Source organism: Strix aluco, chromosome 1, assembly GCF_031877795.1.
Source record: "Strix aluco isolate bStrAlu1 chromosome 1, bStrAlu1.hap1, whole genome shotgun sequence".
Lineage (NCBI taxonomy): Eukaryota > Metazoa > Chordata > Aves > Strigiformes > Strigidae > Strix > Strix aluco.
In genome coordinates, this window is record NC_133931.1 from 95,478,365 (window position 1) to 95,766,722 (window position 288,358).

The following is a 288,358-nucleotide window of genomic DNA, read 5'->3' on the forward strand; positions in this document are numbered from 1 at the left end:
AAAAGCAGTTCCTAAAAACAAGGCCTTCCCCTCCTGCTGGCACCCTTGGAAGCACCTTCAGGTGACCATTTCTCATCACACCCTGTTGAGATGCTGCTACACAGTGCCATGCACGTCTGCCCCAGAGATCAGTAGGACTCTACTTGTCGTAGAGAGGTGATGCTTCCCTTGGTCCCAGCTGCACCCCAGATATCCACATCATTCACAAGAAGATTGTAGTTGTGTGTTTGCCTGAGATGGTGCAGTTAGACTTTAGCACCATGGCATTCCCCCTGCCATCCAACAGCTTCCTTCCAGACTGCTGTCTTTCCTGCTCAGGTGTTGCAGCATTTCAAATGCCTGGAAATGGCATTTGAAGCAGTTAAAAAAAAAAAAAAAATAAATCACTGCTTCCTACTGTGCTGGCACATGGACAGGCATGCACTGCCACATATATATTTGTACCACACTGGGTCCTAAAACTGGTACCCAAGCTCCATCACTGAAGTAGTGGATTGTTCTGTGTAGCACAATAAACCCTGGTTTCCCTGGGGAGCATCCTTGACCTTGCTCACCCTTAGCCCCTGCCAAGGCAGTTGAGAACATCTGGGATCACTCACTTCTGGAAAAGGACAATATGGTAATAGACTTTGATCCAAGCTCACTATGCAGTTAAGATGAATCTTAAGAGAGTTATTAAGCTGGACTCATCATGGATTATGGAATTTTTATTTGTTTTTCAGTTCTGGAGGAATGACAAAATCTCTATTTCTAGCTCATTTTTACAGCAACCCTGAGTAGCAGAAAGGAGAAGCTTAGAAGGCAGCAGCAATAGCCAAGGATATTATTGGATTATGTGGCAACCCTCTCAGTGTAATCATAGTAAAAATTAGGCTGTAGGAGTCATCTGGAGCTCTTTAGCTACTCTTAGATTTTTGGCAAGGCTTTTAGCTGTAAAGTCAGTCATGTAGTGTTAGAAGGTAAAGCCCTGGAAGATGCCACTTTCTGCTATTGTTTTGCTCCTTTTTGTTCTGTGTCCTAATTACTGAGAGTGCTAAAACTGATTTCATGTGCTAGCCACACTGTACTGTCTTTTGGTCCCAAGGATCCTGTCTTGTCCCCTAGCCCTACGATCCCCAAGGGACCCTGAGGAAACAATGAAATCTTTCAAGGTATGCCTGAAAACTGGCGTCATTAGCACTTTGAGGTGAACCCTAACTCATATGCTTTCCTGGACTGCCATCCATGCCTGAGACCCCACATACCCTTCATCGCCTTGGAAATAACAAAGCAGTCCAAATAAAGCTCCTCATCTTGATCATTATTTCTCAGTGTTGCGCAGGATCTTTTGGGTTTTGTTTGTATATCTAAGTGAATTTAACGCTCTCTATCTGCTTTGATACTGCTAGACAATTATTTCAAACATAGAATAGAAACTGCTTCAAAGCTGGAAGTTTACACATCATGTTCCACTTACATGCTTTTAGTTTGCCATCTTCAAGCACAAGAGAATAATTTTGATTTTAAGCCAACTGAACAATGTGTGGAACAGTTTGTTCCTTTCCATTCTCCAGCTTGCCCCCCAAGAGAAAATCCTGTTAGCCTTTCAGCAAACCAGGGAAATGGCATTTTCTGCACAATATTATGCAGTGAAGGCAAAGTATTGCAGGGACGTCCTTCCAGAAGTAAGAACAAGGTGCTGTTCCACAGCAAGGATGTTGACAATTTCCAAAAAGGGGGGGGGGGGGAGGGGAAGGATGAAATGTTTTCATTATGGATTCCTAAAAATCACTTTTAAAAAATTACATTTATTTTTGCTGTTGGTACTGTTGATATCAATGACATAGGACCAAACTAAAAATAGACCTTTTTTTATATTATATGCTCATCTTTTCCGGTCTCTCCCATACCTCTTGTATAACCTTAGGTAAAGCAAAACTAAAAGGAACTGTGCTGTAATTGAGTTGCCTGAAACTGTGTACGCAGTGTACGACATCAAAAGGATTGCGATCCTTTGAATAACAAGCATCAGAAAATCACCTTTTATAAACTTTTATCAGTCTTCAATCTCAGAATGACTGTTTTGCAAAGACCACAGTCAGGACTAATCACCCTGTATAATAATAATTTACTTAATTTTTGTAATGAATAAAATCTCCTCAAGGCTCACTGTGTCTGTCTACCATGTAGCTGTATATTTGAATCCCATCCTTTGGCTGATGAAGTGAGATTGCCCAAGAACTTGGTGCCCTTCTTAAGTAACTTGTGCAGAAATAGCAACCTTAAAGAGTAGACAGCTCTTGGTAGGACTATTCTTTCAGCTAAGCCTGCTGAAAGTCACTGAAGCCTTCCTTAAGCCTGATTTTTGCAGTCTTCTAGGTCCTCAAGCATTCATTCCTGCTGGAGTCAGGAGGGCTCATTCTGGGGAAGGGTATTTCCATGAGTGAGCAGGAATAGTGACCTGGTTCTTGTAAAGGCATTTTTGTTACAGTGGTGGGGGCTAGGATGTACGGGGTCTGTCTGGGCCTCTTGGGAGCACCAGTACTGGGATAAGCCTTGCCTCATTACTAATGATCCTACTGGTTTCATTAACGGCTACTTGAGTGAGCACACACCAAAGCAAGTAATAGTTCTGTATATAGTTGGGCTATAGTGCCTTAATCTGCTGTGACTTATTTCTGCAAGATTTCTGTGAACTTATTTAACCATGAACATACAAAGGATTTGCATGTTCAGGGTGTCCATTTGCAGCATTGACATAGACACAACTCATGGTTTGTCCTGCTGTAGACTTACCATCTCTCCAGATAGACAGCTGAGTCCATTAGCACCAGGAAAGCCTTGGGTTGAGAACTGGAGAGCTGTTATTCCAACACAGTTGTTTATTCTTCACTAAATTATACCTGTACTCCTTTAGCCTCCACAGTCAGCCCTCTGAATTGACTACAAATTCTGTGCCATGATGACTTTTCATAATGATACCAGATTTAATATGATAAAGGAATATGGTAAATTCAGTTCTAGCTGGGCTCAAGAGCCTCTCTCCTTGCCCTGTTTCACTCTAGATTCATCTGAAGCCACGTGCTAGTCAGTGACACCAAGTTTAGCAAAATCAATGTCTGGTGCTTTCAAAACTTCATCAAACTGCAGAACATAGGACATAAGGATGTGCTGCTGAGTGCATCTCTAGGGACGTGGGTACCTCTCACTGCAAGGTCTACCTCAGGTTAGCCACCCCTTGTGAAAGGGCTGGACTAGTCAGAGCTGGGCAGTGCAGAGAGCATGCCACACCTGGAGAGCTGTTGTATGGAGAAAAATCTGATGCTTTAGGAGGCCTTTCAATGCAGTATGCATTACCCACATTGCTAGCCTTGGACATTGACTTGAAACTTCAGTCTGCTTCTTTCCATGCTCAATGATGTTCAGAAACAATTTACAGTTCTTTCCAGGCCAGGTCCCTAATTTGAAGACGTGGGTCCAAGCAATGGATTGTGCCATGTCATCAAAGAACCCCAGTGACCTAAGAGAAGCCCTTGTATGCAGCTCTTCCCCTTCTTCCTCCTTGTTCCTGGGCTTGTAGCACCAGTAAAGGATTTTCTTCCTTTTGCTCCTTAACCCTATACCAACAACTGTTCTTTTCTGAAGAACAACAAAGCTGGAGATTTGGCCTATTGACCTTTATGTCCCAAAGATCTGGGCAGTCAGTGTAAGATGTACTGATGGTTCTTGTTCCCTTTTATACACATGCCTACAGAATCCTCCTGCCAAACCTCAGCTTCATTTTGAGCTGTTTTCTGAGATTACTTTTTTGCTTCTTTCTCTTCCTTTAAAAGGCTATTTGAAGTTAGTCCTATTTACATCTAACTGGATTCAGTAGGTTGGTGCTCCAGTGATGCCATCAACCAATTACCTTGGGTCCATCAGTTCTTGGAGATCACTGTTTTCTTGGTGTTCTTACAGGACCCTAGTCCAAAAACCTAAAACTATATTTTATTATTTTAGTCCATTTACATCTAATAAAATTTCTCGTGAAGATCTTACTGTAAATCCAGGCCAAAGTTTCTGGCTTTAGGGAGTGCTCTCAGGCACTTGATGTCTCTGAGCAAAGCAATGTTTTTCAGCCCACGTATTCTGCATGCTCCCTGAGATTATCTGAGGATGTAGTTTCACAAGCTAATTATGCTGTTCTATGTGTGGGCTGTGATTGAAAGTGAAATCCTGCATCCATTCTGCTTTTGCTGACTTTTCTTATATAGTCTGAGCAGAGGACAGATGTAACTGGAAATCAATGCATTAAAAAAAAAAAAAAGGCATAGAAAAGTTATAGCTGCTCAGGAATGGTGTGGATTTAGGGTTGGCTTCTGACAGCTGTTAAACCACACCTAAAGAGGATATCTAGGAGCTGTGGTGGGCCCCAGTGGGCATTTTAGCTACTTCATAAGCAGCGATGTGTCTCAATGCACTAAATTGGTGAGAGTTGGTAAACACGAAGATTGTGTCATTTGCACAGAGGAGAAGACACACTGATGTTTGAACTGAAATTTATCTTAAGCATACCATTGCCAAAAGGTATCATGATTAAATGTCTACTTGCAGTGAAATGTTACTATTGAGAATACTCATTGTTTTGGACCTCTGTTTCTTATGAACACGGCAACAAGATCAAATCTCACAAATGCAAATTGTAATTAGGCTGATATTTCATAACTCCTCTCTAGCACATGAGCAACCATCTCCCTCGCTCCTATCAATGCCATCCTGGAATGCAAAACCAGCTGTTACTTTTGGGTTTTGAATGAGCAGTACGTTTACAATAATTCTCAGCTGCTTCCAGCAAACAATGTAAAAATGCAAGGTATTGTTTATCCTGTCTTCTCTTGGTTTACATATACCCTGTGGACCTGACAAACTAGGATCTCCCTGCAATGGAGAATTCAGACAGTTAAAAATAGGCACATTGAATCAATTGTTTCTTCATTTCTCAGCATCACAATACACACAGTTAGATAGATGTTACTCCTTACTGAGTATGAATTCATCAAAACTAACTTTGGAAAAGGTCACTGAACTACTAGAGCCTTGCACTCTTTGGTTTCATCAAAACAACTAACAAAAGATAGTATTGGGCTGGGATATACCATAATCTAAATATACGACAGGTATTTGCAAGTGAACAAGACAGGTAAACAAGGGCGATATGGTTATGTACTAATTAACTGAAGCTTACTATTAAAGGTGAGATATGAGGCAATGTAAAATGTTGGCATCCCCACCTTAAGACCCACCTTTACCTTTTTCTTCAGAAAACTCAATATTATTCATGTGGTATTTATACAAGTAAGAAATTTCAAACCCATGTACTGTGTGGTAAAACACCTCTCTTCTTGGAACCACACAAAACCAAAGCTATTGAAATCCTGCTAACTGATTTGCCTAATCCCTGGTACCTGGCATCTGATAATGAAAAAAGATAATATTTAATGAAGGGAATAAAGGAACACAGCAACTGGTGTATGTTTTGAAACTACATAGATTGTAATAGTTCATGGTTTTTGATCACTTGCTGTAGTCCCTGAGTAGCTAGAGGATCTTTCGGAGCGTACTTGGGTCTAAGTCAACTTGTCAACTATAAAGCAAGTACTATTTGGTAGCTGGAGCAGGGACATTACAGATAAGATGAAATAATTTTCAAGCTGACATTCTGGTACCATGAATAGTACTGAAAGATGGAGAAAGGATGAAAATGCTTCTCTAATATGTAGTTATACAACATTTGATGCCTAATGATGATATGTTATGCAATAACTCATACCATATGCCTTATGATTTTATGTATATGCATGTATTAGGCTAGTCTAAAAGCAGGTGGTTGGGGAGGTAAATAAATAGGCAAAGAAAAACATCTATCTTGAACATTAATAATCCTGTAGTATTTCTTTGAGAGGCTGTGTAAGAATCATACCAGATGAGTTAGTTGTGGATGTTCTTGGTGCTCAGCCAAGCTACCAGACTTTCCTTTTCAGTATACCAGACAGAAGATAAGGATTATAATCTGATAAAGAAAGCATTTGCTACCTAAACACAGAAGGAATTTTGGATGAAAAGCTGTCCAGATAAAAATTAATGCTGCTGTTAGAGTAACTTGGCGGGGGGGGGTGGGGGTGGGGGGGGTGGGGTGGAGAGTGGGCAGCAGTGTCGAAAACGTAATTGACACTGCAATCTCTGATTTCTTGTAATTTCTGTTTTCTTATAGCAATTCTTGGCCTCTCCTATTATTAAGAGACCCTATCGCTTTTTGTTAGCAGCAGTTCAAATGCAAGATACTGGCTTTTATAGTGGGAATAAAGTTAGAGCATGAAAAAAAACTAGTTCATTTCTAAGTATCTGACAGATAAGTATTATTTGCTTTTCCTAGGTGTCACTATATGGCTGTCCTCCCTACAGTCACAGACTGGTTGAGGTGGGAAGGGACCTCTGTAGGTCATCTGGTCCAACCCTCCTGCTCAAGCAGGGCTACCTAGAGGTGGTTGCCCAGGACACTGTCTGGATGGGGGTTTGAGTATCTCCAAGGATGGAGACTCCACAACTTCTCTGGGCAACCTGTGTCAGGGCTTGCTCACCCTCACAGCAAAGAAGTGTTTCCATATGTTCAGAGAGAACCTCCTGTGTTTGTGACCACAGTCTCCAGTCCTGTCTCTGGGCACCACTGTAAAGAGCCTGTCTCTGTCTTCAGATAGTTGTACAAATTGATGAGATTACCCTGAACCTTCTCTTCTCTGGGCTGAGCAGTGCCAACTCTCTCAACCTTTCCTCAGTGTGAGCTGCTCCAGTTTATCTACAGTGTCTAGATGCACTTCATTTTCATCTCTTGGATAAAAATCACGAAAACATTTCTGGAGGGTAAGACATGATTGTGAGAACACTTGTTGAGTCTTCACTTCTACTGACTTCCCTTGGACATAATGTGCTTCAGACTATGCTGCATGAATCCCATGTGAAGGAATGATTCCCAAGTCCTACTTAAGGACAAAGAATATAAATCAGTAATGGATTGGGATACTATACATCAATGCTTCTGATGGATCATAATAATGCACCATACATCACAGAGACAGGAGAGTGGGGTGGAGACTTCAGGCCAGAAATATTTAAGGGTGTTGTGTGAAGAGGCTGCAAGTTACTAATATTTTGCTGCCTTTGATATTTATGGATCCTTCCTACAACCCAGCGTGAATCACTATTGGTAAAAGCTAATGTGCCTGTAAAGACTTAAGAAAGGAAAATATTCAAAGACTAGAAAAAGCCTCTCTTCTCCAAAACTTAAATTTGCAGTGGCCCTAGAGCTGAAATTCAAATACAAGTCCCAATCAGAGTAACCACACCTGTTTGTAATCTTAAATAAATTAAGAGGAATTAGAAGTACTTTGATTTGCAGCTATAAGGAGAGAGGCTTTGCCTCCTGGAGATCTAGGATGAAGTTCTGGCTCTACAAAAAGAATAGGGAACTGACTACTGATTCCAGTGGGACCAGTTTTTCACCTTAGTCCTTTAATATTTTCAAACAAACTCAATTTTTTAAGCAAATGAGTAATACATTTTTGCAACCCCCTAATGCTTCATGTGCTGTTAGAGTCTTGCTGTACTTTAATTGGTAAATGTCTGTTCTCGTTACCAGGTGGACTGGCATGACCTGGCTCTCTGAAAACATTGCTGCAATCTCTTGGAGTTTCCATGTATCCCAGACTAGCACCCTTGCAGGGAAGGGAAGAAACATGCAACAAGAAAAGCAAATTAGTAGAGAATAGCAAGGCTAAACTTGGCACATTTAAGCAGTACTTGACATACACTTTCCTTGTACGTTCCAAGTGGGAGAAAATACGTATCTCTAGTTTACAGATCCGTAAAGTAAGAAACTCACCTGTTCATCTTCCTGTGAGGAAAAGAAGCAAAGGAAAGAACAATAGTTAAAACTAGGCAAATGAATTTAATTAAAATCTCAGGGGAAAGAAACCACAAGGATGCGTTATTTTCAGTCAGTCAGCTCATCACCCCAGAAACTTCACAGCAGGTTTCTGCTGCTGCCATGATATGATCTACATGAAGTTCAAACTATTGCACATCAACCTATGGGATATGTCAGTAGGAAGACAGGTTTTAAAATTCCTGAACAGCAGCAATCTAACTCCACTCTGTCTGCTTATCCATATAGACACCTTCACTAGTGTACATGAGCATTTCCCAAATATAGGACTAACTGTAATAATTAATTCCCACTTTGTGAGAGAAGGAACTTGGTAGGTTTGTGGATTTGTCTGTGTGGAGCAGAGGATTTATGATGCTTGCATCTGAAGAACTAATTGTGGAAATATTAAACCTCAAGGAAATATCTTGTGCATTTACTTTGGAGAGTGTTAAGGTCTGAAGTGATCTCAGCTGTGAGTTCCTAGAATTTTTTTCTCTATGAAATCCTGTGTTGCTTTTCTCAGGTTAGATGGCCCTGTATTCATCCAGTAGTGGCTTTCTGTAGCAAGTCGGGGCTACAGAGGGAAGGCAAATGCTATCACTGCTGTTTTGAGTCTCCAGGGTTATCTTGGCTATGGGACAAACACTCATTCCATATTTTGGAGGAACCAAAGCAAAGGGCAGAGCACACCCACCAGTCTCTTTCGTTAAACAGAAGGGTTGAAGAATTTTGAGCCGGTCACTTCTAGTTACTGTGGAGCACATCTTTTGCACCTGAAATAAAACAAACACTGTTCACAGACCATAAATTCAGACCGCTAACCACAGATCTGCTTCTAGTGGGCAGTAATCCTACAGGTATACATTCACAAAGAAATAAATTCCTGCTATTAGAATACACAACCAAAGTTGTGCATAGGGTAACTCTTGGCAGACAAGGTCAAGTGAAGCTCTATGTACACCCTGATGATCAACCAGGGAGTAACGCTCTCCTGGGCTCACCTTGCCAGGGCACTGTCTCCATCTGCCCTCCTTGCTCTGTAGTGACTGACAAGGGCTGTGCCAGCTGGCTGGCAGTCTACAAACACAGTTGGCTTCTCCTAGCATTCAGGGCAAGTTTGTGTCAGGTTCCATCAAAAACCTTCCCCATGTTCTCAAAGATGGCACTCCCACTGCCAGGCCCTTCTCCAGCTGCACTGTTGACACTAATTGCTTTGCTTTCCCCATGGAGATGTAGCCTGAACTGGTCAGCCCCCTCTCTGTCCTTTAGCTCCCAGAGGTCCCATGTCATCTTAGAAGCATCCTCTCTCATTCTGAAAGGTGGAGACAATGGAGTAGTCCTCAGGAAGAACAAATTTAGAAACAAACCACAGGAGAATTTTAGACATATTTATTCTTTGTTGTCACTGCAACAATATGAAGCCCCCTTGAAATATTTTTTTCCCATTAATGATCTCTGGCATGTGGAATTATGGTTATGAGTAGAAGGGGAATAAATATACCAAATAGGGCTTCAAATTTATTGTAATATTCTTGAGGAAGGAGAAATACCCAGACAAATGAGTAAAATAAAATATTATAATTCTTATATTATCATCATATATTTTAAATCTGAATCAGAAGTAACTGGACCTGCAGGTTCCACTGAACCCAATGGAGATATACTGATTTTCAGGAGATATGGATATGGTGTGTGGGTTTTAGTACATAGTTTGGCAGTGAGTTATACTTGGGTTTACTGCTGACAAAGGTCATAGTAGGAGGAAGGGTTTGTATAATGTTTGTGTAAAAGCCCAAGTGTTTACCAATGTCACTTTGTGTACCTGATTTTTCTTCTGATTTGCACACTTGATCCAAGCTGATATGCTGTCAGGTCACTTTGGGGTCCTGGAACAATGTAAACTCCAAAACCATTGGCTACATTGAATTGTTCCAACAGATCATTGTCTGAAGTAGATTAAGAAATAATAATGATAAATACATTTAGAAACATACTTGAAAGATATTTTTTTTTTAAAGCAAAGGAGAACAGGTATGTTGTTTGAGAAGTTTGGATGAAAAGCCATCTCCAAGACAGGAGGTCCTCTTAGACATAAATAGCAGAGTATCCCAGTTAGTTTCAAATATAGAAGAGTGAGACATCAGAACTAAAGCCAAAAACCATAAAATACACCCAACAATAAAAAAACTTGGAATACTATCTGAAAATAAATGAACCTGACAGTACAGATTTGTGGAGCAGAAGTATAATAATTGTTCATTGTGAAATGTAATTACATAAGAAAGCTGACAGCTTTTTTTTCTTTAAGTTTCCAAATCGTCTTGCTTGTTTTAGAGGACTAATATCAGAGAGAGAAACAATGAGTCTGAAATACTACCTGAATAAAATGTTCTTTGCCTTATTCAGCCATATATATTCTCAGTCCATGAAAACTTGCATTTGGATGTTCTGCCACATGGATATGTGTCAGAACAGTCTGTGATGTAAAGCATGTTTGTTGTGGTCATCTTTTGCTTATTACCTTTGTCATAACTACTGAAGGGTGTAATTCCAGGTTCAGGAGCAGTTTGGAAGGATACTGAGGCTGTTTGCCTATAGGTCCCATCATAACCTAATGTTCATGGGAGATATTGGTAACAATGAAGATGAATGTCTCTTGCACAGCAGTAAAGCTCTTTTAGCCCGTTTACCCAGTGTTTCTGGGGCTTTCATCCTGCAGTATATACCTCTGTAGAAATCCCATTGGACTTCAAGGTCTACAGGCACGTATAACTGAATTTATGGCACACCAAAGGAGGGTTAAGCCCATCTAGCTTTAGTCATCTAAACGTTAAGTGGTTATATTAAGCTAGTTAGCTAAGCATCCCCTATATTCAGGGGAAAAAGAGAGGCAATATCTAAATAAGCTTGCTGAATCACACAGTGCTTATTGACAGTGCTTGTCTCTTTATTTTTACCCACTGGAAGTAAGTTAGGTGATCAGCTTAGACTGGACACTCACTTTTTGGAGAACTGAAGTCAGATCCCAGCCTTGCAAGCTATGAGTGTCAGTTCCATGCTGGTTTAATTTCTGCTATAGCCTACCGATAGTTGTTATTGTATATTTGCATCTTAATCTGCTGGCGTTTCAATAACAGGATTCACTGTCTGACTACTTAGAGAGGGTCTAAGTTTAACACTGGGAAATCTACTGAAAATATCAGTAAACTAACTGGAAATTGTAAAAATAGAAGTACTCTGTTTATTTTTGCCTTTACCCAAGCTAAGTGAATTGATTCAATATCACATACCTGAATTGTGTGCAGACAGCTCTTCTCTTTTGATGTGGAATGACTCCACAGCAAGACAGACTGAAGTCCAGGTCCCCACTGTTATCCACATCAGAGAAAACCTGCTGGTACAGCCAAAGACGCTCAGGACCTGTGTGATTAGAAAGACAAATTTTTCCAGCTCATGGCAAAACTACAGTGTCTTTGTAGACTCTTCAGAAGTTTTGCAGTTCTGAGTTCATACTCTTGCCTTGCATTTGATCAGGCAGTTGGACTTGATGGCCTCCTAAGGTTCCCCCCAACCTGAATGGTCCCATGATCCTACGATGATACACTAAGCCAAGACAACATAATAACCTGCAGGGTGAAAAAAAGATGACCAGTTACTCTTCATGGAGACTTACCACCTCCATTAATGTATATTGTTTGGTATGTTTGGTGTTGTTAATGTATATTATGTTTGGTATTTGTCGCTGCGTAAAATACTGCAGTATTTTTGGTATGCTGATGGAATACAATGCTGCATTACAGGATAAAGAAAAGACATTTTTATAAACCACGATGAGTATCAATAGCTTTCTGCAAATATTGGAAGTGTGTTGTTTCTTAGAGAAACCATGCAAAACTCTCTTATAAAAGTAATTTCTGCACAACTGGAATTCAGATGCTGGACAACAGTTCCCCTAATAAGAAAGTTAACTAGTGCTTTCCTGTGTTTTCAGTGACCCATTCCATATCAAGTTGACATAGGATGTATTTTTAGAGGAGAGGAACTTGAATGTCTGACAACTCAAAAATGAATTTGTAATAGAGGTGTGACATACCTCTACCATGGCAGTTATGGCACAGAGGCTTATTTAGCTGAAACCGATGTCGACTCTGCTAGGGATCACTTAGGAGACACGTGCTTCTTCTAGACATCTCATTCTCAGAATCAGTGGTGCAGTGCTGAGAGAACAGCCTTTGCAGACAGCTTATTTTCTAGGGAGATCTTAGTCTTTTGCTCTTTTACAAAAACACCTCTAGCGGTTTGAGTCACAGATCTCAGGAAGAGCTTAAAATGCTCACCCACAGCGTAAGAATATGTTTTCCTCAGAGAGGGAAATCTTTTTACCATCTTAGTTATAATATCTGGAATATGCAGAGCTTGGGTGCATGCCTAATGGTAAGTACTAGGCTTGGGCACTTACCTGAACTACAATTCTTTTTAAAATCAGTGGTAAAACCTGAAGATCACTTACAAAAAGTGTAATAGTTCAATAAACTACTGTGAGTTTAAAAAAACTCTAGAGATTGGAGAGTTTCTGTAATTGAATAAACTTAGGAAAAAACCCAAAATGTCACCCCTCTAACATTCTTTTATTTTTTAAACAATGTATCTAATAATAGAGTTTTGGGTTCTGGGGTGGTTTTTTTAAGATAAGCTTGAAAATATTTTAAGGAAGAACATATTAGCATAACTTTCTTCATGACTTATTTTTGTGTTTGCCTATTTAATTTTTGGTCACTTACTAAAAATAACAAAATTGGAGATACTCCTTAGATTGTAAGTAGAACGAAGGAATTGAGTTACAATTTTCCCCAATGTTTAGGAACTACTAATTACTGAATATGGTCAGGAATGTGAGTGACCAAGACCAACTGGCAGCAAGGCTAGACATTCCTGTCCAGAGGAGAAGGTTACACAGAGCCTTTTGTGAACACACAGGAAGAGCTCCTGATTTTGAACACTGCTGAGAGATATTGGTTTTTTGAGTTTGTGAAATCAACAGACAAGTGCAAAATCTTAGTGTTAGTTTTGGTTTTGATCCAACATCTTTACTGAATAGAGCGTTTTTATCTATATACAGATAAAGATTGAATTTAACCAAATTTCAACATTTAAAAAATGCATAGCATAACAGAAAATGGTTTCAGCTAAAATGCGATTTAAAGTGTCTTGGTCTGTGACACATGGTAATTTTCACTGTCTGCTTTTTCTGTCTAGTGTTTTGTCACTTGGCTAATGTGCCCAGAAATCTCAATGAAAATCCCTGTAACTGTAGTATTTACAAATGAGTGCAGGTTAAACTCAATCACTAACATTCATTTAATGACATAGATTAACAGAATAGTTATGGTTGGAAGGGATCTCTGGAGATCATCCGGTCCAACCTTCCCCTACTCAAGCAGAGTCACCTTGAATGGTCTGCCCAGGACCATGTTCGGAAGTTTTTTTGAGTATCTCCAAGGATGGAGACTCCACAACCTCTCTGGGCAACTTGTGCCAGTGTTTTGTCACCCTCACAGTGAAAAAGTGTTTCCTGATGTTCAGAGGGAACCTCCTGTGTTTCAGATTGTGCCATTGCCTCTGGTCCTGTCACTGGGTACCACTGAAAAGAGTCTGGCTCCATCTTCTTTATACCCTCCCTTCAGGTATTTATATACATTGAGATCACCCCAATCCTTCTCTTTTGCAGATTGTGAACAGTCCCAACTCTCCCAGACTTTCCTCATATATGAGCTGCTCCAGTCCCTCCATCATCTTAGTGGCTCTTTACTGAACTCCAGTAGCTCCATGTCTCTCTTGTACTGAGGAGCCCAGGACTGGACACTAGAGGCACTAGACATAATAACTTTCAATGACTTATGAGATAAAGCTTGATGCAAAAATATTTGATAATACATTTTTCAAAATAAAATTTAATGTGATTTCAGTGGAAACTAGACTTATGTGAATGACCAGCTCTTTCTCTAGATAGTTATAGGCACCTAGCAATTCCTCCATGTTATTCCTCCCGATGTGCCTTATCTCACACTTTCAACACTGAATTATAACAGCTCTGGTGCCTCCTGATCTTTAAAAATGACCCCTGAATTTCCATGAATCTCTCTAATTCTCATTGCTCTAAGTAATTTTGTGTCATCTGGACATTTTGCCTCTTCATTGTTAATCCCCATCTTCTGCAAAATCAGTTCTCCTTTATGGACTCGGATTCATTTCTTCTGTTTCATTAAGTTGCAAGTGACTTTCTCTTTGCTTGGCAGGTTTCTTAACTGCAGTGCTATTTTGCCTCTTATCGGATGGTCACTTACTTTAATATCCTTCTGAGGTGTAGGAAGGGTGGCCTTGTTTTATTCTTAAAAGGTTGAGAGGGAGAAAGGAGTTATCACTTATTGGAAGGACTGATTCAGTGCACCACTTCCAGGTTTAATTTTGAATTAAGACGCTGTGGAGCTTGAAGACATGTTTAAAATTATGTACATGGTTAAGTGCTTCGTTGCCTCTGAGCATGAATGAATACAGATCAACACAGAGATGAAAACAGGAAACTTTAATGATTCAGTGGTTCTCTGAAATAATTTCCTTTAAAAGTTGCAAAAAACTTACCATAACAAATTATTTCAGTCACACTTGCTTAAAATTCTGAAATGGCAGCAACTTATTCAACCTTCTCATTATCTGTCACAGTCAGGGGTTTTGTTACACTTTTAAGCAGCAATCTTCTGTCTCTCAGTCTTTGTTTCAGGCTGAAAATGTTTTTGACTCTGTAGCTATTGGGTAACATGTTACTCTTAGGCTAGAAGTCCTAAAAGCCAACAGTTTACAGGTCTTTGTAGAAGTTACTTGATTTGTACAATCTCTTGTTAAGGTTGATAAAAGTAAGATATTTTATTTTTTCATTGTAATATATGTCATAATGAGATACGTACATGTGTATGTATAACATATATAAAGATATATGTACATACATATATATATATATGCTTTTGTAATACATGAGAAGCAACTGCTTACCCAGGTAGGCCACCCAAGATAGAAGCGCGTAGTAATCTGCAGTGTGTCTCAGATGTGTGTGTCACCACAATAACTTTTAAGGTACAGTTTTGCCTTGCAGATTATCAATCTGTCTGAGCATTCTCCCTTGGGACATGAAAATATTTCCATTTCATTTCCATTTAATTTTAAATGGAATGTTTGGTAGAAGGTTATTCAAATCAGGCTGTTAAACTCAGCACTTTGCATTGATGTGGGAACTGCTGAAATGAAAGTTAAAGGAGCTGATCTCAGGTGAGCAGAAGGGGGTCCAGTGCAGTGGCTTTGGTGGAAAGGGCAGCTGAATTAAATTTTAGTTTATTTCTTAGTTGCCCAGAGAGTTTGCAGTCTTAGAGAAATGCTGTGGCATTGCTGTTAAAGTAATATTGGAAAGGGGACACGCATGTTTCCAACTGCCCTTCTGTGAAAGGGAAGTAGCAAGAACCACGGGTCCCAGTGACACCAGTTCTTGAACATTCCCACTGGTTTCAGCTGGATTGATCAAAAATATGGCCTGAATATTCCTAGGTGCAAATCTCGGCTGCTCACACGCTGACAGTTCAGTGGCTATTCTATATGTTTTTACACCATTGCCAGAGTGTCTAGAAAGCCGAGACTTAATGACTGTATCTAGCTTCCACTGGAGTGGAAGGACAAGAGTCTGTCCTTCATAGGTGAATGTGCAGCCAAGTCCACCTTTAATTATAGGTGATTACAGGACAGTAGGATGAGTGTATTTGCATCTTTTTTTCTCTCCATTTTTCTTTTTCTAGCCTGAAGTTAGAAGAACAAACACATTTGCTCATCTCTTCACGTGCAAAATATACTATGCTTTTGTCCTTTTCAGTCACATGAAGTGTCTAATTTACTGTCATGTAGTTCTGAAAGTGCCATAAACATTAGCCTAATAAAGAAACAAGACCAGTTTGACATATGACATGGAAATAGATGCCCATAAGAATGCAAGATGAGTCCAAAATTATATACCCTAAAGTACAAGTCAGGAAACCTTTTCTGTAAGATTCTGTCACCAGGACAAATTATTCTAAAAGCCACACTGTCTTCCAGATTTAATTTTGAGAACAATATTCAGAGGCTGAGCTATAAGCAGGCTTATAATTAGTAGAAAATGTTAAAAAGGGAAAAGAGAGGTTTTGCTATACCTTTGTACTTGAGTCAGATGTAATTTCTGAATTACTGGCCTCTAAAGGCACTGGCCAGATATGTACCAGTAATTCCACTTATAGTAACACTTCTTCTTTCAATACTTGCCATTCATAACTGCCCTTTCCCTGGTGAAATGGTTTTTCAAGGCAGTTTTCCATCAGCAACTTTTTGGCAACTGCTTCGTGCTGATCTTTGTGCTGCAGACATGCCTATGGCAATTCTCAAAATGGTGACAAATACCTGCTTCCAAAACACAAACATGTCTGACTCTCTCAGCTTCTCTGTTCAGTTCTCATCTTTTCACCCACCCCTCACCTCAGCATGATCTGGGATTTAACTAGTACACATGATTTTTATATTTTTCGTTATTCTTTTCTATAAGAAGGAAATGGGAAAACCTGTATTGGAAGAATATTGACCATGTCCCACTGAAGTGCTGAAATAACAAATAAAGGATATTTAACATTCCTAGAATAGTTTACATCCGGCCTTATTTCAAATATGAAATATATTCTTTCCTCTTCTGATATATTTTGCAAATATGTGTATTTATATATGGACACACATACAGAAGAACTTTTCTGTAACACACACTGTGAAGCAACATATACTAAGAGGCAGAGTCTCCTGTTCTCTCCTAAAAGAAAAGACGTCCTGACTCCATCTCTTTCACTCCAGCTGCCCCTTTCACCTCACTGCCTTGAGCTCTCCTCTTCTTTCTTAGATCCTTTCCCTACATCTTTTACAATGAATTGAAATTGTCTTCCCAAAGATCTCCTGCTGTCCCTCACAATAAATGCTTATCTCTGCTTTCCAGGACCTCACTGCTACTTTGACAGGTGGGGATCATATTCTCTCTTTTTAGTTTTTTTTGTTTGGTTGGTTGGTTTTGGTTTTTTTGTTTGTTTGTTTGGTTGGTTTTTTTTGTATCTTGCTTCTTATCTGCAACTCATGAAGAGAACTGCATCATTATTTGCAGAACCAAGACTACATTTATTAGTGTACAGTGTATTTAAATGTGTGATACAGCCAAAGTAGCAGTGATGTACTTTTTTTCATATGCCTGAACTATGTGGAAAAATGATACTATGTGGTCTTTTGACAGACAAATGCAATTAAATAGAATATGTCAGCAACTTTATTTGAAAGGAAAGATGGTTATCATTAAATGGACAGATTTATTGATGAACTTTAGGTTTTAAATTTATGAACAGACTGTGTTGTACAATTACTAGTTATTAGTTGTCTTGTCATCTATGGTTAATCCTGCCTGCATCAGCAGGAAATATATTGCTTCACTGTTCTCCTTGCGTACCTGATTAGAGCTTGTATATTTAATAAGATACAGAAAGATGTACAGGGAAAAGAAGTTAGTGTGTGGGGAGCTCAGCTGTTACAAGCCATCTCCTTCAAACGATGCATTGCGTGTACTTCTCGTGAGCTCGGCAAAGCATCAGACGAGCTTGGATTGAGTGAGTACTAAAAACCTCATCCCTTGCCGTCAGATCCTTCAGCTTGGCCTAACAAGTCACCGCCTCTGCCCGCCCCCCCCACCCCCCGGTGGCGGTTGGTACACACGGGGTGACAGTAGGCTGCCTGCTGACACGGGGAGGGGGGGGCCGCCCCACGGGTCGGGGCGGGGGGGGGGGGGGGGCGCTGTCCCTGGTGCTGAACCACGGGCGGCGCGGGGAGCTGCGGTCCCCGTCCTCCCCCTCCCCAAAAGTGCGAGGGCACCTGCCGCCCCTGCCACAGACAAACTGAGGGCTCTCCTTCGTGGGGTGTGAGGCTGGTGTCCTCGTGATCAACAGAGGTCTGGTGTGCTGTACACCACAGGTCTCTCATGAGGAGCCCTTGCCTTCACCGGGATGATGTTTACCAGACAACCTGTCCCTTGGAAATGGATGTGGCAATTCCTTTTTTGAGGAATGAATGAATAAATGAAATTAATAAAGAGGGATGTCCAGAGAAGGAACGGGAGATAGGCTGAAACATGTCAGCCACATACTTCAGAGCTTTGTGTCCTCCGACAACCTGATGATATAAACAAAACTTGAACTGAAATAGCCTGTTCCTTAGCAGATGCAAACCAGTTTCACTGAATTTGCCTTTTGTTTCTCACTCAGACTCTGATTAGTCAGACTGTGAGTCACAGCTATTCACTGTAAGATAATAACCTTTCATCTACAATGAAACAATTTTCCTTACCAAAGCATTTTCTGCAAGACACATTAGTCATATACTTTACATAGTATTTTTTAACAGTGGTTTGTTCAAATTCTTGCTTGAATAAGCAGAATTTTTCAGTACTTAGAGTACACTGCAGTGAGAATTTCAGAGACATTTGAGTCTGAGCATTTTTAGAACTTGGCCCCTTATTCTAGTGTCTAATTGACATTTGGGTTCTTTTTAACAAAATCAAGGAAACACCTAATTTTCACTCTTCCAGAGGAAAAAAACAGAAATTGATTCTTTATTTAATGTCTTAATTCTCCTTATAAGAGTCATAGGACAGGAGAGAGAAAAAGTATATTGACCATTGTAATTTGTGTCTTTGTACAAAATAGTTCCTTGGTCCCTGCTCCTTAGATTTTTGTCTTTCCTGCATTATTCTGTGTCACCTCCTATTCTTGTTAATTATCCTAGGTCTTATTCACTAGCCAAATTGCACAATAGCTGGCTTGACAGCAAAAACAACAGTGAGAAGATCATAGAATCATAGAATGGGTTGGGTTGGGAGGGACCTTACAGATCATCTAGTTCCAACCCCCCTGCCATGGGCAGGGACACCTTCCACTAAATCAGGTTGCTCAAAGGCCCGTCCAACCTGGCCTTGAACACTGCCAGGGAGAGGGCAGCCACAACTTCTCTGGACAACTTGTTCCAGTGTCTCTCCACCCTCACAGTAAAGAATTTCTTCCTTATATCTAATCTAAATCTACCTTCTTTCAGTTTCAAACCATTACCCCTCATCCTACTCTCTCATAATGGAGAGTATAAGTGGATGGGATGATTTTATAGACATTGCTATGAGTTTGATGACTTCCACAGAGAAAATTCTAAAATAGACAAAATATACAGTGCTATTAGTAGCTTTGAATGAAAATGCTGCAGAAGAAAAATCAAGATCAAGAGGCACCTCATACACATATTAACGATGTCTCTGAACCCTCTTTATTTTCTGTTTGCAGTTAGGCATTGTGTATTTTATTTGTATCATATACTATTCAGGGTGTAAAAAAAGTCAAGAGTTAAGCTAGTGAAAGATGCAAAGTGGTAAGATGAATCAAAGACACCTGCTCATTCTGTGTTCAAAGATTCATCTCCTAAAGTCTCCTTTACACATAAGGACAGTCAGGAGAGTTGATATAAATTAATGACAAATACGAATTTTGAGTAAGTTAAGAACACTAAATTAAAGCATCCTTATTCTGATAAAAATCATCTACACATGTAGAATATAGTTTAACTAAAAAGTAATGCTTTAAAAGCTGCAACAGACCAACTGTCACAAGTTACAGGATCTACCTGGCAAATCCTAAACCAGTATGTTTCTCTTTTACACATACGTTAGAGGAAGATTTCCCTAGAGAAATCCAGGGAAGGATACAAATAAATGCATTACAGAAACAGAGTTGCTGAGATTGCACAAGCCTGGAGTTGGAGACTTAGATTGGGACCCGTTCATGGGGTAGTAGGAGACAGCTTGAATGAAGAAGTAGCAACAGAAAACTCAGGTGTTTGGGCAAAGAAACTAGGACGGGAGATAGGCAATGAAGGAGACCCTGACTCAAGCTTAGCAGGGAAAAGGCATGGAGATTGGAGCCAATGTGAAAAGTCAGAAGCAGGCTTAATAGGTAAGGAGACTAGAACTAACGAGAAGACAGCAGAGATGAATAAGGACAAGGGCATGATATGGACTGGTGAATGAAACTGGGTAAAGGAATCTGTGGCTGCCAGAGTATGCTCTCTTCTTCACCAAAAGTTCATTCCAGAGGTTTGCTATTCTTCAGACAAAGTACTATGTTGCATTTCCCTGTAGGGCTGACTCACAAAGAAAATGCCAGCTTTCCTCCCATGACATTTTTACTGTTAAGGCCATGTAATGAAGACATGGTTATGTGTCTGAATTTGTCTCTTTTGTCACACATGTTGGACAAGGCACATGAGGAAATCGAGCAGGTTTCAAAAAGGAAAGATGTCACATGGTTAAGATGTATATGCTTCTCCATTGAACATGGTTGCTTCTTCTAGTATTGATGCTAATGAGTTACTCGGAATTCATGAAAAAACAGTTTCTATTTCATTTACTTCATGAGCACCAGTAGAGTCCTGCCTGACTATGTAAACTGACATATAATAGTAAATATGCAAAAAGTCATGTTGTAGGAATTGCCAGATAAGCAGCCAAAAGGAACATTTTTAACCTTAATCCCTCTGCCTCCTTTCCCATCCGTAAGATCTCTTGTCTCTATTTACATGGGTATCATGAAAATAAATAATTTATGAAGCACTTAGCTATTCAAGAGGTGAATGCTTTAGAAAAGTTAACAAGCAAATTCTTAGAAGGGTTTAAATAATGTGCAGCAAATAAGGATCATACATTGAATGACAGTAGACAAAATATATATTGATAACAAAATAACATGACAATCAGTTATATATTCTCAATAAAGCAGGGTTGACATGGAAAGAAACACCACCAACATATTGTAATCAAATCAGACTAACAGAATTTGTAGACTCAAAGGAACCAAATTAATGGTCCATAAGTAACCTTAATTCTGGTATTTCTTGATTCTGATGTGCTCAACTTTGCACCTTAAAGAGGTTCTTTCAGTATTTTTTGTGTATGTGACGTATATTTTCATAATATGTTTTCATTTTCATAAAACCTGTCTTCCCTCATGTTTGCACAAAGAAATTACCCTGGAAAACACTTAAAATGCTTCCTTGTTAACAAAAATTCCAAACCCTTGCAGACTAAGCAGACTGCCACAGTTAACAAGATTTCCATATGACATCCAAAATGCTAGCTTAGTGAAACAAAGCCTTGCCTGGTTCATGAACACAGCTATCTTCTGCCCCTTTTCTTGACCATCAAGTCTGGAACTGTGAGAACTTTTCCCGCAGAGCTTTATGCTTCTGGTATTTCTTTAACAATCTAATACATAGTGCACTACAAGTACTTCCCTGGATTATCCATTGTACTCCATCTGCAGAAAGTCCTTCAAGAGTTGAGGTCATACAGCTTTTATAAGGGCAGTCTTTCTACTGCCATGAAAACAAAGACACCCAGAGACGTTAAACACCAGCTAATCCCATGTACTATATGTCCAGAGCTCTAAAAAACAACGAGATTCAAGGACTGGAAGTGTCTGCTGACATATTGTTGGTAGATATTATAGACAGGAGTAAGCAATGAGTGATGAAAGTGAAAATAAAACTAGAAAATTTCAACCCATGGTGACGAATTCTGAATAGCAGCACCCAGCCTAGCAGTTTCTGTATTTCAGGTGATTGTGACTTGAAACCCTCTTATAAAGAGGGTAAACTGACTGTGGCCCTTTGTTGCACTGGTAGCATGTTTTCCATCTTTTCTGCCCTGGGGTAAAAGAAATAGTCATTATACTTCTAATGGCTAATTAGCAACATCTTGCAATGTTATATGATGGGATTATTTTTAATGTAATCATCTATGTTGCAGAAAAGTGCACTGTCATGGTGTTGAGCACTAGAGAAACATAAAAAGAGACAGACAGCCCTGCCCTGAAGAACTTACTGCCTAAAACAAGACTTTTCTGTTTTTAAAACCAAGTTCCTTTGTCAATATTGTCTCTAGCATGAGTGGCTGAGAAGGGATAAAACAGGAAAGCAGCATACAAAATATACTCAAAATGCAATAGATTTTCTAGTCTAATTGCTGGAAAATCTGGTCTCTCAGATAGTTTCCAAACTAGGACGAAGATTGCTGCTCCCACTGTGTCATGTATCTCATCTGTTGTGAAGTTCCTCTCCCTGTAGATGCTATAAGGGTTATTGGATGTCATACTAAGCATGCCCGTTGTTATATACTGATGGCCTTACATTTCAGAGAGGATGATGCTATGGAGGAAGGCAGGAGAAATTCTGTCTTTGGTAAAAAGGAGGTTTTGCTTTGTCAATCTTTTGAATATGTCTGTTGTTCAGGGCAATTGGTGTACATTTCAGAGAACAGCATTTATTACACAGGTTTACAGTGCACCTTGTGATGCAGAGCCAGATCCGTAGCTAGCTGGACAGTGTGCAAAACCATGTTTTGAAAGTGCCATCTAGTGGCTCCATAGGTTTTTTGTGTCGGAAAGTGAAGTTCATCTCCCTGAAATTTGGGGTCAGGCCAAAGGCCCTGCTGGCTTCAGAGTCATGGTGGTCAGCGGTGAGACCTCGGGAGCTATTCACAGACTGCAATAAATGGTGCAAATGCCGTAACCTGGCCTGGCTAGAAGACATGACTGGAACTGGGAAAAATGCACAAATGTCCCCAGGAATGGGGATGTGAATCTAGCTGCTGCACCTCAGTATGAAAATGGAAGTGTGTGCAGACGTAATACCAATAAAAGGCACATAAAAATAACTGAGTTTTAGCTTTCTGTTGGCAGGCCCTCTCTATTTTCCAGGAAGACAACAGCCCCTAAATCCCCAACTTAAACTGCTTGGTAATAGAGATGCTTTTCTGAATTGCTGTCCTTAAATACCTTAAAATTTGACTGCAGACCTCTAAGGGTCTTCAGAGACAGAGTGAAAATCACAGATGTGCTTTATTTTCCTAGAAATATAGGGACAAAATGACTGGATCAAACTGGGTGGGGCAGATTTTTAGCAAACCAGTGGCAGTTTTGTTCAGATGCAGCACATGGCTTTATGACTAGAGAACTGGAGAAAGGAAACCAAACTTTGCTTTCAACCAGATTTTTTTGACGCAAACCCAAAAGCTTTGTTGCTCTGTGAAACAACTTCAAACTGAATTCATTGTTTCCCAAGAGTCACTGAATTCTATACGAGCTCTTGGTAGCTTTATTACTGTATAGTTCGGAGTTCTTAGTTTGGCATTAGTTCCTTGTAGAAATCATCACTTTGACTACTGATCCTTTTCTGCAAGTGACAAAGGCGTTGTAAGCCAATATAAATCAATGTATTATTTCATCTTTTTACAGTTTTGGAAGACAACAAATCACTCTCAGAAGTAAAAATTTTAATCCACTTGTCACTAATTTAAGCCTCAAGTTTTCTTCTGGATTGTTCTCTTGTGGTTGAAATAAATGGACTGCTCACTCCTGGTTCCATTTATGAATATCCATCAGAATGAGTGAAGCTCTGCAGAAAGATACAAACTCTTCGAGAAGCAGTTAGATAAGCAGAAATTTTATGCTCATTTATAACTTAAAGGCAATGTATAACTGTCTTTAAATTGGTCCTGTACTATATTTTATTCAATAGCAAGTGGGTTTTTCTGCAGTTTTACTTTCTTGTGGCACTGGCAGTTGAATATATGATGAAATATACGATTCACAGAAATACCTTGTTTAGCTCCAGTTGTACACTTCAGTCTTGTCACTTCCATGTGGTTCATACAAATATTTAGTTAAACATATGTTGATTTTTTTCTGGATATACATCCTTTGCTGAATTGGGGTCAGAGTACTAACGATTGCACTATACATAAAAATAGATGTTTGTGTTGTTGCTATATCTGTTTTTAATAATTTAGGAGACACACAGGCACCATGGTGTTGAGGCCTAGACATACTTCTTAATCTTCTAAGACCCAAATAAATGGTACAACATATGATAAAAATCCAAAAAGAAAGGAAAAGAACCCACAAAAAACCATCAGCACAGGAATCTTAAAAGTCCCATGGAAATAATTCTGTTAATTTAGTTCAAGATTACACATTCCTGATCTTTACAGTTGAAATTAGTTACATCTGGAACATTAAGAGGAACAACATTTTTTTTGTTTTGATATATATTTTGGTATTAAACCCAATGATGTCCCTTGAAATGAGGAATATGTGAGTGATAAGAAGCCATAAGGCTAAAGAGGAAGGCTGGTTTTGTCCTAATTCTACTGATGCATAAAATCATGCTAAAAATTGATGTATTTCTGCCTCTCCCACACAAATATTTTGGATATTCATTCTCTAATCAAAAGCATTATCAAATGAAAGAAACTCTTCCCAGAAAACATTTTTAAAAAGCAAAGATTTTCCAGAAAGTTTGCAAAAAAAGTCTTCACCTCACCACAGAACATTTGCAAAAGCAAACTGCAGATGCTTCCTCAAGTTCTAATCATATGACTCCTAATTTAAAACGTGTTTCTTTTTAAAACATGGCCTATAAACATGCTTGGGGGGAGCTCAACACAAGTCATTTAGGAAACAGAAACTCGAGACATGTGGTTAAAATATGGTAGGGAGAAAAATAGAACACATCACATTAATGACATTGAGAGTAATTTCAAATGCAATTTTCCAATTATTTTCTCTTCGAATGGGATCCTGGAGAGTCAGGGGACAAAGGCAACAAGGTACATGGCCAAGAAGTTAATTGGCCTTGCAGTTTGTCATTTATTGTTTGTACTTAGCTTTAAGTTTGTAAAACAAACCCTTCTGAGGTAAAGCACTCAAGCAAACAACTGTCAAACTGTTTATCTGGTGTTCTGATCTTCAGGATGATGATGGAAATGGTGCTTCTCCTGTATATATCTACTGCCTATAGGTGATCAGTTACTGAACTGATAATGTTTGTTATATTAGTTGGTGTATTTCACAAAGGGGGGAAAAAGTGTAACCAGTAAAAATCTTATACTGAGATACCGCAGTCTGAGTCCCTTTCAATTGTTGCATTTTTTATCAGCCTCAGCAGAGGAAGGACTGAAGGGATGATAAGGCAGAACACCAGAGCTGAATCTCTTGTTGCTGAAGAACTTGTTGTGTTTAGGGATCTGCCACTGCCTCTGCCAGTCTGAAAAAAAAGCTTTGCTGTCAGAAGCCTACTGTTTAGTGCCAGCATACCCCACACTGAGAAATAAGAGAAGGAAATCAGTGTACTACAAAATAATTTTCTCTTCAGGTTTTGCACAATTCATAGTGAGCAGTCCAGTATAGGAAGAGAAGTTCCAGATCAAGATGATATTTAAAACTTGCTAGCCAAAATGAGGCCCAGGCATTGCTCCTTCCTTTTCTATAGACAAAGTGCATTTGTGCCTTCTGTCTAATCATACACTCACACAGCCTTAACTGGAGTTAGCAGGACTTCTCGCTGAGCCATGATGTGGTGTAAGGACATGTCGCTTCAGGAGGGAGATAATTCCTTGGTAGACTATCCCATAACAGAGTGACTGACAGATCCCGCCAGGAGCTGTAACATACCCTAGGGCACCGCCTGCCCGCTCTGCTTCCACAGAGAGAGGAACCTCTAGGCAAAATTCATGCCTGTTCCCAAAGGGAACGTGCCTGAGGAGCAGACTCCAATTTCCTCCATGCTGAGGCTTTTATGTCTTCTAGCCATGGCGGGGAGGGGGGGGAATATAAGGAAAATATGCTCTTTTCAGGTCCCCTCTGTAGCCACGTTAGCCAGAAACAGTCTTGCCCTAGGGAGCCTCAGCCAATGGATTTTCCCTCATGATGCCAAAGAATGAGCGGCGACCTCTAACATCACACAACCCTCTGCAATGCACTATGCATTGGGACATCATTTGAAAAACAGCAGCATTAATAATCCTGGACAAAAGTCCAGGCTTCTGTCTCTCTTATTTTCTTAGGAGACAGATGTGTTCAAGGCTTCTATGTCAAAAATTTTTCTCAGACTTCCAAAATACCACACTACTGTACACATCTTTCTTAAATCACTTCCCCAAGGTTCCAGGTATTAGTCCAAGTTAGATATGCAGCTGGCTCCTTGCTTTCAGAGCTCTGCTCTGGGTCATGGCCAAGCCCCTTGCAAATAAAGTGTTGGAGGTTTTATACAGGCAGTAAGGAGAGGCTACCGTAACCATTACTCATTAAGCTAATTTGCTGGAAACACTGAGACTTCTGCGACTTACCAAATATTATTTCTGGAGAGACACAACGTTCCCTAACATAAAATAGTGAAAAAGACATTACAGTTTGCCAAATGATGTATCCAGATTGATAGTAGTGTAAAGAATGGTCTTTTTATCTTTTGTCATCGTAGAAGACTACAAATTCTGCCAAAAAGTTATTAAAGGCAGTAGATGTATATGGGAATAACACCGATTATTTACTCATCCTGAATATGAGAACTCTGGGAGACATTCTAGCTAGTGAAATGAAGACCATCTTCCCTTCCCTCATTCTCTTGGTTTGTTTGCAGGAGAATGTAGAATCAATAAAAATTCAGTAAAAGAAGGTGAAGGTAAATTTAATAAATTGGATATAACAAGTTCTAAGGGATTTTCTCTAAAACTTTCCTCATATATTGACAGAATAGAAGGGCACAGACCAATTGCAATGAGTATTTGGTGTGTTACGGTCTAAAAATGTACTTGGATTAAGAATTAGAAAAGTACATGTCTTACAGCAGATATCAGGATGGTACCTGGAAGTAGTATTTCAAATCTAGTCCAGACTTGCTGCAGCGTGCTCATGGGTTGCAGACTTTATAAGGAAGAACATTCACTGAAAAAAGCAAACAGGAAACCACATTTTAAAAACGATAGCTAAACATATGGAAGTTTTCACATGTATGATCTGAAATGAGGAGTGTGTGTGTTACTAACAGACAGTGCTATAGCTGACTCTGTATCACAACAGGCCTGTATCTAATAGACTCCAAAGCGCTATTCTAAACTGTAGTAAAGAGCCCATGTCTCAAGTCAGAGCTGGGTTACAAGAGCTGGGGAGCCACTCCATAATGATGTACAGATACATATGTTTTGACCTACAATGTTTATTATTTGGATGTGTTTCCTTTAGCTAGTAAGAGGCTATAGAGAAAAAACAAGCAGGAATATTCACAAATGGCCCAAAGAAGGACATCTACCAGCAAATGCTTGAGATTTCATAAAGGAAAATGCTCAAAATGCTAACTTTGAAAACTTTTGCTCCTTCACCAGTTAAGAGCACAGTTGGCTTTGCTCATACATGCTGAGACTAGCAGCATTCAAAAGTAAAGTGGGTGGTTTTGGAGGAAAAAGAACTTTCAACAGGGTCTCTCTTAAGGAGAGGAATTTGGAAAAATCGAGCTAGGAGTATCTAGAAGGCATAAAAGTTTCCCTTGCAGAGATATGCTATTATGTGATGTCTACAGCTGCGGCTACACTCATGCTGGGATGTCTGAGTTGTAGCTTATCTGCCGAAGTTATTACACAGGGGCGATAAAAGCGCTAGACCCTGAACAGCAGGATCCTGTGCAGACTGCTCAGCCTCCCGATTACCCAAACGGCTTGTTCAGGCAGGACGCTGTCAGTGTGAAGGCATGTAGAAAACAGCAGCGTGAGTTTAGCACGAGGTGGCCAGAGACATTTCCGTAGGGCTGTGCGTTTACGCGTACTGAAGCCAGTGTCCCTGGATTAGTGGATATAGCAGCCACAGCCGCCATGAGGGAATGTGTGGAGCTGTCTGATAGATTTAATAGAAGTCTTTTTAAAAAAAAAAACCAAACCAACTGTCTAGCCTGCTATTGGGGATTGTTGCCAGTGCTGCGTGTGAGCCTGAGCCTCTGTGTCATTCAGTTACTGAGATGCTGTTACCCAAAGCTGTCCCTCGACACTCTTGTTTTTTGTAAGTTGTGCAAGCGGATCAGTTAAATGAGCAACCATGCTGTTTAACCCAGGAGGTATATTAAATTTTCTACTTCACCTTGCACCTGAGGACTGGGATTTGGGAGGGTGTACATATATGTATTTTATATATTTTTTTTTTTAATAATCTCAGCTTCTCATTTGAACTCAACTGTCAGTCAAGGGCCCCAGCAAAAGCCCTGCCGCCAGCGCGAAGAGCCTGGTCAGGCAGAGGCGCCGGGGGACGTGCCGGGGGGCGGCGGAGGCGCAGCCGCCCGCCATGGCCCCCTCGGGGCTGGTCCCGCCGCCCCGGCAGGGCGCCCCCTGGCGGCGCGGCGGGCGCAGCAGCAGCAGCAGCAGGTGCCCCGCTCCTGGCTGTGGCAGCCGCCGTGGCGGCGGCGGCGGGCGCCCGGCAGAGGGCGCTGCTGCAGCGGCGGCCGGCACCTCCTCCACACGCGTGGGCTACCCGCGCGCCTGCGTTTGCAGACAGATCTGCGTCTTCTTGTTAAGCTCGTGGGTTTTGTTCTATTTAACGGGAGAACCGGGGAAAATTCCGCCTCCTTCGCCCAGGGCTGGGCGGGAGGGTGAGGCTGACCTGGGGCCTGGTGCAGGGCCTTTTCCAGCTGCCCGCGGCCTCTCTCAGCAGCAGAGTGAAAGGGAAAGGCCTTGCGGGTCCTCCCACCTGGCAGCTGTCTCCAAAGCGATAAAATGAATAGGTCACTTCGTCTTTTTTTATTTTTTTTAAGGACAATGGCAAGGCACTTTGCTACTAAATGTCTGGTTATTCAGTACTTACTGAGATTGCCACCATCCCCTCGCCTCTGGACCTCGTCATTTGTGATGGCCACTGTCCTCAGTGGAAGCTTTTGGTGGGACAGAGATGGTGAAAAGGTTTTGTGCTGGCCCACACAGCACCCTCTCTACTCCCCCCTCAGTTTTTCAGATTGCTGCTAATAGCATGTAAGAATAAAGGATGGCCTTTGTGCTGTTTGGGGTTGCTGTAAGCTGTCACAAGTGTGTTTTATAGAGGCTGATTTTAATTTTGCCACCCAGGAGAGTAATAGTCCCAAGGAAATGAAGCGTCTTTCTGCTATTGTTATATATCCGAAGGAAAAATCCTGGCACATAATTGGCTAAAAAATAGTAGTGTGATGAGTCAATAAATTTCTATTGTGTAGCTTTCTCTGGGTGAACAATACTATGTTCTGGGGTAGTGTTAAACAATTAGTTCACATATCATACAAATAAGCACATCCTAGATGGATACATCTGGGGGTAGTAGAAATTATTCATCTCTGGCCAATCAGACAGCAGTTTTTATTTATTTCAGTGTTTAACAGAATACCTCTCTGGGCTCCGGGAGACCTTGCGAGCAATTGAAAATACAATAACTTTAGAAGGAAAGCCAGCAGTTTTTCCTCACTCTCAATCCAGAATAATAATATATGACAAAATATCCTGTTCCCACAACTATTAGCCTTTCTATCCCCAAGTGTGTAAATAGATAGCTGTGCAGGATCGACGGACCTCTTTGCAGAGCATGTCCTGCCATGGGGCTCCCTGCCCTCTTTCTCTAGCCGAAGAGTTTTCAGCGTTAATGTTTCTACCAGTACAAGGCAGAAAGAGAGATGAGTCTGTCCACAGGTCCATCAGAAATGAGTAATAAAGCCAGGACCTTAGTCTGTGTAACTGCAACTAGCTGTATTGAGGAAAGTAAGATGAAACAGATTGAAAATCGGCCATATTGTTTCTTCTGAATTTCAGGCATCAGGTCCCTTCATAGTGCTATTTAAAGGCAAAATACCGTATTTTCAACAATATGCGGTGAAAACATTCACAAGGAATGTACCTTCATCTTTGAATGGTACGCACCATTTCACTTGAGTTGTTTGGAGTAGTTCTGTGTAAATTCCTACAGTTATTTTTATTGTTTTGTGTTACAATAGTGCCTAGAAATCTGAACCATTTTGCTAGATGCTGTTCAAACACATACTAAAGGACAATCCCTTCCCAGAAGGATTGCAGGCTAGTTCCTTACCCTGAGAATAGAATTTAATTCCTGGATTTCACTTCTTGGTACATTTGAGTTCTTGCATCTCAAGAAACTTAATTTTTCTCTGCTCTTGTTTAATTCCAATTACTGCCTAATTAGAAGTCAATGTTTTTTGAAGGGGGACTACCAAGAGAGTTTTCAAGAAACTTGAAACATGCAGGATTCTGTGAACTAAGTCTCTACAGATGGTGCATGCCTACAGGCCTGACCAGATCTCTCTAAGGCATTAAGGAAAAGTTTAATATTTTTCATTTTGTGCAAGATTAGTCCCCAGCTGTGCCTGAGACCATCCATTCTTCACAGCTGGTCATTCTTATTAATCCCCAGGAAATGTCCTATGTTCTAATTTGTTGATTTTTAAATACAAACAGCAAAATCCATTTAAATGTGATAGTGTAAAAATTGAAATCGTACTTTGTGATGGATTGCATTTGTGAAGAAGTATCTTCTGGGGGGATAAAAAAGTAATACCCTAGGTTCACCTCTGGTGTTTATTTTGAAGTGTCACAGTAAATGTAATGGGAGAACATAAGCATCCCAGACACCCTTCTTAATGAACCCAAATGCATTTTTAGTCTGGCTGTTGTTTTTTGTCTTTCTGTGGGAAGAGAGGTGTCAGCACAGAAAAGCATTGAGCCATTATGGCAATTGGGATTAACAGGCCAGAAACTATGAATGCCATAAACCAGGAAACTACTGCTTTATTTTTACTGACGTTCTATATGTTTGAAGTGGATTGTTCTAGCTGTGTTTTCTGAAAAAGGTGAAGTTTCTTAGAACTGCCAACACTGATGGTGAATGGTCAGCAGATTATTACAGTGAGAGCTCATCACGGGTCTTGTGTGCTTTCTAGCCAGGTAAGTCTGGGTAAAAACCAGTTCTAGTCTCTCTGTTCCTCAGGTGCATATTCTCCAATTGTAGGGACTGTGCCTGGCCATTTTAGTTGTGATGAAGGTCCTGTTAGTTTGCATGCTTGAGGCCTTCAAACAGGTACTAAACTTCTAATTCCTTCCCAGCCTGTGTTTGGCTTTTTCCAGACTTCTAATTACTTGAGTACTCTAATTTATCATCCTGTTGGTCAAGAACAAATCACAGTTAAAGTAGAAAGTGTGTGCTTTGCATGCAAAAGAACTTGCTAAAAGCACAGGTTTTTCTCATAAGCCACATAAGACAGTTACAGACACAACAGAGTGAGCAGCAGGGGAATATAAATTCCCAGCCCTCACCTTACTGCTCCAGAAGCTTCTGAGGGCTTTGGTCTCTATGCTTGAGAAAAATATGCAGAGGTGTTCTTGTTCCTGCTTCTCCAACTGCAGCATTTCTTTCAAGCCCCAGGCCAGCTCTCTTCCTTAGGTCGCATCTGAGTTTAAAGGACCATTTGTGAATGCTCTTCTTTTTCTGGCTTTTTGCTGGGGAGTTTTTACTTTATCAGCTCTTCCTTAAGGATAGCTAGGCAGAGAGTTGGGTTCTAGCAGTGTTAAATACTTTTCTTGCACTGTGGCAGAGCCGTTCTGCTGGCACGTGCCAACAATGGCTTGGTTTTACTTTGTCAGTGTCAGCTGTCAAGGGGATATTTTAACACACAGTGATTCTTGTAACTGTAAATGGTATTTCTCCAAGAACAAAAAAATGGAAGAGTTATTCTTTAAACAGTATAAGACTATTTTCTTCTTTTTTCTTTTTCCTTTTTTTTTTTTTTTTGCCAAAGCAAGATTGAAATTTGGACTTAAAGAAACCTTTGTCCTGATCTCCCCATCACTGAAGATGCTAAAATGGTTGAGCAGTAGGAAATAAAAAGGCCTAAATGAGTTTGACTCTTCTACTGTCTCCTTGCCCTTCCTAAAACATCATAGAATCATAGAATGGTTTGGGTTGGAAGGGGCCTTAAATATCATCTCGTTCCAACCCCCCTGCCATGGGCAGGGACACCTTCCACTAGACCAAGTTGCTCAAAACCCCATCCAACCTGGTCTTGAACACTTCCAGGGAGGGGGCAGCCACAACTTCTCTGGGCAACCTGTTCCTATGTCTCACCACCCTCACAATAAAGATTTTCTTCCTTATATCTATCTAAATCTACCCTCTTTCCATTTAAAACCATTACCCCTTGTCCTATCACTACACTCCCTGATAGAGTCCCTCTCCACCTTTCCTGTAGGCCCCCTTTAAGTACCGGAAAGCCGCTATAAGATCTCCCTGAAGCCTTCTTTTCTCCAGGCTGAACAACCCCAACTCTCTCAGCCTGTCCTCACAGGGGAGGTGCTCCAGTCCCCTGATCATCTTTGTGGCCTCCTCTGGACCCACTTGAACAGGTTCATGTCCTTCTTAGGCTGGGGGACCCAGATCTGGACACAGCACTCCAGGTGGGGTCTCACAAGAGTAGAGGGGGAGAATCACCTCCCTCGACCTGCTGGCCACACTTCTCTTGATGCAACCCAGGATACGGTTGGCTTTCTGGGCTGTGAGCGCACATTGCTGGCTCATAGTCAGTTTTTCATCCACCAATACCACCAAGTCCTTTTCCTCAGGGCTGTTCTCAATCCACTCATTGCCCAGCCTGTATTTGTGCCTGGGATTTCCTTGACCCATGTGCAAGACCTTGCCCTTGGCTTTGTTAAACTTCATGAGGTTTGCACAGACCCACCTTTTGAGGCTGTCAGGGTCCCTCTGGATGGCATCCCTTCCCTCCAGTGTGTCAACCACACCACACAGCTTGGTGTCATCAGTGAACTTGGTGGGTGAGGGTGCACTGTCCATGTCACTAACAAAGATGTTAAACAGTGCCAGTCCCAACACAGACCCCTGAGAAATGCCACTCGTCACTGCTCACCACTTGGACATTGAGCTGTTGACCACAACTCTCTGAGTGCAACCACTGAGCCAATTCCTTATCCACCAAGCGGTCCATCCATCAAATCCATGTCTCTCCAATTTAGAGACAAAGATGTCATGTGGGACAGTGTCAGATGCTTTGCACAAGCCCAGGTAGATGACATCAGTTACTCTTCCTTTATCGACCAATGCTGTAACCCCATCATAGAAGGCCACCAAATTTGTCAGGCACGATTTGCCCTTAGTGAAGCCATGTTGGCTGTCACCAATCACCTTAATTTCCATGTGCCCTGAGTTTCCAGGAGGATCTGCTCCATGATCTTGCTGGCCACACAGGTGAGACTGACTGTCCTGTAGTTCCTCGGGTCTTCCTTTTTTTCCCTTTTTAAAAATGGGGGTTATGTTTTCCCTTTTCCAGTCAGTGGGAACTTCACTGGACTGCCATGACTTCTCAAATACGATGGATAGTGGCTTAGTCACTTCATCTGCAAGTTCTCTTGGGACCCATGGATGCATCCCTTCAGGTCCCATGGACTTGTGCAGCTTCAGGTTCCTTAGATGGTCTCGAACCTGATCTTCTTCTACAGTGGGTAGTTCTTAATTTTCCCACTCCCTGCCTTTGCCTTCTGCATCTTGGATGATGTAGCTGGAGCACTTGCCAGTGAAGACTGAGGCAAAAAAACCGTTGAGTACCTCAGCCTTCTGCATATCCCAAGTAACCAAGTCTCCTGTTTCCTTCTGGAGAGGGCCTACGTTTTTCCCAGGCTTCCTTTCGTTACTGATGTACCTATAGAAGCTTTTCTTGTTGCCCTTGTCATCCCTGGCCCGATTTAATTCTATCAGGGCTTTGACCTTCCTAACCTAATCCCTGGCTACTCAGACGGTTTCTCTGTATTCCTCACAGGCTATCTGTCTTCACTTCCACCCTCTGTAGGCTTCCTTTTTATGACTGAGATTGGCCAGGAGCTCCTTGTTCACCCATTCAGACCTCCTGGCATTCTTACCTGACTTCCTCTTTGTCACAATGCATCACTCCTGAGCTTGGAGACAGTGATCCTTGAATATTAACCAGCTTTCTTGGGCCCCTCTTCCCTCCAGGGCTTTATCCCATGTTACTCTGTCAAGCAGATTCCTGAGGAGGCCAGAGTCTGCTCTCCTGAAGTCCAGGTTGGTGAGCTTGATGCGCTCCCTCCTTGCTGCCCTAAGGATCTTGAACTCCACCATTTCATGGTCACTGCAGCCCAGGTTACCCTTGAGCTTCACACTCCCCACCTGCCTCTCCTTGTTGGTGAAAACAAGGTCCAGCCTAGCACCTCTCCTCGTGGAGAAGGTTATCATCAACGCATTCCAGGAACATCCTGGATTGTTTGTGCGCTTCTGTGTTGTCCCTCCAACAAATATCGGGGTTGTTGGAGTCCCCCACAAGGACCAGGGCTTGTGAACATGACCCTGCTCCTATCTGTCTATAGAGGGCCTCATCCGCTTGGTCTTCCTAGTCGGTAGCAGATCCCCACTATAACATCTCCTGTCCCCGCCCTCCCTTTAATCCTGACCCATAAGCTCTCAGTCAGCTCCTCATCCATCCCCAGACAGACCTCCACGCACTCCAACATGATTAAACATGATTACATAAATGACTAATGAAATGTGATTTGCATCTATTTAAGGCAAAACATTTTTAATGCTCTACATTTTTCAACAACTGGATGAAAATGGTCATGTGAAAAGCTTAGGTTATGAAATATTCAACACTTTTCTTAGAAGCCCACTCATGTATTGAAATTAAAATTGAGGCTAGGTGCAACATTTTAAAATGTCATACTGATTTTGTTTGGTGTTTGCTGTAAAATGTATCTTTGACTTGTTTTGAGCTAGTAAGTCTTATTTTTGTTCTCTTCAAAGATGTAGAGCAGCACGTTAATCAGAAAATTCAGTATCAGAGCCTCATCCATTGTAAAACGGTGTGGCTTTCTCCATTTTCTCCCACAAAGAGCCTAATGTGGTAATTATTTTAATGATAGATATTGGGGTACTATGTGACTTCTGAGAATGTTTCTTGTCCTTGCATGGAGTCATAGCTTATATGAAGTGACGGAAAACTCTAGTGACTTATTTCATTCCATGCTAGCACATCTGTGAGGGTGGAACATAGGATGTGTCTCAGTTAGCAAATTACTTTGGGGCAGGGGTGTATTTCTGAGGCCTAGCTCCTGAATGTCCTCTCTTACTGTGTTTTCTTTCATGTCTTAAGTATACAAGCTAGGTTGCTTCCACATGACACTGAACTGGAAGATGCACTCCAGTGGCTGTGCTCCAGCTACTGAGCAGTGTTCTGTCCATGGGACCACACCAGAACTAAAGGAAAGTAAACCCCCCTTGAAACATGTGTAGCGCAGACGTCAGATCTTCAGCACCAACAATTTTGGGCTGCTTTACTTGTTAGTGTAGCCATAGCCAGAGGCACATGCGTATGAAACCCAAAACAGGGAAAGAGAGCGTGCATGTTATTTAATGTGTCCATCTTATTAATACTATATTCATTGATCTTGAAAGCTAAGCAGCGGAATAGTGGACAGGTGATATGTAAAACCCAGCTCTGGAAACTACAACTCCACATCCCACTTCAAAGAATATATCGAAGAACTTTTGTGAATTGTCAAACAAGGATAACAAAACAGGGAGAGACATTATTAATTGCTAATTAGAAGTGCGTGCCCTGCCGTTGTCTAAGTGGTGAACATTTGTGTCTATTGTTTATCATTAAAGCATTAAGAACGCTTGCCACAGTTCCTGCAGTGTTAGTTCAAAGGCAGTTATTTACATTTGCAGAGTAAAATCTTAACGATGACACCTTGCATTTGGTTCAGTAGGACCAGCACTTATAACTAATTAGCCTTATTATTATATTAACTTCTTTTTTTGCATGTATGCTCTTGTCCTCTGGCTTACCTTAGAAACTATCCAGCCTCAGAGCTGATTTTATCACTGCTGTAAATACAAAGAGAGTAAATTGAAGGCATATTCTGCCCCCAAATTAACTAAGTTACCATTTGAATCTCTTTTCTGTAATTAAAAATACTATGAAAGATATACATATGGACATATGCGTAATGTATATAGGTACATATGCATAAGCTTTGCACCCTAGAGTACCAAATGTTGATTATTAGCCTTTTAAATATAATTAATAAAATAATAATAATATTTGTGTGGTGGATTTTCAACACACTTTAAAAATGTGGGACTCACTTGGTGTTTCTGATCTGGAAAAGTCCAAATCCAATCTTCCTGTCATTTTTTCAGAGAAAACAGCTATTTCAGGGAAGAAACAGTTCAAACACCCAACCTAACATTACAGTTTTAAGTTTGGAGATGGCCAGGCTTTTGCAAGGTAGTCTTCATCAGCGAAGTTTGTTTTGCTAAATTTAGTGTATCAAATGGAAAATCAAATGAAAACCTAATCTTTCATTACTTTGTTTTATACTGGAAAAGAATGTAGCCAACTGTATAATAGCTTGTTACCTGGTAACTGCAGATATGAGCACCCTGCTGGTTGCAACCTGCTGGGATCTTTGCTTTTCTATGATTTTTGTTTGAACTGAAGTCATATATGTGGCAGTATAGCGACTAGCAAGGAATGCACTTGCGATGTAAGTCATTGTACTTCTCAAAGACACACAAAAATTATGAATGTATCAGCCTTTTGATTTATCATCCCATGAGTGACAGAGAAGACAGCCTGAAGCTTCAGGAAGAACAGCTCCCCTCCCCTCCCAGCCCTGGAATTGTTTTGTTCCTTCACTCCAAGAAAAATATGCTGGGCCAAATTTCTGTAGACAACATCTTCATTTACCTCTGTGCAGTTACAGCCTCTATGAATTTAGCTGTCTTTCTGGTCTCACAGTTTCATGTTGTAGTGTGATTTGCAATATCTTTTTTTTCTTTTTCTTGCAAAGCTAGTTAACCCCAAAATCTTGAAAAACACAGATATTCCTGTTATTCAGAATGACATCACATTCTCTGCAAAAAACTCCATGTTTCTGATGTTACCAGCTGCTTCCGAAAAGATAAGTCACAAGGTTGTTTATGTTTTGCTTTGTTTTGTGGGAAACTCTTTCTTAGGTTTTGGAGTGCCTAAGCTGATGGCATCCTTCCATGGTCCGGCATCAACAAATGCAAAATTGCTCCGCTCGTGCTTTAAACTAGCCAGTCAACGTGACCTTTTGGCTCAGGCAGAGCTGTTGTCTGTCTGCCTTTGGGACAGTTGCTGGCATCCTTGGAGTGAGGTAGAGAAAGCCTTTAACCATTTGCAGTGTCTGAATGAGCACGGCCTGAGATACCTTACAGAGGTGTAGCGCAGAGGAGTACTGACCACCTACTCAGAAAAAAAATCAAAACCCTTCTCAAATACCTTAACTTGAGGATTCTGAAACAAAAACACTGGATATGGCAAGTAGTTTCTGAAAACTTCACCCTGAGCTTAGCTATTCACTTTTTTTCTGAGTTTCCTGACTGTTTGCTATTCTATTTTATAATACTTCTGACATGATAACAATACTAATATGTACATAATTACAAAGCAATGCCACTTCTTATCCAAAGGGAAAAGAGGTGAAAGGAAGGAATTGAAAGCAATGGTATTGTAAGTCCTACAAATTTATGAGAATTATTGTAACACACTTTAAAAAAAGAAAAGATGGAAAAAAGAAAAGGACTTGTGTGTGATTTACAGCTTTATTTTCTTGGGACATCCATATGAGTTATATATAGCACACAAATGAACTAAAGTGAGAGCATTATAGCATTGAATTTTGCAGCCTTTCACAGTGATTCTGTCTTTTAAACTGTACAAGGGAAGTTCCTGCTTTCCTTTTACGTTTTGGAGATTTTTTTGGTGTTGTCATACAGTCTGGTATTAAAGTAAATGCTGTGTTCTGATTTCCATCAGTGTAATTTAATCAGCAGCTGAGTTTTCTTGCAGCCCCTAAAAATAAAAATGCCTCAATCACCCAAAAATGAATTTAGTTTTCTCTGTCTGGCCTGGCTACATGGACAGAGGAGGTATACCCCCAGTGATGAAGAAATATGGCTGTGGATGAAGAGGGGATATATTTCTGGTATACACCATCAAAACTCTCTGGAAAGATATTAAACTTTTTATTCTGTGTATCCATCTTTAAAATGCAGGGCACATGGCAGTTACATGCCTGCAGTCTCCCTTTGTATTTTGTGGTATATACAGAGCCTTGAGAAGCGCATACCATCCTCCCTTGTCCAGAACGCTCAAATTACACCATTTGCCTAACCTCCCTTTGGGTACCCCTTCATCTTGGCACCAGTCATTGCAAGGCTTGCTTTGGCTCTGTGCTTGTTCTCTTTTCAATGTCTTTGTGGAATGTAGTATCTCTTCAGGGCATAATCAGTCAGGGTGCAAGAAAAGAACACGGGACAGATTAACAGAAAAATCACTGCAATGCTGATATCTTGCTGATAGGCAAGAATCTCCACCATCAGCATAGCAAGCATCTTATTTCATTTAATTGTTGTATTTGCTTTTTGGGAAGCAATGTCTTAATCACAGTAAGTACATGCTATACCTCTTTAGTCTTGTCACAGCACCGATGGTTGCAGCACCGAGACAGTTGGCATCTTTTCTACCTTTCAGGGAGCTGTTGTTTTTGCATGGATGCTCCACTGTGACAATCATTTCTTCCCACTCCTTCTGAGGATAGATAGCAGGAACTTCTGGCAGTGAAACTGTGTGTTAGACTGCAATTCAGGTGTTCCATATGGTAAACAATGGACCCTTTGGGCCTTAGGGAGCCTGTCCTGCAGGTTTGTTTAGGACCCAGACTGGGAGTTAAAAGTTTTGCCAGTAGACCCCTGGCTCCACAGACATCCTGGAGAGGTTGAGTTTCATAGTTCTTCTAACTCAGTCATTGGTTGCTGTTTTCAGCTGTTGGTCTGCAGCTGAAAGAAAATTCCTCCTTTCATGCCATTCTTGAATGGGAATTTATTCTTTAAAATCTCTTTCTGGAGCCCTGCACATATACGCATCCATGAACTAAAAATTTGGGCCTGCCTCTGTGTCCTCAGACATTACCCACTGTTTTTGGATAGGTGTGAGGAAAACAGCCCTATGCCACTAAAATATGAATTCTATGGTGTTAAACATAGATCTGAACTCAAGAACAGAGGTGAGGGGTGCACTACATAGAACTGCCTTTGCCTCTCATTCACAAAATATGTCATCTTGGATGACCTCTAAGTTTGCTGGCCAAAACACTTTAGACCTCCTTTGATACATTACATTGTTCCTCCCAGTTCAGACAACTGGGTTTAATTTTTAACACATAATTATTCTACACTTATTTGTGCATTCCCTCTTCATCTTCTCAAAACTAAATGCATTTTGACAGTTACCACCAAGAAATAAAAAATGTTATATTCTGTGGTTCACTGGATGCGGTACTGGAAAGTGAATCATTCCTTTCCTGCCTAAGTGCTACCATATACTGTTGATCTGGAATATATAACTGTGTGTTTTGCCTGATCCTGTACATCCCTAGGAATCTTAAAAGTTCAAAGACCCTGGCTAGAACATACATTTGAGCATTATTAGGTCTGGTCCACAGTCAGTGGCTTTATAACCCTAGAACCTACTTCAGATACAGTCAATTTTAAAACCTGCTTAACCACAATAGTTGAACCCTGTCACGTGGCTTTCACAGACACGGATTTAATACTCTTGAACAGTAGTTCTTGGAGACTCTTTTTTGCCAGAATATTCATTATTTCTTTCAACCATTTATGAAACTTTTTTCTTATTTTTCTTATTTTCCTTTTTTAGATTTCTACACCTGATATTTTCTTCACCTCATACATACTGTAAGCTTGAATAAGAAGTTAATTTTGTATCAGCATGTCTTTAGCATTTGTGGGTGAAAAAATCTTGGTTATCTTTTAATCTGTTTTCAATTTGGGATGCAGGTAGGCGTTTAGGTTTATACAGCTGGTGCTGACTCTCAGTGTTCATGAAGTGCATGAAGTCTTCCAAAAAGTGGTTTCATGACGGATTTGCATATGCATTTATTAATCTGCCACAGCACTGGGACTAGCTAGTATGCTGATATATTTTTCTCTTCTTTCAAAGACATTTTTGAACTCTGCTTTGACCATCTCAAGGATAAAAAACCAGCACAGCTTGTTTGTATGTGTTTTTACACTTTCAATATAAAAGCCTTTTCCTATGCTCAGGGGAATACATCCTCATCTTCCACAACATGCCCAAGAAAGGTTCAGAAGATAGTCCAAAGACATGAATTCATTCTTAACCTATTGGCAGGCATACTAACTCATTAGGAGTCAACATACCATCTTTCCAGAAGAACCTCTGTCCTGGAGCAGGACATCCCTCTTATTATGGGGAGACACAACTTTGCATTTCTCATGGTTCAGGAAAACAAAATCTGTTTCATCCTCTCTTCTTGATGTTCTACATACAAAATTGACAAAGCTTCAACCTCAATCTATGCTTTTTTTTAAAAAAAAAGAAATTAACAGATTGATTTGGCTGTTTGTATGCTTGTTTGTAACCTGGCTTTAGCTGGCCCCGTAAACTGGTAGCGCTTCATGGCAGGCATTCAGTCTTTGTAGGATTCTTTCTTTTGACTTTCCTTTATGCATCTATGTCTGGAAAGGCTGCTCTCTTCCTTGGGGGAATATGAAGTACTCACCCTCTTCTGTCATTATAATACTTTACCATACAGGCAGTAGCTGAGCAATAAGGATCCCAACAAAGAGGAAGAATGCCATTTATCTGCGAAAGAAGTTCTTTGGATGGATTTACCATTCCCTGGAGAGACATGCTTTTTTCCATCCATCATCCATCCCTGTGCTGTTCAGATCATGGATTCTGACCTGTCTGCTTGCTTACATCTCTGTACTTGAAGGGATATGCTGACTGCTGCCTGGGCAGGGCCTTGCACAAAACTTTTAGCCCCATGGAAAAAGGCCCTCAGGAGGTGGTGAACATCTGGCAAACCCACATTAGGAAAGAGGCTTGTCCCCTCATGGCTGCCTTGGGTTAAACAGGACTAAAATGAGGAGTGGAAAGAGGAACTCTTAGACTATGAGAGGGAAGAATTAAGGTTGTCTGTACAACTTTCTCCTCTGCCATCCTTTAGATATAATAGTGTTTAGAGATTGCTTCATTACCACTCACTTGTTCTGCAGCAAGCTATTTAATAGATGTAAAAAAAAACCTTACACATGCATTTAGCATATTGCAGTATTAAGGCAATGTATGTTATTGAGCACATAGTGCTGTTAGAGAGAAATGGGCTGCTGCTGCAAGCTTCTCAGAATATCCTATGACTTTTCCCTGCAGTCCTGAGACATAATTTATACCTTTGTAAGGACCTTTGAATTTCCATGGTGATGTAAACAGGCATTAATGTAAGAACAGAGTGCTTTGTCTTCTCTTGCTTGTATTTTATACAGCGGAAAGGGAGCACTGTATTAGAACTGTTACTTCCTGTTTAAATATCTCTGAGTCCAATTTTCAGCTAGTTTAAATTAGTGTAATCTCAGTGATATGTCAAGGAAATTACCCCAATCTACTGGCCCTGTATCTCTGAATATTACTTATTTATAGGGCCCAAAGTCCCATTGAATTTTATAATTAAATTAATTTCTAAATGAAACTAAAACAGTTGAAAGGAGAATACATGATTAGCGTATACTTAAGAAGATATTTCTAGCTGTTAGAGTTTTTTCACTATGTTTGAACAGGTCTATCAAACATTATAATCCATTATGAAATGCTGTAGCCTGACCTAAAATCAGTTTCACAAGTGAGGAAGCTGCTAGTAACCCATTCTGCAGAGAAGCAAATAACTAGAGAAAGTTCTTAGCAGGGTTCAGTTGCAAATGAGGCAGAGTGACCACGCTGAGGCTTTGACAGGCAGGGATCTGAAAGCATGGGAGTATCAATCTGGTGTCGTTCAGGGTTGAAGTTGCTCCCATTGAGGCACAGCTGCAGCTTTTGCATGGCTTGGGTAATGTATTTGCAGGTTTTTAAAATTGGAAGAATTTGACTCGCTATGAATTAAACTGTATGCTTTATTATAGACAATAGACATTGCCTCACTTTTCCTATTAATTTGTTTTGAAAATAATGCCTTCCTAGCTCTGTGCTGCAGACAGTGAATGGGTTAGAAAAAAGTGATGATTGACTAAGATTTATATGTAAAGTTTTCTAATCCAAATGTGTTTCTGTAAATGTTCATACTTCCCCGTCCCCCGTTCCCCCCCCCCCCCCCCCCCCCCAATTCTTAATTAGGCAATCAGGGCAACATAAATTTCCAAATAAAACCAAACAGTGTCCTTTCAGCCTCCCCCAAAACAGCTCTTGGACAAACTCTGAGGGGAAAAAAATGTTAATGATGCTTAAAGCTGCCCTGACCCCAAAATGAAGCTTTCTTGGGTTTGCTGCTGCACAGCCTCACTTTTCCGCGGTGTTTCATAGGAGGTAATTTCTGTGGTGGTTATGATTTGAAAGGGCTGGCGCGCAAACCGACCTCAATCAAATTGGAACAACATGTCACCAAAGGTCCTGGTCCCATGGTATGTGCTTGGAAATACAACTCCCCAGTGCAGAGAGGTTTCTGGCAATTCAGTGAAACTAAACTCAATTTCCATGGTTAGAAATTGCTGCAGGAGCATTTCATTGTGTTGCAGATGTTGTGCTCTGTATGCTTGTGTGTGTGTGTGTGTGTGTGCCTGCTTGCATGTATGTGTGTTGCTGCTTTACTGCTAACAGTTAGGGCAACTATGAAAGTTTGATTTGTGGACAGAAATGACAAATTTCTGTTAAATTATTGACACAGAAGGGAAAATACTTTTCTCCTTTGAAGTTAACTAAAACCAAATGGGATTGTTTCCCCAAGGGAAAAGTAGGAGTTTAGTTATGATACATCCCCTCCCAGAAATCTTTCAAATTATACATACTGTACCCTCTGTTTATATAAATATGAATTACATGATTGTGTGTACAGGGTCATTTGTAGTTCAAATGGAAATGCAATGCTGCTAGGCAGAGGCTATGGGGAGATCGAGGGGATTGTAGGATCTGCCATTTAACCCTTTTCAAACATGGTATGTTAAGTGGCCTTGAGTAGATCTGCAAGAAAGCTTTGGCCCGATGTGAAATGAAGTCACCCTAGTTTTGCTGGTAACTGGATTTCCATGCAGCTTTAAATGAAGAGAGAGGGGCCGGTCATTTCTCATTTACATGGTGTGCTCTGATTGTACATTGTTGTTGATGGTGACAACCAACAGTTTATGCTCTGTATTAAATTTGCTTATGTGTTCGCATCCAGCTGTGAAGTTCAAATTTTGCAAGGGATGTTTTCCCACATGCAGGATAACAAATTTGTCAGATCGACCTAAGGGCTGGTTTTTTCCAATTTCTTTTTCATTTCAGCTAACTTAATAATAGTTGGTTTACATGTTGTTAAGCCATAAATAAATTGTCTTCTGAAATGTTTTTTCTCAGTCGTACCATCGTGTTTCTGTATGTCAGTGGAAATAGATATTTCTGGCTGGGTGTCTTTCTACCTTTGAGTTTATCGAATTTAATTTCATCACAGGACATTCAGTTATGTGTTCGCTCTTATTGTCTGTATCCCTGGACTTCACTTGCTACTGCCTTAGGTCTCCTGCAAATTCTCTGAGGAAACTTAGAATTGATAAGAGTCCCCTAATCTAGTAGCTCTGGACAGTCCAAATATGATGCATATAAAGTAGGAATGTCATGACTAGTGCCTTGTAGACAAAAAGTTTTGTTCCCCATCTATTCCCCCCTCAATTTCATCAGAGTTTTCCCAACAGCATTGCAAGCTTTGGGTAGTCTGCAGCTTATTTAATCTCTGAAAATGCTTCCTCTGTACAAAATTTCCCACTTAGTTGAACTTTTCCACTGCAAATGGGAAGTAATCATCATTGGGTATGTGTGGTGCCCCCTAAAGATTGTCAGGATCAGGCTAATGTATATGGTCTGTCTTCCTGAGACTGAGAGTTAGACTGAAGCCCTGGAAAACTGGTTGACATTTATTTGGAGATATTACTTAGCACGGGCAAAGACGACATGGCATTCAGTAAGAGCTCCTGAGCCAGTTCTTCAGATGATCTCTTTTTGCAGTGTTGGTCGCAAGCAGGGTGCAAGGTTTGTCTGTTGTGGTAAAACACATAATTCACTTACTCCTTTGCTCTTGTGGGAGTAGACCTTTCCACTGCGTCTCCTGCAAAGATGTTAGGAGAGCTGTCCCTGCCTCACAGAAGAATAAAGACTGACTGTAGAGCCAAATGCTCCTAAAACCTGTACTTTCAGAGCTGGCAGTGAAAGGACTTCTGTCTTACCAAAGAAGCCTGGGCCAAACTAGTCTGTTACTGGCAGGCAGTGTTGGGCAAGTGACTTTTTATACTGCTTCTGACCTCTTCACTGCCACATGTGCCATGATTGTTCTCCGTTCTTTATAAATCATTTTAGATTGTATCAAGGTACGTGTTTACATTTCCATTAGCAGTGAATTTGCCGGAGGCACATTCATAACGTTCTGTTAATAAAAAGCAATGCAGGTAGATACAGTTTCAGAAAGAAAACGCTTGAATTAGATACACAGGTATCAGTATTGGATTCGCAGGTATCAGTATCTATTGACCCAACACTATATCTCTTCTGGTCTCACCTCAGGTAATGTTAGAGCCAGCAAGGTCACTAGGCTTTTCCAGTTGAAATGGAAACAGGGCACTTGTATCACCTGAAATTTGTAGCAGCTTCTCTCATTTGGAGATCACTCTTGGTTTTTTGTCAGACAGAGCTGTGTAACTAATACAGAGGGTTTGCTTCCCGAAAGTTAGTTTTCCAGATGCTTTATTCATGTAATCCTAAGAATCTTAGTCTCAACATACTTCCACTGAGCAGAATACCTGGGCTGTTTAAAGGTGTGCATGGATCATTGCAGACAGCATTACACTTCTCTTTTTCCCTCTTTTGCTAAAGGCAATAAGAAATCTGCTGCAGGCTTCTAAACCAGTTTGAGGTTACTTAACAAAAGGTATAGACTAGGAGCTGTACACTGTTTTTAAAGTACTGCCCTGTTGAGAATATGAATTATATTTTGTGACTCTTCACTCTCTGTCTGCAGCATCAAATAAGAAGCATGAGTATAAACTGGACATGAATAACTTTAGGCTGGAAATAAAAGGGTTCCCAGTATCAGAGCTCTGGACTTCTGGAACAACTTTCCAGTAGGAGTAATGGGGGCAAGAACAAACTGACTAAATACTTGAAAGATGAATCATGATAAATTAACGAACAGGACAGTATGAAATAAGTGTGCCAGAAGTGTAAAACTTGGTGGGCTGGCCGTGGGACATAATCACGTGGGTTATTTCTTTACTAAGTAATCGGTGGTGCTCGGTGCTTGGCACTGTCCATTTATGCCTAGTTATTGCAGAGATATTGCAATGTGAAACTGGAGCACAATGGGAGAAAGCAAGCCAAGCCGTTAAGCGAGATGATATTCTATCAGTTATCGCTGTCTTTCCTTACTGTAGCAACAGGGTTATAGGGCTGTAATACCTAGCCAAAACCATAATGCAGAAAAGAAACTGATTATGTGAATTCAGTCAGTGTTACCCAGCATTTTTAGACTGCCACCCTGCTCCAAACTTCCTGTTTTATATAATGGCATTAAACTCCTTCTGCAGCCCAATATTCAGCCACCTCTAACACTCCCAGCTCAAACCCATCCTCTCCACATATGCTTGCACTCTGAGTTCAGTTAGAGTAGCCATGGTGGTGTTCAGCTTAAAAGTCCTCTGAAATCCCACGTTCCTTCTCTCCTTTACCATTTCCCTGCAACTTTGCATAGCCTGCCTGGTTCCTTTCCAGCTCCAGCCAGGCAAAAATGATGAGATTCTCTTTGTCAGTAAGGAGATGTTACGAAGAACTAAGATGGGTTGGAAATAGAGAGAGAAAGATCCAGCCCTTTAGAAGTATGATCTGAGCATATTACAAACATTTTCACATTTATGCAGTAGCATGCTGAACCTTAACACTCTCATCTCCTTCATTATTTAACTCTACAGCATTAATAGAATTTTTTCTTAATGAGCCACAGTAGAAGTAGTAACTGCTTTTGGCTGGGTATTTATCAATGGTAATTTAAATGTTGTTTTGTCCTTTGTCAGATTTGTACATTACTTCAAAGCTCAGTTCAGTTCTGGAGTGGATCAATGAAAAACTCAGTGAGAAAAACTTCGTGTTCATGGACTTTCTTGTTCAGTTTACAAGTAAAAATAATGTTTTTTCTAGCTTCTAGCACCTAAAAATCTTACCCTGGGCTGGGAAAGTCAAAGAGGGTTCTCTCTGCTATCTACATGACAACCAGTAACAAAGTCCCTATTGTCCAAACTGTGGTTTGTGCAGCTGCATTGTCTAAAATATTTTCAGCTTGTGATGCTCTGATCTTAGGGACTCCACAGATGGCTTCTAAGCCTCTGTGAAAAGTAACTAAGAAAAGTGGGTTTGAAAGTAGGCTTAGATTTACTTTCAGAGCTGCACTTCTGAAAAAAAAAAAAAAACAACACCAAACCAAAACAACCACCTTTGCCAATCCTCAAATTTTAAAAAAAAAAAAAAAAAGAAAATAATTTGTCCAAAGTTTATACTACAGTCACATGGATGTTAACAACCAAAAGACTAATGGACTTTTCACAGCTGTTACTGGGGAGAGATGTGGGGTTGTGTAGATGCACCTAGGATGTACTTGAGCTTGCAGTTGTATTTAGCCTGTGTAGGGAAGCTTTTGTGTTGGAGATTAGAAGTACACGTCTGTTAACTCTTGCTTTAACCATCAGTAAAATCCTTGTCATTGGGTGGATTACCTTTTCTCTCGTGCAGATCTGATTAAATCGGAGTTGCTCTCATTCAGTTTTATTGCACAGACAGGTGTTTGGGATGTATCAGACTACAGCAGTCTCCAATAAGCTAAGCAAACTGTACTAATAAAAACATAAACTGATCAAAACAAATCCAGGATCAGCATGCACAGCTGTTGTGCAATGGCTGCAAACAAAATTACTGCAATGCACGAGCTTCCAAATACTCCAGGTCAGGCACAGGTCTGAGGTCTTGGATTAAATCTTTGCATCCTCCATCCTATTTACCCACTGAAGTGTGTTTCTGTGGAATTAGGTTCTTCTGTAAAAACAGTATATAAATATATATATGTATGTATTTTTTTCAAAAATATCAATGGCATCTTCCTCATGAAAGTTTTCCTAAGAAGGGGTTGTTGAAAGAAGCAGGTATGCAGTGCTGGTGGACTTGAAGTATCTCTTCTAGCTGACCAATATGCTTTGGAGAAAAGTCCTCTGTGAAAGACAGCATTGAAAATGTCTATAGAAAAGGCAAATGCTGGATATCTGAAATTGCTGATAGATTCACAGTCTCTTCTGTGCACATGCACAGAGTTTACACAGGCAAAATGCTTATTTTACTGCAAATTGCATTCTTAAACCTACAGATGTCTGGTATATGGGTGCTCTAGGTTTGCAAACTTAAGGTTGCAAACCCATTTGAGAGTAAGTCCTAATCTTTTACGATTTGCCACTCTTTCTTTTGTCAGCTTTTTAAATTGCCAGCTTTTTAAGGCAAGCTTGAAAAACAAGAAACCTTGCAATGATAAGTGCAAAGAGGCTGAATTTGAATGGACCTTGAACATGTGCTGGCAATGTTAGCAAGGGACTTCATTAATATATAGTAATCCAAGACGACTGGAAATTATAATCAGTCTGAGCCGTCAACAGGAAAAGAAAGAGATAATTCGCAGGTGCTGTTATGCTGGGTTTGGGAAGGGATGTGAGAAAAGGCTATCATTTGGTCTATTCTGCAGTGGACTGAATGGATCCATAATGTGGCTAAAAAGGCCAAATGTACTAAAAGTGAAACAAAGGAGTATCGTTTATTAGGTCGGCTAAATACTCTAAGTAATTATTTGAATATAGTGATAAAAGTATATTTTCAAGTTTGTATTTTGAACATACCAATTTGCAACGGCAATGAGTAAAAAGACACCTTTTTAAAGATACTAAAATGCTTGTTGTGTGGAGATATACTCATATACACGGGTTTTTCCGAAGTTCTTAAATTGCCTGATTCCTGTTTAAATTGATGGGAACTCCTGATATGAGGCACTAGAATAATTTCCAAAATCACAGCATGTTTGGTCCTTAAATATGTTTAAAAATCCAGCCTAAATGACTGAACTAATATTATTTCACCCACTTATTACCTGAGGAGAGTAACTTATAACATTCCTTTGGATTTTATGTTTATGGCTAATATTCACAGGGGTTGCAGTCACTATACAGGTGTCAGAGGCTACCAGGACATGTATTCTGGTGAAGGAACAGGGGTGTACTCGGGGTGATTTGGCCACAGGGTCAAAGGGAGGAGGGTTAGAAGTTGCTGGCCTCCCACACATGAGGGATGGGGACTTCTGGGTCCAGTCCCCAACAGACAGGGGAAAACCCCAGACAGCCCAAAACAGAATCAGCAAGGCTTTTGGGTAAGGGGCAATAGCAGGGAGAAGTTGTGGAAGCAGTTTTTCAGGGCTGTTTTGAGGGTAGGCTGTGGTTTCAGTAGCTGGTTTTGTTGAACCATCTCTGATAGCTCCCAGTGCATCTCTGGTGATACCAACACTCAATTTTTCCTCATGCTCTGGTTCCTCTAGCTCTTGCATTGATTGTATCTTACTATTCTTCTGGAACTCTTCTCATTCTCTCTACCCTGGAAAAGATTCAAAAACTTTTGTAAAGTAAATAGTTCACTTACAGTTCTACCAGGACATAGGATGTTTCCTTTATACAGTTACTGTTAATTTAAATCAATCAACTGTTAATTTAAATCTCACTAAAAGCATACCTAGCAATTGTAACTACAGCTAACAAACATTCTTAAACTTAAATTCTGTCACTTTTTCCAGCAAAAATGGTTTGTGCACAGACAATGAAAATGGAAATTAAAAATATTAAATGTGTTTGATTAAAGTTATGGCACAAAGGACTACACCAGTTTATCCACAACTAAAGCTGAAGATAACTTTCCATGTCAATAAACAAAGAAAGCAAACCCTTTGTCCCAGTGTTTTCCGTACTGCACCCTTTGTAGACAGAGATATCTGGGAAATCCTGTGAAAGCAGAGTGCATAAAAGCTTATTATTAAAGTATTTTCTCTTGTTGTCCTTGTGGGACATATGTTATGGAGGTGGGGAGTTGTACAATTATGGAGCCTTAGGTAGGATTTGCAGAAGCAAAGGAAAATTTGAGGAACAGAGTGGTGGGAAGAGGTAGGCTTCAAGGAAGAGGGTGGAAAGTCTCAGTCATCAGACTTGTGCAGCTTCCTGTACTGGCAGCAATACTCAGCCCTGTTTGCTCTGTCATTTTGAGCAGAAAAGCCCGTGTCATTTTCGGAAGAGGCCTGGGATGAGAGACAAGTAGCTATACAACAACTGCTGGAAATGATTTGGGAGCAGGGAAGTCGTGGACCTCTGTCTCTTCATTTCCTGACAGTTCTTTGGAGAGTGGTGTTTTCATGGCTTGTGCCTGTCCTTGACTTTCCCACCGAGCCACATGTCCCGAGCTCACACCGTTGCCCTTGGAGGCGTGCTCACCAACAAGTGGACAAAACTACCTAATAACTGTCAGAAGAGTTAACAGCTTCTTACCAAACACATATTTATTTGTATCTCATTGGGCAAAGGAAACTTTGTATAGAGTCTACACCATTTTGAGACATTTTAAGAAAAAGATACTTGCTTAAGAGCAAGAAGGGAAGAACTGTAGGCTGTTTCTTATGGAAATCCCCCTGACGTTTGGGAAGTCCTTTGGTGGGAGATAAAGGGAAGTTTTGATTAGTTGTTATTACTATTTGCTTAGTGTATCTTAGCTTAATTTTCTTTAATTCATGCACAGCTTGAACTAAAAAACCCCCACCTTTATGAAGAGTTGCCATGTTGCAACTGTACTTCATAGCACAGAGAGTTGTGCACTCTAACTTAAGCAGCCAAAGATTTTATTGATGACATTGTACTATAGTCAACATACAGGCCTCTATGTAAAGGAAGTAGTTGATCAAGGATATATCTAATTATTCATTTGTTAGCAGCTTACTTTGTTCTAATACTTTCTTGGATCTGAGTTATGGTCTAATATTGAAGATGATGACGACCGTAGGGTGCCTGGGAATACAAAGCACTTTCACCACACTGGCTTCAATATGTTGCCATGTTACAATTACTATGGTTTATTCATTGTCACTAACCTGTTTAAATATTTGAGAACAAAGTGGTGCGGTTATATAAAACTTTATGCAAGAAAACACAACTCTCAAGATCGCTTTTAAGTGCTGGTGTTGTCATCTGCAGTCGCCTTTGATCCCAGCCACATATCCGCATAGTAGCTCTGAGGATCTGTGAACCATTTCTCCCTTTCTCCCTGTTTCAGATTGCGGCTGATGCTCATTAGAACAGTTCAGAGCGTCTCTTTGAAGAAACATGGTGGTGACAGTGGCTGATCAAAACCCAAATGCTCAGAAACCTTGGGGAGAGGAAATCCACATGCCAGAATCCTGTCACAGCTTGAATCTGTTAAATAGGTTAATGTTTAGGGCACTGGTTGGGAATCAGAGAAACAGGATTCAGCTCTCAACTTCTCATCTAACCATGGAAGGACTGTTTCATTCTCCCCGTTCCTTAGTTCTCCAGGTGAAAATGGCTCTTTTCTTTCTCATGGAGGCATCATTAAGTGTTGGGACAACTATGCAGTCTGATGATGGTAGGAGCTCAGATGGGTGCGATTGGAGACATGAGGTGGGGATGTCTCTCTGGTGCGTGAGTGATTCAGCCCCAAATGATGCCTATCGGTAGGACTGGATGGTTGTGTGTTTGCTGCTTGTAATTCCTGAGAGTTACTTCAGTGTCAGAGCAAAGAGTGCGGTAACTTACCAAGTCACAGAGCAGCTACATAGAAGACAACCACTGGCCCTTCGGAGGTATTTCCAACAACATCAGCTCATCTCAGCATGTAATTATAATACAACCCTGATCTGGAGATTTCTTATTGGAAAGCAGGTCTTAGTCCATGGATTATAGAGATTCCCAGTAGGTCTCTGGTTTTTGCTTCTGACAAGGTAAAGAGGATGTGACGTGGAAACTCCTACTCCTCCTGCAGCACTGGCCCAATGATTTACTAATTTACAGCTTCTGTAAAAAGCTGTTGATGGCATCAAGCCTACCAAAATGTGTTTCAGGGCATAATATGGACCAATGATGATGCATTTTTAGTGCTGGAATCCTGTGAAGGAATGGTCACTGTCTGAGTCTAGAAATCCAGGCTGAGTTCATACTACTGACAAATAACTTGGAAATGTCTATCAGATATTACTAGTGGGAGGAAAGCACAGAAGTCAACACTCATTTGCAGGGTTGTTTCTATAAAATGAATCTGTAATTGACATTATACATAACTTGGCCTCTTCAAATGGGAAACTGAAGGGCAAATACTAAAAAAGCTTTCTAATGATAGTGCTCAGTTGTACAGTGTTCCTGCCATTAACCTAATTCAAAGAAAGAGTCTATAATATCTGTACGCTTTTGTTCTTGGAAAGGGTTCCTCCTATTGCCAGTGGCATTGTCTGACTGCCCAAATGAAGTGATCCCCCAGGAACTTTGGATCTCAGTCTAGGCAGCCAGCCTGGAGTCTTCACCTTGCCAAGCAGTGCTCCCCGTGGCCAAGGTTACTGCTGAATGAAGCCAAGGTCACTGCTGAATGACCTGCATAGGGAAATAAATGGGCTTTCATGTGAACCTTTTGACGGTGCCACCTTTAGGGCTGCTCTATGGAGACTAGGCTATGCAAAAATATTGATGTACGTGATAAAAATAACTTGTCATTTCTAATTTTAGGGAAGGGATTGAACACTTGTTTGCAGAGTCCAGCCTCGTAGGGCCCTGAATCCAAAACTGAGGCCTTTTGGCCCTTTCGTGATGCAAACAGTAATTTAAAATATACATCTGGCACAGTGCAAAGAGAGAACATCCAACATCTGTCACATTCCATTATCTTGCCTTGCTGCTATTAGTCTATTATTAGTATTTAAACTAAATATATCTTCCCGCAGGCTGCTAACCATAATACCTCATTCAAGTACCCGTTCCTTTTATTGCCACAAACTGTTCTGAACATCACATAAATGAAACTGGAACATCACTTGATGGACTGTTATCATACTTTATTGCTTTATTTTATTTTAAATGGGAGGAAACAAAACTTGCCAAATGTTGTCATATGGTTTGAAGAAAATGAAATAGATTTCCCTATCGTTTTGGGCGAGGGAAGTGAACAGAGGCTTTTCTAATGGAGATCAGCTGCAGGCGTTTGTTTCCACACTGATGAGGGCCCATATGCTGTCACTGGTGTATCGGTTTTGTCTTGGGGCTGTAAGACTCTGGAATGACTGGTTTGTTTTTTTTTTTTTTTTTAAACTGTCTTTTATAATTAATTATCTGCCTTCTCTATCTCTTCAAAGCTGAGTGAAATAAAGACGTCGTAAGAGACTAGAATTACTCTAAGCAAGAAGTTAGCTTAGAAATGTTTCCCTCCCAAGTCAGATGCTGTGTTTTCACTGGGAGCTTTACCCAGCAGTTAGAAAAAACTGCCCAAAACTTCAGGTAGCCTTTTGGAATGAGAGGTGTTCTTAATTCACATCAGCACAGATCACAGCTGCTTGCCCAGGGCCTAGTGCGGTGCCCTTCCCTAGGCTGCCTCGAAGGATGCTCACAAAGCAGCCAGCCTGCATCACAGTTTGGCAGGCACTCATGCTACGTCTGTGCCCGTACATCAGTCAGGGCTCCCTTAGTTCCTAGGTCCGGGGACAGGGTTGTCCGCATGGTTGAACACGGTGGTCTTGGGCATTATTTTGGCCTGGGCCAGGTGGCACCGTTTCAAATGGTTCCTGAGATGGGTGGATGATAGCGCAGACCAGCGGCAGTCCCAGGGGGTAAAGGAGCAGTGGTATGGACATGAGCCTTCCCTGTCCAGGGGCTCATTCCCAGAGAGCAGTCCTAACAACATTTGATTTCCAAGTAGGGAAAATGAGGAATGCCCTAGGCATGTCTGCAGGGGCTGTCCTGCCACACCAGCTTCTGCTCAATGAGCTAGAGAGCAGCCACAGTGCTCCAGCTAGAAAGCCTGGGCAGAGCATCACGCTAATGCAACTGTGCAGCTTCTGGAGTCTGAGCTGTGGTATTCAGAGTTACATCAAATATCTTCAAAATGCCTGGAAATGACCTTTTAATTGCTTGTTTCTGAGGCTGTTGATTTTTTGCTGAAAGAATCCCTTGGCACAGACCAGAATTAAGTTATTTGAAGTTGGCCATGGGTCAGTCTGACCGCAAAGGGCCAGTAGGGTGCAGAGACCTTGTTCTGAACGTGACTGTCTGCATGGTGCAAAGAGGAGATGCAGCTCTGGAGCTGTCATAGCAGCTCTCCCCAGAGCTCCTCTGAGCTGCCTTCTCAGTGTGGGCAAGGTACTCCTACACACCAGAGGTACTCAGTTTTAAGCTAATCCTATCTTCTAGTTGACATTATTTATTTATTGTTTTACATTATTTATTATAGTACTGTACTTGTTAAATATGAAAACAGTAACAATACGTTAGGGGTTACTATTTCCACCCCATGCAAGTCACCCTTTTACGTATGAGCAAAGACCCACATGGACCTGGAGCGGATCAGCTGCTCGAGTCCCTCCCAGATAGCTTTCAGGGGCCAGGGCTGGCAAGGATAGGTTTTTACCTGCTTTTCAGTGCCATGACTGCAAGCTTGCACCCACAGTCATGCTGACCTGTGTGGGTACACTAGCTCGAGGGAGCGGTCATGCTGTGTTACAGCCCAGTGACACAGTGGCCGTGTCCCAGATGGCTTTCGCAGCTCCAGCATCAGCAGCCGTAACCTCTCAGCCTGCATCCCCTCGGGGCTCAGCCAGGTCTGGACTGCTGGCATCCCGCAGGAGGGATGGAGGCTTTGGAGCTTGTGTGCAAGCTGTCCGAGACAGAAAATTTGAGCTCTGCTTTGGGCCAACAGTGCAACAAAGACAAGCCTTGCATTACAGGCGTGCTGTTGCTCTGGAAACTTGAAGCCTCCCAAAAGCAATGCAATTACTAGCTGGTTATCATTTTTGCTTCACCAAGGAGGAGATTTTGTTAATTTAGAGAAGGCTAACAACAGAGAAATAGATTTTTTTTTTACAAGGCTTCCTCCTAATAGCCTTTAAAGAGACCACATTTCTTTCTCTGTGATCACTGTAGGACCCACCTCCAGAAGGCAAATGTATAAAATCTTTTCCATCAGCCTCTAAACATTTCCTGTAGAAAGAAAAAAGACGACTCTCTTTTCTGAGTTACCTCATCTTGAGCTGGCACAGAAACTTGTTTAGTGCACAGTAACAGCTGCATCTCTTCAGCTTAAATTGGTATATGACTGCCATTTACCTCAGCTCTTCTTCTGACTTGTTAGCAAAATGATTATTGATGTGTACCTCTTAAATCTAAACATTAAATGGTGTTTGGGAAAAACTCATGTCCCCTTTCCTCCTGGCTGAATTAGTTCCCTTAAGGAACTAATCCATAAGGCTACTAGCCATCACAGTAATTACAGGTGTTGAAAAATATCCTCTTTGGGGGATGAGGGAGTGTTTTGTTCCTGAATTATGAAAGAAAAAGCTTAGCTATAAGGCAATACAGTTTTTAAAGTTTTTTAAGCTGCTACAGTTCTTGATGTCTAAAAATGCCTTTGTAGACTTGCTGCCCTGTGCAAGTGTCTTCTGAGACCCTGCTTTTTCCTAAAATACCCATGTGTGTGTTGGCACTGTGAGGTGTCTTTTAAAGTAAATGTGAATGAAACCGAGTTGTGTCTACTGAATGTCCATAAGCAGCAAAGAACTGTAGGAAACTTGTTTTATCCCCCAGAGCCTCAGGAGGCCACAAGGCAGAAAACCCCCTTGGTGGCAGGTCTCCCTCAAGAAGGGGGTATGGCAGCAGCAGGGAAGCCTCGGAGGTGGCTGAGGATGGGAGAAGGCCAAGGATGGGAGAAGGAATCGAGCTGCCTGCCACACTCCCTGCAGCTGCCCTAAGCAGGAGGGAGACCTCCACAGGCGTCAGGGTGGGATGGGTGTGAGGCCACTTGGCTTTCTGGTACGAAACTGCTTCTGAGGCTAACACAGCAGGGAACGGTCTCTGACATTTATTTTTAGAGGCTCTTTAGGGACCGTTGCCTTTAAAGACTTGCCACTGTGTGCAAATCGGTGAGGGAAAGGCAGTCTGAGTACAACTGCCTCTACAACAGGATGCTGCTGGGAACAGCATTTGTATTTTCGAACTTAAATAATCTGGCAGTCCCTGCTGTGACCTTATGCTGTTTGGGTCTATCCCAATCTTATTGAAAAGTGTTGTTGAAAAGACATATTTTGCACACTGGTCAGAGCAGACCTCATCAGAGTTACTTTATATAAGATTTCAGAACTTTTTTTTTCCCCTAGTTTTGTTCTCTCCAGGATATTTTCCAGTCCCATTTGGCAATATTTGTTAGCATTTTTAACAGCTGTTCTTTCCTTAATTATTATCATTGGTCTTGCTTGGCTTTTTTCTGTTCCAGAGCAAAAGGTGACAACCAGGCCCTTATATCTTGAAAATACAGTTTTTCCTTTGTCTGTATAAAAATGTGTAATATCTGGGGGCAAACACTTGAACCCCATCCTTATCACATTGAGACAGAAATTATGCACTAATTCTAGTAACTGGCTAATGCTGAGTCCTGCACTGTCTTGGGTGTCTTTCCCCTTTCAAGAAAACATGAAGAGTTAAAACAGAAACCCAGGTGTGTTAGGCATATGGCTTTATAATGAATATATTGTTTGGATTAAAACCTTCCCAAACCTGTGAAGTGTAACTCCCCTTTGATAACACATGGCACATCCCGAGGTTATCAATGGTATTTGAAACCATTCATGTTTTTCCAGCTTTCCAGTTTCTTTACTGAATTGCAGTGTCTTTTATGAGCTCACAGAGCTCACTGTTTGAAATACTCACTGGCATGAGGGCAGAAATGGCAGCTCCCACAAGCTTCGAAAGAACTTTCAGTGCTTGGAAGAGGGCTCTTCTGTTAATTTAGCCCTTTCTGCTAATTTGCCAAGGTTTAAAGCTGAACCAAGCTAACAGAAAATCTTGCTGCTTCTGTGCAGCTCTATGAAAAAAGAACAAACATAAATGAATTGCTAAACAAAAATGTAAGCCAGAGTTAGGGTTACTAATGAATGTTTGTTAATTTAAAGCATTAGAACTTAAATCCAGATCAAATATTTGAAAATGGAGAGCCTGGTAAACATCTTCATATGGACTCCCCTTTACCTCTTCAACTTTTCCCAACCTTAACCTATCATATAGACATCTTGACATTCATTCATTACACCTCTTGTGAGCCTAAAGGTCATGGTCTACCTGCTAAAACCACAGTCTTCCAGTTCATCCTCACATTAAGAGCTACCCCAATCGGTGTGTAATTTTTTCTGCTTGGTATGCCAGACAACGTACATGGAGGGACATCAGCTGACAGCCAACACCAACAGAGGATGGTATAATGACCTTTCCTCCTCTCGTCGTCTCTTTTTGCAGCATTCATGTGCTCTCAGCCATGTACCTCTCTAGGTTTCATGGTTCAGAAGAAATTCAGTTCTTTCTCTGAGACCCCACTGGAGGACACAAACTCCAGCAGGTTGGACACGGTGCTGTGTCTCTTGTACTGGTGTAATAGTTACACAACAGAAGTGGGCATATCTGCACAGCGGCAGAGGGTCTGATTACAACACAGGTATGCCTGCAACCCAGCTTATATAGATTACAAGATGCATCTTTGCTACTGTTGTTACCTATGACAGCAATAACAATGGGGACCTATTCTTACTAAAATCATATCTTCACTGTATGCAGGCTAAAGGCAGACTCTTACTTCATGTTGGCTAATGTATTTCTACATTTACTGACTTGTCACTTACATCTATCTCAATTCTGCACATAAAAAGTAACTACCTTTCTAGTTTACCAAGTCTAATTTGCAGCCTGTACAGAGCAGATTTTGCTGTTTCCCTTTTACAGTCGATGATTTACTTTCCTCAGTTTTAAACAGAAAAAGCATTACTAGCAAAAATAAAATGAAAAGCAAATACCATGAAAAGACTCAGAGAAAATACATTAATGATATGATATATTAATATTTATTTAATTGCTGCCATTTCAGGTCAGTTTCCCTTAATACTTGATACTGTTGACTTCAAATAAATGTTAAGCTATAATTGTTCGCACATAAATATATCCTTGATAGGGTGGAGATGGTGGCCAGGGTTGGAACAGAGTTGGAATTGTTTGTGAAATGCATACTGGGACTTACTTTGCTTTTAACTGTTTGCTTTTGCAAGGATAGCAGTCCAGTCATGTTGTTGAATTAATATTTATAAACATTTTTTAAAGTGTTGTGATCTGGGAAATCATCATTGTGTATTTTTAGGTGAGATTTCTCAGTAAAGAAAGTAGTGGTTTGCTATGTGCAAATAAGTTGATGTTACTATTTTTCAACTGTCCCTACTTTCAGTGGAGAAAGTAAGTTCAGCAAGCGAAAGGAAAAATTTGAGCTTTCATAGCAAATACTGTTTTTAGCCTGCTTCAGTCTTTGAACTAAGATTATACTCAACCACTCTTTCGCATTTCACAAGCAGACCTTGGAAACCAGTACACTAAAATTAGGAGGCGTGTTTGCATTTTCAACCTCTTTAAGTGCAGCACTGCAAATAGTTCCAGCTAGGTCATTATTGTACAACATAGGGGGCAATTTTTAGAAAGCAAACGTCATTTTTATTACTTACAGGTCTTCCACGTTGCTTTAAAAAAATTACCTGCCTTTGCTTGGCAAAACGAGTGTGAAGACAGAAGCTGCCCTTACTGTAGCGTCCTTGCTGACCCCGTAAGCGCAGGAGCCTGGGTTTGCCGCAGGCGTTTTGGCAGCCAACGGTTCAGCTGGAGGGAAGGTGGGAATGCAAAGTCATAAAAATCAAATGTCTCTTCTGTTTTCAGGAGGTGGAGAAAGGATCACTAGAATGGTACGTTCTACACTATATTCAAAAGTATATTATTAGTCCTGAAAAAAATTAAATTCAAGGTGTACCATTCTGCTAGAGATGTGTAATCCTGGTCCTTGGGAAGTTATACACCTAAGAGCATTGATAAAAGTTTTGCATATACCTTCTCATCAATACAGATGAGATGGTGTATTTTATGGCATAGTAATGGAACCTCTCTATTTTTTTTTGGTTGTTTGGTTTTTTTATTCTCACTAAAGTTAAATTACCTCTTTAGCATTTCAGCGATTCATATGCCTGGAACAGCTCTTCACAAGTTGTGCATAAAACAACGGAGAAACCTAATTTGCTTAAATAAGAGCAAGGAACAATTTCCTAAATGAAGACAACCAAAAACCCAACGAATCCTTCTTGACTCGAAACAGTTTTTAATTGCATACAACCTAAACACTGGCACTGCCAGAAGAAAGGAACTGCTGCAGATAATTCTTGCTGGCACGACGCCAGATCTTGCAATGGTTGTCCTGTGGGGCACGGACTCTCTGTTCACGTGTACAATATGTTCCCCACGACATGGGGAGCAGGTGTGGGGTTTTGAATACAGACTGAAATTTGGCTTACAGGCAGAAAATTAAATAATGATTTTTCTGGGGGAAGTAGGAGACCTCTTTGCATTATTAGTTTGTTTTGGTTTTGGGGTTGTGGTTTTTTGGGGTTTTTTTAAGACAAAAGGAAAAAAAGGTTTTATTGCTAACTTGCCAGCGAGGGAAACTTCCAGGAACAGACCCGAGTTTCTCCACTTTGCCACCAGATGTCCGTCATGAGCAGGGAAAGCTGATGACCTGAACTATACCCAGAAGCTTGTACCGGCAACATTTTTGAAGATCTGACAGTGAAAGCAAAGTTTGAGTGAAAGTACATGTTACCGCAGAGTTTTGGATGGCGGATATGCTACAAAGGCTCCTTGGCAAGCAAAAAATTCTGCCGGTAGCACTACAATATATGTTTAATTAACTCTTAAAACGTGTGTGTCAGCCCGCAGCAGTTGCCAAAAACAGAGCCTTTGCCCTCCGCCAGAGAGTTGGGTGTTCAGCTCTCATCTGAAGTCTTAAAATCCTTTGCAGAAACTCGGCTTTTGAGATGGCAGGAATATCTGAAATCTGTCACTGTAGGTGACCTCTGTAAGAAGACTTAATTCTTTCCCCCCTCAGCAAGTTGCTGAGTGATGCAGTGACTTTCGTCGGTCTGAAACCTGAGGTAAAGCATTCACATCTACAGGCAGGAAGGCATTTCCAGGGATAAGCAGCGTACACCTCTGGGAAGCACTGCTGAAAGAAAGTGAAAGAGTCAATTTAAGCTTAACAAAAGGTGCAATGACTTCCTAAGGAGGGTGTTAGCTTCCTAGCTACACATGGGAACTTACCTTAAGAATAAGGTAACTTAACAGGGAAGTACTGGAAGGTTTGGTTTGTGTTCCTGTCCTCAGACTGCATCAAACTCAGATGCACAAATGCTGCCAACTGTTACTACAGCTGCTATTTATTGCAGCAAGCCCTATGCAAATGGCAGTATTTCAAATATTTTTCTTTCAGAATAAAAACGTATAGGTGATACACATTTGAGCATCAAAGAAGCAGAAACACCCAACTGCTGCCCTGGAGTGTAATGCTCTCTGTTGCTAAATGTCCACCATCTCTGCCCGACTTCAGGAGGAGCAGGGGACGCTTTGGAGGGAAGGGTTCATTCTTCAGAGATAACAGTATAATGGGACACTTCCCTCTGTCGCTGTCAAAACAGGAAGAAGTGGAGGCTACAAAGATCTGCTGGAGACAGCGACATGAACTACATCCAAACAGGCTCAGAGACTGGGAAGTGAATGGCACAGAAGCAGCTGCTCCTTTCCCTCACCACCTGCGGGATAAGTACCTGCCTGGGAAATCTCCCTCACTGACATCAGGGCTTCTGCGTTTCCTCCCAGCCTCCAAACGTCCCTCCTAAGGCAGCTATAAAATGCCTCCTTGGTGGGCTGAGAGGGACGCGGGACAGCTTCCACACCGGGCTGTCCTCCCGGGAGCCTGGGTTTTCCCAGTGGGATCCCACACCGACTCGCAGAAGGAGAGGGGTGTTTCTCACCTCCCCTCTGGGAGTGAGCCCTCCTCTCCCTGTTTTAATTAAACCAGCCCCATTGCTCTAAACTGAGAAAAGTGGATAAACGAATCAGCAGTACAAAATTTTCCTTCGACATTGCCTTCCCCAGTCCTTAGGGGATGACACAGACCTCATTCGTGAAGGTAATGGGGTCCAGCACAGCAAAAGGAGAGTGTTGGGTCCAGGCTGTCACATGCACCCCCGCTTTCAAATTCTGAGTATCTTCACAAACTGAAAAAAAAGGGGAATGTTGCAAAAGCAACTTCCATACTCTTTCCTCCCACTCCCATGATATCTATGCTCAAATCTCCTTAAAGATGCCTCTTTTTCCTTCCAAAACAAGCTTTTAAATACCCGGTATTATGGTGTTCCTTGACGGGTGCAGTTAGAACACCCATCTGTAACCTTGCTTTCACATAAGTGAATGCTCGCTGTAACCTCCACTTCTGAAAATAACATACTGTGTCTTGAATATTCTCAGCTGTGTCTCTGGGAAACTGAATATGAGCTTATTGCCAGATTCTGATTCTAATAAAGTTAATGGAAATTTTGCCAGTGACTTCAAATGGTCCAGATATTATTCTCAGGGCCAACTCCTATGAAATTATCCCAGTTCAAACCTAGAGTAATTGCACTGATTTCAGCGGGGCTAGCCTGGATTTACTCATCCAGCCCGAGCAAGATCCATGAAGTCAGAGATCAGCATATGGAAGAGCTGCTCCTCGCTCAACCTCACCGCCGTTATTAGAGTGCTGGACGGTGGTTTTTTTTCTCTTTTATGAAAGGGCTGAAATCTGAGCTGCAACTTTAGACCCCTACTGTAGGACCGGGTATGTTCCTTTAGAGCAGCGTAACCTGTTTCACAGCATGCACATTGGTGCTTCACGGATCAGGGCTGGCGGGCGTACCCCCACCAGCCGTTTACCAACGCTCCGTGCTCAGTTTTGCAAGGTATTCCAGAAAAGCTGTAGGATGCTGCATCCCCTTAAAATGAGCTGTAAAGGCTTCGGCAAGATTTAGGATAGGTAGCACTTCATCTATTTTCAGGACAAATAACCTATATCCTCTAAGGGCCGGGAGCAGGAGGAGGTGGCCGAAACCCTTCTTCTAGAAAGAAACGAGCCCGCCGAGGCGCAAGGCTAAGGCGGCCGGCGCCGCTCTTTTGCGGAGCGCCGCAAACGGGTGACAACCGACGGGGCCGGCGCTTCTTAACCTGCTCCGCTGTCCGTCCGCCCCCCCCAGTCCCTCGCCCGCCCCCCCGCCGCCGCCCCCCGCCCCGCGGGGCCGCGCTACCTGCGCCCTCGCCCGCTCCCCGCCCCGGAGGAGCGGCCGCCCGCCCCGTCGAGAGGCGGGCGCGCTGGTGATTTGCCTTCGCCGCCAGCAGCCCCGCTCCGGCCAGCCCGCGGGGACCGGGGCTGCAGCCGCAGGAGCCGCTCGCTCGCTCGCTCTCTCTCTCCCTGGCGGGGGGGGGAAAAGTTTGCTGCTGCTCCTCTTCTTCTTCTTCCTCCTCCTCCTCCTTCTCCCCTCACAGACGCAGACCCCGCGGCCCGGCGCGGCTCCCCCGGGCAGGGCCATGGCGAACTGAGCGGCCGGGCCGGGTCGGGGGCGGCCCCGCCGCACCTGAGCGGCGGCGGGGGAGGAGAGAGGGAGGGAGGGAGGGGGGCAGGGGGGGCTGCCCCGCGGTGCCCTGCGGGCGGCCATGCGCGGCGGCGGCGGCGGGGGGGGCGAGCGCTGAGCCCCTCTGGCCTGGCAGCCCCCCGCCGGCCCGGGCGGTAGCCGCCGCCGCGGGGGGGCAGGGCTGGAGGGCGGCGGGGAGCCCCCGGGGAGAGGGGGAAGCGGGGACGTCGCCTGCCTCCGCCCGGCCGAGCGCCATGCCGCGGCGGCTGGCCTGGCTGTGCTGCTGCTGGGCGCTGCTGAGCGGCGCCTGCCGCCCCGCGGAGCCCGCGCTGCCCGCGGAGGGCGCGGAGCCGCCGCCCGCCGCCGCCGCCTCGGGCTTCCTGTACCGGCGGCTGAAGTCGCACGAGAAGCGGGAGATGCAGCGGGAGATCCTCTCGGTGCTGGGGCTGCCCCACCGCCCCCGGCCGCTGCCGCGGGAGCCGCCGGCCCCGCCGCCGGGGCGCCTGACGGCGGCGCCGCGCTTCATGCTGGACCTCTACCACGCCCTGGCCGAGGGCGCGGAGGGCAGCGCGGGCGCGGAGCGGAGCGGCCGTCCGCCGCCCCCCCCCGCCCCGCCGCCGCTGCCCAGCTCGCAGGACAGCGCCTTCCTCAACGACGCCGACATGGTCATGAGCTTCGTCAACCTGGGTGAGTGCCGGGGTGCGCGGACACCCGTGTCCCGGGGAGGGGGGCGGGGGGGTCCGCGGGACGGGACCCGCCTTGGGCTGCGCGGGCTTCGGCGAGGGGGACAGCTTGCTTCGGCGAAGGGCAAAACCCCCCATCCCTCTCGCAAACGGTAAAAAAAAAAAAAAAAAAAAAAAGCCCAAGAACGCAAAACCCGAAGCGGACAAAAAAAGAAGGGTGTATTATTATTTTTATTATTATTATTTTTAAATAGTCTTTTTGTCCTCTCTGTGACGATAGCGGTCGGAGCCTGTCGTTCAGGATTAAACCCAACCCCGCTCTGGTTCCTGGGCAGTGGAGCCGGAGCACAAGTTCATTCACTCCGTGCAAGGTCCCGCAAGGCTCCGGGGATGCCTTTGGGGCTGGAGCAAAGTACGTCCCATGCTACTCTCTGGTGTCCCCATGCTGCTCCGTGGTGTCTCCGTCTCCTCTTTTTTTGAGGGATCTGAGCTAGCGTGGTGATGAATATGTGACTCTGAGTAGGATATTCTGGTGATTGAGCCCGGGAAAGTGATAAAAATCTTTATCACGTATAAATCTTGAAATAAGTTCTGTTAGATGTCAAGCTGTTCTTCAGACAAATCATGCTGTCAGTGTGTTACTGATGTGAAGGGCTCCGAGGTGGGCATTTCAGTGGGAAAGACATTAAGCTTTTTACTTGAAGGAGCTCTGAATACTAGACTGCAATTGTAAGGAAACAGTGTAATTAGATTCAGCCTAATGTGGAGAATGAAAATATTTCAGTTGGCAAATTGCAGTTCCTTTTTTTAGGGAATTCCTGCGAAGCTCGAGTGTCTTAGCCAGTCAGCTGAAAACTGTGTCTTTTTACACCAGAACAATGACACCTGTTTTAAAAAAAAAAAATACAAACTGTTGTGTGTTGTCCTCATCTAGAGCAGTGGTATGTCACTGCAGCGGGAAATTTCTCAGTGCTCCCAGCGCCGGTAGATGTGCTCAAAAGCTCTGTACCATGGTGTATGTGTTTAGAACAAGAGCTGGGTAATTGTTGTGCCCGATGAAAATCCCGTAGTAGGTCAGAAGTGCCCCCCTTGCGCTCCAGATGGTTATTGAAGGATTTGTCTACGTTGAAATCGAGGTGACTGCAAGTCCTGCAGGCACAGCTGAGCTGCTGGGGTGCTCAGCCCTGCCAGCAGTGCAGCCCCCCGGGCTCCACATACTGCAGCTGTACCTGTCGGGGTCTCAGCCTTCTCCTTTAAAATTAGCCCAGGGGTGTTTAGGTGGTGCTGCTGTCTCAGAGCTCTGATGCTTTTGATTGAGACATCCTGAAATCGTCCATCAATGAAGCCAGCGTGGTTTGTGTCTAGCTCGGACCCCGAGATGTGGGAACACTGTACGGGTTTCGAGTCCAAAGGGCAGCTGCTTCTTTGCTTCTCCCAGCCTCCCCAAACTTCTCCATCCTTGGAATACACAGAGCTGCTGCTGCCACTGTCTCTGTTCTCTGCCTTGGGGACTTTCAGAACCTATACCTGGAGCTGTGAATTTAAGAAGCATGGTGTCAGCTATAGCTGTTTCTAAGCAATCCCCATAGCACGTTTTATTTAAAGGATGCAGAGCAAGGTGCTTGCAAGGGGCTGGGCGGTTCCCAGAGGAGCTGATTTTCAGGGAGAAACGTGAGCATGTGGTGTTTTAGAAGGTATTTAGCTGCCTGCTTTATGAAGCACCAGGAGAGCAGTATTAGATGGTGGACCTGAAAGTACGTGTTTTTTGGAAAATAAGAGAAAAAACCCATTCAAATTCAAATCAGTTCTGATAATTTGGATCTAGACACTTATGTAACAACAAGGAAAATTATTCATGTACTGTAGTAAAATAGCGCAATTGAAATGTTAGTTATGAGTCTCAGGAAGTATGAATCAACTGCAGAAATTTCTCATCAACTTCCAAGTTCCGAGTCATAAACCATAATGTCATTTAACGTGATTGTTTGTTACCAGAGTGTTGGCAAATCGACGGGCTGAGACCGAACAGCTGTTTGGCTGTTTTCTGCAGCTCCTCTGACATGTCGGGGATTTTGGGGGGTCTTTCACATATGTACTGACATTTACTTCTCCACTAAACAATAATTCATGCCAGAAAACTACGGGAAGCCTAAGGTTATATTGCAGTATAGAAACTGAAGGTGTGATGGGAGAAAGCCAGCCTGTGATCTATCCAAGTGGCTTATCAGATGTAGTCTAGAAAATGCAGCAAAACATGGTGGGATCGCAGCAGAAAGGGAAGACTTCCTGACCTCAAGGACACTGACTATTCCAATGAAGTGTATTCCAAGCAACCCTGAAAACTCACAGCTGGAGTCCCCTTATAAGCAGGCCCTGCCAGAATTATTTTATTTGGGGTTTCCTGTATGTGAGCAGACCTATAATAACTTCTGCTTGGTTAAAATTGGCTTCTGAAGAGCTTTGTCTGTGTTCAACCTTAAAGACTTCCCTTTCCATTACTGAAGGGGCAGCTACCAAAGAGATGCGAGGGGCCCTGGCCGTTCTCTCAGGATCAGGAGTGTACGGTATTACATGGGTGTACCTGGTGCAGGTTGCCCTGAAGATGCGTGCGGCTGTGTGGATGTGAGGTCAGTGTGGGTGGCCATGGTGACCTGTCTTCAGGTGCTGATACTGCTTCTACTACAGCCCAGAACCAGACAGACATCTGATGATGCATCTTGATGTGCTGGAGAGCCATCATCTAGGTCAGCTGTGCAGAGAGAAGTCCTGCTTTGTCCTGAAAGTTTGCAGGTGTTGATGTTCTTTTAAAAGTGCATTTGATTTTTCCAGCCCCGTAGCCCAAAAAGAGTCAGTAGCTTGTAGTCAACCACTGATTTTAAAGGTGCAGTGGTCCAGCCCTTCCTGACCAACACATACACTCCTTCAGTCTGGGGGTACAGCAGATGTGTTTTCTGCCTGGGGAAGGCTATGTTTCCGTATGTGCTCCTTGTCAAGGTCTTGCAAAGCTGAGGGACTTTGGTGAGGTGTTGGATTATTCAAGCAGTGCAGGTGTGTCCCAGGCTCAAAGATGATGTCCCAGGAGACAATTTCTTTTTTAAAAAAAGCCCCAACAAAACAGTGAAAAAAGGGGGACACAGAGGAGTGGAGGTTCTCCAGGTGCAGGGAGTTGCTGTCTTACAGGGAGGACAAGAGATATCAGCCTTCAAAGAGTAGAGTCTGGGATTTATCCTGCCTACCTGATGATGTCTGCACTGTAGTATAGACTTGCAAGGTGTGGGTGACGATTCCCAGAGGGGCTGACTATAGGGGAACTTTGAGTGTCCAGGATTTCCAGGAGATGCTTAGCACTTTGTTTTATAAAGCACCTGGAGAGCAGTATCAGGGAGTAGAAATAAGTGTTTATTCCCATTACAAGTAAAAACACACATAAGATATAAACCAGTTCAGATAATTTAGATAATAAATTTAATCTACCAGGTTAGATACCAAAAAATGATTTGACAGAAAATATAATCTACCCTCGGTAAACCTGATCCCTATTTTGGGAAGATGATCCTAAAAGTGTCTATTTCAGGCATTTTCACTAGGATGAGGCACCCAAAAAGTGCTTGTTTCTTTCAGTTTCCGACGTAGGAAGTCTGGATATCTAGCACAGATGGAAACACCTGCATTTTAGATCGTTCTATTTGGGATTTTTGAGACCAAGCAGGGTAACAACCTTGTGTGCCAGGTGAATGGCTGTACAGCAGGGTTGTGGTGCCAGGGGGTACGACATTGTGGGTTCAGCTCTTCTTGTAGGAACATCCTTGATATAAATGTAGCACTGGCATGTCTTGACACAGCACTGTTGGGAAAGTAACATCTATTAACATTTCTTATTTGACTAATGTACCTTCCTCAGGGCACCAGATAGGGTTATCTCCTCTTTCTCCTTGCAAAACAACCTGGGGTTGGTATAGAGATCCCTCTTTGAGGCAGTGGCGCTGGATTGACAGCTGGACTCAGGCAAACATCCCTGTATTTTGCTGCCAAGACTGTTTTAGCGAGAGATGTATCGAGTTCCTCACAACAAACCCCTTCTCCCTCAGTCTGGGGAGATGAGGGGAGAGAGTGTCACTGCCCAAACCAGACTGCAGACTTGGGCTGGGGGCTGTGGCAGATCTAAAGCCTCCCTGGTATCCTCTGGTTCATCAGTGCTGATGTGAAGAAGAGGAGCTGCTCTCCAGCCCCTGTTTCACTGGCTGATGTCTTCAGAGAGTAGTGTGTACCACATGTAGCACCAGAAACAAGCTCTTGAAGACTTTGCTGCTTTAACTGTGGCCAGAATTATTCCCTGTATAATGAAAGGTGCTGTGGAGCAATCCTGTGTCAAAACGGGGAAGAAGTTTTCTGGTCCTCACTCATGCCTCCCTATCCTGGCATCCACACTGAGGGGAAAAAAAAGCTACATGCTTCCCCCAAGAAATCCAGTGACAGTCTTTGTGGGTTTCTGCTATGACCCAAATCTGGGGCTGTTGACAGCTGGATAGCTGTGCAGGAAAAGTCTGAACCCATCAAACCCTCTAAAGATGGTAAAAAGCTGCTTTTGGGGTGTGGTACCTGGTTATCCACAGTTTCCTCCCCTTTTGTAGCAGACTAACAGCTTGGATTCACTGTAACACTGTGCTTTTGGAGAGAGGGGTTTTCCCCTTTATCACAAGACCCACAGGTCTTTTGGGAGGTCTTCAGGCAAAAACACAAGGGGAAACCCAGCTGTTTGCCAGGCAGTCCTGCAGGCAGCCCTGAAGCTTTTCCACGTGATTTGAGTTGGGACCATGGTGAAAAGCCTCTTTTATTTTTGAATCCCAAAACCCCAAGCAATTCCCTTTTTCCCTGCAAGACTTCAAGTATGTGCTGGGACAAGGGTGCTGCCTTTCAGTGCAAGGGAGCTGCTTGGAGGTCAGCGTAGGGCTCGCTGTACAAATACTCCCTCACCCTTTGCTTATAAAGCAGCAACTTATGGATGTGATGTCTTCCAAACAGGCTTTTCATCTTTTTGGCAGACATCGCCTACCAGATTTCCTTCTAGGAATGATCTTGCACAAATCCATGGCAAGTACTTAGGCGCAAGCAATATGCCTTCGCTCCACATGGCTTTTCACAGGAGGGAAGCGGCGCTCCAGCATCATCACGTGCATTTCTAAAGCAGGTGAATTTTTTCTTCTGAAGGATTTGACCAGCCCACCTGTCTTTTTCCCAGTGTCATGCTTGCTGTCAGGGGATATGAAATTAGGCAACCAAGATGTATCAGGGACGTTGCATGATTATATTGACGGGACCGTACCGTTCATACTGTCATCCCATCTGTTTATGCTCTTGGCCACATGTTGTAAGGGTCAAGACATCTACTCACAGGGAATAACTGGAGTGTGTGATGCTGCGGATCTGGCTGTGCAGCCAGCTGGCTGTGTACAGCCTCGTGCTCCCGGCGTGCGATCAGCGCCCTCCACGTGTGTCCAGAGCAGGCCAGTATTAGAAATCATGAAGCTGATGATGGGAATGACTTTACTGACTTCTGCCAAGGCTTGTATACTGGGCTTTGATGCCAAGACAGATCCCAAGTGTCGGAGAGCAGCCTTACATTTGCTGTTCAACTGATGCAGCTCAAGGTCCTCATTTATGTCATCTCCTTGAAGTAGTTGTTGCTTATGAGCTGCCTGCTAGCATGCAGCTGCCTGATGACATGATTAAAGAAAGGGCAAGCAGTCTTTTAGAAGTCCTCAGCTCGTCCGGACTCTGAATTTGAGGGACTGCAGTCATCCTTCTGCCTTTGGCCAGGAGCCCTGGAGGATGTGTGGCTCCCAGTGAAGCTGCTGTTTGAAACCTACACTGTTGAAATTAGTGGAGGGTCACATTTGTGTAAGCAGTTTATCCAGGTCTAAGTGTAATCTGGACTAAGCTGCTGGAACCAGACCATGTGACATTAGCAGGACTATTCTCTGTCTTGTGAAAACTTTTCAGAACTTGAAAGTTTACACTCTTAAATTTGGGTGAAGTGTTGAAGTCTTACAACAACAAAAAGTGATCGTAATTGGAAAAAGTTAGTATTGCCAAAGCAGTCTTGACTGATTCGAATCAAATTTTTTATGTATAAACAATGAAAAAGTTAATTTTGAAATACAAACCCAGGTGTGAGGTTGGTTGGTTTGGATTTTTTGGTAAAAATAAAAGCAGCACTTCCTAGTTCTTTTCCTCGAACAAATTTGATAATAAACTGCTTCTTATAAAAAGGGGTTTTTTTGACATTTTTCTTCCAGCTCAACGTGGCTTCATCAGAAAATCACTTGGGCAGCTCTGTTGTGGATGTCTTGTGCTGAGCTCCTGCAGGGACTTCTTGCTGCAGGCTTGCACCTCCACCGAGGAGCTGCAGACCCTTGCCAGGTCTAGCTTGGCGCATCGTGGCGGTGACATTCTCTCTCATAGTTTTAAATATAAACTTCTAAGTGGTGTTTGTGATTTAGGAGGAAGGAAGGTGGTGTTTAGACTTTCCGTGCCGTGGAGGTGTGATTCTTCTTAAGTCATCTTGCCTCATTGCTAACTTGTGGGGGGTTAGAGGAAGGTACAAGTTACTCGGGACATAAACATTCCCATCGTGTGTTTCTGCTGATTCCCAGCAGATGCACAGTAATGCTGTTAAGTGCAGACCTACTAATCATTTAGCATTTCTGTTTGATCATTTATATACCGATGTGAAACAGGAAGCAAACGCTATTGCCTGAATGGAAAAATGGCTTGTGATTGAGAGATTCCCATTTGCATCAGCAGGCATCAGACTGCAGATCCTGGGAGACTGAGGTTAAGGACTAGAAAGTCTTCTTCCATTCACCTGATTCTTGGAGGTTGGTGTTGGGTCACACCTAGGTTCCCTGTCTGATGGGGCAGCGGTTTTAAACTGAAAGAGGGTAGGTTTAGATTGGATATAGGGAAGAAATCTTGTACAGTGAGAGTGATGGGGCGCTGAAAGAGGTTGCCCAGAGAAGCTGTGGATGCCCCGTGCTTGGAAGCATTCAAAGTCAGGTTGGATGGAGCTTCGAGCAACCTGATCTAGTGAATGATGTCCCTACTTGTGGCAGGGGGAGTGAACTGGATGGTTTTTGAAGGCCCCTTCCAGCCCAAGCCACCTGTGTTTCTAAGTGTGGAGAGCGTGTTTGGGACTGGGATTCTCCAGCTGTGATATGCCAAGAGTGAGGGGACGTGCGTGAAAACAGTTCAGCAGGTTGTTTCTTTCCACCTTTTTTCCAGTCACGGCTGGCAGAGGATGAGGAGTGGTGCCTCCTGCTGCCTCCTGCGTGGCTGCAGCACTTGCAGCAGGGGTGGCCGGCACCAGCACCCCGAAGGGGAGTCTGCTCCACGGGGAGCCCTGCAGTCCCCTGCTTTGCATCCGGAGCAGGTTCCCAAGGTGGTGGCTTTGGGAAGGGCATGGGGCTGCAGCTGCTGCAGGGCTGTTGCAGGAGAAAAAGGCTTAATTAAATAAACTGAGCCCTTGTGGGATTGCAGGGGCGTTTAATACATCATACTGAACTTTGATTTCTGAAACCTGCTATGGATCGGGGCTGGTATTTCCTGAACTTTGAGTTACTTAGGCTCCCAGGCTAAGAAACAGCCTTGTAGGGTTGGGTAGATTTTGGGGGTGGGGTTTTTTGTTTGTTTGTTTTTTGGGTTTTTTATTTGGTGATGGCATGAGAGATTTTTTGTTTTGTTGTTAAGGGCACAAAGTTTTTGACAGCTCTGCCTGCAGCTCTTTTTATTTTACGTTGCAGTGTTCATCATAGTACAATGACAGAATTGAATCAGTGGTAGCAATAGTGGGAATTTTTGGCAAAAAAGGATAATGTAGACAGAGCCGAAGTGTTCTTCTAACTAAAACAGTAGCTGTATTTTCAGAGAGCTAGACATGACTGTTTTGATCCAATGTGGTGTTAATCACAAGAATACATAACTGCTTTCCTATGAACTTTCCCCTTAAAAATATCCAATGATATCACCTGATGTTTTGCACGAACGCTCGGTATAACCAGAATTCAGAACAGCTGGCTCCATATAAACTTGGAATATTCATAGGTCAAATATTAGTGTATAAATAAAAACATTTTGAAAATGAAAACAGAAGCACAGTATCTGAAATATACTCAGCATGCAGATGTACTTCATGGCTTGAATAGCTTTACAAATTAATCAAGACAGTGTTAACACTTGTTCCGAAGAAGTCAAATTTCCCGATAATAAGTGAGAAAGTGTTTTTCAAACAGTATTCCAAAGATGTGTTATTCTGTGTATTTTAATGGTCGTTTGCAGTATGAGAGACTTATGAATCAGCTATTTGAAGCCTCCTTTTAGAGAAGATGTATTTGATCCACCCAAAATCTTACTGGTGGCAAATGGAGAGTCACAATGTCTTTTATCAAGTGCGGGCTGTAAAATATGCCATGTCCAAAGCATGTACACAGATGTTCACGGTGAGGTGTACTCCTGTATGCGGGTGCAGATGCAGTATTCTTATCTTGTCACTTACTGCACTGTGTTCGCGTGGTGTATATGGTCAAGGTATTAGACATTCTGTTTGTACAAGGGCTAAGGGGTGACATAATGTCTATTGAAGCATAGGCGTTTAGCTCCACACCAGGCAACAAGGAGCACTTAAAAAATGAGAACAGATTAGAGCTTGTGGGCAGGTTGTGATAGTTGCACCCGTAAGCCAAGAGGTTTTAGGGGGAGGAAAGGGTCTGCAGTTTTGGTGTGAAACAGAGGTGTCTTCTTGCATCCGTTTGTCTCCTGGGCTTTCGAGACCATTTGAGAGAGAAATCTGGGAGATTAAAGCATTAAGCAGTCAATCCCAGTCCTTTTACAAGGAATAAAACTGTCCAAATGAGTTGGAAAAAATGTTGAACTGTAACAAGCATCTACAAGATGCAAAAGACTTGTCTGCCTCTGGCTTTGTAAACTCTGTAATAAAATTTGTTTGGACGTGAACACTTACTGCAGCCTAATTTCCATATTTTTCAAACTACATTAAAAGTATCTGGGTTAAGGCTCTGTATTGGGGAATAAAGAAGTGGTCAGAGCTTTAATTCCTTGTGTCGCAGAGGCGCAAGCTCCCTCTGGATGAATCCAGATGAGCAGAGGTCAAAGCGACAGTCTTTAATCACCAGATGCTCTGCAGGAAAAAAGGAGGAAGCGTTTCTCTGTTACTTACCAGAGGCTTCCCGTTCAAGTTTCTTCTCTTCGTATGCCCACACTGGTGGTGTGGTCCAGCTCAGCCATGATAAACACACTTCTTGGTGTGGGAAGAGGCCTTACAAGCTTTTAATATACCTGTGTCTTCATCATGTTGCCAAGCTGGGTTTCTCAACACATTTGCGTGCAAGCAGTGAGAGGCCTCTCCACAAACCTTGTCCTGTGTACACGATTTTGCAGCAAAATAGTGGGAGCGTAGTTCTAAAATTTAAGCCTGGTATGAAATTGGTATTTGAATATCTACACAAAGATTTGATCTGCAAGTACAGAATCCAGGTACTCAACTTAAATGACGAAGCTTGGAGAAGAAACCCTTCATTTTAGAAAAGCAGCAGTCTCTCATGCCCACAAACCATCATCCTGAGACCACATTTCAAGCATGCAGACCCTTTTGCTTAATTATTGTAACATCAAACGTCTTCAACATGAAAGGGACCAAGCAGTGGCTATGCAAGATAATGACTTGTTTATAAAAATAATTTAAACAGCATATGAAAAGGATAAACATGCATGTCCTGCCAAAATTCACTGTATGTTCTGCAGGCTTTAGTGATTGTGAATCTCTTGGCTTGCCCTTTCAATTTCTTTTTTTCTTAACCCACAAAAAAAAAAAAAAAGGGAGAGGGGGAAGGGATTGAAGAAAAAAGGGAGATGTAAAAAAAGTTCTCATATTTAAGGAAGTTCCAACTTATTACACTATGGAAGATAGATGGAGAGAAAATACATTTGTTTAACACACTACAATAGAGCTTTTCACTTTGAGATGTCTGTGTCTTGTCTCTTGCATGTGATAGTTTTCACACTTTAATGATTGTAGCAGCTGTCCTGTCCGAAAATGTTCCATTCTGCAGGATGTGTAATGCTCGTTACTTACTAGACCATGTAAGGATACTGCTCTGTCTCTTATTCAGGACCTCAAAACACTTCGTAAGTGTTGAAGTCTCACAGCGTGTTCTGATGAATGTAAATCGCTACTACACTCATTTTCCAAATGGCTAAGCTGAGGCTTGGAGGGCATGACTGGACCAGAGCTGCGATGAGGTCTCTGAAATTCTTGCTTCCAGTCCTGTGATCAAACTGTGAAACTGTGTGCTGCGTTACCATTCTGGCAGGTCCCCACGTGGCTCATGGAGTTGGTGCAGTAGGGTCTTATTCGGTGAAACGTGTCATTCTTCAGGTTGCAACATCAGTCAGCTGGAGACCACAGGTTCTCACTTGGCTTAGGCTTTAGTCCTTCCTGCTTGTGAACCTTGCTCATCCGTGTTGCACAATCTGTGCCTTCTGCAACCACGCTCCGTTAGGGACATGGCTTCTCAGACATTCTTGCAAACAGCTCAACATCAGTCACACCCAGGATCTCAGTGGGTGCTACCTGAACACAAATATCCACCAGACGTCCATTTGTATATGATGTCTACTATTTGTCCTAAATGATGGCTTTTGCAGGAGAGCAGCTCTTTTGGCTCTCTGATCGAATGGCGCAGGAGACACCTGGGTGCAGTGAGTGGTAGTATGAGCACGTAGGCAGGTTCTGGTTTTATGTGTGTGTTGAAGTGCAGCTCTTGAACATGAGTGTAAGCTGGCGTCCACGAGGAGCTGAATAGGAGAAATGAAAGCAGTCACAGGCTAGCACATTTTTCACTTGAAATTATTGGAGAGCCTAGTAAAGGCTTGGTTGACTTTTGGTAAAGGCGTGCTGCAGGGTGTGAGAGACTGAAATGTCAAATGGCTGTTGGTAGAGTCCATGCTGCAGAGTTGTAATGTCTTTTGGTAATGTCCATACTGCAGGGAAGCTAATAGTAGGTGTTCTTCTGAGTTAACTGATAGTTTTGTTGAGAAACTACGAATAAAAATGCACGGTAGAGGCTGAAGTCAGTATAATGACTCCTTTATGTTTCAGGAGGTATTGGGCTTGGGTCTGCCTGATACTTTTGCTATCGCTAGTCTCAGTAAAAACAATTTTATGGGGTCCCAAAACAGTCTGTTGCTTCTGGCAGCCAGAGAGCTGGCAGCTCCGACTCACTGAGGCTTGAAGAGATAGTTCATTAATTCATGGCACTTTCCAGAATAAACATGGCAAACCTCCTCTGAAATAACAGACAGTAAATCCTCCTTGTCACTCAAGACTGCACATTTGTCTTTGGAAAGGGGCCGTGAAAGAAGCTGTCCATCTCCTAATGAATGAGAAAATAAATAGAAGAAGAATTGTGCATTGTGTCATACTTGACATGGTGAAGCTTTGGGGTGGAATAACAACAAACCTTTCCTCCCATCTTACCCCTGTTAAATGTGGACCTAAACCAAGCAATGCCCACTGGGCAGACTATCAGATGGCGTAAACTATCATAGCTCTTTGGCAGGGATCCCTGGTGGGAACGATGGCCGTTTTTACTCCTGTTTTGACTCTTTTTAGGAAAGTAGATTTCGGCACCTCATGGCTTCGGGTCCTCAGGGATGGGACCCTCTGGTTTCTCTGCGCTGTGAGACATGTGAAGGTTGCTACAAGCTGGGGTTGCTCGGAGCGCACAGATGTTTTGTGCAGCTTGTTATTTTCTGTGTTGGAGGTTATGAGTCAGATTACTGTTACCAAAATGTTTATGTGAAATCATTTCTGAGTCATATATTTGCATCATATACAACCTGTCTGACAATCAAAACATTCAGCGCTCAGCTAATGATTATACTAAGTTTTCCAACACTCTGCTCCAACATAACATAATTACACAGCAAAGTGCAATATATTACTTTGACAGGATTCTTCATGCATCTTGTGATGTCAGAACAACATCATTGCTATTATTTGAAATTATCAGAGGAATATGGACTTTGTTGCACGAAACAAAGTTAAAAATAGTGAGAGGCCATCCCTCAGAAATGCAGTGCCCTGCAAATGTTCCTGGAAAAGGGCTTTCTGTGTCCCCAGGAGAACATACATTTCAACAGTTTGCATAGTGCTTTTAACCTTGTTCTCTCCAGAGAGGTGCCTGATTAGGGTTTACTGGTGAATTAACAGACAGTTGTGGATATTTTAATGGAGAAGTTGTTCGAATACCAGGATTCGGCAGCTGCCCAGGAGGCTGTTTGGTAGTTTCTGTATAATACAGTTTATAAGATGGAACCAAAGTATGTTTAGCAGCGTGGAAGAGATAAACAGTCTGTAAACTGCAACTTAATGCATGCTCTGTTTGTCCGTTATGTGAGTTCTAGCATAAATAGGGGTTGCTTACAAAAATATTCTGAATAATTATGGCAGACATTTAAGATTATATTTACCTGTGTGTGTGAGAACTAGGGCAGGCATGTTTGCCGCCACGTCCCAGTGAAATCAGTAACTCCTCTGTAATTGTTTATTCTAAAATGGGATAGGGAAAAACAAAGCACCCCCCAAATCTGTGCTAAGGAAATGGTCAAGGAGATTAAAAGTACCTAGGGGCATGGGGCTGCTCTTTTGTTTGTTTTTAAATAAGTGTCCAGGAAAAAGCATATGGATATTGAAATGGAAAACGATTTTAGGGCTGACTTGTCTGAATTTGGTTTACAGTCTTTTGGAATTGGCTTTGGGAGCTCAGTTACAAGTGTGAAGGGCACTGGTGGGTCCCTTTAGATATAAAATATCATTGCGTTTCATCACTCTTACTGAACTGGCAGAGTGCAAAGCGCAGGATGGATTATGATGACGTTCTTTACGTTTCTAGTGAAAAAAGTATGGACAATACAGTAGTGGACTTTCCTGGCTACAAGTGTCTGACCCGTGCTTAGTAATTAGGGAGCCTGTGTTTGGAGAAATAAAAAGCATCCCCGTGCAGTATTAGCGAGCACCATCTTTGCTGATGCACTCTCCTTGGCCAGCGTCAGTGGCAAATACCTAATTGGACTATGAGGACCAATATATTGTGAAGTGTAGTGGAAAATGCCAAAAAAAATTTCAGTTGGATGAAGTCCATTTGTCCTGTGCTAATTTCTACCCCTGTAAACAAACACAGCTGCTGAGTGTAGAATCAGTGCTCAGAGTGGTTAAAAACAGTGATGCATTGCTAGTGAGATCACAGCAGAAAAAATATGTAACATATGAGGCTGCAGTAAGGATCAAGAGTATCCTCAGCTCTGATTAATTGCTTCTGTTTATATATTTTCATGTATTTATGATGCTGTAGGGTAACTAGAATGCAAAGATGGTTTTTTAATTGCCAAACCATTCAGCTGAGACAGAGTATTAAGTATTGATGAGCCAGTTGTCCTGAACTTTTGCAAAAGGGTCTGAATCGGTGACCAAAGGCTTAATGGATGTATATGTACGTATTTTATATTTCTCTTTTTCATACCGATATGTCATCAGTTTGGTCATCCGGGCTTTGTGTTATTTTTTTTATATATATGAAGGATCCATGCAGGTAGGTTTGTGTGTCATCTCATTTTTATTAAGATGTCTTTAAAAGTACGGCAATACTGAACAGTGGACATGAGGCTTCAAACATTAGAAACCTTGGGGCCAAGCCTGCTAGGTTCTTGGCAAAGCAGCAGCACTTACACTGCAATTTGTCTTGTGGCCCAGTTATATGTTTTGATATCCCTGAGCTGACTAATTGCTCTGGGGAAAAAAAAGAAGTAAAGAACAGTCTTGGTTACTGCAGTAGAAAAGAGAGCTTCCAACCTCTTCTGTCCATTGCATCAATTACTTAGTGACTGCTGCATGGTCATCCCCAGATCTAGCAGAGTAGGGCTCCTATGGCTTGCCACAATGCAATTAAGTAATGCACTTGACGTTGTATTGTGCATCACCTATCCTAACTGAGCATTAAAGAGATTTATTTTTCCTCCTTGGCTTTGAGGAAAGAGAAGGCTAAAGGAGCTAGATAGTTCAGGTGGAAAGTAGTGGAGAGTAGATGAGACAGAATATTTATCACCATATATGATTGATCAGAGGAGTTGTTGTTCGGGAATCCTTCAGTACAACATACTTGTATGTATGTTGTGTGTTGAGAATGGCTGAGGTAGCAAGGCCTCCATGCTCCATGTGATGGTTCACTTCTGACAAAGCTGTGGTGGTACCTGTGAAGTCTTTTTGCCAGGCAATTTGCCTGGTCCTTGGCCAGCTTGATTGCACGTGTGTTGCTGGTAGGTTGTGAAGCTGAGACAGACGTTGTGGCTCCTCTGTGGTTTGCTTTGGGCTCTGCAGTTGCAAGGCAGGTTGTCTGTGAGCTCCTGGCTCTCCACTTCTCATCCTGTCACAGGGACCTAGAAGCCCTGAGAGTGGCAGGTTATCTTCTGCTGCAAATCTACATCTGCTTTGTAATATTAAAATCTCCTATGAGATAGACTTGGTCTTTTGAACAGCTTCAGTTTGAAAGTTTTGGACATTTCATTGCCATCTGGGGATTTGAATTGTGCTAGGTGCTTCACTCCATGCTCTCCCACAGCACATGGTGGTGCCACCCTCTTCAGAAGCCTATTGGGGCTCGAGAAATAATTGGGTGTTCACATCGCTGCGTGCTGGACTGTGCTACCATGAGTTTTGTTGTGTCTGCAGAACGTGACCTGGGTCCATCAGTGACCTAGGTTCTGGAAACTCTCCTTGCTGCTACCCCAGCTCAACTACACGCTAATATGGAGAGTTTACATCTCGAACTGTCAGTCTGGCATTTTCCATAAACACTAAATTGACTCAGAGTGGCTAGGTTTAGTGCTATAAAACATACTGTTCAGGTCTTATTGCCAAGAAAAAAAAAATTACCTGCAAATAGCAGACTTACAGCATAGGGGCTTATTTCTGTACTTATGCTTTTTACATTTCCATTTTTGCACCAGCTTGGCAAGAAGTTAACTTAAATGTCAAAACTATTTTTATGTAAATATATGCATTATTGAATCTCTTACTCATAAAGCAAATACTACTTTAAACCCACACAAAACAGCTGAAGCTATATATATTTTCTCACTACTGAATTTGGCTTTTAATAACTTGGAGTGGACTGTCCAAAATAAAGTTAGGAATCAAGGGCGCTTTATTTTCCAGCTAGCAACATATGTATTCTTGGCTTTGGACTGTACCAGTTTGAGATGGAAGAAAACTTGGATTTGTATTACAGATCCTCTCAGCAATTAAAAAGAGAGATAGATATCATGGTTAAATAAACACATTATTTTTAAGTTAGCAAACTTTTCTAAAATTCTACAGAAGAATATTAAGAAACTTTGAAGGCTTTGATAGCAAACAGTGGCTTTCTAATGTGTTTCTCCTGCTGAAAGTACAGCCTCGTGCCAGATTCAGAGGCAACGGTTACCCAGAGAAAAGGCTGTAGTCTGCAAAGAGTCCCTTAGATTTCACTGATGCTATTTGGGAAGTAATGGCAGCAAAACCTGCCCTTAGTAAGTAAAAACAAAACCAAAGCTGAGGTTAGGGATTGTGTACTAAGCCCAGGTCGTAGCGGCCTTGAAGGAGATGCTCATTCTGCTTCCGGGGATTCATGGCTTGTCTCCACATCACTTGTTTTCTTTCCCCACCACCCGCTTGCCTGCGGGAAGTTACCTGAGGTTGGTATCAGTTCCCAAAGATAATGTGGGAAAAGTCACTTCAGGAATGGATGCAGACAAGAACTTGTTCCTGAATCTGAAGAATACCTTGTCATTGCTCTGCCACAGTCTGCTGGTGGGATTCGCCTTATTGCTGTCTTATCGCTACCTGCCACGTGCTCAGTGTTGGAGCCACTGTAGCAGAGTTGTCCATTGGTTTTACCTTGTCGTCTGCAGCAGGCGGGGCTCCCCCGAGCATGTGGGTGTATTCAGGCTAACTGGGATGCAAAGAAGCAAGGTAGAGGAAGAAGGGAATCCTCAGCAGAATCACATGCAATCTGCCAACCCGGATTTTAGTTCAAGGTTTTAAGTCAATTATTCAGCAATTCAAACCATTCTTGGCTGGGTTGCAGGGTATTTGCCTGCTGCTATGTGTGGCATGAAGGGCACACATTGCTACTTCTGTTTTTTCTGGTTGAGTAAACCCAAGCTGTACTCAAGGAGGAAAGAAGTCAGAGTGCTTTCTGAGGCAGATGGGCTGTGAAAGCTGCCTTGGTTAGCTGAGGCTGAAGTTAATGTGAAGTACGACTGGGGAAAACCCCTGAAAAATAAAACCTTAAAATGTTGCATACAATCACAAGCAAAATTTGAAAGACCCCACCAGTGTTGAAGCAAATGCTGCCGTTGGTCATGGGTGGGTCATGTCCAGCACTTGGGGTGGCTACACACACCTGACTTTATGGGCACAGAGTTGAGGAGAGATGCTGGGGGCAGGAAGAATGAACTGGACCAGAAAAAGGGGTATGCGCACAGGTCCTTGCTCTTGCCTGTGCAGGCAAGTGAATTTGAGGGATGGTGCCTAAGAGATTCTAGTTTTCTAAAAATAGTATTTTCAGCTGGATGAAACCGCAGCTCTTGCTGATGCAGCTTTTGATTATTTTACCTCTTATTCCATCTTTCCTAGTTTGCATGATTCAGACCTGTGTAAACACTAGTAACGGCGCATCATTGCTGTGAGAGCAGAGCTGCGTGGAAGAGGTCTTGCTCACAGGGGCAAGAGGTTTACCATCTTTGCTAGATCAATCAGTCGAGCTGAGAAGACAGGCACACTCTATCCTAAAAGCCTTTTTGTCCATGAGATCCCATGAGCATCCTTGGGTGGTGTCCTGTGAAGCTCCCCAGGCAGCTGCTGGAGCGAGGGCTGAGCCGACTCTGCCTGGCAGTGCCCGAGAGGGAAGTCTGAGGAAATGATGCTGTTCTGCTTTTCTTGTGATGTCCTCTCCTAGGAAACCTGATCGTAATGTTCTTTATTCTTTCTTGGTAAATGCAGTGTGTGTTAAAAGGCAGCTGAGAGTAGGCTGCTCTGGGTTGTCTGTGAACGCAAGCTTTAAGGAAAAACTGAAACAGCAGATGAATAAAATGGTTGTGGTTTAGCTTGCACCATAAACACTGTTTTCCTTTTTAAATACATTTTTGGAAGGTGAGAGGAAACCAATTACAGTCGAGTTTAAAGCAAGCAGACTTTCCTTTATTTGACTGAGACGCGTGATTCATCTTGACTGGCTTTTTCTTCATTTTTAAGTCATTCTGCTTGTGCTGCGTTCATTCCCTGAGCTTATTTTGTTAACCTTGCCACCCGAACAAATTAAACGCCTGTTGTCATGTGGTGTTTCCTTAATTATGTACCTGCTGGTCACAGCTGGGACACCTATATTTTTACCTGCTTCTCTATGTAGCCAGAGGACAATTCATCTTGCAGATTTTTTTTCCAGCCTTTGAAAACATTTTTTGGGTATTGTGCAGATTATGTGAATACACTTAAATGTCCTGTTTTTCCATGGCTTTGGCATTTCTGTGTGTGCTTGGAGTGCAGAGGTAGTAAACGAAGGTACAACGGTTGGTACTTTCATTAGCAGTGGTGGTGCACGCAAAAAGCCCAAATCTGAGGAAGAAAGGTAAATTGACGTTGGGACTAGCAAAGGACCCCTCAGGGCCATTGCAGGCGATGAAGTTGTAGGCATTTTGTGCAGGAAGCACCACAAAAATCCTTCCCAGTTTTCCCCCATGGATCACAAGTCACAGGACTCCTGCCAGCTGCCCTGGAAAAAAATTAAGAGCAAAGAAGTAAAGACCAGCGTCTACAGCTGTAAGCTGCTGGGGGAGATGTTCCTCGAGCAGGAGAGATAGGCAGTCTCACTGATGTCTTGGGTCCTCACAGCAATGCAGCAGCTGCTGGGTGATGTTCCCAGGTCGGACATGGAATGTCCTCAGTGTTACAGAGGGAAGAGAAAATACCTAACACACAAACTCTCCCTGTTACTTTGATTTGAGGAAAATTTCCTCGTTCGTCTGAGCCTTTGTAGGTGTTCTCTTTGTGTGAGAGATTGTCAGTAACTCAGTAATTGGATCCCAGCAGACTCTTACCCCACAAGAGGTGCTGAAGCTCTTTCTCTAGCTGGGGTCAATATCTGATGCTTCACAGGACTGCAGCAAAAAGGGCTCAGACCGTTGATGGAAGTCATGAAACGTGGGACTAATATGGTATAACTGTGGGCCAAACAAACATGGGAAGAATGATGATCACCTCCCACTTCATGGCGCTCTGGCCGATAAACTTGACACCTCTGGCCTCATTTCCCAAGTTTCCGGTTCCCATTTCGGGAGCTGCAGGAGCAGTGGTTAAGTAGGACAAAGCAGACCCCAGCTTTTCCCCCAGTTTTTCGCATGAAGGTGTGTATGCTGTGCTTATGCTCTCTTCCCGAACTGCTCAACACTGTCAGCCTTCTCTTAGGAAAATCTAAAATTTGCAGCAAGAAGGTGTTGGAGGTAGCTTGTGAGAGATGTAAAACACAGGTACTGTTTATTGGCTGGGGGGGAAGGATCTGTTTTTGTTGAAATTTGGCATTTTGGTCTGACTTGTGACATCTATGCTGGTATAATAACACGTGCATTAATGTTTGTAGAAGCAGTAACTGAAAGTCATTGTTCAATAAATGTCCCAAACACAAGTGTTGGTTTAGATAAAGTTTGGCATGATATCCTTATTATGTATGTGACGAAGAATGAACTCAAAAGATCTTTAACTCTGTGCAAAATCAGTTCGAGTGGTATGTGGCCAATAGGTACCCTCTATCAGGATAACTGGTTTAATTGGGATATTTTTCAAGAAAATTAGACAGTTCATGGTAATGGGGGTAAAAACTAGAGTTTAACTGAAACAGCATTAACAGATTGTTTGACTCTTGGAATGCAATCAGCAATCAGTAAGGGTTGTTAAATAGATACAAAATTTAAGTGACTCTACTCTTAATAGAGGAGCAGCTAAATAAATATTTCAAGAAAACAGTGAAGTCAAATTGCGATAAATTTTATTATTTAGTGTACTTTTAAGGCCCCAGGACAGGAATATATCTGCATTCAGGAAAGCACTTAAGCATGTGCTTTCCTGAATAGGGACAGTCTAAGGCTTGTACTTAAGTGCTTTCCTGAACGTGGGCCAAAGCCTTCTAAGAGTTTATTTTAAAGACACTCTTCCCTTAATTAAAACACTTGGTCAAATTTAACAATTAGGTGTCAGCTTGCTTACTGTCACACAGCAACTTTCTGTAACAGCAGGCGGTAGCGCTGTACAATGACTGAGGTCAGGAAGCGAAGACTACTTCATCAGTTGACACTAGGAGAGGAAACTCGATTTTTATGGGCCTCCCAATAGTTCCCTCTGGTGAGTGCCGGCGGTCTAAAATAAATCGAAGAGCTCTGCCAAGAAGCGGCCCAAAACTGTTTACAGGATCTGCTTTGGAACCAGCCTGAGCTCGAGGCTTCTACCCACTGCAGTGATGCTGAACAGCACTGGGGCTCTTGCTGGTGCCATTGGTACGTGTGGCGGGACCACAATTGTCCTGCCAGATGTTTTGTTCTGTTTATGCAGATGTTAAATCTTTATTTGATCATTCCTCACAAGCATCCAGTTGCTCTTTTTCTCACTTCAGTGGCTGGGAGCCAGTTGTGCTAATGACACTATCAGATGAGCTAGAGAAAGTGGAGTCATTGCAATGCTACTTCTCCCCCCGCTGGGGTCCTGGCCAGTCTCTGTGGCTCTGAAAGGTACAATGGAGCAGTGGTCTCTCCTCCTGCCCTTCCCTGTGTTTGGTGTTCGCTGCTTCCTACCTGAAGGAGCAAGAGGTGCTGAAGAAGTTAGGAAGTTCCTTCACTGGGCGGGAGAGGTGGGACCCAGTCACACAAGTAATGGTGAAAATGAAGCTGTTCTGGAATGTGTTGCCAAGAAGTCCCTGTGCCCTGAGGAGGTGGCCTTCAGACATCCCCTGCAGTACCAGGAAACGTAGAAAAGTAAGATCTTTTTTTCTAGCAGCTTGGAGGCAGACAAGTAACTTTGATGAGAGGATTTCTGTACAGAGCCCACCCTGACCTGAGGCCCTGTAGTTTGGGTATCCCTGTCCAGAAGCCATGCTGGTGAAGTGCTGGAAGTGGTGTTGGGCTCCTGTCTTGTAGCACCATCAGCTGATCCATGGAGGAGGAAATTAACTCTTTGGTTTTCCTGAGGAGCTGGTCTTTAAACAAAGTGTATATGGTTTGAAAACCTGTTGCATTTTCTTTCTCTCCTCTTAGGTTTAGTGGGCCAACCCTTTGCCTTATAACCAAAGCAGTTCAGTGTCTCCCCCCTCCTGCTGCCTGGACTTGGCTCTGTTGTTACCACAGTTGTCCTGTCTCACTTACTTTTATTTTCATTGCTCCATAATTCAAGAGCTGTAATTGCAGGATAGCTTTCTGCAATCCAAGCCATTGCCTTTGTGTGGGTGTCTTCCTCTGAATGACACTTGTGTAGAGTTTTTCTCAGGTTGCAGTAACCTTGATTTTTAAATCAGCATTTAATTTCTGAAGTTGATAGGTATTAGCAGTGGCCAGGCTTTTAAAGGCAAGGTGAGAGCAAGTCCATGCCACATTCAGAACTGCTCCAATTTTCCTATATAACACCTTGCATGCTGTTGTTTCCTCCTTGTCCTTTTGGATGTGGTTTCTACCTGTGCTTGGGAGGACCTAAGGCTTGCTCTTGGCTCCTTCTGGCAGGGAGGTGAGGAATGAAAAAGAAAACAATTTTTATGAAAAAAGGCAAAGAAGGATGTAAGGTTTGGTAAGCAAAGACTGCAAATTGGATCCCTGATAGGTTGAATTTTCCATTTTATGGAGAATGTGCCAAAATACTACAATAAAATACATAATGTGTTTCCTCCGCCTTCCCATTGTAAAACTTGAGAGTCATGGCATATTAACCAAAACCAGATACATCCATCGAGTTTCCATACTCTGAAGCAGTATAGGGTGGGGTGAAGCTGGTATTAATAGGTCTATTCATCACAATAAATTTTCCTGGTAGATGTGGGTGGTTCAGACTGAGTGAAGAAATGGCTCAGAAGCGATCAGTCTCCACCCAGAGAAGCAGGAATTTGTAGCAGGGAGTGTCCCACATACCGGTAATAAAAAATGATGGCTAACTGTAGAGTCTTTTCTTCAAGGATTTTATTTTAAATTCAGGTGAGCTGGGGTTTAGTTAGCACCAGGACTCATTTTGGTTCCCCAGCTGTCTTCTAATGTAACTCACTAATCATCGGTCTGTGCTCCATAGGTAAATCTGCATTTGATTAAGAGCTGGCTTTAGGCTGTCATCTTCTCACTTCTGTCCCAGCGCACCATAAAAAGCCCTATAAAATATGGAGGTTCTCAAGGGAGTTGGCGTTTGCAGTGCTGACCGACACGAAACCAGCATTTTTGTGAATTTGTGTCACTATGTAAATTGTACATTCTCTTCAGAAATTTATCTATTTATTCATGGGTTTAATTGCTATTTCTTTTACAGTGGGGCTTGGAGTTCGTAATGAGAAGTCTGTGCTGGGCGTTGTACCAATACATAACAGCGAAGGCAGCTCTGCCCTTGACAGCTAAAAGGACATGACTGGATGATAGGAGTAACAAAAGGGGTGGAGGACAGAGTAACAAAATGCACAGAGGTTAGCAGATAAATATGTGGCTACCCACAGTAAACAAATTATTTGAAATATAGTGTGATACGTATCAATTATGCGGGAACATGCATTTTACAGTATTTCATATCACCTTTGGAGATCTACATGTTTTTTTTCTCTTTAAGGCAAAGTAAGGATTGGACAAAATTTATTTGTGGATATGAAGAGTAGCCTTTTGTACCTAATCTTGCTTCCATGTCCCTAGGAGGCATGTGTATATGGAAATCATTTTTAAATTGGTGAAACTGAAACAAAAAATGAGACATTGTTGATGTCTGGGTTTAGAACTTGGATATCTGATCATGAAGGGATGTTTTGAGCTCTCTTCTCAGTGGAGAGCAGAGGGATCAATTCTGTTGTGAAATGATGGGCCTGTATTGATGGCTCAGCAGAATATACAGAATCACCTTGCTTTTTGGAGAGCATGGGTGTAGGGACTCAAGTTGGTCAATGAACAGGAGGAGAGCAGACAAATCTCTATTTCAGTGCAAAGCTCAAGCATGGACAGAAAGGAACCTTCTCCCTTAAACTTAGTGTTTTGGGAGGATGGCAAGAGTTCATGTGGGGTGCGTGACACTAAGGAGTCACTAAGGTAAAGGTTAACCTGCCATTTCCTGCCCACACTGTTTGCTGTGCACATCTTCAGAGGTCATAGGGATGGCTTTGCATTTGGTGGTATATTCTGCAGGGTAGCTTATGAGCTTCCTGTAGGTGAGGAGCACATTCTTCCTATGTCTGCTAGATGGACTTTCTCACCTTCCTTCTATGACTAGTCATTTTGACGTCCACACTGTGAAATCGCTGAGACCAGGTGGGGTGAACAATGGACAAAAGCTGCCCAAGAAGATCAGAAATAAAAACATGTCCCCATTTCTTACAGTAAAGCTGATGTTTGTCTCAGCTCTGAGTTTCTTTGCTGTGGATTATCTGCAGCAATTGAAGACAGTCCATGCCCCAGTGGAGGAACATTGTCTGTTCAGCTATGCAATGGCTCGTAATTTGATCAAGTAATTCTGAGATGGTCACATTTTTGTGGATGAGTGTGGGAGGCTGTACGCCACGTTGCACCCTTACTCTCTTGGGTTTTACCATTTCAGTCTCCTCTTTGCTGATTACGTAGACACTGAGGTTTTATTCTTAGGGCTTCATTTCTGGGGCTTCCTGTTCTTCACTCTGAAGAAAGCAGCCACCTCCACCGCAGTCCAGCTGGCATTCATGATGTGCTCTCTAGGCTGGCTTCGTACACCCTGTGGTTTGCACTGATGAACTGCTGACCCTTGTGGGTGAGAGACGGTGGATGCCAAGGTGAACATGGGCTACTCTGAAATACGTGGCAGTGACGAATTCGGGCGATAAATTGGGGCCCTGGCCAATGGCGGTGAGAAGAGACCAGTGGTAAGCCAGGCTGAGGTGGAAAAAGTGGCCAGAGGCTGGGGGCAAGTGCCCACATTGGTGAAGGATGGAGGGAAGAGACACATGGGGCTGGTAAAATGAGTGAGTTGGTGAGTGGGAGGCAAGAACATTTCTGCACAGATCCCTGGGCAGATGAGTAAGTGAGTATGGGGGCAAGCAAGGTGGCTTACCGGCATGCTGTGTGAGCAGGTTGGATTTCAAGGCTGCATGCAAGGTTGCTGCTGTGCTTCTGGCGGTGGCTGGGACAGCATTGCAGAAACGCAGTGCTTTTTGTGGAAGCGATGGTAAATGGTGACGTTAAAGAAATTGAAAGAGTGTTCTTAAGAGCTGTGAGATGCTGAATTACCCCACGAGCAGTGTTTTGCAGGAGCAGACAAGTTTGCAACGCAAGTTGCTGTAATTTTGCTGCTGTTGACTTTCAGTGGTGCTCTGACCTAAGTCTCAACCGCACCTGCAAGAAGGGGTAAAGGCTCTTGGGGTCTGGGTGCCAGGGTTCCTGCTGCAGGTTGTATTTTGTCCTCTCCTTGGCCAGTCCTCCTTGAGGGATGAGCTGGGTGCCATCTTGGTCCCCTCCGCTTCCCAGCATCAGCCTGAGCATCCCTGCCACAAGTATGACATTATTTCAAACCATTCTGCAGCATACCTGATGGAGGGGGAGGGCTGAGCATGGCCTTTCCTTGCCTCCTCTTCTGCAAGTGATGGGAGCCACCAGCTTGTAGTGGTTTTGGGGTCCGAGTTGGCAGTAGCTATCACCAGTGAGAAGATGCAGTTTGGCTTGAAAGTAGCCCTCCTACTTCTCACCTTCAGAGGTGAGAGGTGTCTTTCTGATTAGTTCTGATAAATACTGATTTTGGTGTTGTATAAGGATGACTTGTCATGAGCTGCATGGCTGGTTTTCAGCATTATTGTTGGTCAACTTTTTTAAAAAATTAACATTTTAGCTTTTTTTAACAAAAGACCTAAAGTGTTATGGTTTGGGCTTTTTAAGGACGTTATTCATTTTTCTATTGAAATGGAAATGAAAAAGGGAAGGGGAAGAAAATAAAAAAAAATTAAAGTGTCTTTTCCATTAAGAAAGATTCTTTTTTCCATCCTTTTACTGGCATATGCGGTGGATATTTGTAAAAGTTTCTTTCCTTTTTTTAAGAGCCCCCAGCCATTTTTTCTCGGAGAAAATTTTTTAAATATGGAAAATCTCATTTTTCATTTACTTCATTTTGAAGGGCTTTTCTTGCCATGAGCTCAGTTTACCAACTGGAGGTACCTAGTTGGTCTCTTGAATCCATTCTTGTTAGTGGATCTCTGCTTAACAGTTGTCCTCTTCTTTTTTTGCAAGAGTAGAATTATAATAAGAGAACCAGCCAAAAGATACAGAGTGAGCATAGATTAAATTGTTTACTCCAGACAAATTGTGCAGAAAATGTGCATCTTATGCACTGTGAAAAACACCAGGGTGAAAAAGTATCATCTTTCAAAGGTTAGCTTGTAGAGTGCAAAGAAAATAACCAGGTTGATATACTTTGGAGCAAATTTTTTGCTTCCCATTAAAAATAATTGAAATATCAGTTCTTTTCATACAGTCATGCGTAAGTATTTCTTTCACAGTGTTGATCTTGCTTTTTCATAACTTTTTCTTGCACAGTACTTCAAAAATTCCTTTTCTGTCTTTCTCAGATTTTATCTCAGAACATGTGGTTTTGTCATTAATTTTGTTCTTATGCATTCATTGTTTTACCAACTTTTGGTTAGCTTACAGTCTGTCTGCGGGCTGCATGTATCTTATTATCAGTTCCTGTTCAGTTTGTCCTATAAGTGTGATTTCTTCCCCCATCTCCCAAGAGACTCCTTTTGTAGTGCATCAGTGTTATATTATGGAGGATGTTGCGGAGGCCAGAGATATGAATCACAGAATCATCTAGGTTGGAAAAGACCTTGAAGATCATCCAGTCCAACCATTAACCTAACATTGACAGTTCCCAACTACACCAGATCCCTCAGCGCTATGTCGACCCTACTCTTAATCACCTCCAGGGATGGGGACTCCACCACCTCCCTGGGCAGCCCATTCCAATGCCCAACAACCCGTTCTGTAAAGAAATGCTTCCTAATATCCAGTCTAAACCTTCCCCAAAAAATTATTTCAAAAAGGATGGAGGTAATACATCTGTTGGTAGCTGATAAATGTGATGATCTTCACTTCCCAGGAAGCTGCTAAGCTTCTGATGGCTGAAACATTTCTTACTGGCCACCCTTGAAGACAAGATGCTGGGCTGCCTCCGTCTTCGGTCTGGTCCATTAAAGCTGTTTCTATGATCTCGTGAATCTGAATTTGTCTGGTGAGGGGTCTCCAGTTTGTGGTGCAAACAGCACATAGCTCATTAGCAGTACAATGGTGGAAACCCATGGGGAAATGCTACCTTTTCCTTGGCTTCATGACTGCAGAGTTCATACTTTTAAAAGCTGAAGAACAGAGGTAACCACCAGGTGAAAAAAAAAGACATTTTTCAACCTAGTGTAGGCTCTGAAATTACACTTAAAAGGACATTTACTTGTGTCCTCAGTGAATTCATTGTGCATATGAGGGAAGGGTTTAGCTCTTGTGTCTTACCTGTTTGTTGATGAACCATTTCAGTGCTTGACAGAGGTGATTAATCGTTTTTGGCTGTACCTTCTCTCCAAAGCACTTTACAGATTACCAGAGACCAAGAAGGCCCGAGAAGTGGCTGTTCGCTCTGCACAGGGCTAAGCTGAGGCATGTGAATAAATAAGCATGACTTGCTCAGTGTCACGTCGCAGACCAACGGATCAGCCTCAGCCCTGCAGCCGCCTTTGGTGACTGTTTATTTTGATTAAGCAATTGAAATGGACACAGAACCTTCAGCTTTTAAGCTTGTCATAGAGGAGTGCCAGGAGACTTCATTGGAAATTGTCCCTTCAGTCTCCTGTTGCTGGTCATCTTTCCTGAGAGGCTTCGCTCAGGCATTGCCTTAGAGCAGCCCGAGTCAGGATAGGAACTTGTGAGCAGACTGCCATGGGCACACAGCCACAGCTTTATGTGATTTTGCCTTCATCAGCCTTTTCCCACATGAAAACTCCAGGGAGTGGGATTGCCAGCCTTTCTTTTGTGTGTATTTCTAGAGCAGAAATGCACAACAAAGATCAGACTCCTTAGGTTGTTGTCTTGGCTGAAAAGAGCAAGATGTTTAATGTTTTTGTGCTTTGCTTTTGGGTTTTGTTTTTTCTTCTGAGTTTTCCTGCAGAAGCCTAGAAAGATACTATTATATATCTAATTTAATACTAAAAGGAGTTGGTCTTAGTTTAGTGGCTGACTCAAGGATTTTGAATATGTGAAAACAAATATAAGTGTATTGTAAGACTCATGATAAAACTTCTCAATTTGGGAATGAGTGAAGTGCAGTATTGATGTACAAGGGCATCAGCTGCACTGTGGCTGCAGGAAACCCCTTCATGTTGGTCCTCTGGACAGATTTTGCACCAGGTGACGTGAGTTACGGTGGTGAGAAATACGTAGGTGACCACAGTGACCTCTATTTCAGTTCTAGACCTGTTCGTTAAAGGTTCTTGAGTGTATACCCAAGTGGTAGACTATAGGCCTATAAAAAAAGTAAACCTACTATTAATATGGTATTTATGTTATGAGAACACACACAAGCGGTAACCTTTTGAGGCAAGATTGTTTGGTTTGGACATACCTACAATTAGGAAAAAAAAAAAGTGCAAACAGCTGTTTCAAGGTTTTGTTTTGAATAAAAGTATCCAGTCTTAGTTCAGGGTTTTTTCATGCCAAGTTCTGGTTCAAGGCCGGAGGGAGATCTTACAACTGACTCAGTCCTGAAATGACTCAGAAAGCAAGTGCCAGCACAAACTGTAATGGTACCCACGGACATCGCTGACCCGTGGATAGGGAGCAGACATGAGAGCTGAGCCCCCAGCCGCACCGTGCGGTCCTGCCATCTTTGCTGAGTGGCGGTCCTGCAACAGGGCTGTTTTGACTGGCCCCAATCCACACGCTGTGCATTGTGTTTTGGGGATGATGCTGTGTTTTTGTGTGGTTTTTGGATCCTGCAAGAATTTACTTGTTTTGTGGGGGTTTTTTGGGGGGCAAGTGTGCAGACAATTGGGAATCTACCTACATGAGAGACAGATACTGATACTTGTGTTGCTGGGACCTGGATTCTAAATATTTGTCTTGGAAAATGTGAATCATGTTGATGCTAGCTATTAGTAATAGGAGTGCCTTTTAATTATATTGACAACAATTAAATAGAAGGACATGGAGTTGGGTAAAAGAAAAAAAAATTCACAGATACTTGTTCTTGTAAAATAAATTTGTTTAACTGTATTTGTTCCTCCTTCTATGTTGTTGTCTGCAAACAAGTGAATACATTGGCAGGGATGTTGGTGAAGGGGTTAAAAGTTGCCTGAGTATGGCATAATAAAAAGGGAATGTTGAATTAGAAAGTGTTTGTATTAGAAAACTATTAGACCAAAACAGGAGAAAGAAACATCCCTCTCCAGAAGCCTGCAAAAATGTCCATGTTGCTGGTGCTATGCATAAGACAACTGGCAAGTGGAGACTGGCAAAAGGAATAACATCTTTTGGCTGGTTGAATCCATGTAGGGTTAGTAACTCTGAGAACTGAAGCGGTGGGTGGGGGGAAGCACTTCAAACTAAATAAAGAGCATTAGTTTAAGACTTTTTTTTTTCTTCATAAGTTAAAATTCTGAAAGACACTTTTCATAGCAACTTTCAGGAAAAGCAAGTGTGATATGAATCACCCTCACCCTCCCTGGTTCACCTGGGAGGTATCTGCAGCCAAGACCACTTCTTTTCTCTTTACTCTCTGGGCCAGTGGGTTTCCAAGCGGCAGCATTTGCTTCTTCCATACGCTTCTCTTGGGTGTTCCTGACGATATATCTAAGATACTGAATTTCGTTGTGACCATTTATTACTTCTGTGTGTTCAGAACATAGATGATACAAGTTTGGTTTGCAGTTTGGGGGATGTGAAAGGCATTTTGGAGAACTTGGCAGAGCCCTCCACTGTATTTGGGGAAGTAGGACTTTGCATATGGATAACTCCTCTGTAAATCAGGTGTGTTAGCTTGAGGAAATACATGTCAAGAGCAAGGAGGAAATGCTGGTAGCTGAATTTAGATTGTTTCACTTGAAATATCTTGGGTTACTGAGCTGCTGCTGAATCCAGAGTCCAGGAGAAACATGTTGCATGTGGCAGCCCTCCCCTGTGGTGGGAGGTACTGGGAGTTTTGTCTCCAATCCCAGTGCAGGTATAACTGGAGGATCTTAACCAGGGACCCCAGATGCAGAAAAAGTACATCCCATTTAATCCAAAACCATATTCAAAAGAAATGAAAATTTCCTGACAACTGGAAAGCCTCTTCTTCCGCCAGCTCTATACCTGGCTCCGATTTCATCTCCTAATGGAAACAACCTGCAAGATCCTAATTACTGGCTGACAGCTCGGGACAGAAGAGGTAATGGCACTGTTAAATGCAGGAAGCAGATTTCATCAGTGCTTTGTCAACTGTCCTGTCTACTCATTCATGTGAGGCAATGACTCAGCCGTGGATCCGTGGTCCGGCCCCAGGTCCCTGCCTCGAACTGGATCACTCTGCAGTACAGATGTGATCTGGATCAGCTGTGAACAGATGACATAGGATTTAATGCTACCTCAGTGCTTTTATGTTGGCTTTATGTTGCCTGTGGGAGGCACAGACTGACAGATGACTTGGCCAGGAGCCTGCCACTACAAAGTCAAATAGGTAGTAATGAGTGGAGCAAGCTTAAACCACCAGAGGAAATTTTTACCATATCTTGGTTCTTTATCACATTTTTTTGATTTGGTAGTAGAAGCTTAAAAGCTGGATTCACCGTACTAGCAAAGCACAGCATCAGCATTAATACTGATTTTCAACCCCTTTCCCTCTGTTTTATTAACTAGATCATTTTGCAGATCTGACCTGGAGCTTGGCTCCACAGACACTTCACTCAGCACAATGAGGGGCCAACAACAGCCATTGGGGATGAAGAGATGTCTAGAATGTCATTCTGGAAGCAGAAAGCAGACAGCAACCTCTAAACTGTCTCTGCCACCAAAGGATGTTGGGTGTGGGACTTCCCTCTCAGAGCTAGCATCTGCTGTCCTGGCTCTCCAGGTGGCCTCAGAGGTGCTGCTTCTGGTGCTGGCTGTTACTTCCTTCAAAGTACGGCTTGTCTTTCCTTCTTCTTGTTTTTTTTTTTTTTGTTCACTTTTTTTCCTTTTGGTGCTTCAAAACAGTTTTGCATGTTTTATTTCTTGCTGGAATTCTTGACAGTTTAGCATTAGAGGCACAATTTACTTTTTTTTTTTTTTTTTTTTTTTTTTTTTTTTTTTGGAAGCCTGGCCTGCGGGTCCTCTTTTGTTCTAATGAAGCTAACATAAATGATTTAATAGTACGGTGTAGATCATTTAAGTGTTTTTTGTAGGTCCTTGGTTCTGAGATGGGTTCATAAACAGTAACACCAAGTGTTCTCTATTAAATCTGTGCCCCAGAAAATGTTAGGAAGTGATGGCCTCCCCCCCTCCAGAATTCCCCATCCCTGCCTGTATGCACGCACGTATGCACACCTATGGATATGCTTAGTTTGTGTGGAAGCCAAATGGTTACATGATTTCACTGCAGCTCATGTGAGATGTCTGTCTCTCTTGCTTTCTGCTTTGCCAAAAAACCTTGTTGTTTTTGTTATTTTCAGATTAAATGTAGGTAGACCTAATATAGATATTGCACAAACAACTGTGTATGAATGCATGTATGTGTAAAAAAAGGAATGAAGTACAGCTGTGCAGAGGGTAGAGCATTGTTTTTTCTTTTAGAAGGGCCACTACAGTATTGATACATTAAGAAAAAGAAAAAAGAAAATAAACCCAAAATTGAGCCCACCCCAACCTTCTGTGGTGTGAAGACCCTCCAGGCTTTGCTCACATCTCATCTCCAGGTCTGGGTGAGAAGAGGCTCAGAGATTTGTGTTCTCTTAACTTCTTTTAAGAGGGTTTCCTTTAAAAATCTGTTTATGGTTGGGGAGGACATGCCTGAAAAAACATTTGCACATAAAACAGCTGTTAAGTGAATCTCCACACACTGAGATCAAGAGAACGTGAAGAAATATGTACTTCCAAGGACCACTCTGCCAACTTGGAGCCTCCTTCAGAAAATAAATACAATCTCCCTACAAGTCTCTGGTAACTTAGTTACTGAAAAATAAATTGAGCTACTTAGACCCTTGAACCTTCTCTTTTCCACCCCCCCTCCCGCTAAGTCTGAAGCAAATGCATAAAATTGTGTTGGAATGATATGCACTGAAGCCAAATAGATTGATTTTAATGTTCCTTTGGTATGTTGTCAGCTAGTCAAGTGCAGGCAGCGACGGAGTTCGTCTGTGTGTGAACTAACCACTTCCAGTAGTGCAGCCGCCAGCCTTCCAGCAGTAAATTAAAATGTCGCAAAGCCCTCTTTAAACTTCCCCTCGATGCCACTCACCAAAAAGAGCATCACCTGTGAGGGGCTGTCAGAGGTTTAGTACAGTGTTATTAAGGACTTTTCCTCATTTACAGTTTAATTCCTCTTTCCTTCTTTTGCACGACCCCAAAAGCAGAGGGCTCACTGTGGTGGCACAACTCAGTTTTCCTCTGTTTTTCTTTATTTGTTGTGCTTTGGGGTGCTGTTTGGTGCCAGTGTGCATCTAGTTAGGGTGGCTGCAAAGTCTTAGGCCTCCACTGCAACATCGTGGCCCTTTAAAACCCTCCATGACCGCAGCCAGAGGCGGTTGGTGGTGTACTACAGATGTTTTTACAGTTCATTTCCAAACAGCTGCTTTTTCCTTCTTTCGTCTGTTTTTCCTTTATTTATCAAGTCCCTGAGGAAGGCTGACGGCTCACAACCCTGGCAGGGGCTCCCTTGGTGAAAGCCTTCGCCCGGGCCCCAGGGCAGACCCCCAGGCAGCACCTGCTACTGCAGAGTGGGGCTCGCTTCAGCAGGTTGCAGCGAGCCGGGGCACAGGGGCCCACAGGCTTGGCCCCGTGCGGACAAGCCAACATACCTACAGCTTTTCCTAAAATGACCTGGGAAAAAGATGGAAAGGTTCTTGAGACAAGAGTCAGTCGTGCTGGGACCTCTCTATGGTGGCCAGAGCAATGCTTTGCCTTGAGGGCACACCGTCCAAATAGCTTTCGCCCTGCTTCTGGTGCTTAAATGAGCTCCGTGGATTAAAATATCAAGGCAGATTTCCTATCTGTCATCCCAGAGGAGAGTACACACTCACTTGCCTGCTGCTGCTGTCAACCCCCAGTGTTCCCTGATGTGCTGAGATTTGTCCTGTACCGATATAAAATGTTTTGATCGCAGGTAATGAGAAACAGGAAGAATGAAAACAAGCCAGAGCGCCCTATTTGGCCAGCTGACAAAAATCCCCAGGCACTTGCGACTCAATCCTTGGCTCATAAGCCGGATTTTTTCCCATTCATATTCCCTTTCAGCAGACAGATTTCTGTGGATTGTTTTAAGAGGGGAAGGTCCAAAGATGAATCTTTCTCCACCCGTCTTTAACAAAGTTGTTTGTTTCTTAACTTGTTCGCAAAATCATGAATATGCTCCATCTGCTGCTTTTCCTTTTATATTTTCTTTACGGCAGTTCCTTGCTTTTGAAGGAGCGCAGGGCAAGCGAATGCTGCCAGGGGGCTCTAGGGTTGTTGCAGCCCTGTTTGCTTCTGTTGTGTGAGGCCAATAAAACCAGGACTGCCTTTTTTCTAGACAAGGTTTCAAGTTTTATAATGGCAGGTTTCAAATGCCGCCTGGACCAGAGGATGCTTGGGGAGTTGGTTGGTTGAGGGTCAGGTCCGGCTTTGTTAACTCTAAGAGCCTGTCAGCTCTTTCATCATCGCGTTGTCAAGTCTGAGCTAGGCAGATAATTACTTGTGACAACTTTGCAACTTTGAGAAATAAGGTTATTTTTTTCAGTGCAGATTCTTGGAGCAGCAGCTGGAAGGTTGGATGCCAAACCAAAGGGTTTTCTGGATAAAGAAACGAGTGATAAAATGATTTTACATTTTGTGTGATTCTTTTGTAGAAAGACTCAACTGGTTGCCCTTCATGCTGAGTTAAATTAACCATGTGGTCTTGCAAAACTGTGTGCAAGACGCTGCAATTCTCTTTTAATAAATGGCCACCGTGCTCTGGCTTCTTTCAGAGTGCACGGAGTGGGGGCAGCACTGTCATGGAAGGAAAAAACACTGAGAAACTAAATTTGAATAGAATAAATGTTACGCAAGCTGGCGGGGAGCTCATCGACCTGGAAAGGAGTGACAGGGAGCCTGAAGGCTGGTCTTCATCTTTAACTTCTTTGTGGCGATCCTCAGTAGAGACAGCGGCAGAGGTTGACTGCAGCAGAGGTTGCCTGTGGCAGAGGAGCAGCAGGGCTGGAGGGCAGCAACCCTGCTGGAGGTCCTGCCTGTCCAGAGGCAGGGGAGAAATGTGTGGGGTCGGTGGGGGGGTTGGGTTGCTGTCAAGTGTGTGTGTGTGTGTGTGTGTGTGCGCGCGCGCTTGTGCAGTAGGGAAGCCAGAGGGTTGCAGGGGTCCCTGCTAGGAGGGTTGAGGCAGGAACGTGACAGCACCCACCCTCTGGTCTGGGGTCAGAGTGCCCATGGAAGAGAAGGATACATGTAGGTAATCACTGAGAAGACATCCCCACCCTTTTCCTCCACGGCGGAGCACCTGTTACCCAGTTTGGTCACATGGTTGGATCAGAGATGGACAGTTCCCTCTTCCACTTGTTGAGCAGCCTACTGCTTTGCAGGTGGTTGGAGGTCCCCAAGTTTTAGCATGGGTGGTGGTGAATTCCCATTTGAAACATTTTTCAGCTTAGCTCTTGAAGCATATAAACAAACTGTAATAACCATAGATAGGTCCAGTTGGAGCTAGGACGGTCGAAACATCAACTACTTAACTTTCCAGGTAAAGAAATAAAAACAATGCTGGCAATTTCAGATGTCCTGAAAACGGAGGATGTCAGGTAGTGCCTGCTCTCTCTGACTGCAGACGTTGGTTATCTGTGTTTGCTGTGGGGCACACAGTTGAGATTTAGCGAATATTTAGGGGATACAGTGTTGTAGGGCAAAAGGCTCTGACAAGGGTGATGCTTTTAGGTCTTTTCTGTACGCCGGCAAGATCTGAGCAGTTTCCAAAGCCTTGTGCAAAGTACATTATGGAGCTGAGCAAGATATTTAGAAAATCATTAGCTTACTTTGACATGATAAATGCATTATAGGAGATATATGTAGTCTTGACCAGCTCTTGGGTTTAATTTTTCTTTCCTTCTGCATCTTGCTTTTTGTTGGCATTTGAGATGCATCACTTCTGTTAGGACTCCCCTTTGCATCACTGTCAGAGTGATCTGTGTCTCCCATGCCATATTAAGTGGGTTCAAGCTGAATATGCCAGAACTGCATGGTGTTATGCAAAATAAAATGCCATTTCTTTGCCTGCAGAGTCAGGAGGGCCAAAACCAGGAATGGTACTTGGTAGTTAACTCACTTCCATACTTTGGGTTTTTAGCAGTAGCTTGGAACTCTTTTTGTTTCTCTTCTATTATCAGACAAAAGCTACAGCAGTTGGTTTGTTTCAGAGCTTATCTGCTGTTGAAGTAAACTCTTCAGAGTTAGGGTGATGAGAGGCAGTTTGGCAACAGCAAAGAAATTATGCAGCATGTTTTTCCTGTAATTTCTTCACTATTATGGCATTTGCAATATTAGGAAATGTGCTATGAAAACCATTATAAGGCTAGAAAGGTGTGTTTGGCTTTTATATTTGTAAAGATGTTCTTTAGGACAAAACCACTTGTTAAGGTTTATTAAGCAGTAAGAGTTGGGATTTTTTTATAGCCTAAAGCGAGGCACCTTTATTCCTAATAAATAAGAGGTCTGCTTTCTTTTTTCAATTCACGTAGACCTATCAGTCCTGCCCAGATAGTAGCTTAAATAGGGAACTCCTCTTGCTCTTTAAAAACTACTTGCTACTGATTTAGATTTGAATTCCACAAAAGCTTAAGCTGGTGTTTAAACCTATGTACTCAGAGGAGACTCCTTAAAGTTTGTGTGGAATTTATACAACTTGAAGAATCATGCACACGAATACCATTTTGGAGGATTGAGACATTCATGGACTGATGAAGCAGAAATTTGAATTTAGGTTCAACTGAATGAGAGCACTGCTTTGTTCTGTTTGGCTTGAGAAGAATAACCATGCATCTTCCTGAAAGCCTCTTTCTGCAACCCCTCCTCTTACAGAGTGTTACTGACTGACTTCAGTGGAAGATCTACACTAAGAATGTTTGTCGCCCATGACTGTTGCATTTCAGTGACTATTAAAAAAATACTACATGTAAATTCACCCTTAGAGAAGATGATGGGAAAGCATTTAATTTCACTTCTGTTCAGGATTATTTTTGGCCAAGTTTTTTTACCAAAAAGGGCTTAGTTTCAGAATACTAAATGTGAAAATTTGTACTGCATGACTTCAGTTATTAACAACAGAAAAACTGTCCCATATGTTTTACTGGCAGAGAAAGCATATTTTTACATAATAGAATTAGAGCAGAAAATATTATTCCCTCTTGGAAACATTATAGTATATTAAATATGAACTTGGAAGCTACATTTCCAAATGGTTTGATTCCAAAAGCTTATTAAAATTTGATGTATGCTCTAGTATCTTTGATTTATGTTGGTTGTATGTGTCCTAATTAGCTAAGAAAACGTCAGTTGACAGCTGTAAAATAATTATGTATATGTATCTTGCCACTCCTGAGTCTTCAAGCAATTCTCAGGGAATACCTTTGTTTTTATGGGGCTTACTACTGGAAGTGCAGTTTTCCTGGCTGAATATGTGAAGAAAGTACATACACAAATGACCTTCTACACCTTAAGAGCTACTCCATACCAGGGCAAGCATTGACATTTATGAACATACTGTTTTGTTTGTGTTATGGTGACATCTGGAAGACTTGGTCTGAATTGGTCCTCTCCTATTGTGCAAAGGCACTCTCCATAAGGATCGATCTTTGTCTAGGAGAGTTTACAGTCTAATTAAGACTAGATGCAATAAGTATTTTTACCTAAAAGCCAAAAGGGAATGGGAAGAGGGAAATAGTAAAGCATGGTGGTTTTTGTTGCTTCCAGATTCATATTTAAATTCATAGCAAAAGTATGAAAGCAGTATTTTAAAGTATTTGTTTTGCTGGTACACTTTGTATTCTTTCACAGCTGGATTTATACAGCTATGTTGAGATGAAGGTTACAATGGTAGAAAGATCTCCTGGTGATATCCTGGAAAAGTGCAAAGATAAAGGAGACACCTCTGCTGGAGTCTTGGACCTAAATACTGCAGCCTCAACTGTCATCAGCTCAGTCTGCAAAGAAACACTGGCAGAGCACTAATAAAAGGCTTTGCATTAATAGCACTCCCACTAGGCATCCTGGACCAGGCATATAATATATGCCTTGACCTGTTGATGATTCCAGGTTGCTTCTGGTCTTCCCTCTGCCTTATTAAAATGAAGTTGCAACTCATGGCACTGGCAGGAGTGAGCCCTCTTGGAAAAATGAAGATATGCCCTTGTAAAGCAGGAGGGTTGAACCACTGCCTGGTCCTCCTTAGCAGCCCTGCAAGGCAGATTTGGGATGGGCAGCAGCAATACATGCTTTGCCACGCTGTTCCACTGGTGTCCTTTCTCCTCCACCTGTGAAGATGGTGGCTGCATCCCTGTTGTCTATTAAGAAGCCTTTCTGCAGGCGTTGGCAGAAAGGACTCCATCTGAGATGGCTTCCAGATGTCAACATTTCTTCTAGAACCTGGACTGGGAACAACCACTTCCCTTCCCATCACTGTCCCCCTTGTGAGTGGTTACAAACATTTCAACAGGAGTTTATTCGTTCAGGGCATGCTTCAGTGCAGCAGTGCTAGTAAGGAGAAATCTTTGTGGAAACTGCTGGAAACATCACTGTTTCAGCAGCACACCTGTGTCATAATGAACTTACTGTCATTAAGAAAAGGAAGAAATTTCTTGAAACTCCAGACATATGAACTAAATCTTATATTCAGTCTTAGCTTCTTAAAAAACCCACTTTTTAATGTAGGATATTACTAGGGACAGGGAGGAAAGAACTCTCTTCTTCAGAGAGATGCCTCCAGGCAGTAATTGGAGATCAGAAAAATATTTAAAGACCAGCATAAGCACATTTTAACAATAGTAAATGAAACCAAAGGCAAAAATCGTGGTGTTTCTTTTGTGACTGCTTTTTTTTTTGGTGTGTTAAGTGTGCTTTTTTTATCATCCTGACTGTCTGGTCAGAGAGCTTTTTATACACACATTCATTAGGCAGAGCAAGTTAGAGTATAACTTTCTTTAGCCTCTGTCTTTGTGTTGCATTGTGTGTGATGTGTTCACATATGCTTTCATGAACATTGAAGTCAGTGTCTTGACTTAGACCCATGAGTAAGTTAGGATTTGATTGACGTGGAACATGAACAGATGAGGACTAATGGATGCCCCTGTCAGCTGGGATCACAGGGACCTCCTTGAAAAGGCTTTGGGTGCTCTTAAAAATCCCACCCATAAACAATCCTGCAAAATGCCTCTTCCCTCTGTGTGTAATAGAAATCTAGAAAGCAGCGTGATTTGTCATGAAACTGTTTCAGTCCCAGGCTCTCCATAACTGCAGCAAGCTTGCAGACAGATGGGTGCTCCTTTGCTTTGCTCTGCTTAGCCTAAGTCCAGATGAGACTCTGTGCAGAGTGAGATTTTAGAGAACCAGAAACTGAGCCTGCGTGATTTGACTCGAGGATGTGCTGGGCTCCTGTGACCATCCTTGGTCATGGTGGGGCTTGTGAGCAGTACCACTGGTGGGGAGATGGCCCAGGTGTTTGTAACGAAGCCCTTGCTAAGGCTTTGATATTAATAATATTAATAAGAAGTCTGCAACTTTGGCAGGAAAAGCTTCCGTTCATTTTGTTGGCCTTTGGGTTAGGCTCTGTGTTTTGCAGCTGGTACTTAATCATGCTGGCGCTGAAGAACAGTGTTATTTGTTCTTACTGGTCTTCCCATTACTATCCATGTTTATGGACTGGTGGCAAATGCTGTAGCCTGTTAGCCGCCTCTCTGTGCCCACGCTGTCTTCATAACCAGATATTTCCGCAACAGAAAAGGGGATTAGTCACAGGAGGAAGGAGGTGTGTCATGTATAGGAAAGAGCATGATTAAACAGTGGTATTTTCTGCTTAGGCTTCTCCGGTGAACTGAAGAAGTCATCCTTGGCACAGCATACCCCGTGGTTCAGCTGCAAGGCTCAGGGAAAGGAATACCCCCAGGCTAACACCTGGTGGGCTACCAGCTGCATTTTGTACAGAAGCATGCTGCCTTTAACTAACCCATAGGTTTTCTCCTTTCTGCTTATAAGCCTTCAGAGGAGGAGAAAAAAAAAAAAAAAAAGACTTCTTGAATTCACAGCAAATATAGTTAAGTGGTAATTCTTTTGTCACCTTTTAGCTAAAGACTCTTTATGTCTTTCCCCATGAAACTGTTGAGTTTGCTTTTTTTGCTGAGTTTTGCCACCCCCACCCCAGTGATGGATGGGGATCTGGCTACCCCTGACCGAGGAAGGTGGTATGAGGGGAAGAAGAGAAGCTTGGGCTTGTTGCTGTTGGTGCCACCCAGAGCAGGTGGGAAGGTCCGCTCCTCCTGCTGCTCTCCTGTACTTGTGCCTGCCATGCCATGCTTGTTCCCAGCTGTCTTGGTTGGGACAGCAGCCAAACCTGGGTTTCCAGAGCAATGGTGTAGTTACTGGGATAATTTTTCCTTTGCCTTGACCATAACAGTCTCTTGTTTTAGAAGCAGTTTTTGTCATAGGTCAGACTGCCACCGCTTCCAGAGAGAAGGTGTGTACCTTGACTAAGGCTGCACCTTGGAATCCTTCTTACTTTTCCCTATATCAAAATGGCCAGACATCTGTGCTTTTCAAACCTACGTTGCAATTGCTATGGAACGCTTTGGGTTTTGTTTTCTTAAATCCTTAAAAGTTTTATTTTTTATTGTTATGTTGCTAGACCCAAGTTGAGCTCTTTGTCATCGGTTTTTGATATGTTGAAACCTGATAGAGAGGTACCTATGAGAATTCGCACTGTGAAGTTAGTTTTTGCCTGATTGGGTCTGAATGCTTCTTAAGGGGAAACAAGTCCAGGTGAAGGGAAAGTTGTTTCCCCTTCACCAACATTTTAGGAGTAATTTTCACCTTCAGATGCACCTGTACAACTACCCCTGTGGCAAAGGGGGGCAGAACTTGGGCTTTGATGCTGTGATCTACTATGATTAAATACTGAGAAAGGATACAAATGGATTTTGCCAAGTCTTGTAGACAATATGTGATGTCTACATATTTATTTTTCTAACATACTCTTCAATAGTTTTAAGAAATGGCTGAAAAGGACCAGCACAAAGCCAGAATGTAAGTTTATTGTTAGGCTACTGTTGTTCAGGCAATTTAGAGTAAAACACTACATGTATTTTGGAAGAGCCAAAATAAATATTAGGACTTTGTGCCTCACTTCCCTTCCACAGCTGTGCTGCATATCACCAGCAGTAATGAAGAAATAAAACTTATAGTCACCTCCATGGAGTGGCTTCCAATGTGCAAACAGAATTTATGGAGGTGGTTTGTTCAGGAAACTTATTTTCTCCCTGGCAGATACAGCAACAAAATTACAGAATGATAATATGTCGCTGAAAATAATCCCTATGTGTTTTGACAGCAGCTTCAGAAAACTCCTATCTAGTCAGAGGATTATCTTAATCTTGGTCAAGAGATACTGCTGAGAATTTGCAGGAGGCAAAAGCATTTGATCGTGCAGCAACACGCACCTTCTTCTTACATTCTTGTTCAGAGAAGGCATGGGAAGGTGGTGGGCTCAGAGACCTGCTTGTTGCTGCTGTCTCTAATCCCCATGGTTTGGAGATTGTATCATGAGGATGTGGCCAAAATAGTAGGTCACCGACAAATGAAAGATGATGATGAGGAGCGTGACAAGACACAAATCACGTGGGGAGGTTCGAATGTGAGTAGCCTTTCTGATGCAAGTGCAAACTGATGGATTTTGTTCATAAGCAGAGCGGTAAGGCATAGCCAGTCAGAAAGTGGGATGGACGGCATTCAAAGATGGTCCCAAAGTAGTTTAGTGATATATTCTTTCTGTTGGGGGCAGGAAGCAGATCATCTCTGTCCATAAACTTTTATTCAAGAAAGAGCCTTGTTCCAACTGGTGAAAGGGCCAACATCGTCCTTCAAGTAATTGTATCCACCACAAAAGGTTTTTGTGTGTCAAAGGAGTCTGACCCGATTCATCAGGTGAGTGAGGGGCTTCTTTAATTGGTTTGAAATGATGATTTTGGTGATAGACATAGAGAGCAATGATGTTAGGCTTGGCCAATTGCAGGCTTTCTGAGTAGCAATTAACATGTCAGAAGCATAGTTATGCTTGAGGGAAATGCTGAAACTTTCCTTGCCTCCTATTAAAAAAAAAAAAAACATCCCACAAATGGAAGTCTCCTGTAAACTAATGCAAACAATCTGGTAATCCTTCGGGAACCTGTTTGTCAGTGGCGTGACCCAATTGCTGCCTGTCAGGAGATGGCTGTAAAGAGGGCTGCCAGCAGCTCTAAGTTTGCTCTTACAGAAAGCGGCAAAGATCACGCTGTGTGTATGAGGCTTGTTAATACCCCTGGCAGCTGTAGGAATTTCCAAGACTATAAAAGCAGCTTATCTCCTGAGGAGGAGAGCTCCCTCACCACCCCCCTCCAAAATTAGACAGATTAACTTCCTAAGAAATGGAGAGTTATTCCACCCCAAACCTACGCTGCTCATTCAAGCTAATCTCTGGAGGGCTTTGAAAGGCCTCTTGTCTGTGATTGGAATCATATGATAAAGCCTTGCTTGCTTTCTCTTTTATTGTGCCAAAAAGTTTGTCTTGCTTTGATCTAGCTGAGAGCTGAAGTGGCTTTTAGTGTGTTTGTGTGTGTCGTACGGAGCATTTTGAAACAAGAATATTGGGTCGTGTCTCTGGGCTTCTGGCATGGTACCTCCTCACACCCCACGTGGTGCTCTCCTCAGGCATCTGCTTTACCTTCCACTTCTTAGTGATGGTTAATAGCACCTTGCAGGGGGTTTCTCCACTGATGCGGTGGGATTTTTCAGACCTGGGGCAGAATGCAGACTGAACAGGGGGACAAAATTGTTATCTTAATTTGCAGATTATATTCTGCAAATTGAGAAGAAAATGCTGCAGGCCACCCATGCCTCTCCTTCTGTGTACTGGCCCCGTGCTGGGGATGGCATTCATGTCTACTGCTGTGCTCAGGCATGACCCGTAAAATTAATATTAGTAAACACTGAACTGTACTAGCTGCATAATAATCAATAGATGTAATGAATAATCTCTGCCCTACTCCTCCCTATAATCTACTAATCTTTGCCTGATGGACACGGAGTTTACTTCTGAAGAGGTCTGGCTTTGGCATAGACACTGTGAAGGCTATAAATGTTATTTTTTTTTCCCAAAAAAAGCCTAACTTTCCACTTTATTAAATGCTTGAGAGTCTTTTACATCAAAAATCTCTTACAGACTTTTTCCTAAGAGCAAGCGCTCTTTCCTCCTCCCACCCAAAAAAAGTCCCAAGGAAAAAAAGAAATCTTTCCAATGTTCAATACATCAGGGTTGTAAAAATGCAACTAGCCCTTAGCACATGGGTAAAGTTCATGCTCCCCAGGACTGGATCCTTATAGCTCTGCAGACCTATAGCAAATAGGCTTTGCTTGGACCGTCGAAGACGGCATTTCAGAAGGAGGAGGACTTCTTTCACACCGCATTTTCAGTGCTGATGTGGACATGTCCCCTGTGCTGCTGCAGCTGTGGGTGGCTGTTGTAGGAACCTGTCTTCCCATTTTGGCATGAAGAGACTAGCTGGTGAATTTATGGCAGAGCCTGAGTGTGCTAATACTGGGTGCTGGGGGGAAGCTTAGGGACATGATGTGGGCTACAGACTCCCCTCACAGTTGGTTACTCTGTGATTTCCCAGGGTGCAGTAGATTGGTACCATTCCTGCTTTGTTTATTGCTGGCTAGGATAGAGGGTCCTGGGAAAAACTTGTCCCTGAAAGCCCTGAAGAGAGAAGGGAAAGAGGAATTGCAGGGCATGTGGTTAGCTGAGCACTTTTTAATTTGGGAACATCAAGGCAGGCTCCCAGGCTCTCTTCTGATAAGATGAAACACTCTAAACTGTGTCAAAAAATGAGGCTTCCAAAAACATCTGAATTTGGATCGCAGCTCAAACCTTGGCTCCCTTCTGACCTTATGTAAATCATGTAATCTCCCCTAAGAAACATAAGGGGCCTTGCCCTTTGAACCTGTGGTTCTTGGCTCATGCCTCTGCTGGCTTTCCTGTTCAACTCCTGGAAGCTATTCTTGTTTGCCATCAGATTGGGGAACCAGCTGCTCTGTCTTCAGAGCATTTTGCAGAACAATGGGGGAAGATTCATTCATTCATCTGAAAGATTTATCTTGTTTCTGTCACAACAAAGTTTTTGCCTCCCTCATTTTTGTGCATCAGTCTGGCTGGTCTAAAGTCAGAGTGAGTTCAAAGCCTACTTAGCTAACGTCACGTGAGGAATAAAACCTTTTGGAGTAATGGAGGGACGATTGGCATTGTTTTCCTGCACCCTGGGAAAACATGTGACGTTCAGTGCAGGGGAGCCTGTTATCACCCACTGAGCAACCTGAAACTCCTCTCTGTACCAGGTGGAGAGCAGAGCATCTGTCTCCCTTGCTTCATTTGAAAGAAACAAAAATACAGTGGAAAGCTTCTTGCACGTGGTCTGTACTATGCAACATGCAGCTATTTGTATAATTCAAAAGCATTGTTTTTTAATATCTTGCAGTTTTTCATTACTTGATCAGAAGTACAGTAACCAGATTTGTTTCCTCCATCACTTCGGTAAAGGTCAACATGGATGTTAGGGTAATTACTGTAGTGGAAGCTGTCACTGAGGGCTTTTCTTTATTTTTTTCTTTCTGTGATGACTGTAAAAACTTCATGTTTGTTAAAACATCTGTGGCGTTTAATGCCCTATTGTGTTCTTGCTTTGCAAGCAGGAAGGGAGAAATGTATATTTTCCTTTACAACAAACCAGCTTTTGTCAGATGCTAACTCACTTGGCCTTGGTGTGCCGAACTGCTACAAGTAAGTTCATTGTAAATGTCTCTAACAATGCATAGTTCATGCCTCGTGTTTTTTGGATTATGAAATCATATACTGATATACAGGTATGAGAAGGGCTCTGCATCCATTCAGCACAGGTGAGATTGTTATCTGGGCAGTAATTAGGTTGAATAGGAGACTGGCTTTAACTGTTTCCCTATGATAATTTTGCACAGTTCAGACATTGAGATGCTAATATTTTTTGCATCACACAGGTTCCTTTTCTTCTCATAGCTTATCTCTGTTTTAAATAGTTCAAAATAGATGACATTTTAATTGTGCAGATGCATCAGATACTCTGGAATGAAACCAGATCTTTCCCAGTGAGGGTCATGCTGAAGTTTTCATGTAAAGAGAATGACTATGAATCAATTACTTGATACTTCATTATGACGAAAAAAAACAAACGTGGCATCAACAGTGGGTTTAGCAGTCTTTGTTTCAAAAAGGAACTTGCAGAACCATTTAAGGCAAAATAAAATCCCAGAGAGGATCATCAAAGGGCTCAAATGAGAGCATAAAATACTGTACAATGAAAAATGTCACAAAAGCTTCAATGCCTTAGATATGTATGTGAAAAATTTCAGGCTGCGCCTTCCCACACTATGGGAGGTCATCAAGTAAAGCAGAGTTAGCTCTGTTTATCTCCAGTCAAAGCGACACATGACTTCATTTGGGTTTTAGTCTCATTACTGCTGAAGTGTGAAGTGTCAGGTTAAAAAGACTACACGCTTTTCACCCATAGGGATTGCTCTGTTTTAATGGGTCAGGTCAGCACTATGGCTCAAAGCATTGCAAACAATTAATGTTTAATATATTTTAAACTTGAGTCCTTGAGAATACAAAATTAACCCTGTGGATGTCTGTGATTGGGACTCTCTGATATTCACCCATTTCAAGGAATACAGTATGCCATTAGTGCTGGCAATGGAGAGCTGAAACAAAACCAGAAGAACATATTTTTCTCAAACCCTATTGTTCTTCACAGAGAGGTTCTGGCAATCTGTGCTCTTGCATCCTCAAAGATTGCCAGGATGAATTATGTTACACAAACATGTCAGTCTTGGACTATGAGAGGAGAGCAAGTGTCCAATCTAGGTCAAGCAAGAAAGTGCTGCTATTTTCCCCCCAACAGTTACCCATTTCTGATTTTGCCTTCCACATTCCTCATATCGCATACCGAAACTTTAAAAAAACCCAAGACCCCAACCAAACAAAAAAAAACCCCAACAAACCAGACAAAACCCCGAAAAAGCCGTTATCCAGAAGGGCAGAGATTTCTACCCCATATTCTTGCAATTTTTGTGGCAAAAATTAGCGTACAGAATGCCCTCCTAATGTCCACAGCTTAAAAACACTTGATGAAGTTTTCCAACATACCACAGAGTGTCTCTGGTGACTTCTGATGTTGTAACTGTAGTGGTGGATGTCTAAAATTACTATCTAAGAAGAAATTGGTGTGTTCTTGTATCTTGTCAGCAATGTTACTTTTGTGGTAGTTTATCATGCCTTGTTGAGTATTCATAATTCAGAAGAGACTGGCTAAGAAACTGCTTAATATGCTGCCTTTTTTGGAGTGGCATGAGGACAATTTGCCTTAGTCATAATTTTAAAGGAATGCAACAGTCTCTGCAGTATAAGAGGAACAAATTTTTCTAGTGGTAACATTCTTCATTCAGACCTTTTTCTTAACCGGGAGTACTGTCACATTTATTTCAGAAAGGCATAGATAATGTCAGCATTGAGTTCTGTGGCTGTATAAAACAGCCACAGGATGATGAGTTAAATTAGTGTATATTGATTTGTGGCTTACTTTTTATATGGTTTAGTAAAAGGAAGCACGATTAGTTAAATGTCTTAAAATTTAAGGTTAATGTTCTTCCAGATGTATCATCTGTCAAGGTCCTCTCATGGCTTTTGTTGTTCCTATGTTGAGTACCAGAGGAAGTATTCTGATCAGCAAGGCTTAATGGAGGGGTGTTTCTAAAATGGGATTATGAATCTCATAAATCGTTATTTTGGGGACCTTTTCAGTATATTGAAGCTGAAGCCACGTTTTGAAATTTTGGTGGTGGTTTTTTTTTAATTGAACATTTGTTCTTAGGAAACAGGCTAAGAAAGATGTTGATATTTCCCCCTCACTGCCAGCACTTGTCTATTTTTATTTACTTTGAGAGACGGGGAGAATTGGACAATTGGCTGAACCACAGTAACCAGCATCACCCGCTTCTCATTATTCCTGATGCTTCCTTAAACTTCTGAAATCTTGAGACTGTAAAGAAAGCGTAGAGTCATTTCTTTTGAAAACCACACAGAATCTGGCAAAAAATCCAGTGTTTTCAAACAATGACAGGATATACACTGTCGTCTTTGATCCATAGATTGGGAAGGGCTTTGCCCCCTACCCCATCCCAACCCTCCTCCTCCTTGAGCTGTCAGAAGTGGTTTCAGTGTATAACCCTTTGCAGACAGAAATAGATCAGCGTCCCCACAAGTGCTAGTTTGGCTGTCAGTCCCCAAAAAAAGGTTTGCGGTCCTGACTTTGCATCCCAGCTTATCTTGCTAGGCTGTGAGATGAAGTGCTTTGTAGCAGATGAGCTGTCCTGAGGAGGAGTGGAAGAGTAGCTCTCAAGTTGGGAAAAGAATGCGCAGCATGGATGTTGTTTTTCTTTGTGGTTGGGTGCAGGCAGAAAAGGATGAAAATGTGGTTCGGAAATCAAATGCAGACAACTGCTGTTCTCCTTGGAGAACTGCACAGAAAGCGTGTATGTGCAGGACACACTGCTGACCACCGACCACATCCCACTCACCACCCATTAGGGATTTTCAGAATCCATAAGCAAGCCCATGGCAAGAGATTTTTATCTTTTTCCTGAGGGGTGATTTATTGTGAGTATCTCTTTTAAGCTTTTGCAGCTGGTGAGTTGGGTTTATATCTGAACTTGAGGCTGCATCTGGGCTGGGAGAGAGTGGAAATAGTAGGAAAAGGTTCAATAGACAAAGAATGGGGAATTTATGCTGGGCATTTGCAAGCTCTTCCTAGAGATTTAAACTATTTGCAGACCTAAACCTCGGATTCAGCTGCCCTTATGGAAGGGATTTTTTCTTCTCTATTTTCACTCCACTCCCAGCTCTTTGAGTACAGTAGCATAAAGTTTTGAAAATGCTGTACTGAATAGTCTCAGTCTTAAAAGGCTTTATTTCAAAGCATAGTTGGCTATGTCTAGGCAGGTGGCTTAACCCTGTTCAGCTCCAACACAACATATGTCAAGTGTGTGTCTAACTCACTTAAAACTTGCATTCAGAGGTTGAGCTCTGCCCCCCTGGGAACTGGGCCAGTGGCCCCAGCCCATGTCCTGGCACTCACGGCATGCCACAGGGTGGCACAAAGTTGGCAGAGCGTGAGCACCTGCCAGTCACCCTGAGCTTGCACGAACAGTGGTGCGGCCGGTCAAGCTTCTGGAAACAGACTCTTCCATCAGAAATCTCATTAGCCTTGACCACCTGTAAAAGAAGCCAAAATTCCCATTCTTGCTCTCAGAAGCTTTTCACAGCTCTACTGATTCTGTTTGGTGTGCTTTTCAACTGGCTTTATATATAATGTAAAAAACCTTTTCTCCTTGTCCAACTGTTCAAAGCTAAGTCTAATGTGCAGAAGTAGTTCATGTTTCCAAAACTCTCATTCCATTGAAGAACCTCTGTGCTTGGTAAGAAAAAGTCAGGACCTTGCCCTCGCTTTCCTGGTGCTGCAGGTGAATGCGCTGGGGGTGACCAGGGAACAAGTAACTTGTTTTCCTCTCTGACTTTACAGGGTGCTAGAGAGAGGGGCACACAAAATCTTCTCTCTATCTCACCAGTGGTCTCTGACAATGCAGTATAGAATGATCTGATGAATGTAACAAGAAGCAAGGGAAGATTTAACTTCATGTAAATTTAATTTTTAAACAACTATCTTAATCTCTTACTTGAAGAGGTAAGAGAAGTGGATGGGGTATATCTGCCACAGAGATGCTTCCTGCTTGTGATGGAGGCAAGTGTCTGTTGCCTGGAGTTAGTATAGCACTGTTTGTGTCAGCTGGATACAAAGCCATGTCCCTCCCTAGATAATAACTGGTGGTATGGAGGACCTGAGAGCTCTATGATGTGGATGCAAACTCGACATGCAAGAAAATAGTGAATTTGAGCATCTGTGTAGACATACCTATTACCAGTTTCTCCTCACCGAAATGAACATAAGCCATCCCACTATTGTTGGTTTAGTGAGTGTGTGAGAGAGCGAGGGGTAGTACACTTGTGAAGAAGCAACTCGGAGGGTACAAGAACCACATGCAAAAAGGTCCACTGAGGTAAGAATTTACAGGCAGGAGCATGAATGTCTGCTTACACTGGCAAACATGGTCATAGGTCCTGTCCAAAAGAAGGGAAGTGGCAAGGCGAGGATTATCTGGAAAGTGTTGAAGGCACTTCAGTTGTGCTTCAAACAGCTCATTTTGGTGGGGATGGTACCCGTGGTGCTTGCAAAGGGACCTACAAGTACACGTGGCATTTCCCACACTGGAACCAGGTGCTGGTTCACCTGTGCCTTGGGGGCAGCAGGGAGAGCTCTAACTCCAGGCAGGTTGTGTGAGGGAAGGCAGTCACCTGTGTACGCAGTGTTTTGAGTCGTGGCAAAGGTGCAGCAGGAAACGTAGGAGCCACAGTTCATCTGTGGGTATACTGTTGCATATGGTGATCAAATGAGAGGGAGGGTTTCATTCCTTTATTAATGGACTTACACCAATACTTGATGATACCATCTGCTTCTGAGCTCTTTCCTGGTTATAAAACTCAGTTACCTATACAGTAAAAATCAGGAAATGGTCTGAAAACACATTTTTTACACTGTTAACACTTACAACATAGATGAAAGTGTAGCAAGTGCATGCACGTATACTAGAAGCAGTGGAGAGCAGATTTTTAAGAGGTTAAATAGATTTTGAACTAAACATTATGCAGTATTTGATCATGTATTCTCTAGTCTTTCCGAACGTCTACTCCTGTACCTTGTGATGTGAATGCTATTTCCTTCAAATGCAAAATTTTGTTACAGTTTTCTGCTATCTGTAGGAATGCAAAATGAACTCTAAATAAATGGAAACTTTCTATTACCTACGTAGACCAAAAAGCAGATGTCAGTCTTTACTTGGTGGAGGTGAACAGCCAAATAAAGTTCAGCCAATTTTATTGGGAAATGAGGAAAATCAAGTAGAATATTTTCCAACATTAAATTGCCTTGCTTGTCCAGCATGCTACTGGTATTAAAAATATAGATTTGTTACGGATGCCAGCAAAATATTTCATCTTGTAGAGAGAAAAGCATTGTGAGGGAAGCTGCAAAATATTTTACATTCTAGTTTCCCAAGGTCTTTCCAAGGTGTTTTTTTAAAAAACCAAAGCAAATAGACTTGTGTTTGTTTTTATGTCAGAAGCAAATACCTTCAATTGGTCAAATAACTTGGAGAGAGGTTGCTTTGTGTAAAGGGGTTTTCACAAGACTCTTAACCTACCTATTGCAGGTTTGTGAAAGGTGTGGCTATTACATCAGTTAAGTAACTTGTCCTACTGGGCTTTTAGTTGAGGGACTGTTTTGACTGCAGTGCTTCAAATAAGAGTGTCAGGTATGATTTTGCTTGAGCTTTCTTGCCCAAGCAGGGGCAAGACCTTTGTTTCTGGTAACTGTTTCAGCTCAGCTGAGCTCTTTGTGAATAACCTGAAATGGCTTAAGTGAACTTTTGGATTCTACCTGATAAAGCAGCAGCCTTTGATGAAACCAGACGTGTTTCCCTGAGCTCTTTCTCTTTGCATGCTCTGACCTCTCTTATGGGCAGTTTCATGCAGCATGATGCAAGTGCTGCAATCTACCCCCATATCACCCAGGGTTTGCGTAAAGCTGGGCTTAAATCACTGGACAAACTCCACCTATGTCTCTGGAAAGGACGTTTTTGAGTGTTTCCATAAGAGGAAATACACATGGTGCTCCATGCACCTCCATGTAGAGGACTAACCTGTCTTAGTGGTGGTGATGGTATTTCTACCTGTTGTGGTATCAGTACCTTGAAAGTAAGGTGGTACCACCATACAGCCCAGTGCTGTTAAGCTTTTTGTACAAGGGATTGGTGCTGTTTTGGAGGAACCAATCCCTAGAGCACTCTGCCCCTCTGCTGATCTGCTCTCCCTGTGGGGGTTGGACTCTTCTCAGTGTGGAGAGCAGCCCAAGGGAGCACCCAGTGCTGCAGCTAGGGTCGCAGATGGGATTGGGTGGGCGTTTTGGGACAAAATTTTGTTTTCTGCTGAAAAAATACACTTCTGTTTGAAACAGAAGTATTTCTCAGGAGCAAGATGATTTCACTAAAAAAATAATCAGTTATACAACTTCAGAATAAATTGAGGTGAAATTAGGCATTTGTATCTTTTTACCTAGTGATTTCTGTTTTCTTGCAAGTTTGAGTTTTTATGTACTGTTAGCATGAAATGTCTTGCTTCAGTGAAACATAATTTCAGTAATTTTGGTTCACCAGTTTAATTTCATGATGTTTTGGTTCTAGCCTGATGTTAAACAGCATCCACTCAGAAGTGTTGATGTTGTGGAAATGCAAGCTCCATTTCTAGCCCTATCATAATCCCAGGCTTTTTAGGATCACTAGGTGTGTTCCTGTAAGCTTCAGCTTTTAATGCTTACCTGTAAGACATCTAAGCCATGATGGCCTTCATAAAGTTTGTAAAGCATTTCTAAGAGGAAGAAAAATAAGAAATTTTTACTGCTTGTTCAGTAATATTCCCTATTGAAGCTCTGTTTTCTAGTAATGTGGAAATCAAGCAAGACCATAGCTTTCCTAGCAAAGGTGTCTGCATTGGAAGGGATTCTGAGAGACAGTTTCTTGCTGTTGCTTAATGCTGGTAAGTTTGAGCTTGTAAGGTGTATCTCCTTGGACAAGGAATGCAGGGTGGGGAAAGAAGTAATATTTGCTGTATTCCAAATAGAACATGTATCTGTCCAAGAGACTCTTGATTCAGCCCATACTGGTTATTTAAGAGTGTGCAGCCTTTCAAGAACATTCAGTTTTAAGAAAAAAACCAATCCACATCAGAAAATACAACATTAAAGCTGTGTGTACAAGAAATACAAGTCTTTGAGGAAGGATATAATGAAAATAAACCCCACAGCCTTACCTGAGCCATACAGAAATGCAACTTTAGCCTCTTCTCTTGTTCTGCATGTAGGAGACCACCAATATGGAGCACAGAATGTTAACTTGAGAGCTGGCTGTTTGTATGTATCAGCAGATAGTAAATGTTAAGGCATTTAACTATTATGTTAATTTTTCTCAGTTTTACTTTGCATCCATTTAGCTGTTTTGCTTCTGTTTTTATAGAACTCCTGAGGTCCTGCTGTAATGCGGGTGAAGTTGCTTGCACAGAGGCAATATATAGAGATATTTTATTTTACAATAGCAAAACTGCTTTTTATTCAAAGTTAATCAATTTGTACTTGATTCCACCCTTATATATGTATTAGTTTGGAAAGTTTATTAGTGCACATTTTGCTGTTAACAATGCAGCCAAAACTAAAGGGCCTTAACAAATCCTTCTAAACTTATATTTATTTATGGATAGACTAGCTTATATTTGTCTTTTCTCTATTCCATCAATTCTGAAAGCAATATGATTTTTAAAATAGATTTTAACTGGGAGGAGGGGGCAAAATCTCGGGTTTTTTGGAGATCCCTTGCAAACTTAACTGTAAAGGTGCCGCAAATAAAATACTAGAAGAAGGAGGTGAGAAGAGAGTCTTCCTTCACTCCATTCCTTTGGACTTCATCCAGAAAAGCGTTGGAGTGGGCTTTCCAAGGTGCCTTTATACCAGCGACCATGGGCTTTGGAAAACACTGAGATTCGAATAGTGTTTTCATGGTCTGGCCCCACGGCGGAGTGAAAGTGGAGACGACAGCCTGAAGGGCAGCACTGAGTGCTGGGACTTGCTGTAAGGGCTCGGTAGCTTTGTATTGAATGAGGAAAACAAACAGAAGGTTGTTTAATTTGCAGAGCATTCAAATTGTCTGACTGTCCATGGGAAAGTTGTTTCCTTGGAAGGTGCTGAGCAGCATCAGTCTGTGTGCTGAGATGGTTCCCCTCTTGAAGGCAATCAAGAGACAGGGAAGGGGAGCTCTCATGCCAGAATTTAGATTTGAGTGTCTCTTCAAAGGCTTTCCATCACACTTTCTTCTGTCTACAGAAGACTTTTTTTAAACTAAATAGTCATACTGCTGTAGATACCTGTCTAAAGACCTTGATGTTTACACTTGGTAATCCCACAGTACCCAAACAGGATTTATTTGTGACACACTGAGCCAAATCAAATATATGACTGTGGTAAATCACAGGTGGTAATAACCTTATCTCAGGTTGCTCAGGCTGTCAGTTGTCAGACCACTGCCCATGCCCAGTGACTTTTTCAGTGAGATGCAACTCGGGTAGCTCCTATGGCAAACAATGCATTGGATGCAGGGTAACCATCCCAGCTGCTGTTGCTGCATCAGTGCTGCTCTTGCCACCATGCACAGCTATGAAGAAACAGCAGAAAGGCAATGGCAGAGGAAAAAAACTTTTAATAAAATTGAGCCAGAAATATGAGGTTAAGATACGTACTGAAGAAGGTTTGTATCAGTTTTGCTGGTGTTGAACATCAGCTTTTTTTGATTTATAATAAAATCTTGTCTTCGAACATAAATATTTTTTCCCACAAAAAATATGTCATTGTAGGTTTTTTGTTTTCCCTAATTGAAAAAAAAAAACCAACCCAAAATCTTAAATATTAAGAGCATAATTATGAGAAAAGCATTTCTAAAGAAGATACTTATTAGAAAATATATTGTATTTAGTAGTATTTTTTTAAGTCCCTGGCCTTATCTCAGTGCCTGCAGTAGGAGCTGAGAGTTCTGTTTCACCCAGACTCTTTCTGGCTCAGCCTAAAGCAGAGTTGCTCAAGCTTTTGATTTTTTCCACATGGTAAAGGCAGAAACCTTGTCTTCGTCCCATAGAAAAGGTTTCCTAGTGCTGGATGGAAAGATCTTCTAACACTCTGAATGGATGCTATCCCCAATAAGATAAACCTTCTATCTAAAATATTTTCCAGCTCAGACTTTCCTCTGATGGAAAGATATTGAGTGATTCTTTCCATGCGTTTGGGTAACAGGGTGAGAAATAATGTTGCTAGAAACTCTTCAGGATCTTGAAATACAAAAGCATTATTATTTGGTTGTGTTTTTTTTCTTTTTTAATGTCTTTGGATGAAAAACGTGGGTCCAGAAAGAGTCTGCAAGGTTATATACATCAACACCTCGCTGAGACATCAAGCATGTGGAATTCTATATTGCAGAGATTATGCTTTAAAGAGTGCCTGAAAGAATTCTGCTCAGCTACCCAAACAAGTGCACGTACATCAGGTAGTCACAGGTCTTCAGAAAACAAACAAAAAAGGCCATCAAAAAACCCCTCCTTGGAGTTGGCCTATTTCCTGTAATTTTCTAACTAGCATAAAGTAGCCAAAATCTGTGGTCTAGACTGGTTTGTTCTGCAGATTTTTTTTTTTTCTTGGGGATTTACAAACCACAGAGAGTTGGAATGGATCAGAATAAATATTTGCTCATGCACCTACTGATTAGAGCTTTCAAAGTCCCCAATCTTGTTACAACACACATGCGAGCATTAGCATGCACGTAGGTTAGGTAAATACAAGGGGTTTCCTCTCTACCCACTTATCCCCCCACTCAATTTCAGTTTGATGGAGACAACACTTTAAATATGGTGTGTTTTTCTTTGGTATCCCACAGTGTTTTCTGCCTGGCAGTTCTCTGAGAGACTGTTATTGTACCAGAGAGCACATTTTTTAGAATCTTTTTTGTCCCCCTCCCTTAATTTCAAGCATATTATTACTCATCTTGGAGTGCTTCATCACCGCTGTGTCCGAGTTGGAGATTTCTCCAAGTACGATAGCAGCTGCAGCTAATAACATCAATTATACAACATTTAGGTTCCTGTTCTTCTATTTTGACTGGAGGAAGTTCTTTATTAGGACATGCCATATAATTAATTGCCTTTTTTTCTGCATGCAAGCATTATATAAAGCCTTGCTGTCCCTGCACGGGAACAGCGGTAAAAACATTCACTCATCCAAGCCACAACTCCACCTGTTAGGGTGGTTTAGTGTGCGGATATAAAAATGATTTAGTAAATGTACATTAAAAAGGGGTTTCCTTGTCAGATCACCCTACTGTCTATATGTTTGTAAACAGAGTGTGTTGAGCTGCCAGCCTGATCCAAACTTTCTAATGGTTGATGGTTTTCTTATTAAAACACAAACAAAAAACAACTAGGTATGGCAGCTATCTCCCTGGAGTCTTGCTAACACTGTCAGATCTATAGCATTACCATACTGCAGTAACTTTAAAAAAGGAAAAAAAGATGTTAAAAGACTTTTTTTGTGCTCATCACTGAGTCATAAACTAAAATCTGTGTCTGGACAATTCAGCTGTTGACAACATTAAGAACACTTCAGGCATGACAAAAGATAAAACACGCGTTTTAAGACCAAAATTTGAAATCAGTTGTGGGTATTTATTTAAACTGATCTCTCTCTATATATTTATCTTTATTAAAAGTTGGAAGAGTCTTGATGTTTTTCTCCAAGGATGGCATGTGACCAGTCAAGGCAAGAGAGGAGGGCATTACTAAGAGAAAAGGAGAGGAAAAATAAAATCAGTGATGACAAGGCTGGATTGGGTGGGGCAGAGAAATGCTGGGATAGCCAAACAGCCGGGACATGAATCGTAAAGAGTGAAGATATAGAAGCCAAATGTCTAAAAATTAATTTGTGGGCAAGCAGCTCTGCTGAGAATTTTAACACCTTCTCTTTTGTTCATCTCAAATTCTGTCTCCAGGAACCTGATAATTTAAGAAGAAGGGTCAAGATAAACTGAAAGCCAGAAATGCCTACATACTGGGTTGTTTTTTAAACCAGTGAGGTTTATTAATTTCCTATTTGTTAACCTGAGGACTTTTGGAATTCATTTATGTGCTGTTACTTTAAGACCATTTGTATGTAACTTTGATTTTTAAATGTCCAGAGCCCAAGGATTGCTTTGTGTATTTGGTGAAAGTGAGAGGGGGGAAAAAAAAAGAAGGAAAAAAAAAAAAAAGTAGAACTTGGCAGAGGCTGTCCCTTTTCCTGCTGGATGTTTTTCAGGTGAACTACCCAGCTATGCTACTGTATTAAAGTCAAGCCAACTATGTGGAACTAAGGATTATTCCACAAATCCTCTTTTAATAGTTCTTTTAATGGTGTTTTTCCTCAAGTCTTACTTTTTCCCTAGGATTTCCCACCCTGACCGGGACTCTTCCATCTTTTCCAAAGCGTTGCATCTCCCTGGCTTTTGACCGGGCTGGGCACCGTGTTCCGCAGCTGGGAAGAGGAGCTGTGTCCCCCATGAGCCCAGTGCAGGGCTGCAGCTGCTGATGGCTTTATCAGATGGACAGAGACATTCCAAGTATGCTTCTGGTCACTGGGGGATATGGGAATATAAAAAATAATGAAAAAAGAAGGCTTAGAGAAAGCTGTTAGGCAAACCGGGGCTTTTTGTCAAGTTTTTTTTCCTTATTTTAACTTTTTTTTAAAAGGGTGAAATTCTTTACCCCTACGCAGATCGTTAAAGCTGTGTGATGTCATTTTCTCTTCTTTTTAAAGCCCTGTTTTGAGAAGCTGAAAGGCTACAGGTTAGGTAAAACTATAAATGACCATTTTGTGACCTCTGCTCCAACCGCCCACAGCGACTGCAAATTTTTAAATGTCTGACGGCTGCTTGGCTCTCTGCAGCATTGTTACATTGGTTGACAGCAGATGAGATTTCAGAGGTAAAAAAGTCACCTCCCAAATCGCACCCTTCTGGCATGGCCAGTGGGTAGATTAAAAATGGGGTTTCGGTGGTTTGGTAGGGCAGGAGACCTCATTTTTTACAATCAAAGTGTGCCAGGAGCTCCCTCTGGTTCACTATGGCTTCATCCCTCCTGTGGGTTGCATGGAGGATGAATGTGGCCAGAGCTCATCTTGTCTAAACTGAGGTCCATGTGGTGCAGGGCTTACACCATGGTGGTTGCTAGGAGAAGGCTCTGGGGACTTACTGGGCGTAGGCTTGCCCTCTTCTGCTTTTCCACAGGCATCTGCTTCTGGCAGGTGTGAGACAGGTGGCAGGGAGCTTTGGTTGGAGCAGGCATGGCTGGTCCCATGTAACATTGCTCTCATGGAGGAGTGTGAACTTGGGGCTGTACGGGGTACGGAGCAAGGCCACCACCTGCCTCAGGGGGGAAAGTGTGCGTGGTGGGGACAAAACATGACATAGGGCAAGTGTGGGGAGAGCGCTTTGCAAGATGTTACTGCCTTAGAAAAAGGGACAGTTACCTCACATCGCTGTAATTGCTGTAAAATATTCTGGGATTTCTGTCTCTTGTTTTCTTCAGTTTTCATGGGCGCAGATCTTAAGCACTTCCCAGATGTACTAGGGTTGCACAGTGAGAGCCCTAAGGGGCTTCATGGCCTCTCTGCCTTTGCTGGAGAAGGCTGTGGAAATGGTGAGACTTTCCTTTTCCTTCTTCCATCACTATTTCTTGTTCTTCACTCTCCTTCTCAGCTCTTTAATTTGGTCCTACAAGAAGAGCATGCTGGGGAGCAGGGTTATGCACATGCTGCGGGCAACCAGGCTCCTCGTTACCCGTGGGGGATGGAGGCCATGTCTGCCTTCACAGGTGATTTGGCAGAGGGGGAGGAATCAGGGTGGTTAGTGCTGGGGCTCCTTGTGTCTCCATTAAGGAGGGTTTGCTTTGCCTTGTGTCTCCTCCAGTCCCCAGGGCCAGATGTGATGCCATGCAGGTGTCGGTCAGAGCTGTCTGAAAGAAAAGTTTCAGACAGACCTGTGCTGCTGGGACTACAGGTGCCTCAGGGCTCCTCAGTGGGTGCCACACCACTCATTGGGCTTCCTCACATGGTGGTGGCGTGTGCCTGCTGGGGGCTCTGCCGCCATTGCTCCTGTGAGGCCTCATCTTGTGCTAACCAGCAGGAACCAAGATGAGTCACAGCTGTGGCATGAGCCCTCAGCAGGCTCCCCCTCACCCCGTGCCTGAGGGAGCCCCTCCTGAGCCTTCAGGGAGCCTGGCAGGGTGGCCAAGGCAGAAGGATGGGGAGAAATGAGTGAGAAATCAGGGCAGCAAGAGAAATAGCAGGTTTAGCAAGGGTGCCCTGGTGTTTCTGTGTAGCTCAGTGTCTTCCAAGGCTCTAGCTCTTCCAGTCAGCGTGGAGGTTGTCCTGGTGCCATGGCGATGCCCAACCCCAGCGGTGGTTGGGAGCCTCCCATCCCGGTGACATGTTGGAGCTGCTTCCTCCAGATCGGCGTGTCGAGCCGGCATACAGTAAATGGAGGCAGTGAGGCAGGGTTCACTTCCAAACCACACTGCTCCTTAGACAAATATACATGGCCAGGACTAATAATCTTTAAAACATTTCATGTTTTTTCAAGCACTTCACACATTTGCTCTCCTCAGTCTTCGGAGCTGTGGCATCTTCTTGCCTTGACTCTCCTGGAGAGCGTTTGCTCTGTAGTCATGTTGAATGTTGGGAATTTGTGGCATCTGCAGACCATGATTTTACTCTTTATCCCTACTGTCACTTTCAGCCTTCCTTAGGTGCAGGGCTTTCTCCTTTCTCATATCCGCTCTTTTCTCTGGCTGATGCCATATCTGGTGTCTTTTGTGCCCTCTCAGAGAGTGCCTTGCCAGTTCCCCAAAGCCCGTGCTCTTGAGTAGTCCTTTGGCTGGACGCTGCTTAATGCAGTCATTTGAAATTAGAGCCCTGTGTAAAATACTAAACACTAGATAATAAGTGACACGCAGCTTTTCATGGAGTTTGCTGGAGTGACAAACCATGTCAGTGATGCTGCCATTATCATGTGGTGGTGTAGGCTTCGGGACAGCATGACAAGCTCTGAAGCGTGGCTGATTTTTTGTGTATCAGTGTCTCGAGTGGTAGATGAAACCTTTTCAATAATTTATAAAACCTTAAGCGTTCTGGGCAGTGTTTTTACAGGGAGTGATTGCATTGTGTTCAGGAGATATCTTTCTCAGCTGGGCTATTAAATGAAAAGTTGAAACCTGCCTGTGATGCTAAGAGATGAGCGCTCAACAAAATGAAAGTGTGCAACTTAACTTGCAAACGTTTTTATGTTGCTTGCTTTCCTACATGCTGCTGGTTGATTCGCAGTCTTACTGATAAACATAAAACCTCTGCTTTTTTTCAAGCAAAGAGGGAAATGCCCATAAATTAAAAAAACTTTCCCACTTTGCACAACCTCTATTTTGAAATTAGCTCAACTATGCAAGTGAATTGGTTTAGACTGACTTAAATTCCTGCGGAAGGGCAGATAATTTTGAGAGATGATGCGAGATAAGCCAGGCAACTGCTACACCATTTAAAAAATCCTGAAAATGTTTCCAGACCCAGTTGGTGCACCCAGGGCAGCTGTGCGCTTCCAGGGAACTGTGTGCCATTGGCCATGCCAGCAGGAAATGTGGCGTGACCTGTGGCGAGCCTGGAGGGTGGGAAACGCCGCAAGCAGATTTCCATGAGTGGCTCTAAGTGTCCCAGGCAGTTACTGTGCAGGCATGGACGCAGGAGCAAACATAAAGCCAAGGGAGCAAACAGGAGCAGTAGGAGCATCCTCTTCCCTCCATGTGCATAGCTGCGAAGCATTTCCTAGCGTGTGTCCCTGCCACCAGGCTGACAGCATTGCCTTCTTCCCCGAACGCTGGGTCTCTGTGTATGAAACCTGGCTGTGAAGTAGAAATGGTTTTTGGAAAACATAATATTATTTTAATCATAAATTATTTGGAAACGCAATACAGAAATAGCTTCAGATCGCTTCTTCCAGAGGAGTGTTTTTACAGTCAGGGTCTTTATCAACTTCTCAGTGGGAACTGCATTAATATTGCCACAAAAATGCAAACAGTAGTGCCTTTGATAAAGCAATTTGGCATCTCTTAAGCAGAAAGATGTTTTGTTTTCCTAAGATACAACACTGTTTTCAGTGCAGGGACCTGCCGTATGTGCCAGCTTATGGAAAGAAAATACTGGTTTTGTTAACATCTGTGTTCAGAAGCCGTGGGGAGGGGACGATGGAGGCGGCTGCCTTTGCGGTTGCAAAGCGATCTCTGTTATTGCTAGGGGGACAGCACAGGAAGCCCAAAAGTGAGTGCCAGTGGTAGAGATGACAGTGGCCTGCAGTCAGCCTCCTGGACTTAGGTCCCCCTGGAGTGCTCTGCCAAGGGCTCTCCTCCTCCTCACCTTCACTTTAGCTCTTCCCATCATGTGCCGGAGTGAGGCTGGTCCCTGCTGCTGCCTGCCTCCCAGTGCAGAGTGGAAAAGCTTTACTGGCCATACAGTAGGAATCTTTGTGGATACTGTGAAAATGCCTTTTAGTACTTTCCGGTGTCCCGTGGGTATTATATATTTGGTTAGTGCATTATTTTGATTTTTAGACTGCCTTTGGTTCAAGAATCCTGAAAGGAAGCTGTTGTGCAACTGTTTTAATCTGATTTTACAAGCCGATTCCAGCTTGATTCCCAGCACAAAGAAACAAAGAAGAGCCCAGTTGTATTTTTTTGTCCAAAAGTAAAAGGCCCTCCTCCTTTGAAGAACTTCTGTAGAGTGTTATGTTTAGAGAGTGATTTGCTATTGTTTAAATTTAATCTCCATAATTACACTGGGATTGGATTAATGATGGGTTATTTTTCTGAGTCATTATGTTCTGGCACTCACAGCCATTGAGCATAAAGCCAGGTCTTCATCGGATGTAAACTGGCATCGCTCCACTGAAGTTAGTGGAATAATTCCACTTTATATTGTGGCAACCCAGATGTGATATTATAGCTGTTTCGAAGAAAGCATCCTTATGGAGTTTGTTGGCCTTGAATCTTCTTATTTTTAAGCTGTCTAGGCATTAACTTCCAATTGCATTATATTTATGGTAGCACAGCTAGCCGTTGTCTCTAGACCACCTCAGCTGGACCCAGAGGGATCAACAAAAGGTGCAATGCCAGATTCAATCATAAGTATCTTGACTTTTTTTCTGTTTAAAAACTGCTTTTTATCAACAAGAATGCAAGCAGGAAAAGTTCATTACTGATGTCTGGTGAGCTTTCACATGCTCTTATCTATAGCAACAAACTTTGGTCTGTTCATTGGGGATGCTGTACTGGGAAGCAGAGGGACTGCTCTTTTTTTGAAGTTAGTTATTTTTGCTCATTTTGGTTTTCAGAAAAGGAGGGATCTGGGAAGACCTGGCACCTAGGAGAGTGGCAGCAGGAGCAGTAGGCAACCTGCTTGTTGTAGGGAATGGATCTGTCACCATGATCAGGGTGATGGAAGGAAACAGTCTTTGAGATCCTGAGGGGCTGTGTCAAGTTGCTGTGATCATGGAAGGTATTTGAAGTCACTGAGCTGAGAGCAAGGTGGGAAGAAAGGATCTCCCCCACCCTTGTGCATGTTAGGTGGGAGAGGATTTGCTTTCAGACTTTTTATTTTAATGTCTCGCCTGTGTTTCTTCTATTTTAAAGGATTTTCTTGCTCACTACGTGTGAAATGTCATGCTAATAAATCTTAGTTTGAAGGATGGGAAGGTTTTGCTTTCTTTTGCGTCCTTACTGTAAAGAGAAAGTGGTCAGTCCTATCTCTAAGCAGTAGCGGACTCAGGATGTTGTTGCAGTGGTTTAGATTGCACATCTCTTTAGCCAGGTGTCTGACTGACAGTGACATGTACTATGTGGGCGAAAACTAGACAGTAGCAACCCTTTCCCTGATGCATCCTCACTGCTTCCAGGAGCCATCTGTTTTTGCTGCTGGCCTGCTGTTGCACCTGCAGTCCACTCAGTACAATTTAACTTCTGTTTCCTTGTTAAACAGTAGAAAGTAGCTGCAAAGCCTTTTAGTCTTCTGTTCTTCCTGTTTTAAGATGTTAAACTGGTATTTTGTAGTCTTTGGGTTGTACTCTTTGCTCTTTTTTACACAGTATTCAGGAAATACTGCTTACTTTAGTAATAAAGGTCAGCTTTAATCTTTAACAGTAACACTGCTTCTACAGTTGTGATTGTTTGCCAATGAGGCAGGACTTTTTGGGACACTTGGTGTCTTTTTTTAGATTATCCTGATTGATTTGGAAAATACAGACACAGCTTCAGACATATCCTGGGCATCTCCACAGTAAAAAAGAATGTTGTTGCGGGTCTCATCCACGTTGATCCCTGTGTCTGATGGTCTAGATAAGCACTTTTTGTGAAATAGGTGGCAAATTGTAAGACCCAAATGAAGACTGAGTCTTGCACTGAAGTTGGACATCCCTCAGCTTGGGCGTACAAAAGGCTTGCATGCCTGAAAGCTCATCTTCTGTCCTCCACACTGTATGTCAGTTAGTCTTATAAAAGTACTGCTAAATTCTATATTAATCCTGCCCTATACTTTGATTCTTACTGCCTTTTACTTCTTTTCACAGCAACTGTGACCAAGGTTGAGGGTTTTTTTAAGCTTACATAAACTTTGTCCTGTGCAAACTATTGACAGCTCTTACTGAAGAAATTTTGGCGATGCAACTATAAGGTTGCAGCAGTAGATCAGTCACATATGTACATGGTCCTTTTATTAGAGGGGACTGTTGGAGCTGTGGTAATGCTTAAAGTATTTGAGGCCTAATCCACTGCTTCATTGCTTCAGATGTGATAAATGCTGTTGACTTAATGCAGAAATTGGTGATGTAAGACAGAGAAATTGCCTCTGTGCTTATTATGTAGCTGTGGTGGTGAATCTCTTGTTAACAACTCCACTTTTCAGGGGCTTTCTTATTTTATTAAGGAGGGGGTCATGCATGAAGGCTGAGAAGAAATGAGTAGGAATGGTTTATGTTTGTACTTAAACTGAATTCATGAACACTTGTGCAAAACTCACTTTGCGTAAGCGAGCTATGAATACTGGTTGCTTTTGCTGGCGTGTGCTTGCAGTGGTCCTGCAAAACCAAGTCATCATTGAAAATCCTGGTGTGCAAAAAATTATTCAGAAGTTTCAGCCTTGCTGGGGACAGGACAGATGCAGAATGTCCCTTCCAAAACAATCATATCTCATTCATTTGCAACCCCACTCCTTCTGTGCCCCCTCCAAGGAGCCAGGTTGACATGGAAATTATAATTATTTATATAGACAATTTAATTTAAAAAAATTATTTCTGGAGCTTAGGTTATGAATATATATGTTAGTATTTTTGGCTTTAGCTCCTAGAGAATGAGCTAGAGACCACTGAGATTCTTACCTGAGCACCTGACCTAACACTTTTCTCAACAGCTCAACTGGAGAAAACCACTGAATATCATGACACTTGGTGCTGCTGTTCTGAGTGAAAATTGTGTTTGCTCGGGAAAGACTGTCATCCTGTTATTTCTGTATACCAGTTACTTTAGATCCAAAAAGAAATGCTGAAAATTCCTACGCATGAGGAGAGTTTATTGCCATGACTGTCAATAGGGTTACATTTCCTTTGATCCAAGGTATATGTGACACAGTCAAATGGAAATAGGATGGGATAGTTACCAAAATAGATGTGTTAATTTCTCAATTAATTTTTCTTTTTTTTTGTGCAGTGTTTTTAAAGTAACAAGTATTGTAAGTCGTATGTTATTTTTAAACCAAGGACATTTTGTGCTGAAATTGGCTATTGCAACACTGGGTTAGAATTAGAATACACAAAATTCAAAACCACAGTAACCCTAATTTTGCCATTCTTTCCTTTTTAACTGCTCAACAATAGTGTTGTGTTTGTATAGTATTTAAAAATATTTGTTAAGGGGAACGTAAAGAGCTACTGGCAGACTTCTCTGTTAACTGTTTATGCATGCTCAGCCGCTCTGCTCAGAAATGAGCTGTAATGAAAATTCAGGGGCAAGTACTCCAGGTGTCCACAGCTCAGACCCTCCTTTGTGTTGCAAGTGAAGGAGCAGACAAAGCCCCTGCCAGGAGGGGGGCAGTGACCTGCATGGTGGAGCAGACAGTCCCTTTGGCTCAGAGGACGTACACCCGTGATGGGCTAAAACCTCTGTTTGCAATCTCCTTTCCCAACTCGCCCTGGTACGTGCATGCCTGGATCTGTAATCTCCAAGGAGCTACTCTGGCAAATGAGTAGTGATGTTCAGGATAATAGCGTCTGAGCATGAGGATGAATTTTATATAGCTATAATTTGTGTCATGACCCTACAGTCCCTGGTTTTGCCTGGCTTGGTCCTGATGTCCCGGCCAGCTTTGGGGAGAGGTTGTGGGGGCCAGCACTGCTCAGGCCTGCTTGCTTTCAACCTCCCCCGGCTGTAAGCTGCCTCATTTTCCCTGCAAGGGCTTTGCGCAGTTAGGACATGCATGTGTCCGTCTTCAGATGGAGGTTAACTTTGGATTTCACGTGTCACCAATCAGATGGACCTGAACGAATTCACATGGAAAAAATAATAATTGGAGAGCAGTTTGAGAAATGATTTCTCCTTTTTGCTGTTGCCTTGCATTTTGGCGTGTCCTGTCTGCATTTTGAACACGAGGTCATCTGATGCATTGTAAAGTGATAGCAGTACAGACTGGGTAATCCTGGGAACCGGCAGCTCAGATCTTGCCTTTTCAAATTTTACTGTTCTAAAACTTGACTTCTTTGTTAAAAATGAACAGTTTCCAGGGGGTAAAAAGCCCCCAGAGAAGAACTGTTGGCATTTTATATTTTTAAGCTGTCTTGCTGAATGAAAACAGTTGATTATTAACTTGATGGGGTGACAATGAGTATATAGTACTTAAATATCTCACCACTCCCACAAAGAAAAAAAAAAAAAACCCACCCTCCATTGTATCATGGGAAGATACATAGCCAGAAAAACTTTCCAACTCGTTAAACTTTTATACTTGCTTCATACAAGCTTAATGTAGGCTTTTTTCCGTCCTGTGATGCTGTAGGGACGCTTCTGTATGCAGCTGAGGAGGACACCATCAACTTACAAGTATTTCTTTCTGAACGTGCCTTTCTTACAACAGAAAAAGCTAAATTACTTAATCTGAAGGATTAAAAAAAGGTTTCCTTGTTTGTGTTCTTCAGGTTGTTTATTCTGTCAAGCCTGATAACGAAATCAGTCTGAATGTTTCCCCTGTAATCAGTTTAGTCAGCTTCTGTGATTGTGTAGGGTATTCGGACAAGGACAGGGATAAAGGAAGAAAGTTTTAAAAAACAGGAAAATACTATTGTAGCTATATCGGGCAAGTTATAAATTATGAAAGGGTACTCGGAGTCAAGCATCATACCTGCTGCTACTTTTGGTGCTCTGTGGTAGATGTTTTGCTGGGTTTTTCTTCTTGTTGCTTGTGTTTGACGTTTTAGAAGCGGGGTATAAGAAAGCACTGATTTAAAGGACTAGACTAGAGTCTGTCTATATTGCTTTAAACTGCATATTTTGTAGTGGAGGTGAGTGGAGGTCAGGCCACCGTAGCTGACTTGAGGTTGGAAAAGAACAACAAAAAGTGAAGTTTGGGCTCGTTTTGAGCCCTGTGCCACGTGGGACAGCTCCGTGCCATGTCATGTCTTGATGTGGGGCCGTATCTGGCAGGAAGTGTTGAATATTCCCTTTGCTGTTTCTCTCCGGTGTAATTTTAGTTTTCTGTCACCCTGATGGAGTTCTGCTGCTCATCCTGGTTGTGTCCTTCCCTTTGCTCTTCCTGATCCTCCTTTATTGTCCTTAGCTGTGAGCCCGGGGGAAAGCCACCTCGCTGCATCTTGCCTGCAGGTCAGCTTGTCCCTGAGACAGCGCGGGAGGGACCTGGGTTTCAGCTGGTCATTGCACCCGCAAGCAAGGACTAAGCAAGTTCTAAATTGAGAATCGTTGCTTCATATGCTTGTCTCTCCAAACCCGTGGATTTAGACATTCCCTCACCATTAATTACATCCTCTCATCTTATAGCAGCAAGTAAAAAGGCCAAGTTGGGCATGTCACCCTGCTGCAAGCAGCTGAACACGGTTTCTTGTTGGTTGGATGCTTGCAAGTTTCTGAAAGTACGTGACCACTCTGTTTTGGGAGGTGCATCCTGTGGGGCTCGCCTTGGGATGGGGAGTAACTGGGCAGCTCAGGCCTCTTCTTGGAGGGCGTACATGCGAGTGACACCAACCAGTCAGTATTGCCAGAGTTGTTCCCAGTTAAAAGCAGGGGCAGGTGCTTCAAAGGGAAGCCCAAATCACCAGTAACTGATGGCCAGCAAGGTAATTCCTAGGTGGCACTGGAAGTGAGCAGTACCATCATTAGCCCTGGTGCAATCTCTGATGGAGATGCTGGGCATCACCACCTCATCTCTGGAAGCCATAGGGTCCAGTCACCTGTGTTTGTCAATCGTTTGACATCTAAACTGCTCAGACAGATGCAATGTGAGACTGCCAGAATTGGCAGGGGCATCCAACTCTGACAGCAGTTTGTGAGTTTGCCTGTTCACCCTGTGGCAGCTCTTAATGCAGCATCTCCAAGTGCGGTGTCCCACAAAATGCTCGGCAGCAGTCATGTGGAGGTGAAAAGATTTCCAGGCGAGCTTCAAAGAGAAGGATGTGACTAACTGTCTCACAGGGAGCCAGGACGTGGACCCAGCCAGATGAGGCAGCTCACATGCAAGGGCTGCCAAAGGAAAGGGAGAGGACACAGACCAAACTGGGACTGGGGATGAGGAGGAACAGGCGGCTGGGAAAGGTAGAGGGGAAAATCCCCATGGGCTGTTTCCAGCTGCCGGAAGACATATCTGCTCTCTGGGGAGGTAACCTGTGGGTAAAGCAACAAATCTCAAGCACGTTGGCCATCATTCCTGGCTCCGCCACGAGCCTCTGTTGCCTGTCCTTGAACAAGTCACTCTCCTGGTGACTCAGTATCCCAGCTGTAAAATGGGTATTGCTGCTGACCTCATGGGATGTTGTGAGGGTAGGCTCATGAACGCCTTTGCAGTTTGATGTATTAAGGTGGGGGGGCAACAAAAAGTGAGCGCAAAGACAAATGTGAAAAGGGATCTGTACTTCCCTCACCACCTTCTCTGAATGTAGTCATGTCCCTAATGATAATACAGTGGTGACTTATTCATCATTGACATATACTCCTTCAGTTGCACTGGTGGGAACAGTTTTTGGGGGTTTTTGTTGGTTTTTTTTTTCCCTCAGGGCTTTAAAGATGTAATTTTGTATGTTTATATAATATGTTAATGTTTTAAGCATTTCTAATAGAAAATTAGAAGAAATAACAAACGATAAATCACAGTCAGACTAAACCAATATGTAATCAAGTAGTACAAGAGTGGGAGTAGAAGTAAAGTTTGCAAAGGAAGCCTCAAACAGAGAAAATGCAAATCTTGAGGCCTGAAGGAGGAGGGGTTCTGGTTTGTGTCTGTCTCAAACCCTATACCCGATGGCTTACCTGAGGAGGGCTAAGACCAGAAAGCAAAAGGGGTCACTCCACAGCTCTCTCATTCTCAGCTAAGCTTCTGCAAAATGAAGAGGAGCTCTGGTTAACTTTAACCCTTGAAATAAATGTCGTGTTTAATCTTACTCTGCTCACAAGGCAGTCCAATAGTAAACCCAGTAGTTTTTAGGACAGTTAAGGATTTGGTTGACCCGGTGCTAACGCTTAGTTCTGTCTGTGCCTTTATGTGGTAAGGCAAAATGGAACTGTCTTTTCTGTTGGAAGAGGGGTGTGAGGCTTAAGGAAATGCTGTAAAGAACATGGAGGTCGACAGGTGGAAAATGCTGTGGGCGGTCACAGCTTCGGAGTTTTACACAGGAGCAAAATGCATGGTCATATTTCACCTGTCAAAGCTGGCTTTTCTTTAAAAAATAGGAAATCTCAAAGGCATTGGCTAGAGAAGAGGAACATTCATCTTTTCTTAGTACTGTATTTGAAAGGCTTTAGCTGCATAAGCTTTCCTGGAACTTGCCAAGACTATCTTTGGAGAAAAAATAGAATTCTTGGGTTTTTTTTAAGGAACAGGTGGCAGCATGTGGAAACCTTTTGTTGTTAAATTTTAGTCATGGTTCCTTTTTTTCTTTTCTTTCCTTTTCCCATCTGCAGTTGAGTATGACAAGGAGTTCACGCCTCACCAGCGGCACCACAAGGAGTTCAAATTTAATTTGTCTCAGATTCCTGAGGGCGAGGCCGTCACAGCCGCCGAGTTTCGGATCTACAAGGACTGCGTTGTGGGGAGCTTTAAAAACCAAACCTTCCTTATCAGCATCTACCAAGTGCTGCAGGAACATCAACACAGGTACTCGAGAGGGGGCTTGCTCCGTGCCACCAGATGCTGTCCTGGGGAAGGCTGAGCTCGTGCATTCAGGTTTAGAGAACTGCTCAATAAATATTGGTTTTATTCACATTAATGGGGTTATGTTATTGCATGGTCCTTTCCTTGTGGGAAATGGGTACAGTAGAGCGCAAAATGGACCTCAGCCGGAGAAAGTCCACAGCATTGTAGCCGAGGTGTCACATAGCTTCAACCTTTGTGTTGTCTCTAAATAGAGCAGGAATCTGATGCGAGGCAGTAGATTTTTAAACCGAAGTTATTATGCTGGCATTGCTCTTGTATACTGAAATATACGTATCCCCTTTCAACTTAATAACTACCAGCATAAAAAGCATAGCCTGTTTGAAAAATACTGGTAATTAGTGCAGACTTGACCTGCTCTCAGCTGGACTTAAAGTAAATAAAGCAGAAGAAAATTCAGCATGCTGAACACAGGTACAAAATCACTCCTGGGCTTTCAGAGGCAATGAGAGAGGCAAAAGAGAGGGGCAGGGTAGAAACTGTGACACAAAAATCCAAACAAGTGTAAATGGAGTGATTAATTTTAAAAGGGTAGTGTTTCAGATGGGGGAATCACGTAAGGCTAAAAGATGGAAATACATGGTCAATTAAATGTCAGAGTAATGCTGTGGTACAAATGTGTTTCATTACTTCTGCTGAAATGTGTCAAGACTGTAACTGTTCCTCTGCTGCAGGCAGAGAAAAAGAAATCAGAAATGTCAGTGTTGAAAAAAAGCTCCATTTCTTTTCTCTGTGAAGGTTTCCTGGGTGTTTTCCTTTCTGGTCCTTCTTTCGCCAGCCTTTCTGTTGATACCATTTGGGTGGACATGCCTGTGATGATTTGCTGTTGTGAGGGCAATGTCAGATAGCTAGTAGTTGGTCTGTGGGGAGTGTGGCCTCTAGGGAAACGGACAGAAGTACTTGGGTATATAGGTGACGGGGAAGAAGTTGTTAGTTTTAGATCAGTGTTCCCTTTGTGCTTTGAATTGTGGGTTTCTGGAGTACCTCCTGGGGTAATGTGCTTGCTGGTTAGGATGTTACATCAGTGCTCACTTGAAGAGCTGATGGAAGTCCAGACGGTCATGCAGATCTCATACATGTTAGCTGTATTGTTCATTTAGAGCCACACTGAATGAAAAATGGTGAGTGTTGGTCTGTTTTAGATTTCACAAGTAGAGATCCCACCTCTTGGGCTGGAGGAAGACCTCTGCCAAGTATCTATGGAAACGATTGATACGCTGCTCTGTAACAGTCACCAAAGCAGGGCACAGAGTAGAACTGTCAACTTCTATGTGTATATTACATTTTTTCAGAGTAAACTGAGTAAGCAAGTAAAGCATTGTGGGAAAGAGAATAAAGTACAGGATATGGCCCCTAATGTACCCTGTTCTTAACCAGTTTGCAAACTCTTTGTTCTGAAAGTGGCTGTGTGCAGCAATGATGCTTGGCACTTTGTATCTTTGTTTCAAATACCATGCCAAAATCAGATTGTGCTGTGGAGCTGTGACACGTGTCCTCTGGCACAGGGCATGTTGGCATCTGCACGTGCTGAGCATCTCTGGGTGCTAGAGACCTCCCTACAGGCAGAGCAGGGACAGCAGCTCGGGTGGGGATCACCAGGGTGGTCTCTTTCCAGAGCTGGCGAGTATTTCGGGTCTTTCTGTTCTCTTCCATCATGTTCCTCCTGCCGCTGCTGGCGGCCGTGCTGAGAGGATCCCGCCGTTGGGACTGGGAATCATAAAAAGGCTTCCTCTAGGTCCAGACTGCCAGCAATTCGCCGTCCCTCCTGACATGGGCTAGGCGTGAACCGCTGACCCAGGGATGAGTGTCTGTAGTTCATTACTAACCTCTGACTCATCCAGTCCCTCAAAGCTCCCTTTTTGTTTCTTTTTCTTCTTTATTTATTTATTTTTACTGGTGGGAAGGAGGGAGATGTTTGGCTAAAGAAACTTGTGCTTCAGATGAGTCTGCAGGACTTGTCACATCTGTGCAGAGGTGGCCAAGATGTGGCTCACAGATTCTTGCAGCTGTAAAAGGGATGTGCCCTTTTCCACCCTTTTTCCTGTCAGCTTAAAGGACTCTTTCATCTACATGTAAAATATAAAAGCACATATGAAAACATGTGTGCTTGTGTATAAATATGTGCATATGTACATATTCTCTGTATGTATTTGTATATAAAAGTGTATATATATTGTCATCTATAGTAATTGTCCTCTATATATTAAAAATATGCAGATGTTGAAAGTTAAAATAAGATACTAGAAGCTGCTTACCGCTTGTCAGTGTTACCTTCAGTTGAGGATCTGACTCAGGCTACTACTGCTACAGATTCAAACATGCAGCCACCTTGGTGACCTGGGTGGACTTTGGTCTGTAAACATTCTTGAAAACAAACACTGAAACGTAGTATTTAGCTGTTCACTAATGTCTCTGCATGGAAGGGAAAAATGCCTCAGATTCTTCTGGTATGCCTTAAGGAGCTGTATTCATTGAGTGGCTTTGGTTTTTGATCAGCAATATGCTTACTTGCTTTTATTGGGGGGTGGGGGGGGTGGGGAATCCAAAGTGCTTTTATCTCCCCCTTTTGTCTCAGTGGATTAATTTGGTATATAATGTTTTCTTTCCCTGTTGAGAACACTGGAAGGTTAAATTACAAGAAAAAAAGCACTATTTTTTGAAGGAACTTGCTAAATATTTCTAAGGCTTCTGTTGCATTTTAGCAGACATCTTATGAGCCAGAAAATAACAGCTGCCTTTGACTTAAAAAAAAACAAACTAAAAAAAGTTGTGTCACACTTCCTTTGGACTAATGGTTTGAATAACAGCCTGATATTTCCTGACGTTTTATGACATTTTATTACATAAGGAAGAGTCTGTACAGGTCTTGAAGTCTAGCGGGTGAACTAGCAGGTGAAACAGGAGTTGACATAGTACCTTTTTTCATGTTGTTCTGCTGACAAACATTCCTTCTGGTCAGAAAAATTCATCTCTGAAGGCCACAGAAGGTGCTTCTGCAGTCAACATTGGCAATTTCCAGAGAAAGTTCAAAGACACCATGTTAATCTTGGCTTTTATGAGGTTAACAGTTGTCTGAGGCGATTATTGGTAGCTAATAAAATACTTTCAGGCTCAAGCAATTCTTAACAGGGCAGCTGGCATGTATGGATTTAAACCAGCAGTCTGCAAGAGAAAGGTAGCATGCACCTCTGAGGGAAAAAATGTATAGAAAAAGAAACCTGCCTGCTTCTCTCAAAAGAGATGAGTTTGGGAGGGCAGGAGACAAGAGAAAGCTTCCGTAAACGCAGATCTTCACCAAAGCTCAGAGTTTGAAAGTATCTCTTGGCTCCAGTTAAGTGTAATGAAGTGGCTTAATTCAGTATTGAGCAAAATAAAAAGAAAGCTCATCTGGACAGTAACAGCATGAACGTGTGACTCCCAGCCCAGATGTGCGCACTGCTGCATGGAATCGCAAGGCACTGCTGGCTGTTCCCTGATGGCTAAAAACAAAACCAAGCCTGAGGCTTAAATTTCTACTGGTTACTGAATTATCAAACTGATTGTTGCCACCATAGACAAAGCTAAAAGCAAGGATTATATGGGCCCTTTCAAGACTGTCTCCTAGACAGGGGTGTATGCGATAGACTGCGAACGATCAGAGATCAATGCCACTGAAATAGCATAAAACCTTTGGGGAGAAATTTAACCCTCTCCTTCTTCAAAGCCATCAGAAATATGAAAATTATACTCGTGGACACTCCAGGCAGTGAAATGCACGTTGAGGACAGTGTGGGCTAAGTACATTCTCTCTTAAAAAAGAAAACATTTTTAATACTGACTCAATTGTGTCAGTAATATTTTCATCTCCCCATTCCTTCCACCCTTTCGTAAGGTAAAAAAATAGTGCCTAGAAACTAGGCTTTTGTTTTCTAATGAAACTGCAGTTAACGGTCACATTTTGTCATAACACAAACTGCTGGTGTTGTCAGTGGGATACTGCGGATTGATTAATGAAATTCTCAGGATGGGTCAAGCTTGTGGCCAGCCGCAGAGGTACGCGTTTTGGATTGTGTGAAGAAGAGGCTTCACCAAACAGGGCTGAGGTGACGTCTGGTTTGCTCTGAGGGGGATGACTCTGGGTTTTGAAACAGGCTGTGGGCTGTAGGGGCTGACGGTGGGAGAGGGAATGGGGGATGTGTCTGCCGGATGCTGCTGCCCTTCAGCTTTTGACCCCCCACAAAGTTTAAGAGACTGTGCGGTTTGGAGGCTAGGGTGGGATTTTTTTTATTTTTTTTATTTTTTTCCTTTGGTGTGTGCAGAAAGTGGGGAGATTTGCCAAAGCACCAGTTTAGGAAGACAAGTGGTGTCAGCTTCCAGGTACTTGTCCCACCTTGGCCGTTGAGGGGGCATTTAGTTTCAGCAGGCAGGAGCTGCACAGCCTCAACTCTCCTCCCTTCAGTGGACGTGGGCTTGTTTCTAAGGTGTGGTGCTGATTTTGTGGAAGGACCAGCAGTCCTCTGTGACTTCTGAAACTTCTTGGGAGTGGATTGCCACATAAGTGAGACCTTCGCAAAGGAAGGGAAGAAATGAGTTTGTCCCTGGAAACAGCTCATTAATTTCTTTTTCTTTCTCGAAACTTCCTTGCTGTCACCCAGAGAGGTGTCAGGTCAGGACTAGGTAAGGTAGTTTATGGTTGATCAAAGATGTTAGTCCTTGGTTTGGATCATCAGTATGTTTTCAAGTGTAAATATCCTGCTAATGCAGACCTCAAAACACTCCTACACTGTCCAAACAACTGATCTATGAAAAACAGTGGCCTGTGTTAGTGATCAAAGGAAGATATGGTACCTTAATGGTCAAAGTTTATTAAACAGTTTCGTTTGCACCCAGAATGAGATATGAGGACTTGATGTGCAGAAAGATTCCTCCTACATGATAAGACACGTGTGGACATAGGTATGCCCTGCAGAGCGACTGGCTGGGGAGTATGTTCTTCTACTGAACACAATTCCTTAAGGGTTAAGGCACTCGTTGGTTTTTAGCTGCCAGTTATAGTGGTAATAAAGTCTTCCTCTTTGCAACAGGATATTTATACAAATGCGATCCGAGCTTCTAATCTAAAGGGCAAATTGATTTGCCGGCAGTGTTTATAGCTTAGAAAATAAATAACCGTCCTCAACTGGGTTTTGAAATGGGTTGTGTAATACAAATGACAAAGCTAGCATCAATCTGTTTCAAGTTGGGGGCAGATTTGTATATAGTGTGCATATATTTGTATATGATAGAGCTGTTTCCATGATGCTATAGAGAAGCCTCTGTCCGCATTTCAGTTCAACTCCCACTGCGGGTATGTGATTTGTTGTGGTTTAGGGTGGCTGGTTTTTAGTAGTTTAAAAGTCAAAGTTACTCTGGATGAAACTTAGTAGTTCCATAACCAGCTGGCTTTTTCTACCAAAGCTAAAGAATACCATATCAGTGTCTTATTTCTTTTCTTAAAGGACAGAGATACTACCCCTTTGCCCTCTCCCCCATCTTCATGCCTCAAACTGCATTTATACTCTGAGATGTGTAGCCATCACTACAGCTAGAATGCTCCTTAGTCTCATTAAATCATAGTCAAGGAAATGAGAAATACATCTCCTATCCCTGTGATTTGGGATGATTTTTTATTTTTTCACTGTTGGTAAAATGTTCATTCCTCAGAGCTGTGAAGGTCAATCCCTGCAAATTAGTGCCCAGTTGCTGGTCTTCTATTTCACCTTGGAAGTAACTTAATTTGTAGGTTGACAACTCTTGATATTTCCTTCCTCATTTATAAGGAGCTCTTATAGGATGTGCATGTCTCTCCTGGTCCTCTGGCCCACAGATAGGCTCAGTTTAACTGTCTTAAAGCAGCTTACTGCTTCTCATAAAATGATAGAGATAGGCTTTGCTTTCCGTGGCAGCTCATTCCAGGTGCTGTCATTCTCCCGCCTGAGGCTCTCTCTACAAGTGAGCACTTACTGATTAAATTTTGTACGGTGCTTTTAAGTCTTTGGAGTAATGGTCATTTAGACATACTAAGTTGTTAAGGTTTTGTACTGCATCTGTTGACAGTACCTCATGCTGTGTGAGCTCCACATACAGTCTGTTCTAGAAGTAATAAACACTTTTAAATTCAAAGTAGCACTTACATTTACTGCAAGATGGTGGATCTATGAGTTTGGAAAGGCTATGATTTCAAAGTTTTATCTATGTGGAGCTCTGTTCAGCTCTGTAAGACTGAGTCAGTTATGAGTGCAGTTATTAGTCTATCGTTAGTGGATAAGAGCAAATAATCTTTCTAGCTTGCTATACGCAGGATAATTTTTACAGAAGGTTGATGTCAGTGCAAACTAAAGACTCAGATCCTGAGATCTGCAGAAGAGGAGTATTTAGAAAGTGTGTTAATTAAAATGTAAATCCCACACATTTCTGTGCAAAATTCCCTTTTGAGAAACTGCTGCTAGGCAGTCTAGACTATTATGTCAACTTGTCTTTGAAGAAAAGTAAACAAAAAGGTTCAGCTAAGGAAAGTTTTAGAGACTTAGAGTAATTAATGCTTTGGTAAATGGCTGTTGATGCGTAACAATCCTTTAAACACCTGGGTAATTGCGAGCTTTGAAGTTGGGCCAAAAATGTTGTTCCAAGATCTGTAATTAAAATAAGAGACCTTTAACTTGGTCATTTTGAAGGTGAGATTTCTGTTTGTTCTTACTGTCTCCCTGGTAAAACTTCTGCCTGGTTGGGGAAAGAAGGCCAGGGAGGGTGGGAAAGTAAAAAACCTAGTTCAACAGATGCTTCTTTAAATTTAGCTTTTTATAGCTTTGGTGTTTTTCCTGTAGCAAAGTTCCATGTTGTAATGTGTACCCAGAACACAGAAATTACTTTAATGTGAACATTTCACTAAGTATAGTAACTAAGATTAACCACTTGACCTGGTTACTAATTTGACTAAATTCTAATCTAATTAGTGTTCAATTAAAGAGAATTAACACCCAGAGACATTTCGTTGAAAGGTTTACACAGAGGTTTCAGCTAACAAAATATTTATCTTGCAGAGGGAAAAGCACTGAACTTAAATGCAAGCTGTTTCTCCTATAAATGCCCTGAGTACATGGTTGGGATGCCGGCGTTAAGAATAGTAGCTATATTTGATATTTATATCTGACAAATCAGCTCTTTCTCTGAGGACACTGGAGCTGAATCCTGCCTTCTGAATTACACAAGCCATATTTCTCTGGTAAACTGTACTTTTTCTGTTTATTGCAGCCACTTATGATTGCTCTGTTGACCTTTGCTTCTCAGTCCTCCTTCAGAGTCTTCTGAAGGCCATGGAAACACTTCCATTTATTTCTTGGGACTTGAGACCGTACTTTAGGGCCCTGATCCAGAACACAGAGCTCCTGTTTTGAGGTGGGAATCTCTAACTTGCATCTTCCCATTTGATGTCCTCTCTCGTCTCAGGAAAGTTGTTTCAGCTTGCTGCCTCAGTTTCTCCCATTCACTTGCTTCCCTTTAATAATCTGAAGTTAATGCATATTATGCCTGCAGCAACCTTATTAAGGAAATCATTAACTGAACTCATCCAGATGGTTAAGCACACTGAAAATACAGATGAGACTGTCAGGCACCATAGTGACAATGACACGACAGTAGCTGTATAAAAACCCAGAGGCAGTTTTAGACACAGGGGATGTTAAGAAGCTGCCTCTTTTGGTGATGAAATTTATCTTCTGTACACTGAATTTGAAAGTCCTGCGGTGCAGGTGCCAGAGGTTCTGTGATGTCCTTGACATGCAGGGTTGTTTGGGCATGAAACCTCTAGACTGGCTCTGCTTTCTTCAGCCTGTACTGAGAGCAGATATTCCTTCCTCTCTGCTCAATGCTACTGGTTCATGCATTTCTTCCAGCCTTTCTTTTTCTAGCTTTTCCCATTCTTCATGCTTCCTTCCTGTTTCCCTCAGGTCCTGTCTTGCCTTTGTTATTCTCAAATGCTGAAGTGTTTGGATATTCTTCCATTAATGTGACCATGTACACGGGTGCATGCTTTCTGTTGGAAGGCCACTGCCCGCCTCACTGCACAGTATCAATGTCATCACTTAATGACTAGAAATTCAATACTCTGATTCATGCGACTTGCTCGGTATATGATCTTTTCTCACCTTCTTGTCCACTCTTCAGGTTTTGCTTTGACTATGGACTTGCAGCTACTTGTGTGTAGCACTCTTCAGTATGTTATCTGACTGTTTCCTGAGCTATTCCTTTTTTTTTTTTTTTTTTTGACATGGCTATAAGGCAAAGCTAGTGGCATTGTTCTCTTCGTGCAGATGAGAAGCTGATGCATATACTGTTGAGGGTCAACTCTCTCCACTAGGTTTAGTTGCCACTTTCAGATGTTTTTTTCCTTTCTCCAGCACCACCCTTTGGCTTGCAAGAATCCCCTGCTCATCTGCTGTGGGCGCTCCAACTTTTGCAACAGGTAGGGCCGTAGAGTGTGGACCTGCTAAGCAAACACTGATGTCAAAATCAGCCAGCAGTCCAGCATCAGGAGTGGTAATAAGGCTATGGAGCGGCTTTAGCTCTTGTGTTTCCTGTCTGTCTTTTGCAGCCCTAGTGGGAGAGGAATGGCATAAATGTTTTCCACCATCTTCAGAAAGCAGAACTGGGGGAAAGAAAATAAATCCAGTTGTGTCTCTGCATTTCACTGTGAAAACTGGGACAGGACTGGAAGTGTGAGATTCACATCACTGTCATCTGTCACCATGTTTGTTGGCAGCTGTGTTGCTGCAAATGGCAGCAGTAGCAGGTTATATAGCCTTCTGCGAGCCATCGGTGCTGGAAGATGCCGGCAGTTTCCCAGCTACTTCTAGAAGCAGAGGGATGCTGAGTTAGAAATAATGAGCCTGATTCACAGAGGTGTGGTGGCCATGGGTACTTTCTACTCCCTTTTCTTTGCAGATGACTTCTTTTATCCAGGTCTCTTAATCTAGTCCTTGTATGTCCATGTGTCCCCCACAACTGCAGCAACTCCTTCACCCATTGCCATCTAATTAGATATTCTTTTCCTTCCACCTGGGGCCAGCCTGGGAGATCTCACAGTCTCCCTTCCAAGATCAGACATCGTACTGCTTTTTTTCAGGAGTATCAAGGACATGTATTCTCAGCCATGTGGCTGTAGGGAAGAGCAGATTCCCCTCAGGTGATACATGGTGTTTGGTTTACCAACAGGGAAAGGAGGGGAGAATATGTTCCCTGTTTACAAAAAGTCCAAAGGATTTTGTTGCTAACCTCTGAATCTCTGTTGAGCCTGTGTGAGCAGCAATTTTCAAGCACTTACTGCTTGGCCAAATTTCAGGTGATTTTCTTAAAGGAGGAAGGACGTACAACATTTCTATTCTGAAAAAATAAAGGAGTGGTTAAAGACTCTCAGTTAAATAGTTGGAATTCTTTTTTATGTGAGTAAATTTTTTTTTTCCTAACTTTGTCTTTGGAAATAGGTGACTGAATTTTTTTTTAAAACCTTCATGCCAAAACCAAAACCGGTAAGAAATTATATACAATTTTGTGCAGCCTTATGAGATTTGGGTGACAAACATTAATTGAAAACAGGCTTTAGCAGAAAGTAATTGGATGTGTTACCTGCTAGCATTACTACTATGACCTACAATACCTGTGGGGTTAACCTTCAGTGTTGGCTTCATCTGGTCGAACAATGCAAAAGTCAGTTGAATAGCAGAGCTGATTGAAAACCAGTCCTGTATGAAAATTTTTGCAAAGAGTTAACTGGTTTGGAAATCCCAGTTGTTCATTTTCTACATTTTACAAAGGAGTTGAAATCTTTCCACAGTGAGTGTGACATACTGGGATAAGGTGGACCATTCTCATTTGGTAGAATTGTACCTCGGTCAGGCAGTTTGCTCGTTACATTTGTGAAGGACACTAAGATGGGGAAGACCCACTGGAAGGCAAGTCTGTATTTTAAGTAATAATGTTGGAGGTTCAATCTGGGGGAAGAAGGTATGATTTGGTAGAAAGAAGAATTGCATTTGAACATGAAAAATCAATGGTGTAAATACACCCTAGGAAGTGACTGCGTCCTTTGCAATTCAGCAGCACGAATCTAAGGATTATAGTGGATCACAAGGTGACGATGAGTTAACTCGAGTTTTATGAAGAAGCCAAAATCATATTCTGAGATATATGAGTAGAGGCATAGTTTATGAGACGCATCAAGATTATCCTTCCATGTACTCAGCATCAGTGAGATCTTGATGTAAATTTGGTCTATAAAGAGCAATGAGAATAGTCAGTGTCTATTAAACATGGCTTGCAAGGAAAGACTGAAGATGATGTTTTCATAAGAAGGGGAAATTGTGGCATTTGTTAGATATTATGGAGGAAAAAAAAAAAAAAAAGTGCTTCAAGTGAAACCCATTCAATTTACTGGAAAGATGGTGGAGTTCCTGAGGCTGGAAATCTATAAGATCAGGCTAGGCTAACATCTCTCAGGAGCGACGTGGGTGTAGATGATCCTGCCTGGAGTTCAGGGGAATGGGCTAGAAGATGCCATGTGATCCTTTCAGGCTTTACAGCTCTCTGATGTGCGAGTGTCTTCCCAAAGTATAAGGCAATGGGAATATAGACTCTGAGCCTCCTCTTCATGTTTTTGCAGACCCTACTAATCCCATGTAGTTGAGTGTTCATGAGAGTTTGCTCTTACAGAGTTCCCAGTGACTCTGCAGCCAGACATGTTTGGTTTGGGGGGACATAACACCAAAGTTACTCTAGTCTGGAGGCTCCAGTGGGACATTGTCTGGAGTAGGTGAGTGCCGGTGAAAGTATGGCACTTAGAGGAGGGGGAGGTGGGACAGGAGATCAAAAAGCAATTGGCGTGAGGGGGAAGGTCAGAACTAGGAAAACCCCTTTTCAGATATCATCCATTTCAGTCATTGGAGAGGACCAATGTGTAAGTCGTACTCAGAGGTTGGAATGATCTAGCAGTTCATTCCTCTCTTAAACCTGAAGAGGGGAAGAGTGGTCTCAGCTGCAGCTGCTGTTTGCAGTCTCCTTTAAGCAACACTTTGGTTTATATACTCTTCCTGGGAAAGCCCAAATCTTTCAACCTCAAGGTTTCCAAAACATGTAGCAGCTGGCTAGCCCCAGCCACTCACTGCTGTTGGAGGTGAAGGTCAGAGTTGTTCCTGAATCCTCTTCCCATTGGAGGAGCAGTGGCAAAGACTCCTGTGGGAAAGGCTGCTGAGTCAACCACAGAGTGTGCGGCTACCAGCAAGGCGGAGGAAAGCCTCCACTCTGTAAAAAATAGCTGCACTAGGAGCCCTAATATACTTAAGTGCTTATTTTTCCATGTGTGATCTCATGCAAACCAAGCTGCTGGGCAGTATGACATAGCAGTTGGCCAAAAATAAAATGTAACTCAATCAAAATGTTTTTTTCTGAAGTTAACCTTTGATGGGTGGAAGGGACAGGTACCCTGTTTTCTCATTTCCATTGAGTTATTGTTAGAAAAAGAAATCCAGGAGGAGAATACAGATGAAGATGGGATTGACACCTGGTATCCATTTTGTGATGATGGCCACAGCTTAAGGATAGGAATTGTAGGTCTCTTGCACAGGAAAGTTATGTCTATAATACAGTGAGAAAATGTACATGGAATTTCTCTGTGTGCTTCCCCAGCTGATTGCAGTGAACTGAGTTTCGGTGGGCATTTGATGCTGCAAAAAAGGTATAGACTTGATAGCATTTGAAGCTGAAGCCATGAAGCAGACCCAGTACCAAGCGCCTTGGAACAAGGTGCTCTAATCCCTGGTGATAAGCGTCAGAAAATGTCTTTAGAGGTCTTTAGAGGTTCATTTTCCTTCCCTGTTTGATGCTTGTCCTGTTAGTTGATCTTTATTTTTTGTTTTGGTCAATTGTGGTAAGTTTGTGTTGTGGAAGGTGGGCTGAAACCATGAAACCCCTTTGACAGAAGCCATTGAATGCCTGGAAGTGCCTGTAGTTTGATCACTGTCCTGCCAGGGCTAGCATTACACTCTTCAGGAAGATGATCTCCCTTGCCGGTGGAGAAACGGACAGACCTGAGAAGTAGGATTGCTTTTCTCCAGCATAGAAGATGGTGAAAAAACCTTTGTAATCCTGAATTTTGCATACAGAAGCATGTGCATCTCATGGCAAAACTCTGGATACAAACAGGCAGATTTTGGGTGTTGTGGTTAGCTGCTAACATCACTTTTAACAATTTCAGGTTTTGTTTCTGTAACAGTAAAAGCCAGGGGAGAAAATCCCAGATATCACAGCCTTGTCATTCTGCTTCTCCTTTGCAGGGCCTCTGACCTGTTTCTGCTGGACACGCGGGCAGTGTGGGCCTCGGAGGAGGGCTGGCTGGAGTTTGATGTCACTGCCACCAGTAACATGTGGGTGATGAACCCTCAGCACAACATGGGACTGCAGCTGAGCGTGGTGACCCAGGATGGTAGGTTACGGGCCAGTTAATACAAGTCACCTCACAAGTCTCTTGCATACTGTCTAGAATTGATGCTAACAGAGTCCAGATGTGATGTGGGGGGTGAGCACCCTGCCTTTGTAGGCAGCTGTAGCCAACACCATGAGCAAGGTGTCTGAGGGCACAGATTGAGGGCTGTCAGTTCTTGGCTGTCCCATGATGGACATGTCTTTCCCCATGAGTGAGGTCAGGTGTACCTGAACAGTACCAAGATGAGCTGGTGGAGGCAGGCTGGGGTAGGGCCCCAGTTCCTTGGTTGGAGATGGAAGAGGGCATGGAGCTGGGATCCCAGGTGGGGGGAGGTTTAGGGGTGAGAGGAAGAGAAGAGGGCAGGTGTATGGGTATGCACCTCCCCATGTAGGCTTACAGCAGCCCTCCTGGCTGATGCAGCTGCCATTGCCGCTCGGATCTCATCAAACCTGAGGTGGGAGCCCTGCGCTGGAGAAGTGATGTGGTTGCTGTGTGGGGCTGGTCCCTCTGAGGGCAGCTGTGGTGATAGCATTTCACAGCCCACAGAAACTTTGAAAGGGGGAAAAGGAGAGAAGAGACTACAAAAGAACATGAAATTAAGTGCTGGAAGATAAGCGGTAGGGAAGGAGAGGATCTAGATGAGCAGAAGGTGACTAAAAGATGACAGTGATACCTGTCGTCTATAGGAACCAGTCTCCAACCTTATGTTTTCTTCATGCTGGGGTTTGGTACACCTGTGGGGCCAAGTGAGACCAGAGGGGCAGTCCACTGTTCTCCCTGAGGAAATGTTAGTGCCAGCCTCCAGCTCCCCAGATGGGCTGAGAGCTTGTCCCTGTGCTCCTGACAAAAGTACCCCATCTCTTTGCCCTCTGCTTTCCCTCGAGGTCTCCTAATCTCATCTCTGCTTCTTGTGTTTCACGGGCAGCAGAACTGATTTTGTGACACATCTGGGCTTTGTGTTTTATATATCTATCTGTATCTTCAATGCCTAAACTGGAGTAGAGATGCCATAGGGGTACCAAAGAGTCCAGGATGGATGGGGTACTGTTGTAAAAATGTCCATAAGTCATTGTGGCAGGAGGGGAATGTTTAGTGATTAAAGAAGAGTGTGAGCAAGAAGAAAGGAAACACTGCTTATGGGGCTGCCACAATGCTAGAAGGAGCACTCCAACTGCACCATTTCTCTAACACTCACTTTTCTCTTTGGTTTGAAGGTTTCAGTGTAAATCCTAGAGAGGCAGGCCTTATAGGCCGAGATGGCCCTTACGACAAACAGCCTTTCATGGTGGCCTTCTTCAAAGTGAGTGAAGTTCATGTACGGACCACTAGGTCAGCAACGAGCAGGCGCAGGCAACAGAGTCGAAACCGCTCGACCCAGGCACAGGATGTTTCAAGGGTGTCTAGTGTCACAGGTAATCATGCAACACAAGCTGGGATGACTTCTTGTAATATTTCTATTTGGTTTGGAGTGAAGAAGCAAGAAGGTGGTTGTGAGGTGGGATGCTCTTCCTTGGGGGGACAGGCTACATCTGCAAGGGGATGGAAGAGGGGGTCTCACATAATGAGACTTACAGGAGTCCTCTTGAATCCAGCGTGGAGTCCAGACCCCCATGTGAAGTCACAGCCATTGAATTCAGGGGGGTGAGGTGTTCTAATCCTGACTCCTGTGCTTGTAGGTTGCTTGCCACGCAGTATTTGCCTAGAATTATGCCATGTGAAATGCAATATTTAAAAGATTCCATCCCTGTGTACGCTGAGATTTATGGTATTGCACATATGCATTTCCAGCAGAGTCCTCTTTCAGTTTTCTTTGGAAAAACTCTGGTAGAACAGCACAAGATCTTTTTTTTTTTTTCCCTTATGAGAACAACAGTGTATATACACGGTGAAGTGCATTTTCTGGCAGGCAGAGAGGCTTGCTGTTTGCTGTGGAAGGGTTGCATGTTGCAGGTGTTGTACAGCAGCCTTGTGACTGCTGTTAAGGGCTGGTGGGACAATAGGATAACTTACATTTTGACAAAAATTGAGAGTGTCCTGTCTTCTAAATCTTGTCTGTTTTCCAGGCACTCTGCCCTGCGTCACAGTGCTACAAGTCCTTCATTCATTTAGTACCTTCTTCCTCTCAAACATTTCAGCCCATTCCAAGTTACTAGATTAATTTGCTTATGCTGCCCCCTTCATTTCCAATAGGATCCTTGCTTTTCCCATGTCCAGAAATGACTATACCCCAAGGAAGAGAGGCAGCTGTATTTTTTTAGTCTATGTCCAGACACAGCACAGGGAGATGAGCCAGCATTGTTGAAACTTAGCCATGTGAATCTGTAGGCTGTCCCCTGCTCTTGCATGCTTGGGTTGTGGGTGAACTGTCCTGCACTTGAGGTGGCCCCGTGCTGGCCATGGCACTGAGAGCCTGCAGGGAGCCTGAGCCAGGTTGGGAGCCCCTCCAGGGCTGGCACCCAGCCTTTGGGCATGGACGTGTGCCGATGCAGCCCTAGTGCTCCAGCCTAGTGTGGCGATGGACTTGCCAGCAGCAGTTGGGCACTAATGGCTGTTGCCTGTCCTCATGGTGCACGCTGCAGCGTGGCTGTGGGTTCCCGGACTGTGCTGTGCAAGTGTGGGACTTGGTTCGGTGTGAATCAGGATAGGTTCCAACTTTCTCTCCCCAGGTCTACAAGCTTTGCAGTGCTAAAAACAAGTTTTTGCTACTATTAAATCAGGCGATGTGACTCAAAGCTCCAGAGGGAGCAGGTATATTGGGCAAAAAGGGCCATTTTTACATTGCTGCTTTCTAGACTGCACCACACATCAGGTTGTAAAATTATAAAATGACAAAAAGCTCAAAAATAGCTTGTCATTCTGTGGTCTCAATGGCTTTTTTGAGCTCTTCTAGCTCAAAGCCAGCTTTAATTTAAAACCTGGAATTTGGCAGTTTAGTAGTCAACAAGGTATAGTTGAGCCTTTGTGGATTTAAGGCAGGCGAAAGGAGGGGAATTTAAAGTTAAGATGTATGTTTGGTTGGTTTCTGTGTTTAGAAATGAGAGACTACATCAGCTTATTTTCCTAAGTGTGACACTCTTAGACTCTGTTCTCTTTAACCGCTTAAGAAGTGGTTGATTTAATAGCCCAAGAGGCACCAATGACTGATACACATTTTTAGCGTTAAAGAGATCACAGGGATTTCTTCCTTTTTAGTTGTGTGGGTTCCTGCATCCATGCTCCGATGATGCATGGCAAGGCTGGGGAAGTGTTCGCCCCAGGATGAAGCAGGAGGCGAGCCTGGGGGTTAGCCTGAAGGCTGCCTTGCTCTCCCAAGGGTGCCCTGATGCATCTGGACCCAAAGCAGGTGCAGAACTGGGATGCTGCGATCCTCCCTGTGCATCTCCCTGCCTGTGCATCTTCCTCTCTCACTGTGTCTTACGTCTTGTCAGATTTTTGGTCTGTGCTCTTCCCCAAACCAGGATTGCCACTATCAGGGCTTGAGGGCAGTTTCTCTCCTGGAGAGCAAGGCAGCTGGCTGGCGTTGATGTTTTTTTGGAGATTGAACCTTCCTTCCTCTATATTAGTGAATACACATGGTTTTCTTTCTTCAGTTCAAAAATGAACCCCTTTCCCAAAAGATGCTCTGAGTTGGGTTGGGGCAGTATGTTTTAAAAAGCCCCATTTGCTATCTAAATATGGAAAGCATTTCAAGTTCTGCAGTTTGGAGCACGTGAAGTGTGCTGCTGGGCTGGTACTGGATCTGGTGAGCGGGGGCGGGTTACGTGAAGGCATGCTGCTACGTGTGGGATTGGGACCCTGCTGTGCTCCCTTTGATGTGCAGTTGTCCTGCAGTCAGTACCAAGTGCTCAGATGCTAAGGTTATGGCTATGGCATAAGAATCTCAATGGTCTGTATTTTTTTGCCAAGAATGCTCATTTCCCTGTATTATAAACATGTAATTATGACTGGCTTATATAAAGCAGAACTGAGTAACCCCCATGGTTATAAACGGCTTTGACACAGAGTCCTGCGTCATTGCATTCCTGGAGCCAAGCTCAGTTCTTCTGCAGAAGGAGGATGAACAGGAAGAAAAGGAAGTATTTTCGTCTGTTGAGACAGAATATCATATGCCAGCTCTGCCCAGGACATGGAGGAACAAGGTGGGTGGGAGGAGCGTGCAGGTGTTTCTTTGCTGTTGTCTGCAAGATCTGGAGGCCCTAGCTCAGCCATGTCTTGTGGTGGGTTTAGCTCAGGCTCCAGGCTGACTCTCTAGTTAACCTGAAGAGATGAGGACTCTCTTCAGTGTAACAGATGGTGACCCTCAAGCCTAAGGACTTTTCTGCCATACAGCCAGCTCCTCTGTGACTTACGGTTTCTGTATGGGGCTGTCTTCTTGCCCAGCGGCGATAACTGTCCTCTTCTGCGAGTCAGCCTTCAGGCACATCCCTTCCCATCAGCCCCTCCTTATGGACAGAGTTGCATTTAAATGTCTGACTTCAGACTGCACTTGCTGCTCTGAGTGGAACCTCATGCAACACCCCTTTCCAAGTCCTTCTCTTCAAGCCATCTCTGGGAGTGGTGTGTGGTGCTCCATGAGAAATGGAGGGGCCCTCAAAGCAGCCTCTCCTTCCAGCAGACATGTACGGCACCAGGCAGATTTCCCCACGTGTACAGGAATCAAATACTACAGAGGGCAGCACGCACAAGCACTGAAGACAAATAAGGCCAAATGCTGTCGTGGTGGCAAGGGTCTTGTTAATAAACATCATTATCTCGCAGCCAATCTTCCCCTTAGTAGAGTGATCGGATGCAGACCGGAATGGTGTGGCTGGCATTTCTGTATGTACCTTCACATGCGGGTCCACATCAGCCCGACATCTTCCCTTCTTCCCACCCAAGCAGATCGCTTTCATGTGAAGTGGGCTGTTATTAACTGTGTGATCAGTTTACACCGGCTTTATCCAGACAAATCACCAAAGTCAAACACCAAGAAGAAGGGGCTGGCCTTGGAGACCTCTGTCAAAGCTATTTTGAATCACAGAAGCAATTAATTACCGTGTGGAATTTGGTAAGCTGGCACCTTGGGAGCAGCAAGGGTGTTCTCAGACGGATCGACCTTAGTAAATATTTATATATTCTTTGCCAGCACTTAATGTGGGAGAGGTTATAGGAAATCTAAGGTGGGCGCATAAGTATCTGTAGGAGAAAGATCATTAGGGTCAGGCTATTCTCTCTCCCCTTTCAGCAACACAAACGCCAGTGTCCAGCCTTAAGAGAAACATCTGTGCTCGCAGAAAGTCAGACTTGGGTTCTGGTGAAGGCAGAAAATGTTCAGTGCAAACAAGCCACAGAGACAAGCCATCTTAACTGTGCTGTTTTAACTGCACTGCCCTGAAAGTTATTTTTAAGTGCAGAACTAGGGGTTTGGGGTTTTTTAAATCTCTGTTTTAGACAAAATAGTTTGCAGTGTGATTAAATGCAGTGCCTTGTAAATGCCAAGCTAGTGTTTCTGAATTGGTACATTCAGGAGAAAAAAATAGACAATTTTGCTAAACCCACAATGAGCCTATAGGAGCTCCCAAAGCAGCTCTCTAAACTCACAGAGATTTTGAAGGTCTCTGGCAAACAATCTTTGCAAATTGTGTCGTGGCAGCATAAGCTGGCTCCGCGGCGGTTGTTTGCAGCGTCCCCCCACTGCAGGCTGCCTCTTGGCCCTCCTGGCTCCCTGCTGCAGGGCTGGCAGGAAGGGACGTGGACCCTGTTGCCTTTTGGCAATTGGATCTTGCACTGTGAACCACCTCAAATGGCAATTTGGGCTAAAACAGCTGAGCATGCTGGACTTGGGTTGATGATACTGCTTTCCAGGCTTTGGAGAAAATGTGTCGTGGAGCCCAGCTTCAGTAGCTCAGTGAGCTTTAGCTCACTGCCAGAAACCCTTTACTGTATGGATTCCTCTTTTTCAGGTCCATAATTGGATGTATGTCCAATGTACGTGGCTCTAGGGCTTATGCCAAGCCCCAAACCATAGGGAACGGATTGTTATTATGTACTGTTGCATCTTTTTTTGCCAATTCAGAAAGCCACTGCTAAAGGTTCATTAAAGGTTTGTAACATCTCTGAAGTTGGGCTAAAGTAGATTCCATAAAGTAGACATGGTAGACAAACATGTAACAAGAATAGAGGGTTGGGGAGCTTGGGGTGAAGGTTAAACGGAGGAAGAAGCAGATCGCATGAGAGGGGATGTTTAATATGTTGGCATTTTAAAAAGTGAAGGCCGAGTTTGGGCAAGTGAGGAGATAGAGCTGTCTGCATCTACCTTGGGTGGAGAGTAGCCAGCACTCAATGCAGAGTGTGAATTGGGCGACTCCAACCAGTGATGCATTTTTAAGGGCCAATTTCAGGCAGTGTGAGAGAGGACATGTTCATAACATGTTCTGCTTCATGTAGCTTGTTAAGCAGCTCTTTTTTTCCCCCTGTGTTTTCTTAAACTTGTGATTGCTCACAGCCTTCCTTCCCACTCCTGTTTTCTCTGCCTCCCTTGCCTTCTCCCCTTTCCTGTCGCTGATTTGGGTAAGTTGTAGCTGGATTTGGAACATATCATCATTCTGCCTACTCAGTTGTGAATAATCAACTCCACTGTAACTCCCTATCAAATACAGATGGTTTTCCCCTAAGCAAACAATGTATTTCCCATTGAAGAACAATGAAGTTGTGTTTTCAGGTACTTAAATGAAAGCCCTTGACCACTAAAAGTATCTTCTGCTCATTTTTTTCCCTCGTTAAGACCAGATCGTTTGGAAACATCTACTGCTAGAAATTTGCTCCTGGGCTGAGCCAGGACTGAAAAGCTTCATCTGAAAAAAACCCACCACACCCTGGTTTCTACTGGGTATGTCTGGGGACGGAGACTCGCCTCCGTCCTTGCTATCGAGTGCTCCTGAAAGAGCGAATGTTTATGCTGCAGCAGGCTGTTAACCAGCTCTGCTCACCTGATTAAATCCGTGATTGAAGTGAAGCTATTGAAAGTCTGAAATGCAATCCTTGAAGTTTAAAACCCAAACTGCTTCTAAAAACAACTCTCTAATCTTTGGTGGTTTGGAGGCTAGGTTTGAGGTGTAGGGGTTTTTTCAGACTGTAGTGTTAACTGTACCCAGCTGTAATGCTGTGCTGCCCTAATGTCAGTTGGATGTGCTTTTAGTATTATAGTTTTTCTTTTGAATAAATATTTGCATTTGTAGTTCCCAAACTTTGAGGGGGGGGGGGTGGTGGAGGAAAGAAAAAGAAAGGCTTATTCAGAGCCAAGGAAAAAGTCACTAAAAATATTTTTCTATCCCAGCTGCTGCATTTGGGGAAAGCGACGCTGGGAGGGTGCCCTTTCAAGCCGTGTTAGGGGCGCCAGCGGGGGGCTGGTTAGCTGAAAGGCCCAGGGCAGTGGGAGGCAGACGCATCAGCGTGTGGCATCTGCCTGCTGACGGCCGCAGATGCGTCTTTACTCACAAATGAGGCGTGTGAGAGGAGAGGAGGCCCCTGGGGGTATGGCACCAGAGGAAAACACGGCCTATCTGGGTCCAGCTCTGGGACAAGCGCACATGTGTCACTGCACGGATGGGGACCTGGGCTCCCACGCTGCTCGACCATATTTGTCACCATCTCTCTCTTGTGCTTCCCATCGGGCGTGAAGCACGGGTTTGGCAGCCATAGCCAGTGGCCAAGCCGCCCCGCTGCGAAGGTGGTTTCTGTGGCTGCCATGCTGAGGTCCAGCAGCCGCCCAAGGCATGACGAAATCAGCCACCACCCATCAAGGCTGGATTTGTGCAGCCACCTGGGGGTGAAAGGCCCCTCTGTCACGGCTCAGCTCCTCTGCTTGCTGCGGTTCCAGGTGTTCGCGTGCAGAGCCACCTCTCTTTCCAAATATAAGTGGGAAATTCTACTCGCTGTCAAACGTTGCATTTTGTAGAGTCATTGGGAGCAGCTCCTGCGTGGTCAAAACATCCTTGTACGTTGCACCACGGCAAGGGGAAAGCTCTCTGGTCAGGGCTTTGCACCCTGCGCCCCCACTCTTCCGTGCAGTATGGGCACTAAGGGGCAAGTTAACGTTGAGAGTGTGTCAAATCCTGTGTCATCTGCAGATGAGCGGGTTATAGGAAGGAGAAACTTGTTTTTCAGAGCATGGCTTGTAAAGGTCCAAGACTGGAGGTGGTGCATGGAGCCATGCATGATGTCTGGGGCAGGCTGGGGGTAAGGCAGAGGGAGGGACAGGGACATGTCTTTCCTGCCTATGGGACATCTTAGCTGTTTAAGGACTTCTGCTAACTGGTACAGGGGCACAAGGTGATGATTAACCTTTCTGAGGTTTTAATTCTCTTGGTAAGTGTGTCCGTTTTGAGCCTGCCACCAAGGGCGGCACACGTCGGAAACCGCAGCCGAGGAAGCGGGGCGAGTTTGAGCACCCAGCAGGGATGCAGCCTGTGTCAGGCTGAAGGAGTAGATTTAAGAAGTCATTTTACTGGAAGTGTTTTACAAGCAGTGCTTGTCAAGTTATTAAAGGCAGCTGAAGGAATTATAACTAAGTCACTGTTACTTGGGTGCCTCTATTCCCATAGGCGTCTTAAAAGCTTCAGCCTTGCTTTGGATGTCCCACAACACTCTTATCCTTTTAGCTGCTAAGGGAGCTCACCGTTTCTCGCTGCTGAGCCTGCAGTGAGCACACATCTGGCCAGCTGTGCCCTCCAGGGATGCTCTGCCTGTTTTATTTTCTAAATTCCTGGTTTGTTCTTTTTCTTTTAACAGATTACAACAGCAGTGACTTAAAAACAGCGTGCAGAAAGCATGAGCTTTACGTTAGCTTCCAAGACTTGGGATGGCAGGTGTGTGATGTTTCTCGCTGGGTAAACTAGACATTTTGTTATGAAATGTTATCTAAACAGTGTCACGGTAATTCCACTCGAGGCTGCCATTATGCTTTAAAATGTCCCTTGTGCCTCCTCACTAAAACCAGTCACAGGGAAGGGCAAATAAATATTGATAGTTGTGACATTTGATAAGATCCAGAGGAAGCTTGATACTTTATGAGATTCAAGTATACAGTCATTCTCTGTCACTCATGGGAGTCACAGTACGGGCAAGGGCTCATATCTGTGTACCTCTAACAATAAGAAAAAAATCTGGTGTTAAGCAGTGATTTTAACCAAATTAAGTTTTTTCTAGTGATCAGCCTAATTTTAACCTTGGCCATTGTGTTGTAATCCTCCACCCCTGCCCCACAATTAGCACTGGCTGCAGTAGGTGGACAAAGATTGGGTTTAGTTGCAACACCGTGAGGCCAGAGAGTTGTTTAGAGTAAGTTACTTAGCACTAGGCCATAGTGTCATCAAACATCACTTTTCAAAGAATGCCCTCAGCTTCTCTTTTTAAAATTTTTTTTTTTATTATTCTTTCATTCAGCACTTTTGTGAGGGAGGTCCCACTTCTATCAGCTGATGTTTTCACCAGATTATAATTCAGGATGCCAGGGCTGCCCCCACTGCTTCTGCATTACCCTGCAGATGAAAGTTCTCTCCCAGCTAATGGGACAGCAGCATATTTTGTAGTTTATGTCAACTTCAGCCCTGAAGTTGACTAGCTGTGGCAAGTCCACAACTGTGGCTGCATGCTGACTCTGTTCCCCATTACTTGTTAGTGGCTTTTCTCTTTACTTGTGCACAGACTTTCCACCTCCTCCTTAGCTCACCTGCCCCCCTTCCAGGCAGGAAGCGTGTTCCAGTTGTGAAGTTCACAGTCTCGAAGGCACTGCCTTCACCTTTCTAGTTGCAGGCTTGAGCAAGGTAAGATGCTGCCAAAGGAAGGCCACAGACCAGCAGGGGTCTTTGCAGGAGGTGGAATCCAGATCCTACTTGTTGTAGGGAGATGATGGAGGCAGGGCAGCAGCCCCCTGCAGTTGCTGGGCACTGCTATCTCCCTCAGAACATCCATCAATTTTCTAGCATCCATTTTTTTAGCAGAGCACTTCCCTTATTCTTTTACCACATTAAACCACAAATTTAATTACACGGTCTCTACTGGCTTCTGTAGCAGGAGAGTGACTGTCTTATGAAAAGGAGCTTGGTTTACCAGGAGCAAATTATGGGTGAGATAGATAGTACAGTAAAATGAAGGGGTGGTTTTGCTATGCCCCAGCATCCTCATGTTAGCAAAACTGCTGTAGCAAAATTCAAGCTAACCCAGGTAGTTGTTGTCATGTGAAGGTGAAATCGTCTAAGAATTACAAGCATGTGAAGTGCACCAGTATGTCCTTCTGCAGGGCGACCTGCAGAGCCCAACACCAAGGCAGGCGAAATCTCTCCTGCTAATTGGTGATGCTTTTAATTTACCTTTGACTCTTTTGTGTTAGCAGCAGAGAAGCTGAATTCTTTTTATTAGCCCTTTGGTGAAGAGTCGCCTTCTTCCACAACAGCATGGCACTCAGATTGCCACCGGGGCCACCTGCTTGCACATGCAGCTGAGGCTGCCTGCCCTGCCCCTCCTTTAGGAGCCTGGCAGAGGTGGAAAAGCCATTCTGCAGCTAGAACTTCCCACAATGGCCTTAGCAGCTTAGTGTCCCTGTGTAACAGTGTAGAAGGTAGAGTGTTTGTGAGGCACCACACCAGCGTTGTATGTTCCTGGTCTGGAGCTCCCTGGTTGAACTGCGCTTGTGTGCACTCACACGCATGCACATACATGATTTTCTCTGGGAGGAGACACCAGCTGAGGCTGTGACAACCTAGGAAAGTTAGTTCAGCCAGAGGGCCTAACCTGCAGGAAACATTGGAACATAAAGACATCCAAACCACAATCCCCACAAGGCAACCCACCAACAGTTTTAGGAATAAAACTCTTTTAGTTCATGGCAGTTAGGCTGTGCATAGATGTGCGCCATTCTTTGACATTAAAATCAGTGTGTCCATGGGAAAAAAAAAAAAAACAAACCCCAAACTCTAACAGTTTCAGTGAAAACACATTTTCACCCTCAAGAAACAAGTTAGTGGAAAATTTTCAGCTGCTCTTAATTGCATGCAGTTGTCTGTACGAGTTGGCAACTTTTTCATTTGAATCACGTTCTGTTTGTTTCCTAAAAAGGACTGGATAATCGCTCCAAAGGGCTACGCAGCCAACTACTGTGATGGGGAGTGCTCGTTCCCACTCAACGCCCATATGAACGCAACCAATCATGCCATTGTACAGACTCTGGTAAGTCTCCAGAAAGCTGGATGCCAAAGCAATAGGTGAATTTGTAAACGAGTTAGTTACCACTGTCTCAGTTGTGTTTTCTTTTTGGCAACAGGTTCATCTTATGAATCCTGATTATGTTCCCAAACCATGCTGTGCACCTACCAAACTAAATGCCATATCCGTTCTTTATTTTGATGATAATTCTAATGTAATCTTGAAGAAATACCGGAATATGGTAGTAAGAGCTTGTGGATGTCACTGACAAACAGTCTTCACATGGACTCTGTGATTCTACCGTGAACTTCCATACTACCTTCCGCGCTTTCATGAACTACCTGACCTTGGAGAAAAAAAATAATTGATGAACCACCTTTTAGAACACCATGTATGTGCCTTGCGGGAGGAAGGGGTGTGGGAACCACACGCTGGGGCAGGAGCGAACCAAACCGCTGGACCTCCTACAGACTGACGCTATGCCACGGTGGCTGCTCAGCTCTGCAGAGCCAGGGTGTGCAAAGCAGCAACATGCCCACACGTGCTTTACTTGGCTGGGACGTTCTCATGTAGCAGCTTGGCCTTAGCAGTTGCTTGGATGTGTGCTGCAGTTTTACCAGATGGGCACCCAACACCCAAAACAAGTGAGGTTTGGGGGAAGACGAGGGGAGAGATAGGGAAGCTAGAGCAAAGAAAGTGGTGTTAGTACTTCAGACTTAGAGCATACATCTTGTACAAGATAATAAAAAATTCCTAAGGTTAGAAAATTGCCTTTTGTCTAGAAGGACCAGTTACTACACCTAGACTGCTAGTCTCCTCCTGAAATCTGTCATGACAGTAAGCATCTTAAATTGTGCCAAAGCAAATGTTTCAGTTCTTTTATGCTCCAAGCACAGTTTAAGTCTGATCCTGCAACCATAAGGTGGCTCAGCTGCACCCTGTGTTAGAAACACTAGAGTGACCTCAGACCCTGGCTGGTCTTTCCAGTTCACTGTTTGACTGAGCAATATAACTTTATACACTTGTTCTTCTGCAACTTCCTTCCACTCCCCATGCAGAGCTGCCTCATCTACTACCACTTGCCCAGGAAGGAAGTCGGGACGCTTCTACAGCTGTAATTCAGACGTAGAAGTTTAGGGGCCATTCATTCTCTACCAGGACAATTTATTTACAGGAAGACAGAATATCAACAACATATGCAAGTCTTTGGCCAACCCTTCCCCTTCAACTCACGCAACTAACAAACTGGTATAAAGGATACATTCACAGTGTAGCCGTGGTTTGTCTAGCAGAAGCTAATAGCAAATTGTTTTGATCAATATTAAACTTGTATTAAATGCACTTACCTCTAATTCTTGCATTTAAAAAGCTTCTTGTAAATACAAGCTATAATTTATTGCACTTGTCACTGTATATTCATTGTGCTGTATCATTTATAGAAAGACTGCTTTTTTAAAAAGTTTTTATTTAGAAAAATCTCAGTGTAAACAATTGTACCACTTTGATTTTATACAAGAAACTCATGAGATTGTGCTTCACTAGAAAGTTGTTAAAAACATGATAATAAAGGCTTCCTTTAAGGCAGAAGTATATACACTGATCTAATACATCTGCCAGTACAACACTTAACTTTCACTGTGGCTTTTTCACCCTTACACATTTTCAGATTGAACAGAATCAAAAGTTCTGGACAGACAGTGAAGTACCAGGACAAATAATTCACCGATTTAAAAGTTCATTTCTGTTTTGCTTTTTTTTTTTTTTTTTTTTTTTAAATAAAACCACACAACCTATTCCATATGATGGACAAAAATCAGCATCTTGACAGATCAGTCAAATTAGCCTGTAGCCATCCTCATTCCGTGAGTTTCTGTGCACACGAGATGACAGAATTCAGTCCTTGGTTTGCTTTGTCTTTGTATCGTGACAGTCTCTGCAGTCTAAATTCTTTGGCTTTCAATTATGTCTAACATGGAACATCTTACGCACCAAAGAACAGACCCATATTATAATCCAAGGCACCACAGAGTGCATGGTCCTAGCATTCAAACTTCGCAACGCTTACAGCTTGAAAAAAGGTTAAGGCTCAAGAAGAGTGGGGAACTATTTTACCCTACTGTAGAACAGCTGAATGGAAAAAAAAAAAAAAAAAAAAATTAAACATTGTACTACTTGTTGTTCTCTAAGCACTCTGAATAAGGAGCGGCCCAGCACAAACTCTGAATTCAGGAGAGGGTAGGAAACATATGTCATCAGCTCTGAAGTCTAACTAACTGATCATTCAGTATTAACGAAGCAGTTAGTTATAACAGCGCCCATTCACTTTGGCTCTATAGAAGTAGAGCATAGTTACTCCTCTGGAGCTGGACAGAAGCAGCCTACAAAAATCTACTTGACACATGTACACTATGGCATCAGTAATGTTCAGGCACATGTTACGGTACCATCACTTTCATTATGGCTAGACCTCCCACGCTGAGAGGATGAACAAGAAACAACCAGCTCATGGTGGCCTGGTATCTTCCAAAGGTGTGTGTGTTTTCAGCCTCCCGTGACTTTCCATTTCTTAACCAGCAGCTATATTAAGACAAGTAGGGTTTAAGTACAGTTGCAGAGGCAAAAGTGACTCAACACAGCTGTAGCTTTTACCTTTCTAGTAATGGTGGCCAGTTTGTAAGGATTATTTCTTAACCAAATCTAACCTGAAGACAAAAATATTCTACTGGTGCCCTTAAGTTGGTTTTCTTAATGTATTTTAGTCTCAAAGGAAACCATTTACACTTCATTGCGGGAACGCAGAACTACTACCAATGCTGAAAATATTCTCAATTTGCACAGTAACTACTTGTTAGTTTTCCTTCACACACAGGGTAGCATGTCTTTAACACACACACACACAGGGAAGATACCAATGCTTAGTACATTCAATTTCCTAAAAACAAACAAAAAAAATGCCCCAATCCCCACCCCCACCCCCACATACACTATTTGAAAATTAGCAATGATTGAAATCCCTCAGCTACTGTACAAAGACAGCCAGGGACGGAGCATCTGGACTTTTATCACAATTCATCCCTTGCCTGACGCAAGACAAAGCTATGCAGTGATTCAAGGTCTCTTGTTCCATTGTGTTCACCGACTTTCTTTCCACCTCGAAAAAGCAGAAGTGTAGGATAACCACGTACCTTCAAAAGACACACACACAAAAAATAAACTTGTTACTAATGTCCAAACTCACTGGTATCCTTCACTTGTATTTACCTGACTTGAAAAGCCACCAAATCCCTCTAAAACAATAAGCCATTTGGATTTAAAAAAAAAAAATTAATTACAAATTCAAACACCACACCAGAACTTCCAATGCCAGCCTGCAATTTCTGAACATTTGTAAGTGAATGGGATAATATATGTTCCTCTATGCTCTTGGAATGGCAGCTCCAGCTCTGTCTCTGGTTGTCTGCCTACCAGCACCAAAAGACTTTTTTCTCCTACAAACAGCACTTTCTGTTGGCTACCACAAGACTGCTTTGGTGCTTTCACCGAGGGAGGCTTCTTAAATTGGGGACTTCTTCAGCTTTATGCAATAATGAGAATAGCCAAGCCCAAACAAACAGTCCACAGAAGAAACAGTGTCACCAGGTGCTGTTCTGAACTACCTCTTTTTTTTTGGCTAACGGAGGACACAGCTGCACGGTCACCAGGCACCCGCAATGCAGCAGCCGGCTCGGCTGCACGCTGGAGCCGCGAACATTTGGTACACAATACTATCCCGTTCATTTCAGCTCTTCCACACTTACAGAAAATCTGTTGCAGACGTTACGTTCCACAGTGCAGTCTACTTCTGCTATTTTGACATCAGTCAAACCTGGAAATTGCTCTTTGGCAAGGTTCTCCCAAGTTGGAGCCAAGTTCTTACAGTGACCACACCTAGAAACAAAAGAGAGAGATTTATTTAGCAGATATACCTTCCAGTTTATCTCTACTGTCTTGCTGCAATAGCTGTAAGCTTAAGTAGTGGCCTTTCCTATCCCCTAATGATTTGGCCCTCCAGCTTCCTTGCACTATTATGTCAGTAAATGAGCTAAGAAAATGAGTGATTTTATGTAAGCTAGTTAAGCACTGAAGCAGTTTCTGGCCTTTGTTAGTCTCAGCTGGAATGGTATTCTGGATGTCAGTGCATTAACATTTTACCCTACAGAGGAATATGAAGCCAAATAAAGATGAGCACAGAGAATATTTAAATGGGAAAAAAAAAAAAAAAAAAAGATCACTTAGAAACAAACACGTTTTAAGTAAGGCACAGAATTCTGTAGAACAAATTACGTTTTCAGGTAGCATATGCCAGTTATTATAAAGCTACATAGCCTGAGTTTAATTATTTAAATGAGATTTTAATTTCCCTGTTAAATTTCTTCCAGTTCCTAATGGCCTCCTTGACCAATGTAGCATCGCCCAATGCTGGAAACTCAGTTTTAATAGAGGCATTTGTCAACACAGATTCTGTTTTTATGAAACACCCCAGTAGTTTAAGGCACTTTTTCACTGAAGGTGAAGTTTAACCACTACCACTGTACTTTCAGGTGGATCCACAGTGGAATTGCTTGATAGTCAACAAGCTTCACTTAGCAGATGGGAAAAAAAAAAATAAATAAAAAAAAAAAATCCAGCCCTATTCTGATTTGCATTAAATAGAGAATCATTCCAGTTATATTATCAGTAAGACCAAAAAGCCTGTTTCTGTTTCATTCCCTTATGTCTCTACAGAAATGTGAGAATGCAGTCCACAGAGTACACACAATGAAACACTAGTGTCAAGAGAGAAAATGATACTGTAAAATGGCAGGAACTATCGTGAAGTATTAATTTTGTTTGTATTTTGAACTTCTTACTGCCTTCAAGAAGAATTCCCAAAGCACTTTAGACTTTAGAGCTGCATTGCTCATTCTATTCTAACCCAGCTGCACCTTAATTGGGTTATTAAAACAGCCCCGTAATTGCCTTGAGGCTGGATCACAGCATTTACAAAAATAATGAAAGATGTCTCAGCAGAAGTTTTCTTAATGCAAGCCAGTGTGTACTTAAACCACCTTGTTAATACACAGTGACAGTACAAAAGCATTTCTGATTATGCACAAAACCTACTAGAACAGGATGATTCTATGCTTACTATGCAAGTTAACATTAATATTTATCCAAAACTAACTGAAAGACCGACCTAGCAAGCAACATAATAGTGTTTGCTGAGCCCCACATAAGTTAATCCACTTGGAAGAGAAAAAGGTCATTTATATGCAGAGCACTACAACTGTATACATAGGCTTGACTTTCAGAGATAAAACTACATAAATATAGGAAGTATTTTCCTCAACGGTGGCTTTCTGAATATTGCAGCCAGAGAGCACACACTGGTTGAAGAACTTGCCTCTCTGCATCCTGAACCACCATTTCTCAGCCTGCCATCCAACACTGATCATATCATCTGTGAGATCCAGCAGCACCCCATTAGAATCCACAAGATAAGGAGACGGTTAAAGTGCAGTATTATTACAAAAAGTTAATTAAAAAGGCAGCATTTCTTTATCTCAAACTTTTCCAGAAAAAGTTTGTCAGATGAGCTCCTACGTATGCCAACAAGCCCTGGGTTCAGAAATCAGACTAGAAGCTGATTTGCACACGGGTGTAAACTGAATCTACCAGCCAGTTCTGCTGGTGGTGTAGCAGCAGCACAGGCACAGACGCAAGCTCAGTGAACAGAGAGGATAAAGGGAGTGAAGGGGCATGTGTGTGTACGGGCAGGGTATTGGTGGCAGATACTTGCCCACATCCAAAAGCACATCTTTCAGACACATAAGAGAGCATAGAAGTGGCTCTCAAGCAGCAAACCACACTGCAGTAAAAAGGGTGACAACACTGGAAAAGACTGCATCATTGAGATTACATAAAACAAAACTTTCCCTGGTACTTCTTGCCTACAGTAAGAGACACATTCATGCCTACTGTCAAAGTTAAGCTGCAATATTTTGATACGCCTGAGCACATTTAAATATGGGTTGCATTTGCCTGTGTTGCTTTGTAATGGTGACCTTTTACCACCCCAAACAAAAGATCCTTTTATATTTTATATACTGCATTAATGGGATGGCTAGTGATGAAATCAGAGATGTGTTATCTTTCATACAGTGAAATACAGCTTAATTTTAATCTCTCCCGCTACACTAGGCTTCCTTTTATTGGCTAAGAGACTGGGCAGTGGATGAGAAAGATGGCATACAAGTTTCATAAAATTCAAGCCAGGCACAAATAAGATGAAGTCTATAAACCAGAGAGAGAAACATAAAACTTTCTTCTTGTCTCAGAAAGGGAATAGTAAGAAAAGGGGGAAAATACTTGTTCTACGAGTTTGTAATACTGAAGTCTTCACGCAGCTTGGGTCCCAGGCTCTGCTGGATATGCCAGTAATGGCAGATGCCAAATAGGACATTACTTTTCCCTCCTGCCCAGTGCTCTCCATTGGGTGTCTACACCTACACCATCTGCACTGGACATTTCTACCTGGGGTCACTATAAGAATGTATACCATGGAATATGCTCTTAAGAACATCTCAAAATTGTCACTTGTGCAAATTTTTTTTTGTCAGTTATTTGAAGAGTAGCAGCCAATTATCCATAGCTCTACAGTCTGTACAATTCCCAGGTGTTCAAATAAGGCTTCCAAGAGAGGCTGGTTGTGGCAGGAGAGGGCCCAAAGGCCAGCATGCTCTCCTTTCTCAGCACTGGTGATACACTCCCCCCACCTTACCCTAATCAAGGGACGGAAGCACGCTAAGCCTGCAAAGGCTTCACTCTTTGTTCCCCAGCATTACCTAGAGGCTGACACAGTAAAGCTTCTCTGTCAGCCTTCCCACAGAGAGGCATCCCAAGAAAGCTAAAACAGATTGAGTGTTTTTGCTGTAACTCTTGCTAACACACACATTCTTCAGTTAATTCACGTTTTAGATCCAGACTGCAGTACTACACACAACTCAAAAGACCTACAGCAACTAGTGCATTGACAGCTTAGACCAGCAATAATCATGAACAACAACAGGTGCGAACTTCTTACCATGGAGCATAGAATTTAATAAAGGTGATCCCCCTAGCAATGGTTGCATCAAAGTCTTTTTCAGAGAGAGGGAGCACTGCAGCCTGTTTAAAAAAAAAAAAAGTCAAAACTTTTTGAATATATAACATCAGGCAAATGAGCTTTTAGCTACCTGAAAGGGAAACTCAAGCTGGAAAAGATAATATTATTGATAATATAAACAAGAGTAGCAGCAGCACATCTCACTTTTATCCCTCGGCTACTTTCCTCCCCTAGAGAGATGTAGAGAAGTGCACATTTCACGCCGAAGCTCATCCATAATTGGAGAAACAAACCATCCCTATTTTCAGGGGATTTGCCTGTATCCAAATTTTTAGTTGCTGGGAAAAAAAAAAAAAAAATCACCATTTTAATACACTGTGATGCAAATGTTTCAGGAACAACTCTGAGAGGAGTTGGCTAAAAGCACGTCATGGCCATCTGAGAGTTTAATGAGGTATTTAAAGCATATTAGCAATGTCTTGACAGCTGTTCTCCCTCTGCTATCCGTGCGTTGCATACACAGAAAAAACTGCTACCCGAAACACGTATTTGCCTGTCAAGAGGACATCACCACACCATGCTTGTATGGACGCCAGGAAGAATTTTTACTCTTGATAACATCAGGAGCAATGGCATGGGAGTGATGGGAGGATAGCACATTGCTTACAGACAGTCTCATATGAGAGCACAGAACCGTAACAAACTTCATTTTTTGTGCAAGACCCTTGAGGGTGGGAGGGATTAAAAATAAAGAAATCTCATGCCTATAAAAGCTTCAAATTCAAATGAAAGCAAAAGAAGAACAAGAGTGCAACTGACAATATTACCAATTCTACTTTAAACCCAGTAAGAGTTTTATGAAGAGAAGTCAAAAAGAAACTTGAAATGACAAATTATCCAGTACTTTTAAACATTTCTGTAAATAAGTGCTAGTTCATGAAATTAAGTTATTTCATTAAGTTGAAGTGTTATTATCTCTAAAGAATTATTTAGAAATTAGAAATTATACTTTCTAAATATTAAATAATTAAATGGAGAAAAAATGAGCAGTAAATATGTATTCTTCTATTCTGGATTTCCTACATGGATATTTAAAACAGATGTTTCAAACATCATTTACAATCTAAGATACCAGATCTGAAAACCCCATAAATAACATCTTCCCCACGATCCACACAGTAAAACAAATTTTAAAGATCTGTAGATAACTATCAGAATAGCAATGTGAACTATATAACCACAAAAAAATTGTAGTATCAGAGACCTCAACTGTAGGTTGGCTTCTTAAGAAAAGACATCTTAAGCAATCACATAATCTGAGCATCTGCTGGTCACTCTACCTTAATCCATCTGGATCATTTTTGAGTAATTTTAGCCATGTCTAGCAGGAGAGAAGTCTCACGGACATAAAAGCACAGCTTCTGAGAAAGGGCTGGCAAGTACTTGGCCCATGTAAGACATGGGGCAATCCATGTAGGGGCTAAACACTGGGACACAAATTTGGAGTCAGAACTCACTGCTTTTGCTGCCTGTGGTATCAGCTGTGGGCTGCTGATGGTAAATACAGTCAGTGTTTGCTGGCTACATGGGCCAGCTCCTTGTTTCAAAATTCATAAAAACAAAACCAGAACCATGGTGTCTGAAGATGAGTGACCAAGAAATGGCAGCATCCAAAGCTGCAATGTAAAGTTGCAAAGACACGATGAGTCCTACACTGTGTCTACTATTATTTGGCAAAAAAATCCCTGCACAATCTTTTCCTGTTTGTATGTGTGCTGGTGCATGCAAGGCATTAACTGGGAATTTGCATCACATGTGGTTTGTGTTATTTCTATAAAAATAGAAAGACAACTAATTATTTTCTGCATTGTACTAACACCAGCTTGTTAGGATCTTCCAAATATGAGGTCAATTTAAAAAAAAAAATAATTTGAGGGGTATGAAAACTGCAAATCTATATTGTCTATAATGTTTTTGTAAGCCACTTTATGCAAGATGAGTAATACTGCTGGAAAAGTCAACCGGGAAAGGTAATACTCTCCTGTGAGAATCTGCATATAAACTATATTTATATTAATAATATTGATGCTTTTTAATTAAGTTCATTCTATATCACAAGGGAGCATAAATCACTGTCCCTTTTCTAGGCAGAAGTATGTTTTCCACATTTCATGAAAAAGTATGCTTGAAAACCATCCTTAATTTCTCAATTTTACATTCAACCTCAAGAAACATGGCAGATGAAATGCTGAAGTGATTAAAAAAGTCAGAAAACTAAATGACATGAAGTACAACTACGAAAGGTGATAAAGTTATTCCTGCCAACATTCATAACCCCTGTAGCTCCTACAACCAGGATTAGCATAAGCCTCCAAACCCAAGGTGTTTTCTTGTTACCTTGCCACATTTAGATCAGTCTTCATAATCTTTGCTTGTTTGTTGTTTCTGCAGATAGTCTGTAAGTGTAGGACCCTGGCTTTTTTTAGGGGCTTAGCAGTGTGTGCCATCCTCCTGGGTTCAAGTGAGAATCTTGCAAGAAACGTTCCTCTCCATAGCAATGAAATACGCTGTCATAGAGACTGAGGTGCCAGCAGTTCCACAGATCAAAAAAGACCACGTTCATGCCATTCTATCTAAACAACTTCTTGCAACCATAAAGAAGGAGCCAGATTTTCTTTTTCCTTCTCCAATTCATCAGGTTAGTAAAAATATCACTAGGATTTATGGTCTGATTCCACTCATTAATTACTAAAAAAATAACCCGGAAAGTATTTGGTACAGTTTACATCTAGAAATTGTCAAGCTATCAGAGAAACCCATGGAAGACTCAGGCTGCTGAAACAGTTTGAACTCTTTTAATATCACTGCATAGTGCACGAGCACTTACCTCAACACGAGTGGGCTCTGCAGGTGGCTGCGGGGCTTTGGCAGGTTCATCTGCTGGTGGCTCTTTCCCAGAGCTCTGCAGTTGGGAATCCACATACTCTTTTAAAGAATCGAAATCCCTCTTCCCTTTGTACTGGTCACCCTACAATTACGAAATAGTTCGTGCAAGTGTTTATATGCAAATAAATAATTAGCAAATAAATACTTACCAGAAAAACATAAGATTGCCAAGTGTAAGTATATTCATAATAAATATGATTATCTAGTCATTAAACCTCTCCATGGCATTCCATTCACCCCACATCTTAGCATTTGCCATAGATTTTTCTGTACCAAAAGGGAACAAACTAAAATTTCCTTGAAATGAAAGGTATTGTAGAAATGTAAAAGCAAATTTTAGAAACTTTTCCACTTTGACCTTTATCTTGCACCCTCATCAGCTTTTTCAAGGTTTTATTTTTTGGAACCTAAAGCAAGAAACAGTAAAATACCCATCGCTGTTTGGTGGTGGTCTGTGTTTCTCTGTCCAGTGCTTTGACAGGACTGAAAGACGACTTGCATGTTGCTTGACTACACAGTCGCTCCTCTGGCCCACACACTTGTCACACATCCTCAGAAAACCCAAACAGTAAGGCAATGCTCTCTGGGCGCCCAAGTTCACCTGGGAGCAAGAGACAAGCTGCCTGCTGTGGGGCAGGCATTTCCAACAGCACCACGCTCATAAAAGTTAAGTCACATTTTTGAACCTGCACATAAAGCCCTCAACCAGCTAGATCTTTGAGAAGCCACAGTTTGCCTTAGATGCTTCCTCATATCTCAGGTACTTTCACAACTCTATAGAGAACAAGAAATCAGAGCACCCTGAGCAGTTTCTACTCTCAAATCCACTGTTGGCCATCTCTAAACTAGCTCTTGTGTGACTGCCCTCACCACTCTCTGCAAAAATTCTCCGTTCAAAAGAGAGATGACATATACATTTTGGATAGAATTCTTGAGTTTTGGTCCCATGAGGTGTGGGCTACAAGACGTATCTCCTCTCACAGAAGAGGAATACCCTTCAAGAAACAGCATATAATCTTCCATATGTTGGAAGTAAGAATAGACACCTTCAACTCCTTCCTATACCTTTGGAACTCTTTCTACACACTTTGCTTCTTTTGTCATTGATAATGCTACTTGTATATAGCCACTTTCCCCACACTGGGTCTAAATCACAAAGGAATTAATCTAAGGTGATGCAAGAAGCCTGTACCTGCTTGTTTATACCCATTTCAGCAGGGCAGGGTCTGTGCCCATTCATTTCTCCCAGGGTTTCTGCTGCATCTAACCAAGAGGGATGGTGTGATGCCAGACTTCAGTTGTGACAAAGGCAATGATGTTATTATGGACAAGGCTGGATGGCTGAAGCAGTTCTCCTCCTCCTCCCCCCCTTACTGAACAGTTAATAACAACCAGAGGGATTTCCAGGAATTTCTGGGTCAGATTATTGGAAAGTTGTTGGGGTTGTTTTGTGTTTTTTGAAAATATATTGTATCAGCCCACGAAGGAACATGCAATTCTGGTAGCAGTATGCCACCAAGGAATACCACACTGCCAATGGAGAAAAGCCATTTTGATGTCAACAAAAATACATTGTTCAGGCTAATGGCTGAGATTCAGCTTTACCAAATACAACAGCAGTGATCTGACTTTTTCTTTCATCACATTCTTGATTCAAATAACTCTGAGCAACTCAAACTTCAATAATTATTAAGGGTCAAAAAAAAAATCTGTCTTGTCGAGAAAAAACACAGCTAACTTTTCTAGATCAAGATAGTATGGTTCTGGCGAGGTATCTTGCCATCTGTAGCTATCTGAAAAATAAAATCAAGCAGGTGGAAAACCATTCTGGAGAAACAGCAGAACACTCCCTGTTCTTCAGGCTCATGTCATACAGAGACAAAAGTTTAATTAACTGAAAACACCTCAAACCTTGGACATGCCACCACATTTGACTTGAGCACTCCCTCAGCTTCCAGTTCTGCTTCTGACATGTGCTAGGCACCGCTGCTCAAGCAGTAACAAGGCTGTGTATTTCCTGTGTGAATCAGGCTGGGATTCAAAAATCCAGGTGCTGCTGCATTTAAATTCCCTGGAGTGTCTGATCTTATAGGGGTGCTTATACCAAACCTCACATGCACTGGTATGAACTCATGGCCGCTTTCTCTTTAGAGTGGCAGAAAACTGCCACAGGCAACAGCCACTAAACTGGACTGAGTAGCAAAACTTCTATCTCTGATACTGTAGATATTCAAAGAGGAATGCAAGATGAATGCGGCAAAAACCCAAAGCCCTTAAAAACTTAGTGGGTAAGAGCTGGAAGAGGAGTCCTGGGTTCTCCGCTTGCAGACCTATTTTTAATATCCATTTAATTTATCTTGAAAGTGTGAAACATATGATAAGTAACGCTACTATTTATAATATGTTTATTTGCTGCTGTGAATGTACGTGGTATTTATAAATATTTTACTTCCCCACAACTTTGGAATATTTTAATTCCTTGAATTGATACAAGGAAAAATGTCAGCTGGGCCCACAGGACTCTCGCTCAGTGTCATATGAAGTGTTCAGATTTCTAAGAAGGAAAATTTGCATCGCTTATCACTCAGCAAATAGGGACCTCTTTCAGATGAGAACCTTCTGACACACACTGTGAAAATTACATACTTTTTAATTATTTCTATTTCATCTACGTTTTTGTGTTCCAAAGGAGGTAAGGGATTAAGATAAATTAAACAGTAGCGTAATTGCAGATACTGCTTACAGATTTATGAACATCATACTAGCTATTTGCAGAGTACAAAGAGCAAAAAAACTCTACTTTCATCTGTGGATGAAGTATAGCTCTTGCAGTACCCAACTGCTCTCTCAAGCAGACTTTCACATATGTCCACTTGATCTTTTTTTCCCAGGATGCAAGCACAGTCCAAGTATTCAGAAAAAAATGGTTTGCTCTTTTGCTGAGCTTGCAGACTCACCTTTTCACCATTCCTAAACCAGAGGAGTGTAGGATAGCCACGAACTTGGGTTTCAGAGCAGATTTCGTAATGCTGGGTACAGTCAACCTACATTTTGAAAAAAAATATAAACCATTCAGTGCATAAAATAAATATACAACAAGCATCATACCCTCCCTTATGTGTAAAATCTCAGAAAAATATAGGAACGATCAATACATGGCTTGGCAAGACTCAGTACCAAGTACAATCTTAAGAATGATTATGTCTGCCTTCCAAACAGTGGTTTGGTTGTACAATTAGAAGGCTCTGTGCGAGTGTGATTTTTTTTTAGGAGGTATCGGGGAGGAAGGTACAGATAGAAGGAAGTAGTAACAGCTACAAAGAACAATAAAGACATAATTAAATATTCCAGTTAAAAAGTACTTGGTATTCTCAGTGAATAAAACCACTGCATGGACAGTAAGACACAAAACGCTAACGTGAGAGAGCTTTAAAGTGAAGACACAAGTGATTGGCTCATCCTTTTTTTAAAAGACTACTCTTTAAAGACTTCAGAAGACATGTCGAGAGCTAGCAAGTTAATTTTACTCCAAAGGAAGTTCCAAGTACATAGCAACTTTCAATTCTAATGTCATAAACCAATTTGTAAAGTTACCGGTTTATAATCTTTTTTGAGGAAGAAAAAAAAAAGATCACTTAAGCATTGGAGCCTTTGCTCGACACAGCACTTGGATTTTGAATTTTACATTAGAAACACTTTGCTCCAGACCACTGAAGATCAATTCTAAAGATTAAACAGCATCCTGCAGTAGGTATCATTGCTGTTAAAACACTATTCCCCCAGATTACATGAAGGTCATGGTTCAACCTTCTTAGAAACAGTTGTGTTTCCTGTTTACTTATAGACTTAGAATCTTAGCCAAGACACTTCTCAAATAGTTTCACAAGGTAAACAGTTACACAAAATTGACTAGGCATCGGGACAAATCTTAGTGACTTTGTTAAATAGCAATTATCAGTTATAGTAAACATGAACAAGACAGATGAATGAATAAAGCATGTTTCGGAAATTTATTGTTTATTTTTCTCTGGGTATCAGAGAATGATAACTTCAAGAAGATACTTTTATCAGACAGCAAGCAGGGTTCTCAAAAAGTAGATCAGCAAACGCAACATTTGGTACAGACAGCATAAAAGGAGCAATAGCCTCTGATATTTTATTCTCAGAGGGAATCTAATTTTATATCCACTAGGTCTCATAATTTTATATTTATAAATATATATATATATGTCTTCTCTGAAGTTCAACTGTGTTGACCTGCTCTGTACATCTGCAGTGTATCTGAATTAGCAGATTTTTGAAAGCATTAAAAATATTTTTTTTAAAAAAAGCAGCCAAGCTCATCATCCCTAGTAACAGCTGAAAGTGCTATGAGGGCAGAGGCAGGAGAGATAGCTGGGATTTTGTCCCTCTGCAGGGCTGACAACACTGCTAACTTTGCAGTCTTTCAGATCAGTGGAACCACTCTGAAAGCTTAAGGACATGGAAGTCGAGCCCAGCCAGTTTTCCACCATTGGCAAATACAGAGGGATTCACATCAGGAGCCACCTGGACCGAGGTATGGGTCAGCAAATAAAGCCACTAACTGCAGTTGCCAGACCAGCTCCATACCTCTGCACAGGAGTCACTCCCTGTACAAGTAACAAGCTCCCATAGTAAATACACCACAGAACCTGGTTATCAACCCTAAGGGAAACAGTAAAGCAGGACAAGATATCAATTTTTAACGTGGAGGACTGCCTGAAACCTTCAGAAAGTTCTATGGGGGTAAAGAGGAAAAAAGGAAACCAGCCAAGAAATAATTCATCATAAGGAGCCCTGCAGGTCTAAAGCTTGCTAAGGAATCCAATGCTCTAAAGAGCAAATTAGAAGTCACATTCCCACTCAAAATAAATACTGAAGTCTATCAGGTTCTGACAAAGGGGAAGCATAATAAAAAACAAATCTTAAAATATTATTCCCTGCATCTGAAGTATTAGACTTATTCCCATCTCTCTCTGAAACACAGGGAGCTAGCTGTGTTTTAAACAAGTCCTTTCTTAAAATGAGGGTGTACTGTCAACTGTGGATATGCGAGAAAAAAAAAGAATTCCAAAATTAACATAGACATTATGACTACAAAAGGATTTAACAGGTGACAAAACTATTATTTGCAAATCACAGCACAAAAAGCATGATACTTGGCTGAAACATTAATTCACACAAAACACATTTTCAGACTAAGAGCACTTCACCTACCTTGCCAATCTTGACAGCTTCCGAATGCTCAAAGGCTTGAGCCAGCTGTTCCCAGGTTGGGGCCAAAGCCTTGCAATGACCACACCAAGGGGCAAAGAATTTGATAAAGTGATTACCTTTTAAGTCAAAGAAAAAAAGAAAAGAAAAAGATTTAACTCATTTGGAATGAATTTGGCTGCAATTAGAGTAGGTACTAATCTCAGACCACAAATTTATCGCGGTATTTCCTGAGTTAAAGATAGGAAACGCTGCGAATCAAAGGCCAGGACAGAACACTTCAGCAATTAGGTTTTCAATACTGTGTGCAGTCCCACAGTGTTGCCAATTTCCCTGAAAATCCAACAGTTTCACAAACTCAAGCCAACAAATCCGATATTAAAACTGGTATTTTTAACCTATCCATTTGCTACAATGTCTAATTCTACAATGTCAATCACTTGCCCTATTACAGAACAGAAAGAACCACCAAAGAACATGTATTTACAACAGCATAAATGAAAGTAAGTATTAAGACTTCAACTTAAACATTTCTTAGGAAACACCACTGCATTAAGTCCATGAACTACCTAAATAATTTTGTTCAGTTTTCCATTCTCCTTCTTCTGCCTTGCTCTTTATATTTTCATGCTGACTATACAGAAATCGCTGCCCTTAGATTTTTGCTGTGTTTTATAGAGGAGAGTCTCTGTACTATCTCCTACTAATGTTTAGTTTAAAAGTATAATCTTATTTGCAGATTATCAGAATATGTAATTTTCTTCAATTAAATTACTATTAATTCAAGATGCTGCATGCTTTTGCACACATCAAGGCAAGGCTCTGTTAATACGAAATAAAAATGAACTTAAAACAAGGAAAAAAAATCAAATTAATTTGAGGGAAATGCAACTGGAGAAAAGCTCTTTTAAACAGAATTATTCATAATCCTTTGAAGACTGCTTTGGGGCTGATATTACTAGAATTCATTTCTCGTTTGAGGGCTTGTTCATAAAAGGAGGTCAGAGGAAAGACATCACAAAATAACGAAGAAATACAAACTGGAGTAGTGATGTACTCTAAGTTGCCTGGTCTGCACATGGAAGACTTTCAAACTGATTTGACATGCTTTGCTTTGGTCAAGTAAACTGCAAACTGAAATTTCTCATGAAAGAATAAGAACATCTAGTCAAAATCAGCTATTCTATACCACATACTCTGATATACTCTCCTCCCTGATAGAAAAAAAATGAAAATTCTTTTTGCCCTAGAGGACCAAAAAAGTAAAGGGAGACTTTTTAAGAACAAAAGTCAACCTTCCAGCTGGAACTGCTAAACCTCCTGCTGAATTTAAGCACTGAATTTCTTGTAACTGAAGTCAAAAGAGGGCAACAGCTTTACAGATGATCATAAACCTGCTCAACCATCGAATACCACCATGAGAATGTCTCCTCTATGAATGCCAATGGATACATAATAAAAATATTACAATAAAAATATTAAAACATTTACTCATACACTAAAATTAACTTATCTTCTCAGACTGTGAAGTTTTTTAATGCTTAGCATCTCCCTGATGGCTTAGAGAAGAATCCATGAAGAATTTTGATGTAATTCTGTGCTAAGCCACACAGGCTGAGAAATTTTGTTAGCTGCACAAAATGCTCTTTTACACTTGAAAATATTTCTGATCAGTTAATGGTTACTTTAAGAAGCTCTAGTATCTACCTCGCTGGTGGTATCACATGGGCACAGACAGTTAATTTAGTCCAGCCTTTGTTTTTTAGGAAAACAGATAGAGATGGTAGGATCATCTGTTCTTAAGGCAGCCCAAAGTCTGTATTACAAGATTTTGCTCATTCTCTAAAAAAACCCCACCATGTAGGGGGTAAAATTTCCCACGTTAGGTGTCACTCCTGGCATTAATTTTAAAGCTTCCAGACAAAGTATTTTTAAAAATGGACAAACAGGTGAAGTGTTTTGCCCACATTAAATTCTGGAGGAAGGAAGCAAAACAATATCAAATAACGGGCCAGACTGGAGTGGGATGGGGGCTGTAAGGAGGAAGCAGGAGGAACAGGAGCCTGGAAGTCAGAACAAGTCAGCACCTAGGGAAAGAGGAAACAGGACTTGCAAAAACATACAGTGAGTTGTAAGGCTGTGACTGAGCAAGGAACTCCGGGAAAGAGGCAGTTTGGTTGAGCAAGCCCCACTAGCTTTTTCTACTTGATTAGGGGCTTTAGTTTTACTGCTTTCTGAGTGGAGTGCCATTCTTAAACTTTCTTACGGTGTGCCATAGGTAATTAAACTACTGCATTTTTTACACAGTCTGTAGTTTCATCCTCTTTCACCAGGTGTTACCGGAAAATGAAACTGGGAGGGAGGTACCTTGAAAACTAACACTTCTGTTGCAGACCCCCCACTACTGATGTCTCTAAGCAAATATCTCTTACTTATGAAAAAAACAGTTACCTTCTGCTATGTGCATCTTAAAATTGTCTGCTGACAGCTCATACATTCCCTGCTTAGGTTCAGGAGCTTTTGGTGGTTCCACATCAGATTCTGGATCCTATTCATGAGAAAAATTAACTTTTATTTGTCTTGTACAGTAAATACACAATACTTGATTCCTGTATCACACCATTCTGTAGTAGTGTTATAAATCCTGTACTCTGAAATTTTAAATTCCTAAAGCAATGTCCTTACTTAGCTTGATTCAGGTATCTAATGTTTCCAAACAAACAACTACTTGAAAGCCAAATGTGAAAAAGACTACCACACAGAAAAGAGGTATCAGTCACGGGAATAACAGAGTATTCCACCGTGCTGTGTACTATTGTCACAGAGCACAGTAACTGTTATGGTATTCATCACATCACCATATATATCAACACACTTAGATTACATAACAGTTCCTCCATAGCATCACGCATCAGTCACATCTGCCATCACACGAGTTTCAGTGGTCTTTGGGCTATTTAAAAATAGCTAGTGAAAAAGCTATTTTCTGCTCCCCTAAAGCAGGAAAGAGGGACCTAATAGCTCCATGAGGGCAACAACAGTAGGAAAAGAGCAAACACTTTATAGCTATAACTTGCAGCAACCCCACTGGCACTTCAGCAAAAGCAAGCAGCTACTTTCTAGATACTAAGGTCAGAGCTGGAAAGAATTTTTTAAAGACCTCAAAGTACATTTCTTAAAATAGTTTAGCATTTAATTATTAAAAATACCATGTTTGCTTAAACATAAACACGTTCTAACTGTGGTTCAGCAATCACTAAAGCTTTATCTCGATTAGAAACAGCAATCACAAATCTAATTTTATGCAAGGCTTGACTACTATATGTGCATGCTACCCCTAAACTCAAGGGTTTTCATAGTGATGGTATTAGCTTAACTTACCTAACTGATTATTTTAAACCCTTTCTTTAGGCTATAACACTATCAGATAGTAACTGAGCTAAAGATGGCATCCATGTTTTAAGAGGTAATTAAGCTCAACACTAATGCAATTTATAACATATTATAGCTAAATTGCTTTTCTTTTTCTAGAAACATTACAGCCTACAGGTGTCAACTGAATTGACACTAAGAATTGTATGTTAGAATGTCAAAATGCTAAACATTAAAAACTGCATTATGTACTGTAGTTTTAAATACAGGAAACAAAGGGCAGGTCATGGGCTGACAGCTTTAATTAACATTCTGACTTATGTGGAAGCTGTTCCGTATTGTTACTGCCACCCGACCTTTATTCTCAGGAGCAGATCTCCTCCTGGAAAATGAAACCTAACCTATAGAAATGATACAAAAGCAAGTCTGCAGGAGGGAATATTTCCTTTTCACTTACAGATGGCTCCTCATTTAATTTCTCCAACATCCAGTTTTCCAGTGCCTGGAAGTCCCTAGGGCCTTGGTATTTCAGAGGTTCTTGTCCTGGTTTAAGAAGCTTTAGGCTAAAGGATCAAAAAGTAGAAAAGAGTGAGGCAAAAATTTTCACACAGGAAGCATCCTCGGAAAGCTAACATGCTTTGCCAATCCACAGCAATGCAGCTGAGGCTGCATTAACAGCGTTCTTGACTATTAACATCAGCATCAGGCATCTCCCTCAACTTAAAGGGTCATGGCTAGAACTTAGGACACTTCATTCCCATGTAAGCTTTTAAAGGAGATTTTAAAAATAGCAAAAAGAAATATCATGTTAAAAATTAACATAGCCTAATATTGCTTTGATCAATAAGAGCAAATAAAACATCACAGCATTCAGTTCTAAGGTAAGTCATTCATTATGCCTATGAATCCTACAGTTTGTCAAAAAGCATCAATTTGGTTTTGCTCGCTTCCCTCCATCATCAAAGGAAAAAAATCCAATGCTTATTTTCCCAGGAATTTCTTTCTCACATTTCATTCCCTGACTGCTCTTGGAATGTAGGACTTTTCACGTGGTATTAAACTGATTAAAAACATGCTGAAACAAGTCAATAGGACAAGGAGATAACTGACTGCTTGTAGGGATTCCAGACTTCATGATTATAACATCTAATAATTGCTATCAAAACTTTTCCATAAACTACCTAAAGTTTCTACTATTAAATATTTAAATTAAAATTGGAAATATATTTGGCAAAGAGGAAATATCAACATCTGACCTAGTCTTATCTTTTTAAAGCAAATCGTAGTTTCAGATACTACTGTCACCTAGCCCTCAGTTTCCCTTGCCAAGCTGTCAGTTTGTACTTCCTTTTCTTTTTCTTTAAACATTTTTCTCTCTCTTCTTGCTCCACAGTTGGAAAAAAAGAACATATGAAAGTGTTGAAAAACCACATAATGCAAATACATTCAAAAGACATGGGAGCTCCCACTGTCTTTTCTATTTAAGATATTCTTGAATGTTCCTTGTGATAATAGAAAGTCAACATTTTTCTGAGCGAAAAAACCCAGCAACTTTGTAATAAGAAGAAAATAACAACAAAGAAACAGAAGAACACCAAAAATGCACCTCATGGTAAAACTTTTGAAGAGTAACAACAAGAAAAAAAGAGAAGGTATCAGTTTAAAGAGCCATCTGCACCTTTATTTTCTTCAAATGAGGGTAAGTTTTCTCTAGTTCAGTTGAGAGAGCATTTTGCAGCACCAAATAATCCTGAGACAACAGTACTAAGGAGCGCAGGGACCTGCTCAGCCAGCGTTACTCTCAGGGGGATGGAAAGGGGATGCAGCCTTTCCTTTGACAGGTGTTTGGAAAAGCAGCGCAGGGACCAGCACATCCTGGACTTGCGACAATCGCTCTGTGCCTGAGGAAGCGGCGAAATTTCCCTTGCTGGAGGTTTTTAAAAACAGGCTAGTTAAAAACTGACTCAGACAGGAAGAGAATTGATATCATGAATTCCCCTTTATCTCTACATTTCTATAACTAGGAGATGACTGCCTTATCATTTATACTTTTCAAGTAGATGAAAGCGAGCACTAACTATTCCTAGGTATTCAACGACCTTAAAGGGGAGGCAGGGGAAGCAATTACGCATCCATTCATGTTTTCCTTATTCAAAACCTCTGCCACTCTTTCTATTTTACAAGGAACAGCACCACAATGTAATCTACTCATATACGCAAAGACAATCAATGCTCACTTTTGGGGCTATTAAAACACAGTTGTAATATTCATTGTCTCTTGGTATTTCTAGGGGAACTAAGCCACAAACTGCCCTTAAGGACAATTGCTATTTCAACAAGGACTTTACTATTTATAACTCTCAACTTCTACTCAGTCCCAGTCATCTGTGTCAAAGTGGGTGCAGCCAGGAGCATATGTCAAGTTCAGGCTGTTGCTGGGGTCCACAGTAACGCTAGACAAAGCGAGCAAAGGGAAGGAAACTGAAAAATACAGGCTGTGAAAGGGGTACAGATGATTACATTCTCCACTTATCCCCACTAAGATGAGTAATCAGTAAAGCAGTTGAAATGATCCCATCCATTTTTGCAAGAAGCTTGAAAGACGACACAAGTGAAAAAAATCCCTTTGCTCCTTTTTGGCATCTAAAAAGGGAGCACGTGTGTCTAACCCAAAAGCACTATCCAGGCTGACCTCATAGGCGGAACATGATCTAGAGTATCTGTCAAAGCTGAATTAGTAAGGCATACTAAATTTAACAACCTTAAACTCCAAATGAATCTGAAGTTCTGTACATCACCACTGCTGTGCGAAGTGATATTATTTTCATTTCATGAGGACCAAGTTCATTCAAAAATTTAAGAGATCACCTATACATTAATTATGAATGGTGCAGTGTACTGACAAACATGTGACAAGTTATTTTTAAAAGCATCGTTACCAGAGACCAGCTCTATCACGCATATCATGGCTGTATAATGTACTGTTGCTTGAGAAAGAGATACTCTCAGAGAAAAGGACAATTCTGGACTTCATTTAAACACAGACATCTTCCAAGCATAAGCCAGTTTCTTTAAAAAAAAAAAAAATAGTAAGAGTAGTATGTATCACATGATACTTGGCAACATGATAAAAAGGCTTAAAATGAACATATTGAGATTCAAAGGGCTACAAAGAAACCTACCGAAAAAATATAGCTTAGAAGTTAGCTTCAACAAATTGGCAGAGGATCATGGAAAACTAAAAAAGAAAGAAACAGGAGCAGACATCCTTTTATACTTACGTAGGGTATCCTCGGACGCCAAATTCAGAGCACAGTGGAGTATCTGTAGTACAATCCACTTTAACAACATAGACCTGTGCGTTTTCCATGTTGTTGTATTTATCTCCCAAATCGTTCCAAGTTGGCTGGAGACGCTGACAGTGTCCACACCTGCAAGAGAGAGAAGGAACAAGATATTTGCTTAATAGTTGCTCATGTTTAGAGGGGAACGAATCTATGGAAAAGTCATACGCAGAATGGTCAGAGATTTTCATAAATTTAAAAATAGTTAAGTCAAAAATCTTCCATACTCGAGCACTGTTACACTAAGCAACAGTGAATACTATTAAGAATTGTAGGACACTGCAAACATCTCACATAAAAATCATCAAGAGATGAGAACTGCTTGCTACTACCCTTTTACATTACAAAGCCTACTGAACACCCCTGAACTTAGTGAGGCTATTAAGAAAAGCACTCTCAGTCTTCCAGCTTTCTAGAAAAATCCTGCAAGGCTGTCTAGCTTTCTTTCCACTCTAACATTTCAAAATACTGTATATTTTAGCAGCAGGTAAGAAGATAACAGTTTCTAGCCTTTTTGTAAGGCCACTTGTGCTTGTGTATGTCACAGGAATTGTAACTTGCAAGTCATGAAACACATCAGGACTCATTTCTGAACAGGGTTTCTCAAAATCCTCCCATACTGTGCTTTGCCCCAGCAGCACACCATCAACTAACTATATCTGCATATACACAGAAAACTGGCCTCATACAGTTGCTATAACAGCAGCTTCCCAGAAGCAGAAAATGGCTATTATTCTTCTCACTGTTTTCCTAGTCTTTCAAGTCTATAGCAATATCCTATTCCTGTAACTATGATGAAAAATTTTAAGGAAGGGATTTTCATTTCTCTTTAATGGCTGTTTTTGCCAACCCTCCAAGACATCTAAAAATACATAATTGGATTAACAGAAAACATTCTCAACCTGACAGTATGAAAGCTGTTATTGCCCTTGGCATGACCTAGACACTCTACTTTGCAAGTAACAATTAAACCACCATTAGGACTTTGGAGGAAGTTGCTCCCATTTCAAACAGTTTCACTTATACAACTGGTTTGGAGTCCACTTGTAGAAAAGCTGCATGGATTCACACCTTTCTGGGTATCCTAATATCATTAAGGCAAAAAAAAAAATAACCCTGAGATTTACTTTAACATAAATAATGTCTTCTGACCTTAATAAGGTCCTGTTACAGTCGGGTGCAGTGGGTCACACACAGTCCCACTATGTGGGGGAATATGACATGCCATGTGATCTTATTCTGAATTGTCATGGTGAAGGGATACAATGTGTTATTACCAAAATTAAATATTCCTTAAATATTTAATTTCACACTGAAGTCCCTCAGTAGTCAACTCTTTCATGCAGCTTGAATTAAGAGGAGGATTTTGAATTCCCTGGTCCCTTCCCCGAGCAGTTGCAGGGATTTTAAACACCAAATGAATACTGATGGGTGTTAAAGAACAGAGCATGGAAAACTAGGTAAGGCAATCGCAAGTAATTAACCCTCTGTTTTTTAAGTACAGAACAGAGCTGCCTTATTCACATTTAACACCGTGATCTCTGCTATACACCAAGTTCCCCTTTCCCTTCGTTCTTCAGATTATGAGCTAAAATTTAAAATAAAGCAGGAAAAATGCTCATACTGAATCAGTAATCAACCAGTTAGTCATTCCCGGTTTTCAAAAAAAATAAATCAGTGTTACACAGAAGGAAATATATGACAAGACAGTCCCCAGAACACTTTTCTGAAATTCATAATGTGAGCTGCAGAATATATAGAAGTCAAAAATAAAGAAAGCAAGGCCATGGAATATCACATGTCTCCCTTAGCCCCATGTACCTGTAGTCTTCCATTGCTCCCACTTTACATTACATCAGTGGGGCTGGAGGATCAGCCAGTTCCACCACTGAGGACAGTGGAGACCTGGGCATCAATGAGGAGTCCTGCTCTTCCCTCCCTACATGGGCTAGAAAGGTGCAGCATCCATAATCTCTGTTTACAAATGTAAACGAAGATCCAAAAGAAACCAACAAGACTGTAGGAAAGATCCACCTTTCTGAAAAAAAACAAACAAAACCCTGCTTCTTGTACACCACTAAGGTCAGGAGGTATGTATGAAAGGACGTTATTTCTAAGAGTTTGCAGACAGGTTGCCCATTTTAACTCTTGAGCAGCCATGTGCCGCCAGTGCTCGTGCCTGGAGGTTATTTTGCTGTGGCAGTTATCTATAGTGTACAAGGCTGCTCTACCTCACACTGACAGGTCAGTGCTCCTGCCACGGTATCAGCGCTTCTCATCTACAAAACTGGATGGCAGACTTGCTGGGCCATGACAAGAAGGAATGTAAAGGTACATAAGGGCCATATATGTCAAAACTACAGGTACTGATAGGCCCTCTGCAGTCAGCAAGAAACACAGACACTTCTGGAGGCCACCAGTGGAGCTTGAGCTCTGCAGCTAACAAGGGCAGCGCCACAGCAAGACACAGCACAAATCACTATCCAGTTAAAAAAGCTGGTAGACCCAGGGATAGACAGGTATAATGGCACAAGCAGCACATGACCAGTCTCGCTCTGGACAAAGGAATCCAGCTAAGGTAAAATCCACTCAACAGAGTTCAGTTCAACAGCAACAAACTCTGGTAATCAAGTCTGCTTCAGTTCAGCGGACATCCAGAGGTTTACCAAGAGACCACATACATTGAAAAGATCTGTAATGGTCAAAATAATGCAATGAAACCAGTTATGTGAGATTCCTTCCAACTAAAGCACCAGGGGAACCTTGTTCCTCTGTAGACACACAACTAGCAGCGCCAACATCTTAAGAATATCTAGTGCCATTGAGAGAGTAACCTGCTCATGCTTCTGTCCCTTGCAAAGTGTAGCTACCAAGGAGGACACCCTGATCATTGAAAAACTGAGACATCTGATGGCAAATGACTTGGAATGCTCTCTTTTTGGAGTAGCCCACAACATTTGAAACAAATGTAAAACCTCATGTGTACCGCTGCTGTCTGGAAGTGAGGCCCTAGCAACATTTGTTTCAAGAATCTGGAAAAGAAGAGTTGTGTTGGCTCTAACCCAACTCTTACTGCTAGCATTGATGATGTAACATCAGCAGCATCCATAGCAATCTGAAAGATGATCCCAGCTGAACATTGGGTTGTTTGCTAGGCTTCTCCATTATAACTACAAGGAGCAGTGCCAAAACGCATGCCTTTGAGAGAAGCATCAGGAGATTAGCACATTAACATCAATAGGGCAAGAGGCTCTAATATAGACTCCTGGACTGTCAGGTTGCCATCTGATCCCACTGACAGTAAAACAACTGGTATACATAAGCATCTCAAGCACCTGGATGTTCCTTTTGTCCTTCTCTTCCCTTTGGACCCGGAACCTGGCCCTGTTGCTGCCTGTCAGGAGCCAGAAGTCCAGGCCAAGGATCCTGAAGCTGAGACCCAGAGATTTGAAGGAGGCAAGAAGAACATCTCGAGAACCCGCAACAAGTCTGGGAAATGACGCCGCTCCCTCACGCTCAAGTTGGGCAGAGATCCTCAGCCCTCCCAAGGGCACAGCATGGTCCAAGTTTGCAAGGCCAGTGCTCTTTGATGCGTGCTGAGGATGTGCAACATACACCGGACTCTGCAAGAGCCCATTTGGCACAGGGTCTCCTACAAACACTGTGCCAAGATAAAAGCTCATCTGGTTTTAGGGATGCCTGTGAAACAGTCAGTCAAAGCTTGAACAGACACAGGTATTATCACCTGAAAACAGAACAGAGCAGAAGCACTCTTGCTCTGCACAGGCATTCCTTAGGCCTTACAGCACTCTCAGGCAAAGGCCCTTCACCAGCAAGTCAGGCGTCCTCCACTTTTGTGATCTTCAGAGAACAAAGGAAGGCATCTGCTCTTACAAGCTTTTGCTTAACATTTTCGTATTGCATAAACAAGTTGATGTTACTAACAAAAAAAGTAGTAGTTCCTCAGTTTTGAAAGGAAATCCTTTGCTGCTGTTGATTTCAAAGAGCGTCATGACTCACGTATGCCTAAATGGCACCGTGTGCCAACGGATACCTTTAGGATCAAAACATAACTTTTGCACATTGTTCCCTTAACTTTATTTTACTTAAATTTAAGAAAACTTTGAGAAAAACAAAAAAACCCAAACAAGCAACCCTAAGAACAAAACTCCCAATGACGTCTACTGGGTATCTCTAAGTCAGATAAAAAAGGGTGGAGGAAGAGACGAAGGGAAGAGGAGAATACGAACAACCACTAGAAAGGCCCAGAGATGAGAAGTACTGCCCTCTTGACAGCTCTAACATCCAGCACAGCCCTGTTCTCCCACTCTTCTCAACCCTTCTTGTGTCAAATGCACCGGTCCAGGACAATAGCACAGCAGGTCTCTTGCAAATCTGAGCACTCTCCAGCTCTGCTACAGCTACCTGCAGCCTCGGGGACACGGCACGGCCGTTATACTGCTTTCACTGCAAAATTATCTTTATGTTTCATGATTGCAAAGCGAATGTGACTTCTGCAGTGAAAGTATTTGTGAGACTGGGGGACACGGGGCATGTGACGGCCGCCAAACTGCAACCACTGCCACAGGCTGGGGCCACACGCGACTCTCGGTCTCTCTGAGGAACGACGGGAACCCGGGGAGGAACCGGAGAGCCGCCGGGGACCGGGGCTGCCCCGGCTTGTCTCCCCACCGCCCGGCGGATCGACTTCGCCCGCTGGGTGCCCACGCCACGGGGCCGCTTCGGGTGCCGCTGCCGCGGGCCCTCGGGGAAGGGGGCGGCCACCGCGGGCCGGCCCGGGCCGGCTGAAGCCCCCGACGCGGCCAGCACGGCGGCGGAGGCCCGGGCCAGGCACACGCGAGGCTCCGGCTCCCCCGGCCCGGCCCGGCGCTCCGCAGCCCCCGGCTGCCATTTCACGCGTGTCCCCCCCCGCGCCGCGCCCGGGGAAGGCGCCCGGCCCGGCCCCGGCCGTTGGGGCTCAGGGCGGCGCGACCCCGAGGCCTCCCCGGCCGCCGGCCCGGCCCGGCCGCCTCCCGCCGCCACGTCAACGGGGGAAGAGGCGGGCAGGAGGGCGCCGCACCGCGCCGGGCCGGGCCGTGCTCCGCCGCTCCGGATACCCACCACGGGGCGAAGAACATGACGAAGTGGGGGGCGGCGGCGGCGCCGTGCCGCAGCATCTCCGCGCTGTAGAGGTGCCGCCCGTGAGGGTCCGGGTCCGCCGCCGGCGCCGCGTCCGGGCCCGACTCCGGCTCAGCCCGCCCCGGCCGGCCGCAGAGGACGGGGCCGAGCACGGCCAGGGAGAGGAGGCGCCACCAGGCCGGGCCGGAGCGGAGCGGAGCCATCGCAGCGCCGAGAGAGCGAGCGGCCAAAGCCCCGGGCGGCTGCTGCCGCCTCCCGCCCCTCCCCGCCCCGCCCGGCCCGGCTCCGGCCCCGGCCCCGGCCCCGGCCCCGGCCCCCGCCCCCTCCTGCCGCCCGCCCCCCCCTCCCTTCCCCGGGCACGGACTGGGCCCGAGGGCACCCCAGGCACACGTGGGCACCCCTGGGACCCTCCTTTCTGAAAAACAAAAGTTCTTGTTTAAAAATTGAAATAATATTCTGTATATATTTTATTTTCTTTATATATAACATATACTATCTAAACTTATATATGAATTATGTTAATATATCAATTCATACTTAAAATTGACAAAATTAACAGCTTTTATGTGTTTATATACACACACACACGACGATGAAGCTTTTCCTGACTTAAATCGCTGACAAGGCGGGCAGGGTGGCACCAGCCCGTTAACCCCGGTGCCGTGCAGCCGGGAGGAAGCCGCCCCCCCCGCCGCCCCGGCCCTCCCGCCCCGTGCCGTGCTCACCCGGGAGCAGGTCCCCGTCCCTCGGCTCTCCGGCCCCGCGCTTCCCGCCCCACTCCGAGGGACGGGGACTGGGGCTGGCACTACGGGGGGGTGCTCGGGTCGCAGCGGTGTAGCTATAACTAGTAAATAATGATAATAATAGTAGTAGCAAATAATACTAAAAGATAATCAGCACGAGATAGCTGCAAGCTGATCTAACACGGCAGAGGGGGTTGTGTTCCTGTAATTGTTCCAATTTTAACTAATTTCAGTTCAGATTTTAACAGCAAGTCCTTGAGGTCAGGATAGTGGGTAAAAATCAGTGACCCACCTAATTTAACAGGAAAGTGCATTTTGATTAAAATGTCGGGCAACCAAATAACTCGGCGCACACACGTACACGCAGACACAGGCACGCAAGGGTGGCCTTTGTAGCTCACACGTCCACCTCTGCAGAGATCTGTGCTCGTGTAACATCAGGCCTTACTTGCCCGGCAAGACAGGCTCAGCCTGGCACCGTTCGTCTCCGACAAGCCATGGCTAACAGTCCAGTGCGCTAATGTGGCCAGACAGGTACAGTTCACTTCATGCTGTGTCTTCCAGACTCCTTCTCCACATCATCTGATCTCTGAACTCTTCCCTCTAACATTACCTCTTCCACAGGACCAATGCCGGGAAGGAGCCAGCCAACGCTGGCTCTGGTCGCTCAGCTCACTTTTGTGCTAAGGCATCTTTGCAAGGGCCATCATTAGAGCCAACAAGAATCACTTATTAAAAAAACAAAAAAAAATTAGAGGTATCTTTTCTTTAAAAATTTTAAATTACTCTTGAAAGCTACTATCCACCTCAAAACTCAGCTTCCAAAAATCCTTGCTATGCATTTGTGAAACAATTACAGAAGACTCAAACTACATTTATTGCCAAGCTAGAGAAAAAGACAAACCTAGATTGTCCAGAAGAGTAGCTAATCACCAGAATCAGAATTTAAGTACAAGCCAATAACCTTAAGTACAAAGCAGTAGCCTTTTCTTTAAACAAGGTTTATTTCTATGCTCTTCAAATTAAGAGTAATCATAAATTCAAACAGAAAAAAAAGAAAAAAAAAAGACAAGTGCAGATTATTTCCCCCCTTCAGCATATGAAAAAATACCAACAAACCCCCTTAAACAAAAAGGCAGCATCAGGGAGGGTGAGAATGACTAATTCTCAGACCTGGAACAGCAGTGTCCCGATACAACCAGGTGAGTTGTCTAACCACAGAAAGTACCTCCTGTTAAGCAAACTGGTTTCTTTTCCATACAAATGTAATTTTGGTCTGCTTTTTTCTCTGTACATCTAACACATTTTAAAATAGACTTTTTAATTAAATTAATGATCCTCTTACCTTAATTAAAAATGGATTAATTAAAAGCTATTTTGAAATAATTTTTAATAAATGTGTGAATTTAAGGTTTCCGTCTAAGATGCAGACCACATAAAAATGACAGAAATACAGCACCACTTTCATTAGAAACAGGAGTATAATGGTTCAATGTTCCCAAAATGAACAGTCACAGATTACAGTTAAGCTCTCATCAACTAGCAAGAAGTACTGCTAGGTCAGAACTGCCAATGAGAATAAATCTTTCTCTGAGAATACCTCTTTCCTCTCCATAAAATAAGATTAATATTGCTTATGTAAATTAGTGTTTCCTGCTTGCTGATTTGGATCTTGATTAAAATTCAATTACTCTGTCCACCACCCCACTCCAGCTCCCTGCCCGCTCTGCCTCTGGAGCTGATAAACTTTCTTTTTAGTTCTCATCCTTCTATTTCTATTAACTGCATTGGGAACACAGCAAGGATGAGAAGAATAGCTGAAGTAGCTTTGCAGGTAGCCTGGTTTCAACTGCTGTCTCTCAAAGTTTACTTCAAAGAACACCCACAGAGGTTTCACACAACCCAAGCTGTACTCATGTCACACAAGGGGAAGGCATGTCAGATAAAGGGTGATACTCAGAACCTGTCAGCAGTGTCCCTATTCCCTTGCTCTCGCTATCATTTTCCACCTTGTAATCCTCTTACTCTTCTTCTGCACCTGTACTATCCCCCAATGCAGCACGCCAACCTCACCTGGCCTCCTGCTTCTGCAGCCATCCAGCCTCTGCCTCCTGTGCCCCAGATGTTTTCCCAAGGATAATCGGTCCCTGCTCATCAGCAGCAGTTTCCTCCCAGCCACAAGTGACTGACAGCCAGGAGCTAAACTTCCCAGATGCCTGTCCCAGGGTAAGCACCACCACGGAGCAGCAGAGCAGGCAGGACCTGGGGCAAATGGTCCCAAGGAGAAAGAGTCACCGGCAGCAACTGCTTACGCTTACTGCAAGTGCTCCTCACTGATCAGCAGTTCACAGCAGCTCATTCTGGGTGACAACATACATCTGGGGGAAAAAGAATCAAAGCCCATCAAGCTAGGGGTGGTAGCTGATGTTTGTAACAAATGATCTAAACTCACCAGCTACTCCAGAGAAAATTGCCAATGCACAGCAATTAACCCACATTGTTTATCAGCAAGAGGGGCTCATCCTTGGATGTCAACAGTCACTGCTGATTATGGCTCCAAGTGAATCCTATAGTCCCTGTACATGTACACCATCTCCCAAGGTCCTCCATGCTCTTGACCTCAGTTCTGGAAGCAAAATTAATCTCAAAATCTTTGCAGAGGAATAATCTCAATACCCCAAATGCAACCCACTGCCTCTTAACTCCCCAGGCAATCAGCTCTGGCTGGCTGAGGCACCGGGTCATTCCTGGCAGATGCTTTGTCCTGCAGAGGTGAAACAGTACAACCAAGTTATTTATCCCCATGTGGTGCTTGGCCAAATAAAGCCCTTGGTGGGCAGTGTGTGCTCAGGAAGGCTGCGCATTGCATAGGCCTCATGTAAACCTTTTGTAGGACCAAGGGAGCCTAGGACTGGAAAGGACCTCAGAGGTCATGGAGTTTAGTCCTTGTTCCACCAGATAATACCAGTCTTATTTGTAAGCTGCCTTAGCTTTATTTTAAAACAAGCGACTTTTTTTTTTTTTTTTGTCTACACCACCCTGAAAGTTAGCTCCTTGCCTAGGATTATGAACTTTTTTTATAGTCAGCCTATATTTGTTTATAGCTCATTCATACCAGGGTGTTCCTGTGCCAGCATTGTCCTTTAGATGAAATACTCTTCTTCGCTCTGACAGCATTTAGAGGTAGCAGCGGCATCCCTTCTTGGCTTTTGTTCTCCTAGGCTAAGCAAGCCAACAGCTCCCATTCATTCACAAGTACCGTCCCACAAATCTTCTGGGCAAACCAGACTGGCAAATAAAAACAATCAATCATCCTCTCATCCATTCACATGCAGCTGAGTACCAAATGCGTTTTAATGCCTGTACTTCTTAGTTGCCTTATTCTTGATGTTAAATGCATCCCTAAAATGGGATTAGCATCTTATCTAAGAGTCTGACTGTTTTGCAGATGTTTCCCTTTCCATTCATGTCACAGACAACTACTTCCCTTCTGTGGCCCTGATGTGAAAAGATGATATTATGTACACATTCATTTTCTTTGCGTTTTTTTAACTGTGATTTGCTTACTGGCAAACGAAGCAACCTACAGCGACTGCCTTGCTTGAGAGAGTCCAGAAATAGGTGCTCTGCAAATCAAAGCCTGATCCACAAACACCTCTGTGCCACACTTTTTTCTGTTCTACACTATTCAAGTAATACAGGACTATTTACAGGTGGGGAGAAATGACCCCTCAGAAGCAGCTTTTTTGCTCTACTTTTCATAGAATCGTAGAATGGTTTGGGTTGGAAGGGACCTTAAAGGTCATCCAGTTCCAACCCCCCTGCCATGGGCAGGGACACCTCCCACTAGATCAGGTTGCTCAAAGCCCCGTCCAACCTGGCCTTGAACACTGCGAGGGAGGGGCTTCCCTGGGCAACCTCTTCCAATGTCTCACTACCCTCACAGTAAAGAATTTCTTTCTTATGTCTGATCTAAATCTACCCTCTTTCTGTTTAAAACCATTACCCCTCTTTCTATTACTACACTCCCTGATAAAGACTTCCGCCCCACCTTTCCTATAGGTCCCCTTTAAGTACTGGAAGGCCACTATAAGGTCTCTCTGGAGCCTTCTCTTCTCCGGGCTGAACAACCCCAACTCTCTCAGCCTGTCCTCACAGCGGAGGTGCTCCAGCCCCCCAATCATCTTTGTGGACTCCTCTGGGCTCCTCGCTTGAGCAGGTTCATGTCCTTCTTATGCTGGGGGCCATAGATCTGGACACAGCACTGCAGGTGAGGTGTCACCAGAGCAGAGTAGAGGTGGAGAATCATCCCCCTCGACCTGCTGGCCACACTTCTCTTGATGCTGCCCAGGATACAGTTGGCTTTCTGGGCTGTGAGCGCACATTGCTGGCTCATAGTCAGTTTTACATCCACCAATATCCCCAAGTCCTTTTCCTCAGGGCTGCTCTCAATCCACTCATCGCCCAGCCTGTATTTGTGCCTGGGATTGCCTTGAACCATGTGCAGGACTTTGGGTCCTTCTTGGCTTCCCATTCTTCACTTATATTTTCCCCTGTTTCAAGGACTTCGCTAGAGCCAGGCTTGTTTTCTTAAGAGCTTCCTGTTTCTGATACGTATTTTACAACAGCAGCTGAAGTTGTGTCAACAGAGGATGCTAATATCTGAAAGCAGCGAGGGAAAACAAGAAGCTGCCCAAGACCCTCAGGGAAGAAATACCAGACGTGTCACCCAGCCCAGCTAATATGGTCATTTGAGCAGGAAAACCTGAGTCTCCAGGTTTACTGTTTTAAGACCTGCATTGACCATGTTGAGCTTTGCTGCTTTCTGTCATTTAGAAACGTTTTAACTAAATCTTTTTCACCTTGTGAAAAGGGCGTGTACACACTTCTTTGATATCCTCAGTTTTAGATGGAATAAAAATAACGTTTCAGGAGTTGCTATGGCCTCCATAATAATTGCTCTATTCCATTCCTTCAAATAGAAACATGGCTACATAATTGACTTATTATACTGGTTTTGGCTGAGATGGAGATAATTTTCTTCATAATAGCTCCTAAGGTGCTGTGTTTTGGTTCTGTGACCAAAACGATGTTAGTAACACAGGGAAGTTTTAGCTATTGCTGAGCAGTACTTACACAGTGTCAAGGCCTTTTCTGCTTCTCACACTGCCCTGCCAGTGAGCAGATGGGTGGTGCAGAAGAGGTTGGGAGGTGACATCGCTGGGAACAGCTGACCCCAACTGCTCAGAGGAACATGACGCACCATATGATGTTGCACTTATCAATAAAAGCTTGGGGAAAGAAGAAGAGGGGACATTCAGAGTTATAGCATTTGTCTTCCCAAGTCACCTTTACACACGATGGAGCCCAACTTTCCTGAAGATGGCTGAACGTCTTCCTGTCAATGACAAGTAGTGAATGAACTCCTTATTTTGCTTTGCTTGTGCACACATCTTTTGCTTTACCCATTAAACTGTCTTTATCTCAACCCATCCGTTTTCTCACTTCTACCCTTCTGATTCTCTCCCCCATCCCACTAGAAGGGAGCGGGCAAGAAGCTGTGTGGGGCTCAGCTGCCCACTGGGGTTAAACCACAACACTTACCCAAACCAAGAATCTTTTTCCAACCTTTTTCCTCTTTTTTTGTTCTTGTTTTGGAAAATCTTCTAAAACTTACATGAGTTTTTCCCTTCCAATCACGTTCAAAGACTGCACTGAGACTCTCTGATTTAATGCTTGTTCATAGTAATTGGCAGGCACTTGGAGCCAGTGTACAGCAGTGGAGGCTGTTAGAGCATGGCTGACTTCAAGACATTAGACAAAACCGAGAAAATCAGAGCAGCTTTTACTATACATTGTATGGTGTGATAGTAAACAAAATAAAAGGAAAAGCCAGTTTTACCATAGGCTACCAAATTTCACTGAGTCAGTATAGTGCTGCCATTTGTGTTAGCCCTGATTTTGGTCCCCATGATTTACAGCAAACACTAGTTATTTTAGCGTGTCATTTGTATCTCAGGTGTGTCACTTAACTTGCCATGTAAATGTAGTTTTCTCATTTACATTCCACTGTTAACTCTATCTATAATCCACCAAAAAAACCCCCCCAAAAAGACAAACTCATATGTACGACCCCCTAAGAGACTTTTAAAGCTCAGAATAGAGCAAGTTGTATTTTGACAGCTGTCCTCTGAATCCCAAACTATAACCCCTCGGGGGACATAGCATTATGTAATTTTAGTGACAGCACAATTGTCATTCAGCTAGAAAGAAGGATATTGTGATCTCAATGGAAAAGAAAAGCGATACTGCCATCTGTAAGCTTATAGCCCTTTTTCTTTGGTAATTTGTACCTCTCATGAAGGGTTAGGAGTGGAAATTACTACAAGCTGTTGAATAAAATGACATCATTTTGCCACCCACAAAATGTTATGAGTCTGACAGCCTAAAAAATGGCACAGCAGTAAGGAAAGAGCAATCTCATGGCAAGTGAGCGCTCTTCATTCTGGAGGAAACGCATGCTCATTGTGTCAACCGACCACTATCTCTGTGGGACTCTGACCACTGTGGCCACAAACATCGGTTTCAATAGCTGCTCTCTCCACTGGCTGCAAGAAAGGAATATAGAATTGCTGGAAATGCTACTCACTCCATGGTCCTCCGATTCTGATGGTTCAGTCAAATGAAACAGAATTTTGCTTTCAGGCAATTTACTCTCAATTGTAAGTCACTATGCTGCAAAATTAATAAACAGGGAAATTCAGTTATGCAATTAGAAGTTGTTAGGAAGAATAGGATAATACAGATTGAAGATTTCATGGATCATAAAGAAAGAATTTCCTGTCTATTAATTCTGCAGCTGCTTTAATGTGTTCCTCTTAATGATGGAATACTGGAGGCTATTTTTTTCCATGGTTGAATTCTCTTCCATTACACTGCACACACCCTCTTAAGTAACCTGCAGCTGCTTTTATCTGCCAGTACGAATGCTGGTCCATTGTGATATTTGATACATTACAGAGCCCCTGTGATTTCTCCACATACCCTAAATAAAACCAACCTGAAGTTCAAGAAACAGGGGCTGCAGGCATGAGTAGAATTTTAACATGTCCTGAGATATTCAGAAGGTGTATGAAGATTAGGAAAAAAGAAACCAAAAAACACTTGTGTAGCAGAGTTACTCATAGTTCCTGGCCGACTCCACATGCTGCATAGCAAGAAAACTGTTTTTAATTATTTTTTAATCAGCACTTTCTCCCTGATCTGCCCTGTACCCTTCTGGTGGCTCATAACCAGCATACTGCAATATCCACCCAAATAAAAGTTGGACTCTGATGTTGCTCTTTCAAAGCCAGCTGCAATTTAGGGGACCAATAAGAGCAATTTTTTTCCCTTCATTTTTCTCTTCTGAACTGCGACATCACATCTCTTTAGAAAAGAAGACCCAAAACTATGGAGGACTGTAATTCTAGCTGACAGGGCTGCCATTACTTAATGTTTGTTTTATACTTTCAGTATGTCACATAATCTAATTTGGATGTTTTGGAGCACTAATGAACTTCTTTTCCCTGCAACAGCTGATGTCAAATGCAGTATTTATGGTTTCACAGAAGCAAAGAGGAATGTGCAGAGATTCAAGAATACAGCAAATAGCCATCCTTTTAAATGGAAGTTAGTTGATTAGGACTTAAACACAAATGCCTTCCTTATGTGCACTTCTCTCCCTTCAAACTTGGCTCTTCTGTCCCTACAATCTACAATTTTGCACTTATGACACAAGAACTTCTTTCTCTTCATCTTACTGCTTTGTCTTACATCTTTATACCTGTACTTCTCAGCATTTCCCTTCTTTTGCTACGGAAGCATATTAATTGAGAAATTGCTCTATTAGACTACATATTCTATGGATTATAAAATTAATTCTCTAGATATCATGTAAAAAATGAAAGAAATATAAAAAAATGTTAAATACTCATTGTGTTTCTTTCTAAATCAGGCTAATATTCCACCCCCATTCTATTTCATGCAGATTCAAGACACACAGAAAAATAACCTACTGGTCATGGTTCCCTTAGGTTCACAAAAGGAATAGGTCTACAGGCAGGATTTTACTACACACCACCGGAGGAACAGCACAGCACTGGTAGGAAGAAATTCTGGAGACAATTAAGGAAAATAATTTGTAAAATAGATAATGTTGGAGCAGCAGGGTAAGACACGAAGAAAGGTAACCAGGCCTGTCTGCAGTAGAGCACAAGAATTTGTGAGAGGAAGAGAAGAAACATCCAAGGTAGAAAGGCACAAAGACATGCATGTGGCTTGGGGGAGCCAGGATGTCTATCCATACAGACAAAGGGAGAAGCAATCTAAAAGAAGGTACCTGAGTCCAGCAACTTGTGTGTGCCTGCTGTAGGACCTAGGGTATATTGCAGGAGAGAAGGAGCCTGTCCAGGTCTCTTGTTCATAATCTGTCAACCAACTGGAGGCCAAGTGTTCACCTACAGCACCTAAGCATGACAGCAGCTGTAAATTACCCTGGCTGGGAGACCCCACCTGAGTCTGCTGCATGAATCGGGGACCACAGGGCACACCATGCTCTGCACTGCAAAACATTACTCGCTGGGGATCAACCCATCTGCAGTGAGAGGAGCTCTCAGAAAGGGCTGTCAATACTTACACCTTTTTTGTTGATAGTTATACTCATGAATAAGGCAAAGGTCATCAGAGCAGCAAACATTTTAGAGGATGTGAATTCATTGGCAAGCTGGACATTTTATCAAAGCCAAATACAAAGTCATGCACTTTAAAACAAGGGATCACATCATAACCTAGAGAGTAAAGAGTGGTGCTCAGGAGGCAAGAACCTCACTAAGTGCTCAGGAAGCATTTAGCTGTACGGTGAGAAGGCCAAAGACAGAACATGGTGGGACATTTCCCTAGAAACCAAGGAAAGGGAAAGGAGAGTAGTAATGGACAAAGGAGGCAGGAAACAGGAAATCAAGGAGGCCAAAGCTAGCAGAGAATCATGCCATCATTCCCATGAACACAGAGAGTTGGCTAGGAATCTGTGGTAATGCGTATAACTAATTCTGAAGAGAGACAAAAAGTGAGAGGACTGCAGATAACAATGATTAAAACATAACTAATTTGTCTAGACAATGATTTAGCCAAATTAGCTTTTTCTAGCTCACCCTGAGTGATCTGTTTAACTCCTGCTTGATGGAGACAGATGTCAAAACATCACGTATATTAAGCACTGTGTTTGACAAATTTGTTACCACTACCCCTTTGCAAGAGGGGCTGTAGTAGGATCTTTGGAGTTTGTTTGGACACCTGTAGCCAACATAGTTTCATCAGCTTTTCTGTCATTCTCCTTATGTGTCCAAGTGGTTCCCAAGCAGAGAATTCTGTTTTAGGAGTAGTTACTGTGTCCTTGCCATTTCAGTTTGCTCTAAACTGCTATAGCTATCAGAGATTTTGGAAACATCATTCTCAATGAGAAAAGTTGCTCTTTTTGTAGACAGAATTTAATCTTATCTCACGAAACATGAGTGTGCTTCTAGTGCATTTAGTGTGCTAGAAAAGTATTAGGTACCTGATATAATCCTTGGGTAAATAAGACTAAATCAGTGGCTGTAGCTTTAGGCATTCAGCCAGAGACAAATTAATTTTCCGTGCTGATGTTCTCAATGAAAAGCTCAGGTACCTCAAACAGTTTAACAAAACTAAACATGCTAGTTTTTCTGTGAAGGCTTAGTCTATGTGGTAAAAAACAAACCCTTCCTTGATTGTCATCTTGCCAAGATATATAGACTGCATGTGTGCCTACTACTAGAAAGTATTAAATCAAATGTTTTTCCTTGGTATAAGCTCAAACACAATTTGTTAAAGCTCTGCATGTAGAAAATGAAAAATCTTATAATTAGGCAGTTATAGTTCAATACATTTTGAACAATTTACTTTTTACAGAAACTCTCAAGCACCCAACCACACAAGGGCAGCTACTCTAGCATTTCATAGGTGTCTTCTTTTCCTCTTCCCAGAGGAATCTATGCCAATGAATTCTTTCTCAAGAGAGATGAGAAATATTCTGAAAATGAAGGAAAGACAATCAGTTTTCTGGACATAACACTGAAGTTGTAACTGAGGCATATAGATTCCAGCGTGGCATCCTGCAGGAAAACAGCAGTAGCTTGCAAAGAGGCTGGAGCAGTTGCAGTCACTGATGGCTCAGAACATCATACCACCAACCTTTGAACAGTTTGAGCTATTTTCTTCCTTTATCTCATGCAGAAGAACATGTAATTTGATAATGAAACAGGGAGGTACCAAGGGTAGCCTGGGAACATTCGGTCAGTGGCATAACCCACCAAAATTCCTGTTTCTATCAAGCCCAGTCTTAATTGAAAACCCTTCATCAGGGGCTACTGTCAGTTGCTCATGCTCTGTTGCAGGTCATAATATTCCTCTTAAAGGCAGTCAGTCACCAGCAAACACCCCTCTGAAGGAAGCTTCATTCTCTACAAAAATTCCAGGTAAATAAAGTGCCTTTCTGTATTCTGCTACTCATTTTCCTGCTTGAGAAGGGGAAAGGGGAGAATCTTAGTCTGTTTGTATGCTAAAACTTTATTTATCCTCACGTATTGCTTACTGAACTTGTATTATTTATACTGTTTGGTGATTTCATGTACTCAAAACCAGCAATTGGCTCAGGGTCTGACCTTCTTTTACACTCAAGAACTCTCAACCTCTGCAAACAACAGAAACTGAGCCATAACTACTTTCTTTTTGTGTGTACAAAGCACTACGTGGAGTCTGTGATGGCAAGCAGATCATATCGCTAAATCAATAATACAATGTAGGCATCTAACAGTCATTCCCGCTAGCACAGGGCACACGAGGCAGTGTAAACCAGGCATGTGTCTCACCCTCCAGGAAAAAAGGAAAGTACCTTTCCTCTCACACCAGCAAGATGCCCTGTAAAGTGGATATACTTTTTATCCAAATCACAATGTTATATTCAAGAAACATTAAATTCTTGAGAAGGCTGACTCAATTTTGAAACAGTGTCTTCGAGTTCTACACTGCTCTCCACAAACATTAGAAGAACGGGCAAGGGCTAAGCATGTATTGGATGATAGGACCAGGAGAAAGAGGAAACCCAGGGTTAAGTTGCAGCACTTGTTCGCTCAACATTTAGTCAGTGTGACACTTAGTTCAGATATAATGAATCCATTCTGCATATAATGTGTTCCAATTCCAGTGTAAATTTGATATAAGCAGAGAACAGAATTGGGTCTCTTGCCTACAAAGTACCCAATGCTTTAGTGTATTAAGGGGAAAACAACTGGGAAGAAATGATGAACATTCACCATTCAGCCTTATGTGTCAAGGAATATTTCTACTTAAAGACACATGTGAGTGCCTACCTTTGCTTGGAAATACATACCTGGTTCTAGGACCTGCAGAAGCTTTCAGCAAAAAAGGAATGTCAGACTTCTAATTAACAGCATTAAAATGAAAGGGCATAAAGCAATCAGTGAAACCACCTTTTTCCTCCATATGTGAATGGAGACAAAGGCTGCCCGAAACAACTGTTTTGACCACAGTACCAGCAGGTTGATGTAAGTACCAGAAGAACAGAAAGACATTTTGCCTGTAGGTCAGGGAACACACAAGCCATCCATCCTGCATGTTTACAGGCTCTGGATCCTGTTTGATGAACAGCAGATCCTCCTTGAGTGGGCAGCACCTGTGACAAGGGCGCTTGTTTTATCCGAGATGTGGTCCTGGCTACAGTTTCTTTCTTTGTTATCTCAAAGTGTAGGCAATATAGGGTTCTCTAGATAAGGCTGTGTACATAGAGCTTATTTAGCAATGGAAGTTATTTTTTAATGGAAGAACCTGCTTTTCAAGTGGATCTTTTATTGCCAGCATATGACTGACAGGCAGCTGACTTGAGCCTCCAGCTCTCTCAGTGCTATTTCTGTTGTCATCAGCCAAAGCATCCAAACTGAAGCCTCTAGTGCTACCAGGTTTGGAGAGACACAATAAACACAAAATCTTTCTGATGAGTCACTGTACAGTGACAAGTCTGTACTTTTGTTTTCCTGGCTCAGTTTCCCCCAGAAAAGAAATTTATACTCAAATTGTGTGAGTGATGTGAAGATTAATTTTCGAATACTTGCAAATTACTTTGGAAAAAAAGATATCATAAATAGTAAATATGTTCTACTGAGCACTCCAGCTAGAAAATATAGAAACAACTTCTAGCATATCATTAACTTTTGCTTTATTCTTCCTTTAAGTTTGCTGTTTCCTGTTCCTTATAACACATTCACTCAAAGTACAGTGAGGTTACAGCTGTCACACAACTCTATTTGGACATCCCTATTGTGCAGGGAAAGATCAAAACATGGATTAAAAAAAATATAATTATGAGAAATCATGCTGAAAAATAAGCTTTGTAATATCTGTTATTATGATTAACATTTGTTGTCACAGTGACATCTGGCTTGGGACCTCTGTTTGCTGGTAAAGTTCAGATACCAGAAGAAGGAAGTGTAGTTCCTTGATACAGCTCTAAGTCAATACACATCATCGGCTTTATTACAGTGAGTCACTCTAATGTAGCAATTACTACTGCTGGACTACAATTACTACAGTTACTACTGACTGGAACCCGAGTCATAAACTCAAGATGTTTATTCAAACTTCTACAAAGTTGGAGGGTACACTGAAATCAAGGGCTTTGTGTCATTCCTATCTTTAGAGCTACGGCACTGCCTCTACCTGCTTACATCTTCAGAGGTTGTCCAAAATGAGACATTGTGAAGGAGGAGATGGGGATTTACATACCACATTTCTCATATTGACATGTCTGGAGGCCCACTGAAGCTAATGGACCTTGTCTTAGGGTGTAAACTATTAATTTTACATGGTAATACTGTGCAATATTGTGTGTTTATAACTATTCTTACAAGGGACCTCTCTGATACACCAGGTACCTTGAGACATTGCTTATCCAGTCACTGACCGTCACTAAACAGTAGGTAGAAAGGTCAGATGGAGCAACAATTTTCTAACGTTGTCAAAGAAACAGGGAGGAAAAGGAGAAAGGAGTTAGTTCATAAAATGTACTTGGATTTTGAAGAAGACTGACAAAAAGTGCTCTTGATGGACTATGGAAGACACTAGCCACTGACAGACGAAGAAGAAAAATGTCTTGAATCAGAAACCAACAAAGAGATGGAAAAAACCTCAAAGCCACAGCAGTCTGCAGAGAGGAGCTGTCGATGATTCACAGGAGGCATCCTCCTGTGCTTCTGCATACATTCAGCACAGATGTGACATGCTCCATGGCCCGAGCCTTACGCGCTATTATGAACTGTAGCAAAAACCAATTCAAACAACTGGTAAAACAATGGGTAGCTGGATTGAGTTACAATTGCAAAGATTCCAGACAGGACTTTTAAATTAATGGCCTGGAAAAAAGAATTCTAAGGTGGCAAAATTTGCAAATGACACAGAAGTCCTTAAACTGGTGAAGAGTAGAGAAGGTCACGTGGAACTTCAATCAGTTGGTTATACGTTAATTAAAATTTTTCAGACAAGTTCATGAATTTAATTAATGGAACATTTTTAATTATCAGGCACCTGGAATATCTCATTTAATGGACTTCAGCAGAATAATTCTTCAGGTACGTTGATATATATCTCTCTTAATATTTATCTACTTATATAACTATATAGAAACATACCACAGTTATGTTAATATTCATGGGAGCAAAGCACTGGCCATAGAAGTCTATTTCCATAAAGGATAAAAGCAAATAGTATCTGAAATTCTTTCTTGCAATTATTTTTAATCATTAATACATTTTCAAATAGTAATTAACAAAAGCCACTTCAAGAGGTGCAAAAAGCATTCTCTCCCTTTATGCACTGGGGAAAGCAAGGTGAAGGATAAGGCTGGTGTGTTGAGTCTCAGGCTGACCTAGTAAAAGCTCTATCAGTTGCAGAACTCTGCAGCAGTGTCCCAGAAGAACACCTGCAGAAGAATCAAAGTAGCTTCTTCTCCCTTGCTCCTCTCAGCCTTATTCCCTTATTCCCTTCTGCCCCATGACACAGCCTGGGAAGAGAACACAGCCCTGACCTACCTACAAAGGGCATTTTCAAGAGCACCCTGTAAATGCAGTCCTGACATTGGGGATCTCATCTATTCAGAAGTTAGGTAGACATTTGAGGTTTTATCTCTCCTTCTTGCATGCTCAAGGGGAAACTAGGGAACCACAGCAGTTGCTTAAGGCCAACATCAGAAATGTGACAGTGACACTGGCCTCCCCGTCATCTTATTAGGGTACTAGATTACACATTTCTCAGAACATTACAATAATGTAGACAGGTTATTCTTGTGCTGTGCCCTGCCTGGTCAATGGCAATAACTAAACACCTTTTAATGCTCTAAAACAATATCCTTCCAATGCAAGACCACTCTCAGTTTATGAACAGGAGTCCTCCCTGAACTAAAGGCAAAGCTCAGTGAGATTAAGCCAAATTCAAGCTGATGTTTCAGCAGCTTCCAGCCACCACCTCTGACAAGCTGCCATCTCACACATGGCTTTCTTTTGCTATGGGGGGTCTCCTGGTGCTGTGTATGCACCATGTCTGAAACTCTGAGAAACCTTCAGTGTCCTCTGCATCAAGAAAGCAAATTGCTTTTTCATAAGTGTATTTCATTATTAATAGGAAGGTATTGTCCACAGGCAGCTCAGAATAGCAGTATTTGTTGAAAAGTTAAGAGACCTCATAGATCTCTAGGTCTTCAATCTGTTTGGATCTGTTAGGGGACAGATTCAACTAAAACCTCCAGAGCTAGGTTAAGTTAGACGAGACCTCAACTTGACCTGTAGTTGCAGGAACGGTTATTTGCCTTTGCCACTTTCAAATGATATTTTGAAGTAACATCAGGTGCTCTTTCTCAACCAGTGCAGTGAGCACATTCAGTGCTGTTTGCTCCTCAGTCTCAGAAACACCCACCAGGTGCATTTGTGGAGTGTTAGCAGATTAACGCACCGCACCGGGGAGGGGAGAAAAACCACAAACAGCTGCATCTGTCTGGGTAGAAAGGAAATGAGAAGGCAGCTGCAAGTGTTACCCAACTTCTAGAGTCCTTTACTCTGTAAAAAAAGAAAGGCTACTACCTGGCATAGCTACGAGATACACATTTTGGGTGTGGTCTTAATGAATTTGTGGTGAGAAAGGGCTTGGAGGAAGATGAATTGACTGCTTAGAGTCCTCTTTGAGCCAATGATACTGCTGTACGTGAAGAAGCAACTCTAAAAGAAGAATCTAAGGGTCCAAGTGGAAGATTCACTGATGGTATCCACGCAAAACTGAAATACCAGGATGCTGCCAATGCCAGTAGAGGTAGAAAGAGTCCCTCAAGTTCTTTGAGATAGCTCTGGTGTGAATATAGCACAGGAATCTGCGATAGGATAAAAAGTGCTGTTGGCTGCCAAATGTATCCTGAGGGTATAGATGTAGAAATGATAAACTACAGTCCAGTATGTCTGGTAATCATGACTGCAGCAGAAACAACTGACAGTTTTGGCACTGTGCTTCTAAATCTCCTCCATTCTGAAACATAACTTCTCTTGTGGGTTCCTTCCTTCTGTTACTCGAGACTGACTGGCATTTCTTGGCCTTTCCCAGTCAGAAGGCTAGCAAAAGCATTTTGGAGCTCCAAGCACACTCCTACACAGAGTCTTGCTGCACCTGAAGTCACCACACATTTTGATTTAAGAAAGGCATTTATGACAACGCTCCCTTCTGATCTCATGAGACAGTGTTTAACTTCCTCACTCCCTACATTTCTCTTAGGAGTCCAACGTATTTCATGTTCCTTATCTGTATTTTGTTACTGATAAGACAAGAAATCTACACCACCTTACAGAATAAGATAACATCCATCCCGGATGGAGAACTGTGTTCCAGCTTTCTCAAATCCTTGTAAAAAAACTAGAATCCAAATGAAAAGCAGAACTGAATCTTAGGCGAGGTTAATATGACACCGCAAAAAGAAGGCTTAAGGAGATATTAGATGGGAAGGAAAGAGGCACGGTGAAAACTCAACAGGTAAGTTGATTTGTTAGCATATCATTAAAATAAAAATAGTTGTTTTACATCAAATGCCAAACAAGTTGCAGCACTGCTAACACTTAGATGAATGCTTACAGAATCACAGAATTGTCTAGGTTGGAAAAGACCTTGAAGATCATCCAGTCCAACCATCAACCCAACATTAACAGTTCCCAACTACACCAGATCCCTCAGCGCTATGTCAACCTTACTCTTAAACACCTTCAGGGATGGGGACTCCACCACCGCCCTGGGCAGCCCATTCCAACGCCCAACAACCCGTTCTGTAAAGAAATGCTTCCTAATATCTAGTCTAAACCTTCCCTGGCACAACTCGAGGCCATTACCTCTTGTTCTGTCGCTTGTTACTTGGTTAAAGAGGCTCATCCCCAGCTCTCTGCAATCTCCTTTCAGGTAGCTGTAGAGGGTGATGAGGTCTCCCCTCAGCCTCCCCTTCTCCAGACTAAACAACTCCAGTTCCCTCAGCCGCTCCTCGTACGACATGTGCTCCAGACCCTTCACCAGCTTCGTTGCCCTTCTCTGGACACGCTCGAGTAATTCAATATCCTTTTTGTAGTGAGGGGCCCAAAACTGAACACAGTAATCGAGGTGCAGCCTCACCAGTGCCGAGTACAGGGGTAAGATCACTTCCCTGTCCCTGCTGGCCACGCTATTTCTGACACAAGCCAGGATACCATTGGCCTTCTTGGCCACCTGGGCACACTGCTGGCTCATGTTCAGCCAGCTGTCAATCAATACCCCCAGGTCCCTCTCTGACTGGCAGCTCTCCAGCCACTCCTCCCCAAGCCTGTAGCGCTGCTGGGGGTTGTTGTGGCCCAAGTGCAGCACCCGGCATTTGGCCTTATTGAAACTCCTACAGTTGGCCTTAGCCCATCGCTCCAGCCTGTCCAGATCTCTCTGCAGAGCCTCCCTGCCCTCGAGCAGATCAACACTCCCACCCAACCTGGTGTCATCTGCAAACTTACTGAGGGTGCACTCGATCCCCTCGTCTAGATCATCAATAAAGATGTTAAACAGGAGTGGCCCCAAAACCGAGCCCTGGGGGACACCACTCATGACCGGCTGCCAACTGGATTTAACTCCATTCACCACAACTCTCTGGGCCCGGCCATCCAGCCAGTTTTTTACCCAGCAAAGCGTGCGATCATCCAAGCTGCGAGCAGACAGTTTTGCCAGGAGAATGCTGTGGGAAACGGTGTCAAAGGCCTTACTGAAGTCAAGGTAGACAACATCCACAGCCTTTCCCTCATCCAATAAGCAGGTTGCCCTGTCGTAGAAGGAGATCAGGTTTGTCAAGCAGGACCTGCCTTTCATAAACCCATGCTGACTGGGCCTGATCATCTGGTTGTCCCGCACGTGTTGTATGATGGTACTCAGGATGAGCTGCTCCAACAGCTTCCCGGGCACTGAAGTCAAGCTGACAGGCCTGTAATTTCCCGGATCATCCTTCCGACCCTTCTTATAGATGGACGTCACATTGGCCAATTTCCAATCTGTTGGGACCTCCCCGGTCAGCCAGGACTGCTGGTAAATGATGGAAAGCGGCTTGGCGAGCACCCCAGCCAGCTCCTTCAGCACCCTCAGGTGTATCCCATCCAGTCCCATAGACTTGTGTGTGTCTATGTGATGCAGTAGGTCACTGACTGTCTCTTCCTGGAATGCGGGTAGGTTGTTCTCCCAGACTCTGTCTTCTGGCTGAGGAGGCCGGATTCCCTCAGTACAACTGGTCTTGTTATTAAAGACTGAGGCAAAGAAGGCATTAAGCACCTCAGCCTTTTCCTCATCACTTGTTACCATGTTTCCTCCTGCTCTAGCAGGGGATGGAGGCTCTCCCTGGTCTTTCTTCTGCTGCTCACATACTTACAGAAACATTTCTTGTTGTCCTTGATTGCTGAAGCCAGATTAATTTCCAGCTGGGCTTTAGACCTCCTGATTTCCACCCTGCATAGCCTCACAGCTTAGAAACATGAGGTAAGATTATGGGCTGAAAACCCCAATACCTTAAGGGAAAGGAATACTAATGGTTTTTTAAAACCATGTTGGTGACATGTTGACTCCAAGCTAACACTGGGGACAAACAGACACTCAACCACCACTTACCACACTGATGTTAAGTAGAAAGTCATGGTGATGTGGGCAGCTCCTGGCCCCACCGCTCCTTCTCTCCTCTGCTCATCCCTTTCCTCTTGTGCCAACCCTCTCCCTGGCAGAGTCCATTGGGGCTCAAATCCTGCTTTCAAACACCCAGCACAAGGAAAGGGCACCACAGCAACCAGTAGCTGAAGGTAGGGGTCAGTGCTGATCCCCACCTGGAGTTTTGGCAGCCCATGGAGCATCTCCAGTCTTGGCCCTGCAGCCACTGCCTACCGACACCTCACAAGGTGATGCTCAGCGAACATCTCATAGTGCTGGCCTGCCTTGTCATTTAGGTGTCCCAAATGTCCTTGCACATCATGGCAGTGTCCTTAGTCAGGAACAGGGGTGCTACAGCAGAGATTAATTTCATTGACAGAACACCGAATGCGTTGATTTCTCCCAAGAGTGGTTGCATTTTGTAAGGAAAATATTTATTTTTGTTGATTTCTTATTTTGCCTTGTGATCTAATGTAGCTTTTTCCTTTCCTCCCTGGCACCACACTGGCTATTATTTATTTATAGAGCAAGCAAAAATGGGCTAAGCTCTTAAAATAAAAAAAAAAAAAAAGATATGGGAAAGGTGTGGTTTCTTCCTCCAGTGCTACAGTCTAACTTTAGATGTGATGGGATGGGATAAAGTGGGAGAAGACAGGAGGTTGAGATGGGCTCATGGACAAGGATTACAGCATAAGTACATTTTGGATGTTCAAAATTTATAATAATATTGTTGATTCACAGGAAATCATTACTTTGCCACCCTGAACTCAGATATAACTCAGAAATCAGTAACTTTCTCATCTCTTGGTCTAGTGGTTCTGAAAAATTTTATTTCAAGCCATCTTCGTGCTGTTTTTTACCCCTCTCCTTTCTGTTGCAAAACAAAAATAACATTAATAGTAAAGCCTAACTTTAGAATTCAAAACACCAGGAAATTTAAAGTTTAAAAAGGAACAGTAATTTTGTGTCCTTGTGTTGAAGGAACTAGAGTCCTAAATTGAATATGATGCTACACAGAAGCCAGCTCTGAGATCTGAAGTGAGAATTAGCATGATCAAACAAATAAAAGCAGAGTTTGAATTTAACACCTGTTTTGGGGGGAACGCATGTGTCTCTGTGACACTTGCAAAGAGCATTTTGCAAGAGCTGAAAAGCAACACATGGTACAATAAAAGCTCAAATGAGATTTGGCTGAAGTTATGGAAAAGACAGGTCCACAGAAAAAGTGGAAGGATCTCAATACTACCTAGCTGTGTAGATGGGGGAAAGGAAAGAATAACAAAAAATAATATCTACCAAGCCAGAAAGATGGTTTCTAACATTGAGTCCAATCAAGAAGAAAATTTGGGTAAGGCATATAAAGAAACACAGAACAAATTAACATGCTCCAATTTCTCCTTAATCTGAAGGGGGTTTAGCAGAATGAAGGCCAGCTGTAGTAGACAATCCACAACACACCATTTCACACCACTTCCCACTCTAAACCCCAAAACTTGCCATATTCTTTTGTTAAATTAAATATATTGAGTCATATTTCATCTTCATGGGCATTTCAATTAGATTCAAAATGCTATTTAATAAAATGTCTGCTTTGTCTAGAAAGCCATGCAAATAACAGCTGTAACTGAAAGTTACCATGTTTGTGAAGTCTGAATTTATTTGACTAGCTAGCAGGGGAACCTTTTCTCAGAGAGAATCATGATGCAGTCACAAGGTCAAACTTCAATATAATTTTTTAAGAGAATTTGCTTCAGGTGTTCCTATTTTTTCCCTCAAGCAAAAGAGCCATCAGGATCAAACACAGCTGAGTTGATATGAACAGGTGCTTACCATTTTGCAGAATAAGACTTAAGAGAAGCAGATTGAAATATCAAATACTAACTGTTGTGAGCACATTTCACATCACCCATAACACAGGATCTGATGACTTGCTCATCTTTAAAAATACAGCGCTTCATCTGAGAAGAGCTTAACCAAATCAAGAATGTGTGTGCATTCATGAACAATACTTACTTCACAACCAAACTATCTTCAGGGTTTTGTCAGTGTGGATTTGGCACTTGAAAAAAGCTTGCTGCATTAGTCTAATGTGTCATAGGCTACTTAAAATAACTGGCTGGTTATCACAGAGTGTTATGTTAACTGATGGGTGCCTGACTCCTCCTCAGCCAGGTAAAGCCTGCAATGCAAGCTTGGCTCTTGGTCGCATCCTGCTGTTTATCTGCGGCAGGCAAGCAGCAACCTCTGTGCTTCCAGAGCTTCAGCCTCTCCCTGCACTGGTGATAAGTTACTCCCCGAGTCCTTTCTGCCAATTGTTCTTGGCAAATGGACCGGGGAAGACTATTGTTGTTGCTGGCTGTTATCTCTGCCTCTGACTCCACTTGGCGGGGGTGCAAATCCATCTCTCTGGTGTGGAAACAAGCTGCTGGACTCTGGATGAGTCAACTCATTAATAAACAAAGAGTTACAAAGGAAATGGGAATCAGTCTTAACAAAATAAATGCATAAAAAGTTTATTGGATGCTAGGGTGTTTGTCCTCCCCAGCATGACACTGCTTTATCTCAGGCCCCAGCCTTCCTATCAGAAATTGGGGAAGTTAGTAGTTTATCAAATTTTAATCTGCTTAAAGGTTGATGTATTACTTACATAGCATGGAAAGTATTTTCTGTGTTGTTACTGGTGAAGGTGGGTTATTTTTAAGAATTTACATCTGTTTCTCCATTTCTATACCTTCTCAGCTTTGTGGAGTATGCCAGTGCTAACTGGAAAACCTTCCATCACCTACTGCTCACCCTGTCTCTGTGAAGGAGCCCAAGCCAGCTGCTCTGTGGGAGACTCAAGACAGAAGTATTAAATTCTCATGAAATTTTCTTCTGTGTTGAAGCAGAAGTATGTGATCATATTCAGGAACAGGGGATTTGCAGGGGGGATGGATGGTTTGCAGATTTTTGGTGTGGGGTGGTGGAGTTTTACTTTGTGTTTTTGGTTTTTTTTAAGAAAAAAGGAGAGAATTTTTGTATATTCTCCTTACAACAGCAGCCTTGTCCATAGCTCACTGTTGGCCAGGGGAGATGTTATTTGGATTGGGCCTTAGTGTTGGCCACCAATACCATTATAGTGATAAAAAGAAAGCCTGGCTCTTCTCAGGTCACTTGATGCTCCTTATACCACCCCTAAGAATAGTACCACCACTTTTCTTGCAGCAGCATTTGGAAAGCCTCACAATTTCCTCATCAGTGAGATGTCCACAGCTATATCCCCTTCTCTCATGATCAGAAGCCAGTCTTGCTCTCCAAAAGATACTTCAACAGTCAGTCCCCACACAAGCGCACAGCTATTCCAGTGGTGTTAAAATAAAGCAAGATAGATACATTATACTTTAGAAGAAAAGCTAGAAGCAAAACCAGCTGTAGGCAAACATGCTGCTAGACTATTAAGTTCCACATAAAGCAAAGCTAGCTACCTAGAAAACTTATTTACAGTGAACTCTTACTAAGCAAGAGCAACAAGAATTACAAGTTTGGCACAGACAGCATTCACCTTGTCTTTCAGTACCTTTGCAAGATAAATTTATTTCAAAGCCCCACAAAGTCTGTCGAGTATTTGCTCTGCAGGAAAAAATGGGATTCTTTGTATTTTCCTAATAGGAGCATGCTCTCTCTCTCTCTCCCAAGTCACCATACCATGTAGTTAGCCCCTGTACCACCTTTCAAAGCCATGCAGGATCCAAAGCCATCCCACCTCCCACAAGGTATTCCTAACAAACAGCACTGCCTTAGTTGTTCTTCTTGCCCAATATTCACTGACAAGTTTAACTCTGGAAATAAATCAAAAATGACCAGCCCTATGCATTCTCCTCATTAAGCATTTTGTGAAATACACATGAACCTGTATCTGTAAAATACATTGTTTGAAAAATTGAAGTCCATGGAAACCACATACTTAAAGCTAAGTGTCTGATGAGATGCCCTCATCTGTGTTACAAAGTGTTGTGCAAAGGATAGTACTAAAGAGTTCAGAAAGTTCATGATGAAATTTGCCTAAAAAAGCCGATAGAAAGTTTCCTAAGTGGAGTCCTTCCATAAAGCGTGGGCAGTTTTCCCAGAAAGTTCACCTACAAAGCAGTCGGTCAATGGCAACCTGTAGTGTGGATTACAAATCAATTGCGTGTTATGTAAAAAACAATTTCTTTAATCAGTTGTAAGACTCAAATAGATTTAATCCATTTTTTTCTCTTGAATAATAAAGAAATGTAAATAGACATATGATTTAATTTCTCTGCACTGTTTACTGTATTAAAGACTATACTCTCAAAGTCAGACCTCTACAGGTTTCTCCCTACACACACACTTCTCCAAACTTCATTTTATTTTCAGTGTCCTTTTCTTTTCCCATCTCAGACATATCTCTTCTGAGATGAAGCAGACTGTATTTGGTAGTCTATGTGAGTACATACTATATGTCATGATATTGCATTATTTCATTTTTATATTGTTCCTTTCTCTTAATACTTCCTAATTTCCCATATATCTATTTGCCTTTCAGCCAACACTGCGTAACAAAGAGATGTTTACACTCAGTTCTTCACAGCAACGTGTGTATCTTTTCCCTAGCTGGTTTCAGTAACTTTAAAATCTAGTATATATAAACAGTTAACATTGTTCTCTAAATCACATTACACTGCAATTGCAGCTCCATCATCATGTCAGGTTGTCTGCTCTTTGTTAGGTCCTTCTACATTTCCTTCTCTTCCTTTCTAAATGTGACCAAGTAAAATTTTTTTTGGTCATGTGTTGATTTTACCACCCCACTCCTTGTGCCTTCCTCCAAATCAAACATTAGACAGTGCCAGCACCAGTACAAACCTTGGGGGAACTCTGTTTAACTTTACTTAAAACTCTATGAAAACAACTTGCATCCACCTTTTCCATTATGAAGTCTTTGACCTTCTACCATAAAGTAAATCAAACTGACCTTTTCATGTTAAAGAAAGAAAAAAAGAAGGAAAAAAAAATTGGAACTGTGCAACCCCCGGTTTAGGCTTGTTGAGGAAAAGCATGGTCAGGGACAAGGTGGGTAAAACAAGAATGTTAGAGCTCAGAGGGAACCATTGTTCACTAGGAAGTCAAGCACAGAACAGAAATGAGAGGAGAGAAATGACTGAAGTGAACACGCCCCTTGGGAAACAACTCTTGAGGGCAAGTCCCACAGCACGCAAGGAGGCCGTACCCATGATGTCCACTTTCTTGGTCATACCACTGACATGCTGCATGGTGAAAGAGGGGACTGATCATTGCTGGAAGCGTACATGTCCGAGAGGATCTCGTCTCCTCCAAGTCCAAAGGCAGCTGTTGTACCCATTGCCAAGGGTTTATGAAATGCAAAAAGCAAGTCATAAAAAAGAAAAAAAAGTGAGGAAAAAAAAGTGCTAGAACTCTCCAATCCTCCTAGGTATAATTACAGAAAATAACAACAAAAATAAGGTGGCTTCTGGCACTTTTGGTGTTCCGAGGCGTTTACTGTTTTGAGTCTCGACTGCGGTAATGTGTAGGACGCATAAACAGTGACATTGGCCAACCAGATGGGGCACGCAACCTGCTAATTGGGGAAAGTCTGCCCTAGCATCCGGCCACTGGTTGACAACACAACAGCCCCCAGAAAGTTAATTTTTGTTTTGATTTTTTAAATTATTATTTTAAATGCTGGCTCAACCACTGATCTAAAAATTAAATGAATATGCATTTGGTAGGCAAAAGAAATCTTCTTCTATGTATTAGCTTTCATCACCTCTCCATTTATAGCATTTAATAGCAAGAAGTATAGGAAGAGAATCTAACTGCAAATGCCTTATCTATCTATGTAGTACCACTATCCACAGCTTTTTTTTTTCCTTTTCCTTACTTACACAGAAGTTATACAGATCCCAAGAGCAAGACATTGTACTTAGCACAAAACATAGCTACTCCAGTAAGACATTCAGAAAAAAACAAATACCACCCCCCACCACCCCCACCCCCAAATCCTACTACCCTTGGAGGCATAGTACAGTTACCTGTAGGAAAGAAGCATGATTTGAAACCTTTTCTTTCCCTTTCAATTTTACAGAAAATAAATTTTGAGCCTTCAGGACTCAATTATTTGCACTGTAAGAAAATGTGACAATCCTGTTTTCTACATACATTAACAGATAATAAATTCCACTCTTCTCTAATAAATTCCATGTTCTTTTTTTAAAAAAATAGATTGCGTAAGGTTTCCAGACCATATGTCCTACAATATACTTTGTTTTCAAGCAAGCTGACACTTGAGTCTTCTAACCTAGTCGTTAGCCATTTACCACTCAGTTCAATTTCTTCTGATCAAAAGGCTTAGCAAAGTATCAATAATGACAAGTAGTTTGCTTTACTCAACTCTCTGGGAATGTTTTTTTTCTCTTTCTTCTTTATGATCCTATAATGGAGTGAAGGTCTGATTCTCAGTCCAGGTTTTAGTTAATAATCCTTTGTGCATGCCTAATTGCACGGGGCCACAAACACTCAGAGTATTATGTAGGTAAACTACATGCTTGTAATTGTGAAAGGTGGCAACTGAAATAGTGTTCCACATCGTAAATTATTTGACCTTTCAGTCAAACATCTGTTATGAGCTTAATGGCCAGTAAAGGTTTTCTAGTAATAGAAATAGTTTACTACCTTTTACTCCTTTAAGAGTACATTGTCAACTCAGCAATAAGCTGAAATGAAGCTGAAGGGACAGTACTGGTGAAAAGCAGAGCACCAAGTCCTACGGCAGGCCTGAATCCTAACATCAGTCACAACTATGAGACCATTTGAAAAGGATGGGGCGGGGGTGAAGCCTGTTGAGCTCCACCAAAACAACTGCAGAAACTATTAGCATATCACCTCTTTACCATGAGCAAGAATACAGAAAGCAAAACGAAAATAAGAAATTCAACTTCATATACCCCTGTTTATGTGTCCAGGGCTGGCAGGTAGGAAAAGAAAGAGCTATTTAACGATAAATTTAAATTTTCTTATTTTTTGGTTCATATAAAAGTCTCTGTGACATTTTGGTAGTCTTGCTATCTACACTTTACAGGTAGTACCAACCAGTCCGCTGTTCACAAAGCGTGTCATGAGCCATGAAAAGGTGTTTGACTTCATTATTGATGAGATGCCTAGCAATTTTAAATGCTTAGAAAAAGCCAGTGTTGTGATGAACTAATTAAAGCTTGATACAGCAAACAGGATTACACTTTTCATTATTCCATAAAACAGAAATAAGTAGCTGAATTCTCCCCAGGGAAGTGGTGGATTCCCCAACTTTAGACACTTCTATGATTCAGCTGGACAGGGTGCTGGGCCATCTTGTCTAGATCATGTTTTGCCAAGGTTGGACCAGATGATCCTTGAGGTCCCTTCCAACCTGGTATTCTATGATTCTATGAAATTACAAACCTGTAAGAATAGATTCAATTTGAAAAAGATCTAAACAGTATGGGCATGAAAGTTAAGTGGTATGAGAGTAGTGATTACATTAATCACATTTCTTTACCATAATGCAGTGTTGTTATTAAAAAAGGGGACTGCTTGCTTTTGTCCTTGAAGAGTCATGCCTGATTCCAAAAACACTAGCTAAATTCTAGCTGCAGTGAAATTAACGGGAATTTTGTGAAAGATTTCAAGAGGAGCAGGATTTTGTCCTTCTGTTTTCCCTAGCTGTGGATACATGCAAACCTCTCTGCTGAGTCTAGGTCTTTCTGACCAAGTGATCCCTTGTAAATGCTGAATCCGCTTCAAGATGCTAAGTACAGAGCTAGACCCTGCAAGCTCTGCTGGCACGCAGCAAGTGCTTACACACTTGCCCCTGAAGCTGATAGGACTACTCAGTCGTCTCAAAAAAGTAGCAGAAGAAAAAAATCTCTTAGAAGAGCTATATGATATGTATATCTTCTCATTAAATCAGAACTATCTCTTTTTTTAATCAATTAAATGTAATTTATATATTTACCATTAATGAGTACTTTCTTTGAGCTTCACCCAGCAGCAAGAATGAGAGCAGGTTCAATTAAGAGCTTCTGGTTTAATACTATTTGATTTCTGATGTGCATTGATTTGCTGTTTTCTTGCTGTGACTTTGTAAATTTAATAATGCAAGGTTCCCAGTGCTACCTTGCTAAAATGCTTCACTTTGGATCCAAACACACACTTCTTCAGAAGTATCTTCCATCTGCTTGATTATTAAATACCTAAAGCGAGCTCTTCAAAAAGCAAGAGCATCAACTCTTCTCCAAGGAGCAGCATTTCACTTTTCTATATGCCTATATAATGTTTATCATACAATCCAAATTTACAATCCCATCTAAGAACTATTCAAACATGAAATAATGAGTAAGCTGAAAATTACTTTTGACAGAGAACTTGCAAAACCAGTATCTGAACCCTCTTCAGCATATTTACTGTTCTTTCCTTTGCACTAACCAAAAAAAAAGAAATGCATACAATGAACATGGACAGCAGATGTAGCTAGTCATTTCAGAGTGACAGAAATGGGACCAGGATAAGGCTGGTAAAAATTGCTTTCCTCGAGATGCAAGAGAAAGAAGTAAAGATGCTTTTTCAGTACTCATTATTTTCCTGTTACAGTGTAGTTCTCAGACCACGTTACTTTATTTCACAGAGGTAAAATGGAAAAAAAAAAGTCTTTATTATACTTTCCTATCTTTCAATAAATTTGGTCAAGGTACTTTACTGTCAGGTTCCTGTTTCTTCTACGTGTAATTCATGCGATTGCTGCTGAAAGCCCAGTAAGAGAGAGCCATGCCTGTCACCGGACAAAGGAGGATGTAAAAGCACTTCATTGTTCCTGCTCTGAAGAAAAACAATTTGCCACAGCCAGACCCCCGCTCCCAGCAGTGCCAAGTGCACGGTAATTTATTACCTCTGGATGTCTGATTCCAAGTGAAGGAAACTGAAATGTCATACCTTCATTCATAACACCGTCTCATGGAATTATTTTTTCCGGATTCCTGGGAAGTTGAAATATTTGAGAAGAATATCAGGAACTGTTGTTTTAGCCTGTTTGGTGAGTAGATAATTGCCTTCCAAGTCTATTCTTTCAGGAAATGATGTGAGTGTTGCATTGTTCCTAGATGGGGGCAGCAATGTTTTTTAACAAGACACATACATACATATTTTTAAAAGAAACAAAACACAACAAAAACATGCAGTCTAAGCCACTGTACTGAACCAGACTTTTTGAATCTGGTGCAGATAAGAGGCTGGCCCAGACAACGTGTCCACATTTCACATAACTAAGCGCATTCTTTAGAAGGGATGTAAGCAACACTTTTTGTTGAAGGAAAAAAAAAAAAAAAAAAAAAGAGAAGTCTAAAACAAAACCCTTTATGATGTGGGAGTAAAAAGCTCATTATGTTAAGTGATATCAAACATGACCAGAAAAGACCCTAGGGAGAAATTACACTTTTTTATTGGATTCTGTGGGACAAACTAGCCTGGGAACTTGAAAGCATTGGCAAGGTGCACGTGGAAATCACATCATATATGAGGAATAATTTCTTACCGTGTGAAAATTATTTGCAAATAGTTTTCAGCTAAGGTTTCTCTTTATGGCAGCCATTGCCTCAGTATGTTCACTTTGAAATGACCTACAGTAGCACTAATACAATAGCTGCTGGATAACCTCCTTGCAGAGGTATGTGGTCCTAGTCCAGTTCCATGTCGACAGGCAAAATATAATCAGCACTAAAACTTGTAACAACAGAGGCTCGGTTTGAGACTCTTACTTTATTTTGACTGAAGATAATGGCAAAAATTCAACTCAGTTTTTGAATTTCAATTTAATTTTTGATAAAAGTGAGCCTGGAAAGAGGGAACTACTATTTCTTCTTCAGGAGAGGTGCAAGGGACAAAGGGGCAGCATACAGAAACTCTGCTATGACTTTTCATGCTCCAGTTTGACCCCCACACACTTCTCTAGGACTTGCATTCTCTAAAAACAAACTGAAGAAAGATTTTGCATTTTGCGATGCTGTGGTGATGGTGACTCCCACCACAGTGACAAATACCAACCACCACTGTACAGCAACCTGATGTAGTGGGCTGCAACATCCATTTCCTCCCTACTTCAACATCTGGCTAAGAAACAAAACGTCAATGATTAAACAGCTTTATTACATAGAATTCTATCTGTTCATGGATGTTTTAAAGGAAATTGCATTTGCTGTACCACCTGCAAGTCACAGCTGCAAGAAAACTTCAAAACACATACATTCTGGTCATCCCACTTTTTTTATGGAGATACATATATATATATATTTTTTTTCCAATCAGAAATGGCAGCCTGTGTTTGGGTCCACTTCCCCTGAAAACATGGATATGTATGAAGCCTTTCACAAAATGAGAGAAAGGTGCTGTCCTACACTAGGTATCTGTGTAGCATTTGTATTCTGTACTCAAGGTGTCCCAGACAATTAATTCAACATATTTGCTTAATATAATGAGCGCCTCTAAACTTGCTCAGGACATAAATACCAGTCCTACTACATCCGAGTGCTTCTTGATTCCAGAAAACTTTTCCACTGTTGTGATGTATGACGGGCTGCTTATTCTGAAAAAAATTTTAAACCATTTAAACTTTGATATTTTAAAGGATAATTCCTTCTTAGGATTCCAAATGCTAATTAGTTGTGTGAAACCAAACTGTTAACTAGGTGTACTACTGTAATTCTACTTTACAATTTTTAACACTGTTTAGTAAACGTTTTCTGAATTATGCTCAATTTTCTTTCAAATCAGTACACTGGAGTACATTGGAAGGATGCACAGTATTTCCTATTTTATGTAATTCAGCTTAGAAGCTTTCTAGGTGACATAGTAAATATTGGAACAGATTTAGAGCCATCTGGAGAGGGGATTTTCAGGAACCGGAATTTATTTAATGAGGGCTAAAAACATCTGGAAAGGACAAACTTGGGTCCACTCATAAAGGACTTCCTATGACCTCAAGCAATCCGGAACTAAATTTCCCGAAGCTAAAGCTACTGAAAAGTGCTGTGCATATTCTAGAACACATTGCAGCAAGAGGCATTTTTGCATATCCTAGTCTGGGAGAGCACTGGCTAGGTACTACCCACAAGCTATGCAAAGCAGGCTTGCAAATTTGTATTACAATTAACTCAAAGAGAACTAAAAATGCTTATCCAGGTCCTGCAGTGTTTGCTGAGGCAAACACGAAGGCTATTTTTCTCCAGATTACAGAATATAGGGACCATAAGTCATGAAATGCTGGATAAATTTATAGATTATGTCCATCTAAAAACAATAGTAATGAGTAACAAGCAAAACCCATAAACAGTGCTTTGCTTCTCACTAAATTCCATTACATCAAGTTAAATGCAATGTCTGCTAAAAAACCAATAATACTCCATTACAGGACTCCTTTTCTCCACTAATGACTCACTGGGTGGATACGACTGAGGAAATGTAAGGTTTTATTTCAAATTACAGTTTTAAATTAGAGTCTTATACATCCTTCTGTGCAATTGTCCTGAAAGTTCATATCGAGAGTCAGCTTTTTCACCATCTGTAAAATGATGTTAAATAAAATTCTGAACCATCCAGGTTTTGATTTGGCCCAGATAAAGCATTTAAGAAGGCAATCTGAAACCTAGGTGTATAGCTCTACTGGATTCCTAGTTAGGAAGCACAAATCTGAGCCCCAGATTTTCAAAGCTACAGCTTTAAGCCCTAGCTTGGCTTCTGAAAGCTTTTCTTCTTTCTAATGCTCACTATTATCTTGAGTAAATTTGTTCCTAACTTTGCTTATTACTATACAAAAAAACACAAAGGTCCTGCACACAATACAATACACTCTTCAGAACTGGAAGGTGCATACATGGAGTAATGCATTTCTAAAAGATTTCTTTCAACCCTTATAAACCTCCCTTTGTTAATTGCCCCAAAGCAGATTTAAGCATTTTTGACTTCTCCCTTCTCTTCTAAATGTCTGTTATTTGGAATTTCTGAATAATCTTATGACTATGAAAGTTGTGTTATTCATTAAAATCCTACTACAGCAGCTGCAATCCCATCTTCCTGCAGATTCTTCTGTATCTTGACACACAGACCATAAGCTAGACCAACAAGCACTGAGCGTACTGCATCTCTATTACTTGAGAAGTTAATTTAATTATAAACAATTAAAACAATTGGCCTGTTTAAAAGTGTGTGGTATGATAATTTTGTTCACAAAATTTTTTGCAGAAGTCTCCAATGCTTTATTATGGCACAGTCTCTACCAATAACCATAAACTTTTGCCTCAAACCTCTGGAAAACCTGATCCACTAATCTGAACAGCAGTGTAAGAATCAAGCTCTTGAAGGTTTTAATCTCTGACATTGAGTCTAATTTCAGATTATAATAAATCTTAATTAGAAAGCATAAGTATTGTGGACAACATTGTTCAGATCAGCACACGTTACAAAAATAATTTTAGGAGTGACCTGTTGTAAGATTTTTTGAGGACTAATGGGGCAAAATGCTGCTGATAAGTAGTGCCATTTTTTATTTAAAAGCATGTAGTTTCATATACAAAAAACTGTTACAACTGAACATTACATTCTATACCTCATACTAAAACAGGCTTTCTAATTTTCCTTCTCGGGCTTGCACTGACACCTACTGGGGAATACTTGTAAATCTCAAAATCTATAGCCTTGGGACATAGTAAGCTTTTCAACTCAGGAGTGAACTATACAGGATTCAATTTTTGGCTGATTATGCCATGTACTTGATAGTTTGACTACTGAAAAAAAACCCCAGTTTTTGAGGAAAGATTTAACAAGCCATAAATTAAAATATCAGAGAAGATGCAATGTTCCAGCTGTAATTATGGATTTTTTCTATAAAAAGTATTACCTAGTCTTAGCATAGAAAGAAGCAGAGTAAGAGCAAATAAATCAGCTCTCTCCCTCCTTCCTAAGATAAAAAAAATGTGATAGGCCTTAGATATAAAATATTCCAAGGAGAACAGCACATAGGTTCATTAACAAGGCAGTTAAAACCAAAACAAACCCTTAATTATTTCTTCAGTTCCTCAGTTTGTTATTACTCCCAAATACAGCAGCTGCTTTCATACAGCAGTTTCAAGGAAGATACCAGTTTCTTACTATGTATTCTTTAGAACAGAGACTAAGAAAATATTCCAGTGATTACATGACATCCAAACCCACTTCCAGTTACAAAGAACAGTTAAACCGACAGTTCAGTATAACAAACAGCGCTAATAGTGAAGCAAAAAGTTATCTGTCTGGTACAAAGACAGACTGCAAAACTCACCAGCCATACTAGAAGTTCATTTAAGCGTTGAGGACCCTTTCCAGCTTCTGTTGGAATCCAATGCAAATTTCTAGCGAGTTTAACAAGGATTAAATGAATTTTCAAGCTTTTTAAAACTATGAAATTCAGTCACGTAAATATTGCAAGTATAAGGTAAAACACTTCCTTCATGCACCAGTGACATAAAACTAACTTTAAAGCTGTTAGTTTTTCTATTTCTCCCAAATGGTAAAGATTACCGAATAACAAGAATTTGAATCTTACAAAGAAAGTCTCACTGTGGAGAACTATTGTGTCCAGACAGACCATAGTCCCACCTTGCAAAAAATCTGCTGAAGATAGGAATCTTTTTTTAACTGTCAGATGTGTTCTGTTTTGAGATAAAATTAGACACACCAGGTTTGGGGGTTTTTTTATTTTTTTTTTAAGCATTTGGACACGTTTGCTGGCAAGTTGCTTTGAAGACAATTAAGCTCTTCCAAGCACCTCAAAACCTACAGCATATCACATAAAAAAAAGTGAGAGTTACTGAATAATTCATCAGCAGATAGTTTTCAGGTAGTACCCACAATGAATAAGAGTGGGCCAAACAGCAGATATAGACTGTGAAGAAAAAAAGTGTTTTCAAATGATCTTCAGCATGAAAATATCTGTATCATTCTAAAAGAGGAACACATTTTCAGTGTTAGCATTCAGAAGCTTTTCAAAGAATCAGGAGCACACATGCCAGAAGATTTTGGAAATACCACTTTATTTTCCAGTGAATTATCTAACTTGCAACACTGTATCATTGCTTAAGAGCCCTCAAATTGACAAAATACTAAAATCTACAGCTCCAGTGCAGTAAATTAGATATCTAAATCTTAATAAAAATTATCAGTGCAAATATAAAAATGAGTCCAGTATGCAGTTAAATGCATTTTGTTATAAAGATATTTGGGCTTTGATCACATATACATCAAATAATCTAGTAAGAGAAGCCATTTTCAGTCTGTGCTCAAAACAATCAAAACTGTTTCACACCCAATTCTAAAGACAGGCAAGAACTAACTTTTTCTTTTTAAATGAAAGTCTGCACTTAGTTACAACATTCATCACTGGTACATAAGCTGAAAAATATTAGAGAGATCACCTTCTATTCAAATAGGGGTTGTTCTGAAAGAGGCCTTCCTATTTTTCATGTGTGGGATACTTACTTCTGAGACATCTATGTTTTTTCCATCCACAACAGAGAATTAACAACATTCCAGCGTGCCCCAGCGTCGGGAAGTCCTCTTTTCAGTCCAGATACACCACAATGATTGATGAAGCTGTTGGGGCTACAGTAGCAGGCAGAGCAGCTTGGCAGGAATTCAGTGTTATTGAAAGAAATCTCAAATACTTATTCCATCTCCTCTACTAACTTTAATCACACTATCAACATGCTGCCAGGAACGGAGCCTTGACACCAAGCCATAAACTTACACAAGCAACCACTGTTGGCATATTACTGTTGCAATACAGGTAAAGGGTAAATTCTGTTTATTTTTACCTGTTTCCATTCTATATTGGACAGCAGCTGAATTATGAAAGATACTTCCTGTACTAATGGTTAGCTTGCAGCAAATTTCATTACGGTACTATGTCTCTTTTAGCTTGGTTAATGAACTGATTAAGTTAACTTCTTCAGTTACACTGCTGTTAACTGCAAGTTTTAAATAAAAGAAAGCAATACTGGGGTTTCACATACCCCATAAGAGTAACAGTTAGCAAGAAAGCAGATCACTACTACTGGTGTTTTACCACTAATCTGCTTATTTGATATGCTGATGAAGAAACAAAAATCTTTCCTCAATTGCTTTATAAAGTTCTGACAAGCTTATCCCAAGTAAACCAACAGCATGTCAAATATTTAAGGTAAATACTGTACTAGCTACTAAGCTAATGCAAAGACCAATATGCTTCTCGTGATTACTTTTGAGTTTGTTTTGGCTTTGCTTAGAATAGTAAAGCTTAAAAAGAGAGGCCTGAGACATTTAGAGAGAGACAAAATGAATTGTTGTCCAAGCTCACTTAGCCTTTTTTGTGTTAGCAAAAGCCATTTAAACCTCAACTCTATATCATAATACTGAACATACAACCCAAAAGTTGCAATTACAAGTGGATTTAAAACTGTTGAGATCTTTCATTGCTTAAAGCTTCAAAGTAAAATATTCCGTAAAACAAGCTGTTTTTCCTGAAATCCATGAACAGGATTTATGGTTTTCCCCGTGAATTCTCAGCTAACTATGGCTGGAACCTATTACACCTACTTTTTGGGAAAGGGCTGTGGCTGCACACTGGGACTGTTAGTGTTACATTAGTCTCCGTTTTCCCAAATGATACAATACTCTCTGCAGATGGGAGAAAATTCCAGTTTGCAACTCCCTGAGTGATGTAGTCACACAATGTAATTTCCAGTTCCACCTTCCAACAAACGAAGAAATACTGGCATTCCACCTGCCCTGAACAAAAGAAGCATAGATAGGCACTTAAGTTGAAAGTACGCAAACCTCTTCTTCCCATACCAAACCTGTAGAGCAAATTCTCCTTTTTTTTCTTCTGTATTTCGGCTTTCCAAAAGAATCTAACTTTAAGTCAGAAGCAACTGAGTATTGGCACAAACCCAGCATTACTTAAAAAAAGAAAGGTCTTAAAAAGAAACATATTTGGCCAGTTCCTTCTCCATCTCAGAATACTGCTCCTTGAGGCGCTCCATAGCTTTTCTGTGCTCTTCGTCCACCTCTGCTCGTTTGTTTTCTTGTTCCTTCATGAATTCCTCCCAGTGGGCTATGCGCTTCTCTTCACGAGCCATCAGCTTGTCTGCCTGAAGCTGAGAGGAGGAAAAGGTGAAGTTTTAACAATCATTTCCACATTAAAACAGAAGGTTTAATGAGAGCTACATAATGTTAAAGTATCAGAGAAACTGGACTTTTACTTCAGTAGAGGAAAGTGAAACTAGCAAGAAAACATACAAAAAGGTGAAACTGAAAAGAAAACATGTATATTTATAAATTATAGTCAATTATACTTTATTTTTATAGTCAATCCAAAACAAATGGTAAAATGTCTATGATACTGTTAATGCGATAGCATTAGCAACAATAGCTTTTCTATGCTACAGTCTGGTGGAAAATAATTAAATAAATGGAAAGACACTTGGAAGTTACTAGCTTGCCTAGTTCACTTCTGTTAGTTTCTAAAGATTGTTGCATTATTTGCTCCTCTGATTACTGACAATGTAGGTAGAAGTACTTTAAGCAGCTGATATAAATCTGTATTATCTCACAAAGATTTTACTTTAAAAGGAACTTCTGATTTTGAGAACATACAGTATTCACTTGTTTTAGCCCCTTAGTTATAAGGGAAAAAACCCACCTCAGTCAATGAATGGACACTGTCTTTTCCCCCCCCCCCCCCCCCCCCCCCCCTTCTTTTCTTGTGTTCACACAGAAAGAAGCTGCCTACTGACATGAACATATTTGGGGAGTCCACTGTTCTGCAAGCAATCAGAAGAGAAATAATTTAAATAAAATGCATCTAATTTTTGATTAAGTGGTCTTAAAGAACCGACAATCTTTATCTAGCACAGCAAGTACAGGCAGACCCATGTTATATGTGATAAAGACTAAAAGTGCTCTGGAAGCATTACCGTGTCTGAGTTATGAAAAAAACACTAGGCCCACTATATTTCATATTTGTGAGTGCTAGTCAAAATTTTAGAGAGTTATGTATGACTTATTTAGGTACATAGGCATTATCAGAGATTAAAGGATCCACTTCAACACTCAAGATAACGTTTCAGATTTTATGTCAAATATGTGTAAATAGAATGCTTCTATGTTTCACAACAAACTATGCTATATGTCAGCCAATCCTGCAACATATTGCTCCTCTTTTCTTGACATTTGCTATTTTCCCCTTGAATGTCTCATTTGTTGAAACAGAAGTATTTTCCACATTCCTGAATACATTTTTAAACCTAGAAACAAACCACATTCCTATTTTACCACAATGCTTAGGTTCAGCATAGTCATCAGATACTAGTCTTGATGAAAAGCCTCTCATACAAAAAGGAAAGAGTGAAATATAACAACATAGATACTCAATGTTTTGAAACTGGCAGTTAGTGTTTCTGCTTTAGCCAGTTAGCTCTCACTGTGATTAACGTCTTCCTTTATAAACAAGTTACTTTTCCCCTCATACTTTCATACTGCTTGGCTTCTGGTAAGTCCGATTCCTTTCACTCTCTTATCTTGAAAACAACCTAACAAACCCCAAATAAAAAAAGATATCTAGATATCTATAAAGAGAGATCATACGCACATCCAACATGCATGTCAAAGACATACTTCTGTGGATTGCTTGCAAACAGTATTAACAGTCTGGCCTCCTTATATTATAGATGCTGAAGTCACAATAATCTAGGCAGTTGTGCTTACATTTGCTCCATTTTCTAGCAAGAGAGAGGATTAATCCTTCTTCTCTTTTTCTCCTTTTTAATAATGTATCAGCAATGACTGTTTTCTATGTATAGTACTTTTGTGTAGGAATAAATACTATCATACAGCTTTAATAGAAATCTGGCATTTTTGTCAACCAAAGGCACTGGGAACCCATTTACATATTCTTCAACACTCTGTATGCTTGTTCTTCAAGATCACACATGGTGGGTTAAATACCCTATTTCTGCCATGCAGCATTTTATATACATTGTAACAACATTATGCCAAGCTCCATTTTGTTTGCAACAGATGCAGTATCAGCTACTAACAAAATACATCAGTGTGTACTAATAGCTTGACTAATACACTACTTCATATTCAACAGGTTTTGAAACCATTGGTGCATCACACACTTTTTGAGAGGACTGCATAGCACCACCCAAACTACACTTCAGCTAGACTAACCCATGCTCCTCACATGAATAGTTTGCAAGGTACATGAAACTCATGTTGCTACTTTCTATTTTCATTTTCCACTGCACCACTTCCACCAAGGATATAAATTGATTTACCTGGTAAAACAACCTATGAAATTTCTAGAACATGAGATAGCGAAGCTCAGTTTATCAAAAATCTGTGGTCTAACTACTTTCTTCTCTCAAAAAGCCTCTTGCATTCCCCTGTTCAATCATTCTTTAGCTTGTTCTGGCAGAAGAGAGGTGACATTGTGAAATAAAAGGCTATCAGCAGCCTAATCTATGCCTGAATAAAAATTTAAACAGTTGAGTACTGAGAAGCAATTGCTGTAAGTACTTATTCTTTAAATAATTAAATGCAAGCAGCATTCTACTGAAATAGTAACTAATTTTTAGATTAAGATTTATGCTGGAAATAAAGTAACTCCAAATAATTGCAACTTGCACCTTTAACAAAGTAAAAAGTTGCAGATACGAATAAGCACTCTAGAGAACAGAAAAAGAAAACAGAAGCTATGCTAGAGCAAGCAAGAATGACAAGAAATACCAAGTAAAAGACACCAAGGACTCGAATACTGTTTTCACTCTCCCACCCTAGTAACAATTTGGAAAAAGTGCACACCTTGAGCTCCTTCCTAGAAAACTAATTCAAACCCAACTCTTCTCAGCAGCACCTTCAGATTATTAACACTTACAGCTGCTAAGTGGATATGTTGTGTGTGTGAGACAGTCATAATCTTGAAACCAATATTCCTATTCCTACCAGACGAATAGCAGTGTCAACAGCAAAAATAGCAAAGTGTGATTCTTAACGAATGCATTTGCCTTAAGATACTGATCTTTCAACCAAAGCATACGCTGCAGCGTAAACTTGCTCCACACCCAACTGCAAGACCCAAGCTGCAACAGACACCATCCCTGATGCTAAGGTACTAAAAGGCTTCCTGCCCTCATCCAAGCCTTTTCCCCTGTCTCCTAACAGCTGCTACCATGGTACAGCCTTTCACTTCGCAGAACATCACTAACAGTCTCTTAAGGACCCAGGCTCCCATGCAGGACATCAACAACTAGCGCTCTAGCCAAAAAGAGATTTGGTTTCTCAGCACAGAAAGATGACTTTCACACTGCAGCTCTGCAAGTACCCTTCAGGTTTGCCCTATGTTGTGCTTTCTTACGATGCTCTCCACTCCTACCACATCCTCTTCATATCCAGTGCTATTAACTTCACTCTTTAATCAATTGAACATAACACACAGGAGGAAAAACTAATGAAATCAAGACACTATGCAAAAGATACAGTGCCCTAACTGTAACTGTAGCACAGCTAGAAAGCATAGAGGTCCATATAGGTAGATGAATAATCTCTCTTGTTAAATATGCCACTAACAGTCATGAAAAATCTTTAAAATGCAAAGTTTTTCAACATGTATAGACATCTTGGCAAGGATTTGTATTGGTTAAGTCAAAAGTCACTCTCAAAAACCAAACAGTTTCCAAAAGTCAGCATAATTACGTATATTAGTGATCTGTAAAGATAATACTGAGTGAATTTTATACTATCAATTAGTAATTTCCAAATTTATAGATTTGCAAAAAGTTTGTTTTCCAGAAAACAATACACCTAGAATTTGATAGTGTGCCTGGCAAATTAATTTCCAGGGTGCTTTTGTAAAAGTGAGAAAAATAACATCTTCGTTTTAAGATGACAGAACTTCAGGCTATTTTCTATCAATTTGTTATTTAGAAAGCTTTCCAATGTCATATTACATTTCTCACTCCTCAAAGCCTGACTACTTAAAACTGAAGAAATAACCTCAATCAATTTAAATATTAATATAAATCGGTGTTATCATCTTAAGTGTCAGGATCCCTAGTTATGAAACATTAATTCATTGCACATTTAAACTTCTGCCAAGTAGAACAGAGCACATGAACATCATTTAAGAGAAGCAATGTGTGAAATACGTACCGCCTCTTGCTAAATATCAACTGAAAATTGAAACAAAAAGTTAAGGCCCTAGGTTATCTCCTATAGCTTGCTGACACAAGTATCGCAACAGCAAGAAGAATGATCAGTCTCTAGAGATCTGTGTCACCTCAGTGATGCTGATATACACAAAACTCCAATGTTCTTTTGTAAGTTAAAAATGAGTTGTCATGACTACAATAACTGTTAGTAATTCACACTCCAGCTTTTGCATGTTCTCAGGAATTTTGTATCCAGGAAATGTTTAGCAGCATTCTGAGCAACCTCAAACATGTTACCATGTCTCAGTGGTTTAGGTTTAAAAAAAACCCCAAAATTCACTAAGAGAATAAATATATTCTAATGAATTACCAGTCCTCCAAAATTGTAATCTGGACATACAAGGTAAAAAAGCTGGCCATATGAGAGTAGTCCATGTTTTGATAGAGATGTATGATAAAATACCTTTTTACTTAAAAAAAAAAATCTAATTCACATATCCCAATTCACATGACAGTCTTGGTATTACAGAGCTACAGATTATTCTGGGATCAATCTCTGCAGTTTCACTAACCTGATGTATTCCCTGGGCAAGCAAAAAGAGAGAACTGAAAACCTTTTGCTTATAGCATTTATCCTGATGGTGGAGACCGATTTCCAGTTCCTTATACATTGAATAAGTTCTAGATAACTAATGCCAATAACTATCTTGAATATTAAACCAGTTTGTTATTCTTACATGCTTTTTTTAGTCAGCTGTTTCAAAGGAATACAGAACTGATACACACCCTTTATCTGCTTGGTTATTGTATAGATTGAAAAGAGTAACACTGTCATTTCTATATATACATACATATATTTATAAATCAGGATTCATCGAGTCAATGACTCATGTCAATTATCTTAACTTCCAAGTCAAACAATAACCCAAAGACCTTCAGTAGCTGGGCCCCTGTAGGTGACATATGACATATTAAGGGACTAAGAACTTGAAATTGCCTTTGCATACTGATGGTCAGTTAGGAAGCACTTCAGTCTTATCACAAAATTATAATGTGCATTCTGAATAAATACATATTCATATTTCATGAAGGTAGAAGAATTTTTTTTCTGAAGTCCATAAAGCACTTGCAGTAGTAAGAAATAACTTCTGATCTGTTAAAATTAGTATTTTTTTTTTACTGTCATGAAGAAGGAAATAATGCCTGCACATTTGAAAATGTAGGCACAGTTGCACGAGAAAGTAGTCCCCTTTTCTCCTTTAAAAAAAAAAATTTGGAAGAATAGTAACTCAGTGTTAATTTTCATTATTTTTAAACCTGTAACTTTGCAACCAACCCAACTATGTAAAAGATAAACTGAAATAAATTCTGGCCCATGAACAGGCAGCAAACCAAAATGAAATAAAGATCTACAGAACTCCCAAATCACTGAAACCTTCTCATTACAAATTTTGGATTGCTAGTAATGATTAAAAAAAGAGAAACAGACACCTTGGTTTTTAGGTTTCATTCTTTTGCTTCCAGGGCTGCCAAGTGGAGAAACTGTAACTTGTAAACTAAGAAAACATCAAAGAAAAGCACATACAAACATGAAAATCAGTATACTTTTGTAGAACAACTTCTCATAGTATAGCCTAATTAATTCCTACCTTTTGTCATTTTAAATGACTGTTAAAACAAACAAATCTATAAAATAACTACAGCCTAAACTCACAAGTAAAAAACCAACAAAAGAGAAAGAACACGAGGCCCTTTAGTGAGACTTAATTATAAATTAGAAAACAGCACCTAATAAACCCAGCGCAGACACCTCAGAAAACATGTAAGTTTCCCCTGTTCTCCTCATCCAGTCAAGAAGTGTCTACAAAGTTGTTTTGGTATTTAATTGTACAAACATACCAGTGAGTGATAACAAAACAGAAGGCAATATTATGGTACCACATTCGGACTTCAGAACACTATATTTTGTTCTTAGGCAAAACCTCACGACCTTTGTAATATGGGAAAATCGCAATATGAACTAAAGCATGCAGACAGATGTATCTGAGCCAAGAGGAGCCTTAGGCAGTTCATGGTATTGGTACAATATTTAGCCAGGAACCGAAGAAGAGTCTCAATAATTAGCTATAAATTGTAATGTTTTAAGCATTACACAATCCAACATTTCCTGCCATGCTGTAGATTTCTATTTGAACCAAAGGATCATTTAACTGTCAGCAACAGCACATTATGCTTTAGGCTTTTACTGTCTGTGTTACCGACTGGTAACTTACTATCATCTGCTGCAGAGAAAAAAACATTTTTACTCCACCTGAAAATACCTACGAGGTAGTACAAATGGTATTTCTCCATGGCTGTTAATTTGGTAAAATTTGGATAGATTTTTTTTGTTTGTTTCATCAGAGAATCTTCTCCTCACCCTTTAACACTCTTAGAGCTCCAGCTCCACCCTATAAAGTTCCCAGCGCCAGACCACACCGATAGAGCTTTTTCCTGTCTTTGTCTGCTGGTTATCCATTCTTTCAGCAATTCCACTTCTCCAAACAGTATCTCAGCTGTTCTGCTAGAAGTGTCTTCCATCACCCAACAGAACATAAGCCATAGCAAGCTGTTAATCTTCACTTTTCACATGTAACCTGAATACTTGGTTTCAATTTATGTCTCTCAGTATAACTTCATAAATACAAGGGTTTGGGAAACTCAAACTAAGCTTAGAATCTGTTCTATGTTTGTAACAATGTCTACTACTTTTACAAGTAGTTTTTTTTTAATAAGATATTTAGACCACTAAAGTTGGAAGATTTTCAGATTTCATATTCATATAAAAAGTTGAAAATAGTTTTAAGTTTCATAATTTGGTTTAGATATAAACCAAAGCTCATCTAAATTACAAACATAGTTGCTGCCTTATTAATTCCCGTTCTGGGAGTTCCCTTTGGTGTGTTAGCAAATTTACATATTTTGGCAGTGATGTCTTTCCTATTCCTTTTATATCAACACCTACGTTCAGACATTAGTTATTTGGAAAAAATCTAATCTGATTATGAAACTGTTTTTTTCACTCAATAGTGCACACTGCTTGAGCTTGAAAGACAGTAAAGCCTTCTTGTATACTGTACTGACTCACATGAGTTGGTTGTGTTTATTTCTATCCTTATTTTACTGTCATTAGTTATGCAAAAAATTAGCATTTGCAAAACCATAAACTTTTTCAGTAAACTTTGTTTTTAATATTTCTTGGGCTATTTTTTCTGAAATTAAAAAACCCAAACAAAAACACATCAGAAAAGCCCAAAGCAAAAAATCCACCATTTGAGGCAGACAGACTCTCTGAGAAATGTTACTATACCAGTTCATGCTACAAGAAATTAAGAGATAAGACCGTAATGGGAAGTGTTAGGTAGCTTCCAGTATAAGCATCCCATAAATACTTCTTTCAATGACAGTCCTGTAACCCTGTAAGTGAGAATGGGATAGGCACAACATTATTTCCCTTTTGTTACTTGGCTGATACCAGTAGCTGGAAGGAATTGCAAAAAAGGATAATTAGTAAAGCAAATAATCTTAAAATTCATTCTATTCAGCAGAAAATGCATTAATTTCACCGAGGGCTGCTAACACTAATCACTTGACACTAGAACCTACCAAATCCCCATTATCTTTTCAGAACACATGATTTCAGAAAGAAAAGTAAGGCAAAAATATTTCTCCTCAAGTGGCTCCACTACAATGACAACTTTTATCTATAATCCCTGTTACTACTCACATTTGGAAAGTTTCAAGCCAAAAAGTCTTACTATACAAGCTTAAAGGAGATGCTACAAATCCTGAATAGCTATTAGTATTCCTCCACTGCATACAAAAAAAAAAAAAAAGGAAGAGTGGAAACATACAGCTAATATTTTTAAAAAGAACAGTTACTATTCTTGAGTGTTCATTTTATAAGTTATAAATTTTTTATTAAAGTTTTACTTCAAACAAACAGTAGAAGAACTGTAAGAATTTCCAACTTAACCTCTCTACCAATATCTACACTAGTGTTAGACACAAGCAAACTTTGTCAAGGTTCAGCAGTGTGCTGTTCACACAGTACCAGTATTCAACTGCAACTGGACTGCCCATCTTCATCGATTACAAAAAGGAAAGAAAAACACAACTATCAGCTTACATAAATCAATGCACAGCCTGTTTTGCGTGATGGTCACAGAAACGTCTTCAGTTTTTCTGAACTAAATGATTATAAATAACATTTTTGCAAGTAAAAAGATAACACAGGAACACAATCATGAAGGAGTAATGAGAAACATGAAACTAATTTCTTGTATAATTTTCCAAATTTTAGATTCAGAGCACATGTATTTCAAATGAGCAAAGTGTAGCCAACTGAAAAGATTCCAATGATTTGCATGTTCCTATAATATAGCCCTTCATTAAATAACCCATCCACAAGTGAAAAACACACTTCCTTTTCAACAAGCAATATATATAATATGGTCAATGTTCTCAGCTAACTAGGAAAGATTTACATTTCCATTCTGGTAGGTTAGTAGGTGTTTTTTGTTCCACAGAATTTTTTTTTTATATTTAAACTTTCCCTCTATGTGACAAATATTATATTCTGAGCTAGGAGGGAAAATAAAGCAAAGGAAATAAAAAAAAAAATAGTTTCCATATATCAGGAGATTGTAGGAAGAGGTAGTGATCCATTAACTTTGCAGTAGAGAACATATATACAGCTGCAGTGTTTTCTAAGTGCAGAAATCACCCCAAAAGTTTTACTGCAAGTCTATAACATACAGAAAAATATGCTTTTAAGTGTTGCTACACTGAAGGCAGATAAACTTCCTGTAGAAGTACAAGACTCTGAGATCACATTATAAAAATCTACCCATCCATCCATCCTTTACCTTCCTTTCTTCATGCTCCCTCTCTTGGAGTCTATCGATCATACTGTTGGCAGCTTGCACTGAAATAACAAAGCGCAGTAGATCAATCTGCTGTTCTAAATCAAAGAAACTCACCTGAAAGGGATTTAAAAGACATGAGGCTATTGCAAGTCAAAGATTATATTCCACTGTGTCACTTTACTCTGCATGAAAAAGATTTGCCAGTACTTGCAGAAAATGCTTTACAATGGTAACTGTATGTAGGCATATCATCAAGGTCAACCTTTGCGTGTTCCAGAAGCCAAGAAGAGAAAGGCAGCTAGGTCCTCTTGTGCCTGTACTCCTTAGTGTTGCTAACAAGCTAGAGTGCACTACTCAGCACCACAGAAGGCATCAAAAAACCTCTCAAATCAGTAAGTTGAAACAGGTGACCAAGCTCTATGTTTTAGTTGGCTTTTTTTGTTCCTTATTTTTTCCCCATCAAATGTAAAAAGTGATTTAGTATAAACAATCTACACGGAGAACATCTTTACACTGGAGCCAGCAGCCTCTTCTCTCGTGAGACTAAGCCTAGGAAAACTTCTCAATGGAAACAGAAACTGTATTCCTATGCAGTTTTTTTCCCTAACTTATTTAACACTTAATTAATGCAGAATTAAATAAACTAATTTCCCCAAAGCAGTTAGTTCTCCCACTAACATATCCTAGTATTGAGAAATACCTGACTTATCATCATCTTAACATGGGTGACTTCTCACACCAGGAGGCAGGGTCCTGCCCCACTGAGGACTTCCAGTTACAGAACAGGTTCACTGCACTCGTAGCTGTTGAGGAGCTGGGAGCACCATGAATTGGGAGTATCTGGTGGCTAAGCTGGAGCCTCTCAGGACCATCAGAAGACAGTGGCAAGGGACAGTTGTAGCAGACTTCCTACAGCAGGGGACAGAGGCTCCCTGCCTGTCGATATGTTTTGTCATCTAGAGAGGTTACTGAGGCTTGGACTATTACCCCTGCTGCTCTTTTACGTAGACAGTGGTGGTACTGCAGGGGTGACCTGAGAAATACCAGGAATGACTACAGAGATCTGGGACCACTGATCAACGACATGGGGGTCCAGGTAATGTTCTCTTCAACCTTCCTAGTGAGGTGGACTTGATGGATTTTTGGGGTTAACAGCTGGTTGCACAGTTGGTGTTGGCAGTAAGGTTTCAGTTTCTACATCCATGAGACCCATTCTGAGCATCAACAGCTGCTTGGAAGAGATGGAATCCACCTGACTACACAGGGCAAAAGTATCTTTGCCAACAGGCTGGCCAACCTGGCAGGGACAGCTTTAAACTAGAAATGACAGGTGAGGGAGTGTTTCCTCAAAAAAAAAAAAAAAGTAAAGAAGTTTGGGATAGGGTAGGCAAACCAAGGGTCTGAGATGATGGCAACAGAAGGGACATAGCACCCTTTTCAAGGATCATCTCCTCCAAGTTCAAGAAAGGTCCATCCCAACAAGTAGGAAAACAAGCAGGAGGCCTGCATGGATGAGCAAGGGGCTCCTAACTGAATTCAGACTTAAAAGGGAAGGGTATAGGAGGTGGAAGCAGGAGCAGGTGACCCAGGAGGAGTATAGAGTTGCTATCTGATGGTGCACAGACCGGGTTAGGAAAGTCAAAGCTGATCCAGAGTTGAATGTGGTGAGGGGTGCGAAGGGCAACAAGAAAGGATTCTGCAAGTACGTAAACAGCAAAAGAAAAACTAAGGAAAATGCAGGCCCTCTGCTGAATGGGGCAGGGGAGCTGGTGACAATGAACGTGGGAAAGGCCAAGGTACACATTGCCTTCTTTGACATAGTCTTTACCATAAATACCAGCCTTCAGGGATCCCAGGCCCCTGAGACCAGAGGGAAAGTTGAGCAAAGATGACTTACCCTCTGTGGAGGAGGACCAGGTTAGGGAGCACTTAAACAAACTGGAAATATGTTGAGTCCACAGGGCCTGACAAGTTGTGTCCATGAGTGCTTAGGGAACTGGCTGATGCCACTGCAAGGCCACTCTCTCTCTTTCAAAGGTCATTGCGACTGGGAGAGGTTCCTCAAGACTGGATTCCTATCTTCAAGGGCAAGAAGGAAGATCCAGAGAACTACTGACCAGTCAGCCCCACCTCAATCTTGGGAAAGGTGATGGAAAAAGTCCTCCTGGAAGCATTTCCAAACACATGAAGAACAAGAAGGTGATTGAGAGTAGTCAGCATGGATTTAGGAATGGGAAATCATCCTTAACTGTCCTGATAGCCTTCTATAATGCAGCGACTAGTTTGGCAGATAGGGGGAAAGCAAGTGATGTTGTTTACCTCAGCTTCAGGAAGGCTTTTAACATTGTCTCCCATAACGTCCTCATAGACAAGCTAACAAAGTACAGGCTAGGTAACTGGACAGTGAGGTGGACTGAAAAGTGGCTGAACAACCAGGTCCAGAGTCTGTGATCAGCAGCACAAAGTCAAGTGGGAGGCAAGTCACTAGTGGTTTACCCCAGGGGTCAGCACTGCATCTGATACTGTTTAACATCTTCATCAGTGACATAGATGCTGGAGCAGAGAGCACCCTCAGCAAGTTTGCAGAAGATATAAAACCAGGAGGAGTGGCTGAAAGAATATACTGTTGTGCTGCCATTCAGAGGGACCTTGAGCAACTGCCGAATTGGGCTGAGAAGAACCTTATGAAGTTCAATACAGGGAAATGACAAGTCCTTCATCTGGGGAGGAATAATCCCAGGCAGCAGTACACACTGAGGACCAACAACACATGCTGCACCTGTGGTAGTTTGTCCACTTCTGGGCTCCCCAGTAAATGAAAGAGATGGACTTACTGGAGCAAGTCCAGTGCATGGCCACAAAGACAACTAAGGGATTTCATGTGAGGAGAGGCTGAGAGACGTGGGACTGTTCAGTGTGGAGAAAAGGCAACCCAGGGGGGACCTCATCAATGTGAATAAATATCTGATTGAATGGAATGACAATGAGGGAGCCAGACGCTTCTCTATAGTGCTCACTGCCAGGACAAGAGGCAGTGAGCACAAAATGAAACACATGAGATTCCACCTGAACACAAGAAACTACTTTTTTCCTGTGAGCATGGTCAAACACGGGCACAGGTTGCCCAGAGAGGTTTCAGAGTATCCATCTGTAGAGACATTTGAAACCCAACTGGACACAGCCCTAGACAACTGGCTCTAGCTGCCCCTGCTTGAGCAGGGAGGTTGGACAAAACAACTTCCAGAGGTCCCTTCTCACCTCAACCATTCTGTCATGATGTATGGCACAGGTGACCATTAGAAAGTCAGGGAGTAATATCAAAGGTTCACCCCATTTAGAAGGTATTAGAATACATGCTCTATTTCAATGACTAAATTTTACGTTTCAAATATTTTCCTGCAATCATTTTGTGTGTATAGCATTATCTACCATTTGTTATTCTGCATATGTCAGATGACATGTAAGTTGTATGAAATTAAATGCTTATACAATATGCTATACATAAAATATAACAAAACTCACACTGGCATATTTCAACTGCATAAATCTGGCAGCTAAAACTATATAGTCGCACTCCCTTGAAATATCTTTTTGAGAAGCTATCCTGCTGAGTAAGAAAAAAAAAAGATACTGAAAAATTAGTACAACAAGTTTTAAACTTTCTTTTAAAATCTGAGAAATAAAAAATATATCAGGTGGTTATAATGATGAATCTAGGATTCGCATACAACAGTTATTACTCCTACCTTATTTGTGACTAAAGATAGTAATAACAGCACATTTCATAGCTATACAGCAGCAAGTTTTGTTTTAAATCATAGGGGGCAGTATTATGCTTTTCCATGGGAAAATTAAGAAACTTGAAGGTCACACCACAGCATGGTTGCAACAAACCAGAAAACTGAAATTTTGTCCATGGCTTTAGCCAACATGGAGCACTATCCTGTTTCTAAGTGAGTAACAAAAGATTGAGCTGAAATAGCTTCTACTTAAACCAGCAAAAATCTTTAATGTAATCTTAGCAAGAGCTGTGTTGGCTGGACCAATAAATATCAAAAAATGTCCCTGTTTCCATTTTAAAATTTCACAGAAATGAGAACAAAGCACATAAATGGTAGAAAATCTATCCGAGGACAGGAATTTTTCCACAAATCATATTTTGAATCTGAACTATTTAAATTATTCCTCAAATGACGCAACAAGGGAAATAAGAAGCAACATGCTTACATCTCTTGAATGCTTCATTCAAATTGTCATGCATTGCCTGCTCACACTTTGGAAGAACATGTTCATTTGTTTCAAAGATTGTGTTCTTTAGATTTTCAAGTACTCGTAGTTCGCGGAGGCCACGTTTTTCCTGGCAGAAGAATATAAAAGAAAATGAGTGGCTAACAAGGAATTCAATTTTTCAAAATAAGATGGTTTCCCAGTTGATAAACTAATAGCTTTATCTCAAAGACTATACCATTGTCTATTAAAGAGATACTCCTCTTATTTAGCACAATTGATAAAATTGGGGGGGGGGGGAGCGGGGAAAGAGAGTAATACTCCATTCTTCATATTAAAATACAGGAATACTTTGAATGACCATTCTGGCCCTTGTGAGAAAAGTTAGTATTTACTAATGAAAACATTGTGTGGAAAAATGTGTTGTTATGTACAGATTATTTACAGCATATCAAAAACAACAGAGAAAAAACACAGCTTGAAAGCATGGCATTTCTATAACTCAGTTGTTACAGAGCAGTAACATAGCAGCGATTCTGCTTGCTTGATGTCTGACCGTCCAGATTTAGCATGGTACAAGATTAAAACAATGCAAGCAAGATTGGTTTTACCGAAGTAAAGCAATAAAGTCAAGACTAAAAAATAACATAACGCAGCTGACTAAAAAGGCAGCCCTTCTTCTGGCTCACTGCTGATCATGACTAATTACAAGAACAACATGCTCTTGCTTTGTTGTTTACATTAAAAAAAAATAGTATCTATTTTTCTGAAGCCACAGCACTACTTCCACTCTGAATTTCACTTGCACTTTCCTTTAAACAATGAAAAGGATTCTGAGATCTGCTCCAGACTGCTGCCTGCCTCTTTCCTAGTTTTCTCTCTTCAGAGTTACGAGTTGCACACAAGCATTCCTGCACTGAAAGTTGTGAATCATAAAGCAACTCTAGATAATCAAAAATTGCTGTATCGCATGAAGTGGGCAATTGGATCACCATACCGATTTCAGAAAGAAACTTCAAAACTTCAGAAAGAGAGGACGCACAAACAAGTAAAGCCGCTTAATTAAACAGGCTCCAGACTTGCTGAATGCAAATCTACATTCTTTACACACTAAATGTTAATCACTGAAAGAAGCAGAATATAGAATCTTAGAATGGTTTGGGTTGGAAGGGACCTAGTTCCAATCCCCCTGCCATAGGCAGGGACACTTTCCACTAGACCAGGCTGCTCAAAGACCCATCCAGGCTGGCCTTCCTTTTCTCATCCTATTTATGCACCTTTCTGACCCCTACTTCCCTCTAAAGAAAGAAATGTAACAGCAAACAAAATTATCTACTTTAACCCTGATCCTAGCATAAGCAAGCTTTAGTTTTATAATATTCTTTTCAGAAATGTAGGAAAACTGCTTCCATGTGCCCTACTAAAACAAGAAAAAATATCTGATATCTCAAAGTTAGAAACAAGTGCAATTTTTGGAAGAAATTCTAAGTTGCAAAAATGTAAATAATCCTCTGCTTTTCTATTTTCCCCAAAAGTATAAACCAGAAATTAAATTTCAAGAAAAGATATAAGAATGTATGAAATTTGTCTAAGAAATAGAACAAAACTTTGGGTGCAATAAGAGAAATGTATGAATTATAATTATAAACATGAGTTCTAATTTTGTAACTGAGTTTAAAATTTTCCTTCCTATGAAAAACCATGTAAAACTATCTACTCTATGTTATAACTTATTTAGGGAAGGCAAAGAAAATAAATCATTCCTTATGACTCTCAAGCCCATACAATACAGATCTAATATGAGTTTAGTTCACATACGTATTTTGCTAAACCAGTGCAGAGGCAAATTAGACCTGCTTGAAATATTAGCTACAATTGGGGTGCGAGAAGACATTTTAATGTAATTTTTAAAAAAATCAGCTCTTCATACTGGAAGTCTGAGGTATAACTGTATTTTCAGGACTAATTTTAAGATTTTAAATTCCAAATTCTGTAAGAATGAAAATCTCTCATAAATAGCCTTTTGTTGACACAAGATTCTACTTACCTAAACTTCTGCTGCCATCTTGTGGAAAACATATTACATCTTCCAATGAAAGTTGTATATAAACACTTCTACACCTTCAGTACTTTAGCCTTATTTGCAGCCAATCTGATAACATTCATTCAATTTTTAATGATTTTCTTACTTTGCATAAAGTGTTGCTCTTCCAGGAATATTACTTTCTTTCATGCAACAAAAATTAAAGCAAAATTAAATTATAACTCTACTAGCTGAATCCAGCTAAGGCACAAAGCAATTTCTTAATCAGATGTAAACCTATGCTGGCCAACAATATTCTCCTTGAACCCACCAGACTTCTCTCAGATGTTAGGACTACATTGTTCTTCTATATCAATATTCCTGCTATTTTTTTACAGGAAAAATATTCATGCCCCTTTCAAATTTTTTTAAATAAAAAGACCTAGATTACTGCCTTGTTTACCAAAGATGCAGACATATACTATAGGTGTGTTAAATTATTTTGGGCAAGAAATATATGTCAAGTCTTTCTAAAAAAAAAATTACATACATATTATAATCTCTAAAAAGATGCTAATACTGTTTAAAGTCTCAGACTCTGAAGATTACAACACTCAATAAGATACAAATACTTACTTCAAATTCTTTAACAAAGTAACGTATTTCTCCCTGAATTACTGGTCTGTGATCCAGTAGTCTTGAATAGATTTCCCCAACATCTAGAAGATTAATGAAAGTCAGATTTTTAGTTTCTCTCTCACACTTCATACTAGGCTACACAACACAAGGTAGCACACCCTACTTCAATGCAAGAAGGACTACTGTTCACCAAATACATAGAAAATCAGAAGAACACCAGAATAATACTTGCTGGCTATTTTATCTATTCAGCGAACCACCAACTTAGATAAAATGCAATGAATCAGTATTCCAGGTGCCACAGACACCTTTCTGTGAAGGTGAACGTTCTCCTCTGTCTCCCAGCACCCTCTGTTTCAAACCTCCTCCTCAGTACAGCTTCCAGATCTGACTGTTAATGGTGGTAAAAGAGCAGAACTAAACACTGCAGCCCAACAGGGATTCACAGGTTAAGCTGTGGGAGCTTTTTGCAGCAAGAGACAAGAGGAAAGCTCACTACAAAGTAAAACTGTCAGCATTTTCTTGTATTCCAGGGCCAAAGACTTAGAACTTTGTCTTGAAGAAGAGTATTTACAACATAAATACGTATGAAAAATAGGCTTGGCTATCATAGAGGGAAAAAAAGCTCATTAAATTTAAAAGCACTCTGACAGCATAGCAAATAAAGACTATTTCAAGAAATGGACAGTGTAGTTCCAACAAGCACTTTAAACCGATGCTGAAGTGACATCGCCATCTAAAGAGCCCTGCTTTTTCCTCCTGCTCCAGCTGTCTGAGCTACCTCCGTGGCTCTCCCTCTCTCCTGTACCCACGTGTGCTTGCTCAACACCCCGAATCCCACCCCACTCGAAAAAAGTGCAGAACGATTATTTCAAATGTGGGCAATAACACGATTGCAGTAAATAAAGCACAGGCTAAAACACTTCCCAGTTCAAACGCTTCTGTGTGCAGATTCACTAGGACAAAACGCGGGTGCTTGGGCGAACAAAAGAGCTTCCCAGGAAACTCAGTGCCGGCGGCAGGGACTCGGCGGCGGACTCGGCTCCCCCAGATAACGCCACACAGCTCTCCGAGTTTCAAGCTCCGCGAGAGGAAAGCCAGGGAAGCCTCTCGGGTGCTCAGCTCCAAACCTCGGGACGCTTCGTGGAACCGCAGCGGGCTGGGCAGCGGCCCAAGGGACCGTTAACGCCTCATCCTCCGCCGCCGCAGGGTCACTCCGGCCCGCTCAAGGCCCGCGCTCCCCCCCAGGCCCTGCGGCCCCCCCACCCCACCTGTCTCCGCTGCGCACAGCGGGCTCGGCCACCGCGGGGACCCAGTACCGGGCCGGTCCGGTCCCGCTCCTTACCCTTTATGATGGGCTGAATCGGGGACCCAGCGACAAGCGCCTCCCGCTTCCTGTCGCTGGGCAGCGGGGCCGCCCCGCTCCGGCCGGGAGACGCGGGGCCACCCCCGCTCATGGCGCTCGGCGCCCCGCTCCGGCGACGGCGGCCCGCGGGCAGCGCAGCACGGCCCGGCCCTGCCCCGATCGCTGAACTTCCGCCTCTCCTCGGTGTGAGGTCATCACCGTGCGCCGGCCGCCGTTGCTGCGGTAACCGCGGCGGGCGGGCCGGCGGGCGGGTGGGGGTGGCGGCGGCCAGCGCTGGCTTCCTGCCGCCCTTGAGCCGGTACCGCCCGCTGATCTCCGCTCGGCTGCGCTGAGATTCTTACAAGGGATCAGGGGCTCTGTACGGCCCGGCTCGGCCGCCACTGCCCCCTCCTGGCCTGGGCGTCAGGGACGTCTGCAGCGCAGAGCCCGGCGCTGGGCTTCTTCTGGGCCCAGCGGCCTGCATTTCTGAAAACAAACCGACCAACCAAACCAACCAAAATCTGTAGAAAAACTACAACCCGGTACTTGTTTGTTTGTTGGTTTTTGTTTTAGGAGAAGGGACATGCATTCAGATGAAACGGTTTGCTTCTGGGTGTAGCGAACATGAGTAACAACTGTTGGACATATGGGCTACAAAAATTTAAGAGCAGCAGCCGATTTTACAAAAACCAGAAATGACATAAAATCCTTATACATTTCTTTTAAAACCATTTGAGAGTATTAGGATATTTTCAATATACTTCCCCCCCCCCTTAATAAATGGCAGTATATTAACTTTCTTCCAGGACTTCCTTTTTTCATGCTACCTATATGGACTCAATAACTTTTAGAACAGCTTGATCCTATTTAGGTAATTGCATCTACAGTTTGGGGTTTTTTACACATCTCTTTTATTTGCAATACATACCACACTGCTCAGTGTCTTTCTACAGTCAGTGAAGGAAGGACTGGACCACAAATTCTGCTACAGTTGCTGCAACCTCCAGTGTCCTGATCTGGAATACCTGAAAACAACCAGTTTAGCTGGAACAATTACTGTTTTATTAGTAGAAAACAGGAGTAGTATATATTTCTTTGTTAGAAATTAGCGCTGCCCATGTTCTACTCTGTATAGTTTTTATAAGTAGGAACAATTGCCTGGCTGAGGAAAAAAAAAAAAAGTACTTCTTTTGTTGTTGTGTGAAGTTATGAAAACAGACACAAAAAATGATCCTATTAAATTCTGTGTCCCATTATCAAAGCTCAGAAACTGCTCACTGAAATCACTTAATTTTTTTGATAATACATAGGATCATCTAAATTCAGCCTTAAAAATGAGTGAATTGGTTTTGCTGAAACAATTTTCCCCAAAATCAGTCAAAATATGGTTAGAAGATCTTCAAATAATAAAACGAATCTTACATCACAACTTCAACTAACATTATTATTAAATTCATCACAAATATATAATCTAAAGCAGTTTTTCACTCCTTCACTGTTACATAGTCTGTATATATTACATTAAATAGGTAATTAGCAGAGGTAAGAATCGTTATTAAAAAATACTGTTCCCTTTCATGTTATCTTTTTTTTTCCCTCAAAATAACCATCTCTTGCAACCTATAGATTAGTATTTATATTTTTCCCCTTGGATCCAAAGCATGTAAGCACTTGACAATCACCAGTAAATTACACTAGTGCTCATATATTAATAATATCTGTAGGATATTCCAGCTGGCTTGATGATCACTCATAACTGTTCAAATGTTAATTTTATCCCTTTCCAGTCTAGCTGCCATCCTTTCCTAGTCTCTCTCTCAAGACAAGTTATTTCCCCCTCTAAGCCCTATGCTCCAGCTATCTTTTTATTTGTCAAGGAAGAAATTCTGTAGTTAAGGGGGTTTAAAATTACTAGGAAAGAGTTTTTACATCATGAGTAATGTCAGGTTTGGAATTATGGGACTGCAACAAGGGCAAATCCTATCACAGGTAAGTGCATCAGTTTCTAGGACTACTGTCCTGAAACCATTTCATCTGTTTGAACACTTTTTTTAAAGAATATGCTTTATTTGCTGCATTTATGCCTGTTTGGTTGTTTTTTCCCCCCTGCTTACTCTCACTGCCCCATCGAGCTTATTTTCAAAACATATTTAAAAAAATTAAGGAGGACTTAAAGAGGTGATGGCTATAAAAAGACAGTACTTGTGGAGCCCCTAACCTGTCAGTTTGTAGGAAGTAGTCATCAAGTCACAAAAATATGGAAATAGCTATGGCTTGGAGGATGAAAATCAACATATGTAGTCATCATGTATTTTTTTGGAAGAGAGGCTAAACAACTTCTGTCACTTTTGCCGTGCAATGGAACCCGCTTTCTCTTTTAGGGATCACCCTGCCACTTCCCATTAGAGTTAGCAGCACTCTGAATTGCAAAATCTTCAGATGAACGTGCCGAGTTCTGTCATTTCCCCCACAGGCTGTCTGGCGATGATAATCCACTAAAGGATTGTTTCATCCGAGTGGCGGTGTCCAAGTCAAATGCCGGCAACAGGCAGGGAAACCCAAACCTGTTGAGGCAGACGTCTGCCGGGACGGGAGGAATCGGAGCGACGGCCCTTAAGCGGGTGAGGCGGGGGACATACTTTGCGCCAGCAGAATAAGTCCATGGGCTGCACCCGTGATGGGAGACCGAGACCGTGATTGTGATGGGTGGAAGTTTGAGGGCCGCGATGCCAATGCTGGCCAAAGCAGGCCCGGGGCTGTGCTGTTTGGAGGACTGCCTTGTCAGATTAGCCGTGCGGCTACTGTATTTGATGCTCAACCTGGACGGACAGGCCTGCCAGGCAGAAACTGCTCAGGCAGATGATGCTAGGGAGGACAAAAATTATCCACCGCGAGACTAAGAAGACAGATGACACCCAGCAGGAACAGCAAGCCAAATCTGCAGAATCCAGAATGCAGCTGGCTAGCCCGAGGCTACCTGCCCCTTTGAAGTGGAATAGACATCACCAACGAGCTGTCAAATTAGATCACCAGCCTGGAAATGCTGAAAGAGATTTAGTTCTTCCAACAGAGAAAGGAAAGTTTAATAGATGAAAATCTTCCTAAAGGGGCCAAGGTAGTGTGGGAGGGGAAAGGGGAATCCTTCAGATGCCACAACAATGAAAAACTACTCACCTCCCGCCTGCCTGCAGAGTGAGAGATGGGATGCGCAGCGTTCTGCAGCAGCTGCAGCCGCTGTAGTCACTACCAGCATGGAAAATAAAGGCCACGCCTGCAGGAACGCGCACAGAGCAGCAACAAGTAACCCCTGCTACAAAATTAATTCCCCCCCCCCAATCTGTGATATCTTTATATATCACCCTGGAGCTGGGCTCTGAAGTACTGTAAATCTAATATTTGAGACGGGCAGCAGTGGGATACACAGACCATCCTGAATCCGAAAGCTCGGCATGGCAGAGGCGCATGATGGCATCTCCCCTCAGACGTCTTTTGCAATAAAATTCAAGCACAAAAATGTGTGGAATACAATTACATTTTGACAAATCCAGAAGAAAAATTAAGATTACCAAGTGAGTTAAGCATGTGCTCAGGTGTATGGTGAATATGAAACCTGGAGTTTCCACTAGAGACAGCAGCAGCACGATCCAATTATAGATGCAAAGAAGAAATACTGCTCTTAGGGGGAAGATATTAAATGTATTAATCCATTAAGCAGCTGTATCATTGCAATTACACTTTGAAGTTAAAGACCGTGAAACACACTAAAGATTAAAAGAAGTGATAAGATTGAAAGGCAAAAGGAAAAAAAAAATCAAATAGTCCTACAGATCCCTCTTCCTAGCAAAAAATTAAAAACAGAGGTACAAAAAATTACATACTAAGTTCTGTAGACCTATAAAATCAATTTATAGCCATACCAAGGCAAATTTACTTGGAGAAAAATCATGATAATGTCTATTCCCAACTTCAGCATTCATGTACCAAACAAAACATACATCACCTGCAGAGATGCAAACAGAAGATGACGGCAGGTCAGAAAGAATATGAACCAGCCCTCTGACTAGAAGAGCTTAAAATGGATTTCTTGATTTTATAGTTGTATCTATTCATTTTCACCTCTCTCAGATAATCTCTTTTTAAGTACTTTGTCCTCCTCTCTTCCACATCCACAGCACTGAGGAGCAGAGTTTTGATCGTCTATTGCTTTTTAACCAAGAGAATAAAGATGGCTGAGTTCTACAGCTTTCTTCATCTGTAATGTTATTTGAGTGTATTTTATTTCATGGACAAACCATGTTAACACTTCTAAATCACATTTTCATATAAAATAGTTAATGTAAACGAGTGTCTTATATGAATTGCAAAGTACTCACATCCATCTTAAACCTTAGTTAGTTTCCTGCTAATAACCCAGGATCCACATCCACGCTGAAGAGTCTAGGTTACTCTTCCATCAGCTATAATTAAAATTCAAATATATGTGTATGCATGTGAGAGAGAGAGAGAAAGAAAGCGAAGTTGAAGAATTATTTTATCAAGATACTCCAATGAGCTATAACATCTATTGGGAAGTTTACGATGTACCTTACAAAAAATAAGTTCACCATTTCTAGGCCTATGTTCTTCCAAAGATTCAGATAATAGTAAGAAATTCCTGGGAGAAGGGCTACTACAGTTTAAAAATATTTTGAAGAGAGTGCGGCAGGCTACAGAGAAGGATTACAGGATTAAAAAAAAGATTTAAAGGATGTGAAAATATCACCTCTAACAGGCAAACAGCTAAGAGACCTCGCTGTACAAATGTTACACATTCTACCCAAAGAATCTCTGGCAATTCAATAGGGGAAACCTCTGGAAAGCAAGTACTTACTGTGGGCGGTCTGTGAAGAAAGGTAACAAAACTTGCTTGATTGGACTGTTCCAGTTGCTAACGGGAAGTGATATCTCACTTGTTTTCTGTGTGGAAAACGGGGATGCCAACCTGGTAAGTCAATTACTGATGACACAAAAGGAACTCAACAAAAAGCATGTTATACACTTAAGCTATCATAAAAGAATTCCTGCTGAAATGCCTACACTTCAGTTCCATCTGAATGGTCAGATTTTCTTAGTACCCAAGTCTAAACTGGAACTAGTTTTTTAATTTGTTCAGTGTGACACATCTCAAATTTTTCATTCCTATTCACTATTCTCTAATCCCATACTAAACCTGAGTTTTTATAAAAATCCCTGTTGCTCAGTGCAAGAACTGCTCCTAGAGACTTCTGAAGTCAAACTGAACTCTCACTTGAAAATGAAGTTAAACATACAATGACGACTAAAAATCACCAGCACGTTTCTAACATATCCGATGCAATACTTGAACACCTGTTTCAACCTGTCTTGTCTGCAAGCAGTGGTCATCTTGGCACCAAGGGGAAAAAAGACAAAGCGGTAAGTGTAGGATTTCACTGAACACTTACAATTATCATATTTATTTCACTGTTGAATTCTTCAGTTGCTGAAAGGTTGTCATGCAGCACTATCTCACCATATGGCAACAACCTCAAGTCCTAGAGGCACATACTTAAAAGACCATAACATGTCAGGCCCCTTGAATAAATTAGATAGAACAATTATGCAAAATAATCATACTGCAATGATGAGATACATTAACAAATGAGAGTGTCACTGTTCATGAAACGCTGTGAAAATAAATTCCACAGATCACTGCGGTCATCATCATCATCAAACTGTGAAGGAACAAAAGTAAAACAACATCACAGTATTTACTGTGCCCTTCAGCAACTGAAATTTTAAGAAAGGAGAAGGGGGTTGCAAGGGAGGAAAGTCACTTTTACTAACATTCAGTGAAAGTATAATAAAATATTACAGAAGCAGAAAGCCAAGCAGTAGTAGCTTTAAAAACAGCAGAACATTTACCCATGCACACTTTTTATATAGACCATCAACGATAATCTGAGAGCTCACATACACTACGCCTCATCTGTAAATAATATGAAGCATCATTGTAAAAAAATGTACCTCATGCAGTCTCAGATAGACCAAGCTACATTTTTATAATTTTTCAGAAGTTTTTTTACAGATGTAGTTGTCCTTGATGATCAAAAGGCATTAGACAGAAAGGGGAAGAGGGGAGGAAATCAATACCATCTGGTTTTCCTAGTAATCTCTCTGACAGCAAAGTCTCAATTCATCCTTCTTTCCTTTTAACCCTCTACCCCCTTAAGCTTCTCCATGCAGGGGAGAGAAAATCAAAATGCTCAAGTTAGCACATGATAATGACCAAATGTCTTTTAGATAGTATAGAGTTAAATTTTACTAATCCACTTCTAAACATTTTATCTTTCTGTTAGATGAACTTTTTTTTTTTTCCCCCTCAACATTTCAGCAGCAAGTAACACTTCTGTTCTACACCAGAGAGAACAAAACTGGCACAAGAGGCTAGGGGATACTGCAGCTGTAGCATGTAGCCACCTTGAGAAATCCTGACACTTGGAAACAGCGGCTGTTTGGGATTAAAAAAAAAAGACCCTTTGTAGCATCATCCCTACAAAACTTGTCTGACAAGACAACAGTATTGTTTTCAGCAATATTTTTAGCTCTGGTTCTATTTCAGTATTCTTAGCTATAACGTAAGCTGCTATTTTCATGGATGAAGGCTTGTGCATACACTTTACAAAGCTTAAATCATTCTTATTTGCAATAGCATATATAAAACCAAACAATCTGTAAGGTCAATGGGGAACTTCCCCAAACCCTGACCAAATGCACTGATTATTCCCACTCGTGCTCCCATTCAGAAGCAAAAAATGGTTCATTATAGTAGAATTTAGTAGAAGTGGAGATATTTTTCTAAGTCTCATCATCTCTTGCTCCCAGCCATAAGCAGGTGAAAAAAGCAAACTTGCTTATATACATACTACTAGGTAAAAAATGTTTGAATAAATTAGGAATTAAGAGTGCACGTACTGACAGTAAAAACCTGAAGCCCTCAGGTAGTCATGTATGAAGAGTTTGGGAAGTTTCTAATGTACATTTGCCCTGAAGCCCACTCCACAACTCTTGAACAGATCTCAAGATTTCAGGGAGATCTTCATAATTAAGTACACAAGGCCTGCTTCTAAATAGCAAGGAACAAGAGTAACTAACAGGAGAAAGGGTAGAAGCTGAGAATTAGGACCCCTAGGAAAGAATGAGAACTTTTTCAAACCAAACAAGAATATTTTCATTTTTAACAACATGAGACAATCCTAAAAGTAACACTGAGTGCTTGCTTGGTAAGCCCTCTAAAGAAATTATGTATATACACAAAACACCTCTTAGGGAGCCTGGAATTGTCCACGTTAAGCTTACTCATGCAATTTTCTTCTGTCCTTTTATGTGCTAGGATATATTTTAATTACCTCATTTCAGTTTTTCTTAAGGCCTTGTAACATTCAAAATGCTCAAACAGCTATCCAAGGCCTTACTGGGTGGGAGGCTCCTAAAGTAGCACACAAGTTAAGACAAAAGAACCTACAACTGAACTTGTTTGCTGAACACTGTCGTAGAAACCAACATAGAAGCTTATCAATTAAAATATCAAAATATTTTCATATTTCTTTCAGTGTTTTAAAAGAAAGGTTAACCGAATTGTGCAGAAAAATCACTCAATTCAGATGCATCCTTAGGGCATTATGTCAGCACTTTTAAATTTATTAAAAATAAAGGGACAACATTCTACAGTGAAATGACCTGTCCAAATGTCTCAACAACAGTGTCTTTGGTTTTAAACAAACTTTAAAACATTGAGAGTGAATTTGACTAGATTATTATCTTAAGCTAAGGGTTTTTTTGGTTGATTGGTTTGGGTTTGGTGTGGGTTCTTTGGCTGATTGGTATATATATTTTTTTTTTTTTTTTACGTCTTGTAACTAGTTTGCACTTGGGTGGAAATACCATACAAAGTGAGACATATGCAAAATCTTGAAAAACACTGTTACCCAGTTTGAAAGAAAATGCTTCTAGAATCAAAATAATAGTCCATATACCACAAAATGAAGTAGCAAGTGAACTAGCTTTTTAAAATCTTCATTTTCTTTACTGAAGAAAAACTAAAAAGTTTCACAGCCAAATTAAGACTACAGTTTTAAAATAATTTATTCAGTCACATAAATACTTTGTAACATTTGCATGTTCCCTTTTTCACATCCTTGGCACACAATATAGCTCTTAACTTTTACAAAACTAGTGTAAACATCCATGGAAAAATAAAATGAAAAGAAAGTGGGACATAGGTAAAAATTCAATAAATAGCAAAAGGAGTGAATAATTGAAGGAAAATAAGTAATTCTTTCCTACAAAGACCATGTAATTACACTTGAATGTTTAATTGAAAGAACTTTTCATTTTTAAAAAATAGTGAATTAAAACTCAAATTTCCATCTTTCTACCATTTTTGCATTTAATCAGACCCATGATACAATTCTTTAACTAGTTCAAATCCTTGAACAAACAATAGCAATGCAATTGTATTATTTGAGGCATCAACAAGTTTTGGTTCACATACAGAAGGTTACAAACCAGTATTTGCAAGTTAGTGGTTTTGGACAGTATAACTTCTAAACTCCCAAACACCCTTCCAACATGACACTAAGATTTTCCTTAATGAGCATTAGTGTATAATCTGTTCTTGATGAAGACGACATTAGACAGATGTTGTCGGACACCTGGATAATGTTGAATGTGGTTGAACCAACGAGACACATTAAGGTATTCCTCCTTTTCTTGCACTGTGAGGTCCGCCTGCATGGGGAAGAAAGATAAGTCACCAATAACACACGGCACTGCATCATTACTGTCATAACATGTGGTAAGGTAAAATAAAAATGGGTAGTTTTACAGCTGTTTTCAACTCAAAATGCTGTTACAGTCCAGCAGTAGTCTATCTAAATTTCACATATTAGAATTCACAGCCCAAAAATATGTATTTACTTTTCATTTACTCAAATGAACATACCTGGATGGTGGAATACACATTTGTATGATAGAGGACAGTAAAAAGAGCATTAGCTTGCTGGAATTTAATGCACCTATCGGTTAGCATACAGTATTGGGAGGTGTAGGGAATAGTTCCACAACATGCACGATCTACCAAACAGTCTTGGCTGACAGGCAAAGTGCCTACCTTGTATTTCAAGGAGTAAGATTTTTTCAGGCAATTTCAGACTGGATGGAAAGATTGAAGGTGGTTTTCCACTTAACTGTTCAGATGTGCTAGCTCATGTTAAGATAGCAATGGCATGATTCAAATTACTACAGTAAAACAAACTGAAACCTATCCGTACTTCCTAAAGACATTTAAAGTATTATCATTTACTTCTACAGTTTGAGGTCCTGTTGTTCACCAGAGTTCTCAAGTCAATGGCAGTCACTTGCTTATTTTAACCCAGATCTAAACAGCTGCAAGGTCAGTAAGGAAGAAGCCTCCAGCTATCAAATAGCTATTGCAACAGCTCCCTGCCACAGCAATCGTGGCTCAGATTAATGAAGAGCTTCAAGCCTACCTTTACTGTTATCAGAGGACTGGCTCAGACCTTAACTATACCTTTTAAAGTCTTCTAAGTTCAAGTCAGCAACATCCCCAAAGCTTCACTACAAAGTCTTTTTATTACTTCAGAATCTTTCAAGCCAGCTGTAGAGCTATTCCCATGATTAGCAGTTTTAGGTCTCACTCCTCTGTAATGAAGTTAGCTTATCGGTTTTGACAATAATCTGTTTCCTCACATTAACCTACTACAACTTAGTTACAAAGGGGGGGGGTAGTCCTCAAAACAGACTACAAAAACTGCATCAGGAACAAAATGTGATCTTCACACCAATCACCCTATCTTATCTCACCAATACTTAAAATCAATCAGTGCAGGATTCACCTCACTTCATTTTCAGTTAGCTAAGTTAACCATCAAGCTTAACTTAGTCATCCTGACAACACCTGCAGTCAATGAAAAAGGGCACACCTGTAAAGGATAGTTTTAACAGACAAATCACTAGCTAGACATGCCTAATAGTTTTCATGCTTAAACTTCTAAAGCTAATCAAGGTTAATCCCCTCAAAAGCTAAACAGATGGCATATTCCTTATGCCTTGTTCTACAAACACCAGATTTCATGGATAATACAGGTTCATTGCAGATTTGATCTTGGGCACAGGACAGCTGGAAACAAATATGTTCCAACAAACCTTAAATCACAGGAAGAGCTATATTTACTCATTTACTCAGCTGTACGAGCGAAAAGCTAAGTCTCATGTTAAATTCCACCTCGTGACACACCAGCCCTTTCAATTTCAAGAGCTGCCTATAACATTTGCTGCTTCTCCTTACTGTTCTCTCACACAGGCCAACACTTGGCTTAGAATTGGTAAGCTTTAAACATGTGAAGAGAAAAATAAGGATATATACTAGAAGATGAACCACTGGAAAAATACCAAGGAAGAAGAATTTCAAGGAGTTGAAGGAAGGAATTCTAAACCAATGCCACATAGCACTACAGCTCTTTTAACAGGAAGTTATGAAGAACTGTGGCAACAACCAGAAAGCAGGGATCTTCCAGCTGCTCCTCAACCCAAGTAGCATTTCTTCCTAGAGGACTCACCTGCCAGAATACAAGCATAGAACTGCACATTTATTTCCACAACCACTTCTGCAGATTTGAACTGTTATGAACCCCAGTTCAGACGGTATGAGAAAAAAAAAAATCTGTTTTTCTTGCTGCTGGCATGGAAATGTAAATAATATTCCTACAGCTGTATAGTCTGGTAGAAGTGCACAGACAAACTGATTAAAACACAGCCACATATTTTTGCTGAGCTAAAAACATGAGAGTTCATCAGCATTAGCCAAGTGGAAGAGAATAACACTGATAAGGGGAAAAACTTCAGAACTTTTAAAGGCATTACAAACAAAAAGTGGAAGCTATTGAAACGTAACACTGAGTAGTGCTTCATAAATTGCCTGAGCTTCTGCAAGTACAGTATATTCAGGACAAAAAACCCCATGCAGTACCATTTAGGGGAAGATGCAGTTTGTTATAATTAATGGTAGTTGGAAGCTGGTGCTTGGTATGAAGCTGCAGAACCATTTACAAAGCAACACAGAGCATGGAAAGAGCAACACGTGTACTCTAAGGCCATCTAAAATTACCGAAGGAAAGTATTTAAGCAGATAGTAAAAATACTGTCACTAAGTTCTGTGAGTGTTCTACACTTAAAGTTATAATTACAATACCATTTTTCAAAGTCTTTAAATGGGTAAGCAGTTGGTTATGAAAATGCTGAACTAAACTTCAGATTTTGCAGCAGATACAGATATGTTCTCCCCATAATTTTATACTGGTAATTCTTAATCTTCACATTTTTCTGATGTAAACCAAAACAAAGTCTGGAAAACTAGTCCTCCTCCATTCTGTTAGTGTAGTGAAAAAACATCTGAAGGGCAAACTAGACAGCTACTCTAATAACAAAACCCCTTTTTGTACTCTAGGCACAACAAGCAAGATATTTTTACTTATTTACATAATGTACTCTATCAGTGAAATGTATTAAAAAGCACTTTGTGGCATGCTCTACTTTTTACTCAGAACATAACTCTTAGGTTAATTGTTTAGAGATCACTTCCATGGCATTTTTTACAACATTTTGTTAGATGGGTATTTTCTGTTCTTCCTCATTAAATTAGATAATTCCCCCAAGTTAAGAAAGGCTGCTGTTCTGCTGTTAAAATAATTATTTGCTATTAAAGCAATTATTTTAATAGCAAAGAAGCAGACACTCAATTTGACAGGCTTTTTTTTGTGTCATGTAAAAAAAAAAAAAGGTCTTATTCTTCCACCACAAAGCTCACAAAGGGTAACCAAGCTGGTCATCACTCAATGTAACTAGAAGAGTTTCTAGAAGGGCTATAAATACACAAGTTTTAATTATATTTGTTTTTAGTAGCATTGGGGATGCAGACATAAATTCCCAATCCCACACGTGCATGGAAAGTCTAAAAATACCTGCCTACATCTGAAGTTCTTCAGCCTCAAGAAAAGGATAAGATACTATCTAACTTTTAAAATTTAGCCTTTAGATATGAGGGAAAGAGAACAGTTGATTGATGTATTTCATGAAATACATATACTTTCACATAGTTTTGACTAATTTTCTACCGTTAAAGGAACATGCTTAAAATGAAATCTTTTCTTTGAAGTTAAACTGTTTTTCATAATTCAGTTTAAGTACCAGATCTAGCATCATTCTTTAGAAGGAAAGCCTGTTATCCCAGTACTAAAATAAGCAACATATTGGTGAATATTAACAAAAATTTATGGCAATCTGTTTATTACAGATGGGAAAAAAATTATGGGAAAAAAATAACTCGAAAATAAGCTACTACTGCAGTCTCATAGTTCAGTATTAGTAGTTCTGATCAAGGAGAGCAACTCAGTTTGTTTTGTATTTGACTTGACTCCAAAATTTTGACTGAGGCTTCTTCCATTTGCAGATATAAATTTTACCCATAAGTTATTTTCTAGGCTTTACTGAAGAAATATTCAGGACAGACATATAGATTTGAGACTACTTCTTTGGTTCTGACAAAATTTTTTGAAGTATAAAACTAGATCAATCTTTGGATTGATTATTTCTCCTAAATAGAACTGGACTTGTGCTGTTTGAAAATACTTAAGAATAAACACATAGGGAAACTTTTTTTTATTTTAAATTAAAAAAAATGATATGAAAACAAGTTTATTACCACAGAGGGAGTATAATGCTTAGTGATTGGCTGAGCTTTCCTCAAGCAATGCTTCCAATTCCACATTTTCTCTGCAATTTATGCTTTAACCTCATAGAACTTAATTGTTCGTCATATTTATCCACATACATATTTAAGTAATCAAAGTGTCTAAAGACAGCAATATTTATATTAGACACATGGAGACATGGAATTACATATGACAAATGCAACTCACATTGTTTGAAAAAGTTCATTTAGACCATTAGTATCAAGCATTACAGTTTTTGGGACAACAATGTATACAATCCAGTTCCTGCCTTATTATTACAAGTGTGTATTTCTGACTAATAGACTCCAAACAGACTCAGTCTGCAAGAAGCCTGAAACACTATCTGTGAATCCGACTCTCACTCAGTAAAATACTAATTCCTTTCCCACAATATGGATTTTTAAAACACATAGTACTATTCTACTTATTAAGATAACTAGAAGGGAGAGGAAGAATGAAAGGCATGCAACTGCAAAATTAAGAGTTGCTGCTTTCCAGTACAGAGTAATTAGTAAGTTCAAATGGACAAGCATGGACAGTGAAGAATCAATTACTAATGTCTGTGTTAGCATGCAGCTGTTAGTCTATCAAAAGCAGAGATTAATCCTAAAGGTCATTACCAGTAACATTTTCAGATCAATTTTCTGGACAGCCTGATTGACAGAAAGAACTGTGGCTCTCCCCATCCTGTGCCTCCCATTTCTACCTCCTATCTCGAAGAATTACAGGAAAGATTTACTGTTATTTTGCACAAGGCTTAGCTGAAACAGTGGTGGATATGACAAACTGCTTCCCTGGACCACATCACATTAAGAGATGCAGCAGTTTTCCCCATGTACCATCCCCCCCCTTAAAGCTTAGGGCAGAAAAGCAGCTCTGGACATACTCTTTTCATTACAGGAAAAATAAAAATAACAAATAAATCACAGGATTATACAGTTCAAGATTTTACCCCTACAGTTAAGTACTAATATTAATCAATTGTGAAACCTTCAAAATACATATAATTCCTAGTTGGTAGCCACTAGATTTTCCTCTCTATTTAGGATAGCCACACTATTTGCCCTTTATATCCTTCCGATTCAGAAAATTATCTTCCATGCAATCAAACATTTCAGAAAACAGATGCCGTACTATAAACTTGTCCCAAGTAGTGTCTAGATGGTTGCAGGCACCCAGGAGCACCAAGTCATTTGTTTTTACCATCTGTTCTATTTCCCAAAGCAATAACTTGTATCTTTTCTTCTTGATTAGGTGGTCTACTCCAGAGCAAACTCTAAATTTAAAATATGCTTGATTTTCCCCTGCCTAAGTTTTTTTTAAAAAAGTCACATTTGAAGTCATACTCTTACAGCATATACAGTCAGATTTTTAGGAAGTACTTACATGTTTTTTTCTATGTCTACATATCATGTGTGAAAAGTAACCCATTCTGACACTCTGGTCAACACATCTATCCTACTAAAGGTATTTTACAAGGCAAACATGATTCAACACAATTAATGTTAAGGCATTTACTCTAACATGCTTCCAAAAACCTTATAAAACAAAGCTTCCCTTCCCTCTCCTCTGCTTGACATTCTCATTTGAACTTTTACTCCTGGACAGTCAAGATACATATACATAAGTTTTCTCATTTTTGGTAGTATTTCATTACTTGATCCTTCCCCTGCCCCACCTCTGTCTCCCTTTTGAATGGTAGTGTTCTTACAGCCTTCTGAGAGCCCCGCTTTTAATTGTATAAAGTAATCATTCACCCAGCTGATTGAATTCACTGGTTCTCAGACACACATGCATTTGTCAGAGGCATCTTTTTCTGATTATCCCCTCCCCTTCAATTTTCTAATGTAAAACTGAGCGATTTTACCTTCTCCCAAGAATTTAGCAGACCTTTCTACACAAGTCCTTTGGTTTGTTTAGCAGTACCCACTCCAGAGAAGGATGGCTCATTTACAGTTACATTCAGTCACCAAAATATAAGTTTCTACTGCTTCACTGTCAAATTACCACTTGGGATTCAGAACTGAGGTGCAATGATTTATAAGTACTTCACAGTAAACCCTGAGTTGACTACAAAGAATTTCAGCATCTTCTCCACTCAGTACAAACATTTTTTTTCCCCTCCTAAGCACCAGGTCCACATGTTATTTTCACATTCGTATGTTATCAAGTCTTATCACTAAGTGTTGAAGCACAACTGATATTTTGTTATGGCTCACAGTTTTATATGCACTTGTCCTTCAAGAACTTAGTTTACGTGCATCTTTCACAGCACCAGCAGCATTTCTCCAGTACTAACAAGGTTAGTACTTTCAGTTCTGACACATCCTTTCAGTTTCATTTATCCCTTTCCCCATGTAGTTCTGTAAGGAATCATGTTTCAGACTTGAACAGGTAAGAGTCCTCATACCTAGAAACACAGGGACAGGCATCATCCTTGTTACATTACATAGAAGAAACTACTGCATTCCAGACCCTACTGACCGTACACTTCTTTTGATTGATCCATAGCTGACTACGAAAAAAAGTAAAAAATGAACAACTTAAGAACAACTTTTATTTGAAGTTCTTATAAGAAATCTTTTTTTCTGTAATTGTCATTGATCAATTCAATAGGTCAGCTTCTACAACAATAAACTGCCCATTAGATAAACAATAATTATGATAGTTGTACATATAAAAATAATGTTGGTACCACTTACCATGACATGATGCAATCCATAGTACATCAAAACGTCTGCTAAAGTAAAAATGTTTCCTGCAAGATAGACTTTATCTTCAAGATGTATATTAAGATCCTAAAAAGGAAAAAGTCATTATACTGCTGTAGTATTGACTTTGTAAGACAAATTATGAAGGCAATTGTTAAAAATAATAAAAAACTTCCTCTGGAGACCATGCATATAAAATAAACGCCAGCTTTAGTTTATCCCAACTCAAAAGAGAACACCATTAAAACAATAAAAAAATTCTAGAAAGTATCAAGATAATAAACTTTTTTTGACAGCGAGAATCCGATAAAATTTAAATGTTGGTCTCCAAACAAAATGCTAGCCAGCTTGCTGCTGGCACATAATTCTTCATAATTCCTCCACTTACATCCACCCAAATTATTGTAAATACAAGTGTCATTATTTTACATATTAAGCTGACTCCACAGAAATACTTTCAAATCTGTCTTTTCTTGGCTTCAAATTACTGGAATTCAAAAATGCAAGAGTTGTGCAATTTTTTTTATTAGTGCATATGACTCAGAAGCACCACTGTTATACATTTAACATTTGCTAAGTAGAAAATGCAATTCTATGATCAAAGGAGAGCATATTGCTCTTCCAGCAGCTTCTCCTGTCCTCCAGGACTCATTCAATGCAGCTGGTCAGCAAAGTCCTGGAACTGCAAATGTGTAAGAACCAGGGAAACACAAAGGGATAGTGAGGTGGGAGACAAATAAATTTCTGGCACTGAGCTTGAAATATGTTGATACCCATCAGCTGGTACCATTTGGCACCTGCTTTTAGTAATGCTGAAATCACTGCTAGCAATTCTTAATGACTGATACTGTCAATTCAGTTGCTATCTAAGTTCATATGAAGAGAGCACTTCAACATTTTAAGACCATCTCTCTCTCAACAATTCTGTATCAGAGGCTATAACGGTGGGTAGTAGAAGCCTTCCATTTAGGTTCAATGAATAAATATTTCAGATCTGAATTACTGAAAGACCCTTTTTTCATGGCTTTTTGTATGCAGTCATTCTCTGCTAGAAAACAGGAAGCTGATAGACTCATCATTGCTCAGGTGTATCACTTCTGATAACACAGGCATCACACATCAGCTCTACCTCTTTACCTGTCATATCACAGAATCACAGAATCTAGTCCCAACTCCTCTGCCATGGCAGGGACACCTTCCACTAGACCAAGCTGCTCAAAGCCCCATCCAGCCTGGCCTTCCTTTTCTCCACATCTTAGCTACTTCTCATACAATTTATGCACCCTTCTGACCCCTGCTTCCCTCTAAAGAAAGAAATGTAACAACAAACAAAATTACATACTTTAACCCTGATCCCAGCATAAGCAAGCTTTAGTTTTGTAATATTCTTTTCAGAAATGTAGGAAAACAGTTTCCCAGCTTTTCCTTGGATTTGGAAACCGTTAGTATTCCTCTGCTGGTTGAAAAGACTTATAGTTGATTGATAGCTGAACATGAGCCAGCAGTGTGCCCAGGTGGCCAAGAAGGCCAATGGCATCCTGGCTTGTGTCAGAAATAGCGTGGCCAGCAGGGACAGGGAAGTGATCTTACCCCTGTACTCTGCACTGGTGAGGCCGCACCTCGATTACTGTGTTCAGTTTTGGGCCCCTCACTACAAAAAGGACATTGAATTACTCGAGCGTGTCCAGAGAAGGGCAACGAAGCTGGTGAAGGGTCTGGAGCACATGTCGTACGAGGAGTGGCTGAGGGAACTGGGGTTGTTTAGTCTGGAGAAGAGGAGGCTGAGGGGAGACCTCATCGCCCTCTACAGCTACCTGAAAGGAGGCTGCAGACAACTGGGGATGAGCCTCTTTAACCAAGTAATAAGCGATAGAACAAGAGGTAATGGCCTCAAGTTGTGCCAGGGAAGGTTTAGACTAGATATTAGGAAGCATTTCTTTACAGAACGGGTTGTTAGGGCTGTCCAGGGAGGTAGTGGAATCTCCATCCCTGGAGGTGTTTAAGAGTAGGGTCGACATAGCGCGGTTGGGAACTGTTAAATGTTGGGTTGATGGTTGGACTGGATGATCCTCAATGTCTTTTCCAACCTAGACAATTCTGCGATAGATAGTAAATGCACTCCTCCTTCCTCAGAGATCTCCTTAAGTCACTCCCACCCCCTACCGCAGAAACAGAAGAAAGAAGCTTAAGCATAACTAACATTTTTCAAAACGTTCCTGAAACAATTTTTCAGTCTCAATTACAGCATGTTCCATTTTAAGACAACCTTTTATTTTAAAGTAGTCTAGGGCAAGGAGAAGGAGGTTAATAATTAGTGAACAATTCAAAAATTACATTTATCCTTACGCATACTGCGGTTTTCGTGGTTCCATAATTTTACTGATGTGGAGATATCCTACAGTGCATATGTAAAAAAAACAAAACACAAAACTGAAATGCTGAGACTTTTAGACATCTGACCTTGTATTTGAATTTGACAAGTTTGACTCCATTATGCCACCTTACTTTTTCTTTGATAACCTCTTCATGACAGGACTCCTGTACTTCTGTAAAATTTAAACATACTCATGTCTGCTTTGATTTCTTTTATTAGAGCAAATCAGGGAAAAATATTAACCCCTGCATAGTTAAAATTCTATAAGGTCATCTGCCCCTGGCTATGTAGCTTCTTTTCTTTAGACTGGTTTACTGCTTTGTTCATCTTAGTAAGCACTCAAATTACTTTAAACATGTAACTACAGTTCTGCAGAATTTCATACACACAGCACAGAGACAAATGCAATGCTAAGAAAAAGCTTGCAGGAAGAAAAACATATCCAGAGATTTGTTTACTAGAAAAAAAAAAAATCATAAACTCATCTATTCTGACACTGATTCTCTGACCAGCATTTTTCATTTTGATCAACCAGAAAAATCAACATGCATTATAATGAGAAGTAACATCACTGAAATTATATTCCCCCCCGCCCCTCTTCTTAGTCTAGGCTATGGAAACAGGATTTTGTAAAGTAAAAAACCTCATTATCTCTGAAGGTACTGTCAACAGTTATTTCCCTGCCTAAAATTTTGGATTTCTGCATCAAAGTTATGGCATGCTAATTCTTAGTTTTATACATCTTCAAGAGGTAGGACAGTTTCTATGCAGAAATACTGTTTGCTCAGTTGTTCAGGATAGGTTAATATCATGTTACTTATCATTTGTTCTCTGAATATTCAGTGCAAAATATTCATCAATAAAAAAAATCCTCCAACTTTAAAGGCAAGGTAAGACACTACAGCATGAACAATTATTTATTCTGGTTCATCAAATTTTATGAAGTCAATTAACTGAGAAAATGGAACTTGACAAAAATGGTTTAGCCTTGGATAAATTAGCATTAGTTTAAAATTCTGCTTTTGAACATGTACCTTCCCCCCATAAAACACAGACAGGTATTCCAATTTCATCCTGTAAGTCAAGCTAATTCAGAAACACCACATTTTTTTTCTCCATGTGCACTAGGCACATTTAATTAATCTTGCCTCATGGGTTATGCTTCCTATAGATGATTATATTATTGGCTAACAGCCAACCGTGTTAAAATTCCTGCAAGTCAAGCTTTCTTAAGTGACCACAGTATTAAACTGAAATAGTGTTCCTGTCCTGGAGAGATTAATGAAAATACGAATACAAAACTGTACTTGAATTTCTATTACACCCAGGAAATTCAGATCTGTTAGCTGTCATTTGTATCATTGTCTTTCACATACTGAACGTCAGTAAAATTGATTACGTATACATAATCCCAGTATCAAATGACCGAAATAGTCTCGGAAGTTGCTTTCAACTAGATGAACTTACTGTTGCAATCCCTCAGGAAACCCCTTCTCAAATTTCAGACAGGTATTTAAGGCATAACTGCAGTCTGATGCACTAATATGCATCGAACAACTGCAGGAATTCAAATTCCCTTTTTAGGTACAAGGGGGGGAAAAAGCAACAGGAAGATGTTGCATTATTTATGGACTGATGGATTTACATTTGCTTGTTCTACAAAAAAAAAATCCAGTTTACAGCCCGTATCTAGAGTGACAACTCAACACATCCCCCATCCAAGGTACACTTCTGACCACCCCCCAGTGTTGCTTACTATCTTTTGAGTATGCAACCTAATTGTCTGTAATCCAATTCATCCATTAGGTGACTGAATCCCTTCTAGTCACCACAAGTTGAGACAGCAGCTCAGGTAAGTAACAGCCGCTTCTTGCAATGACTCCATAGTTTACAATAGATCTAATCCAAACCAAAATCAGAGTATGGTATTTTGTCCATAACAACACACTGCTGGTCTATGTACTTCCCTTACACACAGAAGCACGTCCTTTCAGTCAGCAATATTCTTGAGGTTATTTATGCCCTAAATGCCTTTATATCGCACCATGCAAAGACAAAGAGCTGAGCACTCTCAAATGCCTCAGGAAAGCCTCTGACAGTGCAGAGCCCAAGAAAAGGATTCTGCAGCTATATGCAAGAAAAGCAAAACTGCACTGCTGGGGCACAGCCGTATTTTTAATTCTAATGCAAGACTTTTCTGTCTAACTGGCAAACTCTGAGCTAAACTTGGTCTGGAAGAATATTATATTCAACATACTGAGTTTCCTGTAAAAGACAGAAGAAAAGTAATCAACAAACGTTCTTCAAATAACCAAAATTCAATCTTTTACACCGGTAAGCATACAAAAATATCCTGATGCTAACAGAAAAAGGAAAGAAATGAACACAGAAAGTCGAAGTTTAAAAAATGCTTGTCGGACAAGCTTGCCAAAGTGGATAGGCATCCCATTTAGAAGTCTGTCAAAAAACAGTGTACAAGAACTGTGGATTAACGGCATAGACAGAGCATGGATTAACCTGCTTAAGTATTTGTGGAAATAGTAATTTTTCAAACAAGCACGTTAAATAAGAATTGATGCTCTATTATTCAGATTTCTAATTGGTTTTCATGATTACAGCCAGATAGCACAGGAAATTGGGACAAAACTAGTTGGAATCATGGAACATTTTTTGTATGAGACAGCAGTATACAAAAAATCTTGGTTCTAATTATCCTTCAGAGATTATAGAGCTTTTCTGTGAATTGAAGTACAAGCTCCCAGTTATTTAGAATATGCCCCTGAAGATGGGGGGGGGTGGGGGTGGGAACCCTCAAGTTTTGAATACCTAAAATTGACAGAGACTTTCAGATCTCCCTAATGGAATTCATTAACATCTAAGTAGACATTTGATGGCACAAGTGTTTCACGAAGGGTCACAATCCCTTCTTAGAAGAGTAGAAAAACTACTACTTATGAATCATAACTACTCAGTAATTTTCAGATATTTTTTTCCCTGTGCAGCTTAATTCACCACTAACCAAACATCCAAGAAGCAAAGGAAAATACTCTCTCTTCCTGTGGAAAAGAAAGTTAACATAATGCATTGGATATGATGTTATCACCTCTATTGACAATCATTATTCCTTCATATCTGCTGAAGAACAGTCCAGAGGTATTGCTGCCATTTATTTTGTCCAGTACAGAAACATAAACTGAAGTTAGACAAAACTCCAAGAGCACTTTCATTGGCCAGTTCTGAACAGTATGGCATTTGCTCTGAATGAATATAAAAAACCTGGTTGAGAGAGTCTGACTACTTCATGATTGCTTTCATGCCAAGTCAATACGTCAGTAAGAACAATGCAAGAACCTATTTTTCTAAAGGCCAACAGAAAACCCTTCCTGTTCAAATCCACAAACATTAAACTAGTTATTTACTGACATTTTTCATAACTGCATCACTTCAGTTAAGGGTTAAACAGAGGCAGCCTAAGTTTATAGCAGAAGTGACTGAACTGTTTTTGGCACAGCTTATTATAAATTGTGGCTCTAGGCTGCAACTGTCCCAAGACTGCCATTGTGTATTCCAGACACGTTGTAAAACTACAACCTCAGACTTGCCTCTCTATTTTAGTTTTTTTTTTTTTTTCACCCGTAGTCCCTTTTGCATAGTATACTTTAATGGGAGGCTGCTTCTTTTTCTGATTAATCATGGTGGCAAGAGAACAAATTGAAAAAAAAATCTTAATTGCTATTCTATGAAATTATTAGTGCTAGAACAATTCCACAGCAGCCCTGTGTCAAAATAAATTCTGGCTATTCAACGTCTGCTAAGAAAAAAAAAATCCATAGCAAAATTTTAAAGCAGTAATATCTATTAGAATATACTTAAAGGCAGAGATTCTCCCTCAGGCGACACTGACTGCTTCTCAGTAAGGAAATTTTGCTTTGTTTAGAAACACTTGATTTATCTAAGTTTTTGTATTTCAGTATATTGTCTTTTCTACACTGTCAGTGTTGCTAAGACTAAAACGAGATACCAGCCTCAGCACGAAGCCATCATCTCTCTGAGTCTGGTTTTAATACTCAGATGCAGTTTTGCAAATACCCACGTGTATGTGCTGACAAAGCAGGTATCATCATTTAAGCCATCCAGAGCAGATGTATTTTGTTATAACAAGCAGAAAACTTGCTTTTGGTTTTCATATGATAGAAGGGCAAGAAAGGTAAATAAAAGTTACGTTATTTATTCTCATATGGTCTTCTCACAGTTTGAGAAAGAACAAAAGGCATCACAAGTTTGTCTGAAAAATGACTGAAATATATAATACTGGTCATAAAGTTTTTTAAAAAAAATTAGACAACAGGGTCCTTTGAGGGCCACCAGGTTATACCACCTGTTCAGAGTACAGCTAAGCCTGAACTTAAACCCCGATTAGTCAATGCCTCCTCCAATCAAGTTCTGAAAATCTCAAAGGGTAGACAGTTTTCATGTGATATCTGTAGAGTAACCATGACTGTTTTGATAGCATTTTCACATAGAAAATTATACCAGAGATGTTACAAAAAGAGAAGCAATGGAAACAAAGTCATGCTTAACCAACAGAAGACATTCCATAGATACAATGAGATCAAGATAATTCAGATTATCTGGGGTGTGAGAGAAATGGCTCTTTAGGGCTTTCACCAAGTCCATGATCCTTGTAAAGCAGGCATGATACTCCAAGTCCTCAAGACCAAAGAGGCTATCAGTTTGAAAAGAACAGGTTACTAACAAGGTTTAGCTTTGCACCATTTAAGATGCATGATTTTCCTTGACTTTAAGTAACACGGTGTAAACTCTTGAACACTGCTTCTGTTTATCTTAGGTTTTTGCAATAGTTCTAGTTGACTCAGACTCATCACGTGAACAAGAGTCAGAAGTATTATTTAAGATTCTGCTAGCCTCAAGTAAACTCAACCTTCCTAATACCTTGCAGCTCACACAGCTATTTCTAAACCCAGAACTCACTAGCAGCACTGAGCATTTTGCACTTTCCATCTAAAAGACACTTAAAATTAAAAAAAATAAACACTTTAAAAACCTGGTTGAATTTCACTGGTTTCATACACTTAGTAAACAGAGCCCTTAGCACTTAACAGTGTAAAGCAAATTCTCTCTTCAAGCTCTGTTCCCACAAGACTGCACAAATACTAATTACCAGTCACAAAGAGTAAGAAGGAAAATAGAGTAAGTTTTGCTATCTACTCCCTGCCATCTGGCTGCTCAAACAACAGGGCGACCCTTGAGATTCTCTTTTCTGCTTCCACCTGTTTAAGAGGAAGTAAGCTTCAGACTACAAGAAAATTTTAATACAGTAGACCAAAGCCTCCATACAAAGTAGCTTGATGTGAAAGGCAGGTTCCTTTATGATTTCACTTTTCACACACAGTTCAGGTATTGATACCAAAAGGAGTTACTGGACAAATACCACAACATCAAATACGGCCTGTATTACCAAATCAGTAAGAATAGCTCTTAAAACAATCAGAGCAGTGTTTTACCTTGAAATATGACAACTTGTTTATAACTGAGGTTTTATGAAGATAGTAAGAAACCGGTGTCTTACATGGCTAATAAGAGACTAGACAACTGAACAATCTCTAAATTATCTGGAACGCTCTATATTGTTTATAGCATTACAGCCTTAAAACACTGTAAGAGCCCTGCTTCATATACTTTACAGTTTAAGCTGTTTTCCCTCCTGTTTCAGGTTGTTTGGGTATTTTTATTGATAAAAGTGAAAAGCAGCAAGCAGAACAAAAGCCAGTACTTAAAGATACTGACAAGTCTTCAGCATTTTCTCAGTTTTATTAATTGGTTGTTCATACACGCATTAGCACTGTAATCTTCTTCAAGGTCTAGTCAGTCCCAAATTCAGTGTCAAGGTAATTAACTACTCCTTACCTTCAGAATTATTCTAGTATCATCTTTACTAGAGCGTCCATCTACTCGAGTCACTCTATATTCCAACCACTGCTGAACGACAGCTTTCTCTTCTGCAGTAATTCCAAGCAGTTGGTCTTTCTTAGCCTGTTTAACTAGGTGAGCAGCTATGGTCATTAATCCTGTCAGACCTGGACCATTGTTTGTTTGAAGAACAGGAACCTAGAAAAGGAAACAAAAGTGTAATACTAAACAACTCATTCAAAAAGTAGTCTCTGTAAGAATAGCTATTGGGTTTTTTTAATAGGCCCTTAAAAGGACCTTTAAAGCAATGTATCAGAATTTAGAAGTATTCATACTAAAGATAGTAACATCAGAAGAACATGTATTTTCTCTTTTCACTCTTTGGAGTGGTTTATTTTCACTTTTTACAGAAGAAGCATATTTCACACATGCACGAGGACAAACCAAGACACCTTTAGCTCCAATTAATCAAATTCTGCTAATATTAGCAAGAAATAGTAGCACTCATTCTAACACTGGTGGAAATCTCATCAACTAACTTTTAACCCATTTTCAAACTTGAGACTCTGACTTAAGATTGTAAAGTCAGCAGCATCCAATTTCTCCCTGAGCAGACTGCAGTAGCCAGACTTGGTGAAATGCTTATTCATACTTACTGTTCTATTGCCAAATGCTCTGACAGAAGTTAGCAGTTCACTGGTATTAGGGAACAATAACACAACACACCCCTAGTTCTAACCATGTCTGTTAGTGACATTACCACATGTTAAACTGTGGGAAAGGAAACTGAACCACTGAGTCTGAAATGAAGTGAATGAATTGGAACTCACTGCAACAGACCAAAGCCCATTCGTTTATGACATCAAATGACAAAAGAGAAACTGATTAAAAGACAATACTTTGGAGGGTTTTTTAAAGTGTCTGACCACACAGGAGAACCTGTCTATGTTCAGAATTAAGATAAGATGCAGACCGAAAGCACAGTAGTCATCTTACAGCAGTACCAAGAGACCTTGACTACGATTCAATTTTTCCACTGAATGTGTGGTCAGAAAAACTATGGACAGATTTGATTATCTGATTTTTCAGACTTATGCTTTACAGTAATAGCATTAAAATACCATTTGGGTTGTTAAATAATTAACAAAGCGTTTGCAACTAAAGAATGCATATACTGATATTCATGACTCAAATCATACACAGTAAAGTCAAGGCAAAAAAAGCAACATATAAAAACATAAGACAACTGCACAGCTTCCTTCCTCTGTTGTCCTTCTCGAAGAGGATCACATAAAGGCCCTCACATATTTGTGAGGCCCTCAGCCCCCCATTACATTTTTCACACCTCGGCTGGCTGTTGAACCACAAAACTTAATGCTTCCATACAAACTTCAACATGTCAAGACACCTACTTTAAAAGAGCAAAATATTTAAGAGCAACAGTTCTTCACTACAGACGCATTTCTGACATTAACAACATATATTTTTCACGCAGTTTAACCACACCAGCACAGATATAGCTGCACTGGCACCAGACAAACACAAGGACAAGGAGAACGGTGTAAGAACAAGTACATTTTAAGCCGACATCCCTCCAACGACACACGATAACCCTTCCACAGGCAGAGGGAAGGGGATTCCAGAACTTGCGAGTAGGCAGCGACGCCCGACAGCCACAACTTCAGGCGGGTGCAGAAGGAAAAGGTTGAGGGAGAAAAGCTGAAACCCCCGCTCAAGGGGAAGAGCTGACCGTGCGCGGGTGCGCAGCTGAGGCCGGCACAGGGCCCGCCCGTCCCGGAGGGGGGTGCTCGGCCCCAGCCACCATCAGGGAACTGCCGCGAGGGGCCGGCGCAGGGCCAGGCCGGGGGTGCGGGAGAGGAAGCAGCGAGGGAAGAAGCCGTTGGGGAAGGGGGTGAGTGGACGCCCGCGCGCGCCGCTGCCCGCTCCCGGCCCCTCCTCGCTCCCTTCACCTTCCGCTCCCCCTGGACGCCGTACTTGTTCCCTTTCGGCAGGCCCAGCAACTTCTCCAGCAAAGCCAGCTCCTCCGCGCCCAGCCCCGGCCGCGCGGCAGCTGCCATCTTTGGTGGAGAACCACCTGGGAAAGAAGGGGCCGCTACCGCCGCCACCTGACAACAACCACCAACCCCATTGGAAGACGAGACCACCACGCAGCCCCAGGAACCGTCGCTGCTATTGGCCTGAAGGAGCCGGCCAGCCAATCAGACGCTCGGCGCAGCGGACGCATGCGCAGAGCCAGGCTGGGCTCTGATACCCCGCGGGGGGGGGTGGGAGGGGGGAGCGCTGCGGATTGCCAAGGGCGCGTGCGCAGCTGCGGGCACACGTTCCCCGCCCATAGGGGGGGTTGCGCATGTGCGTCCCGGGGGCCACGCACGAGCCGGCTAAGCCACGCCCCCGGGGTGTGGCCCCAGCCGTGGGGCGGGGCGCGCCCTGGCGGGGGCGGGCAACCGGCTGGGCGGCCGCTGGGGCAGTGGGGAAACGGGGAAACGTCGAGGCGGTGGCCTCCTCTTCCTCCTCCTCCTCCTCCTCCTCTTCCTCCTCCTCCTCCTCCTCCGCCTCATCCTCTTCCTCTTCCTCGCCGCTCCACGGCCAGGCCACCGGCGGCAGGGGCCGAGTAGCCCCGGGGCCTCCCAGAGCAAGGCGCCCGCCGGCCGGCCCTGCCAGAGTCGGTTCGTAGCTCGGGGTGCCGACAGCCGCCCTTTCCAGCGGAAATAACGGCCGCTTTCTTCCCGGAACGGGACAGGAGCTGTTGAGGGGTTTGTCGCCGTGCCTCTGACAGGGGCCAAGAAAAAGAAGAAAGCCGGTGGCTTCCTGATCCCGGTGCGAGCCCCGCGCAGTCCTCGGTTCGCGGCCCTGGGGCGTCTCGGTTGCTGGAGGCGTGCGGGGGCCACACGACACCCCGGCGTGCCCCGCGCTCGGTGTCCCGGCCTGCCCGGCCCCTCGGTGCCGCTGCTTGGTTCGGTGCACAGCTGAATGCAGTCACAACGTGCTGTCTTGGGGTGCCTCTGGGGGTACCGTCAGGTTAACCAGGCAGGCGCGTCTCTCCCCTCGCTCAGGCTCCTCGGGAACCAAGGCTAATGAGATGACACTGCTTATCCATCCATTTACCAGTCCTGCCTTCCTCCACCCGGTAAATTCTGAACTTGGTGTCCCAGATGAGGCCACATTCACCAGAGAAGCTGAAGTTTCAGCGAGAGCTACATTACAAGAGATTTTGTGAAATGAAGGGAGATCACACACAACCGAGCCATTATACGTGTCAATCAAGGGCATCAAAGGAAGAGGAGGGATAGAAGTAGGGTTACGAAAAGCATGTTAATGAACCATGGTTAATGATAGTAGTGAAGTTAAGAGATAAAAACCACAAAATCAGAGCTGGCCATGAAATAGCCTGATTTAACTGCACATTAGTGTATTTGAGATTTCTTAAAGACATGATTTAATCATCTTTCTAATTGAAGATACTCTGCTGTGAATGTCATACCTCTACATCTGATCATAAATGTTAGCAATTAAAACAATTTTGGATTGGCAGGTCTATTTGTGCAGAATATCAAAGTGCAATTCTTGATAGAAGACTGTTACAAACTACCATTATTTTACTAAAAACAATGAACTAGGCTTGTCCTGCTACTGACAATTTCAAAATACAGACTCAGGGCTATCACTGCATTAGTCATCTTAAAGAAGATGATCCTGACAAATGTCCTGGTTCTTCAATGAAACGCTTTATCTTGATACAAAGTGACATTTAGATTTCTACCTTCTGTTGCAGAAAAAGTCTGAAAGTGGCCACAGAGCCTTCCTCTGTGTGGAGACCAATTCTGAAATCGTGAGTGGATTTTTAAGCTTTTGCAGGATTTTGTCCGATCTTTTATATTAACATCTGCAAAGCACTTAATTTTAGGAAAATAAATTGTTCTGCCTTGAAAATGACATTGCTCTTTGCAAAGTTATTTTAATTCTTTAGCCCCGTTCCTGTAGCAATATTTTGAAATGGTAGTGTTCCAGCTGTGTTCCAGTGTGGTATCAATGAATGATCTAAAATTGTGCAGAAAACCTTCATTTTCAGTGGGTAAATTGATAGAAATGTTTTGCCAGTTTTTTAAAAAGCTAGTTGATTGTTTCATTATTGAAAGATTTCACTTTCAATAATGAAACATCTATTAGTAAATATATACCTCCATTTACAGCTTATTTTATATATTTATAATTTTTAAATACTTTGGAACCTAGAAGGTGAGACTTACAAGTGTGAAATATTAGTATCAATGGATTGAAATATCAGTTACAAAAAAAGTTTACAATTTCGGTCAGATGGAAAGCTAAAGCTTTCTCTTTTTTTGGCTTTCCTCCCACCTCAGAGTTTTAAAGTCCTTGGAAGGGGAGACTTTATCAATTACGTGGAGGAGATTAACTGCTTACCGTAGTGTAGCACTTTTCCCTCGGTAACGGTGTCTGGCAGTGTCTCTCTCCTTTTTCTGTGCACAGTTCTCCCCTCCCTCCATTAGGTGGAGCTTTGTGATTAAGACTGCAGAAGAAACTTGCTTCAAAGTGCAAAATAAGTGCAGAATGGCTGGGGGAGGAGGCGAACGAAGCCTACTTTGCTTAGAGGTATCAGTGTCCTGTACGCAAGCTCGATACACAAAAATCTGAATCAAGACCCTCACACACAAGGAAAATAACTTGAAAAATCGATTCTGTCAAATGGAGCGCTGCTCTAATCTGCTGTTATCATAGTCAAGTTCCAAACCTAAAATACCTAAGGTTATAAATTAAATGTCAAATATAATTAATTTGGTACTTGAAACATGAAGTGGATGACTGTCCTTTAGAGAAAGCCTGACAGCTTTATGTATGTCACATTGGTGTCTGTTAAAACGAGCTTTACATGCCAGATGATCCTTGTGTGAATCATATTGCTGTTAGCTGTACCAGAATTTTGTCAATGTAATAAGTCTCAGAACAGTTTTCCCCTTAATTGTCTGAAGCTTTTGCAAGACAATATAAATCAAGTGTCATCTGCCTCATCTGTGCAAAATAATGGGTTTATCATACATCAAATAAACAATTTATTTCTTATTCATCACTAGAGAAGTTATTGTTGAATATTTACATACAAATCTATATTTTATACAAATGGAGGATGTTTTCTGCCCTGTGCCTTGGACCCACTGCAGTTATAATCTGAATCCGGTTTTCCTTCCACCTTCTTAAATTCAGCAGCAGCGGCTGTAGTCCCACAGTGCCCTTCTGCAGGGACGTCCAGGTTACAGCTGCGTGTACTACTCCTTCCTCAGCTCATTGCCCCGGCACACTGAGACCCCTCCTTGCCCCAAACCAGAAGCAAAGAAGCCTTTCTTCACTTTTTTTCATTTTGTGTCCCTGCTTTGCACAATGAAGTGCATTAGCCTTAACGCTTATTTATTCACAGGTACCCCTGGGGAAGTGAAGAAGGTGGGTTTGCCCGATGGACACTTTTACACAGTTGTTGAAATAAAAATATCAGTAAACCACATTATTTCCCACTAATAGGACCAGTAGGACCTTCCTAATCCAAACCTCATAAAAATTCCCCAAGCAAAGATTTAATAGCAGAGTGCTGCAGCGGGGTTTCATTGCTGTAGTTTCACGATTTATTTTGAAATGCATGTAACAAACTGGCCAAATGTTTGTGACTGATACCCTTTATACTGCCTGATCTACATCCTGTGTGAGCAGAGCTATTCCTTTAGCTTAGGAGCAAAAAAAAAGAGGCTGAGCCCTTGCTGCTGTTACTCCACTCGTTGAAATGAGTGCAGTCAAACTAAAAGATCCAGACTTGTTCCTGGTTCCTGTGGTGGCTGAATGAAGGAAAGATGAAATTGGCTTTTTTTTTTTTTTTCCGAAGTTCTCTTGGAAAATTGAACACACAAAAAGAATGATTCTTGTAACAGCCATTTCTCCTCTGCTTCGGCTTCCCTCTTCTGCTGAACCCTGCGCTGTACAACAGAAACACGAGCCCCAGGTCCATGTTAAAATTTAACCACTCTTGTATGTGTCAGGCAGAAAACTCAAAAGCAGTATTTTAAACCTAAGAGGCATGATAATTTTATCTTTTTGTCTCATTTCCACTAGGTTACACTGAAAAAGGACTTCTAGTTAGAAGCCTTTCTGCAGGCAATGACTCAGAGATGTTACTGTCCCAGCAGCCAGCAGCTGATTTTAGACTAAGTGCATATTGAAGGGAACGGGGAAGGGAAAGTTGTTGTGATATTACTGCTGTGATAGTGCAACACCAAAAGTAGGGCAAGGCAGACTTGTTATGAGAAGACTGATCTCATGCACATGTATGTCTTAATTTAGCAAAATATGTAAATCTTTATATTCATGGAAGTTGGAGCGACAACAGGATTCATCACTGACCATTAGAAAATTGACTTAATTCTTTTTGTCTTCTGTTCCAGGGAAGATGACTGCAAGTCACGGCGCTGCCCAGGCATTACAGTGATCTAAGGTCATCATCTTAGTTGCAAGACAGTACCAGATCCACGGGCAGGATAGCTGCATTACTGTACTGCTGCATAAAAGCCAAGTAGCCCAGGTAGGAGGCAATTAGCTCCGCACTGCTGTGCCTGTTTTTAGTGTGTTCCCAGAGCTGACTTGGTTGTTCATAGCTCAGAGTTCCCTGAACTTTGTCAGTTGCAGGCATGTGTTCATTTAGATCTCAAAAGCATCGTGAATCAGTTTTGAGATTAAACAACTGTTGAACATGGGTGTGAGTTTGGGTTTGATAATTCCACAGTAATTTTGACTGTTTTTCATGGATTTGGAGACCAATCAACAAAGAGTGTGTATGTATTCATATATATGTATGTGGCTATTAAAAATGTCTTTACTGATGTTCCTTTGAAGTGTTTTTTGTCAGAAAGCCCAGGTAACTTTATTGTTCCATAAGGAAATAGTCAACTCTTTGGCACTGATTGTCCCAAATTTGATTTCCCTGAGACAAGAAAATATGGACCTGCATAGAAAATTTACTGAGAGATCTGTAGAGACATATTCTACTCTAAGTTCCATCCTTGTTTCTTAAGTCAAATTTACTATTCTTTATCACTCACTCGCCTTCTAAATTAGAATATGTCTTTAAAGAAAAACAATGGAAATTGATGGGTGTATGGAAGTGAAGAATTATGGAAAATGGCTGATTGTTTGGCACAGAAGGGAACAAACTGATGTCTGATAGACTAATGTGAACGCTGGGTTCGGTGTGGCAAAGGACCACTGGTTTGTTCAGTGGCTGTGCATATCTAGCACAAGCAGTTCTGTTCCTGAGAGACAGCTAAATAGATGAAGCAGATAACTACTTTTAAAAGTAGTATACCTGGAACTCTACACTTAGTTTAACTATCATGTGTAAATGTGGTACATTTGGTTGTTGAAAATGTAATCTGCTGCTTCTTTTACAGCTAAGTAAGTGCTGGGTTTTGTCTGCTGTTTTTTCGAGAACAAACATGATCGTTGTAACTGAATTGCTGCTGGCAGGCTGTTTTTGGGGAGTATGCCCTAGTTACACAACGCGGAGTCCTGGAGTGAAAAGGCTAAACTGTTTCAGCATACGCTATCAGTAATGTGCCACGTTAGTCCCGAAAACTCTGTTCTTTGTTCTCCAGCGATTGCTGCGCTGAGCTGGAAATATGTCCTGAACATACACTAGATGGCAGGCGGGTCAGGTGGCTGGGAATGAGCCATGTCCATTCATCCCACAGCCTCCTCTCCTGCCTCCAAAAGATCAATTGACCCTCCTCAGGCCTATACAAAAGCACATTTGGCTCGCTGTACTGGGTATGAGTACACAGTCAGCAGACTAGAAGCTGATCTAGCCCTCTGCCCACAAGATGCTAGGCCATGTTGTTTCCGACAGATTTGCTTTTGCCTTTTAGCCGACAAGGAGAAGATGCCCGATCAGTAACAGCTCGATCAGTAGCAGCTGTTGTTGAGAATAAGGCTTGTGTTAGAGAAGTGGATGTGTTAAAGAAGCGCTGTCAGCACCTGAGGCAGGCTCTGATGGCTTGTCTTCAACAGTAGACTCCTGTACTTGCCCTGCAGGAGATGATGGCAGCTTGTCGCAAAATTTTTGTAGCAGAACATCTTTCCAATGCTCTGTGTTTGCCCCAGGATGAAAGATGCCCTCAACGTTGCCCTTAAAGTTGAGATCTCATTGTGATGCCTGCATGTACAATGTTGAATACATCAGTGCTTGCTGTAGGATCATTTGGGAGCTGTCGTGACACAAGGTCAAATTCAGCCCTCATGTAAACTGGTGTGGTGCTCGCTTGACCCACAGCTCTGTCAGTGTAACAGAAATGCTGTCAGCTTTCACCTCTCCTCATGTCCTTGAGGAAAGGATGGATTTGAAAGGAGATGTCACATCACTATTAGATTATGCTAATGTCATAGGTGAGTCTCACAGGGCTCTAAGAGTAAACCACATTTTTAAAATAGTCTTTCCAATAGTTTTTTTTCCACTAGTGATATTTGCAGGAATGCCATGAGTCGTCACTGTTTTGCTTTTTTTTTTTTTCTCAAACAAAAAGTTTCCTCAGTGTTGAGTTGCAATCAGATGCATTTAGGATTTCTACTACAGCATGTGAATTCCTGAACTGGTGCACCTCTTCTGATCTAATTATCAATTAATCTCCAGATTTTAAGGACACGACTACTTTACAGTCAGACTCATGCTAATGTAGTTATTAGCACAAATGAAACGAGCCTGTACTGAGGATTCTGGGGAGTTTCCTTTATCTGTTGCAGGGCTAGAGCACGTCCATAGAAGCAAGATAGTTTTTTTTGCCAGTTCATCTAAACCTACTCAGCACATCTCTAGACAACAAGTGATGCAAACCCTGCTTTTTTTCTAGACTTTTTCTCTAGAGTAAACTACTACTGCATGCGGCTCTGTATCAGCTGAGAATTATGGAGAAGTAGATGCTCATGTAGCTTCAATTGCCTTATTCACCAAGTCAGCTAGTAAAATAGTTGGGACTCAAGAAGTGGGAAAATCTCAGTTTGAATAAACAGACATAATTAGAAACTAGGAAGTTTAAACTTCAGTTTGTAAGTGGCTCTAAATACAGTGGTCTTCTGAGTTCCAGACAGGTTCATACTGAGGTGGGTTAAACCCACACCTGGATGCTGTACTGTTGCACTGTGCACCATTCTGAATAACTAATTGCCAATCCCAGCAGCTCCTCTGCCCCCCCTTTTATTCCATCCATCTGCACTGACTACACAGTTATGCAGAGCTGTTCAGAAAAACACCTTGTTCTGGAGGCATGTCTCTTGAAATAGCAACCCTGATGGCTCTCCAGGGCGGGTATTGCCTATATCACTGTGTATTGCATGCACTGTGGTTATGAATTGTTGTGAGAGGATTCTGACTCTATGCTTCTCTCCTGGATGAAAAGCCTTCACGGCCTTCAGTATTGCATCCTGTAGCATTTAGAGAATGCAGTAGTTAAATCAGTAATAAAAAAAGAGGAATCAGGCTTCAATTGTTGCTAATCTGACCATCTGACACTTCCTAGAGTATCTATACTTTTTCTCTAACAGGACAGAAATGATCAAATACTACACAAGCGCATTTTTCTTTTGATCTTTTTGAGTCAATGAGGAACCACTCAATAACACTAGGAAATGTTGCAGAACAGAAAAATGAGAAAAAAGTAATACAGACTTGACACAGTGAATAGGCAGGTGTATTTATACAGACATGAACACTGAGAGGGTCCTTCACTGAGCGGCAGCCAGCCTCAGAGGAAAGCTTACAAACCCTTTCTCCTGCAAATGTGGTTCGAGACAAGTTACATGAAGACGACAGGAGCAAACATCAGGACTCAACCAGACAAAGAAAAATATGGAGCAAATGACTCACCATAGTTTGAGTTCTCTTTCGTATACATGCAATCACAAGATTTATCTGCAGAAAAGCCCCTTGAAGCCAGTGTTGCTAGTGAAAATAAATGTTATATCTCTTAATTTGTTCTCTGCTTCTCTTTACTAGTGTCTTTCAACTTTAAATTGCTGGAGACACAAATCTACAAAGTAAGCAAACATATTCAAAATATAAAATTGTAAATAAAGCAGTGCATTGTATAAATTTTTAAATGCATTTTTTTCAATAAAGCAACTTTCGTAAAGATAAAATGTTTGGAATATATGTTATAGATCCCGGCCAACACAAACTCTGTCTGTGGGAGGCTGCCTTTGTGAGAAGAAATTTACATTTAGCTTTTGGCAAGTGTGTTTGTTTGACATTAGCACATACATCACCCAAAGGAAAATCTATATTAGTGTGGAGATGTCACATGATGTTTGACCCAGGACTGCAGGAAGAATTACACACAAAGCTTACGAGTTTAAGAACTTCAGGTTATGTTGCACCATAACCCCTGAGTTTGATAATGGATCTACCAGAAGAAAACAGGGCTGCAAATAGAAGATTGTCCTGTCCTCCAGCACCTCTGCAAAATCACACAGTTCCTCCTTTTCCAGGGTGGTTTTTGGTTTTTTTTTGTTTCTTTTTTTTTTTTTTAATTTAAGTTTTTGTAATGAACTCTCCTTTTCTCATTTTCCCTGTTGCTCCCTGCAGTGATCGTCAGTCTTGCTTCCTGTCTCCATACAAAACTTGTCAAAACCATGCCTGGCGATGCAGCCTCTTTTTTTTTTATCAACTGTTTATTTGCTGCTGTGTTTTGGAAAGCATTTTGTGGCGATGAGGAGCGAGGCTTATGTGATGATGAGTATTTGAATTGGTTACAGCAAGGAAGTATAGTGCAAAAGAAGAATGTTATGATTATAAGATGCTGGGTGTTGTTCAACACATCAGTGACATTGTGAAAAATCTGGTTCAGAATTATTTGAGCTCACAATCTGTGGGACTGTAATTGGGTTTTACTTCACAGGAGCTCACAGAGGTTCAGACAATAGTTTATAAAATATACACAGAGATCAAAGTGGTTTGAAATTCAGACTGATTTTCTATCTTTTTTTTTTGGTGCGGGAAAAATGAATAAAACCTCAAAACACTTTCATTTAAGGCCAGTTCCTGCCAGCAAGGGAAATTTAATCCACTCAAGCCACCAAATCATTGAGTACATTTATTCATTAAAGTAATCAATCAGTGGAAATAGGTTTTTCTTTTTATATATTAAATGGCAAAACTGATGAGTTCATAAAAATGTCAAGAAATTTTCATCTCTGCTATCTCTTTTCTTAGGTCAGCTGTCTTCAAATGTATTATCCCATTTGTGGGAATCTTACTTATTCTGTCTTTCTTGTAGAAAGCTGAGTATTGAGTATTACACAGAGATTAAAATTGAGTAGAAACTATAGAAAATGTCAAACATAGCAGAAATCATGACACTTGCTCTTTTGACTAGTCACAAAAGCATCAACAGTTGTTAATTTTTGAAGCTAGTACTCTGGCAGTGTTACATTAATACATCAGTCACAGCAACTTCTTGTTTACATTTTTGCTAGCATCTACAAGTTTGTCAAGATCTATCATCTCTTTCCCTTACACAGTTGGCTTCTTTTATTTTGACAAATGGATCCTTGCCAAGAAGTTATGTATGTGCCTTGCACATCATCATTTGGAAGCAGGAGACAACATCACGATTACCATTTTTCTCTACTATTTATAACACAGGCTGCTTCTTTGAGATCTTTTAGTGGAAAAGACCTGGTGATGGAAAACATCATGAAAAACTGTCCATTTGCCACAGTAAATAAAACTACATGCATTGTTTGCCTGACATACTCTAAACCTAGAACTTAAGCTCCTTTTAGTTTGGGAAAGATGAAGAGCCTCCCAGGTTTTTATTTGAGCTCATGTTCATTTAGGAAAGTAGGAATGTAAAGGGACCAACTGCGTGTTGTGAAATTCAGTGTCTTACATCTGCAGTAATATAGACTCAGCAAAATTTATAAAACACCCCTTAAGACCTTTGAATGAAAGACCTCACAATTGTTATAATGATTCTAAACCTGAAAAATGGCGTCACAGGTAAGGAAGAGATGAAATAAAGCGCATTGCCAATATTTTGGATGAAGCAGGAATTTCTTAGGTGATGTTTCCAGATCTTTGCAGGAAGTCATGGGACCGTGGGCCATGCCCCAAGCTCCAGAGGAGGATGGATATTCCCAGCTGATTTCCTGAAGTAAAATTCCATCCTGAAATGTGTAGTTATGAAACCATCATTTTGTTACTATTGAGTCTGGTGACAGGTTTAACCCTGAAAGTGTGAAAAAGACATGCTAAAGAAATACCTGTTCTTTCTCGATAGTGCCAGGAACATCCACCACCTCCCCCAGCACTGCAGCTCCATCTGTGGCCAATCTTCAGAGGAAATTGATTGACAGCAGCCCTGAAGTATGGACTAATTAATTATATCATAAGTAGGTTGCAGTGAACACAAATCAGCTTGACCCAAAAAATTTTGGTTCCCAGATGTCAGCAAGATTTTCTGTTTAGCTTTTTAACATGGTCAGGGTCCAGAAGCAGTCTCTGTAAATAACAGGGCCATCTTTGTTGCCAATTCTTACTCCTCACATCTTTAAAGTGAGCAAGCAGACTCTAAAGGAGCAAGCAGACTCTAAAGGGCAGCCAAAGGCCTGTTTATATGGGGAAACCAGCATGTGGTAAGGTGAGATGAAAACTGATGGTACAGTAGCTGTCTGAACTCATTCTTCATAGGGAGAGTGGTGAGCCCTCAGTGTGCACTCAGGTGGCCTCTGCCAGCACTCGCTGAGGTAGTTTAAGGGGTCACTGTCCCTGATATGTGCCTTGTCCTTTTGCTGGAGATTATGGACCATATCCCAGTGGTGATGGAAAGGAGCATAGGGCCACACTTCCACCATCCTCCTTCACAGCCTGCTGTGTTCATTGACATTACCAGTGAAGGCTGATTTGTCTTAATGAGCTGAGCTGCTGTTGATGGAGGCTGAAGAACTGAACCACATTTGGGTTTGCTGCCCCAGCTAAGGGAAGAAAACTGCTGTCAGAAGAGTGGGGCAGGTGTCATAAGTCTTAAGAACATCTCTTTGTTAATGGAGTGGAATAAGGTATCATGTATTTAATGATTAAAAGCATCTACATGGGGAATTGGGGCAGAGTAGCTAGTGGCTTGCATGTCTGCAGTGTATATATGGTCTTGCACTAACGTCTTGGGCACATCAACAGAAAAAACTGCAAGTTTTGTTATTCAAAAACATATTAAAGCTGTTCCTTTTTAGACAGAGCAACACCATATTGTCTAATTGTTTCATTAGAACTCAGCAGTCCTCATATTCTTGACATTAAACAGAGCAGAACTTTGCCTGAATAAAGGTGTGCTGCTACAATGCATCTATTGCTGACTTACCTCCCTAAACGGGATAACAAAACACTTTCAGATCCTGCTGAGCATTTCCTTACATGCCTGCTGCATGCAGTGCAAAACCCCTTTTCCCTTGAGATTTTGATGTGGATCTACAAGTTTTAATGCATATCCTTTTGAGGCCTTAGGACTGTGCTGCATCGTCTTTCCACAAAGACGCAGTGTTTAGGTAAAGAGAGCAAAGAGTCTGAGACACAATCTCAAAGACTATCTGTGCAACTTGGAGATCATGTTGTCAGTGCGTAATAATTTGTTGAACACTCAACGGCAAGCTAACAGTATCTGTAGGTTGGGCTCACAGTCTTAGCATCTTAGCTCACAGGCTCAGAGTGACTGGTCTTTACTACTCATCAGGAATCTCTACAGATGAATGATAATTAACAATATTGTGAATACCACTTCATGCTTCCAAACTAAGCTTATCTTCTAGTCATTGGCAAAACCAATTTTGGAATAAATGGGGTATACACAGACAAGACTGCTATTTATCTGGCCATTTTAAGTTCATGTCTCTCCTCTGTATCCAAGTCTTTGACTATGTGTAAATGAATATACCCACCAGCAGGAACAATTCATGAGGTTGAATCCAATTAACATACCACGCAACAAATACTAAGGTTGTCTGATGTAGCAACCTCACCAGCATTGAACCTTTCCTGACAAAGTGTCATCTGCACTTGGCTAGGACTAGTAAAGGTGGAAGATATCAGGAACTCCAGGCGGATCTTTTGCAACCAGTTTCCTTCTGTCAGAAAAAATACGTTGCCCTAATACAAATTGTTTAACGGACACCATGAATTCCTACCTTGAAAGGCAGCTAGGTCAATATTAATAACAAAGAGGAGAAAGCTAGAGACCTGCAGCTTCCCTCAGGTTCTTTCATGCACCATTGCTGATACTGAAGAGCAGCTGTTTGCCATTTAACATCTACAGGGACTTTGCTGTAATGGAGGCACCCAGCTCTGCTGGCCTCGGCAGAGTTGTTTTACATCCTCCGCTGATACTGATGCCAAAAGCTCAGTTCTAACACATCAGGTCAGTGTTTGTTTGAAGTGCGAATACATGAAAAAGTCCTTGGGGAAGAAAGTAACTCTGGATTTTCAGAATGTTTTGTTTATTTCTCTTCCACAGCTTGTCTTGCTTCTGCTGCATTTTATAACATCTGGATGCTGTACGGGCAACAGAGTGTATGTTGGTTCTGTCCTATGCTCTCTGCCCTGGAGCAACAACAAGTGCTGCTGGTCAAATGACTTATTTTGTAGGTCCACCAAAGAGGGAATGTAAGTGGAAAACAGGTGGAAAAAATCATCAGTCTGCTTGAAAACATTCCTTTCCTATTCCAATACTTGGATTTGAGATTTCTTCTTAAAATTACCATATCAACTGGAAATGTTTAGTGATTCACACAGAATCCCAGGGAACAGAAAATCCTGTGAAAACACATCATTCCAGGCCCAGACCTGCTTCCATTCTTGACAAGGAGAGTTTTGCCACCAGTTCAAAGGAGAGCTCTTGGAGTATGATCCAAAACCTTCTGCAATCACTGATTCTTCTTCTCTTCTAGTGTTCATTCATATGATAACAAAACCACACTAAAACAGAAGAGGAAAAGTACTTAGAGCTGTTTGAGGAAACACAGGGCAGGTCCTTGGGTAATTAAATTAACACATTTCCACTGTAGGCAATGATATATACTGTATTCACTGAAGTTATGCCCATTTTTCCTAGCAAAGGCTCAGTCTGACAGTGTTTGAACACATCACTGTTCCACAGCCTGCTGCTCTATCTATATGTCTGCAGTCTTCAGGTAAAACTTCAGAAGTGTTACAGAAGACTGCATTGCATTTTGTATAAAAAAATGTAAATTATTTTCAGAGTGGATTTAGTTAATTTTCATCAGTTTTACAGAGATGTGTAACTGCAGCTGGGTACTGCTTGTACTAGTTAAACTATACAGCCGTGGTGAGGGTCCAGTCACTTGGAGGGCTTGCAAGTTCAGCTGATAGGTCCGCGCAGCCAGACCTCACATACTGGCTTTCATCCACCTACTTAACCTCACAGATAAAAAGCAGAAACTTTTAATCTGGTCTGATATCTCACAGACGTACAAATACGCACATTCATTTATAGGTTGCAAATCATTTACATATTTAAAAACGATCAAAATGAAATCAAACACAAAATTGGGATGTATGATATGAAGCATATAGGCATGTTGGAGGTAAAGCCCAGTTTCCAGAGGCTACTGACAATTGCCTCATGCCACAGGGAGAGGTGCTACTTTCCATAATGCACGGAGCCAATTATACCAGTGCCTTGACAGAGAGGAGGGGGGAAAAATCATTTGCTGACCCTGACAAGACAACAAACTTGCACCCTGAAGCCTGATGTCTGATTAGTTGTTCGGGTTTTTTACATTGCATGGCTGTTAAGTAATAAAATAGTTTCTTCCTAAGACCAATAGCATTTCATTTACCAATATACAATTTGGTGCATTCCTCTCATTTTGTTTCCAACATCGTTAAAGATCTGTATCTCGCCTCCTGAAGATGTGGAATTGCAAACTGACAAGCCTGTTAGAGGGAGCTGAGTCAGTAATACCTCCAGGAATTAAGGGGACAGAATATTTATAGGCAATCTATTGTTTTAGAGTACTTTTCATTTTTAAAAAAATCTAGCAATTAGTTACTAATATAAAAAGCACTAAATATTAAATTACTAAAAGGTCATGTTTACATAATATGTTTTGCCCACTAGCCACACAGAGAAAAAAGTTAAGCATTTGATTTCACTCTGAACTTTATGCCTTTGATAAATTTAAGATTATTGTAGTATTAAAGCCATTTTATGTCCTCAGTGGGAGTTAAGGCACTCAACACTTGCAGGATTGAGTCTGAAGTAAGGATGGGAGCAGTAATGTGACCGTTCATGAATCGTACTGCTAACATCTGAGAAGGATCAGAAAGACAATCCTTAGCCCTGAGCATTATATACAAATGAAATAGGGGTTATCTGGGGGCAGCATAATTCATTAAATGTGCCTTCTAAATGTAAAACACCAAATTCCCTCGACACAGTCAGCCTTTCGATCTGCAGTCTAGTTGTGACATAAAAAACGATATTACAGTAAGAGTAAACTTAAATTCAGAAAAGCTCAGAAGTTCACTGTTAAAGCTCTTTCTATTTCTCATTACATCTCGTAACAAAAACTTAAGAGGTATCACAGTCCTTTGAAAAAGCCTCTGATTTTAGACGATGGGACTAGATTCTCAGCTGGTGTCAGTCAGGAGATTTACATTAATGGTAATCCAATTACCCTGTAGCTCTAGCAGCTGAGAATCTGATCCAGGAGCTGTAACAGTCAGTTAGAAATGCATCCATGTATAGCTTCATCTTCCCCTTGTACATCTTTCTCTTACTTCAGACCAGTGCTGGAAAAAAAACTCAAACAAATATTGTGATCAGATTTTTATGAAGACTGGATAAAATTACATTGTGACTGTAAACCAGTTTATTTCAAGGGAGGGTGTAAGGTGATCAGACCATGCAAAGTTCAAAAAACTCTCACAAGTGTAATTGTACCGTCAGATATGTACATCACCCCTGTTACACAGACTGTATGCTCTTCTCATCTTCAACATATTTATCCTTACATCAGACCTGCTCATGAAACAAGGAAGGATTATTTGTCCAGGCTGGTCAAACAGGACACAATAGGGTAAGTGGTTTGCTTAAGGCTATGCAGGAAACAGGCTCACGCTCTTCTGATGTATTTCTCATGCTGGGCTACTGCCCCAGTCCCCGGACCACCTCTGCATGCCTAGTTCACCTTCTGTTATTTAATTAATACAGGCTCTATCGATAATCTTTGGAAAGTCAGTTATTTATATTCCAGCTTAACCAACACAGAAAAGTTGAAATGTCTGCCTTGTGAGCTGACAAATTGAGGGTGCTATACAGAGGCAATGGTTATTGATTTTAAATATACTATCTATACCATGTCATTAACAGGAGACCAGTCCAATGACTAGGATGATTCAAAGACTCTCCCCTCGGCTCCACCAGCACTGCCCAACACCCTGCTCATATTCTGTGTCATGCGAGACAGAGGCAGTCAAGTAGCAACGCTGCTCCCCCTCCGTCACAGCCCCATCTGCCTTGCAAAGCTGGGACCAAGTCTCAGGGTCTGAACAAAGGCTACTGCTGACCCTGGTGGATATTCACTTTTGCCAAATGACACTCACTTTCATTATAAATTGCCAACAAAATATGAAGGAAAATTAAAGAAGTTAATGCTAGGGTCTTGTATAAAAGCTTTGTCCCAAATGAGAATGTAAAAGTACTTGTGGAGAAAAGGGAAAGGAAAAACATTAACTAAGGAGACGCATTTATGTTTCCTTTATTTTCTTGACTGTGTTTTAAAATTTCCTCATGGAAATGCTGCTGGTTCATGTATTTGCAAAATACACTCTCTGTCTGTTCAGCCTCTCCCAGAGCAGGTCAGTCCTGATTCACTGTCCACTGAAGTAGACAGTTGTACATCCTTGTATTTGTGTTAAACTTAACCTAGAGATTTTGAAACTATAATGGAAATACACATCTAGGGTCCCTCCAAAACTCAAAATTACATTTTAACTACAGATGTTGTTTAAGACCTTTAAGATATGGTATATACTAACAATTATGTTACAAGTGGTTACTAGAAAGATTTGGTTTCTTTTCAATCGGCCTGTGACCATGCAGCATTTCAAAGGCACCAGTGGAAGGAATAGGTGGATCTGGCCACTTACTGGCTTTTTATTACCTTAATATAGTGAGATAAAGAACAGAAAAAGTATGCCTTTTCCTGAGTGATTCCTTTTTTATTCAAAATCTATGAGGGCTCACCTTAAAAATATATGATACTATCGAGTTCAGCAAGCTGCATGATTTATTAAACCAGGGTCACCATCTCTTCCTGTCAGTTACATGTGATCAGTAATTGTAAGTGCCTGTCACTTGTTATATATTTATTTATTAGAGGTTAGAGACAGTCTTTTAAAAGGTATCAGGGCACAGTACCCAAGAATTGACTTTCAGCTAGCTGGTGAAATAAATGTTTCAGGCCACATTATCAGTTGATAGAAATCTTAGTAGCCTCATGCTTCCAATTTACCTCAGCTCTGAGAATCTGGCCAATTATCAGTGACCTTGCACCTGACCATTTTTGGTGCAGTTTTGCTCTGGCACAGTGTAGTGATGCTGAGACGTTTTCCCAGAAAAATACAAAATGTTATACACCATCTCGTGTCAGGTATTCTGTACCGCAAATTGGTGGAACAAAGCATGTTATTTCCACTTAGTGGGAAGAAACCAACATTGTTATTTCTACTGCTCTAGTGTCAGGGCTTTTTATTTCCACTGCAATGATTGTACAGGCTCTCATAACCAATAAGCCAACATCTACCCTGCCAAAAAAAACAACAAAAAAAGAGAACTTGGCTGGTCTGAAGCACACAAAGGAAAACTGACTCCAGGCTGCAGCTAGAATGGAAATGTCTATTCTCCTGATAGCAGTGGTGGGATTTGACTAAAAAATGACATTTTTCTGACACATCAGCAACTTCTGGATTGTTTCCAGTTCTCCAAATCATGCAAGCAGAAAAAAACTAAACAACAAACCAAGGGTGCATATAGATTCCATGCTAACTTCAGAGGGGGGAAAGGAAACATACTACTTGCTTATGGTTGTGTAAAATAAAGGCAGTTCGGGTTTAAAGGTTCTGGACACAAGTGGTCAGATATAAAGGATCCAGATACATCACATCAGACCAAAAAAAAAGTCGTATCTCTCTACAGCAGCGTAAGTTTTAAGAGAATTTCCTCTGAATAAGGGACACAGCATCACTTCTCAAAATTTCCTGCAATGAGGAGGAGCTTGAGGCTGAAGTTGGGGCTCCCTGGAAACTTCTCAGTCACAGAGCTGATATGAACCAGTGCACTGTGAACACTGGCTGTGCCCCATTCCCAGCCCACTCTTCCCACTTGTTAACCTGAACTGCCCTCAGTCCCCAGCCCTCCGAGCGACCTTCTCTTAGAGCACAGCTTGGTGCTGTGATCGCCTCCAGCTCCCAACAACAAGTTTTCTGTTTCACAGCATGTGAACCTGGGACAGGAAAAGAAGGGTTAGATTTTATGAGGATTGCAGACTATGGAGTCATTGCCCCTGAACACATGGAAAGTTGGACTCTCGGTTCGGTGCAAGTCTACATCACTTCATGGATGCAAATGGAACAATATGAATTTGTTTTAGCTGAATGTACAATCTGTAGATTCTGGGGCTAGACAGGATTTATTTGCTGTGGTGAGAAACAAAAGATCTTGGTTTTATAGCTTATCAGCAGAAAAAATAGGTCTCTATTATCCATGAAACTAAGCCTCACTCATTCAAATTTATATGGCCTTATTAACACCTGGTGTATTTTAAAATGATGGAAACTTCAAGGGGGAAACTAAAAGATGCTGTTTTCTGGTGAAAATGACAATTCTGTTATTTGTAAATGTAACAATCTTCACAGCTTGATAAATTAGCACAAGATGGGGGCAGAAATATGCAAATGAGCTCTTTCACAGAGATTATCACCTTTCACCTTGGAACATGTATGTAAATACTCTTTACAGCATTGTTTTTTCATGAAGCTGTACTGACTCTGGACTGTGACTTGAGAATTCACAATATAAGAATATGACACAGAAAATTTTGTATAGCATAACAATTTTTATAAAATGAATGTAGAGGATTTTACTGAGAATTATTTCTTTCAAGTCACCACAGTCCTTAAATTTGAGGCTATCAGCATAAGGTGTATGCTGCTTATAGTGCTAAATGTTGGGGATGCTGTTTCAAAATGTATCCTGCAAGTGCCTGCAAAAAAATCTAAATTTTAACCCATAATAAATCCTTCTCACCAGTACCAACTAACATCTGCCCAGTTGCTGTCATACATCCTTACCCAATGGCAATGGAGACATGGCTATCCTGAACCCCGTTTCTCAGAGGGGACAAGAACAGGGAGTTGGAGAGGATCTCAGTCCAGTATGGGCTACAGCATCTGGATTTGTAACAGTGAGCAGAAGCAGTATCACAGGGCAGGAAAACGCTCAGCACCCTCAAGCTGGAAGCACGGCAAGGCAGAGCTGAGGACACCGTCCCCACCCGGGCACTGGCGCCGCACGGTCTCTCCGGCACCGGCTGAGGTCACTGTGGCTCTGCACCTCCTGCTGCTTTTGGAGCCGCTTTTTGCTGCTGGAAGAAAGGAATCAGCAACAGATTTTTCTATTTTTTTTTTTTTTCCCAGCACATATAGTTTCTAAAAATGGGGACTAACTGATGGTTGTAATTTTGATGGAGATTTACCTGTAGGCAAGACAGCAATCAAACCCACACTATTAACGGAAGGCTGATTGAGTTAATGAATATAATTGTCAACTCTACAAACTGATTCAGTCTGTCTAACAATCTATCAGTTTGTCTTTCCTCTTGCAGTTTGTTCCCATTTATATCTTGCTGTATGGTGACTGTAGGTGAATACCTAAAATCCCCATAAATATAAAAATATTTGAGGGAGGACTGATGGATGCTTAGGGAAGAAGAGGGGTTCTGCTATATGGGGTAAATGAATTTATCACTGTTCAATTAAACACAGTATATTTGGGCTCTAGCTGAACTAGTAAGTAATGTTACCCTTTGTCTTTGTCATACAGCTGGTCTGGACCAAACTCAGGTCTTTTACTCATTGGACTAAGTCTGCAAATGACACATCCTTAATTTAAATGACTTACAGTCTGATGGATGAGATAGTGTACAGGAAGTACACAGCATATAGATCACAAAAACTGGTGCTCCAAAGTAACAATAACATCTTCTGGGGAGTGGGAAAGAGAGAAGGAGGTGGGAAGAAGCATCAAAAATGCCTTCTGTGGGTCAGAACTTTAGGCTTGGTAACCCTGCAACCTGCCAGCCTAAACTGACACTGCAAAGCCCACCACCTGATCTGCAGGAGATTTCCTTCCCTACAGGGAACCCCAAGGGCCTGCAAGGAAAGACTTTCCATCCTCCCCATCAGTCAGGCTCAAAGTTCAGAGAGAAGGGAGTGAACTGTTAGAAGGCAAGGACTAAACTACTGAGTAGTCACAAAAGCACAATTCACAGCTCAGGCCAGGGTCAAATCCAATTCAGAAGAGCCCTATCCAGATCAGACAGCTGTTCTAGGAGCAGTTACTATAAATGACCTTTTCAGATGTATCAGAAAAAGTTTACCTTCAGCTCTTGAAAGAAGCATGCATATTCTGCCTTCCTGACAGAGCTTGACACCAGTGCTCAGAGCTACCATCACTGAAGAGGTGAGGGATGGTATACAGCAAGAGTTACCTGCCTTTCCCCTGGCAAAAGGGGAAGCAGGAAAGCTTACACACAAGCAGGAAAGCAAAAATCAGAGCAGAGCACATGGCTGTAAATAACATTGTAAAGAAGTGTAACGTTGAAATAATAATACACACATTTTAGAGCGGAAAGAACTCCTGTGTTCGCTGGGAAATCATTTGTGAATGTAAGGAGCAAGAACCTGTGGAGGGAGGGAGATCAGAATTACACTCCCAGGGCAGGAGCGGCAATTTTTGAAGAAAAGTAACAGATGTCCCTCACCTGCTCCAAGAGAAAGATAAAGTGGAATCAGATTTGCCACAGCTGTATTTGTCTGTCTGCAAGTGAGGCTCTTAGGCCACTAACAGTGGGGACACAGGCAAGCGTAGGTAGTCCATAGCTGCATTTTACTAGAGGACACTAGGCTGTGGTATGGGCCTCCTCTAGCTGAGCTCATGGAAGAAACACAAATATAGTTGCAATATGATTAGCCTGTGGGTGCACTGTGAGTGATGTATTGCCTCACTGGGAGACAAAGGTGCACATACTTGTATAGTTAAAAAAGAGAGTTTTAAGTGAGGAGATTTATGTAAAGTCTGCTAATAAAGAGGTGACCAACTCTTCTGAAATCCAGTCTCATCTAGCTGTATGTAGGTAACACTATGTTTTGCCATCTTCCCTTCATTTACAAGTCTTTTTCACACATGTATGATAATACAGTATCTATCTGTGTTCTGACATGTATCTGCATTCTTAAAGCAGATGGAGAAAGATTTATAACACATTTGCTCATATTTCATCTATTCCTCAACTAGTTCTTGTATATTATTCATTTTATTTAATAGAAGAGTATTTTGCATGTCCTGTCATGCAATATTGCAAGCCTCTTACCAGCATAAAGAATCCTCCCCCTCCCAAATTTTCTTATCCTGTGTCACTGTGTATGGGTCACGTCTAATAGCTGATTAATACACATTGTCTGTACAACTGTGAGTTTATCCTCGTTAGTTGGATTAGACAGGGGGTTCCAGAGACTACACTGCTACTGAATACACTTCAAATTTACCATGAAGTTTAATCAATAAAAATAACAGCAATAAATTTGTCTCATTCTGCTTTTTTTATGCTGTAGAAATGCCCAAGTATAAATGGCTTTCAGCAGTTCCTCAAGAGATACCTTTGTCATTTATTGAGCACTTTGTGCTTCACAAGAATTCCTATTACAATGTCACAACTTAAATTTGCCTTGCCCTGATGCTCTTGAAATGCCTAACCATCTGATGAAAAAGGAAGTATCATTTGGTGTCTGCATGTAGATATTATCTAAAGCAGCAGTGTCTATAATCTATTTGCACATCGAAACATTAAAACCCCCTATTTTTCTATTTTCAAATACAAAAAAAATACAATTAAAAAAAAGTGAAAAACCCCTACTCCAAAGAATAGAGGAGAACTGCTTGTTAGGAACTTCAGTGAATGAGTCAATATCTCTTGCTCAAAAATGAAACGTTAGCTAAAACCTGAATTAACTGAGTAAGCCAACTAATTGAAGTCTTAATCATGACCCGTAAAAATAATAAGATTGTTTGGGGTTTTTTTTATTTTTTATGCGTATAAAGACTGTCTCATGGGCATTTTTTAAAGGAGGTGAGAAGAAAGCAGGGATTTTATGTTCACTGTTCAAGTCCTGTCTTGCCTGCCTGTGAGAACTGAAAAACTATTTAAATTATAACATTGGAAGCGTCAGGAACAAAAATGTCAAGCGTTTAGGAGAGAAAGGGTTTTTAGCATCAACTGTTTTGATTTTTTCAGTTTGTTTAATTTTAGTGACTAAAAAGCATTTGGAAAGAGGATGTTTTTATTTAAAATTCAACATCCATAATACTTACATTATGGTGTGAAAGCTGCACTAGATGAGTGATATCTTGGCAGATCTCCCAGGGGCTTAAGTGGGACAGGATTTTGCCCGTTATTTTTAATGTAAACAAGTATAGGGGAAAAAAAGAAACAGAAGAAAAAGATTCACATTTTTCATTGTAATAAAGAAATAGAAAGAGCACCAGCTTAACTTTTAAAGAAAATCTTTGGCAGATCAGCCTTTCACAGAAAGGGTTTTGACAGACACTGAGTTAGGTTTGCTGTCTGAAAATATCTGCCCTAAATATAATTCAGAAATAGAAGGGGTTTTAGGGTGGTAGTGGCAATTGCTTTTTTGACTCGGTAATTTGACAGAGACTCAGCCTTTCATTTTACCTGAAGGATTTACTAAAATTTACAATCTGAAATAGTAGCTCAGACACATGTATAGTACCATGGCAGACCGTTTCTCATTGGAAATAGCAAGTACCTTTCCTCTTATTTTTAATACTTATTTAGTGATTTTTATACAACACCAGTAACACCATTATCTCAGCATTGACAGAACGAATATAAACTGTAAATTGTCTTATTTGAGACATTTAAATCTTTGCTGGATAAAATGCTAGCAAATGTGATACTAATTAAGAAATAATCCTGCACAATAGTAAAAGACATTAGATCTTTATGAGTAAAAGGAATTTCTCAATTTTTAATATTTTTAAATCTGTGGTAGGCATAGGATAATGTTCTTAATTTGTTTATTTTTTAGGAGAAGATCAAAGCGCATTATAAATTAACCTTGATTTGAACAATACATTTGTTCACATTCTCTAGGCCTGGGGTTTTTTGAAATCATCAGTAACCTTTGGCTGGGTGTGTAAAGCAATATGCGCTCCCTCTGTGGCCAAAAAGTAATATAAGTAAATTTCCACGGTTGTCAACTTAAGTGTAAACTTTTTAAATCTTAAAATCTAGTGTAAAATGATTGACTTAACTTTCCAATGTGCTGAGGTACTATGATGATGGGCAAAGCATGAGATCCAAACTCAGGAGGTCATGTTAGAGAGAAGATTGTTCAGCACACGGGCGGCAGGTTTAATTTGTAGTTTCCCACTCACAACTGCTCTGGGATCAGCTTTATGCAGAAGAGTTCCCCTGTCTCAACCATGCCAAGGCAAGTATTCAGGAAGCTGTGTATTCACATGCTTATTTCATGTCCCTGGAGTTGAGCTTATTGATTACTCACATACTTAAACACATGCTTCACTTTAACAGCTTTGTTAAACTGGGGACTAATTCACTTAACAGTCAGTCTCAGTTTTGTGCAATAGGGAATACATTTTAAAAAAAAGAGAACAAAAGAAACAAACCAAAAAGGATGTATGAGCTTAAAACAGGCTTTAGGTGTATTTGAGATGTTCAAGTCCACTATTGAATCTAGCCCATAATGTTTCTGCCCCATTTCTTCTATGGCTTTGAGTTAAAACTGCTTTTCTTCCAAAACATGGGCAAAAGCATTAATCACTAAGGGCAGTAGTAACAGTGAGAGTATATGACAGACATTGGTAGTGAGAGAAAAATAGGCTGTGTAAATGCAATACTTTATTCAACATTACACACTACTTTAGCATAACTGTTGTATTGGAAGGTTAAAAGGTATGTTTTTTGAAAAGCTAGTAAGTAGGATACAGAATGATTTCTGATCCATATTATGTCATTTTCTCTCAGTTGTTTTTTTTTTTTTTTTTTAAATAATTTGGCTGAACAAAGATAAATTTCATCATGTTATTCCCGCACATCTATTTTTTAACTGTGATGTTTCACAGGTTCAAATCATGTGAAATAACCTAATACTGTTCACAGAAGTATTTCAGTCCAGTAACAGAGAGGAGAAAAGTGCCCATTAGAAAACAGAAAAATGATCAATGGACAAAACTGCAAATATTTTTTTCAGTTTCATCTAATTAATTACAGAAGCAGAAAGATTCTCTCAATACCAGCATTTGCCAAATGCTGATGCTGATCTGTGTGCCCCAGAGTACAGTCCTCAAAAAGGGCTTCTTTGGACTAATTGCATCTACAGGATGGACAGAGAACAAGTTTATTTCTCTAAAAGTGTTTTCTGAATAAAAATAAGGCTCCTTCTTTTTGGAGACAGCCTCCAACCAACCTTTAAAACACAGCTGTTCTCTGTTCTCGTACCTCTCATAATTTTTTAAATTATTATTATTATTTCTTTTTTGTTTTCAAATACTCATTCTATCCTAGCAGGATTTACTTATATCCTGCAGTGGGACAGTAAGCCCCCAAGAGGTATGGGTTTACAGGAACCTGTTATGTCCCATTTTCCAGCTGTGGGAAAGTGATTCTCAGGGAAGGGAAAATGACTTGTCTAAAATCACACGGTGAGATTAATGATAGAGCCAAGCATTGAACATTTAGGCTGTGGTCAGGTGATCACTAAGATTGGATTTATGCATTACTGGATCACCTGGCAGTACAAATTTGGTGCAGACAGGCATGCATTCCTGTTGAATTATTCACAGCACATCAGATAGTGCTTATGTCAGCTGGTGCCATGAGATAGCCCAGAGTACAATGAATCCCATATGCCATTCATTCTCATCTCTCAAGTGTGGTTTGGGATGATGACCTGTTGCACTATGGTAGGGAAGTTAGCTCCTGCTTATGAGGCTGTTATTACCACAGAAACAACCCTAGAAGGTCACTGTGTCACAAGTAAGGTGCTGTTTGCATGTCCATGTGCCAGGGCATCACAGTTTCCAGCATGCAATAGGTGGCAACATGGATCTGTTGCTCACTGTGCCCCTGAAAGTGGGCTAGAGGCTGGTGATAGAGACATGCAGATGTGATGCCCAGGGAATGGTGTTTCATGCAGAGCTGCATGAGCAGGGAAGGGGAACAGGGGACAGAACTGATTGTTTTGCCAAACTTTTGCTTATTGCTGATAAAACTGAGTACAGTAAGGCCAAGGAATGGCAGGTTCCTGTTCCCTGAAGCATCTGGGTCTGTAAGAAGAGCTATGACTATCAGCAGAAGGTTGTACTTCAAATATTGGGAGATCAGCAATATGGGGAAAACTTCTGAAAGGAAATGTTCCCAAATATCTGCTTGCAGCTGTTTCTTAGGAAGGTGCCCACCCAACCAGCAATGCTCACTGAACACTGAGGAGAAAAGGACTTCTGCTATCTGGGAGGTGGCAGCTCTTGACTCCTAACATTTGGGACCCAATCAATGGGGGGCTGACAAGTCAGTAAGACAGTGCTGAAGTTCAGAACGCTCTTTGGAAGTGCCTCAGCTCACGATGTGAGTGTGACATGCAGGAAATTAGAGTGAGCATTGCTCAACCGAGTGTGTATCCTCTCCCTCTGTCCTGTGACCTGTCCTGATTGTCTACCAACATGTTGGGTCACTGCAACATTGTGCTGGGGTCATCTTCAACTGATCTCAGAGACATCATGAAGCTTGTGTTCTCTGTACTCCTCAACTGATGCCCTGGAGACAGGACAGTTTGCTGTCATGGTCAACCAGTCATGTAATTTGGTGCTTCCAGAAATATCCCATCCCACGCTTACTTCTGAGAATCATAGTGCACAGTGCTTACATCTAGTTCAGGTTGTCTTTCCAGGGTCTGTCTACTACAATCTTTAAGCATGCAATGCCTTACTGATCTGCTGGGCCAGGCCCTGGCTTGGAGTCACTTCAGGTGAGAGGCAGCAAGCTACAGCTGTCGGCATTGATGTGTCCAACTGCTTGACCCTGAGACAAAACCAAGTTGATGGGGCTCAGCAAAAATAAGATCTTCATCTGTGGGATATCCTAGCAGAGCATATGAGAGGTCATAGTGTGGGTGCTGGAGGTCATGGTGACGACTGGTGTGATGATGGAAAAAATGGCACTGGTAAGGAAAGTATCAAGCATCAGTAAACTTCCGAACAGGTGGAACAAGATATGGGTTCAGTCTGCTTACCACATCAAAAGACTGTAACTTCAAAGTGCAGGGAACAGGATGTGAGGAAAAAGGGACTGGTGAATGCTCTAGAGACTACAGAGGGGTCTGCTAACGAAGTAAGGTTGTCAGCTAATATTCAGTTAAATCATATATTCTGATAAGTTAAAGTTCCACAATTTATTTATTTTTTTAAATAAATGCCACTGATTTGCACTTTTGGTCATCTTGTTCCTGATTTGGGTTTAGGTACTCTAAAACTGAAATAACCATAGTATCTAAATATCTCCTTGGCTTCTCTACATAGCTAGGTCATACATACTCTCCCAAGTTCAGCCAAACTGAGATCATTGCAACACACTCAAAGATGGCATGATGCAATTGTACCATATTTTGTTCCTCATGATATCCTGAGTGGTTGAGTAGACAGGCAAAGCTTAAGTTATCTACCCTGATCTATAAAAACTTTCTTTACTTAGCAAAGCATTAGTACCCATGCTTATCAGTATTCATTTCTAGGATGCAATTGTGACTGAAACATTAGAATAGATTGCAGCCAGAGATGTAGAAGAGTATGGTCACCAAGAATCAGTAGTTCACCACATGGGATGCACTGCTGGTCAGGAAATAAAGGTCGGATTTATTACTGTAAATGCACCTAGAGAAGTTTAAGAAGTTACCTCTCTCAGCAATTTGTGACCACTTCTTAATTTTATGACAGAGCTGCCGTCAAGATCCTGTTTCAGTTCATTCAGCTCAACCTACAGCAGAGAAAGAATCATAGAATCATAGAATAGTTTTGGTTGGAAGGGACCTTTAAAGGTCATCTATTCCAACCCCCCTGCAATGAGCAGGGACATCTTCAACTAGATCAGGTTGCTCAGAGCCCTGTCCAACTTGACTTTGAATATTTCTAGGGATGGAGCAACTACCACCTCTCATAATAAAAGATGTCTTCCTTATATCCAGTCTGAATCTACCCTCTTTTAGTTTAAAACCATTACCTCTTGTCCTATTGCAACAGGCCCTACTAAAAAGTCTGTCCCCTTATAAGGCCCTTTAAATACTGAAAGGCTGCTATAAGTTCTCCCCAGAGGCTTCTTTTCTCCAGGCTGAACAATTCCAGCTCTCTCAGCCTGTCCTCATAAGAGATGAAGGTGACTTGAGAAGATCTGGCTGATTAGGCATTGAATCTATTAGGATATACATAATCTGTTCTGGTGGCTCAACTGTGGGTTGGTAACCACCAGCTGAAAGATGGTAAATGACAACTGGGGATACTAATGAATAGTTAGAGGTTGTAATATCTTGAAGACAATTACTGCCGTTGTGACTCTGTGACTACGCCTGAAGATAGAGTGTGGGAGTGACTCAACTCAGGCAGTGACTAAGCAATTAGCCCCAAAAGCGACATGGCACATTTCTCCGTGCCTCCATTTCCCATCTGTGGAACCAGAACAGTGCTGCACATTCACTTTCACTTAGCACATTCTGCTTTGACACTAAGTGTGAGGATTCAGCATTAAACAGGAATTTCTCAAATGCATCATGAGGGAACTAGGCATCTACTGAAATATAACTAAAACAGTAGTTAGAAATTACTGGAGATGAGCCCACATCTTTGCAGTAACAACAGTTACACTTCATCTCCTTCATATTCTCTTTTTCATATAGAGAGATCAGAAAGACCTTATTTCTCCGTATTAAGATCACATGGCAAGCCTTTTCTTGGAGCAAAATGCCTGCTAAAACATTTTGGTTTATGTAAAGGCACAAAGTGGTATTACCTATGGGGCTTCGGGCTGCAGGGGCCTCCAGGCAAAATACTCTACATGCTGAAGAGGAAATGCAGTTACTGAAGTCAAGTTTATGTTTTTTAACCTATTTTTCTTGAGATAACTTTGTCAGATTGTCAAACAAACTCTCCAAAGGGATTTGAGTCACAACCACATTAAACTGGAATCCAATCTTGTTATGCTGGCCTCAGCGAGTGGATATTCCCTCTGAGCAAGCCTGCACTGTATTAAGCTGCCTTCTGTTTCTTCAACCTAAGCTGTGAATGTATAATCATATTTCCTTTTGAAAATGACTTGTTTTTCTTCATTACAGAAACAGGATTGATTTTCCTACAGAGTGTTACACTTGTCGAAGCAGCTATAATCAAATTTCAGTGTAATGTCCCTGCACAAGTAATTCCCACAATTAAAACTGTAACCATTCTGGATACCTGTTGCGTTGGATTCTAATCTTCATATGTGTCTGGAATAGGTCCACTGAGAAAATGGGCCAAATCCACAGCTTGTGCAAATCAGTCGCTGGAGCCCCATCTGTGGATACCAACTGTGGATATAACTACATATTTTCAATGAAATAAAGAGAGTCACTCATTAATACTGGTATGAGAAAAGGAAAAAATTGGACCAATAAGTCAAAATAAATTCCCTTTTACATCAGTGAATGACAGAAGCTACGTAATTTTTAAAATTTTCCAATATTCCAAACATTCCCTCATCTAACTCTAAATAAAATTAAGTGGAGGTAGATAGAAGGATAGCAGTGTTTGAGTAGGTAGCTCAGGAGAGGCTTCAGTGGCCCAAGAACTCTCATGCCAAGCCACACTAAGAGCGAACTAACTCAACAGGCTGTATTTTGGGTGAACAGCTTTGCAAATTAATGAAGACTTTTAGGTCAGTCTTGAAGAAAGTATGGGCTAATGCTGCGTTGCTTTATATGTGTGACTCTCGAGTTCTACCTCCTCAGTAAGTCCATGATTTCTTTCTGAAATCCTGTGATTAAGCTGCCATGTCTACTTATATGGGATATGGAGCGCAAGATCTAGGCAAAGTTCATTTTTGAAAAAAAACCCAACCCAACCCAACCAACAAACCCCAAAATATTTAAAAATAACTTTTCTAGGGCTTTACTTTTTCCCAAGTTTCTTCCCCTCCATTTTGATCTGTACCTTTGGAAACTTTTATTTTTCCTTTGTCTTTGGAAAAATTCCAACTGATTGGACTTTAGTTCAAAGAGGTATTTTCAGGACTGCTGAAGAACTCCCCCTTAACTGACCTGTCCTTGAATATCTGCAAAATGAAAATTAAAATCAAACCCAGCAAAGAGGTGTAAACCAATCTGTGATATTACTAAAATGATCCTGCAGGTCATTCTCCAGACTTCCAGTAATCATTTGTAGCCCTAGTAAGGGTGTGTCAATTTGTTCAAATTTGCCTCTCCTGGATAAAACTTCTGACAGAAGGCAAATACGGTTGCCTTCCCAAGCACATCATGCCTTTCCCATGCACTGGTCCCCGACGAGGAAGCCATAATGCTCCTTCAACTGACTGATACTCATCCACATGCTCTGAGTCTCCCTCTGTTCTCTTATGCATACACACACAAACACATGCACATGCACAGACCCATACACTCCTGCAAAATGCTGAGAACCTAAGTTAATAGCAAATAATTGAGAGAAAATGCATTGTAAATATAAAGCCGAATCGCAGCTTCCACCGCCTGGCAGCAGTTAGGTGATATAAAGCCAACTGTAAACTTGCCCTAAAGGTCATCTCTGGATTTCCTCCATTACAGGGGGATGAATGTTTAAAGCAGTGCAAACAGCAATGCTGCTGAATTTGCAGCTCCACCTATTTTCTGAAGGTCAAGCAGCCTGACCTCCTTACAGACATATACCACTGCATGTGAACGCACGCACACACACACACATATGTGAGTAAAAATCAACAAAGTATTTGTCAGCACGCCTTTCACTTACATCCACTTAGTATTATCTATTGTAGTCATTCTATTGGAGAACATCATGTTATTAAGGGAGGCCAGCTCTGCCAAGTGTTAGTCCCCCAGAGGGGACTCACCCATGTGTTAAACATTTTAGCTCTCATAATAGAAGGCTATGCTCTATATTTCAATGACAATTCACTTAGTGTTTACAGATGAGATAGTTGGGAGTGCATCCCAGCAAACAGTGTTTGCTTTTGATACTGAGACAGTTGGCAATAAAATCATGTAGTGCATACTGTTTGTGAGAGAGATGCGTCTTGTAGCAGCCAGCAAACCAGATACTCAAGTTCATCTTGGGTACTTGATGTGTGAGTCAGCCTTGCCCAGTTATGGGGAGCCCTGAACACACTTAACTACCAGAGGCAGCAAGTAGTTAGGAGAGTGGAGTGGCTGGAGAGCTTCAGAAATGTAACATCCCTTTGCAATTAGGCAAAAAACCTGCTCGTTTCTATACCACAGTCATTCTGAAGGCATCCTGTAACAGAAAAGATGGAAATATCTCAGGCTGCTTCATCTGTTTTAGACTTCACACAACCTTGCTGCTATAAGCAGAGAGTATGTAAAGATGAAGGAGGAAAAAAGCAGGGAGTTACAGGAGGGAATTATGGGTTCCTCATGCAGTCTTTCACCCCATACTCTTCTAAAACAGTCTGGTGTCCTGAAGTGGCATGCACTTCAGAAGAATGTTCCATTTTTGGTTTCCTTTAAGTAGATTTGACTTTGTTTCATTTAAAGTGAATGTGTTGCTTTTTTGATGTGAAAGTTTTGATGACACACCACCCTAATTGTGCTTCTAGAGAAACACAAACCTGCAGCCGATGCTCTGTGACATGTTTTTGCGCTTCTCGTTGTTACGGTCTTCCACCAACTGATCATCACAGCAAGTCAACCTGCAAATAAGTACTCCTGAGCACTTTAATGAGGCCCTTATCTCTGGCCAACTTAGAAATACTCACGGGGCTCTCCCCTGTTGAACAGCAGCAACTCCAAATAACCCTCCCATTAAAACAAATGCGCTGCTGTCAGAGATGTCAGGTTGAAGGTGAGGCAGGCTTCTGAAGCCGCTGTTGCATCATTCTTTTGCTGGGCCAAGGTACAGTGCCTACCAGAGTGATTAGAGCAATTACTCAGCACTGTTTGTCACAGTCAATCAGATCTGACC

The 288,358-nt window shown here is 41.5% G+C and overlaps 4 protein-coding genes across 4 annotated transcripts; 1 reads left to right on the plus strand and 3 right to left on the minus strand.

Annotated features, from left to right (window-relative positions):
- Nucleotides 1-62,068: 62,068 nt before the first annotated feature.
- On the plus strand, nt 62,069-154,070 carry BMP6 (bone morphogenetic protein 6). The gene is made up of 7 exons (XM_074828073.1): nt 62,069-62,546; nt 128,379-128,571; nt 140,970-141,118; nt 142,333-142,530; nt 149,888-149,964; nt 152,213-152,323; nt 152,418-154,070. The coding sequence occupies exons 1-7, from the start codon at nt 62,114-62,116 to the stop codon at nt 152,565-152,567; spliced, it is 1,311 nt and encodes a 436-aa protein (XP_074684174.1). The 5' UTR covers nt 62,069-62,113; the 3' UTR covers nt 152,568-154,070.
- On the minus strand, nt 153,745-179,782 carry TXNDC5 (thioredoxin domain containing 5). Its single transcript, XM_074828080.1, has 10 exons — nt 179,441-179,782; nt 174,257-174,406; nt 171,433-171,538; nt 170,055-170,151; nt 167,607-167,722; nt 165,326-165,412; nt 162,310-162,450; nt 159,402-159,484; nt 156,097-156,226; nt 153,745-155,484 (listed from the first exon to the last, which is right to left on the minus strand). Exons 1-10 carry the CDS (start codon nt 179,659-179,661, stop codon nt 155,362-155,364), a joined length of 1,254 nt encoding a protein of 417 aa, XP_074684181.1. The 5' UTR covers nt 179,662-179,782; the 3' UTR covers nt 153,745-155,361.
- A 32,807-nt stretch (nt 179,783-212,589) lies between these two features.
- BLOC1S5 (biogenesis of lysosomal organelles complex 1 subunit 5) lies at nt 212,590-232,093 on the minus strand. Its single transcript, XM_074828092.1, has 5 exons — nt 231,904-232,093; nt 230,556-230,638; nt 227,897-228,026; nt 223,670-223,728; nt 212,590-214,706 (listed from the first exon to the last, which is right to left on the minus strand). The coding sequence occupies exons 1-5, from the start codon at nt 232,013-232,015 to the stop codon at nt 214,527-214,529; spliced, it is 564 nt and encodes a 187-aa protein (XP_074684193.1). The 5' UTR covers nt 232,016-232,093; the 3' UTR covers nt 212,590-214,526.
- A 7,934-nt stretch (nt 232,094-240,027) lies between these two features.
- EEF1E1 (eukaryotic translation elongation factor 1 epsilon 1) lies at nt 240,028-257,863 on the minus strand. Its single transcript, XM_074828105.1, has 4 exons — nt 257,699-257,863; nt 255,726-255,926; nt 247,415-247,510; nt 240,028-240,690 (listed from the first exon to the last, which is right to left on the minus strand). The coding sequence occupies exons 1-4, from the start codon at nt 257,804-257,806 to the stop codon at nt 240,550-240,552; spliced, it is 546 nt and encodes a 181-aa protein (XP_074684206.1). The 5' UTR covers nt 257,807-257,863; the 3' UTR covers nt 240,028-240,549.
- Nucleotides 257,864-288,358: the final 30,495 nt, after the last annotated feature.

Excerpts from the sequence above, each read along its gene's own strand:
- BMP6 (XM_074828073.1), top strand. The coding sequence starts at position 62,114 with ATGCCGCGGCGGCTGGCCTGGCTGTGCTGCTGCTGGGCGCTGCTGAGC. Across the intron at positions 142,531-149,887 it reads AAGGGTGTCTAGTGTCACAG|ATTACAACAGCAGTGACTTA; the intron begins GTAATCATGCAA and ends TTCTTTTAACAG. Across the intron at positions 149,965-152,212 it reads TCCAAGACTTGGGATGGCAG|GACTGGATAATCGCTCCAAA; the intron begins GTGTGTGATGTT and ends TTTCCTAAAAAG.
- TXNDC5 (XM_074828080.1), bottom strand. The coding sequence starts at position 179,661 with ATGGCTCCGCTCCGCTCCGGCCCGGCCTGGTGGCGCCTCCTCTCCCTG. Across the intron at positions 174,407-179,440 it reads GTCATGTTCTTCGCCCCGTG|GTGTGGACACTGTCAGCGTC; the intron begins GTGGGTATCCGG and ends TCTCTCTTGCAG. Across the intron at positions 159,485-162,309 it reads CAGAGCCCACTCGTGTTGAG|GCTGCAGTGCTCCCTCTCTC; the intron begins GTAAGTGCTCGT and ends TTTTTTAAACAG.
- BLOC1S5 (XM_074828092.1), bottom strand. The coding sequence starts at position 232,015 with ATGAGCGGGGGTGGCCCCGCGTCTCCCGGCCGGAGCGGGGCGGCCCCG. Across the intron at positions 228,027-230,555 it reads ACTTTGTTAAAGAATTTGAA|GAAAAACGTGGCCTCCGCGA; the intron begins GTAAGTATTTGT and ends TTCTTCTGCCAG. Across the intron at positions 214,707-223,669 it reads GGGAGCATGAAGAAAGGAAG|CTTCAGGCAGACAAGCTGAT; the intron begins GTAAAGGATGGA and ends TCCTCCTCTCAG.
- EEF1E1 (XM_074828105.1), bottom strand. The coding sequence starts at position 257,806 with ATGGCAGCTGCCGCGCGGCCGGGGCTGGGCGCGGAGGAGCTGGCTTTG. Across the intron at positions 255,927-257,698 it reads GCGTCCAGGGGGAGCGGAAG|GTTCCTGTTCTTCAAACAAA; the intron begins GTGAAGGGAGCG and ends TTCCTTTTCTAG. Across the intron at positions 247,511-255,725 it reads ATACTAGAATAATTCTGAAG|GATCTTAATATACATCTTGA; the intron begins GTAAGGAGTAGT and ends TTTCCTTTTTAG.